This window comes from Ruditapes philippinarum, unplaced genomic scaffold (assembly GCF_026571515.1).
Source record: "Ruditapes philippinarum isolate M1 unplaced genomic scaffold, ASM2657151v2 ctg32_1_1_1_1, whole genome shotgun sequence".
In the NCBI taxonomy this organism is placed as follows: Eukaryota; Metazoa; Mollusca; class Bivalvia; order Venerida; family Veneridae; genus Ruditapes; species Ruditapes philippinarum.
Genome location: NW_026860502.1, coordinates 693,549 through 981,906, shown reverse-complemented (window position 1 = coordinate 981,906; position 288,358 = coordinate 693,549). Strand labels below are relative to the sequence as shown.

Here is a 288,358-nt window from a genome sequence, read left to right as displayed (position 1 = left end):
ACAAGTTCACCTCTAAATTTTGCTCAGTGTCACCTAGCAACACAAGAAGCGCCTTGAAGGTATTGTGAACTTCATAAGGAGCATGTTTCAATGCAACGATTTCTTTATTGGCTTCCTCCAGTTTTGGAACTTGTCTTGCAAAACCTCTTAATGCAACAATGTCTTCTTCTAATTCTTTTACTCCTTTAATTTCCTTCGTTAATGCATCCTGATTTTTGTACTGACTGACTATCAACAGCGTTTTCCGGATTACGTGCAAGTTTCTCCTTAAAATACAGTCTCGTAACCCTGCAATACACAATAAAAACATTCAGAAAACAACAATATCAACAACAACAAACAAAAATGGAACGGAAATGATAAAAACAACATGTTATGAGTCCACGTGGAAAGATAATAATTGATTTTTCTAGTATGTAAACAAATGTAACTCAATCGCGTGAACATATTTGTATTAAAGTAACTTTTTCACATTTACTTCACAGAAATATATATGTGTTGATCCTTTTTAACTTGAAGTTATATCTTACTCTATTTTGTAAAAACAATTTTCTACCATCTATGAGCATTTCTAAGCATGTGCGAAACATTTATTTTTTGTTACAAAATTTAGTATTAGTGCAATGAATTATTTGAAATAGGCCGATAGTTTAACTATAAAAATATGATACATAATTAGACTACATGATGTGCATTTAATAGTGTCAACAGAGTTGTTTGTACGTTTAATGTAACATGAAAGACTGTGTGGACCTATATACTATCTGATCAAACATACGCTGTCGGATGCAGATCATTGGAATTGTGGTATTGTTAACTTGATATCAACATTGAAAAGCTCAAAATTGGCAGATGAATAGAGTAGGAAAGCATGCTTTGGACTTACGGTCTTTACACGTTAGGAACCATACCATTGCTGTGGCAGCAATAATTTCATCATCTGTATCCGGGACCTTCTCCTTTTTACACCGTTCAATACATTTTAGTATTTCGTCTATCTGTTCCTTCCATCTTCTAGGTTCCATATTTGCTGCTACCGCATCTTTTAACTTTTGCTTAGCATTTTTGACATTTGCCTTAAAAATTAAACAATAGACATGTTTGAAATCTCTTCTTTTGATAAATAACTGAATATTGCAATAAAGGTTGGATGATTTTAATGGGTATACTTATATGCATGTGTTTCTGAAAGCTTTTTTATAGAATTATTTAATCTGTTCCACTGTTTAGTTTTTTATGTCATGCATTATTTTCATTTTACAGCAATTAATGTCATATTGTGTATGCTTTAATTTTTTTTGATAATTAATGATATATCGGTGTTATTTTTACAGAGAATTTACTTACGCGTTCTGGTTTGTATGCTAATGTGGAGACAAGATAGTTACAGACATTCTTCCCTTGCTTGTCGCGAGACCTTGATTCTTTGTGTTGTATAGAAAGGCCATACTCGCCTTTTCCGGGAATATTTATAATTATAATAATCTGGTGTAGGTGTTTATTTTTCTTTATTTCTATGTTTTCATCCTCCAACTGTTTTCTACGCCCGTCAACCTCACCGTGTACGACCGCAGTGTACTGTTCCTTCATGTCACGCAGTTGAAATTTTACTTCAGTTTTTCTGTCATTTTCGTTCACAGGAATTAAGCCACTTGGTTTAGAGGGCATGAGAAGACCGGCTTCTACCGAGACCGGACCTGGACCCCATCCTATCTCATCACATTCTATTGGAAGAAGGTTGCGGTCCTTCATCTCTTGATCACATATAAGCTTGAATTCGCAGAGACGTAGCGCAGCAGATTTATACGGACCTCCGTATATTACCAGTTTATACACACCGGTTTCTGGAAACCTTATATCAAAAGTAAACATTTCAGCAGCTCTTGAATTAAAGACCATTCTTGCAACATTGCCTTCCGTGTTAAATATTGAATAGGAATCAGAATCTATTTCCTTTTGGAAGAGTTCGTATTTAAGTACAATCATATGAGCATTTGCTGTCCTTGCCTTCATTTCAACTTTACAAAACCCTTCTTTGCTATGCAATACACACTTTGGGTCACTAACAAGCGTAAATCCGACACCAAAAAATGGCGGGAAGAGATATGCTTTTTGTATAAACTCGTCGACGGATGATACACATGACTGCGGGGAAACAAGCTGCCAGTCTTTTTCTATAGCACAGCATTCGTAAATAAATTCCTCAGGATTTGGCATAAAATATCGATCAGTAAATGTATTTCTTGCCACACCATGTGATGCCTTTTCTGTTTGACGCATTGTTTTACCATCTTTTTCAACTTTTATCCATCCACCAAGCTTGTGACCAAATAGAGCCCGACATACCCAAAATGGGTGCACGATTTGCCATCCCATTTCCACGTATACAGCACACCATGTTGTCTCCGGCACAGTAGTGTCCCCTGGCTCATAACTAGCAGCTTTAACATGTCCTTTGATGGTAATACATTGTAAGCCTGCTTTTCTGAAAAAAGAAACAAAATGAAAACGTTTCTCATTTTGGCATTCATCTTTATGTTCAGATATTTCTAACACTGAAGTAAATATAAATCAAATATATTATTATTATTATTATTATTATTATTATTATTATTATTATTATTATTATTATTATTATCATTATTATTATAACTATTATTATTATTATTATTATTATTATTATTATTATTATTATTATTATCATTATTATTAAAATTATTATTAGTATTATTATTATTATTATTATTATTATTATAATCATTATTATTATTACTATTATTATTATCATCATTATCATTATAACTAGTATTGCGCTTTAACTCTGAAAGTGGGCATATGATACGACAAACATCAAGAAGAAAAACACCAACAACAATAGATTTATACATGTGTAAACCTTAAGTGCCGTGTGGCAGCGTGAGGGATGTTGCACTTATTCATTATCCCTCATGTACAGACTCAATCAAACCGAGTCTGCAATTCTTATGTTATTTTGTTGTGATTAATGCTTCCGAGGGATCACTTTGTTTCCAGAATTAAATAATGCACACATTGCATGCTATAGAAATTAATATCCAGGTACTTTTTTGTGTACACTCTTCAAAACAGGGTATCATATTAGAAAAGTCCAAATACTATATTTACGAATATAAGAGCTTGATAGCATAGTTAAGCATACCTGCATAATATTGTATAGCACGTTGTATATGTCATTTTTTTCTTCCTTAAGGTACTGAAGTAGACCACGTGGTGTGTCGAGACTCTTTTCCCCATATTTTACGCCTTCTATTTTCTGTTGACTTAGCCATATAACGATAGCTCTCGCTGTTTTAGCCTTAGAGTATTTGTCTTCTTTTAAAGGTTCCGTGAGATACTTCACAAACTCTTCAAACGAATCCAATAATACTGAGCTGGCCTGCACAAAAGATGAAACATTAGAGAAATCTACTTTGTTTTGAACTAATCAAAGAGCTTTTACTGAAAGATAGATTTTTATGAGTATTTTATTTCAGAGTTTCCAATATACTGGTGCAAATTGCAGCTCATTTTAAAGTAATAAACTATGTGTATATTATATGATCAATGTAGAACCAAGTATTTTCACGTGAAATAATTGTTTTGTTATTATTTAGAACATAAATTTTGTTATATATCAATTTGCTCTTAGTTTTTAATAGTACGTATTTGAAGCTGGTACCTTATCGGCTAAACTAACCATAAATTATGAACGATATGTTAAGGAATAATTTGTAACTTAAAAGAGGGTAGCAAATGCATTAGTATGCTTTATATACCTTTTTGGCATGTTCATCGATTTCTTCATACGATAGTGTCGGTTTAACATTCGAAGTTGGTGGATGACGCCTTGGTTTTACATCAGATATTTCGTCGGACATTGTTTCTAAATCGATATCATCGTCGTCTACTGCGATTTCTGTTGTGAACAGATCGGCATCATCACTTGCATTGTTAAATTTGTCATCGTTAAACCAGTGGTGTCGCCTGTGAGCATGACCATTTGAATGATCTGAAGGTCTTGGATTTGGATACCCTTGAATCTTTTCTTGTATCTTATTCTGATAAAAGTAATACCGGAAATGTATATACACATTGAATATAAAAAATGACTTTTTGTATCTCATTTCAATAATGGTTAAGCCGAAATTATTTTGTCTTGATGCTTATCTACCCTAAAACGGAGTCATAGACTTTCATAGAATCCTAAAAATGATACTAAGAAATTTTTAGAAGAACTGTTATTTAAGTAAATTACAAATAAAAGTTAACATTATAATAGTTCAAGTTAGTAAAATTATGATTTTAGTCGGATAGATCTACAAAGCATTGATAAATACATTTTAAGTTTTCAGACAAAGATAACATTTAGATAAACACTTATAATAATAACACACTTGGCATTTCATGCACTCGCAATCTGGGTAAAATTCTTACCTCATCTGTTCTTGTGTCTATAACTTTGTTAACACGAGCAGACGTCTCTTCCGTCTTTGGCGGGCTTGGTTCAGGTACTGGATCATTGCATTGTGGTACTTTTTTAATCAAGCCAGGACAATTACCCATGGTGCTTTAGCAATAGTTCCTTAACAGCATTGAACAAATGGTGAATAGCTTATATTCTTCATTCCCCTTTGGTCTTGATTTGTGTTGTCTAACATGAAAATTACAAACTGTCCCCAATTTTTCAAACAATATTGAATTCTACATTTAAGAGAGAGAATGGCATTAAATGAACAGATACATAAGCGTATATATCAAATTATTTAACATCTCCAAACTTACGTTCAATATTGTTTATTCCCAATCGATTTTTCAGATAAAAACAGCTAAGAAATTAATAAATAAAGCCATTTATATTGATTATGCACATAAACTTGAATGTTCTGGCTTGAAATTAGATTTTAGAAAATGAAACTCGAGTACCTTAAGTTCCTTGTTTGGTTATATCCCCTTTTACTTTCATTCAATTAATCGCATATAACAACTATACATTTTATTCAAAATTTAACTTAATTTTTTTTATCAAAGTTTTAAATAGACACAACCAATAATTGGAAAATACACTTTCAGCAAGTCAAATAAACAAAACGTAAAGGATTAGATATCAATTCACTGAAAAGCAGAGTCTTACATGGTATTGTAATGATTGAAATGAGATACGGGACCAAGATATCACCCATGCCTGATAAACATTTTCATTGTGTACAAAGATCAAAAGTCACAATGAACTAATGAATTCCAATTCTGCTTCGTGTATTTTGATAGATTTGTTTTTGTTTAGGTTTTTATTTCTGAGTTAATCAATAAAGGTGGCACCAACACATGTATTGAAAAGTGCAAATATGGTTTCTGGATCATTTAACAAGGTTAAACTTGTTCTTAATTAAATTCAGTTAAAATTGTTCTTATTTATTACAGTCGGTGTGACTGATTACCTTCACAAATATCACAAAAAACATGTTTTTCTATCGCAGTCCAAGGATTAAATTATAAACATTTACTAAGAACATATAGGAAACGATATTAATATTAATGGCCTGTATTGCAAGTTGGTTAAAGTCGCTGACTTCGTGCCACTTGCCAATCCAAAACCCCCGTCCTATCTTTGCTTTTTCTTTTTTTGCTTAAAATAAACAAATATTCTTCTAGCCCTTCCCTTGCATCCTTGTCATTTTGTTTGTCTTTTAATTGATTTCTATTTTTTCTCTGCCCTGTTTGGTGTCATGCTGGGCTTCTTTCCAATGATCCTGTGTTGGGGGATTTGTTCATTGAATGCCGCCCTTCCAGGTTGATCTAAGTTTTCATATTTTAAATGAACAACTCATCTCTAGATTATAATGTCAGTTAAGAATAACTATCTATACACATTCGGGGCAATTCTGATTATAAGTGAATACATGTACAAACCTTAGTATTTTATTGAACTAGGGCCATTAATGATCAAGAATTAACCATTTTGTTTCGAAACAACCTATTTAGAGCCTGAGATCAGAGTGTTTTGCTCGTGATTAATTAAACTGAAATATTAAGAATGTCATAAATTTATTTTGGTTGTTGGATCTAAATTACAATTTAATTGAAATTCACCATATGTTCCCGGCTTTCAAATAAATACATCAGTTACTAATAATTCAAAGAACAATCTGGACTTTTTTTACATAAAAACATATGATATAACTATATATTTCTAGCCCTTATCGTTTCCGAGATATTATTCATAATGTTTAATTGAGTGCTTTAATATATATTGAAAACATTTCATTATAAAATGAATTAATTTACCAGGTCAATTTTATGTAGCATATAAGCTAGTAAGATAATCAAGATGATTTAAAAAAGGCATTTTTACATTGATAATGATAGCATATTAAATATGTTTGGAATGCCAAATGCATGTCTTCTTCCTCGTCAATTTTTTATAGCGCCTTTTAATAAGATTTTTAAATTTTACATAACAAATGATATGGGAGATTTTTGTAAACATATACTTAAACACTTCGGTCAATTTACATCCTAGTTCTTTCAAAGAATAATGAAATTCAATCAATATAGTTTATAAAGTGTAGATAATCAATGAGAGGTTTATATATTTTTATTCAGACGTTAAAACGAAAACGGTGCAGTAGAGTTAGAAGAGACAGGGCAGCAATGAATGCTTGATGGAAAAGGTTGGTCTTATTTTTTATTAGGTTTTTGATAAACCTTTTCAGGCAAGACTGTAATAGAATTAAATTTATATTTCAATCAATATACAGGCAACGTTTAATATAAAAATTCAATATGCTTTTCTTTTTCAATGATTTTTTAAAAAAAAAAAAAGACAACACTTTATGAGATATACCAAATTGAAGACTCCATCTAGCTGACTCCTTATGGCATATTCTTAGTTACAATTTAGAGAAAAAAGAAACAAATTTCCGTATTACAGAATACAGACAAAGAATTGATAAAGGAAGGTAAATATATAATGAAAGTAAATATATAATGAAACTAGAGGTATCATCTATTGAAATGCGATTTAAATGAAATTCTAAAACTTTTGTAAATGTCTGTATGATTTTACAGACAATTGTGACAAATACACACCATATATAGTGACATTTTGTAATTTATAATCATGAACTATGCCCCATGTACTTTCTCGTGTACTTATTTGTTTGTTTATAAACTGGCGATATGTATGACAGAAAATTTATAACTAATCAAAGTGGATGTAAAATGACTTTTATGATATATGCCTTATCTAGATTAAATGATGATGTTGTTTATGTTTCCCCTTAAACTTCGTTTAAGCGTTAACTTGATTGATTTCTAATGACACGTTTAATGCTTCCTGATTACAATGTATTATGTTTCTAAAAATCTGCCTTTGTAACTAACATTTATGGTTCTATATGTAATGTCCATACATGTATATTTGTCAATAGTTATATGTTTAGTGCGATGTGTGGATGTAGTTTGTACATACTTAATGGAGGTTCATCCGCGAAATGAATGTAAGGACCCCGGGCATTTTATAAGTCATGCCCTTAAAAAGTTGATTTTGAAGCACAAAGTGGTGATAATTTACCTCCATGATCTTTCAAAGGAGAATTAGCGCCGAAAGTAGGTCAATATACAGCAATGAATGAGAAGATAAACGTACAGTAACCTGAGAAATATGAAAACCAGGTAGTCCTGATAAGGGCTGATAGTGCCAAGCAAATGGCATGCCTTTCAAGCAGTCACTGCGTACTTGTGGCTCACGCAACCTAGTACCCTTCTACGTCTTCCCGATCCTACCTACTTTGTAGGGCTACTCCCTTCGGCTACAGTAAGGACATCGATAGCTGGTTAACAGGTACAAGTCCTGGTCTTCGTTTATGTTACGCCATAACATTTTTTTTCAAATCTTCTGCCTTTCTTCAATACTTTTGTGACATTTATTGGTCTATGTTTATGTTACGTCTTTTGCTCTTTGTCTGAAACGTTTATTTTTCTTATTTTTTAATTTATGATATCCTGTTAAAGTTGTTTTATATTCTCATTATGCAGCATAAGATTTTCTATATGGGTAAAGGAATTGATTTATATTTATAATGTTTTACGTCATGTATTGTCTAGTGCAATACGTGTATAGTGTTTATTGTTCTATATATGTAATGTTTATAGCTATTAATATAAAGTGTGCATTGCTTTATTTTTAATGTTTATTGCTCTATATATATACGTTTGATATGTTTATTGTTCTACACACATAACATGTATTTCTCAACGTATGTTATATTTTTACGTTATGTTTAAATGTTTGTATTGCTTATTGTTTTATTTGTTTAACATTTATTGCTCTTTTTATGCAGTAACGTGATTTGTTCCATGTGTGAAATGTTTATTGATTTACAATTTATTTGATTAATGCTCTATATGTGCAACGTTTATTTATTGCTCTATCCTTTTAATGTGTATTGTATATCGTTCACAATGGATGTGTTACATTTATTGTTCTAGCATGAAACTGTGTATTGCTCTGTGTTTGTAATGTTTATTGCTTTATACAGTAATGAGTTTAGAAATTTTTGTTTTATTTTAATCCGTATCGTTCTTCCATGTGTTGTTAGAGTTATGATGCCTACAGAAGCATGTAAGCCAGTATATGATGAGCTCATAAGCGCCTTATTAACTAACGCATCTCGGAATATAGGCTACATTATCATGTTAATGTTGCAACGTTTTATTCTAAACTTTTTATGTTTTCTGATTATGTAATTTAAAGCAGAAAACATGAAGGTTTGAGAATGAGTTTACTTCCATTTGTCGTACTTAGCGGTTTCTCCAAGTGAAGTAACAATGGGGTGTATATCATCTAGAACATCTAAAGTTATAGTACCACGATCAAAGACACCACTGCCACGTACACCAACACCACCACCACGATCACCAACACCACCGCCACGATCACCAACACCACCGCCACGGTCACCGACACCACCGCCACCCACACCACCACCAAGAGAATCTACGGCTGATTTCGCATCGGATTGTATTGATATAAAGATAGACAATGCAAATGACGAGGTAGGTATTTCTAAATAAATAGCGTGATAAAAACACATCTTCATCGGGCATTTTATTGAAATCACGGGACACAAGCTTGATGTTGAGATACGACATGTTGCTTTTTGTATCAACAATAGTACATTGTCAAGTAAAAAACAATAGTTAATTAGCATATCTCAGGTATCCCAAGGGTAATAACACAATGATATGTAAACCTTTTCATTCAAAATTTTATTTAACTTTTCTTCTTTTATCAGTTCAAACACTACATTTAGAAAATACCTTTCTATATATTTTATGCTAACAAATCTTGGAGATACCAATGTCTGTTTCGAACATTTTCTACTTGATTCGCTAAATTTACCAATAAGTTTAGGTTTCCATTTCTGTCCAATTTCTCGCCCATGACGTGTTACATTTTTCTTCGATCGCTTATTTGTTTAACATTTTCTAGAAAAAATGCCGAAGAGGAAAGAACATAATTTTACTAATTCTGTCTTCAATTACAATTTCCTTCAGAAAGAAATAGTTGCCACGGAAGATGGCTACCATGACCCAGTACCAGGGGATCAGGTGGATGGAAGTGTAAAACAAAAGCATAATTGGTTTGAGGATGACGATTTCAATAATGCAAGCGACGATGCAGATTTGTTTCAAACAGAAATAACTGTCGACGATGAAAATATTAATTTGGACACTATGTCTGACACAACCAGCTTCATTTCAAACCCAACCAGGAGTGCAAAACCAAAACTTGCATTTGATGACGTTGATAAACATGCAAAACAAGTAATGTGTTTAAATTTTTCCACTGTCCCATGCATACATCATTCACAAAACAACTACTATTAATTGCAGTTATATCGTTTATTATCCTAAACAAAAATTCAAATGTTATAAAAAGCAAACTTTTCTCTTCAAACCTACGTTTTAAAGAGCAAGCAGAATAATTTAAAACGTACATAGTCTTCTTAAATGTGTGTGACATAAGCTGACTTACACGAAGTCGTCATATAATTTTTTTAAGTTCCTGCAAGATTGAATGCAGCTACATGTTTAAATGCATGACTTTCTATTTATTCTTTATTTTGAACACTGCTCTACCTTAGGCAAGTTCGACGCTTCTTCATTCTTTCGATAATCTCCTTCAATATCTGAAGAATCCATTTGATGGTGACGGGAATAGAAAGATAAAAATTGCTAGAGCTATAGTTGTATGGATGAGCAGTCAGCAAGATGTGAGTGCGGACTATGGCGTAGCAACAACTGACACACCACGTGGTCTTATTCAATACCTAAAGGAACACAGGATGACGTATACAACATGTTATGCCATACTTTGTAGGTGTGTAATCATTCATAATATACTGTATATACTTATCTAGATGATAAAAGAATATATCTATCTAATTTCTCTATGTTAACGATGTGTTTGTCGTTAGATTTAAACAACCCGCTAAACAAGGACAATTAACAACAAATATACATGTAACTATTATTTTATGTTTTATAGGAAGGCTGGCTTGCAATGTGCAGTCATCAAAGGATATGTCAAGGCGGCCGGTTATGAACCAGGAAATACAATTGTACCAGAAGCATCATGGACTGCGGTACATGTTGAATGTGGCTGGCAGCTTGTCCATCCTTTTTGGATTTGTCGCGCATTATACGGGCATAATCTTGGCGGTTGGGTCAAAGTTGAAGAGGATGGCAAAAGTATAATTCAACGGGAGAGGGTATCTGAAGGAGTAGTGAGGAATACTTTTCAAGAAAGGTACTTTATGCCCGATCCGGAGGAATTTATTTACGAATGCGCTGCAAAAGATTTACAGTGGCAGCTTGCAAGCAATGTGATTTCTAAAACACGTTTCATAGAAATGCCATATCTTCTTCCTCCTTTCTTTGGAATCGGGTTTGAACTTATAAATGATAGCAAGACTGAGTCAAAATGCGTTCTTGAATGTAAGGATGGATTTTGTAACATAAAACTGAAAAGGAAACCAGCGAATGCTCATATGATTATGCTGAGCTACGAGCTGTTTTTGAAAGACCAAGATAACGGTTCTGAAAATGGATGCCAAAAGGAAAGCAACATGGCTCGTATGGTTTTTAATTCTAGAGCAAAAGAAATATTTGATTTTGAAATAAGGTTTCCGACCCCAGGCACATATAAGATTGTTATATACGGAGGTCCTTATAAATGCCCCCGTCTCCGCTTGTGTGAGTTTAAAATCATTTGCCACAAGGGTTTGGAGGCAAACCGCGCACTGTTACCATTAGAATGTAGCAAGATCGGTTGGGGCCCTGGTCCTGTATCCGTCGAAGCAGGCCTGATTACGCCTACAAGAATCAGCGGACTAATCCCAGTCAGTAAATCAGAAAAGAAAACTACAATAAAGTTTCACCTTCAAGATTTGAAGAAGATGTTCACTGCCTCTATCCATGGAGAGGTTGGAGGTCAAAGCAAAACATTTGATGTACTCGTGGAAATAAAGTCGAAAGAATTTCATCAGCTGCAGGTAGCCGCTTCTATACCAACAGAGGGAGAGTTTGGATTGTCTATTCATCTAAAAGAACAACCGGAAAGAAGTGTTTGCAACTATTTATTGTCAACTTTCGTGTCAAAGGGAATGAAGGTATTGTCACGTAATTTATGCTGTTCGGGCAAAATGATCACTTGCTCACACAGTTTAAAACCGATTAAAAGAAAAACGCATATCTCATGCGTTTAACTATCTCATATATTTCTAACGAATAACATTTTGAAATTGGTGTTGTGATATAAAATTAAAATCAAATCCTTAAATAAAGTCGCAAAACGGCAAAATTGAAAATGCGTATGACTCGGTTTGATTTAGCCTGTTCATGGAGAGTATTGGAAGTGCAAGCTAACGACCACGCCCGAAACAAAACATCGGCTTAATTATATTTTTAGTAACATATTGTATTTGGTTTTTAAAGAAAACTCCAGACTAAGTCATAACAGCCCTATCACAATGTCCGTAAACTTTAAAAACAAACGATAAAATCGTATTATTTCCTGTCCTTCCAATTGAAATCTTAAAAGAAATTTATGATAAAAGATAAAGGAAAAACAAATTTTAGGCATAAGTTACGATATGTGTATTTTTATTGTAGCTTTGGGTTCTATAAGCTATACCAAATTAATGACATATAAGCAAGCTGTTATTAATGCACAATAATAGGATAATAGGAAACAATGAAGAATGGAGTATAAGTAGTAAAGTAGTGATAATAAATAGGGTAAAGTTTTATTGCATATCGCCATGACCTGAAATAGATATTATTGATAAATATAAGTTTATATTTCTACCAGCTTAAATATTTGCTTAAAAAATGTTGACGGCTACTTTTTAGATTTTTATACACATATAACATTCAGCAAAGGAATGTAATTTAGTTTGCTAAGATCTGCGCGTATAGCCTAACAAGTCTAGATATTGATTTTATGATATAAAGATATTTATTTTGCATTTTATTTATCGAGGCAAATGAACGAAATGCAAAAAAGAAATTAGAAGAGCGCATAACTGAAAATGTTGATCCACAACAATGGAAGGCGAAGATAAGTAATGCTGAACATGCCATAGAAAGGTGCCTCAAAGAGAAGATACCTGCCAACGATGAAGACATTGTTGCAGCAAAAACAGTTCTAGACTTTTTGAGATGCAAAGACAGTAAGAATTATAATTGCTTCTAAAAACCTGCAAATTAGATATTTCTTTAGGTAATGTTTAACTATATTGTTGGTACATATTTAAATTTGCATCTTCAATAAACCCTTATTTACATGCTTCCCTCGTCTCGTTTTCGATCATGTTTATGAAAGTGTAACATCTCTTACTAAAGCCCGCTTTAAAAGCCGTTGCTAATGACGATGACGGTAGCTTCCACTTTTCAGTACTGTCCGTGAACAGGCTAGATCAAACCACGCCTGCAGCATTTAAATTTTACCGTTCTGGCGTTCTTTAGTGATTCTTTAACTCTACTTTCTTCATCATAGTTCACACTATCAGCGTTCAATGTTCAATCCCAATTATTTATATTATACAATTATATTATATTTCGGGGCGTCCGTGGCCGAGTGGTTAATGTCATTCATTGACTTCAAACCACTTGCCCCTCACCGCTGTGGGTTCGAATCCCAACAGGGACTTTGGATTCTTTCATGTGAGGAAGCTATCCAGCTAGCTTACGGAACGTCGGTGGTTCTACTCAGGTGCCCGTTCGTGCCTGAAATAATGCACGGAAGGGCACCTGAGGTCTTCCTCCACCAGTAAAGCTGGAACGTCGCCGAATGACCTATACTGTGTCGGTGTGACGTAAAACCCAAACAAACAAAATTTATATTATATTTCAGAACTCCGAGATTGTAAATTGCGGAGTAACTTAGGTGTTACGAGAAAAACTCTAGAGCTTGTCAGTCATTATAGTTATAAAAACTCACTTACCAAAGAAATAGAAGAAATAAAACAGTTAGAACTGAGGCTGACTGCCTGGAGAAGTTTTACACGACTTATTCCGACCTTAAAAGAATCGTACAAAGAAGTGATTGACCAACATGATCCAGCTGAAGAAGTAGTAGATGTGTTTCGATCTTTGCTTTTGTTGTTGGGATATTCCGGCGCTACAGAATGGGTAAAAACTTTCAATCATTAAATTCAATGTTTGCTTTGTATTTATGCGGAGTTATGACTAAATTACTTTACCAAAATATGTCATATTAGTAATGGTTAGATAAAGAGGATTTTTGTTTCTTTTTGTGTCAGCTGAGCCTGCAACATTTTCAATTTTGCCGGATTGGGCGTTCTCTAGAAAATCTGTTGTTTTTTTCTATTCTATTTCTTTTACCTAAACCAAATAAAATGTTCCAGAAAATATATCCAGAAACCGTGCATTTGCTTATCGCTTTTAAGGCATAAGATGCCTTATGCAAAACCTCCTCTATTAAGTGAGGATACAGAGTTGTCTGCCTGTTCATTTCTGATTTGTGTTTAGGAATGGTCAATTGTACAGGGACGCCTGAAAAGACTTACAGAGAAAAGCTCTGCACTGGGTGAAATGAAAACGGCGGAAAGTGAAAAGTTGAACAATCGAACAAAATCAAGAGTCATGTCGGATCTTCAAAGATATACGGAAAACCAAATAAGATCTGTCAATGGTGTGGCCCATAGTGTTTATGTATGGGTATGTAAAGAAAGTATAAAAAACGACGAAAGTATACTAGAATACTAACAAAGCTGACTTTATTTAAAATTAAATTAAAGGCCTACTAGGCCCAAAAAAATGCTTTTTTTTTTGGTTATTTTTCAAAGACAAATTTATAAATCATTTAATTTTGGTGCCCTGTAATATCCCCTTTTTCTGTTGCTTCCTGGCAGTGAGTACGGTTATAGTGATTGTGAGTATTTTGTACGGAGCCACAATACAGCTTTGTTTACATTTTGTTACTTTTATGACAAATATCTTCCCATTCAGCGCTACTTTCTTCAGGAAATTACCATCTTTCATTTTCTAAGACAATTATTGAAAACCTCATGTTTGTCCTATTCAAAGAAGGAAGCATATATTCATTTCTGAGGCATAATGTGGTGCCTTTTTTGCTACGTCATCAATAAAATATCAAATCAAAGAAACATCATTTTATGTTAAGAGTAAAATGATGTAGAAATTAAATGGTTGGCCCACAGGTCATCTGGGTATTATCAGTTCTAATATAATTTTCGTTTTCTATTTTTCAGATGATGAATATCCTAAACAGTCGAGACACGATGTAGGTTGACCATGGAATATATATCATAATATAAAATCTTCAATTTTGAGAATCTGCTTTCTTACTCGTATATTCAACAAAATCTATTATTTTAGTCTAGTATTATACCTGAATTTAAGATAACAGAGCATATACATTATTCAAATATATCATTACTATGAATTACTTTGTATATATACATTTCATACAGTCAGTTGTATAAATATGTTTAAGCATATAATGTGGCTTATAAAGCTAAAAGCTTAGATTCATTTTTAGTTTTGTAACAAAATCCCTGAATATACCTACCTCTGTGGAATTTACGTTACTAAGTTTCTTTTTTTTTTTAATTTATTCAATCTACAACCCCGTCAGGGACAAGCCGTTGTTTCCGTGAACAAGAAACTTTACACTTATTGCTTAGTGCTGGTTGGGTACAGGAACAGATTCGAGTGTTTCAATATGCTTATAGCTTTCAACACAATCGAATTAAAATAAATTAGTATAAACTAAATATGTTTTCTTTTCACTTAAGAGGGGTACATGAGCATAAATACGTTTCATATCATCAGTTATGAATTTCAAAATCATTTTTCACCAAGATATTGTAAAGTCTTGTCAATGAACCTCTCATCATAGTTTAAACAGTCCTTAAATCTATGACGCTTTAATTCAATTTAAGACAAATATTAGCATGTATCAGTAGATTTGTAATAACTTTCATGGTAGTATTCAAATAAATTGCTGACAGCTAAGAATAGCTCAATATCCATGTAACTCAACATAATTCTTTATCTATACACTTCATTTCAATGTTAAATTTTGCAGATATTTGCAATAAAACGCATTTGAAAACTATTATTGTATTATTTCCATATTCCATGTTAAAAATTTAATATCTTTATGTCTTGCATGTTTAAGTAACCAAGCAGCAAGATTAAATGCTTAAATTCTGTTTTCGGAAATATGTATATCAAAACAATTTTCTAAGTGCTATCAATCAAACTGTTTTTTTAATTATTTCAAGAAAATGGCGATTTATATGTCACCCCACCCCCCAATACACTCACACGCGCGCGCGTACGCACGCACACACACACACACACTATAAAAAAATCTTTTAGTATAACATTGAAAAAGTAACTCATGTTCACGGATTTTCAGAGCTTAACTTGATGAAAGTTTAGATGTGCAAGATTATTCAAACAATCAAAGTAAATGAAAAATAAAAAGCACCTAAATTCGATTCAATATTTATTGCATTAAGATTTATTATGCTAAAAGTTGATATTTGAAAATACTTAATCGCACATAACTCGTAAATTATGACTTTAATCTTAGCTTTTAATTTTTCTTAAAATTTTAGTATAATTTACTCAAGTTTGATTTTGTTGAAATAGTTTGGTTTACTTTACCTGGAGGCATGCACCTTTATATGCTGAAACATGTGTTTATTAATATATCTGTATATATGATGAACTACTTCTGCCGTATTTTTAACATAACTGTTTAACTACCTTTTGTCGTATACGGCAGACGGGTCAATTCCTGGGATCTCTATATCTGATACGATCCCGGCTTCTCTGAATGTGACATGGCAGTGGTCAATTCCCGGGATCTCTATCTGTAAAACGATCCCAACTTTTCTGAATGTGATAAGGCAGTGGTCAATTTCCGAATCTTTATATATCTAATACGATCCCGGCTTTTATGAATGTGATATGGCAGTGGTCAATTCCCGTCATCTCTATATATCTTGTACGATCCCGACTTCTCTATAATTATCTGATACGATCCGGCAGAGATAAGGCAGTGGTCAATTCCCTGGATCTCTATATACATTTGTATCTAATACGATCCCGGCTTTTCTGAATATGATAAGGCAGTGGTCAATTCCCGGGATCTCTATCTGTAAAACGATCCCAACTTTTCTGAATGTGATAAGGCAGTGGTCAATTTCCGAATCTTTACATATCTAATACGATCCCGGCTTTTCTGAATATGATAAGGCAGTGGTCAATTTCCAGGATTTCTATATCTGATTCGATCCCGGCTTCTCTGAATGTGATAAGGCAGTGGTCAATTTCCGGGATCTCTATATTTTTAATACGATCCCGGCTTTTGTGAATGTGATATGGCAGTGGTCAATTCCCGGATCTATATAGAAGTAGTATTTCCCCGCACATGCGCAATTTGCGTAGGGCAAAAACATAGAAACATAGAACATTAGTCTAACATAGAAATAAAGTAGAAGTTCATAGACAATTCCGAGTTAGTTTAAGATAAAAGGTAGAAAATTATATAAAATAGCTTTAAACAAAAATAGAAAATATTCCTTTATAGCTTTTTCCCCAGATTGCCATAAAAGGGTATGGAAAAGGAAATTAGTAAGAATTCCCCCTTACGGTGGGCCCGCTTACGGTCACGGACCTGACAATGAGATTTTTTTTTAATAAAATGCGGAATTATATTTTTTTATTCAAAAGGGAGTCAACTAAATTGTTGTTGAAATAGTTCATAAAAAAGGTTAAAGAAATTTTATAACATACGAAATCGAGGTTAATTAGCATTCTGAAAATAGTCAGAACAGGCCCGGTGATAATGTATTTTAAGTGTTCAGTTTACCTGATTTTATCCTTTATTTGACTGTGATGCAAAACAGATAATTTTAAGTCACATTAATATATTTTAAATAGTTATTTTTTTCAAAATCTTTATGGAAAGTGAAATAACACTCATTTTATCCGGTTCCTCGTAACACATGTTAATATTTTTTAATGCAAGTCACACTAATTGTCACTTCACAAATCAATAAACATTGATGAGATCGGTATATATAAAAGTTACTTAAATTACGATTTTCATAATTGTACGTGATTAACTATATCATGGTTCTAAAACGTCCCGGTTAAATGATATTTATACAAAATCGAGCTGGAAACAAACAACCAAGGTCGCGTGTCAATCTGTTTGACACTTACCGCCTAGCCAATCCAAAGGAAGTGTACAATACACATTGTGTAATATTATGTAATACAGGGGTAATAAAATTTAACCTTTAACACCCTGCTGTTTTAAATTTAAATTACGGATGAAAAAAGTCGTCTAATGATACCTTAAACAGACATCTTTTGTATGCGCCTTTTGACATCTGAGAAAGTCTAAATCAATTATTGTGAAAAAATATAATGCACCGTACGCGGGAACTAAAGTGTTATGTAGGTATTGCCTGAGTGTTGTCTGTATGCCATTTTTGTATGAAATTTAGCAGCAAAGGACATTATCAGGACATTCCACCAGTTAGTCAGACATTGATTTAGAAAACCAAAGATTCGATAACATAATTTTATAAGAAATTTTATTTAAAAAAACAACAACATGAGGTTTTACATTTATTTCACTATTCAGCAATTGTAAATAGTATTCAAATTATAATACATTTGATATATAACATCACGACATTGTACATTCAAACTGCAAACAAATCAAACCCAATTCGAATGGATCATCCCCCCCACCTCTCTCCATATCATTAAAGCCCCCCAAAAAATAACCAATTCCCCGCTTTAAGTGCCAATTTTAAGGTTTCATATATAAATACGTTATAAACTTTATATTTTTTTAGATATCTATGAATACAAAAGCGTCTCTGATCCTGATCATGTGTATATTTCATCGTTCGGAACTGCCTCGGCTATTGTCTATAATAACCTCGGAAACAATACGTATTGAAAGTAGTTCTACCACGTGGTTTCAGATGTAAACAGAAACTTAGATAATGTAAAAAGAATGTATAAATTTGACATCTAATGTCTTTTCCTGTACTCTTATGCTTGAAAATATGTCTGAAAACAATTTGAAATTTGAATATGCCCACTGATGTTCAATTTTAAACAAATCCGACTTAATGTCAACATGTTGGTTTTTTTGTACTTTCGGTTTCTACAGCCATAATGATAAATATATAAATAATGCTTTGTTTGCTTTCTTATCGATGAATTCACTTATTTTAGGTGGACTTTTACTGCATATATTGGAAATAAAATTGTCAACAACTCCCAGCATTAAATAACTATTTGTTTACATGTTTAGTTTCTTAGCGTAGGTTAGACCGAAATACCGCATCCGTTCTGGGTATTCATACTATTGTGTATGAGGTCCTTATCCGAAGACTGACGGAAAGGGCCGAGTAGTTGCGACTGATATTTCATTCAAAATAATAATAATAGACCCACCGGTGTCAAGGATAATCAAACTTAAACACGCACGAATAACACCTGGGGTTGTTAAATTGGCATATTGTCGATAACTCGTAAATATAACGCTTTTTATAATACCGTATAAATGACAATTCTCAAAATATAATAATATAATATCTAATCGGATTTTCTTGATGTTTTGCTGAAGTCTTTTATTCTGAATTACAAATACAAACTTAGTCATTTTCCGTTTATTTGCATTATAATCCATTCGATACACTGTTGACTAATACTCTACCGGAACTTGACGGAAATACCCGAGAAGCTCTTCTACCTGTGTACTGCGAGACCGCGGAAGTAAATTATCTCTTGTTTTTTTTTTGTATGATTAATTTAAACAGGGTCTTTCAAATATAATTTAGACCCTGATTTAAATCATCGTTTTATATAAGTACATTTTTTGAGAAAATAGCATGAGGTAAATATTTTGTCTATTTTGTTAAAATAAATATAATTATGTATAATGTTATCATTTCCGAATATTATATAATATGACAGTATATACGGGGGGGGGGGGGGATATTTTTTGGATAATATTTCGGGCAGTTTGTGTTATATGGGTATGATTTCATTTATTTTATGATTATTTAAGGACTCTGGTGCCAGTAAATGATATGTACGTATTTTTTCATATGTCTTATCTAAATTATTTCCTACACTTAAGACTATATATCGTCTTTTAAACATTAGTCAACTTTCGTTTTTTTATTTCTTTGACGTTGACACTAGTTTTTTTCATTGCAGTTCTATATAGATAAAAACAAACAATATGCGTCTAGTTAATTATTTTGTGAACCTTTTTAAAATAATTTTATGACCTTGTTTACTTTAGAAAAAATATGTTTGAAGATGTACTTTCGTTTTCGGTTTGAGACATGTATCTACATGAAAAGAATGGAGTGATATTAAGTGCACATGAAAAGAATGGAGTGATATTAAGTGCATAGAAATGTTTTGTTTCCTGTTTCGTTTCATAAATAAGTTAGACGTTTTTTTGTAAAAACAAAATACAAAAAAATCGTTAGTAATTTAATGCCACACTTTTAATGATTCAAGATGGTATCATATCATACAATACCTACACGCGAGTCTTTGAATAAAGAGTCGCATATGAAGGAAAAAAATGAAATAAGGTTATAACCTAATAACTATCGCTTTAATTTGTACATGTAAAGTTCGAATGTTTGCATGTTACTATGCTAATAATAACATGCGTCTTAAATCCCTCGAACGAAAGTACACAAACAAGTACATGTTGTATTTAACTCAACTCAATTCAAATAATTTTATTGGCATAAAACAAATAACAAGTTTATAGCAATACAAAATAACCAGTTCAGTGATAATGAATAGACATGCATGTTTAAATAATTTACAGTACAGGAGTACTGTAAAGACAAATATAATTACTTTTTTCCTAAACATTCTTTGAAAATAAGATTTTACGCATCGTCGGATACCCACGATTGACATAACATGCAATCAACCGTGGGTAAAATGAATCGATTTGCGTCGATTAACAGCAACAGGTGCGACTGAATATCGCCAAAAAATCCCACGGCTGATAAATGTTAATGGTTCGGCCGTGGGTATCCGACGATGGATTTTACGTGACAACACAAACATTTAGCATATTATACGCTGACGCTGTGTGAAGTTTAAACAAATATAACTATATAGTATAATGATGTGTTTCTCTGTTTAATTAAATAGAAAGTACTTCATCTAAATAATAATGTAATTATGATAAGGAGGCACGTAGTTTTGTTGCAAAGTATTTAAGTTTCGACACATTTATAATTGTTGCATTTGATGTAGAAGACAAGATTTCCAAATTTCGTTAGCTTAGAACAATAACAATAATAGTTCTTCATGAATTGGCGCCTTAGTTCTCTGTATTTGGGGCAAACAGAAAATGATATTCTGACATTCTCTAATATATTCATGTTGCATGAAACAGTACATGCTCAATATCGTAAGCCGGGTGCATACCCCGGATATTTCCGATCCGAAATTAAAGATAGGCAATACCAAGGAATCAAACAGCTTAAATTTCTGATAGTTCTACGTTATTTAATATTGTTAAGAGATTGTGTAGAGCATATCGATATTTTTCTATGATCGATACCAATTTCCAGATCACCTTGTTTTAAACCTATTTTCGAGTTGAAAAAAATATATAAGGAGGGCTGGTAATATAATTTGGAAAACAGTAAATCAACTAGAAAAGGTGTTTATCACTTAGGCAAGCGTGGCAAATAAAATATAGTGTTTGATGTGTTTTCTTTAATGCAATATAAAGATTTTAACATATAATAACATATAATGGAGCCCGATAGTAGGAAGTTATACCTTGCACATGATCTCACTACGTTGTAGTGAGATAGTTTTAACCATTTTACAACTCACATTTTCAGCCAAAAATTTGTGCATTAGATAGGACACATTACGATATGACGTAGCATCTATGTTAAAAAGGAGAACGCCCAAAAGGGCCAAATAAAACCAGTTCATGGACGGTATTGATAAATGTATGCAAGCTTTGCAAGTTACTAAGTCGTGGCCGCGAGATAGTTAAGTCGTGGGAACGAGATACTATGTCGTGGCCACGAGATACTATCTCGGGGCTACGAGTTACTTAGTAGTGGCCACGAGTTACTAAGTCGTGGCCACTAGATAGTTAAATCGTGGGAACGAGATACTATGTCGTGGCCAAGAATTACATTGATTTTACATTTAGCGTCATTGTGACCCTGATTTTTTACCTAATGGCCTCAAAATTAACAGGTGTGATCTACTGATCAGGTGCAATGATCTTTCTAGGTTATATAAACCATGACTTATTCCTTCTTAATCATTCATCTGACAAGGATTTTACATGAAGTGTCATGTTTACCTTGACCCTTGGCTTCAAACATCCTTATAGGCTATCTACTGTCCATGGGTATTGTCCCTACCAAATGAAATAAACCAGGACTTCTCAAGTTATCGTATAAACAAGATTAACAGGGCGTTGTTCGTACAAACTGACCAATTCTAAATAGAATTATCCACACAAAGGGTGATAACTTAGTCAAAATTAATGTCTGATTAATGTCACGACATAGAATCTCGTGGCCACGACTTAATAACTCTTGGCCGCGACATAGTATCTCGTTCACATGACTTAACTATCTCGTGGCCACGACTTAGTAACTCGTGGCCACGACATAGTATCTCTTGCGCACGAGATAAATAAAAACACACACATGTCACCTTTGTGCAACCGTAAAAAATCAGTTTCACTTCATGTAAAATTTACAAAGAAAAACTGAATATAAGAAGTGTTTTCATTGGTCATTTTAAAATTATAGAGTGAAATCTGAAAATCGCATTGGCCATACTGAAATTAAATGTAAAGGATAGTTGCAGCAATTATGAAATAAAATGTAAAGGATAGCTCTAAAATAAAATGTAGTAAAATTGCTCTGTTTAACAAAAGTTTCATTCAGATCTAATTACATTTTCTAGTGAACAGTTTTTTTTTCGTACGAACAAACTATGTTTGCTTTACACAAATCTTAGTTTTAAATTTTGTCCAAATTAGCGGGAATTATATCAGAACTTATCAGATACCTTCAGTTTATGATGTTCAATAATAGTTACTAATATATTATATGATTATTGATGTGTTCAATTGTTATAATGATTATGATTTACATACATTTTTGCATACTAATTAAGCATCTATAAAAATAATTGCCTACCGACTGCGTAGACGTTGATGATGAAAATTGAGTTCACTTACTGAAACACGAGAGGTTCTTTTAGAAACATACACATCTTAGTGTTCCATTTCTTTAAGATTAATAACCCTTCAAGAAAATATTATGCCATTGTTATGCAAGATATGCTAACATTTCTATATCATTTTGTACTAACATGATCTTTGAGGTACAATCATCGAAAAAGATAATTGGATTAATTCTGACCAGTTCAATACATTTTTTCATAATTAATTTATCACATTAAGTTTGATTGCGGTAAACCTTAATAAAATTCATGCAATTGTCCGTTTGCGATGAAAAGAACGATGAACGCTTCGTTTTTCCCGCGTCCGATAAACGAACAACGCAGTCACATGCTTGGAATTCCGTATAAATCAATATGTTTATTGTATATATTAAATTATTAAGTATTCAAATGACATGTCAGAAACATGAAAATTTTTCAAATAAAATCTATTAACCACGTCTTCTTGATATTTTTCTAAAGAATTAATCGTTTTTATGTAATTTTTGTTTGATTTCATCAGCTTCAAACCATTATGACAGAAAAAGTCAAATTCAGCTCAACGCACGGACAGAATATCACACTGACCAACTCTTCATCAACTGCAACATGGTCTCCTAAACAATTTAGCGGATGGGCGTCTTCGTCGAGTCCGCTGGAACAAGGACAGACCGTGGTTGTAGAATTGAACGGAAGCGGTCACTGTGAATTGGGACTTTTCAAAGAAGATCCTGAAGCGACAAATCGGACAAAGCAGACGTTCAAACAGATAAATGAAATACGTATACATAAACGGAAATGTGTGATTCCTGTTACACTGAATGAGAGAGGCACTGAGGTAATGCCTGCAATATCTTGTCGAAACTGTCTTTTGGGGCAGCGGTGGCCTTGTAGTTAAGGTGTTTGCCTCTCAACCCAGGGATTATGGGTTCAAACCCTACTCGGACCACGGCCGTTTCTTCATATGACACCAGTACTGGCTAGTTCCAGGAAGCGGACTCGAAATTGATTATAATAAGTTGCAATAACTTGTTTCACAATCAAGCTTATATAGATATGTTTAAACTTCTCATAATTTTAGAATATTGATTTATCAGTTTATTAGGCATGAAAACAAAATAAAACATGTTTGAATAAGTCTATTGTTAACAATATTACTAAATCACAGAGGCATTATATGATTAGAATTTTTTTTATTAAAAACCAGGTCAGTTCTCAGTTCTTGGAAAAAACATTTACAAAATCTTTTGACCGGAACACCAAGTTATGGCTGACGATTATTGTAAAGTTTGGAAAAGTTTCTGCAAAGTTGCTGTTGAACGGTATAACCTTTTCTTTTCTGATACGTATGTTAATATTATAATCACATTTATATAAATTATCATATTTACGTTTTATCTGATGATATTTGTGTTAAATAATTTATTATAGAAATATGTCCGAATGTGTCGGAATTTAAAACTTTAAGCTTTAACGTCAAATTTTATCACGTAAACTGTATAAAATGGAACGGAATGACTTAATATGGACGTGTTGAAACCTACATCAAACACTGACAGGCACATTTAATTAACATATAAGTTATTTGAACAATTTTAAAGGGACTCCTTGGAGTTATTTGAATTGATGGGACTGGAAATAGTTTTTTTGAGATTTATGTTCCATTTGATGTAGGCTTAGACCACTAATGTGTGTGCAAAGTTGCGGATCAGTTACACCGTTTTTCCAGAATAATTATTCTAATTGAGAAAAAAAGACGCAAAAATGACGTTGTAACGCTTGTCATTCAAATTCGGCTAAGAATAGCACAAATAACGATTTCCGACTTCTTTATGAGTATATTTCTTTGTATCTTTTTTAAATCTTTTTTGTTTTAAGTGCCCCAGCTGATCTATATGCAGATGTAAATTTTATTTGTTTTTAATGATTTAGGAGTGGCAGCAGATAATATAACATTTAGTTTTTTTTTCAGGTTCTCCTGAAAATCCAATTAGCTTTTCACGAAATCATGGGGCAAATATCAACCTTGAAGAAAATAACTACACTGCGTCAACTATAATGTTAAATCCATCTTCCACGTGTTATGTTAAAGAGAAGATAACAATAGGTGAAGAGCTTTCATTTCAGTGTGAACCACTTCTAGACGGTGACCGTGAACCAAGTCGGTTTCACGTCAAGTTTGATGTTTATGAAAGAAACCCGGAAGGCCTAAAGAAGGAATTTAAACATTTATTTGACTCTGGTCCGGTTTCTGCCAGTGAGTCACCAACAACTAATTTAGAAACATTTGAAAAAGATGATTGTAAAGGAAAGATACTTGTAACACTGATCAATGAAAGAACAGTTGGTTATAGGGCTGCATCAAGCAAGTACAATGAGCAGACACTACGTAATGGTAGTGACGGCAGTGTTTGGGTTATTTTAGAACTATATAGGACTACTGTGACAGTCAGCAAAAGAAGAGAAAGCGGTGTTAGTAATAATACCAACGTTGTAGATTCTGTCGTCAGAGAACCTTCAAATGTTGATGCTGAAAATTCAATTGATCCATTTTTATCGCACCAAGATAAAACTGAATTGAAACGGCAAGTGAGTGATTATTCTGAGGTTACGGGAGTGAAAACAGTTGATGAGAATACTACAGACAGAAGACTGGCTGCCCTTGAATTCGAACATACCCTGCTTCATGAAAAGGTTGATAAAATAACACATACATTACAAAACGCTGTTGCGTGTAATACCCTCTCATTGCCGTCGTCATCAGGGAAAGGTGTTATGACTAGACAAATATCTGCACCAACTAGAATATGCTCATTAGATGACAGACTGATTAATGTGCGTCGAAATTTCACTCACCTGATCAAGGACATGCATTGCGTTCCGTTGTCAGATAAATTGTTCGAAAGGGAGATAATTACAAGAAATGAATACCAAGAAATAACTACCGAGTCCACTCCAGATTCAGGTAATAGAAAGCTGCTTCTAATAATATCAAAAAAGAGAGTTATGAAATCAAAAATGGATGAAATACTTGACGAAACTGAACAAAAACATCTGAAAGATTTGTTTTAGGGTCAACTCTAGTCACAGCTTTTATTACAAAGTTGTGCTCTAGTAAATAGCTCCACCTGAAATGGCAGATAATGTTTATCATTTGTTATAGTTTTGCCCGTTATTTTGTTCTTGTTTTTTATTATTAAGTAACTGATCAAAAAGAGAATTGACTATCTATAATGAGTTTGAAATTTTCTTCCGGTACTAGAATTTCCGTTCTTGTGGCTGGTGAAAACAAAAGAATACAGATTTGTGAACATTTATGTCTTGTTGACATTTACTCACCGTGTATTTTCTAATTCTTTCTCAGCTGTCTAATATTTTGATTTGTATCTTGTACATGTATCTGTTCCGCAGCTATTTTATAACTGTTTCTTTATTGTTTGATAATTGTTTTGCGACTGTGTTATAGCTGTTGCACCGATATTTTTAATGTTTAGATATTTTTAATGTTCAGCCGCCATTTTATATATTGATCATTATCATCATAAATGTTCAGCAGTAGTGCTGTATCTTTATAACTGTATATAACTGTAAATAGCTACATAAAGCTATTTATTTATACGTACTAATCAGTGAAATTTAATCCATATCACTCACTGCAAATGATAAAGCTTTTGACTTTAATGTATAATTCCGTAAATTGGCTTAAGAACAAGAGCGTGGGAAATACTTTTTTTTACCCTTGGCATGCTTGGAAAAATTGTAGTCTGCTAAAAGTATCATAAAAAAAGATTGTTGTTTTTTTTAAATTTATAATATTTAATTGTTTCGTTTTGTTCTTTTTGGCATTTTCTCGATTAGTATATCTACGTCACTTAAAATCGCACTTAAAAACTTGAATATTTTTGTTCGCGTACACGTATAAGGGACGCCTTCTCTTTTTCCGCGCTTCAATAAAGACAGGTACAACTCAATACAATCAAAAGAAAATTTGTTTGTTTGTTTGTTTGTTTGTGTGTTTGTTTATTTGAAATACTAGTAAAAATTGTTATGTTGTTGTTGTTGTTCAATATATATGAGAAAATATCCATTTTTTACTGAAATAAAAGATATTATCGAGCTTACACATTTGTTATAATGCAACTAGATTTGCATATTTTTGTTACATGTATTTGATATCTTTATAACAGCCATTTCATACCTCCTTAAGCAACCTTTGTGCCATTTAGCATAAAATAAATCTGTAATTTGTGACTGTAATATTTAACGACATTAGCAACAGCTTTTGGCTCATAAATAATGATAAAATGTTCTTAATTTTGTATGTACATATGTATCCCCTAACTTTTTTGAATACGTTAATATATAACTTTGCTCCTGATTACAAATAACTTAATGATGTTAATTTTATACTTAAGGGCTTGGTATATGCCTTGGCAATGATTCATTCTTATTTCTTTAAAGCTTTGGTGCACATCTTTAGTTTCGAAGAAAGTTACCCATTGGCTAGTTACCTGAAGCACCATTTGTTGGAAATTATTGTAGTTATAGTGATTTAGTATTTTGTATGGATATCAAAATACTTCTCTGTTTACATTTTAGTACTTTCATGGCAAATAATTTCTCATTTATCGCTATTTTCTTCACATTATAATAACTCTAAAACCATTATTTATATGTTATAAAATTCATGTTTGCCCTTTCTAAAGAAAAAAATGTATTCGTTTCTGAGGCATCATGTGCTTTTAACAACAGCGCTAGAATTTCTTTTTTTTTTTTGTAAACTTTGAATAAATTATCCTAAAATAGATTTAGCTTGTAAAAAGTAGTCTTGAATTAGCTAAACCTACTATATTTCTAGATAATATATAGTGTATGAAAAATGAAGAAATCTACACTGAAGTTGAGAAATGGTATCCATGAAAGTTTAAATGTTTTACAACTTTAGAAATGTCAAGATTGTTATTAACAAAAATAAATATAATATATTGTTTTAAATAAACTTATTTCCCTTGCTTATACTCATGTCCCCATATATTCGACAATATCAAACCAATCTGGAGTGAATTGTCGTTTTGATATTTTAGATAGAAAAATATGACTATTAAGAGCAATACATTGATGTCACAGATTCTTTCATTGCAAGTGTATTTGATTATATGAGTGAGCGAGCGAGTGTGTGTGTGTGTGTGTGTGCGTGTGCGTGATTTGATTCCGTGAAGAAACATGGTTGCCATGACAACCGAAAGGAATAATAGAATTGAAAATACTTTCTTCTCTAGAAAAAAAATGCCTAGAGCATAGACATTTTGAACAATGCAGTGTATTGTGGACATGTACCAAGATTGTTCAAATTATAGCCCTGGGGTCAAAATTGAACATTATACGAATCTGCACATTGTCCTTCATTTGGCATGCTGAAATATGACCTAGACCCCAAAATTCACTAGACACTACTGCATTATGGCAAAGTACTTTATGGTAAAGTTCAATTGTATGGAAACAAAATATAAAAAAGTCTACTTCTGTTCCTATTATTTAGTGTTAAATTAAGACGGAGGCATAGCATTTTTGTGTCGCCTTGACATATAGGGATTACTTTTGTCGGCGTCGTTGTCGGCGTCGTCGGCGTCCCCTTAAGCTTGCCCGGAGCATAAGTCAGTCATTATAAGTCGGATTGACTTAAAACTTGGTATGCATGCTTCTTATAATGACCCGAAATGCAGTACGCAAGATGTTACTCTGCATTTCTTAATTCTTGAGTTATTGCCCTTTGTTAATTTTCATACTTTATTTTTGTCCAGGCCATTTCTCTTAAAGTATAAAAGCTATTGGCTTGAAACTTCATAGGATGATAGATCTCATTAAGAAGAAGTGCAGTGGATAAGAACAGGTACTCTGCATTTCTTTTTTTTAGTTATTGGCCTTTGTTGATTTTCATACTTTATTTTTGTCAAGGCCATTTCTCCTAAAGTATAAAAGCTATGTTCTTTAAACTTCATAGGATGATAGATCTCCAGTGTACAAGAACCGGTACTCTGCACTTCTTATTTTTGAGATATTGCTCTTCATTAATTTTCATACTTTATTTTTGGCCTGGCCATTTCTTATAAATTATAAAAGCTATGGACTTGGAACTTCATAGGATGAAAGATCTTATTGATATAAAGTGCAGTGTACAGAAACTGCTGCTCTGCACTTCTTATTTTTGTGGGTTATTGCCCTTTGTTAATTTTCATATTTCATTTTTGTCCTGGCCATTTCTCCTAAACTATATTGTTCACAAGGCGACACATCCGACTCGCGAAGTTCTAGTTTACAAATTCAATCCTGTTTTATAGTGTATGAATTGTAACTGACGCAAAGAAGTGAAACCGTGACATGGAATGTTTTTTTAGTTTAGTTTAAACATATTTTATTGTATATATATACATACAAACATAAATTTTCACAATTATACATAAATACATTAATGTAAATATACAAAAGGGTTGGGCCAAAAGTTATAACAACATTATCGGGGGCCCTCCCCTGAAAAACTGACTGCAATGTTATTTAAAAATAGATGTGAAAAAGACATATGTAAAGTATGATTAATTAAGTTGAAATCTAAGAAAAAAAAAATCAGAAAAAAGAAATTGTAAATAAATATATTTTATGATATATGAAAAAAAAAAAATAAAAAACACGTCGCCTACCCCCTACAAAAGTTTTACTATGAATTTTGACAGCTGACAATAGTCTAACAATTTGTTTAGAACCATAAAAACAAAGTATAAAAGAAGATCAAATGTTGTTAAACTATATAAACCTTTTCGTTTCTTTAATAAACCGATGAACATGATGAAATAAAAGCATGTTTTGAGAATTAGCTAAAGTATTTATACCAAAAAGTAACTTTTGCGTACTGAGAGGATGAAATTCTCTTGTATTTCTAAAAAGTTCTATCCTCTGATGATTAAATTTTTTGCATTGAAATAAAAAATGTTCAGCGTCCTCTATTAAAGCACCACATTCACAAGCTGGGTTTTGTGTAATATGATTGTTATACAAGTCCGAGTTTAAATTACTGCAATTATTCCTAAGACGTGTATGGTATACTGTTGGTGATCGCTCACCGTTTATAAAATAAGACGGAACAATGGGAGGTTTATAAATTTCTTTCAGTTTTCTTTTAAAGTTTGCTAACGAGTCAGATTCTCTAATATTTATTGATAATTCATTCCAAAGCTGTATTGATGACGGTATAACTGATTTTGAGTATATTTCGGTTCTCCTTGTCATAGTAACATAATTGATGTTATTTCTTAAATTATACTGGTTTTCATTTGCATTTTCTACTAAAGGGGGAAATAACTGTGATAAATATAATGGAAGTAAATTATGTTTATCTTTGTATACTAATATAAGTTTTTGAATTTTTCTTCTTTCTGCCAAAGATACCCAACCCTATTTTCTTTTTAATAATTTTTGAATGGACACTGATCTTGTTAAACCGGTGACAATTCTAGCCGCTTCATATTGCATTTTTTCTAAAATATCTTTCTCGTACTGGGTACAGTTATCCCATAAAAGTGAAGCATATTCAAGACGAGGACGTAAGTATGAAATATATATATTATTGAGTGTACTTCTTTGAACTTTAAACTTTATCATTTTCATAGAACCTAAAATTTTTTGATGCCGAAGAAACTATAGTAGTAATATGTTCGTGCCATGATCCATCCTGACTTAGAGTTACGCCGAGGTGTTTATGGTGCTCTACAAAGTTTAATTGAACATTATCAAAGTATAATTTGGGGCGATCTCTATTGCAAAAAACGAAAAAGAACATAAACCTCGGTTTTTAGAAGGATTAAAATTAACCAACCATTGTTTAGACCATTTATTTAACATATTGAGATCATGATTGAGTTTATATTCCCATCGTACTAATATTATTTGTAGACACAGCTAAAGAACTATCATCTGCAAAAAGTCGTGTTATACTTAAAAGGGAATCGGCAATATCATTAACGTAAATTAAAAACAAAAGAGGCCCAAGAACCGAGCCTTGAGGGACACCGCCATGAAGGTAACGTAAAATAGAAAAAGAAGTCCCAACAAAAACTTTCTGATTTCTATTCATTAAATAATTTTCTAGCCAAAGAATTAAATCACCTGAAATTCCGTACTGTCTTAATTTGAAAATTAAACCCTTATGCCAAACTCTGTCAAACGCTTTTGATTATATCACAGAAAACCATACATGTTGATTCTTTTTTGTCTAAAGCTTTACAAATTTGATCATATATATCTATAAGTTGAAAAACAGTTGAATGACCAGGCAGAAAACCTGATTGATTTTGAAATATTAAAGCATTTTCATGAAGATAGTTAAAAATATGTTTAAAAACTATACGTTCCATAACTTTGCCGGTGCAACTGATAAGAGAAATAGGCCTGTAGTTTGACGGTATATCTTTGTCACCTTTTTTTAAAAAGAGGCATTACATGTGCTAATTTCCACTAGACGGATATATTTTCTCTGATAAAGAACGATTATAAAGCAAAGAGAGTGGTTTACACAGTGTTTTAGACGTTTCTTTTAAACAATTTTATGACTAATTTCGTCAGGCCCGGATGCTTTGTTTACGAATAAATTTGCCAAAAATATCTGTAATTTCCTGTTCACTTATTGTAAAAATTTTCAAGAATCGCTTCTGTTCTTAATGAAAATCTGGAAAAGAATCAATATTTGATTCGTCAAGGTCTGAAATGGAAACAAAAAAATCATTAAGCGTATTAGCTTTTTCAAACTGTCATTGGAATAATTATTGTTACTTGTGTTACATTTTAAAGGTGGTATACTTTCAGTATTGACGAGTTTTCCCCTGACAAGAATTTTAATTGGTATGCCAATATTTACGCGGATTCGAAGAATTTAAGTCATTTAGGGAAAATTCGAGGTTATTTATAAAATTTTTCTTTTGCATGTTTTTTCATATTATTTACTGTATTTCTTAATTGTTTATATATTACCCAGTCTGATGATCTATTAGAATTTAATGCTTTGTGAAAACTGTCTATCTCTTTGGCGCGATTTTCTGCGAATTTCTGAAATTGAACCAGGGTTTATCCTTAGGTCTTATCAACGCCATATATGTAGGAATACACTGTTTTGCAAGTTTCTAAGAATTTATCAGTAAAAAAGTCACAAGCTTGATCTATATTTCCATTTTTTATATTCTGACCATCAGTATTACGGATAAGATTATTAAGTTTTGAAAAATCAGCTTTTTTATAATTCAAACACGTCTTTTGAATGGTTTTTTTTGAATCAAAAATCGATTTTTAGAAAAAAATATATGTTCCAAAATGGTCACTAACTTCTTTTGGGTGTTTCAAATATACCCTGAATCAAAAACGAAAATATTATTTGTAACTGCGATAGGATCAAGTAATGTTTGTGAACTAGATGTTATTCTAGTTGGGGCATGTATAAATTAGTCATATTATTTAGTAAAAGAATGTCACGGAATTTTATGGTTGGACGAATTGAGTTGGTCTTCATTTATATCACCTACCAAGTTTATATTTTGTTTTTGTTCAGAAGCTATTATATTTGTCCAAAATGCGACGGTGTAGTGTGGCGGTCTATAAATTGTACATAGTAGATGTGATTGTTTTTATCGTTTATCTCAAACCAAACTGATTCAGGAAGTACATTTTCTAAAGTAAAAAGTCAAGTTTGGACTCCGTAAAACACAGAATATCCATATCTAAATAATTGTCATTTATAAAATCAAATTTGTTTCTAATGCTCCTAATATTTTGATGAAATATAGATAAACAATTTTCTCGATTAATCAATGGACCTGGGTTGGTCTCAACGTCACCAGACAAAATTAATAAATACACTAAATATAACAAACAGATAAATATATTAAAGTTGTCGAGTGAAATATTTTTATTAGAATAACTTGCATGTTTATATTTAAAAATCATGGTATGTAAGAGGCTTGTGATTAGATAAAAGACTATGATGAATTGAAGGTTAATAGAGGATCTAGCTGTAAGTTTAACAAATTTAAATAATTTCTTACACAAACTTAAACAAATAAATCTTAATATTTTTGCAAAAAGACATGCTAAGTTTTTGTTTAGATTTGTATTCATGTAAGTCAACTGTCTACGATTGTTAAATGACCCCACGGATGCCCGCCACGACATTAGATCATTACCCATGGGGATATAAATAAATAGCAAATATAAACATGGCGGACGTGAAAAGGGTCATTGGATCAATGCATAAGGGGACTGTAGGCGACGGCAAACTAACAAAAAAAGACAGACAAATAATATAAAAAAGAAAATTAAACTTAATGAAACATATTTTGAAAAACATTATGGAAAGAGTCCAGGGTAAAATGACAATGATCATAATGAAGAAAAGCTGATGAAAATATGCATCATTTAAATTATTCCATAAAAGATACTAATAATGTTACACTTTGAAAATTAAGAAAAAGACCTGGCAAAGTAAATATAAACATTCACCATCAGTCAGACATTTACAACAAACATAAACATTCACCACCAATAAAAGATTTACAATAAATATAAACATCCACAATCAATCAAACATTTACAACACATATAAACATCAACCAGCAATTAATATTTACAACAAATATAAACATCCACCAACAATCAAATATTTACAACAAATATAAACATCCATCAGCAATCAAATATTTACAACAAATGTGAACATTCACATTCATCATCAGCATCGATATCTTTGTGTGTGTGCAACAGTGATTCATTTCACCAAATAATCTCGTAACTTTTGATATAATGGGCAGAAAAACATATTTTGTTTTTTTAAACAATATCATTCATTTTGTAACGTGATCTCGTTATTATATATTCTGTGATAGTCACGAAATTGAAATGTAGACATTGTTTTTAAAGTGGTTTTGGATTTATAAAGTGAAGGGTTTACTTCAAAAGAAAAAAAACTATATCGGATATCATATTAAACATTACAGTTTATTCAATGTTAGAGGAGCTCCATTAGGGTAAAAAAAAAACCTAAAACATAAAATTTTTAATTCTTACTTAGATTAAGTGAACCATTTCAAGTGTATAAAGCTATATATCTGGTGCAAAATTATCGTTTGAATTTCACAAAAGAATACTTCCCAAATGTTTGTATGAAATAAAAATGGCAATAAATTGCCTTGAAGCGAGTGGCACATACACAAAGTCATTGCTAAACGGATAAAACCCTACTTAAAATAGCAAAATAATATTTTGTTCCGGAACATTTTATTCTGTTTACGTACATTATTCATATGTATTAAATAACAGAGACATTCTACGTTGCCCCCGCCCGACGATGGTTCTTGTTTTTCTCCTTGTTAACCCCATAACCTAATTGAAGACCAAGATACCAAACAGAATTATTGATTCGAAAATGTAAAATATATTATGTTCGTGAAGTTGGCAGCCTAGCAGCCTGAAGTTGGCAGCCAAGCAGCCTGAAGTTGGCAGCCTGGCAGCCTAAGCCTAAAGAAAACTAAGAATAGTACAAACATGAAATCGTCGGAAATACATTAGTAGCACTTCTTTAGATCATTCCACGCCTTTTTAAATATAGTGATCTTTATTTTTTTAAGATGTTGAACTTTATCTTAACATATTTTTTTCATTCTGACGCTTCGAAATTTGTGAAGTTAGCAGCCTAGAAGGATAGTACAAACATGAAAACGGTCGGAAATGAATCGGTAGCAAATACTTAGACCATTCCACGTCTTATTTCAGTATCGCATACTTTATTTTTCTAAAATAATTAACTTTGTTCTTTTTCATTTTGACACTTTGTGAAGTTAGCAGCATGGCAGCATATCAGCCTAAAGAAAACTAAGGATAATACAAACATGAAAACCGTCGGAAATGAATCGGTAGCACATACTTAGACCATTCCACGTCTTTTTTCAGTATCACGATCTTTATTTTTTTAAATATTGAACTTTGTTTTTTCTTTTTTTTCTTTTTTCTTTTTTTGACACTTCGAAATTTGTGAAGTTAGCAGCCTAGCAGCCTAAAGAAAACTAAGGATAATACAAACATGAAAACCGTCGGAAATGAATCGGAAGCACATACTAAGACCATTCCACGTCTTATTTCAGTATCGCGATCTTTATTTTTTTAAATATTGAACTTTGTTTTTTTTTCTTTTTGACAATTCGAAATTTGTGAAGTTAGCAGCCTAGCAGCCTAAAGAAACAAACATGAAATCGTCGGAAATACATTAGTAACACTTCTTTAGATCATTCCACGCCTTTTTCAATATAGTGATTTTTATTTTTTTTTTTAAAGGTTGAACTTTATCTTAACATAATTTTTTCATTCTAACGCTTCGAAATTCGTGAAAGTAGCAGCCTAGAATGATAGTACAAACATGAAAACGGTCGGAAATGAATCGGTAGCAAATACTTAGACCATTCCACGTCTTATTTCAGTATCGTGTACTTTATTTTTCTAAAATAATTAACTTTGTTCTTTTTTATTTTGACACTTCGAAATTTGTGAAGTTAGCAGCCTGGTAGCATATCAGCCTAAAGAAAACTAAGGATAATACAAACATGAAAACCGTCGGAAATGAATCGGTAGCACATACTTAGACCATTCCACGTCTTTTTCCAGTATCACGATCTTTATTTTTTTTTAAATATTGAACTTTGTTTGTTGTTGTATTTTTGACACTTCGAAATTTGTGAAGATAGCAGCCTAACAGCCTAGCAGCCTAGCAGCCTAAAGAAAACTAAGGATAACACGTCTTTTTTCAGTATCGCGTACTTTATTTTTTTTAAATAATAAACTTTGTTGTTTTTTTTTTATTTTGACATTTAGAAATTTGTGAAGTTAGCAGCCTAGCAGCCCAGCAGCCTAGCAGCCTGGCAGCCTAGCAGCCTAAAGAAAACTAAGTATAATACAAACATGAAAACCGTCGGAAATGAATCGGTAGCACATGCTTAGTCCATTCCACGCCTTATTTAAGTATCGCGTACTTTTAAAAAAAATATTGAACTTTGTTTGTTTTTTTTCATTTTGACACTTCGACATTTGTGAAGTTAGCAGCCTTGCAGCCTAGCAGCCTAGCAGGCTAACAGCCTAAAGAAAACTAAGGATAATACAAACATGAAAACCGTCGGAAATGAATCGGAAGCACATATTAAGTCCATTCCACGTCTTATTTCAGTATCGCGATCTTTATCTTTTTAAATTTTGAACTTTGCTTTTTTTCTTTTGACACTTCGCAATTTGTGAAGCTAGCAGCCTAGCAGCCTGGCAGCCTGGTAGCATAGCAGCTTAAAGAAAACTAAGGATAATACGAACATGAAAACCGTCGGAAATGAATCGGTAGCACATACTTACACCATCCACGTTTCATTTCAGTATCGCGATCTTTATTTTTTTAAATATTGAACTTTATTTTATTTTTCATTCTGACGGTTCGAATTTGCGGGATTAAACATGTTTTCGAATAATGTAGGAAGTAGTCTTGGTGTTAGAACATTTTCTCGGCTAATAATGTCGCTGTCTATGGACAATAACTGACGTCATGTGAGTTATTTATGATATGCTATTTTGTATGTATATGTTTGATAATGAAGTTGACGATGTTCAACGCATATTTATTTTAGGTCTGTAAAGATAAAAATGTGTTGAAATGTAAAGAGATATACAATGCATATGTTTAAACGAACACATAAATGAACATAAAGATTATCTGAACATAAGAACAATACCCATTTGATCAATAGTTGCCACATCCAGACCTTGTATACGACACAGCAAAATAATGGAGCGGCGTTGTATGCCTCTACAATTGTTATGCTGATAATTGCACATCATGTTATATTTTCATTTTCCTCGATATATGTTACTCACGTATGTGCGTTACGCAAACTACGCACCGGGTCAGGCTCTCGTGTTTTCAGCAAAAAAAGAGAAAGAAAAAAAAACAACGCAATTACATTCGCCTATTTATTAAATACATGTTGTTTTCATGGATCTATTAAAGATGTTCAAAAGGTCATTGCTCCATATATGAATATGTGATTCCTTTACTCTGAGTCCAGTTTATAGACTTATAACCGTTTTCCGGTATGTTACGGGTTTACCTTTAGGGAATTACACCAACTGAAGTACATACAACTGTTACATTTACTTTTCTATCATTATTTCGCGTGTAAGGTGAAAAAACTTGACGTGTTTGAAAAATATCAATGTTCCCTTAACATCTATTGAATTCTTTATAATGCAATTCAATGAAATTAAAACAGTCGTAGTGGCATCTTCCATAATAAATAACGAGAGATGTTTTGTGAGTAACTTGTGTATTTTACTTTATTTTTGTATGGAATTATTCCTACAATGATATTTAATTATTTTCCTACATAGTAGTATCTGTTAATTCAATAACGACCAAAAACGAAGAATTCGTTATTATATATACACTCCATTAGCGGAATTTTCCACAGCTATGGAAAACGGCGTTTAGTTAGGTTTTCGAATTCGTGAATGTTTGCCGTTAAAGGAATTCAATTTAAACTTAATGTTAGAAAATTTCTATAGGCTATTTCGAAATGCATTTCTTTTATTATTCATGCTATTTCGCAATCTCTTCGTCTATATATGAAGATGCGCGGATCTTCATCTAAATATGAAGGTGCGTGAAGTAAAGTAAACTTTGAGAAAAACTCGTAAAAAATATAGCCCAGTAGGAGTGCAAAATCCACAACTGAGACATACTCGACCACCTCCAGTCTATCGGGGACCAATCGGAACGTCTTCGGCTAATGACGGCTATCTATTATAATATCAAAGGGCCGAAAAGTTGCGATTGATCGGAGACAGTGTACCAGTCTACCTCCTGAAATTGGAGAAGAGCCAAAAAGTATTGCGAAGTTGGGTAGGTAATGCGATAGTTTAAGCCGATCGATGATTTATGAAGATGATGGAGACTATGGTTTCTTGCATAGCAAACTGGCGTTTACCCATGCCGGAAATTTCATCTGGCATGTGGGGGGGGGGGGGGTGCGTCGCGTGCTGTACAATGGCACGCTTAGGATGACATCATTTTCCCGTTATGAATGAAGTTGCAATTTCAAAAGCTGTTGTAAGAAAATAGTTACGGCTGTAAAGATATAAATTTGCGTTGAAAAAAAAGATATAATGGAATATTTTAGAATATGCAAGAAAAAACATCTGACATATGTTTGCGGTTCGGGATCGGAATCGGCAAGCCTCGTAACCGCCCAATGGGCGGGTCACCTCGGGACGGATATTCCGGTCCGAACCGCAACATATGACAGATATTATTATTATTAAGCGTTGTAATTGCGACACAGATTAGGTAACTATTTATAATTATGCATTTTGCTATTTTCTATTATAATTGTTGCAATTGGACATTATATCAGTTCAAGATTTTTGTCTACAAGTAAGCAGATATATACGGTGGCACAAAGGTGACATGTGTGTGTTTTTATTTATCTCGTGCGCACGAGATACTATGTCGTGGCGACAAGTTACTAAGTCGTGGCCACGAGATAGATAAGTCGTGGACACGAGATACTCACGAATAGCATATCATAAATAACTCACATGACGTCACTTATTGTCCATAGACAGCGACATTATTAGCCGAGACTACTTCCTACGTTATTCGAAAACATGTTTAATTCCGCAAATTTCGAAGCGTCAGAATGGAAAATAAAGTTCAATATTTAAAAAAAGAAAGATCGCGATACTGAAATAAAACGTAGAATGGTCTAAGTATGTGCTACCGATTCATTTCCGACGGTTTTCATGTTTGTATTATCCTTAGTTTTCTTTAGGCTGCCAAGCTGCTAGGCTGTAAGGCTGCTAGCTTCACAAATTTCGAGGTGTCAAAAAAAACAAAAAAACAAACAAACAAAGTTCAATATTTAAAAAAATAAAGATCGCGATACTGAAAAAAGACGTGGAATGGTCTAAGTATGTGCTACCGATTCATTTCCGACGGTTTTCATGTTTGTATTATCCTTAGTTTTCTTTAGGCTGTTAGCCTGCTAGGCTGCAAGGCTGCTAAATTCACAAATGTCGAAGTGTCAAAATGAAAAGTTCAATATTTTTTTTAAAAGTACGCGATACTTAAATAAGGCGTGGAATGGACTAAGCATGTGCTACCGATTCATTTCCGACGGTTTTCATGTTTGTATTATACTTAGTTTTCTTTAGGCTGCTAGGCTGCCAGGCTGCTAGGCTGCTAACTTTACAAACTTCGAAGTGTCAAAAAGAAAAAAAAAACAAAGTTCAATATTTAAAAAAATAAAGATCGCGATACTGAAATAAGACGTGGAATGGTCTAAGTATGTAACCTACATAAAATCAACCCTTTAGGTTTTGGCACATAGACCGCACAGATGACATTTGATATGTTGTTTACAGCGGATAAAAGCTATAGAAATGGTAGTATAAAATGTTTTGCTATTGTCGTGTGAAATTCAAAACTGGTCGCTTTAGCTTTTTTTATTCGGTAGGTTGTGTCAATAATCTTTAAATTTGATATAATACGACATGACAGCGCTATAAAATATGAAATATAAGTACATGTACATCTGTGAATATCCGTTAATACTGGTATAAGCAAAGTGATGTTGAAAAGGTCACGTTGATCAGATTATTTAGTGTTCAACATCATTTGATTACCAAAGAAATTGTAAATCAGCTGTTCGGTACTTCTGATTGGCCAATAGCAACGAAACCGCAACGTTTCGCACAATGAAAGAAAGCAATCGAAAGACCGTGTAGAGGTTTGAAACTCGAATCTTGCGTGTATCAGATGCTACTTACGGTTCTGAGTGGTCCCATTTAATGTATTTAGGATTTGTATTATAGACCTTGAAAGATGATTTTTAAAAAACGGCTTATATTAAGTTTTTCTGATATATATGATCAGAACATGTGCTGGGATTGACAAATATACATTTTATTTGGATTTTAAAGACGTTTTGAGCTTCACACCCCAAGTGTCTGTGGTTTGTTCGATCAGACATAGCAAAACCTAAATAATAATGATAAATTGATGTTTAATACACTTGTTACCATATATAGTAACAAAATCGCCTATGATTTCAACTGATTATGAGTGTCACGTGACCTATTATGAGTTTGCGGCCCGGGGCCGAGAACTAGTTATCAGCCCGCCGAACATGTACACTTGCTCAAACTGAAACAATGACGTCATATTTTACGTCATCAAATAGTTAACTGTAAAAGTGAAAGTAGGTTTGAAGCACAAGTTGCTTGATTTTATTATGAGAGCTTAAGCGTATTTCGTACAAACACAGTTTTATTACTATTGAAATTTAAAGGCCCATTATGCCTCAAAAGCAATATTTTTTATTTCTCAAAGGCATTCTATTTTTGGTATCTTGTTACAGTTTAAAATAATACTCAATAATTAAAATAATAGATGGACTATCTTTTAATTCTAATAATCTGTTGGCAAGTGGTATAATTATATTTAATAAGTATTTTGTATGCAAGTCAAAATACTACTTTGTTTACATTTTTCTGGCTTTAAGACACATAACGGAATATTTGTTGTTCCTTTTTTTACTTACATCTAATAGGCTTTAAATTCATTACTGAAACATTATCAAACATGTGTTTGACATTTCTTAAGAATAAAAAATATGTATTTCTGAGGCATAATGTGCCTTTAAAGAAATAATACGACAAATTCATTCCGAAAAAAATGAAAATAAATTTTGCTTCTAGATCCTACTGTACAGTAGTGTACTTTTAATACACAAAAAGCAAACAACTCTGTAGAAATTACTGAATTGTACAGTAAAGTCTACAGTAAAAATGCAGAAAGGAATTTCAACGAAAGAAATTTCAAAGTATTTATTTACAGAAAAAAATGCTACTATTAAATCTACCAAGCCGTCGGGGCCATTATTGCGGGCCGATTATCACCTTCCGACCCTACTCTGCCGTGTATTAATCTCTTACTCCATGAACAACCGGAACGCAAAAATGAAACAATGTTAGATAGCGAAAATGAAACAGTGCGAAAATGTAAAAATGCCAAAAAGCGAAAATGTAACAATGCGAAAATGGAAAAATTCGAACAAGCGAAAATGCGGAGAGTCGACAAAGTTATACTTTGTCGTCTCTTTGTGTTTTCGCATTTTTGTATTTTGAACGCGAAAATACGACAGATGGAATGCTTATATTTTCCCTTATAATGCCGTGTGCAATTCTTCGCCAGACCATGACTTGACAGCATCTGACTTCTATCAGCTAGACGACTGAAAACCGTTCCTATAGATAGTCTCTGATATGTACCATGCATGTTAAATTTAATTGAAATTGAAAATTGTATAAAATATGTGGGTAATTTTATATAAGGTTTTCTCAATTTTTCTGATTTATCGTGTGTGTGCGTGCGTGCGTGCGTGCGTGAGTTGAGTTGAGGCCATTTTGTCTCAAGAATGATAGCAAATAAACAAGACACGTAAATTTTAATCACCATCGAATCAATATGCAACATTAATTCGGCATGTTGATACATACAGTGAATAAATTTGATGAAGTGAACAAAATAAGCCAGATTCCGGTACATGTATATACAAACGTATATGCAAAATGAATAACACAAACGTTTATAAGAATTACTTAAATGTAAGACTCATTTATACGTAACTTAAGTTAAAATGTTAAAATATGTTATATGCATATTGTACACTATATAGTATACAAACTGTCATGTAACAGAACTTAGATTTAGTTCCGACCCTGTGGACTATGAAAGCATGTCAAACTATGATACAGATATTGAACTAGTTATACGGTAAGTAAGGTAATATAAAACTAGAGATATAATTAACAAACAAAGACAAATGTTAATGCATGAACTAACAAGCGCAAATTATGCCGACCATACAAAACAATTATACGCTCATTTACTCATTTTCAAGACAAAATTACTTTCATTCCGAAGAGAATATTTCGGCGTCTGTTAAGACGTCAAGTCGAGTCACTTTTTTGTTGAAAATATATTAAATAACTTATTGGCGCATTTTACATGTTAAGTCAATTTGTCATTAAATGATTGCCCGTCTTCGTGTATACAACAAAAAATGTGAATATGAATTGAAAAGGAAAGCTGTTCATACAAGCTCTGATACAGAGCTTCTTGTTGTATTTTTAATGAATTGATCACATGTACTCCATCAGTATGTTTCGATAGTGGAAGCACTTTCAAACTGTGATTGCGTCGGAAACAAAAGGCCCAGCAAATGAGGCTCCTCTGCAATTGATAACACAGTTTCTATTTATTGCTTTGTAACGCGTCTATTCCGAAGGAATTCGAAGAAAACATGAATTTGCAAACCAGATATTGTCTTTCCTCGCATATTCGCTTATTTCGTCCAAGTGTTCTTCACTTATTAAAGAGCGCTAAAAAGTAATAGGCTAATGTATCTTCAACAATACAGTTCTGTTCCTGCGTAAATCCACTGTTTCGTTGCTTAACGCCTTTTGTTTTTTATTTCTCAATTCATGGTAGGAGTCCTGGCTAAATTATTACGGCTCTTTAAGTAAGGAATAAATTTTATCACCTACAGAAAATGCATTTGCGTTGCTATCACTGCTGTCAACTGATAAGTTGATTTCTTCATCTCGTTCCAATACTTCTGTCTCATCATTGCTTCCGAGTTCATCGCAAATTCCATTGTAATCAACATCCTTATTTCTTTCAACGTTCTTAATCATTTCTATGATACCTTTGTCTACATTAAATTGTGATAAATCATTTTCATCTTTCTTACTGTATATTTTGTTACACATCTTATCACCTTGAGGATCATTTGCTCTCGTTGAATCTGCAGAATGACTTTCTACTACGTCAGATATATCAGTGGAACATGTCTCATTCGTAAAACATACGTTCGAGTTCTCCTCAGAAACTACTTCAAATGTTTGTCTGTAGACATCTTTACCTAAAAACGTTAACTTAGTACTTATCATCAATATCATCATCATCATCATCATCATCGTCGTCGTCGTCGTCGTCGTCGTCGTCATCATCATCATCATCATCATCATCATAATCATTTATACGTTTTGACTTTTAATCCATTAAAGATTACTTGAAGGCAAAATGAAATGTATGTACATTATCCTTTACAGAATTCACAAAAAATGCTTTCAACATTAGCAATTAACAGTATAGTTGCCGCCAAGAATCGGTATGAAGCACAAAACCAACTTTAAAAGTAAAAAATGTAGGCGACAGACCTGTTTAACACACAGAGAAATAAACGAGTTACACTTTTGAAAACAAACCATTCAGACAAAGATAAAAATCATAACATACCTTCTATTGCTAAAACAGTTCTAAAACTTCCTGTAAGAAGTAAAAGCTCGATCTGAACTTTCTTCTCAGCGTCCACTTGAATTTCAAATGTTTCGTTGTTGAAGGTAGCCTTTACCTGATTCATTGAACATATTATTTTAAATAACATATCATTAACATATCATGAATTTTCTATATAGTCTTCATAGCGTTTAGTCTCTGAAAAAATGGCAATGCTAGTCGCATGTAATATACAAATCTTTGATATTGTTCTTTAATTGTTTTAAATTGTGATCATTAATGAAACTTAAAGTCCGCAACTCTTTAAATATATTTAAATCTATTTCAGACATCAAATACATATTTCTTTTAAGAAATGGTGAAACATTCAATTTAGTTCGACAGCAAAACTATGTGGAGTGGTTTATAATTCTTTTTAGTATGCATATTTTACGTATGCCCAAGTATGCTTTACATTTATGTACATTTTTTGATTTGTAATTACATATGTATATATCTGGATACCTTTTCACCGTTTTCTGTCAACTTTATGAATATCTGTACGGTCATTTGGTTTTTGATGTTTAGATAATAAAGAGGTATTGTAGTAAAAATGCCGTTTTGTACAGAAATCATACTGGTTCCAGTCCCGTTGACATTAATACATAAATCGTCACCTTCCTGCACTGTGCGCCGAAGTTTGGAACCATTCTCGAAAGAATGACTTTCAGGCGAGAAAGGAATTCTTGCTGATCTAAATGTTCCATCTTTCTCACTAGTGAGTGATAAACAATAAAATGTTCCTGATTCCATATCTTCTTTAATGCCAATTCTGTAAATTGTCATAAAAACTAATTGTTTTGCAATCGAAGAGTAAGAATTTCAAAACCTTAGAGTTATCTACTAAATAAAAACATTGCAATATTGTTACTATTTTTTATGTAAAGATGTCGATCTGATGCCAAGATAGAGATGAATTTCTTAAAATCAGAAAACATATCTATAAATTATAATTTTACAATTAATAACTTACTTTAAAGTCATTCTCAACTAACCGTTTTAACTACTTTGACCAAATGAAATTGACGGTTACCTAAGTAAGATAAAATGTGTTGCGTATGTTCATGTCTTTGGGCATCTTTTTCTTAATCGAAGGTTTTGGTGAAGGCTGGAGAAAATTCAATCAGAGACAGTTTGAATCTTACATAAATATGTTTTGCATGATTTTCAAGGCTTCCGTATACATGTATTGACTGAGTGAGTCATGCATGACAATACAATAGAATAAGAACTTAATACTTGGCATGGCGCCACATTTAAGCCCGATTGAACAAGTAGATAATTGATAACCCCAACCCAACACCCGATTTCTGCTCACTTCATGAAAATGGAGTAGGCTAGATGCTGACTTAAATTTAATCATGATTATAAAATGATAAGATCCTCGTCAGTTTTAGAGAATAGTGACCCCGAAACTATTGTGACAAATAAATCGAAAACCAAAGTAGTAAATACCAAATTCTACATAACTTTCATACTTTTTGTTGAATTACTGAATATAAATATATATAAATAATCATTATAAGAAATAGTTGGCATACATACATTTATAGTGATTAATAATAAACCCTTTTTAACCAAACAACTTTTCTTCCTTTTCGTTTACATTGAATTGTACATAATTTATATCCGGGTAGACTTAAAAATAATGACAGGTGATGATGACGTCAAAGATTTATTTACATAGTACTACAAATATGAAGGAATATTATACATTGTATATTTCATGTGTGTACATAGTTTAAAACAGCACAACTCTAGATTTGTAAATTTTTATAGAGTTTTTTTAATGTTCTATTTTCTACAGATATTGTCAATTGTGCTAATTAAATGTTTAAACCTAATATCCACAAAAAATATGGCACTAATGTGCAGAAATAACTTAACCCATTACGTTATATACACGCCTTTTAACGCCTTTTTCACCCCCCCCCCCTATGTTGTCTCAAATGGTGAAAAAATGCCTTATTTAGGCCCCCAACACTTGTTTTTGTTTGAGAAATGTTGTTAAAAAGTGACCTCTTTTCCGGCGCGGCCCCCAACCAAAAGCTACATCAGGGGGTTGCCAGAATGGGGATGTGCCCCTTCTGTATGGGGGTTTGAAGGGGGCGGAGTCCCCCTCATCGCCAAGAAAATTTTGGACTTATGAGAGGCTATAAATGACCCCAGATTGATCATAAGGTAACGTGTAACCAACGCTGAAAAGCATTTGACTCTTTCCCAATCTATTGAGAAGTTGCAGCACTTTGAAATCAATTTTGATGGAAAAAATCAACGCAAAATAGTGATTTTTGGCAATTTTGAGATGTCCCCTCGTTGCCATGGTAACAGAAAAATTAAGCCTGAGCATGTTGTTGCAAGGGCAATGGTCCAGTCAACATTTGTGCCAAGTTTGATTAGTGTTGAAGCAGCTTTTATAGAATTATATCAATTTGAACTTGTAACAGGAGACTTTTCAATGAAAACAGCCATTTTTCACAAAATGCTCATGAAGTAATGGGTTAATGAAAAAAATCAAAAAAATCTACAAAACAACAATTTTTCTTCAAATTGATATGACAGGCCATGTTTAAACATGAAAAAACGCGATTTAGGGTAATTTCAAGTATTTTCATCATTTTCTGTTAACCCATTGCGTTATATACACCGCTTTTAACGCATTTTTCACCCCCCCCCCCTTTATGTTGTCTAAAATGGTGAAAAAATGCCTTATTTAGGCCCCCAACACTTGTTTTTGTTTGAGAAATGTTTTTAAAAAAGTGACCTCCAGAAGGGGTATGTGCCCCCTTCTGTATGGGGGTTTGAAGGGGGGCGGAGTCCCCCTCATCGCCAAGAAAATGTTGGACTTGTGAGAGGCTATAAATGACCCCAGATTGATCATAAGGTAACGTGTAACCAACGCTGAAAAGCATTTGACTCTTTCTGAATCCATTGAGAAGTTGCAGCACTTTGAAATCAATTTTGATGGAAAAAATCAACGCAAAATAGTGATTTTTGGCAATTTTGAGATGTCCCCTCGTTGCCATGGTAACAGAAAATTTAAGCCTGAGCATGTTGTTGCAAGGGCAATGGTCCAGTCAACATTTGTGCCAAGTTTGATTAGTGTTGAAGCAGCTTTTATAGTATTATAGCAATTTGAGCTTGTAACAGGAGACTTTTCAATGAAAACAACCATTTTTCACAAAATGCTCATTAAGTAATGGGTTAATGAAAAAAATAAAAAAATCTACAAAACAACAATTGTTCTTCAAATTTATATGACAGGCCATGTTTAAACATGAAAAAACGCGATTTAGGGTAATTTCAAGTATTTTCATCATTTTCTGTTAAGAAGACAATGGGTACAAACTTTTTATTTGAAATTTAAGTAGCATTTGTATTAGATATTTTATTCGACATGCGCAGTTACATTTGTATTTTTTCTTTCAAATATATCAAATCTAGAGCGATGTCGGGTTTATTGTGACATCTAAGGCATATATGTTACTGTGATTTTAAATATGCTTTTTTCAGTATTGGCATTGGATACTTAGGATAAGCCCTGTATGACTATCTTCTATAATGGGCCACTATAATAAGCATATGCAAAACAAACGCGATATACCTTGTTAAACAGAAGAGCATGAGGAGGCAGTTTTGGGACACGTCGGGTATTTATGGACAGAAAGAAAGGCATTTTGGGACACATTAATTTTAGTGAAAAAATTTTGTACCAAAACATGGATCAGTAAATCTTGTTTTGCATAGTTCAATTTGATTGAAAATTTCTTTTAAATAACAAGTCTAAATCAAATATAATACTATTTTATGATGCTTTATAGATCTATAGAGTATGTGAGATCAAATGGTCTAATTTATCTGTTCATTTCGATTAAGTACTATAAGAGGGTTAATGCCCCTTTCTGTATGCATTAACATCTTCAGATGCATAAAGACGCAATCAAAATCTGAGACAGCACAGTGAGGGATTTAAAATATCTGAGGGCTTCTGCAGATGTTTATGCATTAAAAAAGGTGCATTAATTAGCACTAATCTTGGATAATAAACGTCAAATAGGCACTCCCTCGTTTCGTTGCCTTCATTCTGTACTATGATACCATAGATTGTACTATGCTTTAAACGTGCTGGTACGTGTATATTATATAGCACTTTTTATAAGAAAAGGAATGCTGCAGGAGTAGCATGTTTAAGTGTGATCTGCAAGATCATTGTCATCGCAATAAACTGATATGTCGAAATCTCTAAGGAGTCAGATTCCCATTTCAATTTTTTTTCCGCTTTAAGTTGTAGTCAATTTGTTTTATCCTCATTTTGTCTGCCCTTTCTATAATTTTGTTTTAAGCTGTTTTTTGTTTTGATTTTCAAAAACATATCTGACATACAAACACAACTTCAATGAGTTAAAGATATGTTTCTATAATATCTAATAACATAATAAACATTTGATATTTTCATGTGTCCCAAAACACCCTACATCAACAAAATGTTGTCCGGAGTTTTGGAACCACATTTTATAATGAATCAAGTAGTATCAACAACTAAAATATGCTCACATGTTGATCAGGGGATCTTTTTCATCCTTAATTTATAGTTTACTTCTACAGAATATATCATAGACAGGTTTTATGAATTTAAGTATTGGCTATTTTTTTAAGGTTATTATAAAACAGTGGCATGATTCTCCTAAATTTCACATCATTCAAAAATAATAATATTCACTTAAATGTACAGGCACTAGGTGGAAGCCAGCGGAAAAAAAGGACGATTGATTGTCATTTCTAATTGAAGAACTAAATGAAATTATACTTCTAAACGTTCTAATGAGGTGCGGTCCAAAATACCCGATGGTTCACATATACCCTACAACGCTCTATACTTTAATAGCATAGGATAATATATGGTGAATGACAAAGTAACTATTTTTTACATTTTACATTAAGAAAATTAACGGTATAATCCATATAAGAATAAAATGTATGTTGAAAACTGTGTCCATTTTTGGAAAGAAGGGGGGTAGAATAATTGAGGGGGGGGGGGCCTTTCAAAATAGGCTTATAAACATGGATATGACCAGTGGTAGCAAGAAATAAAAACATAATAATTATAAAACAAATTCTCATACAATATGTCTAAGAAACAATCTAGAGCAAATGATACACTGGTCTCATGTTAACTAAGAATAAATCAAGATCAAGATTAAATGATTCTGATTTAATTTTCATTGTATTATGAAACTAAAATTGATCAATTGATGCTGAACATGCAAAAACATAAACCGTATGTATTTAAGGATAACAGCAACAGATACCAAAACAAATATACAAAAATAATTGAATCAAAATAAGGATCAATTTTAGAGTCAGGAACCTTGTTTAGATCCAGCCAGCGAGCCAGCTATCCATCCATCCATCCATTAATCCTTACATACAAGTACAATGAGCAGACACTACGTAATGGTAGTGACGGAAGTGTTTGGGTTATTTTTGAACTGTATATAACTACACAGTAAGTAAAAGAAGAGAAACCGGTTTAATAGACAATAACAATGTTGTGGATTCTGTCGTTAGAGAACCTTCAAATGTTGTTGCTGAAAATTCAATTGATCCTTTTTTATCACACCAAGTAAGAACTGAATTGAAACGGGAAGTGAATGATTATTCTGAGGTTACGGGAGTGAAAACAGTTGATGAGAATACTACAGACGGACGACTGGCTGCCCTTGAATGCGAACATACCCTGCTTCATAAAAAGGTTGATAAACTAAACCATAAATTACAAAACGCTGTTACATGTAATACTCTCTCATTGCCGTCGTCATAAAGGAAAGGCGTTATGACAAGGCAGATATCTGCCCCAACAAGGATATGCTCAGTAGATGACAGACTGATTGATGTTTGTCGATCAAGGACATACATTGTGTTCCTTTGTCAGATAAATTGTTCGAAAGGGAGATAATTACAATAAATGAACACCAAGAAATAGCTACCGAGTCCACTCCAGATGCCGGTAATAGAAAGCTGCTTCTAATAATAAGAAAAAAGAGAGTTATGAAATCAAAAATGGATGAAATACTTGACGAAACTGAACAAAAACATCTGAAAGATTTGTTTTAGGTCATAGCTTTTATTACAAAGTCGTGGTCTAGTACATAGCTCCATCTGAAATTGTTAAAGTCTTCCCCGTTATTTTGTTTTTGTTTTTATTATTATTAAGAAACTGCTCATAAAGAGAATTGGTTATCTATTATGTGTTTACAATTTTCTTTCAAAGACTAGAATTCCCGTTCTTTTGGCTGGTGTAAGTAAAAGAATACAGCTTTGTGAAAATTAATGTTTTATTGACATTTAATAACCATGTATTTTCTATTTCTTTCACAGCTATCTAATATTTTGATTTGTATCTTGTCCATGTATCTATTCCGCAGCTATTTTATAACTGTTTCGTTATTGTTTGATAATTTCGCAACTGTGTTATCGATGTTGCACCAATATTTTGTAATGTTCAGTCGCCATTTTATATAATTATCATTTTCATCATAAATGTTCAGTAGTAATGCTGTATCTTTAGAACTGTACATAACTGTAAATAGCTATATATGAGCCGCGTCACGACAAATCCAACATAATGGGTTTGCGACCAGCATGGATCCAGACCAGCCTGCGCATCCGCGCAGTCTGGTCAGGATCCATGCTGTTCGCTTACAAACCCTATTACAAGTTGAGAAACTGACAGCGAACAGCATGGATCCTTATCAGATTGCGCGGATGCGCAGGCTGATCTGGATCCATGCTGGTCGCAAACCTCATTTATTATGTACATGTAATTGTATTATTACCTCATGTTGTCATGTTTGTATGATCTGAGTGAATAAATAAATGAATAGAACGCCTGTTTTCCGCGCTTCAATAAGACAGGTACAACATACTATTTTTAGTCAATACAATCAAAAGAAAATTTGTTTGTTTGTTTGTTTGTTTATTTGAAATACTAGTAAATATTGTTGTTGTTGTTGTTCAATATATATGGGAAAATATCCATTTTATTTACTCAAATAAAAGATATTATCGAACTTACACATTTGTTATAATGCAACTAGATTTGCATATTTTTGCTACATGTATTTGATATCTTTATAACAGCCATTTCATACCTCCTTAAGCAACCTTTGTGCAATTTTGCATAAAATAAATCTGTAATTTGTTACTATAATATTGAACGACATTAGCAATAGCTAATGGCTCATAAATAAATGGCAAAATGTTCTTTATTTTGTATGTACATATTTATCCCCTAACTTTTTTGAATACGTTAATATATCATGTAGCTCCTGATTACAAATAACTTAATGCTGTTAATTTTATACTTAAAGGCTTGGTATGCCACGGAAATGATTTATTCTTATTTCTCAAAAGTTTTGGTGCACTTCTATAGTTTCGAAGAAAAGTTACTCATTGGCCAGTTACCTGAAGCAAAATTTGTTGGAAATATAGTATAGTTATAGTGATTTAGTATTTTGTATGGATGTCAAAACATTTTGCTTTCTATATGACAAATAATTTCTCAATTTATCGCTACTTTCTTCAGGTTAAAAGAATCTAGCATATTATAATAACTCTAAAACCATTATTAATACGTTATAAAATTCATTTCCCTTTCTAAAAAAAAACAAAATGTATTTTTTTCTGGGGGCAAAATGAATTTTAACAAGGGCCTAGAATTTCTTTTTTGTAATTTTAAAATAATTATTTAAGATAGTTTTTGCTTTAAAATAATGATTGATTACTAAACCCTTACTAATTTAGATTATTAGTTTTTAAAAAAATGAAAAAATTCCTGATTGAGAATGAAACCAAAAGTTTATTTTTTTTTACAATTTTAAATGTTATGATTGTTTTTAAAAAAAGTTTTAAAAAAAAAATATTAACTTGTTCTTGTTATCTCTTAAAGACTTTTTTGGGGTTTCGCCCCTATGTACTGTGAAATATTTGTAAAAACTTGATGGGGTTTGTTTACTTAGGTAATTAAACGTAATAAAACTAGGTATATAATACAAACGAACAAATTTAGAGACATAAATATTTAATTTTTTTATTTTTTTTTTTAAATTGTTTGTACATCATATATTTAAAAAAAACAAAACGATAATTTAAAACTTAAAAAAATATTCTTTTGTTTTTGGGCATTGATTTTGTATATATAAAATATTTTTAAATATTGTCAAATACGTACACATTAAAAAATCTTTTAAAAACATAAAAAAATATAATGAAAAATTTGCAATAAAACACTTTAATTAAAAAAAAAACATTTTTTAAAAAAAAGTGGCTCTTTTAAAATTTTATTTGTCTGGAGCTATTTTTTTTTTAAAAATTACTTGTTAATAAAAAGGCAACTAAAATTAGGTTAAAACTGGCAGTTATTTTTAAACTGATAAATACGCCCAATTTTTTTAAGGGTAAATATTCATAAAAAATCAGTTGGAAGACAATTTTTACAATAGATAACAAGCAAATTTCAAAAAATTTTGCGTATCCTTTTTTAAGACAAAATTTCTTTATTAAAAAGGGAAAATTTTCGGCGAAAGTTTAAAAGTCCCAAATATCATTTTTTGTAAAAAAAATGATTATTATTTTTTTAAAAAAATTGCCCCCTTTACGTTACAACGAAAAATGAATATGAATTTAAAAAAAAAACTGTTCCGCAACTCTGATAAGACTTCTTTTTGTATTTTTTAAAGAATTTTAAAATTTTTTATCCATCGTATGTTTGATTTTAAAAGGGCGTCATTTGAGGAGGGATTTAAAAGTGATTGTATGGAAAAAAAGCCCCGAAAAAGGCTCCTTGAATTTATACACGTTTTTATTTCTTGCTTTTTAAGCTTTTCCCCAAATATTGAAAAAACAGAATTTGCAACCCAATATTGTCTTTCTCAATTTCGTTTTTCGTTTAAAATTGTCTTCATTATTAAAGAGTGCTCAAAAAAGTATTCGGCTAATTTATCAGAACGCATGGTTTTCAACAATTCAGTTCTGTTCCTGCGTATATCAACTGTTTCGTTGCTTAGCGCCTTTTGTTTTTTATTTCTCAATTCATGGTAGGGGTCCTGGCTAAATGATGACGGCTCTTTAAGTAAGGAATCGTCTTTATCTACATAAAATGCATGTGGGTTGATGTCACTGCTATCAAAAGATAAGTTGATTTCTTCATCTCGTTTTAATACTTCTGCCTCATCATTGCTTCCGAGTTCATCGCAAATTCCATTGCAATCAACACCCTTCTTTATATTAACGTCAGAAACGTTGTTAATCATATCTTCGATCTTAAAGTTGAAATTTTTGTCTACATTAAATGGTGATAAACTATTTTCATCTTTCTCACTGTTTATTTTGTTACACATGTTATCACCTTGAGGTTCATTTGCTCTCGTTGAATCTGCTGAATGACTTTCTTCTACGTCAGATATATCAGTTGAGCATGTCTCATTTGTAAAACATATGTTCCAGTTCTCCTTGGGAACTTCTTCAAATGTTTGTCTGTAAACATCTTTACCTAAAAAAGTTAACTTAGTTTACATCATCATCATCATCGACATCATCATCATCACAATCATCATCATTATCATCATCATAATCATCATCATCTTCATCATAATAATAATAATAATAATAATCATAATCATCAATGTTTTGATTGTAATCAATTAAAGACTTCTTATGCATGTACTTTATCCCTTAATAATGCACACAGAATGCTTTCAACATCAACAATTATTTGTGAATTTGCAGTATGAACCACATCAAACATGAAGGCGACTGATTTGTTTCACAGACAGAGAAATAAACGAGTTACATGTTTGAAAACCATCCAGACAAAGAAAAAAAATCATAACACACCTTCTATTGCTAAAACAGTTCTAAAACTCCCTGTAAGAAGTAAAAGCCCGATCTGAACTTTCTTCTCAGCGTCCACTTGACTTTCAAATGTTTCGTTGTTGAAGGTAGCCCTGACTTGATTCATTGAACATAATTATTCTAAATAACATATCATTAACATATCATGAATTGTCTATATAGTCTTCATAGCGTTTAGTCTCTGAAAAAATGGCAATGTAAGTCGCATGGTGTATACCCATTTTTGATATTGTTCTTTAATTGTTTTAAAATTGTGATCATTAATGAAATTTAAAGTCCGCAACTTTTTAAATCTATTTAAATCTATTTCAGACAACAAATAAGCATTTCTTTTAAGAAATGGTGAAATATTCAATTTGGTTCGACAGCACGCTATGTGGAGTGGTTTATAATTCTTTTTTGTATGCATACTTTACGTATGCCCAAGTATGCCTGACATTTATGTACATTTTTTATTTGTAATTACATATGCATATATCTGGATACCTTGTCACCGTTTTCTGTCAACTTTATGAATATCTGTACGGTCGATTTGTTTCTGATGTTCAGAAAATAAAGAGGTATTGTTGTAAAGTTGTCTTTTTGTACAAAATCATACTGGTTTCAGTTCCGTTGTCACAAATGTGTAAATCATCACCTTCCTTTAGTGTGCGCCTAAGTCTGGAACCATTCTCGAAAGAAAGACTTTCAGGCGAGATAGAAATACTTTCTGATCTAAACGTTCCATCTTCCTCACTAGTGAGTGACAAACAAGACAATGTTCCAGATTCCATATCTTCTTTAATGCCAATTCCGTAACTTGTCATAAAAACTAATTGTTTTGCAATCGAAGAGTAAGACTTTCAAAATCTAAGAATTATCTACTAAATAAAAACATTACAATATTGTTACTATTTTTAATGTAAAGATGTTGATCTGATGCTAAGATAGAAATGCCTTTCTTAAAATCAGAAGATATATTTATTAATTATTATTTCACAATTAATAACTTTCTGCAAAGTCATTCTCAACTAACCATTTTTATCTACTTTGACCAAATGAAAATGACGGTTACTTAAGTAAGATAAAATGTGTTGCTAATGTTCATGTCTTGGGGCATCTTTTTCTTAATCGGAGGTTTTGGTGAGGGCTGGAGAAAATTCGATCAGAGACAGTTTGAATCTTACATAAATATGTTTTGTATAATTTTCAAGGCTTCCGTATACATGTATTGACAGAGTGAGTCACGGATGATAATAACTTAATACTTGGCATGGCGCCACATTTAACACGATTGAAAAAAAGATAATTGATAACCCCGCCCAACACCCGATTTCTGCCCACTTAATGAAAATGGAGTAAGTTAGATGTTGACTCATATTTAATAATGATAATAAAATGATAAGATCCCCGAAACTATTGTTACAAATAAATCGAAAACGAAAGTAGTAAATACTAAATAAATTCTACACAATTTTCATACTTTTGTTGAATTACTCAAATATATATATGAATAGTCATAATAGGAAATAGTTGGCATACATACATTTATAGTGGTTAAAAATAAAAGTATTTTCTAAACAAAATTTCTTCCTTTTCGTGCACATAATCTTTATCCGGGTAGACTTAAAAATAAAGACAAGTTATGATTACGTCAAATATTTATTTATATAGTACAAAAACAACTGCTTATAAATATGAAAGAATAAATACATTGTATAAATATGTGTGTACAATGTTTAAAGCAGCACACCTCAGGATTCGTACATTTTTATGGTTTCTTTTTTTTTTAAATGAGAAATAAGTTTTAGAGATGTTGTCAAGTCTGCTAATAAAGTGTTTAAACGTAACATCCATAAAAACATGGTGCAAATGTGCAGAAAAAAATCTTAGAAGACAATGGGTACAAACTATTTATTGGAAATTTAAGTAGCATTTGTATTAAATAATAAAAAATTGCGCGGTTACATTCGTATTTTTTTTCTTTCAAATATATCAAATCTATACTATTTTTTACATTTTACATTAAAAACATTATGTGTACAATCCATATAAGAATAAAATGTATGTTGAAAACGGTGTCCAGTTTGGAAACAAGGAGGGGGTAGAATAATGGGGGACTTTCAAAATAGGCTTATATATATATGTACATGACCAGTGGTAGCAAGAATAAAACATATTAATTATATAACAAATTCTCATACAATATGTTTAAGAAACAATCTAGAGCAACTGATCCCTTGTCTCATGTTAACTACGAAAAAATCAAGATTAAATGATTCTGATTTAATTTTTATTGTATTATGAAACTAAAATTGATAAATTGATGCTGATTTGCAAAAACATAAGCCGTATTGTAGGATGACATCAACATATACCAAAACAAATATACAAAAATAATTGAATCAAAATAAGGATCAATTTTAGAATCAGGAACCTTGTTTAGATTCCAGCCAGCCAGCCAGCAAGCCATCCATCCATCCTTACATACATATGGAAAACATATGTAAGAATATCAAATACACATATACACATCTAATGCGATTTTAGAAATTGAAAAGATAATATCAAGTTACGTTAGGATAATATTATAATACCATGATGACATGGCTCCCAATGAAATAGTTTAACTGTTTGTATATCATAAACCGATCTGTTTATGTGTTTTAAGCGTATTTGTGTACGAATGCTAAAATCTTTAAAAAGAAAAGGTAATTTCCATGAACATTAGCAATTCGTGGAACAAAAAGAGGTATAACTTATGTAATTTATAGCTTTAATAGTATTCCGTATAAATAAAAATGTTGATTGTATGTATTTAGTATTCAAATTACGTGTCAGAAACATTCAAGATTTTCTAAATAGAATCTATCAATTGCGACTTCCTGGTTTTATTTTTCGACGACATTGCAGTCGTAATAAAAGATAATCGTTTTTGTGTAAATTTTCTTTGATTAAAGCATCAGCTCAACGCATGGACAGAATATCACACTGACCAACTCTTCATCAACTGCAACATGATCTCCTAAACAAATTAGCGAATTGGCGTCTTCATCGAGTCCGCTGGAACAAGGACAGACCGTGGTTGTAGAACTGGACGGAAGCGGTCAATGTGAATTGGGACTTTTCAAAGAAGATCCTGAAGCGACAATTCGGACAAAGCAGACGTTCAAACAGATAAATGAAATACGTATACATAAACGAAAATGTGTGATTCCTGAAACACGGAATGATAGCGACACTAAGGTAATACATGCAATATCTTGTCAAAACTGTTGTCAGGGGAGTGGTGGCCTAGTGGTCAACGTGTCTATCTAAACCCAGGGATCAAGGGTTCGAACCCCTACAAGGGTCTCCACCATTTCATATGACACCAGTACTGGTTGGTTCCAGGAAACGGACTCGAAATTAATCATAATAAGTTGCAATAACTTGCTTCTCAATCGACCTTAGATAGATACTTGAAACTTTTCATAATTTAAGAATCTTAATTGTTTAGTTTAACAGGCATGACAACAAATTTGAATAAAACATGTTTGAATGAGTATATTGTTAACAATATCATTAAATCACAGAAAAGGCATTATCCGTTCAGAACTTTTTTATAAAACCAGATCAGCTCTGAGTTCTTGGGAAAAGATTTACAAAAGCTTTTGACCGGAACACCAAGTTATGGCTGACGATTTTTGTAAAGTTTGGAAAAGTTTCTGCAAAATTGCTGTTGAACGGTACACCCTTTGATTTATTCTGATATGTATATTTGATATTATAATCAGATTTAAATATTATATTAACTTTTTATTTGATCATCATAATAATCATCATCATCATCATCATCATCATCAATGGTTTAATTGTTAATTATTAAAGACTTCTTGCAGGTAAAATGAGATGCATGTACATTATCCTTTACAGAATTCAAAATGCAGGCGACAGACCTGTTTCACAGACAGAGAAATAAACGAGTTACATATTTGAAAACCATTAAAACAAAGAAAAAATCCTAACACACCTTCTATTGCTAAAACAGTTCTAAAACTTCCTGTCAAAAGTAAAAGCTCGATCTGAACTTTCTCCTCTTTGTCCACTTGAATTTCAAATGTTTTGTTGTTGAAAGAGGCTTAATCTTAATCTAATTCTTTATAGCTTTTAGTCTCGCAAAAAGGGTAATGCATTTGTATACTCATCTCTTATATTGTTCTTTTAAACTTTTGTTAAAACTCAAAACAAGTTGTGATCTTCAAGTTTCATTTTTAAACTTTTTAAATGTATTTCAGTCTATTAAAGGCATCAGAAAAAGTATTTCTATTAACAAATTATGAATAATTCAATTTGGCTCGGTGCAGTGGTTCATACTTTCATTTTTTGTATGCACAAGTATGACTTACATTTATGGACATTTTTTTTTATTTGTAATTACTTATGTGTATATCTGGATACTTTGTCACCGTTTTCTGTCAACTTTATAACTATCTGTACGGTCGATTTGTTTCTGATGTTTAGAACATAACGAGGTATTGCAGTAAAGTTGCTGTTTTGTACAGAAATCATACTGGTTCGAGTTCCATTGACATAAAGCTATCCTGCAGTGTGCGCCGAAGCTTGAAACCATTCTCAAAAGAAAGAATATCAGGCGATATAGAAATTCTTTCTGGTGTAAGCGTTCCACTTTCCTTACAAGTAAGAGATAAACAAGAAACTGTTCCCGTTTCCATATGTACTTTAACGCAAACTCTGTTAATTGTCATAGAATCTAATTGCAATGAAAATTCAAATTCTTAGAATCATTTATTCTTATAAGATTGTAACAATTCTTATGGTAAGCTGTTGATCTGATGCCAAGATATAGTGAATTTCTTTAAGATCTAGATAATAATAAGTTCACATTACGATTGTTTGTTAATATCTTATTGTAAAGCCATTACTAACCATTTTAGTTTCTTTGACCAAATGAAATTGAAGTTTAATCGTTAATGTTCATGTCTTTTGGCATCTGAAATTTTTTATACGGACATATTTGTGAAGGCGAGAGAAAAAATTCGATCAAAGACAATGAGATTCAAGGCTTAAGTTTACGTGCATTTGACTGAGTGAATCACGCATGCCAATACGACGGTACTTGGCAATGCGTCACATTTATTCAAGCACGATGAGAAAAAAACTGAACTCACAGTCCCACCACAACATCCGAGTTTTGCTCACTTTCTGAAAATAGAGCAGACTGGCTGTTGATTTACATTTAATCATGACGATAAAATAATCTATGTAGATAATATTGCCCCCGAAACAATTGTTTCAAATAAATCGAAAACGAAATAGTAAAAACCAAATTCTATATATCACATTTTTCGTTGTATTACTCACATATATATGAATAATCATAATAGGAAATAGTTGGCACACATATATCCATAGTAATTAGTGATAAAAACATTTTCCAAATAACATTTTGCCTTTTCGTTTTTTTGATTTTAGTTCTTTTTTTTGTTTTTGTTTTTTTTACATAATTTATCTACGGGTAGACATAAAATAAAGACAAATTATGATTACATCAAAAGATTTATTTGTAAAGTACAAAAACTACTGCATAGAAATGTGAAGGAATAATATACATTGTATCTTTGATGTGTGTACATAGTTTAAAGCAGCACACCCCTGGATTTGTACATTTTTATGGACTTTTTTCTTTGAAAATGAGTTATTATTTTTGGAGATGTTGTCAAGTGTGCTAATCTAGTGTTTAAACCTAATATACACAAAAAACATTTTATAAATGTGCAGAAAATTTTTCGAAGACAATGGGTACACACTGTTTATTGTAAATTAAAATAACATTAGTTAGTACATATAAGATCATTTATTCAGACATGCGCAGTTACATTCGTATTTTTTCTTTCAAAAATACCAAATAGAAAACTTTAATAGCAAAGGAGAATATATTGTGACTTACTAAGTAACTGAAAAATCTTATTATAAAAAACATTAAGTGTATAATCCATACGTAGAATAAAATATATGTTAAAAACTGTATCCATTTTTGAAAAAAAAGGATTTTTAAAAAAATGAGAAAAAAGAGAAAACTTTCAAAATAGGCTTATATGCATGGACATGACCAGTGTTAGCAAGAAATAAAAATATAAAGATTACATAAAACAATAACAAATTCTCACCACATATGTCTAAGAAACAATCTAGAGCATCTGATACCCTGGTCCCGTGTTCATTATCAAAATTAAATGATCCTGATTTAATTTTCATTGTATTATGAAACTAGAATTGATAAATTGATGCTGATTTGTAGAAAAAAAACATATTGTAGAATAACATACACATTATACTAAAACAAAAATACAGTTATAATTTAATCAAAATAAAGTATACATAACATATGTAAGAGTTTCAAATTTCAAGTACACACTCTATACATTTAATACAATTTTAGACTCTATCAGGTTACATTATGAGGATATAATGATACTACAATGTCATGGCTCCCGATGAAAAACTTAAAATACTTGCACCATAAACTGATCTCTATATGTGTCATCAGCGTTTCCACGAACTTTAGGAATTCGTGGAACAGAAATAGGGATTACTAATTTAATTCATCTAACGTATGTTTACGCATTCTTATTTACTTCCCTTTAGTCGAATATGATCTTAGAGAGAGAAAAGAAACTAAATATGCCGAATCTTTCTGTATAAATATAGTTAGTTACATATAACACTAGATTTTTTTAGATAAAAGTAATTAAGATTAGCCGGATCTGTAGTCTCCGCCGATACTTTCGTGGACTTGAACTCAAACAGAGCATGATCTGGCTCCTAGAAGCTAAAGTACGAGTACGGTCTTTCTGCGATAACACGCGCCCTGCACTCCTGACCTTCGACCTCAATGGTGGTCTGTGTCAAGGGTACCCACGTCTTCACGATGAGCCCTATATACAAGTGGCAAAGGCCACAATTCCCACTATTTTAATATCTATACACGTATGTAGATGTTGTACATACATTTAATTGTTTGAAAAATAAGTAGAAGAAATAATCTTTACTATTCTACTCACCCTTGTACATTGGTTTACAGGAAGTGTACAAATTAAAGCATTGCTTTGTAGAATAATATATTATGTTAACATAAACTTGTTAATCAAGACTGTTTCACGGTGCTACATCGTGAAAAAATGATAACTATCATATCATATCGGCATTTGAAGTGTAAACTATGTTATAATCAATATTTGGATCAACTGTAAAATGTCCATATTTTGTTTATTATCTAGAATTTCAAAAACATGGTTCTATATTTTTATCAAGTATATATTTAATATTAAATCTATGAAGATAAACAATGGAGAATATTTGAGTTTTTAAAATTGATCCCGATCTTGATCCTGAGTGAACACATATGGGAGCTGAAATTGCATACATTATATGAAGTATGCAAATCTCTAGCTAACAGTAATGTTGTAATTTCTATGTTTTTACGCATTATATATGTACATACCAAAATGCCCATTATGCATCACTCATTCCTCAAAAGCATTTTTTGGGCGTATTTATATAGTTTTCAAAAACTTACTCATAGGCCAATTGTTTTAATCATCATTTTTATCTGTTGCTTTTTAACAATTATTCATACAGTAAAAGTGATTTAATATTTTGAGTGCAAGTCAATTTTGAACTGCATGTTGCTAAAGTTTTTGACAAAATATTACACATTTATCTCTAAATTGTTCAGGTTACAAGCATCTTACATAACCTAAAACAATTATTTAAATTTATAAAATTCATATTTGTCCTTTCTAAAGAAGTAAAACTTTCTTCGTATCTGAAACAAAATGTACCTTTAACATGTTGTCAGATATGCATACCCCACAATGTCACCACTTTTAATGATGTAGTTTTGTTCACATTCGAAAATATAATAAGATAGAGAATTGATGAAAAATGAATAACAACTTGTTTAAGATCCTTTTAAACATATGTCAGATCTTTTTACAATGCAATTTATAAATTTTAAAACGAATCTCACACGTAAAAATTAATTCAAATCTTAAAGCAGCATATCTTCAGATTCATGCTAACTTTCATGAAATTTTTTAAAATGTGTTTAAAAGCAAAATATTGTTAAGTGAACAAAGATAGTTTTATACATTGCAAACGGCGCTTACAATCCATGTAAATTACCAAAAGAGGTCAAAATAGGCAAAAAATGATCTTACTGCGTTAGTAACACAGTAGAGATAGGGTGATACATATTACAAAATCATACATTAATCGCACATAACATGTAAAACAATATTACTTGAATCTTAAAACTTAAATAGTCTTTTTTTTTAAAATCTTAGTACATATTTCTCAAGTTTGATTTTCTTGAAATATGTTGGAATATTAATATTATATTAAAATGATTATATATGTAAACGCGGGTAAATATTGAACTGTGCATGTTTTAATTTACCCATGAATAATTGTTTCAGAGTTTATAGTTGTTTAAATATAACATTATTCCAAGTCGATTATATCAAATGTATACGTATTTAATACTAAATCGTGCATAGCTAATCTATATACATAATTTATAAATCAGAACATAATATACAATGTACAAAATATGTAAATACATTAAGTAAAACTATCATATCTGTGTCAAGCTATTCAAAGTTTGAAATGACTCATTCGAATATGTTTTAATGTTTATTTAACATGTATATATTCAACTATATTTATTCATGTATATAATACATACATATACTTTAACAATAAATAGCGCATGTTTTACGCGTGTCAAATTACTCTAAAGTTAAAAATAATTTGGGACGAATATTATCTTAGGTTGATTATTCATGTATATAATACATACACATGCTTAAACAATAAATGTCGCATATTTTATGCGTGTCAAATTAATCTAAAGTTAAAAATGATTTAGGACGAATGTTATATAAGGTTGATTATACATGTATATAATACATACATATACTTAAACAATAAATAGCGCATATTTCACTCGTGTCAAATTATTCAAAGTTAAAAATATTTTGGAACGAATATTATCTTAGGTTGATCATACATGTATATAATACATACATATACTTAAACAATAAGTAGCGCATATTTTCCTAATTATCAATTATTGAAAGTTAACAATAATTTGGCACGAATATTATCTTAGGTTGATTATACATGTATATATATATATTTTATTTTATTTGAGTCTCATCCATATTTAACAATTATAAGAGACATATAAAATTACAATTACAATATGGTCATTCTAAAAAGAATTATCTGATATACTATATGTTTACATATATGTTTACATATACAGTAAAGTTCCACCAAAAAGACCACACAAAATGATGGCCCCAACAGCGGAAAGGTCCCATCAGCGAGCCACTTCAGCTCCATAACTTAAACTCTGGTTCTTTATATTGCCGAAATTTGCATGATTTTGAAACATTCAAGGTGGTCTTATTAGTGGAACTCCACTGCATATACAATTAATGAACAATATACATGAATATACGCTAAGCAGTAAGCAGCATTTATAGAACACCGAAGTGTTAACCTTATGATGACACTTCGTTGCTCCACCCACACTATGACTGCACATAAACCAGACATCAATATTTTCCATATAGTTAGGCAGTTAAAAATTAATAGGACACAGTTGCTAATCCAAACATAAAATTTATCTAAAATTTATCTAAAAACAAGCTGACATGTAAAACACTTAAAATTCTGTCGTAAGTAATGATCAGCCCTCTAAAACCAAACTTCCTTACTTTAATAAGATTAGAAATGAGAACTAGATTAGCAACCATGTCTTATCATGTGATAAAAAAAAACCTAACTATTATTAAGAAAATCCTACCCATGTATAAAATTAATTTATTTCGACATTTTACTACCATATATCTGGAGACACCGCAAGTCTGAAGATATATACAAGTATTGTCAAAGCAAATATTATCTTATATTTTATATACAATACTTATTTTATAATGTTTAAAATCATCTACTGAGTCTCAAGTGTTGTGATACATATATCTATTTCGAATGTTAAGAATTTGATAACAGGATTTTGCCGCACACTTAAGAATATTTGGATTGGAGAGTATAAAGTATAACTGTTCATCATCACTTAAGTTTTCAAACCCACTATCTATTTCTATAGCTTTTACAAACAGGTCGAACCTAATGTCAGAATAAACATTGCAGTACAACAACACATGTTTTTAATTTTCTACCCCTAAATGGCATAAAGGACAATTTCTATCATTTACTGCCAGACGCTCATATCTACCAGTCTCTAGCCTAATTGGGGCTACTCCACAGCGAAATTTAGCATATGCAGATCTATGTTTGCTATGCAGTATAGTTTTGACATATTCTTCTGTCTCATAGCTAAACTTGAAGTTTCTATATGTTCTTAGTTTATTAAGACCACAATTGCTAGAACTATATATCAGGTGAAGTGATTCAATCTATTTGTCTAGATATTCACTGAAAACATTGTCTACAACTGTTCCTAACAATTTTTTCTTGTGTAAATGTACATGTTCAATAGCAATATAATCACCACAGTTGTACCTTATCAAAATATCTTGTACTCTATAATTCCAGTTTTTACAGTTGGTACCAGACACATATTTACAATGTTTAAAGATCGTTTTATTCAGACGTGAATCTGGCATATTGGAAAATCTACATAAAACATTAATTACACATTTTACCTGCTTAGCAAACACTGGTTCCCAGCCCATGTCACCAGCAACAGCAGAGTTGGGGGGTATATCTACCTGTACCCAAAAAGAACCTCATAGCTCTGTTTTGGACGGCATCAATACATGCAAACTGTTTTGTTCCCCAAATGGAAGCCCCATATGCTACTACCGGCCAAACTAGCGAGTCGTACAACTTTTTAAAAACATGGTAGGGCATGCCACCCATATGTTTGAATTTAACAATTAAAAGGCCCAAGGCTCTACCTGCTGCTTGTGACACAAACTTTGCTGTTACATTTTAATCTAAGAACTCATTCAATACAAGACCTAAATAAGTATATTTGTCTGTATAGTCTAACACATTGCCATTACATTTAAATACATACTCAAATATAGACATAGATGATGTTCTAAAGTGTATAACATTACTTTTAGACATATTAATAGACATATTGTTAATATCACACAAATGACACAAGGTATTCAACATAATCTGCAAATCATTTTCATATTTTGCTAGTAGAACAATGTCATCTGCATATAATAAGATAGATACCTTAGTACCATCATTTAATTCTAAGCCCAAATCTAACGAGTTTATAGTTAAGGCAAGGTCATTTATAAAGCAATTAAAAAGGACAGGTGACAAAATGCATCCTTGTCTCAAACCAATCTTAACATCAAACCATTCTGTTTTATAGCCATTAATTTTAACACATGAACTTACATTAGCATACAAAGATTAAATGGCTTTTAACATTCTATTATTAACACCCATGTTAGCAATACGGTTCCACAAAACAGAGCGGTCTACAGTATCATATGCCTTTTGAAGTCAATGAAGGCCGCAAAAGTAGCAGTTTTTCTCTTTAGTCGTGACTCAATAAGTGTTGTTAGGCTATGTAAATGATCTGTAGTACTTCTCTTTTTTTCTGAAACCGTTTTGCCCTTCTGCAAGTAATTCATTATCTTCAAGCCGTTTTGCAAGTCTATCATTGAGAACTGAACAATATAACGTGTACATAGTTGGGGCCAAGGTAATACCCCTGTAATTCGATGGATCCCTTGGATCTTTAGTATTTGATTTCGGAATGGGCGTAATAATACCTTTACCCCAGTCACAAGGGACATAACCAGTTTCAAAACATACATTAAAAAGCTTATGTAAAACTAAAAGTGCAGTATCATTTCTAAAAATTTCACATGGCAGGTCGTCAACACCACTTGCTTTATTTCTACCTGATTTTAATATTGCACCACGAACTTCAAAAATAGAAATATTCCTGTTTAATGCAGATGCCTCAGGCTCAGACAATACAGAAGTACTAGTACCATTATTTGCTGTAGTTGTTACATCATTATATAAAATTTCAAATCTATTTTTCCATGTATAAAGTACATAACCAATATTTGTATTTACAGACCCTTGCTCATCTAATACTTCTAGGGGTATTGGCTTTGATTTAGCACTAGACACACCAGGCTTTCCTATTGTTTTCCAAAATTTATTCTGGTCTTGCTCTACATAACAAAGCATATCTTCTTGCATTTTGTACCAAAACTGTCTCTTTGCTCTTTGCACAGCCCTATTATATTTTTAGCGACAAGAATTATAGTGCATTCTTAATTGTTTTTTAATGTTTGTAACAGTACAGTTTACCCACTTTTTCCTCAGCTGCATATACAATATTCCACAAGTATGTTAGATCTTCACACCACCAAGGTTTCTTAACCCGTCTGTGTTTATTTAAGCAACCAAAATGTACAGTTTTACTAGGTATTTTATCTAACATCTCATTTTTAATAGTTTTACATAATGAGATATAAGCATCATCTACACATTCCTGTGTTCTTACACATTGCTCTAACTGATCAACTAAGCTCATTATATACCTCATTCTCAGACAGAAAGTTTTCTGGGATTCTATTAGTAAGATACTTTGTTTGCTCATGAGACTGTTGGTTATTTACAGGTTCAAACCCCTTGTCAAACTCATAGCATATATTCCATAAAAGAAGGCAGTGATCCGGTATACCTACTGGGTGTGGAAATTGTACATTTGAAACAAGACTTGATGATCGTATAACTTCAAACTCATTAAACATGAATAAAAGTCATCATGACTTACTAAACAATAATCTACTACAGAACAGCCCTGTGGGCGAATGCACGTGTAATCATTTGTTTTATAATTTCTGCATACAAGTTCATACAAGCTCTGATACAGAGCTTCTTATTAAATTTTCAATGAATTGATCGCTTGTACTCCATCAGTATGTTTGATTTAAAGGTCGTCAGTTTGAGTGGAAGCACTTTCAAACTGTGATTGTATCGGAAACAAAAGGCCCAGCAAATGAGGCTCCTCTGCAATTGATAACACAACTTCTATTTTTTGCTTTGTAATGCGTCTGTTCCGAAGTATTCGAAGAAAATACGAATTTGCACCCCAGATATTGTCTTTCTTCACATATTCGCTTATTTCGTCCAAGTTGTCTTCACTTATTAACGAGTGCTCAAAAAAGTATTCGGCTAATTTATCAGAACGCATGGTCTTCAACAATTCAGTTCTGTTCCTGCGTATATCAACTGTTTCGTTGCTTAGCGCCTTTTGTTTTTTATTTCTCACTTTATGGTAGGGGTCCTGGCTAAATGATGACGGCTCTGTAAGTAAGGAATCGTCTTTATCATCTACAGAAAATGCATTTGCGTTGCTATCACTGCTATCAAAAGATAAGTTGATTTCTTTATCTGGTTCTAATACTTCTGTCTCATCATTGCTTCCGGGTTCATCGCAAATTCCATTGTAATCAACACCCTTATTTATATAAACGTCAGATACGTTGTTAATCATACCGGTATCTTTGATCTTAAAGTTGAAAATTTTGTCTTCATTATATAATGATAAACTATTTTCATCTTTCTCAGTGTACATTTTGTTACACATATTATCACATTGAGGATCATTTGCTCTCGTTGAATCTGCAGAATGACTTTCTACTACGTCAGCACCGGTGACGTCAGATATATCAGTTGAGCATGTCTCATTTGTAAAACATACGTTCGAGTTCTCCTCGAGAACTTCTTCAAATGTTTGTCTGTAAACATCTTTACCTAAAATATTTAACTTAGTTTACATCATCATCAACAACATCATAATCATCATCACAATAATTCATCATCATCATCATCATCATTATCATCAACATAATTATCATCATCATCATTATCATAATAGTCACCATCATCAGCAATGTTTTGATCTAATCAATTAAAGACTTCTTATGCATTTACTTTATCCTTTACATAATGCACACATAATGCTTTCAATATCAACAATTAATTGTGAATTTGCACTATGAACCACATGTTACACACATAGAGAAATAAACGCGTTACATGTTTGAAAACCATCCAGACAAAGAAAATAATCATAACATACCTCCTATTGCTAAAACAGTTCTAAAACTTCCTGTAACAAGTAAAAGCTCGATATGAACATTCTTCTCAGCGTCCTCTTGAATTTCAAATGTTTCGTTGTTGAAGGTACCCTTTACCTGATTCATTGAACATAATTATTTTAAATAACATATCATTAACATTTCATGAATTTTCTATATAGTTTTCATAGCGTTTAGTCTTTGAAAAAATGGCAATGTTAGTCGCATGGTGTATACTCATCTTTGATATTGTTCTTTAATTGTTTTAAAATTGTGATCATTTATGAAACTTAAAGTCGGAACTTTTTAAAACTATTTAAATCTATTTCAGACAACAAATAAGCATTTCTTTTAAGAAATGGTGAAATATTCAATTTGGTTCGACAGCACGCTATGTGGAGTGGTTTATAATTCTTTTTTGTATGCATACTTTACGTATGCCCAAGTATGCCTGACATTTATGTACATTTTTTATTTGTAATTACATATGCATATATATCTGGATACCTTGTCACCGATTTCTGTCAACTTTATGGATATCTGTACGGTCGATTTGTTTCGGATGTTCAGAAAAAAAAGGGATTGTAAAAAGGGGCCCTTTTTGTCCCAGAAATCATTTTTCGGTCCCAAAATAAAACTTTTGGTTTTTTTAAATCCCATTTGGGTTGCGAAAAGTTTGGGAACCTTTTTTGAAAAAAAATAAACGAAAAAAGGGAAATTTTTTGAAATTTTAAGTCCCCTCTTCATGGTAACAAAAAAACCGAGAATGTTTTTCTTTTAAGGGGCCAATTGGTAAATTTTGTCAAAAATTTTAATTGTTTTGAATCGAAGTTTTAAGAATTTTTAAATTTTAAAGGAGTTTTCAATAAAAACAAGGAATTTTTAAAAAATTTTATGAAAGAATGGTTTAAGAAAAAATAAAAAAACAAAACCACTTTTTTCTAAATTAATTTAAATTTTTAAACAAAAAAAAAATTTAGGGTAAAATTTTTTTAAACATTTTTTTAAAGGGTTTCTTATTTCGCCCTTTAACCCTTTTTTACCCCCCCCTTTTAATTTTTGATAAAAGGGAAAAAAAAATGTTTTGGGGGCCCCAAATTTTTTTTTTGAGGTTTTTAAAAAAAATTTTGAAACTCCAAAATATTTTTAAAAATTTTTAAGGGCTTTTAAGGGGGGGAGTCCCCTATAAAGATAATTTGGCCTTGGCGACATTTAAACCCCGATTAAACAAAAGTAATTGTAACACCCCCAAACCTTTTTGCCCTTTTTCTAAAATCCATTAAAAGTTGAACTTTAAATAATTTTGATAAAAATAAAAAGAAAAAGGATTTTTGGAAATTTTAGAGTTTTTGCTGGCCGAAAATTTTTTTAAAAATTTTAAAAAAGGGGGGGAAGTCAGTAAAAAATTTTAAATTTAAAAATTTATTTCATACTTTGGTTTTCGGAATTTTAAAATAAAAAAAATTTTCAAAAATTTCTTTAATAATTTTAAAAGGGGAAAAAAAAAAAAAAATTTTTCCAAAAAAAAATTTTTTTTTTTTAACAAATTTATATGGGTAGTTTAAAATAAAAAACCCAATTTTGGGGTAATTTAATTTTTCCAAAATTTTGTTTAAAAGACAAATTCATAAAAATTTGGGGGAAATTTTAAAAACTTTTGTTTTGTTAAATTTTTTGTGGGTTAAAATTTTTTTTTTTAAAACAAACAACCTTGGGATTGTAACTTTTTCCTATATTTTTTTTTTAAAATTGCTTTTTCAGTTTTGGAATTTGGGAACTTGGTCCCTTAAAGGGAAATTTTTTAAACTAAAATCCACAAAAAAGGGGAAACGTTTAACAAAGGCAAAAAACTTTTGGAAAAGGTCCTATTTTTTGGGAAAAAATGGCTTTTGGGGAAATTTTTTTTGGGAAAAATTTTTGAAAAAGGGGAAAAAAAATTTCGTTGTTTTCTTTCAATTTAATTTGAAAATTTTTTTAAAAACGGGAAATTTTATAAAAATAAAAAAAATTTTTTATAATTTAAAATTAATTAAAAGGTTTTTTAACCCTTTCACGAAGAAAAAAGGGTTTTAAAAGCCCGTTTCTTATGGAAAAAAGGGGGAAAAGAAAAAAATTCAAATCGGCAACAGGGGGGAAAATACCGGGGGGTTTGCAAGAAATTTTAAAAACTTTATTAAAAATTTATAAAAACCCCAAAATAGGGAAAAAACTCCCCGTTCCCTATTCGTTACTAAAAAAAATTTTTAATCAAAAAACGTCGGGACTTATAATTCATTTTTAAAAAGAAAAAAATTGAAAATTTTTAATGTGATTTGCAAAAAAACCAAAAACCCCTTATGTGAATTTTAAATCAAACATTAAAACTTTTTTTTCCCTTTAATTGTATAAAATTTTTTTTCCCCGGTTTTTTTAATATTTTTTTTAATTTTTTTTTTTAAATTTAAAAAGAAGCAAAAAATAAAATTAATGATTTAAAGATAGGGGTTTGTTAATAAAATTAAAAATTAAAACCAAATTTTTTATGTTTCCCAAAAATTAAAAATTTGGGATTTAAACGCCATTTTATAATGAATAATTGTTCAAAATTTAAAATAATTTACAGACGGGGACCCCTTTTTCATCATTTATGACCCAAACGGGAAATTCAATAGCCCCGGTTTTAGAAATATTTATTTTTTATTTTTAAAAAAAGGGGCGCCCAAAAAACTTAAAAGTTTAATTTAAATTTGGCAATATAAGCACAAAAAAACAAATTTTTTCCCGTTTTTTAAGTAACAAAATTAATTTTTTCAAACTTTTTTAAAGGGGTGCCCCCAAAACCCCGATGGTTAAATTTTAAAGGTTTTTATATTTTAGCTGGAAAATTTTTAATAAAAAATTTAGTTTTTTTCATTTTCACCAAGAAAATTAAGGTTTTCAAAAAATAAAAATGGGGAAATTTTTTTTTGGAAAGAAAATAATTACCTTTTAAAAAACTAAAAAAATGGTTAATCCAAATTTTACGTTTTAAAAATTATAAAAAAATTTAAAAATAGGTTAAAAAAACTTTCGGAAAATTTCAGTGGCCATTTCTAAAAAATTAACCAAGTCGGTTTTACCCCATTTTTTTAATTGAAAAAACCGGAAGGGCCTAAGAAAAAATTTTAAATTTTTGTTTGATCGGCCTTTTTCCCGGGAACCTTCCCCAAAAAAAATTTTGGAAACAAAAAAAGGGATATTTTAAAAAAGGGGAAATTTTTTTTAAATACCAAGCGAAAGAACCATTTTTTAATCCCTTCAAAAGTAAAAAATTTGACAGAAAAAGAAAATGGTAGTGACGGAAGTGTTTGGTTTTTTTTGAACGAAAAGGGAACTTAACAGAAAAAGAAAAGAAGAAAACCGGTTTATAAAATAAAAAGGGGGGGGGTTCTGCCGTTAAAAACCCCTTCAAAGTTTTGCTGAAAAATTAAATTTGTTTCCTTTTTTACCCACCAAAAAACTGAATTGAAAGGGAAGGGGAATTATTTTTTCTGAGGTTACGGGGGGAAAAAACTTTTAATGAAAATACAAAAGACAAAACAATTTCCTGCCCTTGTTTCCCGAAAACCCCCTGCTTAAAAAAAAAGGGTTTAATAAATAACAAATTAAAACGTTTGTTCGGAAATTTACCTCTCTTTTGGTGCCCAAAAAAGGGAAAGGCTTTAAATGCCCAAGGAATTTATTGCCCAAAACGGGAATTGTCATTAGATGAAAAGACGGGTTTTGGATGTTTTTTCCGATAAAAGGAAAATTCTTTGGTTTTCCCTTTGTCAGAAAAATTTGGGTTCGAAAAGGGAGATAATTAAAAAAATGAAACCAAGAAATATCCCCGGAGTCCCCCCCAAATTTCGGTTTTTAAAAAAGCTGCTTTAAAAAATTAAAAAAGAGAGTTTAAAATCAAAATGGATGAAAATTTTGCGAAACTGAAAAAAAAACATCTGAAAGATTTGTTTTAGGTAAATTACCCTTTTTTTAAACAAAGTCGGGGTCTAGTAAAAGCCATCTAAAAAATTTTTTAAAAGTTTTTTCCCTTTATTTTGTTTTTTTTTTTTTATTAAAGAAACTGTAAAAAAGGGAGAATTGTTTTTCTAAAAATGGTTTAAAATTTTTTTTTCCGGGACTAAACCCCCGTTTTTGGCTGGTGAAAAAAAAATACAGTTTTGTAAAAATTTTTAATGTTTTTTGACTTTTAAATCAGTTTTTTTTAAATTTCTTTCCAGTTTTCCCAATTTTTTTTTATCTTTCCATGTATTTTTCCGCAGTTATTTTTAAAACCATGTTTTTTTTTAATTGTTTGAAAAATTTTTTCGCAACTGTTTTAATGTTTTGGCCCCAATTTTTTTTTTTATGTTCAACCTCGCCATTTTTAAAATTTCTTTTCATTTAAATTTTCATATAATCACTTTAAAAATGAATAACTTTTTAAAATTTAAGGGGGTAAAAACCCCCTAATTGGTTTAAAAACCGAAGAGCGTGGGAATATTTTTTACTTAGCTTTGCTTCAAATTTAAAAGTTGAAACTAAAAAAGTTTGGTTTTTTAAATTATAATATTTAATTGTTTTTGGGGTTTTCTTTTTTTTTTTCTGAATTGTTTTTATTAGGGTTCATTTTGTTAATGTTGTACAATTATAATAAATTTTGTTGGAACGCCTTTTTTTCCCGTTTCAATAAGACAGGTCCAAACTATTTTTTAGTCAATACAATCAAAGAAAATTGTTTGTTTGTTTTTTTTTTTTTTTTTTGAAATACTAGTAAAAATTGTTTGTTGTTGTTGTTTTAAATATTAGGGGAAAATATCCATTTTTTCCCTAAAAAAAAAGATTTAAGGGAATTACAAAATTTTTTTATAAGAAACTAGATTTGCATATTTTTGTACATGTATTTGATATCTTTAAAACAGCCATTTCTACCTCCTTAAGCAACCTTTGTCCCTTTTTTGCATAAAAAAAACCCCTTGGTTAAATTTTTTTTTTTAACTTTAAAAAAATTTTTTTGAAAACGTTTAAAAAAGGGCCCAAAAATTTTTTTGGGGGCCCTTTTTTTTAAAAAAAGGGAAAAATGTTTTTTTTTTGTATGTCCCTATTATCCCCAAAATTTTTTGAAAAAGGGGAAATTAATATCTTTTTTCCTGATTCAAAAAACTTAATGCTTTTAAATTTTTATATTAAAAAGGTTTGGTATCCCCGGGAAAAATGATTTATTTTTAAATTTTTTTAAAGCTTTGGGGGCACTTCTATGGGTTTCGAAAAAAAGGGTTACTCTTTGGGCCATTTACTGAAGCAAAAATTTTTTGGGAAAATTTTTTAAAAGTTATAGTGATTTAGTTTTTTGGGAAATGGTGTAAAAAACTTTTTTGCTTTTATTTTGAAAATTTTTTCTCATTTATCGCTATTTTCTTCAGGTTAAAAGAATTATCATATTTTTAATAAATTAAAAATTTTTAATATTAAAAATTCATTTTCCCTTTTTAAAAAGAAAAAAAAATGTATTATTTTCTGGGGGCATAATAAATTTTTAACCCACGGGCCTAGAATTTTTTTATGTAAACTTTGAATAGATTTTTTTAAGAAAAGTTTTTGCTTTTAAAATAATAGACTTAAATTACTAAACCTTAAATATATTTTAGAAAATTATCAAAGTTTTTAAAAATAAAGAATTTCATTTTAAGTTGGGGAATGGTACCTGAAATTTTAAATTTTTTCAACTTTAAAATGTTATGATTGTTTTAATAAAAATTTTTTAAAAATAAAATAAAAAAACTTTGGTGTTTGCTTAACTCTTAAAAGGGCCCCCTTTTTAAATTTAATGTATAAAACTTGATACGGGGTTTGTCTTAGTTACGGGAAATTAACGTAATAAAAAACAAAGGTTTTAAAATAAAAACCCGAAAAAATTTTCAAAAACTATTTTTTTTTTATTTTTTTAAATTTTGTCTAAAGTTAGGGTACATTCTTTATATTTCAAAAAATAAACGAAAATTTTTAAAATTAAAAACAAGTTTTTAAATTCCTTTTTTTTTTATGGGATATTTTATTTTGTATATTTTAAATAAAACACATATTGTCAAAAAAGCCAAAAAAATGCTTTTTAAACATCAAAATATCAACTGTAAAATTCCCAATATTAAAAAAAAACCATTTTAAATTAATAAAAAACTATGGGTTTTAAAAAAAGTGAGCATCTTTAAAAATTTTTTTGTCTGGGGCTATTTTTTTATTAGGGAGTGGACTTTAAGAAATTTCCCTTGTTAAACAAAATTTGCAACTCAATATAGGTTTAAAAAAAATGGAGTTCATATTTAAACTGATAAAAAAAGCCCTTTTTTTTAAGAATAAATATGTCATAAAAAGTCAGTTGTGAAGACAATTATTACAATAAAACTAACAAAAAAATTTAAAAATTATCCCGATCAATTTTTTAAGACAAATTTTCTTTCATTAAGAAAAAAATTTGGGGGGAATTTTAAGACTTTAAAGGGTCGAGCCCATTTTTTTAGAAAAAAAAAATGATTATTAAGAAAATTGTTTTTAAAAAATGATTGCCCGTTTTTTAGTGTACAACAAAAAATTTGAATATGAATTAAAAAGGGAAAAACGTTCACGCAACCTCTGATAAGACTTCTTATTTTTTTTTTTAATAAATTTTAAAATTTCTATTTCCATCGTATGTTGTTTAAAGGTCGTCATTTTTGAGGGGAAAGGATTTTTTAAACGTGTTTGGGTAAAAGGAAAAAAACCCAAAAAAAAAGAGGCTCCTCTGAATTGAAAACCACCGTTTCTATTTTTGCTTTGAAACCGTTTTTCCCAAAGGAATTCGAAAAAACATGAATTTGCAAAAAAGATATTTTCTTTCCTCCATATTCGCTTATTTTTCCCAAGTTTTTTTCCCAAAATTAAAGAGGTTTAAAAAAGAAATTGGCTAATTTACCCCTTCCCAAAAATTTCAGTTCGGGTTCCCCTGGAAATTAAACTGTTTCTTTTGTTTAAACGCCTTTTTTTTTTTATTTCTAAATTTTAGGGTTTAGGGGTCCTGGCAAAAATTTTTAGGCTCTTTTAAGAAAGGAAAAAATTTATACTAAAAAAATGCTTTTGGGTTGCTATATGCTGTCAACTGAAAAGTTGATTTCTTATCTCTTTTTAATACTTCGGGCTCATCTTTTGGCTTTTCCGATTTTCTGAAAATTCCCAATTGCAATAAACCCCCTTCCCTTTATATTAACGTCAAAAAACTTTGTTATAATATCTTGATTTTAAAAGGGTTAAAATTTTTTGTCTACTTAAAATTTGGTGTTTAAACTTTTTTCATCTTTTCACTGTTTTTTTGTTACACTGTTATCACCTTGGGGTCTTTGGGGCTCTCGTTAAATCTGCTGAATAAATTTTTCTTCACGTAAGAAAATATATTTGAGCATGTCTCTTTTGTAAAAAAATATTTTTCCAGTTCCCCTTTGGGGAAACTTTTTCAAATGTTTGTCTTAAACATCTTTACCTAAAAATTTAAATTAGTACTCTCATCACCCATCAGAACATAAATCATCTTCACCTTTAATTTCACCTTTCATCACAATCTAAATCACCCCATCATTACATCAAAAAAAATTATAAATTCATCATCTTATCAAAAAGTCACCATCACCCAGCAATTTTTTGATTTAATAAATTTAAAAACCCCTTTTTGGCATTTACTTTACCCTTTTTACATAAATGCACACTTAATGCTTCAATATCAACAATTAATTGTAAATTTTAAAAAACTTTGAACCACTTTTTACACACTTTAGAGAAATAAACGCTTTACATGTTTAAAAACATCCAGACAAAAAAATAATCAAAACATACCCCCAAATTGCTAAAAAATTTTAAAAAATTTCCTGTAACAATTTAAAAGCTCGAAAATGAACTTTTTTCCCAAAGGTCTCTTGATTTCAAATGTTTCGTTGTTGAAGGTACCCTTTCCTGATTCTTTGAACATAATTTATTTTAAATAAAAATTTCTTTAAAACATTTCAAAATTTTTCCTATATAGTTTTCATGGGCTTTTAGTTTTTAAAAAAAGGGAAATTTTGGGTCCATGGTGTATACATCTTTGATATTGTTTTTTTAATTTTTTTAAAAATTTTGTGATCATTTATGAAACAAAAAGTGGGAATTTTTTTAAAACCCTTTTAAATCTATTTCGGGACAAAAAATAAGCATTTTTTTTTAAAAAATTTGGGAAAAAATTAAATTTTGGGTTCCCCGACGCTATGGGAGGGGTTTTTAAAATTTTTTTTGTATGAAATTTTTACTTTTTCCCCAAGAAAGGGCCTACTTTATGTACATTTTTTTTTGGTAATTACATATGGCAATATTGGATCCTTTTTAAAACCTTTTTCTGTAAATTTTAAAGAATATTGTAGGTCGATTTTTTTCTGTTGTTAGAAAAAAAGAGGTATTGTTGTAAAGTTGTCTTTTTGTAAAAAATCCATACGGGTTTATTTCCCGTTGTCACAAATGTGTAAATATCACCTTTTTTTAGTGTGGGGGCCTAAGTTGAACTTTCCCTCGAAAGAAAGATTTTCCCGGGGCGGTTTAGAAATATTTCTGATCAAAACGCCCATCTTCCTCATAGTGATTTGACAAACAAAAACAATGTTCCAGTTTCCCATATCTTTTTTAAAATCCCAATTCCGTAACTTGTTAAAAACAAAATTTTTTTGGCAATGGGAAAGTAAGATTTAAAAATTTAAAGAATTACTACAAATAAAAAAAATTACAATATTTTACTTTTTTTTTAATGTAAAGATGTTGATTTTGATGAAGATAAAATCCCTTTTCTAAAATCAAAAAGATTTTATTTTTAATTATTATTCACAATTAATAATTTTTTCTGAAAAGGGTTATTCTCAACAAACCCATTTTTTTTTATTTTGGGACCAAATAAAAATGACGGTTTACTTAAGTAAGATAAAAGTTTTGTTTAATGTTCATTTTTGGGGCATCTTTTTTTAATGGGAAAGGTTTTTTTGGGGAGGGCTGGAGAAAATTCGACAGAGACAGTTTTAATCTTACATTAAAAATGTTTTTTATAATTTTCAAGGGTTCCGGGAAAAATGTATTGACGAGTGAGTCACGGGTATAAAAAACTTTTAAAACTTGGCATGGGGTCACATTTTAACACGATTGAAAAAAAGATAAATTTATAAACCCGCCCAACACCCTTTCTGCCCACTTAATTTAAAATGAGGTAAGTAGATGCTTGACTCTATATTATAAATGAAAATAAAATGATAAAGATCCCCGAAACTATTGTTACAAATAAATCGAAACGAAAGTAGTAAATACTAAATAAATTTCTACAACAATTTTCATCAAAATTTTGTGGAAAATTATCAAATATATATATAAATAGTCATAATTAGGAAATAGTTGGCATACATACATTTATGTGCGTTAAAAATAAAAGTTTATTCTAACAAAATTTCCTTTTTCGTGCCACATAATCTTTATCCGGTTAGACTTTAAAATAAAGGGAAAAGTTATGGATTACGTCAAATATTTATTTAATAAGTACAAAAAACAACTGCTTATAAATATGAAAGAATAAATACAAATTGTCTGGATAAATATGTGTGTACAATGTTTAAAGCAGCACACTCAGGATTCGTACATTTTTATGGTTTCTTTTTTTTTTAAATGAGAATAAGTTTTGAGATGTTGTCAAGTTGCTAATAAAGTGTTTAAACGTAAATATCCATAAAAACATGGTGCAAAATGTGCAGAAAAAAATCTTTAGAAGGACAAATGGGTACAAACTATTTATTGGAAATTTAAGTAGCATTGTATTAAAATAATAAAAATTGCGCGGTTACGATTCGTATTTTTTTTCTTTCAAATATATCAAATTTATATATTTTTTACATTTCACATTAAAAACATTATGTGTACAATCATATAAGAATAAAATTGTATGTTGAAAACGTGTGGTCCAGTTTGGAAACAAGGAGGGGTAGAATAATGGGGGACTTTCAAAATAGGCTTATATTATATGTATGACCCAGTGACTGGTAGCAAGAATAAAACATATTAATTATATAACAAATTCTCATACAATATGTTTAAGAAACAATCTAGAGCAACTGATCCCTTGTCTCATGTTAACTACGAAAAAATCAAGATAAAAAGATTTAATTTTTATTGTATTATGAAACTAAAATTGATAAATTGATGCTGATTTGCAAAAACATAAGCCGTATTGTAGGATGACATCGCGTTCCACTTTCCTTACACGTAAGAGATAAACAAGAAAATGTTCCCGTTTCCATATGTACTTTAATGCAAACTCTGTAAATTGTCATAGAATCTAATTGCAATGAGAATTCAAATTCTTAGAATCATTTATTCTTATAAGATTGTAACAATTCTTATGGTAAGCTGTTGATCTGATGCCAAGATATAGTGAATTTCTTTCAGATCTAGATAATAAGTTCACATTACGATTGTTTGTTAATATCTTATTGTAAAGCCATTCTAACCATTTTAGTTACTTTGACCAAATGAAATTGAAGTTTAATCGTTAATGTTCATGTCTTTTGGCATCTGAAATTTTTTATACGGACATATTTGTGAAGGCGAGAGAAAAAATTCGATCAAAGACATTGAGATTCAAGGCTTAAGTTTACGTGCATTTGACTGAGTGAATCACGCATCGCCAAACGACGGTACTGTCAATGCGTCACATTTATTCAAGCACGATGAGAAAAAAACTTGACTCACAGTCCCACCACAACATCCGAGTTTTGCTCACTTTCTGAAAATACAGCAGACTGGCTGTTGATTTACATTTAATCATGATGATAAAATAATCTATGTAGATAATATTTGCCCCCGAAACAATTGTTTCAAATAAATCGAAAACGAAATAGTATAAAAACCAAATTCTATATATCACATTTTTCGTTGTATTACTCACATATATATGGAATAATCATAATAGGAAATAGTTGCACACATATATCCATAGTAATTAGTGATAAAAAACATTTTCAAATAACATTTTGCCTTTTCGTTTTTTTTGATTTTAGTTCTTTTTTTTTTTTTTTGTTTTTTTTTTATACATAATTTATCTACGGGTAGACATAAATAAAGACAAATTATGATTACATCAAAAGATTTATTTGTAAAGTACAAAAACTACTGCATAGAAATGTGAAGGAATAATATACATTGTATCTTTGATGTGTGTACATTAGTTTAAAGCAGCACACCCTGGATTTGTACATTTTTATGGACTTTTTTCTTTGAAAATGAGTTATAATTTTTGGAGATGTTGTCAAGTGTGCTAATCTAGTGTTTTAAACCTAATATACACAAAAAACATTTTATAAATGTGCAGAAAATTTTTCGAAGACAATGGGTACACACTGTTTATTTTAAATTAAAATAACATTAGTTAGTACATATAAGATCATTTTATTCAGACATGCGCAGTTACATTCGTATTTTTTCTTTCAAAAATACCAATAGAAAACTTTAATAGCAAAGGAGAATATATTGTGACTTACTAAGTAACTGAAATATCTTATTATAAAAAACATTAAGTGTATAATCCATACGTAGAATAAAATATATGTTAAAAACTGTATCCATTTTTGAAAAAAAAAGGATTTTAAAAAAAATGAGAAAAAAAGAGAAAACTCTCAAAATAGGCTTCTATGCATGGGACATGACCAGTGTTAGCAAGAAATAAAAATAATAAAGATTACATAAAAACAATAACAAATTCTCACCACATATGTCTAAGAAACAATCTAGAGGCATCTGATACCCTGGTCCCGTGTTCATTATCAAAATTAAAATGATCCTGATTTTAATTTTCATTGTATATGAAACTAGAATTGATAAATTGATTGCTGATTTGTAGAAAAAAACATATTGTAGAATAACATACACATTTACTAAAAAAAAATATACAGTTATAATTTAATCAAAATAAAGTATACATAACCATATGTAAGAGTTTCAAAATTTCAAGTACGACACTCTATACATTTAATACAATTTTTAGACTCTATCAGGTTAATTATGAGGATATAATGATACTACGTAATTCATGGCTCCCGAATGAAAAACTTAAAAATACTTGCGACCATAAACTGATCTCTATATGTGTCATCAGCGTTTCCACGAACTTTAGGAATTCGTGGAACAGAAATAGGGATTACATAATTTAATTCATCTAACGTATGTTTAGCATTCTTATTTACTTCCCTTTAGTCGAATATGATCTTAGAGAGAGAAAAGAAAACTAAATATGCCGAATCTTTCTGTATAAATATAGTTAGTTACATATAACACTAGATTTTTTTAGATAAAAGTAATTAAGATTAGCCGGGATCTGTAGTCTCCGCCTACTTTCGTGGACTTTGAACTCAAACAGAGCATGATCTGGCTCCTAGAAGCTAAAGTACGAGTTACGGTCTTTCTGCGATAACACGCGCCCTGCACTCCTGACCTTCGACCTCAATGGTGGTCTGTGTCAAGGGTACCACGTCTTCACGATGAGCCTAATATACAAGTGGCAAAGGCCACAATTCCCACTATTTTAATATCTATACACGTATGTAGATGTTGTACATACATTTAATTGTTTGAAAAAATAAGTAGAAGAAATAATCTTTACTATTCTACTCACCCTTGTACATTGGTTTACAGGAAGTGTACAAATTAAAGCATTGCTTTGTAGAATAAAATATTATGTTAACATAAACTTTGTTAATCAAGACTGTTTCACGGTGCTACATCGTGAAAAAATGATAACTATCAAATCATATCGGCATTTGAAGTGTAAACTATGTTATAATCAATATTTGGATCAACTGTAAAAATGTCCATATTTTGTTTATTATCTAGAATTTCAAAAACATGGTTCTATATTTTTATCAAGTATATATTTAATATTAAATCTATGAAGATAAACAATGGAGAATATTTGAGTTTTTAAAATTGATCCCGATCTTGATCCTGAGTGAACACATATGGGAGCTGAAATTGCATACATTATATGAAGTATGCAAATCTCTAGCTAACAGTAATGTTGTAATTTCTATGTTTTTACGCATTATATATTATTTTTCGTTATTTTATTCTTTATTATAGTCTCATCTATACACATATATACATATAAAACATTTAAAACATTAAAATTGTATATAGCCATTCTCGAAAGAATTACAAGAGACTTGTTATAGCTAATACTAAGAGGGATAACTCCACAATCCATATTATAGAAATGTATAATATGATTGTAGATTTACCTCCCTTATTTATGTATATTCACATTCTCAACATTTACATCATATAAATCAATTGCAATAGGATGACATAATTGCACATTGTCATTATTAAAAAGTTATTTGAGACATTTAATTACAAAATTATAATAGACTTTTTACATTCTAAAAGTTTGATAACCTCTACTGACCTTGTCTTAAAAACTTCCATAAGAAATTATATTGTAAAATACTAAATATTGTAATAAAAGCACTATCAAGCAATATAAAAAATGGTTTTACAAAATCATTTGTCACTCATGTTAAGACAATGGATGAACTGTTCAGTAGTGATTATCAAAACATAGGGATAAAACTTATTTATGAATTAAAATATATCATAATCTATATTAAAATTTCTATGTGTTAAAAATTATATTAACTGTTCACTCCAGGCAGGAGGTGAGATACAGACATAACATCACATTCTTGTTTATGAATTAAGAAATGTTCTAAAGACTAACACTTATTTAAGAAATGAAAATAGAATTGTCAGTGAAACAAACATACTAAACTGTCAGTATCTGTATGTATACCCCATCTCCTACATAGAATGAGATAATATAACTTTGCTTTACACTATTTACGCTACTAATACTTATAATAAAAATGATATATGAGTAATCCTGAAATGTAGTCTGTTAAACTATTTATATAAATGATTGTTTCTGGCTTTTAAAATCAAAAAGCACGTTTTGGAACTTACTTTTAACATATGTTCATTTGAGAGTACAAAGTTTAATTTATCCTGATCACATAAATTGTTAAATGAGGCATCAATCTCAATAGCTTTATTAACAATATCATTTCTGAGACTCTGATACAATGGGCAATGAAATAAAACATGAACTTCATTTTCCACTGCAAGTTCACAAATCGGACATAGACGCTGTTCTTCTGGGATATTTTCATATCTCCCCGTTTCTAAACGGAGGGGGGCAACTCCACATCTAAACTTAGCTAATGCACACTTGTATTTACTAGACAAAGTTGAACATTCAACATACTTTTCAGTTTCATAAACAGATTTAAACTGCGTATAAGTCCTAAGTTTATTTCTACCTCTACCAGAGGGACCCGTGACATTTTGAATACTGGTTCTCCAATCATGAATGAAAGTATCCATGGTGCACTTACTTATCTTATCACAAAATATTTGGAAGACATGTTAATACAATCGTTAGACAAATTCAATAAATTGTTTGACAATAGATGTTTCTTATACAGAAATTGCCAATTTTTGCAACTATTATTACTCTTTACTGTCACAAATCTAAAAATCTTGAAATTAATTCTCTCACTATCCATTGACTTTACTCTATGCCAGTGTTGAGACACAGATCTCCACTGTTTCACATGAGGGGGTTGCCAACCTAACTCACCATAAATGGCATTAATAGGGGTATATTTACCCAGCCCCAGAAAGAATCTCATTGCTCGACTCTGCACTGCATTTATGCAAGAATAGGATCTTGTTCCCCAAATAGATGCCCCATATGCAATAACAGGCCATACTGTACTATCGTAAAGTTTTGTGAATGCCTTATATGGCATGCCACCATAGGACTTGGACTTAGCTATAAGGAGACCAAGGGCTCTACCAGCACTCTGAGCAACAGATTTCACCATGATATTAAAATCAAGCATCTCGGTCAGTATTCAGTAACAGACCTAGGTAAGTGTAGTTGGCAACAACTTTCAGACTGTGGTCCCCACATGTGAAACTGTATGAAGTTCTGGGAACAGAAACAGGTCTAAAATGCATGATATTACTCTTCATAGGATTCACAATCATAGTATTCTTGTTACACCAATTATTTAACATATCTAACATAAACTGTAAATCTTCTGCGTTTTCAGCTATAAGTACAATATCGTCTGCATATAAAAGGATGCATAGTTTTTCATTATCAATACAAATACCCTTTCCTGCTGCTTTTATAGATACTGCCAGATCATTTACGAATAAATTAAATAACAAAGGTGATAAAGAGCAGCCCTGTCTTAAGCCACATTTAACATCAAACCAATCTGTATAAAAACCGTTAACCCTAACACAAGATGTAACTTGACTATATAGAGATTTCATAGCATGTACATAACCAAAATGCCCATTATGCGTCACTCATTTCTCAAAAGCATTTTTCTTTATTTTTGGCGTATTTATATAGTTTTCAAAAACTTACTCATAGGCCAATTGTTTTAATCATCATTTTTATCTGTTGCTTTTTGGCAATTATTCATACAGTAAAAGTGATTTAGTATTTTGAGTGCAAGTCAATTTGGAACTGCATTTTGCTTAGGTTTTTGACAAAATATTACACATTTATCTCTAAATTCTTCAGGTTACAAGCATCTTACATAACCTAAAACATTTATTTAAAATTTATAAAATTCATATTTGTCCTTTCTAAAGAAGTAAAACTTTCTTCGTTTCTGAAACAAAATGTACCTTTAACATGTTGTCAGATATGCATACCCCACAATGTCACCACTTTTAATGATGTAGTTTTATTCACATTCGAAAATATAATAAGATAGAATTGATGGAAAATGAATAGCAACTTGTTTAAGATCCTTTTTAACATATGTCAGATCTTTTTACAATGCAATTTATAAATTTTAAAACGAATCTCACACGTAAAAATTCATTCAAATCTTAAAGCAGCATGTCTTCAGATTCATGCTAACTTTCATGAAATTTTAAAAAATGTGTTTAAAAGTAAAATTTTGTTAAGTGAACAAAGATAGTTTTATACATTGCAAACGGCGCTTATAATCCATTAAATTACCAAAAGAGGTCAAAATAGGCAAAAAATGATCTTACTGCGTTAGTAACGCAGTAGAGATAGGGTGATACATATTACAAAATCATACATTAATCGCACATAACATGTAAAAAAATATTACTTGAATCTTAAATCTTAAATAGTCTATTTTTTAAAATCTTAGTACATATTTTTCAAGTTTGATTTTATGAAATATGTTGGAATATTAATATTATATTAAAATGATTATATATGTAAACGCGGGTAAATATTGAACTGTGCATGTTTTAATTTACCCATGAATAATTGTTTCAGAGTTTATAGTTGTTTAAATATAACATTATTCCAAGTCGATTATATCAAATGTATACGTATTTAATACTAAATCGTGCATAGCAAATCTATATACAATATTTATAGAACAGAACATAATATACAATGTACAAAATATGTAAATACATTGAGTAACATTATCTGTGTCAAACTATTTAAAGTTTGAAATGACTCATTACATACATATACTTTAACAATAAATAGCGCATATTTAACGCGTGTCAAATTACTCTATAGTTAAAAATAATTTGGAACGAATATTATCTTAGGTCATGTAGGTTGATTATTCATGTATATAATACATACACATGCTTAAACAATAAATGTCGCATATTTTATGCGTGTCAAATTACTCTAAAGTTAAAAATAATTTGGGACGAATATTATCTTAGGTCATGTAGGTTGATTATTCATGTATATAATACATACACATGCTTAAACAATAAATGTCGCATATTTTATGCGTGTCAAATTACTCTAAAGTTAAAAATAATTTGGGACGAATATTATCTTAGGTTGATTATACATGTATATAATACATACACATACTTAAACAATAAATAGCGCATATTTCACTAGTGTCAAATTATTCAAAGTTAAAAATAATTTGGAACGAATATTATCTTAGGTTGATTATATATATAAGCAAAAACGCTAATTTAAATTTGCCGTAGCTTTCGGCCTTGCGGCCTTCTTCAGCAGCATTTATTTCACATACAAATATATCAAACATACAAATATATCAAACAAGACATTCTCGTTCATAAGAAACACAATAAACTATTTTTTCAACAGCCGAATTCCTGTGCTCCTTGCAGATCCAAAAAGTGTGCGATTTGTCCGTACGTTATTGAAGCAGACACATTCATTGGTGTGAACGGGGCCTCGTATAAGGTTCGAAATCAGATCACTTGCAAATCTACGAATGTTGTGTATGCAGTTTATTGTAAGCGTTGCGAACGTTATATTTATGTTGGAGAAACAGGGGATACGTTGTACCAAAGACACCTTCTAAATTTATCCAGAATACGAACCAAGTACAACGATCCGTTAGCGGCGCATTTTTACACGAATGACCACACAGTTAAAGATTTTTCGATAATGGGGCTGGAAAAGCTATACGGGAATGACCAATACAGAAAAACAATAGAAAATTTGTGGAAAAGTAAATTAAGAAACCTATAGACCGTATGGAGTTAATACAAAAGAATAACGCGGCAGACGGCAACCAACGCCACGGCGGGCGTCGTTTCATTGACGTTACGTCACTTCCATTGTTTTGTTTGATATATTTGTATGTGAAATAAATGCTGCTGAAGAAGGCCGCAAGGCCGAAAGCTACGGCAAATTTAAAATAGCGTTTTTGCTTATATACGGCAAGTTAGAGATTTTACTTTTATAAAACAACAACAAATATGAAGCAGACTACGGAAGCAGTGGAATTGAGCCGCCTACGGAAATTGATAGAAAAAATAAATCGATATGATAGTCATAAACATTTTTTGAAGGAGTGCTTAGAAAAACAATTAGTGCCAAACGGTTTTGATATCAAATGGAAATTGGACTTTGACATAAATGGAGCGGAAAAACGGCGGGTAGAAGATATACTTTCGTCAACTTCACGATCATTGATGAATGTAGCAGTAGATGTTTGTAACAGAGTAGTGTCTAGTGCAACAACAAAACACGATGAATTGGTAAATACATTTAAATTACATGTTAGTGAAGACATTTTCTCTACAGAAATGAGTAATCTCGAATCTATTTCATTACAATCGAAGATAAATCTTTTACGTTTGAAAAAGCAAAAAATGAAAAAACTTAAAACTACGCGACAGAATAATCCAAACGGCAGTTTGATAGAAGTAGAAAAAGATGGAATTGTTTCTTCCGTTGTGTTGCTTATGAGATTCTGGGGATTCATCTAAACATAGAGAAGTTAGGAATACGACAGTAGAATACATAGAAAATAATGAGTTGTACTTTTCAAATTTGATTGATGGCAGTTTTAGAGATCATGTACGGAACATGCTATTAGTAAATGGAGAAACGTGTTCATGGGCTACTGAGGCAGAAGTTACGGCTGCAGCAATGTGTTATGGTATCGACATATATGTGAATGTGATATGTGGTCTAGAAAATAATTGGCTTAAGTTTCCTATGCAGGAGGGCGATTCATCAAGAAGTAGTTATTTATGCTTAAGACATATGAGTGATCATTTTGATGTTTTGCGCATGCCCCACAAACCGGAATTAGATGTACACAACCCCAATGACTTGATTCATTCCCCAAAACCGTTCACGGATAAATTAAAGAGGACGTCACCGGAAGCTTATGAAAATATTCCAAATTCCGGAATTACAGATATTTGGTAAACAGGAAGCTGTTGTTAACATGTCGTCAACAACGCTGAGTGACGCACAGCTATCTCTACTATCAAAAGGATTGAAATTTTGTACCGACACGGAGAAATATAGATAAAGGCAAACTTATAACTGATTTAAACACGTGGGAACGCCGAATGAGACTACAAGAGTATTTTCATGACAAGAAAACAGAAAACGATACACAAAATGAATATGACAGTAAAAAGAAGCAGTCAACGTGGACGCCAAGTGCTGGTAGGGATAAATGGTTAGACTCATACATCAAGAAAGTAAAAGATGATATAATTAATGGGCTAAAAAGAAAATTCAAAACAAATATTACAAGAACTGAAGAACAAGCAATGAAAGAGCTCTTAAATAATGATACTTTAGTTATACGTCCGGCGGATAAGGGGTCTGGTATCGTTGTTATGGATACAGAGGACTACAGAGGTAAACTTCAGGCCGAGATGACTGACAATGCCACTTATATGGAGGTGAACGAAGATAGAACGAAAACTATTGAAAACAAAGTGAAAAAGATGGCAGATGATATGTGCAAGAAAGGATCAATTTCAAAAGACTTAAAAGGATATTTGACGTCGTCTGGTGGTACATCGGGTAAACTGCAAGGTAATCCGAAACTGCATAAAACAGGGGTGCCATTGAGAACTATAGTAAATGGGAGAAATCATCCTACGGAGAAAATGGCAGAAATAGTAGAAATGGAGCTACGCGCCCATGTGACATCACTTCCTTCATATATTAAAGACACCACTGATTTCTTAAGAAAATTAGAGAATATTAAACAACCACTTCCGGCAGGAACAATTCTTTTCTGTTTAGACGTGAAAGCTCTGTACCCAAGTGTCCCACGGGCAGAGGCACGAGATGCGGTTGCACGTGCATTAAATCAACGTGCCAACCCTAACATACCCACAGAAGATGTTCTTAATATGATGGACACTGTCCTTGAAAATAACACTATTTCATTTGATGAAAGAAAATTTACGCAGACAGAAGGAACAGCGATTGGCTCACGATTAGGGATGAATTACGCATCTACATATCTTGGATCATGGGAATCACAGCTGATGTCGATAACAGATAAACTTGCGCTTGAGTATTTCCGGTATGTTGATGACGTTTGGGGCCTTTGGACTCACGGTATCGAGTCGTTAAAAACATTCCATGAGCTTGGGAATAACCTTCATCCAAGAATAAAATTAGAATTAAGATATTCAGCTGAAAAACTTGAGTTTCTCGACGTAATGACGAAGATTCAGAATGGCATTTTAATAACAGACCTATACACTAAACCCACTGATAAACACCTGTACTTGCATAAAAATTCGTCTCATCCGGAATCGACAAAAAAATCAATACCATATGGACTTGCCCTCCGTGCTAAGCGAATATGTACTAATGAATCGACTTACAAACAACATAGAGATAATATTAAAACTCAGTTACAGAAACGAGGCTATGAAGATCGACATATTGAAACAGAATTAAATAAAGTAGATAGTAAGAAAAGAAGTGACCTATTACAGTATAATGAAGATAAAGAAAACACTGAAAGAATCCCCTTGGTACTGACATTTTCCAGAGCGCTCCCGAATGTAGGACAAATAGTACGAAAACACCTACCTGAATTACACACCTCAGATAGAATGAAGGAAATATTCCCGAATCCACCAATTGCGGCATTTAGAAGAGATAATAATCTACAAGACATTCTCGTTCATAAGAAACACAATAAACTATTTTTTTCAACAGCCGAATTCCTGTGCTCCTTGCAGATCCAAAAAGTGTGCGATTTGTCCGTACGTTATTGAAGCAGACACATTCATTGGTGTGAACGGGGCCTCGTATAAGGTTCGAAATCAGATCACTTGCAAATCTACGAATGTTGTGTATGCAGTTTATTGTAAGCGTTGCGAACGTTATATTTATGTTGGAGAAAACAGGGGATACGTTGTACCAAAGACACCTTCTAAATTTATCCAGAATACGAACCAAGTACAACGATCCGTTAGCGGCGCATTTTTACACGAATGACCACACAGTTAAAGATTTTTCGATAATGGGGCTGGAAAAGCTATACGGGAATGACCAATACAGAAAAACAATAGAAAATTTGTGGAAAAATAAATTAAGAACCTATAGACCGTATGGAGTTAATACAAAAGAATAACGCGGCAGACGGCAACCAACGCCACGGCGGGCGTCGTTCATTGACGTTACGTCACTTCCATTGTTTTTGTTTGATATATTTGTATGTGAAATAAATGCTGCTGAAGAAGGCCGCAAGGCCGAAAGCTACGGCAAATTTAAATTAGCGTTTTTGCTTATATACGGCAAGTTAGAGATTTTACTTATATATATATATATATATATATATATATATATATATATATATATATATATATATATATATATATATATATATATATATATATATATATATATATATATATATATATATATATATATATATATATATATATATGTATATATACATATCCTTAAACAATAAGTAGCGCATATTTTACTATATATTAATTATTCAAAGTTAACAATAATTTAGCACGAATATTATCTTAGGTTGATTATACATGTATATAATACATGCATAAGTAGCGCATATTTTAGAAATTATCAATTATTCAAAGTTTGAATAATTGAATACGAATATAATGCAATGATTGTGCATGTTTACCCTTGTCACATCGTTCAATTTAAAGTTGATAACTTAAATATATATTCTTAGCAAATTGTTTGATTTTTAAATGAATACAAATATAGACAAAGTAAAGCGTCATAGCGTCAACAATAAATAGGATGTTTTGATGATAAAGATCCCAATACATGTATATCTTTAACATACCTGCTTTAAATTAAAATCTTTAAATCAATGGGCAATAGTTCAAGATTGTAAGATATACTATATAGATCGACATTGACATAATGTATATCTCATGATTGACTTACAGCAATACAGAAAATTACAATTTCTACATTCCCTAATATACCTTCATAAGAAAATAAAATTTTGAAAAAAAAAATGTTTAAAAACATTAAATGTAACATAAATGATAATAAAAATTATGATAATGACGAAGAAAACGATATTAATGATGGTGTTGATGATGATGATGATGATGATGATGATGATGATGATAATGATGATGAAAGTTTTCAATGAAATTTTTAGAAAAGTACCAGGATAAGCTGACTAACTCGAGGTTCCAAAATTTCTCACTAACACCAATCATGACCTTCGTTCACATGCATAAACAGGCATAGACAGGGCTTTAAATGACCCATATAAACAGGCATAGACAGGGCTTTAAATGACCCACATAAACAGGCATAGACAGGGCTTTAAATGACCCACATAAACAGGCATAGACAGGGCTTTAAAATGACCCACATAAACAGGCATAGACAGGGCTTTAAATGACCCACATAAACAGGCATAGACAGGGCTTTAAATGACCCACATAAACAGGCATAGACAGGGCTTTAAATGACCCACATAAACAGGCATAGACAGGGCTTTAAATGACCCACATAAACAGGCATAGACAGGACATTAAATGACCCAGAAGATTAGCAAGTAAACATCAAGTTAACTTTAAACTAACAATACATTACATTGCTTATATATAAAGTAGAATATAAAAGTTAATTGTATATTTCAAAATGTTACCATATTAAGCCAAGTTCGGGTAATTGTTAGATTAGAGCGGATTTGTCGTGCTTCGAATTTAGAACGGTACATTTAATGTTTACGATATTTCAATGCCAAAGGACAATAATTAAACTACCAAACGTATAGAGTCTAGTCAAAGTGTTGGCCTGAAAAAGGCCAATTGCTTTTGGTTCCAGCAGGTGAAGGATCGAGGGTCCGGAAGATTGAGAAAATATGTTCACAGATGTGTCCGAAAATCTTACAATACTGATAATTATATTAAAGTAAAAACATATCAACTGACACAATACTAGTAGTTTGGAATGCTGCATGTTCCGGACATCTATGCTATAATGCTTTATTGCTTTTTGCACATTTCATAAACGCTTTTGAAAATGCGCACGAAAATCAACTCTTTAGAAATAATATAATACAAAAGTACCAAAATGAAAGGATCAATTTTAAGACGAGGATGTAAAACAGCAAAATAACTAACAAGCTAGGACACTTTTTTCAGATGCTTCATAACAAAATTCTTAATAAGTTAACATTACATTAATTCGGACACATTATATTAATAGAGTTTGAAAAGAAAATATGAATATACATTGTTATCAAGATTTTTCTATGGACTTATCTCTGAACACGGAACTCATAGCTCTATGGATTATACACTTAAATTTTTGATATCCCCTAAATTGTACTGATGTCAGACATGGAATTTTAAGAAATGAAATAAATGTAAATCAGGGAGGGGAAATATAAATATAAAAACTTGCCAAGATTTCATAGAAATCAATGAATAAATACATAGTATTGTTATTCAATTTCAACGAACTCGTCGTCTTCATCATCATCAACATCATCAACGCTATCTTCTTTCTTCCTTTTATCTCCTTCAGGTGCACATATGCTTTTAGGTGCAGCTGCAATTGCTCCTTCGTCTGTCATATCGGCATGCTCATCGCCCGGAGATGAAACCTCGACAAATGCCAGAACTGTATCATCAACATCAGCGTCTTCGTCAATATTTGTCCTGGCCACGTCTTGTGTCAAATCTGTACCCGTGTTGGATATTTCAGTTTGTTGATGTAGCAAGACATTTCCTGAAATTTATGACTAAATGACTAAATTGTTAAAATGAGCTTCACGTATATGACTAAATATTCGGCAAAATGCATTCAAAATGATTGGATGCAGTATAAATAAGTTTCGCCAAATGATCTTTTGCCTTCTGTAAGTGCTTTTGTCCTGAATCTTGATCTATGATACTATACTCACAACTATGTATTCTTCGTAATAAAATGGATCTAAGTTTTATACATTTACAGTAATTGGTAAATGTAAAGGACTTTATTTTTATAAAATGGAGAAAAGTATACCCATATATAACGCTCTCAATAATTGACAATACAAAAGATATTCAATAATTTTTAAACGATTCCTTTTGTACTCAAACTTTACAGTTGAAGTAAATGTAGATACCAGGGCTACGGGATACTCGTCAGACGGTTTGCAAAATAACATACATGTCATTTAGTTATAACAACGAAAACTGTTGGTTTTTCAGTCCATGTGTAAGGGATTTTAGAATCCGTCTGAATCAAGTACATGTATATGCATATAAAACTCACCATTTCTAGCTTTTAAACGAATAGTCAAATTTCCCTGCGTTACTTTGGTAGTGACCATCACATCTTGATCGGGGTCGATTTCCTTATCAGTGACGGTAGTGTAAAAACTTGGTTGAATCTGAATATGAAATGTATAACTTTAATTGCTTTTTAACAAGTAGACGGCTGACCGTGTTAAAAGTGTTTTTCGTCAGTTTATTTTTGAGGGATCTATTTTCGGGTTCCCATTTTGGCATAATTTAATATCCACAGCTTTAAAATAAACTGTCCCGTATGGCAATTCAGTTTTGTTACTTTTATAATTATGACGACCGCCTAATCCAAAAACCAACCTATACTTTTTTTGTTTTCCTTGCTATCGTGGAAGTTTATATTTCCATAAAATAAGAATATACATAAACAATAAATATCCTTTAATAGTGTTCCTACCTTTAGTTTTCTTTCTTCTAATGAGAAGGAAACGTTCTCTTTCAGCTTGCTACGAAACTCGATGTCAAAAAGTTTGATTTCTCTACCATTTACAATGGATATATCAATGAATCCGATGCCTTCAATAAAAAGCTTTCGAGAACAATTGTATGGCATCTGAAAAGTTGTCGTGCTATTGACATTGTTGGTCTCTTGTCTGCCACGTCCTGCATTCCCGCTGTTTGAGCCATTTCTTAACACTCCCATATGGACTTCTTTTAAATGAAACGAAAGTACAATATAGAAATTTACTTTTAAGGAGACATGACACTAAATAAGTCTATAAATTTAAGAATGGTAACAAATAATCAGATCATTTTGTTTCTTTTCCTTCTAATATTTGAGCATTTTTCATTTACTTATAAGTAGGAATTCTTACGCACACATCTAAGCACTATTAGAATACTGACTCAAGAAATTGTTCAGGTTCCTTTTTTAATCATGCATTAAAAAACTGACATTACGTAAATGTTAGTCCGTTGAAGTTTTGGGTCGCATAACGTTCAGCTTGTTTTTTGAATGTCTTTTTAACAATGATAAATAACAATGGAGAGAAGAAAACTTTGGATTTGAAATAGTTAACATCATAATTTATGTTTCCTGTTAAAGGTTGTAGAGATATGTCTGACATAGTATATATTTCCATATTTGCGCTTACTATATCGTTATGATCATATCTTGTGTCAAGTTAAATAAAAATGCATTTGATATTTAACGTACGCGAATTAGTGGGGCGGGAAATAAGGTCTCTGCTGTCAAAATAGTGCAAATTGTGATACAAGCATGAAACTTTCAGGAAATTATCTTTGGACCATGTAGATTTCAAAAGTGAAGTGGGCCCAAAAATATTTCTGCTCGTTCAAGATGGCCGCCGCTTTCAAGTTGGCCGCCATATAAATTTGACGTACATAATAGCTCATTCATTCCAATTTTTTGTACAGACTTGAAACTTACACCAAAATATGCATATAGTTTTCCCTTTTCAAATATTTAAATCCTTAAGCAATTTCGCTTGCATATTTCTTCAGAATTCAAAATGGCGTCCAATATGGCTGCCAATTTTAATGAAAACTGATATATCTCTTTTGTAGTATAATTTTTTGCACACAGTATGTTTATTTCCATATAAAATTATTAAACATATTAGAACAAAAATCAAATTTTAGGTTAACCACATTGTTAAACATGTTTTTAGTTTTTGGTACAAAAAAATCTTTAAAAATATCAAAGAAAAAGTGCCATTTTTTTCATTTTTCTCTAACATGGTTTTCTAGGTCTTTGTACAAAATTCCAAAAGTTACATAGTTTCTTAAAGTGTATTTGATATTGAATCAACACTATGTTTTATTGTATAATTGTAACAAAAACAAAAAAAAATGTGAAGGTATTATACTTATTCAAAGTGGGTGGGGTAAATTTATCAGACAATTGTAGTACAAAATAACGTCTTTTATGAATTCTTATGCAAATATTCACTGTAAAAGTATTTTATTGTATTAAGGTTTTTTTTGTCTTCCTTCAGGTCTCGAGGGTGTACTAAAATATCAATAAATGCAGATACAATCATATGTATACATTCAGTTTAATATTAAATGTGTTTGCATGAAATAAGTTGTTTCAATATTCTTAATATAATTTGATAATTGTTCATAAACGAACCATGTTAGATAAAATCATGCCTGGACATGAGTGAAATGTTGTCTATTTATGAATAGAATTATTTCCTGGACAATTTAGTCTTGCTAAAAGCTTGTAATGATTCAAAGTTATATTTACTTGCACATCATTGTAACCAAGTATAATTGAGTAAGTACTGTCCATTTCTAATAACTTATGTGGACATGATATTTTCAATAGAAACAAAAATTAAGGCGACTGATACATAGAGAATAACATGCTACTGTCTTTTGATATCAATTTTATCAGGCGAGGCTGATATGGGCTAGAAAGGGCGAGGCTTGCCGAGCCCTTTCTGCCCATATCAGCCGAGCCTGATAAAATTGATATCAAAAGACAGTAGCATGTTTTTCTATTTATTATGTAACACATAATAACTGTCAAAATAACAAAATAATCTACTTTTAAATAGCGAATTTCGTTAAAAAGGGGAATTTTTGTTCAAAGAAATAATTCTTGAAAAGAAATTCCTCCGCCCCTGACACTTAGAATTTGTAATTGGCGGCCATTTTTTCTTTCGACTCGGATAAAAGATACAACAGAATGTAGGCCTAATACGATAACATTCTTACCTTTAATTTAAACATCGATCCAAAAATCCGCTTAGAATCACATAAACTAAACTTTACTGCAATTTTTGTCTTGAATTGTCAAATTCAAAAGTTCACGATAATTTCAATCAAAGAAAAGTCAAATCGGCAATCAAACACAAGCTACACAAACATGCGTCTTATTTTTGAAACGAAACAATTTGTTCACTTATTAAATAATAATCCGGCGAAATAAAGTAAACATTTACAAGTTCTCAAAGAAAATCGTCAGCCTGTTTGTTATGATTACATGTATAGTATGACGTGAACATCGATGATGTCATTTGCAATATAAATTATGACGTCACTTCATTTAGTTGGTGCTAAAACTATTCGCTATCTAATTTATTCGTAATTGAAATCCAAATAATAAATAAATAAATAAATTTCGCATATTGATTCAAGACTTGTAAGGGTATGAGATTACATTGTAGAATTCACATGCTGATGAAAATGCTCGAATATAAGCAATTGAAAAAAGTCCGTTAAAATGGGCGGGGCTAATTTTTGATATCAGGCTACTGACGTGATATCAAAAATAATTATCAGGCAAGTGTTATCGGGCAGTAACCATAGCAGTTGCATGATAAATCATATTATCTATGTGTGCTAAAATAGGTATCAATAAAACCGCTTGACCCACATTACACAGCTTATGATTTGGAATATAAACTAAATGTATTTATACTTTATTTTCCCCATTAAACAATAAAGAATAGTTGAGCCTAAGATCCACTGCTGGAAAAGGTCTATAATTCTTTAATATTGAAGAATGCTAAAATCATATAAGGAGTATCTTTTTTTCACCAAATACAGTCATGATTTATAAACTATTTGAAAAGAAACATGCCCAATAACTAGGCTCTCAGAACTACAAGAAGACTCATATAACTATATTCCAATAAGAGTCCATGTAAACTAAGTGATTTTGACCCTTTGCCAAAATAATTCATAATCTTTATATAGCATCACAATGTGATGATATACGATATATTTTCTTCTCTGTACACTGTAGTTTCGGAGAAGAATTTTATTATATAAGTCAATGTAAACAAAGTGACAGGTAAAGCCATTTTGGACTGCAGGAGCATGATTTAAATGCCCTCACGAGGAACACAGTTTTTAAAGACCTGTGTAGGGAATCTTATTGAAGTTTTGTTGTTGTTGTTATTTAAAAAAAATAAATAAACAAACAAACAAACTACAATGCATAGAGCTTAGATAGTCACCATATAACCCTGAAAAGTAAAGAAGACCTCTTTTAAAGTTACATAAAACACTTTTGGATCATTAAGTGCACATGCAAAATAAAAAATCTTCTCAAAAATCAAAATGCACAGAGCACAGGTACTAAGCATGTAGCACCACCTTGTGTCTTTATTAACATACCTCCTATTTAATGTATCGTGCTCATAGAGCCACCTGGGTTCACAGACTTTTATAGGAAAACACATTAAAACATCAAGTGTTAAAGTACAATGACTTTAAGTTAGATATTTGGGATGTAGCCTGATATAACATGCATACATTTGTGTGATGCTACTGCAGTCTAAAATGGTTTTGCAATGAGTATCACTTAATTGACAAAGACTAATGTATTAAATCTGTTTTCTCCTAACCAACAGTATCCGACGCGTAGACATTAATCATGTATCATCATAATTGTGTGATACTCTACAAATATTTGATATATCATGGTCAACATGGTCAAAATTTACTAAGTTTATATGGACTCATATATGAATATTGTTATTAAAGTCCTCTCGTGTGAAAAAAAAATTTAAACTAAATATTGAGCATGTTTCTTTAAACGCAACCAAATTCAATTATGACACAAATCATGTGTGTTATGACATAACTAAAAAAAAAAAAAAAAAAAAAAAAAAAAAGACACCTATCTAGTTACCCTTGATGTTTCATCATTATACACAAATATCCCTCATAATGAAGGTATTGAATCTTGTATATATTTTTTACAGAAAGATAAAGGAAACAATAACATCAAAGCTAATGATATAAGGAAATTGTTAAATATTGTTTTACATAATAATTGCTTTGACTTTAACGATCAGAGTTATTTACAAACCATGGGCACAGCAATGGGAAGCCCTATGGCACCTTCTTATGCTTCATTATTCATGGGTAGACTAGAAGAGCAATTTCTTAACTCTACTTATGTAAAACCTGATGTCTGGTTACGTTTCCTAGATGATATTTTTATGATTTGGAATGATTCTTTGGAAACGCTAAACTTTTTTATAGATTCCTTAAATAGTTTCCACCCGAATATTAAATTCACTTACAATATTTCTAAAAGTTCGGTACCTTTTCTTGATGTTTCTGTATCTAAAGACGTAACAGGAAAAATTGTTACCGATATATTTTGCAAACCTACAAATATGCATTTGTATTTAGATTTTACATCCTCTCATCCTTTATCATGTAAGCGTGGTATCCCGTTTAGTCAAGCTAAACGTTATAGACGTGTCATTTCCGATGACGGTACTTTTAAGCAGTCTTTAGATACGTTAAATAGATATTTTTTTTGATAGAAATTATCCTAAATCTATTATTGAGAAAGCGTTTTCTAAAATTGAAGGCATGTCCCAAAATGATGCTCTAAGTCCTGTCGTTAAAAATACTAGTTCAATAATACCTTTTACTGTATGTTTTAATACATCTCTGCCTAATATTGGTGAAATCTTAAATAAATATTGGGATCTATTACTTTTGTCTGATAAGGTAAGCGTTAAAAATATACATACCAAGTTCAAACCTATTTTAGCATATAGACGTCCTAAAAACATTCGAGATTATCTTATGAGAAGTGCTTTACTGGATCGCACATTTTTATCTAGCCAATGTTTACGAAGTAGATGTTCACATTGTAACAATATAATTGTTGGTTCCCAATTTAATAGCAGCATAACAGGTAGTTCTTTTGATTTACACAATGATGTTAATTGTACTACGCGTAATGTAATTTACCTCATTACATGTAAAGGCTGTAAAAAGCAATACGTAGGTCAGACTAATCAAAATGTATCATGCAGAATGAATAAACATAGATTTGATATAAGAAATTGTGACGTTAATCCAGTTTCACATGTTGCGATCCATTTCGGATCAAACGATAATAAGTGTTCATTGTCAGATTTTTCATTTTTACCTATAGAAATTATAGACAACAACATGGACCGGTTATGTAAAGAATCTTTTTGGATCCATAAATTAAATACTATGATTCCAAATGGACTAAATAATAAAGTATTGTTTGATTTATAATAGGTTACATGAATATTAATATGTTTGTCTATTATCTTATTTTTATTAACACTGTCTAATAGACATCTGTATCACTGTTGATCCATTTTAATTCATGTACCAGCTTTTTTTATAGCATAAATATTTGTTTCTACATGTTATCATAGTTTTGCCGCTAAACGCCATAACGTTTTTCGCGCGTTTAACGCGTGTTCAGTTATGACGTCGCTTCCGGTAATTTTATTATGTTTTGCACTGATGAAGGCATATAGCCGAAACGTTTGCAATTAAATTAAATTACTAAATGTTCGTGTTTGTGTGGCTTGTCTGATTATTTTATGACATAACTGACACTCCCAAAATGATCTTGTTACCTTTTTTCCAACAACATTGGCACTAGTATATTATAAATTTGCATAACATCACATTCTCAAAATCTTGATACTGTTATAGATTTACTTTTAACACGAATATTTTCAACATGAACATTATGATGTCATGATTTGATGACATCAGGAAGTTCCCGATCCAGTTCTGGTTGCTCATAACAGACGAAACTTCCATTTCACAATATTTTTAAATGACCTCATGTAAAAAGCAATAAAATGACTAAACAGTCACAGAGTCACAGAATAAACATAAATATTGTTTACTTCACACTCATTAGCATTAGCTTCTTATACTAAAACTCATGGCTATGCCAGTAATAACAAGAGTGATCAGTGATCACAATTGTGTCGCCTCATGATGGCCAATTTCATGTTGGGACAAGTTTTGTGACAGACGGACAGACAGACGGACAGTGCACAACTAGACTTGGTACTGATCATTCCTGTAAAGTTTGGATGAAATTGCACCAGTAGTTTATGAGGAGTAGTCTGGACAAGCTTTTGTGTATCTAGCAACACAAAAACCCACCTTTTTTATCAAAGGGCCATAACTCGGCCAAAAATCATTCAACCGGAAAACCCGTGCAATATGCGCAAGGACTTGAGCTACAGATCCTGTAAAGTTTCATTGAAATTGCATTAGTGGTATAAGGGAAGTAGTCCGGACAAACTTTAAAAATAAAAATTATTAAAGAAATAGAATGAACTTAGCTATGTTTATTTTCTGTTGTTTTTTCTTTTACAATAATTACCGTACAAAATTACCCCATCCACTTTCACAAAATATAAAACCTACAGATTTAATGTTTTTCTTACATTTTTTTATAATAAACACATGATAATAATGGAATGTCAAATACAGTTTAAGATATAAAGTAACTTTTTTAACTTTGTACATTAATTTAGAAAATCAAATTTGAAAAATATGGAAAAATGGAATTTTTTCTTTATCTTTCTAAAAGATATTTCTAAGACAAAAACTTTTAAAATGTTTACTTTTATTGAGATTAACATATAATTTGATTATCTCTGATATGTTTAAACACTTTTTATCATAATAAACAAAATTTGTGCAACAAATTATACTATAAAAATGATGATATAACAGTTTTGCACAAAATCGACGGCCATATTGGACGCCATCTTGGATTTGGAAGAGGTATGAAAGAGAAATTTTGTAATATTTAAACTTTTGAAAAGGAGAATCTACATGCATGCTTTTGGTGTTAGTTAAAGGTCTGTACCAAAAATTGGAGTAAATGAGCTAGTATGTACGTCAAATGTATATGGCGGCCATTTTGAAAATGGCGGCCATCTTGAATGAACAGATATATTTTTGGGCCCACTTCACTTTTGAAATCTACATGGTCTAAAGATGATTTCCTGAAAGTTTCATGCTTGTATCACAATTTGCACTATTTTATCAATTTCCCGCCCCACTAAATTATGTACAGAATAAAACATTATCTAGCAATATATTCAACAGCTTTTCTGTAGGTATAGCGATTATTTTAGACATGTACCATCTAATGTCTTGGTATTTACAAACATATTTTTGCAATTTGGTGTGTTTTTCATTAAGATACAAATGTATAAACAAATATCAAAGCAGTTACGGACAGGCATCTCTTTACGCTCCAACGCTTTTGTGTCATGTGTGTGTGTAAAACTTAAGTACTTTGCTGACGGAAAATGAATGTATTGTATAAATTATCAAACCATATCATTTACCATCGTTGTTTTCCGTTTGGATGTTTTGAAAATGAAATAAATATAGATCATCAATTAATTTCAATTTACTATTAAAAAATGGATACTTTACTGTAATAAGATCTTCTATCTTGTCTGAAAAGAGGGTTTTAGACAAAACACTTGAATCCCACCAGAGACTTTGGAATCATTTATGTGATCGATGAAGCTAATAAGTTAGCTTGCGGTCCACTCGGGTTTTTGCTCGTGACTGAAATAATGCACGGGGGGCCCATGAGTTCTTTACGATGAAAGCTAGGAAAGTGCCAAATGATCCTAACCATTATTGATGTAATTACTAAGCACTGGCACGCCTTACTGTTATATCTGCTTCCTTCTAGGACCCGTATTTGATTTGAATTGAATTGAGTTTCTTTAGACCGTGTTGCAAGGATAAACTACGAAAGAGCAAGCAGTTATTTCCAGTAGGATCCTTACGTCAGCAGACTTCAGAGACAGCTATGAAAACCAATCCCTAGCTCTTATTAAATAGACCCCTGATTCTTTTACATGCCCGGTGTATAGCACTGATACATGCGAGGATTACTTTGGTTTCATAACAGTATACCTCTAGGTAGGTGGGAAACACTGGAAGTGCCTCTTAAAAAACCAAGGGTGTTACCTATTACCTATTTGATAAATTCATGAAAATATATATGAAAATTTGGACACATTCACGAGATGTGAAATACTTTATTGCATCAAGTAAGTCACTTTAGGGCAAAGATTATAAAACAATAACTTTATACATGTATTTAAAAAATTTTTTCTTATTGGGGTTTAGATACGCAGGAATGTTATTCAAAAACAACATTCCACCTTTCCTGGCTTAGGGATGACCCCCCCCCGGGGGCCCCCCGGCCCGGGACCCAACCTGAAAGGTACCACGCTTTAAAGAATCAAAAGTCCCTAGCGGAATTAGAACCGTCACATTGGTTAGGGGACAGTGAGTCAAAGTCAGAGTTTTTTACCACCCAGCCATTGACTGCCAACCCCTCCTACTAGACATATATGCAGGAAATAAGTGCACGTCGGATTGTTAGTAGAAAGGTAAAGAAAAGAGCGATCAGTGATCATATATGTCGCCTGATGATAGCTAATGTAGCAGTTACATTGAGAAGTGATTGAACAGTTTGTTCACTATATGTCAAGGCTACTTTGTAGCATATTGCAGCTACTGTGTAGCACCAGTCACAAAAATCAGACCTAAACGTTGTTTTTTTCAAGGGTAATAACCGAGTCAAAATCATTCAACCGGAAAATCCGTTTAATATGCGCAAGTACTTATGGTACCGAACATTCCAGTCAAGTTTCATTCAAAGTAGTATAAGAGTTATTCAAGCAAACAATAATTAAAGGACGGTAACTCGGAAATCATTGAACTAGAAAATGCTGACGATATGCACAACTTGACTTGGCACTAATCATTCCTGTTAAATTTGGATGAACTTGCACCAGTAGCTTTTTAGTAGTAGTCCGGACATGTGTTGTGACAGACAGACGGACGGACAGACGGACAGGCAGACAATGGTAAGTGATATATATTATTCCTGGCTACTTTGCAGCACGTATCAGCTATTGTGTCACAACACAAGATAAATAACAGGTTAAAACAAGTTTTGTGAAGGGCGGACAGATGGACAAACGACGGACACACGGACAGACAGATCCCTATATGTCGCTGCTACTCTGTACAAGGCGACACAAAAACATGTCCAGACATTGTAAACATGCCAGGAAATGTGAGACTGGAAACAGTATGCTAGTAAATGTTAAAAAGTAAATAGTGAGAGAAAGGTTTAGATCAAAGATAACAAACACACAAGAACACTTATTAATAGTTATAATACAGTTTTATTCATTAATCAGTTGTGAATGTGGAAGCTTACACAGGAAAATTAAATAGTTTAGTATTTACATCTTAGTATTGCTGGAAATGTGATATCAATTTTTCATTACATTTTACAAACTGATATATTTTTCTCATAAACTAATATTATGATAATGATAATAGAATTTCAAAAAATAAAAGTCTTGGATAAATTGATATGTGTTTTGTTATGTAAATGTTATTAGTTTTGTTTTTTTACCATGTAGATTGTAATAGAATTCTCTTATATTGTAAGGCCAACTTTAACTTTAACATAGTATAGTATTGTTCAAAGCACTAATACATGTGCTGATCTTCCGCTAATCGGTTCAAAACATATTATACCTTTACTGCAAGAATATGTGCAAGCAGCATAAATTGAATTCCTCTCTAAATATGACAAAAAGTAATGTCTTACACATACTTTTATTGTCATATTGCGGTTAAAGTATATAAAATTAACAATGCAATAGACAATGCATATATGCTTTTTCAAGAGCACGTTAAAGGGACTCCACTGAGGTTTTTTGACATGGGGGTCAAGAACATTTTGATGTAGGCCTTGATAGATAACTTGTGTGTAAAATTTCAGATCATTCCCTTACTCTGTTTTCCCCGGAAACTTATTTTTAATGTGTAAAATTGCCAAAAACTGAAAAGCGTTGCAGTGCTTTTCACACCAACCAGGCGAAAATCGTGCAAAAATATCGAGTATGCATGTATTGCTTTATTATCTTTTTATAGATATTTCCAGTACATTACTTGGTCTATCAATATCTTTAAATTTTATGTTTTAGGTTTAATGACCAAAGTGGAGCTCCTTTAAATATTATGTATATTTCCCTACAAGCAAGTGTTTATAACATACTTTAAGAGTGAATATCGCTGGCTATAGACGAGGTGGTGTCGATGCACGCTCAATTCGGGACCGCCTACTATCGCCTCACCCTGTTAATGAATGATACAAACACATAATATCACATAAAAGTTATGAAAACGATATACAAAATAAATTACAAAACAACATAAAACACATTTTCCTGGTTAACCAAGTCCTTTTTTTTTCCTTCATAAATCACTGAAGATGCAACCGTTGTAATCGTCGACAAAGATAAAGAGTAGTTTTTGTTTGTTGTTGTTGTTGTTGTTGTTTTTTATTAAAAGTATTTTTTATCCATGCCTATAGAATATTTTACGATGCGGTCAGTTGCTATGCAAGTTGAAGAAAAATATCACATTTTCATAAAAAAGTTACAAAAATAATTTCACATTAGGAATAACTATAAATAAATTTTCGAATACCCTGAGATGTTGTTATTTAATCCGGTCACAAATTAATCCATTTAAATAGATTAAATTCACGACAAGAATTAACAACTATCGCTTCCGGGTATGTGTAGCCTAAAAATAGTATGTTATGACATTTGCTTAACAACTATTTGTAAGGTAATATTCTGTAAACAATAAACTTTTTTGGTTTAAACAATATTTATTTATTCATCAATATTACAATATATAAATTGCATTCAGGATTGAGTAGAAAGCTTAGAGCTAATATGAAACTCTCTCCTATAAAAACATATTAACAATTTATTTTAGTAACAACATGACATAGTTTTTGTAGCAACAGTTCATTGTACCTGCATTTAATTCCTTCCAGATATTTACAAGAAGATAAAAGATACCTACTACGTAAAAACAAGTGTTTGGGGCCTAATATAAGGCATTTTTTCATCATTTGAGACAACAAAAAAAGGGGGGGGGGGTGAAAAAGGCGTTTAAAAGGGCGTGTATATGAAGTAAGGGTTAACTAGAATTCACATCGTTTAGAAACAGTTGGCCTTTGTCTGCTCTCTCGTGGACCTGAACTCAACCAGAGTACGAAATGGGACCCAGAAGCTCCAATAAGGTCTTCCTGCGACGACACGCGTCACAGTTCGTGCTAATTGCACTCCTTGTATAGATAGGTTGTCTGTTGTAATATTTCGTAAATTTTCAAGAAGTTCATCACGTTGTACATTAAAGCGTGGACACTTAAAGAATTCATGGCACGTGTCTTCAATTTCCCCACATTCGCAGAGAGGACTGTTTATAATATTTTTTTGAAAATAAATGCTCCTTTAGTGAACTACAATGGGTCCTTAGTCGTGTGTGATATATTTGATCAGTTCTCGAACCAATATAATAGTACTTCGGGATCTTTTGTGAATTTGAGTTTAACTTACTTTTAAAAAAAACTTAAGGATGAAGAGCTTCTATAATCATTTGATAATCAGTTGATTCCATTCAGAAACAGTAAGTGGAAGAAAGGAATTTGAATAAAGCTAGGTGCTGCAATGTATAATTCTAGAATTGGCAGATTCGCGAAGATTATATGTAGTAGTATCGCCAACATTATCAGCTTATATAAACATTTTTTAAGTCAATCAAAGGAGATTCTTCATAGTTCTTCGTGAAACTCCAAGCCATTTTATTCAAATCCATATTGCGGACCATTATCTAGCGGGACATCAATATTTCCATCAGATATCTCTTCAAGTAGATGCAGGCCTATGATGTCAATTATTTTCTGAATTATATTCTTTTTCCTCACCAGTTGATTAAATTCTAATGGCCCGACTTCTGACATCTCCCTGGACAATCTATTTCGTGATTCGTCTAATGTTTCAATCGTTCTGTCTTCTTCTATCTCTTCAACCAGGTGCATATAGTTATTTGTTAACTCTCTATCCTGGTCAGCTGGAAGTTTAGCTATTTCCCCTCTTAACTCTCGTTTTATTTTATCGAAATTCCGTATTCCGTACAAGTCTTTCCCGTATTTATTGATAACCTCATCCAGTGGTTTTATCAGTCCAGCATAGGGGTTAAGCCGCCCGCCTTTAGACCTGTAGAAACCTCCTCCTTGATTAATAAATCTTGTCTATTGATCGATATTTAAACCTCCACCATAACGCTTCTTCTTCTCAACAACACCCTTTTTATACCAGTAAAATGACGGATATGAGATCGAGTTAAATTCTCTACGTAACTTCCGGTCTGAGTCTACATTTATTCTTGCTATGACAATATCCGGTTCAATCTCGTACAATTCTGCTATTTCCTCGTACAAGTCCAACTCATCTTCATCATCAGCCTCGTGTAACATCACCAGACGGTACTGTTTATCCGTGTGAAAATTTTCTGTCCGGAATGAATGTGCAATGTACTACCAAACTTTTAATGTGCTATGTATATATTTATCTTAAGGCAACTACACCTGTACCAAATGAGTGAACAGTGCAGATTTAAATGGATTTGTAGATTAGAGTTGTTTATAACGTGCACATTGTATTTTACATAATTACTGGTTAGGTGAAACATAATTGAATGTGTTGTAGACTGCTTTGTAAACTAATATGTGTAATTATTTGTACAATTCAGTTTTCTGCATATTGAATGAATTTGGCACGAGATTGACCTATCAATTATTATTAAGGGCTTATTCGATCCAAGTTCGGTTCTATCCGTATACTTAACGAGAAGTATTGTAGAATATATAAGTAATGTTAAGAAAATTCATGCTAGGTTAAAGCGTTAACCATAATCAAACCCGTTGCAGCACTTTCATTTAGATAATTACATAACATGGCAAAGGTCTGTGCTTGAGCCCTACTGTTGGTAATGTTTTCTTTTAAATAGAACCGAACAAATTAAATTGCATCAATTTGAAAAAGGGAACTGTGTACTGCCAACCCCTCTCACGAATGTTATAGGCAGGAAAAGTGCACGTCGGATGTGTTAGTGAAAGGTGTGCGAGAAAGTAAAAATCTGAGAATGAACATGATCAGGACAGTTAGAAACATTGAAAACTTCAAGTCATTTTTATAAGTAAGGATGAAAGAAAGATATAAAGTAAAAACACAACAAGGCAACTAATACTGTACTTATCTAAACCACTGCCTGTTTGTATTGGTCTAGATCAGGCAAGGTGACAATGTTCCAAAGTGTATTACAGTGGGGGAAGAACGAGAACTTATGGCAGTCTGATGTTACCTGTATTTTCCTAAGAGAGAGGGGATGCATATGTTTAGTTATCCTAGATGGATCCATGTTTTAGGCTAATGGCTACTAGACCTAGGTTTATGATTAATTATGCTCGTATTTGGACCATCTCTGTTTTTTTTTTGTTGTTTTTTTTTTTTATGTTTGACTGTGTGCAGGGTCTCAAAAAGTTGATGCGTATTCTAGCTGGGGTCTCGCCAGCTATTTAAAAGCTAGTTGTTTTACTTCTTCATTATTTGTATTTATGTTCCTTTTTTATGAATCCTAGGGTTTTGCTTGCATTTGATGTAATTCTTGAGATGTGTGTGTGTTGTAGTTTAGGTGTGCGGACAAGTCGTGAGCATTTCTATGAAGGTTCATTAGAATCCCTCCATTCGGTAGCAGTTAGGCTCTGAACAAAATCAATATATTTTATCATCTTTAGTGACCTTGACCTTGCGTATTAACCTTAATTGCATGGTTCACACCCGTAGTCCTGATAATGGCCATTTGTGTTTCAATTCCTCAATAAATGATGACTAAATTGTCCAAATACACATTTTCATGTGTTTATCTAAACTTTAACCCCTATATTTGACCTTGACCTTGGCCCTAGGGACCCGAATTTTGCATGCGACACTCCGCCTTACAATGGTGAACATTTGTGCCAAATAATATTGAATCCCTCTATGTATGCAGAAGTGTTGCTACGGACAAGCATTTTTCAATGACCTTGAAGTGACTGTGTGACCTTGACCTTTGACTTAGAGACCTGGTTCATGCGCATGACACTGCTTCTCATAGTGGTGAACATTTCTATGAAGTTTCATTTGAATCTCTCCATGTGTGTAGGAGATATGCTCTGGACAAAATCTCTATATTTTATCATTTTAGTGACATTGACCTTGCAACTATTAACCTAGATTACATGTTTCACACCCGTTGTCATGATAATGACCATTTTTATTTCAATACCTCAATAAATGATGACAAAATGGTCCGAATACACATTTTCATATTTTATCTGAACTTTGACGCCTATGTGGACCTTGAACTTGGTCGCAGGGACCTAAATTTTGCACGCGACACTCCGCCTTACAATGGTTAACATTTGTGCCAAGTTGTGTAAATTGAAATCCCTTTATGCATGTAGAAGTTTTTCTCTGGACAAGCATTTTACAATGACCCATTAGTCTGACCTTGACCTTTGAACTAGAGACCTGATTTATGCGCGCGACCAAGATTCTCTTAGTTGTGAGAATTTCTATGAAGTTTCATTAAAATTCCTCCATATGCTCCGGACAAAAATTGGACGCCGCCCGCCCAGCTGGACCACCCGCCCGCCTGTTAGGGGGACGGTTTTTCAAACGAGCTGAACAAATACGATTTACAAAATAAATTACAAAACAACATAAAACACATTTTCCTGGTAAAGTCTTCTTTATAAATCACTGAAGATGCAACCGTTGCAATAAGCATGAAAAAAGTTTGTTTTTGTTTTTTTAATAAAGGTATTTTTTATCCATGTCTATAAGATTTTTTACGATGCGGTCAGTTACTATGCAAATTCGACCGAATGAAGCAGAAATACATATATATAATCATTTACAGTTTTGTTGATTTCTGCTCGTTTACAACCTATAATTACGTCATTAACACAATCTATCGAAATAAAAAGTTGAAGATCATTAAAATCATAAAATTCATTTTCAATCAAAACCATTTCACATTAGAATTACTATAAATACATTTTCAAATACCCTGGGACGTTGAAATTTAATCCGATCCCTTATTAATCCATTAAAATAGATTAAATTCAAGATATAATAAAGAAGCGAGTTTCACAACCATAGCTTCCGGGTTTTATGTGTAGAATAAAAATAGTATGACAACTAGCTTTACAACTATTTGTAAGGAAATACTCTGTAAACAATGGACTAATTTTGATCAATCAAAAAATGACTGGACTGGCTTTCTACAGGTAGCAAAGGCAAACCACTTTCACTTCCAGCAAGTTAATTGTTAAATTTGATAATGGAATAATAGAGTTCTATAAAGTAACCGTTATTGTTGAAATTAACACTGACAGGAATTACTGTTATATGTACTTTCTTCTAAAACCGGTATTTAAGAAGTTCATGGAAATATATGTGAAAGTTCGTACACAATAACGAGATATAAAATACTTTATTCAGTAAGACACTTTTCGGCAAAGCTTATAAAACAATACATGTAACTATGTAAGATTTTTTGTAGCTGGTTTCAGATCACGCTGGACTGTTCAAAACTACACAAGGTCAAACAACGACATTACACCTTTCTAGCGGAGGATGACCACGTGTGCTGCGCTGGGCATTATTTCACCAACCTCCCGTGTGCTACGGGAAAGGTACCTCGCTTTAAAGAATCAAAAGTCCCTAGCGGAATTAGAACCGTCACATTTGTGAGGGGACAGTGGTTCAAAGTCAGAGTTGTTTACCACCCGGCCATTGACTACCAACCCCTCCCACTATTGGTATATGCAGGAAATAAGTGCACATCAGATTGTTAGTAAAATGTTATTGTTAGTAGAAAGGTGACAGACAAGAGCGATAAGAGATCACATGTGTCGCCTGATGGTTACCAATTCAGCAGTGGCATTGAGAAGTGATTGGACTCTTTGTTCCATATATGTTTACTTGTAGCATGTTGCAATTACTGCGTAGCAGCAGACACAAAAATCATTAACGTTTTTTTATATTCAAGGGTCATAACTCAATCAAAATTCTTTCAACCGAAAACCCCGTTCAATATGCGCAAGTCATTCCTGTAAAAGTTTCATTCAAATTGCATTTATAAGTAGTATATGGAACAAACCGGACAGACGGACAGACGGATCAAATATGTGGCGTTAGTGTATGTGAGATATTATTGCGGTATTATATGAAAAGAAAACATTATAAGAACTGAAAATATAAATGAAAATGCTTTTTATTGTTGCTTTAAAAGGCTTTGTAAACTATATAATCGAGGGTGAAAACATAAAAGCCGCATATACAAGTAGTCCCTAACCAGTGTTTATTGGCAGTTTAACACCGTTTTTTTCCCTTCTTGGTCTATAGTAACAAAATCACGTGGAGTGATAGAATAAATATTCGAAAAAGTATGGATAGTGTGCTTTTCTGTTTTATCAATTAAACATGTGCTTGTATAGTATTGTTTGAAGTAATAAAGCTCCAATACATGTGCTGATTTTCGCTAACCGGTGCAAAGTGTACCTTTGCTGCAAGAATATGTGCAAACAACATAAATTCGATTGCTCTCTACAGGTGATACAAAGTATATGTAATAGTATTCTTTTAATGTCATATTGCAATTATAAGTATATAACATTAACAACACAAAAGACAATGCATATAGAAAGTATATGCGCATGTTAAAGGGACTCCACTTAGGTTTTTTTTTTTTTTTTGACATGAGGATGGAAATATTTTTTAAAGATCAATGATGTTGGAAATGAAAAAAAAACTCGTGTGTTAAATTCCAGATCATTCCCTTACTTCATTTTCCAAAGATAATTATTTTGTAAAATGACAAAAAACTGAAAAGCGTTGCAACGCTTTTCACTCAAACCAGGCTAATATCGTGCAAACAAAAAATCGATTTAACTCTGAGTACATGTGTATTTCTTTAATTTTTTTAATAGATATTTTCATTTTAAGTATATCACTTGATTTATGGAATATCTTTAAATTTTATGTTTTAGGTGAACTCCTTTAAATGTTACATAGTTTTTCCTTTAACCAAGTGTTTGTAACATACTTTAAGAGTGATATCGCTAGTGTCGTTGCACGGTCAATTCGTGACTGCTCACTACCGCCACACCCTGTTAATGAATGATACAACACATAAAGTTATGAAAACGATATACAAAATAACATAAAGCACATTTTCATGGCAAACCAAGTTCTTTGTTTCTTCTTCATAAATCACTGAAGATGCAATCGTTGTAATCGTTGACATAGACACATTTTTTTCGTTGTTTTTTGTTTGTCATTGTTGTTGGTTTCTTTTTTCTTTCCTTTTTTAAATAAAAGTAATTTTTATCCAGGCCTATTGAATTTTTACGATGCGGTCAGTTGCTATGCAAATTCGATTGGATAAAGCGAAAATATTTACTTAATTACGTAATTATGTACAGTTTTGTTGATTTCTGCCCATTGACAACCTATAATTAGTTCATTAAAAACTATCACCGAAACAGAAAGTTAAAAAAAATTTTTTTTTTTCATTAAGATTTATTAAAATCATTTTACATTAAAAATTACGATTAATAAATTTTCGAATACCCTGGGATGTTGCAATCTAATCCGATCCCTAATTAATCCATTAAAATGGATTAAATTCACTACAATGAAGGTTTAACAGCTATAGCTTCCGGGTTATATGACTGTGTAGCCTAAATATAGTACCGATATGTCACTTGCTTTACAACTATTTGTAAGGGAAATACTCTGTAAACAATAAACTATTTTAAGCAATTCAATGGAGATTTTTCATAGTTCTTCGTGAAACTCTAGTCCATGTTCTTCGAATCCATATTGCGGACCATTATCTAGCGGGACATCGATATTTCCATCAGATATCTCTTCAAGTAGATGCAGGCCTATGATGTCAATTATTTTCTGAATTATATTCTTTTTCCTCACCAGTTGATCAAATTCTAATGGCCCGACTCCTGACATCTCCCTGAACAATCTATTTCGTGATTCGTCTAATGTTTCAATCGTTCTGTCTTCTTCTATCTCTTCAACCAGGTGCATATAATAATCAGTTAACTCTTTATCCTGGTTAACTGGAAGTTTAGCTATTTCCGCTCTTAACTCTCGTTTTATTTTATCAAAATTCCGTATTCCGTACAAGTCTTTCCCGTATTTATTGATAACCTCATCCAGTGGTTTAATCAGTCCAGCATAGGGGTTTAGCCGCCCGCCTTTAGACCTGTAGAATCCCCCTTCTTGATTAATGAATCTTATCATTTGATCGATATTTAAACCTCCACCGTAACGCTTCTTCTTCTCAACAACACCCTTTTCATACCAGTAAAATGATGGGTATGAGATCGAGTTAAATTCTCTACGTAACTTCCGGTCTGAGTCTACATTTATTCTTGCTATGACAATATCCGGTTCATTCTCGTACGATTCTGCTATTTCCTCGTACAAGTCCACTTCATCTTCATCATCAGCCTCGTGTAACATCACCAGACGGTACTGTTTATCTGTGTCAATGACAGCATGAAAGTTTTCTGTCGTCAGCTGAAGTGCAAAACGTCTGTCTACTTTTTTTAAGTCGATCTTCATTGCGTCCGAAACTACTTTTGCTAGAGCAGCCGGTGTAATATCTCCTAGATATACTTTTGGCATTGCACTGCCATATTCGTAATACACAATCCCCGGGAATGATGTCACCTCAAAGGCATTTGTTAATGTTTTATCAGAAACTTTTCCAAAAGTAATATCACGTTCTCTTTCAAATGTTTGCGCTGTAATCAAAAACTTGTGATACAAAAGTTCACATTTTTCACACCCGTCTTTGGTAGCGTATAGAAACATGCATTTCATGTGTTTGATTTGTGTCTGAAAATTTGATTCTGTTAGTTCTAGAATTTCTGAGCCTCTTGAAATTCCGGGTATAGCCAAACTGTTTGCAATAAATAAAACTTTAAATAAAACTTTAAAATATAATTCCATAATTCCACGTAGTTTTATGAAATGTTATACTATATCTGTTAATTTATAAAAAAAAAACACATATCAAATCACAAGCTCCCTCTGTATTTCCGTACAACTTAGCCATCAAAGTTGACATGTGTTTAACATCTATGACAAGCATTTATTAGCAAATATATATCGTATTATTGGGATACAAGACGATGCTTTCATCACTTAGGTAACATATGGAACCTGGTGTTAATATGTCTAAAGTCGTATATATGTTGACAAATCGATGGACTGCGTTAGGTTATACGGCAGCTGTTCTAATAAACCCGTGTAAAAGAACATCATCTTGCATTTCACGAATCTTTTCGATCCGTTTGTATAAAGTTTTGAGTAAAAATATGCATTTGAAAACATTATTTGGGAATGAATGTGCAATGTACTATCAAACTTTTAATGTATTTATTTATCTATGAGGCAACTACACCTGTGCCAAACGAGTGAACAGTGCGGATTAAAATGGATTTGAAGATAACAGTTGTTTATAACTTACATATTGTATATTACATAATTACTGGTTAGGTAAAACATAACTGTCACACTTTAATGTGTTGTAGCCTGCTTAGTGAACTTATATATATATATATTATTGTTCTAGTCATGTTTTGCATGAGAAATTACCAAATATGGTAATTATAACGGGTAGCGGTTTATATATAAACCGGGTTGTAACGTGTTAAAGTCTCTTTGAGGTCAGATACAGGCAGTTAAACTAAACTGTTTAGTTTAGTTTCCCCACCCACCCGCCCATTTTTTAAGATTACTGTTTTGATTCTTTGGAATTTGGTTACAGTAAAAGTTTGTTTTAACAACAACAACAACAACAGGTTATTTGCATACATGTTTTGACAATATTAGAGCTATATACATGAAATAATATACAGTGCTTCAAATTTAATATATAGATATTCAAATTTGTTTCATGTTTTATCATGTTAATTTATCTATTTCAGATCGAATGAATTGTCAAATTTTCTGTAAGATTGAAGCAGAGTGAAAGAATATTCATCCATATGTAAAGGATTTAAATAAGTGTTTGAGTGTAGATGGTTTCTTGGGCATTGAAAGTGATTTTTTTCCCTTCTCATCTTTTGTGTTAAGAGATGGACTCAAAAGACCATATTTCTGGTCATATTTTTGCGTAGAAACCATCGCTGTGTGCTTGTGTTTTGTAAATACCAATGAATAAAATGCCTGTATTGACCACACCTATATAAGTGTTTGTTGTTTTTTCAAAACAAGGTTATAATAGTGTTTAATTATAAATGATTTATGTTTGTCTGAAGGAACTGAAAGAAAACATAAGTGTAATTATTTGTGCAATTTCGTTTTCTGCATATTGAATGAATTTGGCACGAGTTTGACCTATCACCTATGAATATACGATTATTATAAAGCGCTTATTCGATATCCGTATACTTTATGAGAATTATTGTAGAATACATAAGTAATGTTTAGAAAATTCATACTAGGTTAAAGGGTAAACCATAATCACACCCGTTGCAGGACTTTCATTTAGATAATTACTTAATATGGCAGAGGTCTGTGCTTGAGCCCTACTGTTGGTAATGTTTTCTTTTAAATAGAACCGAACAAATTAAATTGTATCAATTTGAACAAGATTGCATTTGAGAAAAATGCTATGCCACCGCATTAATACAACACTAAATAGTAGTGTAGGAACAGATTTTTTTTGTTTCTATACAATTTTGAAGATTGTCATAATGCATAGATCCCTGACCAATCTTATTCTTATTATCAGATTAGTGGTTAAATCTGTTGTTAACTCAATAAAAGATCAAGAGTAGGAATATATCAATGCACTCGAGTCTAGTGAATTTGGTGGTGAAGGTCATATTTCACACAGCCTACATTTCATGACTACATCAAAGGACAACACAGTAAGACACTTTGTCAAAATCTAGGTCAGCTGAAATCAAAGTTCACTTTACATCTTAATGATTTAATCTGTGCACATGGTTCAAATTTCATAGCTGTACATCAAACGACAAGAAAGTAGGTCACATCATCAAAATCTAGGTCACCTGATATCAAAGTTCAATTTTACAACTAAAACTGTGAACATGGTCAAAATTTCATTGCTGTACATCAAAGGACAAGAAAGTAGGTCACTGTCCCATTTGGCAAGGCAAAATTTTGGACCCAAGGGTTTAATTCAAAACAATCTTGATACAGTCCACCAAACAACATTTCAAGTCAAATGTCTATGCTGTAGCTTATGTACATAATGAAAATCAATGACACCCGGGGCAAAACCAATTATGACCCCAGGGCTATAATTTGAACAATCTGGGTAAAGGTTCACTTTGCAAAGTCTCATGCCATATATTTAACCTCTAGCCTTTGTCAATTCAGAGAAGAAGATTTTTCAAGTTTTTACTTTATACATATAAGGAAAACTATCGCCTCTGGGGCAGGGCAATCTTAACACTAGGGGCATAATTAAAACAATTTTAGTACAGGACCCATAGATGATATTATATACCAACTATCAAAGCTCTAAGCCTTGTTCCTTCAGACAAGAAGATTTTTTTCAATTTTTTAATATATGTACATTTTAGTGAAAATCAATGACCCCTGGAGGGTGGGGCCAATTTTGACCCCAGGGCTATAATTTGAACAATCTCGCTAGAGGTTCACTACATAATGTTTCATGCAAAATATCTTAACTCTAGTCTTTGTAAATAAATTAGAGAAGATAATTTTTGAAGTTTTTACTATATACATATAAGGAAAACCTATGGCCCCTTAGGCGGGGCTAATTTTGACACTAGAGGCAAAATTTGAACAACTTTGGTAGCGTACCTAAAGATGATATCATTTAACAAATATTAAAGCTCTAAGCCTTGTACCTTCAGACTATAAGATTTTTTGATTTTTTACTATATGTATATATTGAAAATCAATGACCCCCGGGGTGGGGCAATTTTGACCCCAGGGCTCTAATTTGAACAAACTTGCTAGAAGTTTACTTCACAATGTTTCATGCAAAATATCTAACCTCTAGCATTTGTCAATTGCTAGAAGAAATTTTTTTACTATAAGTTTTTACTATATACATATAAGGAAAACAAATGACCCCCGGGGCGGGCCGATTTTGACCCTAGGGCTATATTTGAACAATCTGGGTAGAGGTCTACCAGACAATGCCTTATGCAAAATATCTAAGCTCTAGGCCTTTTGGGTCTTTACAAGAAGGTATTTTAAGTTTTTACTATATGTACATAAAGTGAAAATCAATGACCCCCGGGGCGGGGGCCAATTTTGACCCCAGGGCTATAATTTGAACAATCTTGGTTAGGGTCTACCAGACAATGCCTTATGCAAAATATCTAAGCTCTAGGCCTTTTGGGTCTTTACAAGAAGGTATTTTAAGTTTTTACTATATCTACATATAGTGAAAATTAATGACCCCCGGGGCGGCGCCGATTTTGACCCCAGGGCTATAATTTGAACAATCTTGGTAGAGGTCTACCAGACAATGCCTTATGCAAAATATCTAAGCTCTAGGCCTTTTGGGTATTTCCAAGAAGATTTTTTAAATTTAGTCTTATAATTCCTTTTGGTTGCCATGGCAACCAGATTTCTGCATGGAATGAAATTCTTTGAACAACTTTGGAAGCCCTTTACCCAAGGATCAATCCTGCCAAGTTTTGTTGAAATTGGACTAGTGGTTTTTCACAAGAAGATTTTTTAAGTTCACTATATATTCTATATAACACACACACACACACGCAAACAAACACACACACACACGCACACACACACACACAGGTGAATCGCTATATGCCACCGCATCGCAGATGCTGCGGTGGCATAAAAAGGGAACTGTGTACTGCCAACCCCTCTCGCGAATGTTATAGGCAGGTAGAGTACACGTCGGATGTGTTAGTGAAAGGTGTGCGAGAAAATGAACATTATCAGGACAGTTAGAGACATTGAAAACTTCAAGTCATTTTTATAAGTAAGGGTGAAAGAAAGATATAAAGTAAAAACACAAGTCAACTAATACTGTATCTTAACCATTGCCTGTTTGTATTGGTCTAGATTAGGCAGTGTGACAATGTTCCTTGGGAGCTAGTGCCAAAGTGTGATACAGTGGGGGAAAAACGAGAACTTATGGTAGTCTGATGTAACCTGTATTTTCCTAAGAGGGAGGGGATGCATCTGTCGGTGGGAAGGCTAATGGCTAATAGGTTATGATAAATTTCGCTCGTCTTTGGACCATCTCTATTTTTTTTTTTATGTTTGACTGTGTGCATCGGCTCCAAAAAGTATATTCTGGCTGGGGTCTTACTAGGGATTTATAAGCTAGTTGTTTGCTTCCTCGTTATTTGTATTGGTGTTCCTTTTGGTGAATTCTAGGGTTTTGCTTGCATTTGATGTAATTCTTGAGATATGTGTGTTGTAGTTTAGGTCTGCGGACAAGTCAAGGCCAAGGTATTTTGAGCTTGGAGCTGATTTTAAAGCTTGGCCATGAAGAAAGTACTTGTTGTTGATGACTTTTTTGCTCCTAAGTGATGTGAAGGACTTTTTGAGGGGTTGAATTCCATGTCCCACTCCCTTTCCCAGATTAGCATCTTATTGAGGAAGAGTTTATGGTAATGTAAACAACAGTGTCATCTGCAAAGAGGCGAATTTGAGACTTGGAGACAGAAGATGAAAGTTTATTAATATAAATAAGAAAGCAGCGCCAGGATATACAGGGACTTCTGTAGAGTGTTCACCACCCACGGCGACAGTTTGGATCCGGCCTATTTGGAAGAAACGTGTCTAATTGAGAATTTGTGTGGAGACACCGTTTTCTTGAAGGGTAAGGAGTAGTTTACGGTGATTTATTTTATCAAAGGCTTTGCTAAAGTCAAGGAGAATAAGATATGTTTGTTTGCCTGCTGAGATGTTATTGACAATGGAGTATGTGATTTCAATAAGCTGTGTTTCACATGAACGTTTCTCCCTAAAGCCATGCTGAAGGTCGAAATAAATATGATGACTACTGAAGAAATACTTGTCCAGCAAAATTAATTTTGAATGGCTTGATAGGCTTTAATAATCAAATAACGAATTTTTTAGGTGATGAATTTTCAACTACGATGACCTCTGCAAGGGATACGAAAGTATTGCAATAACAGTATTCTCAAAAGTAACCTACCCAGCAAACTGAAAGTAAATTTGACCATAATTGACATTAGATTTTATCACATCCTTCTCTATAAGTTAGTAACTCACCACGAACCAAGCAATACCCATATTGTAGTATTTGCATGCACACCTATAAATCATTTAAGGTCAATCAATTTAAAGGAAATAGACTGCGCATAAAAGCGCATAAGACTGCCATAACATTATACTTTAACCAGCGTTACAAATATATAAGAAATAGGTCATTCCTGAGAATGACACCTGGGTGCCGTTTTGAAGGTGACTTGCGTTTTGACAATGATAATATTGATAGGGAATTTTTGCATTTAATCCTTTATTATTTATATATTTGGTTTATCTTAGACATTTTGCAAACTACTCGTGCCAAATAATGCTAAAAGAAGATGAATAATGATTCAGGTACTTTTCAATAGGTAACGAGCGCTGCTTCAGTGTATTATTCACGATGTCAGCGTTACCTCGTAAATATTGTCAAGGTCACGTTTTATCTGCTAATTTCTGTTTAACATGGCACGATTAGGAAAATATCACGGTATACCGAATATCAAAAACAAAATATACTATATCTACATGTTGTATCTACCCCTCGCAGGGCATAGACATACCTTTTGATATTAATACATATCGACGGCGCACATATCGCCTTCATTTACACTAGCCAGGTCGTCATTCTCAAGAATGATAATCACATTTCTGGCATTATTCCAATAATATGTGTAAAATATGAAGTCTCAGCAGCCATATGCGCTCATACATTTCCTTAAATTTGATTTACTTGAACATATTTGTTCGTTTACTTCCCGCGGTGCTTGTTTCTGTCATAGATCTGAACAGTTTTGCGTTATAATTGAACATTTCCCACGTTACATTCACATTCCTGCATTACCGGATATCCACGGTGTACACGATCTACTATCCCTGAAGCAGCAAAGTTTTGTACTGATAATGCATACATATACCACGACATATATTTTTTCAACGAGAGCTTTAAGAACGCAATGCCACTCTGACACTCCAAAATTATTTTTAACTACATTTTACATCATTGCTAAATGGAATACGAGTAAAACCCTGACTAAAAGACCAAAGTTGCCCTCTTAAAAATATTCTGCTAGCCTAGTGTACAAACCAATATTGTAACTAGATTTACTAGTCTCTACAGTGTTAAGATGGTTTGACTTAATATGACCTGGTCATCTTGTTGTTACCCATGTTCGAAGCTGAGTAAGACCTCTTTAAGAGAAAGGTTCTGACAAAGTTGTGTGAATGTCCAATTCAAACAGTGACCTTCAGAATGTTATGCCAAATAACTAACGATCCTAAAACCTCACCCCTTATCACCAAGTGCTCATTTTAAGATTAAAGAAAACAATTTTCTTTCTTCTATAATTCATATTTTATTGCATTTTAAAACAAAAATAAACATACAACATTTCAGAAGATCTAGTAGTTTCCATAGTGTTTTAACCTGAAAGAAAACAAAATAAACCCAACTTATTTATATCATAAAATCATACGAGCCGCGTCACAACAAAACCAACATAGTGCGTTTGCGACCAGCATGGATCCAGACCCACCTGCGCATCCGCCCAGTCTGATCAGTATCCATGCTATTCACTTACCAACCCTTTTACAAGTAGAGAAACTGATAGCGAACAGCATGGATCCTGATCAGACTGTGCAGGCTGATCTGGATCCATGCTGGTGGCAAACGCAATATGTTGGTTTTGTCGTGACGCGGCTCAATATCATTATCATAACATTATTTATGTCATAAAATCATTTTTATCATGGAATCATTAATAATATTGTTACAATAATTTGTAACCAAACAATTCAAAGATTAAAACATATCAAGCTAGACTGAAATGTCAAGGTAGTAGTTCTTTTGTTTGTGTATCAATTAAATCATAATTACCGGTAACTACTTAAATTGAAAGAATAATGGTTATATATTGCTGATTGAGCAGATGCCTAAAATCATTGTTGAATATTTTGTTAGGAAATGTATTGTTTTGTGTGAGTTAACAACACACTTTTTGAAATATTTGTTTGTTTGTTTATTTCGGTTTTACAACACACTGACACATTATAGGTCATATGGCCACATTCCAGCTTTACTGGTGGAGGAAGACCTCAGGTGCCCTTCTGTGCATTATTTCAGGCACGAACGGGCACCTGAGTAGAACCACTGACGTTCCATAAGCTAGCTGGATAGCCCTTACATAAAAGAATCCAAAGTCCCTGTCAAGATTGGAACCGACAGCGGTACTTTTTGAAATATCACTTTCTTGATATGACAATACACGTATATAAACATGTAGTAAAATACACTGTTGTAATTACACAGTTATTACAAAGAAATTTTTGCAGCATTTTTCTCATCAACAGTTTAACACAGACAAGAACTAGGGGAATAATATCAACATTCTCTATTAAATAAAAGCATATGTTACACATAACGTTACATACCTGTATAGCAAAGCCTTCCCTCTATTTGTTCCCACGGTGAAATATCCACTATTTAAAGAAAAGTCTAACACTGTAGGTACCTTCAAATTTGTATCAAACCTCTCTGGGAAATTAGAAAATACAGACTGACTGGCTACATGTACCTGAAAGAATAATAATATAATAATTTAGCATTGTTCATTAAAACTCATTTGTGGTTCTTACTGAACTAACCAGGTCTGGTGTATAATGAGGAAACATGCTAGTGTCCCTAAAAGGGCTCAAATCCAAAAACTCTTGACATTCAAACAACAAAAGCAAATCTCACTTTTTTATTATTAAAAAGTGTCATGATAAAGGAGATTAAAAAATATAAATACAATGCTTTTTGTGAGAACATTAGGTTGATGTTCAAGTGTATAAAGCAATATCTCAGCTGCAAAAAGTATTGTTTGAAGTTTGAAAAAAGAATAAAACCTAAAAACTTGTATAAAAGAAAAGGTCTGTATATTGGCATAAAAAGGAGTTTCTAAATTTACTTAACTTCTTCAATAAAATGATATTATACTGGCCATTCAATTTGTTCAAAAAATTCAATATTGACCCTACACTCATAATTATCATTTCTATTTAATACTTGCACAATTATTCTAAAATATATTTGATATCACAGTACATCCTGAAGATATCAGAAACAGAACTTGGGAACAAATTACTTTTGTTTGGAATCTAAGCTACATGTATGCTCCTACCAGAATTGTAACTTTATAATTAGTACAGATTAATCTCTAACAAGATATTTTCTTGTATGAGACTCATAAGAGAATGCCGCCACACTAAAATCATGAAAACTTTACGGCTTTAAACATATTTATTCAAGCTTGATTGCCAAACAAGTTCTTGCAACTTATATTAATCACTTTGAGTCCACTTCCTGAAACCAACCAGTACTAGTGAAATATGAAACAAGAGGGCCATGATGGCCTGAGGTCGCCTCACCTGTATATAGCCCCCCCCCCCAAACCCCCACCCCCACCCCAACGTTGCAGAGCCAATTTAACCAAGGGCTTTTATTTGCACAAACTTGGTAGACACCATAAGAAGATGTTTCATGCTAAAACATTTAAGCTCTAGCTCATTGGGCTTTTTAAAAGAAGATTTTTTTTAAGTTTTTACTATACACATATAGTTAAAAACAATGACACCCCTGGGCCGGGCCAGTTTTGACCCCAGGGCTTTTATTTGAACAAACTTTGTAGACACTTACTAGAAGATGTTTCATGCTTAATATCTAAACTCTAGCTATTTGGGTTTTTTCAAAGAAGATTTAAAGTTTTTGCTAAACACATATAAAGAAAATCAATGACCCCCGGGGCGGGGCCAATTTTGACCCCTGGGCTTGTATTTGAACAAACTTGGTAGATACCTATTAGAACATGTTTGATGCTCAATATCTTAGCCATAGCTCTTTGAGTTCTTTAAAAGAAGATTTTTTAAGTTTTTTACTATATGCATATAGGGAAAATCAAGGACCCCGGGGCGGGGCCAATTTTCACCCCCAGGGCTTTTATTTGAACAAACTTGGTAGACACCCATTAGAACATGTTTCATGCTAAATATCTTAGCTCTAGCTCTTTGGGTTCTTTAAAAGAAGATTTTTAAGTTTTTACTATATGCATATAGGGAAAATCAATGACCCCCGGGCGGGGCCAATTTTGACCCCCGGGCTTTTATTTTGAACAAACTTGGTAGACACACACTAGAGATGCTTCATGCAAATATTAAGCTCTAGCTCTTTGAGTTCTTTAAAAGAAGATTTTTAAGTTTTATATATGCATATAGGGAAAATCAATGACCCGGGGGGGGGCCAATTTTTGACCCCAGGCTTTTTTTTTGAACAAACTTGGTAGACACCCATTAGAACATGTTTCATGCTAAATATCTTAGCTCTAGCTCTTTGGGTTCTTTAAAAAGATTTTTAAGTTTTTTTTTTTTTTACTATATGCATATAGGGAAAATCAATGACCCCGGGGCGGGGCCAATTTTGACCCCAGGGCTTTTATTTGAACAAACTTGGTAGACACTCACTAGAAGATGTTTCATGCCAAATATCTAAGCTCTAGCTCTTTGAGTTCCTTTAAAAAGAAAGATTTTTAAGTTTTTAACTACTATATGCATATAGGGAAAATCAATGACCCCGGGGCGGGGCCAAATTTTCACCCCAGGGCTTTTATTTGAACAAACTTGGTAGACACCCATTAGAACATGTTTCATGCTAAAATCTTAGCTCTAGCTCTTTGGGTTCTTTTAAAGAAGATTTTTTAAAGTTTTACTATATGCATATAGGGAAATCAATGACCCCCCGGGGGGGCCATTTTGACCCCAGGGGCTTTTATTTGAACAAACTTGGTAGACACTCACTAGAAGATGTTTCATGCAATATCTAAGCTCTAGCTCTTATGGTTTTTTAAAAGAAGATATTTAAAGTTTTTTTCTTTCGGTTGCCATGGCAACCAGAGTTTTGCATGGAATTAAATTCTTTGAACAATTTTTAAAGGTGACCACCAAAGGAACATTCCTGTGAAGTTTGGATGAAATTGGCTTAGTGGTTTATGAGGAGATGTCATTTAAAGTAAAAGTTTACGGACGGACGGACGACGGACGGACGACGGACGAAAAGCGATCACAAAAGCTCACCCTGTCACTTTGTGACAGGTGAGCTAAAAATATGGACATGACCCGTGAAGGGGCAGACACTTTAACCAATAAGCCATAATTCCCCATCAACCTTAATGGAGCAACATGTAAGAGGAAATACTTACAAGTTTGACAGCTTTATCATCTGAATCAGAGGCAATGGCTAACATTTCTGATGTAGAGTTGAACTTCATGTGAGAACAGCTGGATGTAAGGTTCATTATAGCTTTTAGTGGCTTTGGGTCATTTGTTGAGAGACATGTCTCTCGTTCATACAGATTAACAACCCCAGTGTTGGACCTGTGTAACAGAAAAGAACACGTTTCTTTACAATTTTCTCCAATTTCCTAATTCCAATGAAACTAAAATGTGAATTTAAACAACAATGACTTTAAGGTGTACATATATATACATGTTTATTGAGAGTGAACCACTAGTCCACTACTGGGTCAATTCATTACACTTCTCTAAATATAAGATAGAAAACATCAGTGATATGCTGTCTATGTATGTATATATACACCCCTGTGGACAGTTCACTCCCTTTCATTGCAAAAGAAGAGCTAAAAATATGAGTATAAATGTCAATCTCCAAAATATTTAAATTAATGAAGACACATACCCGCAAGCTAGATACTGGTTATTTTTAGAAACTGCTACACAAGTACCACGTGTACAACCATCGTCCATAAATCTGTGGATGCACTCGCGTGATTGTAAATCCCAAACATAAACCTGACCTGCATCTAAAATATCCCAAAGAAGTCTCAGCAATAAGCATATATGAGCCGTGTCACGACAAAACCAACATAATGGGTTTGCGACCAGCATGGATCCAGACCAGCCTGCGCATCCGCACAGTCTGATCAGGATCCATGCTGTTCGCTATTAGTTTCTCTATTTGTTATAGAGTTGGTAAGCGAACAGCATGGATCCTGATCAGACTGCGCGGATGCGCAGGCTGGTCTGGATCCATGCTGGTCGCAAACCCATTATGTTGGTTTTGTCATGACACGGCTCATATATTTTGTTTATTTACATGTATATAAATGCTATGTAAAAACTTTATATATATTAAAACTTATTTTATACATAGCAAAAGCAGAAGTTGTTAATAACTAAATTATAAATGTATTGTGCAAACTTCAACATAGATAATGTAAAACATTTCATGTCTTTTGGACATTCTGATGCTCTTCAACTGGCATATAGAAACATTTAATGAAAATGGGCAGTAAGAAACATTCTTAAGTATTATCACTTTTAGTTGTCATATTATACAGAGTCTATAAATTTAAGTCTATTTATTTACAGCATTTATCTTAATGTTTGTATAACAGCATCTATATTTTGTTATTTTCTCATCATAAATATACTCTACTCATTAATGTTGAGTATATAGGCAAAATTCAGCATAAATGCAACATTAAATGAGTTTATTTGCATGTCTGAAAAACATTTAACTGGTAAGAAAGCATAACGATAATGCATGTAACTATAAATTATTTGTCTAAAAGCATTTAACTAATTGAAAGCTATTTATTTTTACAAGCTAAGAGAGCTATCTCCTCAATATTGACAACTATACTATGAGTTGAACATTAGCAAGTTTGCCACTTCTTCGTAAGATAACAATATCACTTACAAGAGTTGTAAATGTAAATTTAATAAAGTTGATCACACATACCACCATGTGAGAACATCTGTCTGCCATCACTGGTAAAATCTACTGACGTTACATTACCATTCATTGTTAAGGTAAACAACCATTCCTTTGACTGAAAAATTAAAATATATTGTTGAATATAAATGTTTATATTAAAAATTTAATGCAAAATATATTAAATGAACTAGTCCATCTTACACTGCTAGCAAACAGTGCAGACCATGATCAGGCCACATAAATGTGCTGTGTTGTTGTTGACCTGATATTTGGCCTCACTTTTCTAATACAAATAATTAATAATGAACAGAACAGAACAGAATGACTAAGAATGTTCACCTGCTAAGGGAAGAAGTGCCAATATTTAAAAGATAATTACTAATTGAAGGAAATAAAATTTTGCCTATTTGATATCAAAATGGCTATATAATAATACAAAAATCTAGAATTACTACGACTATCTTTACAGAATCTACAATTTACACAACTTTGTTCTTTTTGTCCTCACTCAGAACATTAAGTGAGGATTCCAAATAATTTAGATGGATTAGGAGCGTCCGTTTCCCCTAACCATCCGTCCGTAACTCTCACAACATCTAGACCAGTTTAAATACTATGCTTCATTTACATCACATACTGTTTAAGAATTTACCTATTATAGTCAAAATAGTTTTTAGTGAAAATTATTTATTGTAACTTCTTGTTAAGTCTTTACAAGCCATCACAAAATTAAACCTTATTGAAGTTTACTTAATTTGGATTCAAATACACTGTACGCAATCAAATATTGGAATATTGATTGATTCTTTACCTGTTTAAAGCACAAAAGGGAAGTAAACGCCCAAATATGGAAGAAATTAGAACATGATTTCCTTAGTTGTTTCCCCTGTACGATTTAAATCTATTTATAACTTTACTTTAATCTACTATGTAGCGTATAGTAACTCTCCTTCAAGATAGTGATTTATTTGACCAGGACTTATCTCATTGTTCACACCAGATTGCAAATTTGTAAATGTAACTTAGCGGTTGAAATTATTTTTGATCATTTAGTTTTTAAATTCTTTGGTATATTTCATTCATTTAATTGGTATAAAGATGTCATTAAATACCATCCTGTTCAGCATACAACACTCTCATGGTGTAAAGGTTAAAGACATAATTTCAACCACTTTGTATGTGTGCTGCTATTGACAGATTTAATTTCATTTTTGAGTTAAAAAACACAAACCTATACTTAAAATACCCAAAATACATGTACATGTAAAAGCAGGAGAAAAAGCCCATAAAATTTATGTTGTTGCACACTTTTATATAAGTAAAATAAGTTTTCTAAATGAAACTTAAGAAACTAGAAAAGTGTCATCATGCCACGGATGCCCCCGCATGCAGCCAAAATTTCAGATGGTGCATTAATTATTTCTTTCATTTTAAGTTCAAAGCCCTTAAAACTTTTCCATGTTAACACAAACCGTTTTCATACAATGTTCAAGGCACTGAAATTATTCAGTCTTAACCTTTTAAAAATAGCATATTGCATATTTGTAGCCAAAATAATGGTTAAAAGTATGAGTGCTGAAACTGAAAATTCAAAATTTTTCCAACATTCAGGAAAGATAAGTTTGTCTAAAATCATTGAACCATGACCAAATTCAAAACTTAAACTGCTTATTCCTAAGATGTATCTATATTATTTCAAAGTGAAACGGACATAACTCTGCCAAAAAATCATCAAACCATGACCAAATTTCAACTTGACCTGCCTATTCCTTTGACATATCCATATGTCAAATTTAGTTGAAATATGTAACACTGTGGATAGATAATGAACAGAAACTGTAAATTTCATATTATTTTCAAAGTGAAAGGGGCATAACTCTGCCAAAAATCATTTAACCATGACCAAATTCGAACTTGGCCTGGGCATTCCAAAAACATATCCATATGTCAAATTTGAGCTGAATGTGTTGTACCATTGGAGAGATAATGAACGGAAACTTTGAAATTTCATATTTTACTTTCAAAGTGAAAGGGGCATAACTCTGCCAAAAATCATTGAACCACGACCAAATTTGAACTTGACCTGCGCATTCCTTTGACGCATTCCATATGTCAAGTTTGAGTTGAATGTGTTGTACCTTTGGGAGATAATGAACGGAAACTGAAAATTCACATTATTTTTCAAAGTAAAAGGGGCATAACTTTGCCAGAAATCATCGAACATGACCAAATTTGAACTTGACCTGTATTTTCTCATGACATATCCATATGTCAAATTTGAGGGTGATGTGTATGTACCGTTGGGGAGATAATGAACGGAAACTGAAAATTTCATATTATTTCAAAGTAAAAAGCGCATAACTCTGCCAAAAATCATCGAACCATGACCAAATTCGAACTTGACCTGTATTTTCTCATGACATATCCATATATCAAGTTTGAGTTGAATGTGTTGTACCCTTGGGGAGATAATGAACGGAAACTGAAATTTCATATTATTTTCAAAGTAAAAGGGGCATAACTCTGCCAAAAATCATCGAACCATGACCAAATTCAAACTTGACCTGTATTTTCTCATGACATATCCATATGTCAAATTTGAGTTGAATGTGTGCAACCGTTCTTAAGATATTGAACGGAAACTGATGATGACGGAATGACAGAAGGACGGAAGGACGGAACAGGGTAACACTATATGCCCCGGCCATTACATGGCGGGGGCATAAAAATAGAATTTTATAATGGTTAAATATTTACAATTAAGATGAAACTGTGAATGTATTACCCAAAATATTTACTATTTTTATATCTAAAATTATACCATTACTACTGAAGTAAGTGAAAAATTCTGTATATTTTAACAGTCACAGGTAATTTTTTATGGAAAGCCGGTGCTTAAAGCTAGATTAAATCATGTACATATATTTAGCTGTAACATCTTATGAAAAGTACACACAAAGAAGAAAGTGGTCCAGTGGTAGAACATGTGTTTCCCTACCAAAATGTCTTGGTTTCAAATTATATTTAGGATACAATACAATTCCTTGAAGAAAAGTTGTCATAGGTGGAGTAACAGTTAAAGATTTCATTTGAACATTAAAAGAAGATTCTAGTAGCCTTATAACAAGGGATATAGCTGTTATAAGTCAGTGAACAAGCAAGCAGCATAAAACTTGATATTCATGTATATTATGTAGTAACTTCTTTTATCACATAAACCACGGTAAAGGGGTGTAATAAAGCCATGATCATTGGGCCATGTAATAAAAACAATATTACACTAGTCTAATAACACTTTGACGTGACGTCATTTGAGCAATCATAGCATTAGAGCGCGCTAATGTTAGCGTTATGCTATAGAGGCGTCAATGAAAACTGACTCATTTTAGCTGTAAACCATTCTCTTTTTGAACATTAAATTTGTGTAGATTCAATACTTAATTTATTGAACTCCTTAAATAAAATAATATTATGCTCGCCAGAGGCTTGCATAATATGATTTTATTCAACTTGTTCAATAAATTAAGTATTAAACCTTCACTGATGCAATATCCTCTATTTTTTTATAGGTAGTAGACTGCTCAATGAGTCTCATATTTACCATTCAATGAGATCAAGAAGATTTCTAAACAACACAACAACAATGAAATACATGTATCATTAAAAAAGTTTAATTAAATCAATTTTGTTGGCAACTGAATCATATTGCATTGCAATGCATTACAATATTTAAAAATTTCTTGATAAATCGATTAGTTTAACTTGACCAAATGAACATTTAAAATCTTTACACAAAGATGCAAAAACAAAATGAAGCCACTACTAAGTTGGATACAAATTCATGCCTTTCAGTATACAAACAGTGAAGAACATGAGGCTAGCCTAAAAATACATGTACAATAGTCAGAGTTTGTATTTATGGTGTGCATTTTTATGTAACAAAGATTTGGAGAAAAATAAATTGCAGTAGTTTTAATTAAAACATTATTTAGATAAAGTCTATAACTTATTTACGATATTGATAAAAACATGTAAATGATAAATACAATAAATTTAAATATCATTTAGACCTTTATTACAACAATGTCAGTAACAATATTAAAGCAATACATTTGAAGACTGTATTACAGAGAAAATTAACTACCCGGTATGTTAGTGCAACAAAACATATACCAGTGCCTCATATTCCTGTAGTACTTAACTGTTTAACAAACAAACAAAAGTTAAAAGAATGAAGCTCTTGAAAATACCATGCATAATTATTGTAGAAAAGACAAGTCAATTATATCATAGTTTATTCCATTATTTTAATGTTTACATATGGCAATCATGTATCAACTAGAACTCCGCGAGTCGGATGTGTCGCCTTGTGAACAATGTAGTTTAGGAGAAATGGCCAGGACAAAAATGAAATATGAAAAATAACAAAGGGCAATAACTAAAAAAATAATAAGTGCAGAGCAGCAGTTTCTGTGCACTGCACTTCTTATCAATAAGTTCTATCATTCTATGATGTTTCAAGTCCATAGCTTTCATACTTGAGGAGAAATGACCAGGACAAAAATAAAGTAAAAAAATCAACAAAGGGCAATAACTCAAAAAATAAGAAATGCAGAGTATCAGTTCTTATGCACTGCACTTTTTCTTAATGAGATCTATCATCCTAAGAAGTTTCAAGTCCATAACTTTTATACTTTCGGAGAAATGGCCTGGATAAAAATTAAGTATGAAAATTAACAAAGGGCCATAACTCAAAAATTAAGAAATGCAAAGTACCGATTCTTGTGCACTGCACTTCTTCTTAATGAGATCTATCATCCTATGAAGTTTCAAGTCCATAGCTTTTATACTTAAGGAAAAATGGCCCGGACAAAATTAAAGTATGAAAATAAACAAAGGGCAATTACTCAAAAAATAAGAAATGCAGAGTACCTGTTCTTGTGCACTGCACTTCTTCTTAATGAGACCTATCATCCTATGAAGTTTCAAGTCCATGGCTTTTATACATTAGGAGAAATGGCCCGGACAAAAATAAAGTATGAAAATTAACAAAGGGCAATAACTCAAAAATTAGGAAGTGCAGAGTACCGGTTCTTGTGCACTGCACTTCTTCTTAATGAGATCTATCATCCTATGAAGTTTCAAGTCCATAGCTTTTATGGTTGAAGAGAAATGGCCCGGATAAAAATTAAAGTATGAAAATTAACAAAGGGCAATAACTCAAAAAATAAGAACTGCAGAGTACTGGGCCTTGTGCACTGCACTTCGGGTTATTGAAAGAAGCATGCATACCAAGTTTGAAGTCAATCAGACTTATAGTGACTGAGTTATGCTCTGGACAAGCTTTAGGGGACACCGACAACGACGACAAAAGTAACCCCTATATGTCACCTTTTCAAGGCGACACAAAAATGGCAACAAACACCTTTCTGACGCCTATTGATTTAAAGTTGTTTATGATGGTTAACACGGAAATATGAGGCACTGATATACATGTACTAGTCAATATAACCCTGAACCTGGTTAATTTTTGCTTCAAATTTGGAACAGTCCATTTGAAAATGAGGAATACAAAAATTGAGCTATCTACAGAATACAGCTTGGTTAGACCGCAATAGGCCCCGGAGGTTTGGCCTGGGTCTATACTGGTGGCAAACACTTATCCTATTTGGTGTCAACTGGATAAGGGTTGAATCCATTTGGTTAAAACATTCTGAGTTATGATAAAACTATTTTCAAGAGAGCATACATACCTTTGATGCAATAAAGTGCATAGCTCCATATTTTCCCAAAAAGACGAGGTATTTCCCATCTGGTGACACAGCAAACTCTTTCAAATTAGTTTCCTCTATACCTGTATAAAATTAGCATATCTAATGAATTTGTTTTTAAAAACATGAGAATGTCACAGAAAATTACTAAAAAAATCAATTTCTTATTCACATTTTAAATTTGATAAAAAATCACAATTTTTACAATTAAAATTCATTCTGAGTATATAGAGCTTAGTAAAAATGTTATCATCAATTAAATGAATGCTGGTGTCTGAAAAAAAGTCGGATGTAATATGATGTATTTTCCGAACTTAAATGTAGTTACAGGCTAATGGAAAAAATAGAAATGTATCTTAAAAATCCACATGTAATTGTCAAATTATGCAACTTTCCCAAATGAAAAAAAAATGCAAAAATTTCAGAGAAAACCCTACCTTTCATTGGAACATTGATAACTTTTCCACTGATCATATCAAAGTACTTGAAGCTCTTGTGTTTTGAACCTATTACTATCTGTTCTCCATCTTGTGTAAAGTGTGCACAGAGCACTGGGAAATTTTCTATGAATAAACTCTGAATCTTTGAATTAGATTTCCCATCCACCTGTAATAGGTATATACCAAACATTCACTTTATACCAAAGAGTAATTTAGTATATTATGTGAGTTTTTGTCCTCCCGAAAATAGTCTAAATCTACATACCCTGCAATATGTGACAATTGAAATGGGTCAAAACTGGATTTTCAGCTGGATTTAGGGGGCTCAAAACTGGATTTTTTTATCATTTCAATTTTCAATGCAATTTAGCACATTTGGTTTAAAGTAGGGTAATTGATTTGGGAAATTGAGTAATATTTGCGACGCAACAAATCTGACTTAAGTTCAGATCTTCTTATGTTTACATGTACAATGTAGATCTGATAGTGACAGATAGGAGGTCACCTTGTGAGCTTTCAATCAGCCAATCAGTTAGCTTTCTCATTCATGAAAGTTTCGACTTTTAGCCTTTGGGAAACCATAAACATGTACAAGACTTTTCACAATTTCAAGATATAACATGTGAGCTAAAACTTACACTTAACAATTTGTTAATACTGGTTGGCAAATGTCTGTCCATCAAAATTTTTAGGGGGGCCAATGTCTGCCCTTTCAAAACATTTTAGGGGGTAAATGTCCCCAACCACAAAAAAGGGAGGCAATCATCTTGGGTGGGTGGTGGGGCGGTAGGGGCAACTGTTCAGGGACAAATGTCCTAGAATCAAAAACAGCATATAAAAAAACAATAGCAATTAAGTTTACCTGGAAGAGCGTAAGTGTATTATTCAAGCCCCCAGTAAGTGCTACTTGCGCTGAAGGATGAAACTCTAAAGCTGTAACTTTCCCCTGAAATTAAAACATCTCAGACCTTTACACTAAATTCAAAGTATTATCTCTGCTTCAAATTAATCAAATACAGTCAAAGAAAAAATTTCCTCAAAATTCTTAAAACTAAATTAAGTGAAAAATAAAATTCTGTATCTGCTAAAAACTGTCCACTTTCACTTGTAACACTAGTAAAAGTTGTATAAATACCTTATCTACAGATATAAATAAATTTTTAGGAAATCACATGTATTTTTTCATCATCACTTACTTTTAAAGTAAAATGATGATTAAAACTAAAATATATTTGTGACAGAAGACATCTGGCATCCCTATTGTCATTATTTCATGCAAATGCATGCACCTGCTTAGAACACCCACCCTTCCATAGCCCTTGCTTGTTAAAATAAACCATATTTTTCCTTTATCAATATTATATATACAAAGTGATAACAAATAAATCATTACATAAAATTTAAAGCGCTAAATAGTGTAACAGAATCTGACATTAGGTAGAATTAAGTGAATACCTTTAATGGACTTTCTTTGTTTAAATCTGTACATGGCTTGATCTGTAGAAATGTTTTAGGTAGGGAAGTTGATGATGTTATAAATGTTCCTGTTTTCTGTAGTATGTCCTCAACATCACTATCTTCATCTTAAAACAAAACACATTAGTTACCTTTTATATCAAGCAATTTTTTCTTTAATTACATGTAAATAATTTTTTTAAGTCAGGCAAATTTTTAGGATTAATTTCTGTACCCTTTTTTTATTTTCGTTGTTCATCAATTAATCTCCTTTACAAGGGCTCCGCATAAACAAATTTGTTCCAAAACATTAGAAATTCCTTGTATCTGTTTAAAAATTATGTAAAAATTCACAATGGATAATTTTAAACTCAAAGGAAGACTACTCTAGTATACAAGTTAAGTCATTTCTTCTTAAGATAAACTTTTCACATAAAATACAGAAATATGAAATGAAAAATAAACAAGGGAGAATAACATTCACTAAATGCAATCCTCATCAATATATATCCTGTCACTTTTTGTAGAAACAGAAAACTACAGATTCAGTCAAAATCATCTAGATAGCTGCATTATAAGACGATTTCTGCTGGAAAGTTTAAAGGATATAACAAAGTGAGGAATTGTATACCATACCATCAGAATTTTTCTCTCTTTCAGAAGGCAGCCTGGCCCAGTTAGGAGTAGAGGACACTCTCTCAAACCTGAAAAAGGTTCAATCAATAATATGAGCATCTATTGATTAAATATAGAAGAAAAAAACAACTTTTATCATTTAAGCAAAATTGAATAGTCTTTTTCACCAGCATACAGCCATTAAGCCAGCATGCACAATCAAAATCATTCTAGCCAGGCTCTACACTGTTCAGAGTTGATTTTTTTTATTATTATTATCATTATTTTTTTTTAATCTTGAAAGCTTTTACAGCTTAAATGGAAGAAAAGCAAGGGAAATCCATAACAATAATTCACAAAGTTAATCAGTAAAGACAATGTAGAATATACAATATTTCTTTTCCAGGCTACATTATTTAATTTTATATGTATATTATTCCAGTGGCATTTCTTAAGTTTATATCAAACTTATCTGTTTTTACATTAGATAGTAGGTCTCAGCAGATTATCATTCAAATAAGCTCAAAAGTCAAAATGACTGATTTTGTGACATATTCTTTTTTCATCAATCTAACAAATTTTATGATTCCAAAGTGAATACCCAGAGATCATTAAATTTTCCAACAACTGAGAAGAAGAAAGACGCAGTCACATAGATCAACATTATACTTGTATAAAAGACTCTCATTAAGAAACCTTTTAAGTATGGATATAGACAAGTTGCTATGGTTATTTCAATACTTACTGTGACTTTAATCTCTGACTATATTCACTCTTAGATATCTTTTTCTCCTCTCCATGTCTAATGTCATTGAATCTCCTGGCTTTAGAGAGTAAAATGCTACAGAAAAAATAAAGAAAACGGGTCATTAAAAACAAATTTTGATCACATATTGTTTACAGCACTACTAAATAAACTTACATGTATACATTGTTCCTGAAATACTTAATTAATTTAATTTTAGGAATTTTTAATGATAACTTTTGTCTTGGAACTGATAAAAAATAGATAATTCTAACAAGAGAACATGTTATGATAATGGCTATAAAACAGGTCTGAAATCACCTCCATGTTAATATAGTTTCTGCAGAATTAGGCTGCCTTGACATTTACAAATTTCTTCATACCAACATTATTATTATCATTTACAAAATGTACTTTGCTACCAAGTTAAAAACTTCTATATAGCAGATATGAAAACTTGTAAAAAAAACAACTTTAGTATGAAATTACCTCCCCTGATTGTCATCATCGTCATCCCATACAGGTTTTTTCTTGTCATCTTTAACTTTAAACTGTCTTTTCTGATCGGGCTCATCCTTGTGAAATATCAAGAGATTAAAAATTAACAGGACTTTATAATTTAATGACTCACAATCTTAAGCTTTTTCTTTCTTTTTCTTAAATTGTTTATATGTATAATGGACTAGATTTAAAAAAAATTCCTACTGTACAAGAAATTCTAACTCACAAAATTAATACCAAACAGAACAGAACTTGCATTTTTTCAGCATAGTATTTACCAATATACGTAATTATGCCTATGCATATACATGTACCAGTATTTTGTTTATTGTGCAATCACTAAAAATCCATTTCGATACATGTATGCTATCAAATAAAGTGAAATTTTAACAGAAAATTGCCAAAGACCAATACTGATATGACTTGAAGTTACAGGTACATGCCAATAGATACTCGCATTATTCTATTTGAACTTGCATTTTTCTGAAAATTTCATGTTCTAAATTCGAGCCCTGTTGCTGTTTAGTTTTTGTTGTTTTTTTTGTTGTTTTTTTAGGGGTGTGGGGGGGGGGGGGCTGGGTTTTAAATGTACACAGACATACAGACATTGTAAAGACAGTATATGATGTTCCTTAATTAAACACTGTGTTGTTACATATCTCTGCTTAGCTAAATCATTTTGAGGGCAAGGCGGCAGTTTGTATAAACTGACAGAAACTTGGGTTTTAATAGATGGCATTATCAACAGTACATTTGATAGATTATGTACGTTTGTACAAATACAATTAATATGATTTAAATGCAGTCAGTTAAAATGGAACCAACTGGGCCCAAATTACTCAACTTCATATAATTATGGTCTAACAAGTTTTTGTGGTAAGTACTATCAGCATCACATTAAATTTTCTTAAACATTACTAACAAATATACGTTTTAGTTAAAACAAGCAATTATCATAGTATTGCAAGCAATCCATAAGTCACCTACTGGTTAAAACCCCAGTAACACTCTGATGGGCCATTGGCCATTCAATTATGCCATTGAATGAATGAATGACATGAATAAACTGAAATCTTTTTAGTTCTAAGTTTGTCTATATCATAGTAAAATAATGTGTTAAGTTTCCCTGCCTAGGAAATTACGTTAATACAACATATAATCAAATGATCCAGTTTTCTCAGGATGAATAAGTATAACTAATGTTTCAACTTTTCTCTATATTAAGTAAATTTATTGGAAAAAATCTTTAAAAATGATCATGATGTTGAGCAGTTTTTATGAACAGACAGACAGACAGACTGAAGGAGACTCTAAAGTTTATTTTTTAAACATCTCTGTTACCTTATATTAAAGCGAAATGCTTAAACTCTTTGAAATAAAAATGCTAGATTTATGAACATTGTCATACATGATAAAAGTGTAACAAAGAACAAAGAACAATTATTATAAATTTAAAGATACCATTGTAAGTCACAAAGAAGAAAAGTAAAAAAATACCAATTTTCAAATATACCAGTAATTAACATGCGTAGTATATATATAATGTAGGTGTTGATAATGAATGTTTATTTTGAATTTGAAGTAAATCCATGAAGAAATAAGAAAGTTACAGAATGAATAAGAAAAATTCAAAAGTTAAGGAGGAGATAATTCTGGAACTGTGGATTCTAGATTTATAAAACTTGTCATATTATTATGATGTGGGAGTTGTGAAGTAAATCCTATAAGGAATGAAAAAGTTGGAATAAAAAATACCAATTTCTTGGAAAAAATCTAAGTTCAAGGGGGACATAATTCTGGAAACAGTCTTGCTAGAGTATTGAACCTTCTCACAAATGTTGAGTGATAATAAGAAACATATATATGAAGTTTGAAGTAGATACATTAAGTTAGAACTATAGAAGTAATTAAAAAAAACAAGACATTTTTTTTCATGAAAATTCTAAGTTCAAGAGAGGTAATTTTGAAAAATTTTGTGCTAGAGTTGTAAACCTTGTCACATATGATGTGGTTGATGACCAGAAACTTATATTTAAAGTTTGAAGTAAAAACATTAAGAAATATAGAACTTTAATATAGTGAAAAAGCGTAAAAACTAGCTCAGTAGGTAGAGCCGCTGTAAGGTATTCCGAGGGTCCCGGGTTCGAGTCCCGGTCAGGCTGCACATTTTTCTCACCCTGTGACATTTGGCGCCCAACGTGAGGCCGTGACTGGATATAGCTCAGAGTTTAATTAACATTGCTCTGTAACTCTGAAATTCGAGGACGAATTTCAGTATAGCAGGGGAATATGTCACAGTTCAGAACTGTTCACTTAATAGGGGAGAAGATGTGTAAGCGGCCGGATAGCTCAGTAGGTAGAGCCGCGGAACGGTATTTTGATGGTCCCGGGTTCAAGTCCCGGTCAGGCTGCACATTTTTCTCATACATATATCTGCATTTACTTATTTACAAAGTGCAAGAAAGATCTGGTTTATAGTTCATGAAACATGTTATGCTTGAATCATAAATCATCACATAGGCATTGGTAGCACCTAATATGTTATTGAATACTGGAGGAAAAAAATAACTTCAATCAAATTCAATGGGATAAGTCCGTGTACGAATTGGGACAGGTCCAGTGATGATTAGGAATGGGTCAGTTTATCGTATATATATATACGATATAATAAATTATACGATATCAGTGGTTTTTTTTCTACTACCCTAAAACGGTACTATTCCCAATAGAAAATAGACATTAAAATTCCCAATTTCCACTGTTTAAATTCCCAAAATGGCTGTTCAAAATGCCCAAAAGGCCATGTGATTTTTCTAAAATAATTTAAATCCAACATATTCATAAAAATCACCACTCAATAGATCTACTGGACAGTGGAAGCTGTTAGCTATCTTTATTCATGATGTCTAATCTTATTTGTAGCTGAAAAAATGCATCATAAAAATTCCCAATTATAGTCAAAATAACGCATTTTTTTTCCCAATCTGTCTGGTACCGGCACCATTCCAAAAGTAGAGAAAAAAAACGCTGGATATATATATATATATATATATATATATATATATATATATATATATACAGGGCTCATCCGGAAGGGCGATTCAGGCAAAAACTTCGCCGTGTATATTCCAATTTCGCTCTTCCGATTGATCAAAGAGAAGTCAACATCGCCGATAAAATCTTAATTCCCAAATAGTAATTACTTAGCGATGTAAAGAGCAGAGATTGTATCCGCCCATATGACGACCGCTAATTATCATTATCCAATCAGAGCGTCGCTTTATACTACCCTTCTACCTGTAAGCGAAGCGATAGACCGCCTACTCTAAACAGTAAATAATGAGAGCATCGGCCCGAAACGGTATAATTGTGTGATAGTTTTGCGAGTTTAATACGGGATTTGGCGATAATTATACATTTTTTTTCCCCGATTTTGAAAACACGTGCAATCTTCCCTAATTAATATACACGATGCACTTCGATGGTGGGTTTTTAACCCGAGTAAAGGCGATGTGCAATGGATTTTTCACGGCTATCACAAAACTGTTAGTCAATTAAAAATAACCAATTTCATTAATGATCAGCGACCGGATTAAAAACTTAATCATGTTAACATCAAATTTTTACTGTAAAATTGTTATGTCGCTCACGTCATGGCTACAGGGCGAAATGCCCAACCCTAGCACTAAAACTAAAAGAAAGTTACTGATTCTGATACACCTACGCGAAAATTTAAGAAAATCATTTCGCAAAAATCTTGCGATTGGTATGTTGTTGGCATTGTTCTGTTTGTAGAAATGCCAAATTTGACGTGGCTAAACTACATATCGGTCGTATATCATGTAACGTATATAACAACAAAATTTGTCAAGAAGAAGAGTTCTTATTGTTTCAATATACATATTTGTTTTAATGTCGTAAATATGACGCTCAGATTAAGATTTATCAATATTGTAAATTTTAAAAAGCATTATTTATAAAGATATTACCGAATTTAACATTTCATGAAAATAAAGGGAGGTAATTAGAAATTAATTTTCTACAATTTCTCAGTCAAATTTTTCAATAAGAAATGAATGTATGTAATTTTAGTGATCAAATATAATGTGCACAAATGTTTGCAGTACATATTTTACATATTCTTTGATGTTTGAAAATTGTTTTATAAGCATAATTATATGCATATAAATCTGACATTACAACATTCAGGACTTTCCATTGATTCTCCACTAAACAGTCAAATTAGGCTGTAAGTAATAGTGAATTATTGACATTTGCGAATAGTTACCCAGACACCTTTTTTAGTTGGTACAACTCATGTATAACATTGAACACATACTGGTTCTTTTAACATTTCACCAAAAAACTTGTAATATTTCCTGAAATTAAGTTACCAAGAATTCGAGATTTGTGCAAAAACAGATACGTTACCATTTTTCCAATTGCTTTCAGAGACTAGATAGAAATAATTAGCATGAATATACACGATTTAGAAAATTATTATCATTCTTTCAGCATTATAGCACCAGTATATATTACAAAATAATATGCATTAATATGTATTTTTAAAAAAATCTACGTCTATGAATAGCTTGTGAACTGAAGCTGGTGAAAATGTTACTTCTTAATCAGACTTGTTTATTCCAAATACATGAGTTACTTATAAAAGCATTTTTGGTCAATAAAAATACTGATGTTCCATACTTGTCTACTGACACAATGTTGCTCGAATTTACTTAATAGTATAAATATATTCCGCTAAGTGGAAACAAATATTAAATCATAGTAACGTATCTGTTTCACAGTTCTTCTATGAACAAAATTATGAAAAACCCTGAATACATAGATAGATATCCATAAAGCTTTTTAAACAACTGACCAATAAATAATATGTCTGAACCAGTACTTTTAATATTAAACAGAACACACAATTTCATTTAAAGTTTTTTTTAGGTTTTATTGTTTTATGTGTAGCTTCAAATAGTCAAATAACATTGTGACTTTAAGAAACCGATTGAACTTAACAAGAACATTTGAATAAAGACACTCATCTATTAGAAGAATATTTATTAGCTAGATTAACATGAGTGTTTCATAGACTAACTAGTGTGAATTGACATTCTGTTGTCTTTTTGGTTCATCTGCTGTTCAATTGTCTTTATTTTTCTATATACTTTTTCTTTATATACTGGTACAATCTCGATATACTTCGTGATATAAGTAAGCCTACGTGTATATGCTTATCTACATTTAACAAAATTATATCAGAAACAATGGTACCGCTTAAAAAATCAACTAAGACAAAGTAATAATCAATCCATATATATGTGCACTTCCAAGATTTTGAGCTATATCCAATTAGTCCATCCCTACCATAGACAGAAAATCTTGATACGACCCTGACTAAATATTAGAAACTAACGGGCATTCATTTAAAAATAATTTAATTTAATATGTTTTTTTATTTGTTTGGGTCGTCAGACCAAACAAATAATGGTAGCAAAATTTCAGAGTCTAATGTTGTTAATTGCAAATGCCGAAAGTAGTCCACTTTTTTGGAGCGGTTACTTCCCTTTTGTATGTACACTAAAGCCGAAAAATTCAGGGGAGATCACTGCGTAAAGATGGTCAAAGACAGGCGCATCAATTTTCAAGCAAAGTAATTCCCGAATGGTCAAAGATTTCTAATATTGTTTTATTGTATTTTCTGATCGAAAATAACTAAATACAAAGCGGACATTCAATCTCTGACACAGAAGTTTACTACAAACCTAACAACAAGTAGTTCTCAAAACAGCTAAAAACTAGCGATTTAAAAGAAAGAAATATTTTATTTTGTTACAAGTATCCAACAAATTACAACGCATTTAAAGTTAAACAATAGCGTTGGCTTATAGAATTGTCAATAAATGCACAATCACAAATTACGCGGATGAATATGATTTTATCAATGAAAATACTATTTTTAGCCATGTTGATTACCGAATACTACACAAACCGAGTAGTGGAATTTATAGATTCTACATGCCGGACCGTTTGGGCGAGAGGATTTTTGCTAAAATATTTACTTCAATTATAAACAACAGGTTTACCCTGAACAAAATACCACGAAATTAATAAGGATTACAAACCCGAACTGCAATGGAAGTTCTAAATTTAGAATGACTTGATATTATTCAGACGCATTGTGTATAACTTCTCCGTGGTACAGTGGTAACGCGCTCGCCTCGTGAGTGAGAGGTCTCGAGTTCGAATCCAGGCGAGGAAATTTTTTTTTTGTTAAATTCTTTTTTTTTAAGTGTTTTTGTTAAGGAAGTAGCCATGATATACAAAGATAAAGTGTGGCTGTCGTAAAAAAAGAACATAAATGATTTTTTGATGCAACTCTAGTTATGCAGAATTCCGTATGTATCAAACTCTGGTGCCTTACAAAAGGAATTATAATACATAAAAATAAACTTATACAGGAAAATGCATACAGATATACAGTACGATTTAGATTGCAAAGATCAGAAAATACCACAGAACTTGCAGCCGTTTGATTCTTTATAAATATACATGCTTCTAGTAAGCTCCAGGATTATTTACATCTGTGTTAAACAACAGTTAAAGTCGTTACAAGCCCTAATTTAGAATAATATGGTTTTCTTCAGGCCGTTCACATATAAATTCACCGTGGCTGAAGGGTTTTCGGGCTCGCTTAGGAAGCGAGAGGTCTGGAGTTCAAATCCCAGTAAAGGTTACTCATTTTTTAAATTGTTAAAGTCAAATAAACATTGGATTGAATATCAGTGTTGCAATTAGTCTAATAGCCAATTTACTACAATTAAAACGCTGGAAAGCATTGGTGGCACTAAACATATAATCTCACAACCTGCACCTTTCTTACATTCTGAGACCCAAACAAATTCAGCGCCTTCTGTGCTTTGATTTCATTACGTTACAGTGCTGTTATATATTGCCTAACCATATATTACTTATTTAAACCAAAGTTTTGTTGAAGATTTAGTTATATATATTTAACAGTACTCAGATCTCTTTCTAAACAGATACGTTACTATGATAAACAGATACGTTACCAAAAGTTATACAGTCCTTAACATTTTATTTTTAATACAAATTTTGCAAACCAAAAAGATATCAACATATATTTATTCCAAGAAATAAAACAGTAAATCTTTATATGTTTCTTTCTAGTTTTTTCAACATTTTATTTTCAAGAAAACTCACTAATCCTTAATTTCAAATTCCTGATTCACATTTTCAGTTTTCCAATAAAATCGAGATCAAAGCATCATTTATCGGCTACACGTACGTTATGCTGTGATTTTTTACATGAAATCATTTCAAAATTGAGCAAAATCGTCAATTAAGATTCAAACAATAAATATTGGTAACGTATCTGTTGGTAACGTATCTGTTGGTCAAAAATCTAAAATATATCAGATATACACATATGTTTGCCAAATATATTGAAATATTAAGTTTTGTAAAGCATATATTTTAATAATGCATAAATGGGATCCTACTTTTAAGTACTGGTAATAGTAAATGTTTCTCGTTGGGATATCATGGTAACGTATCTGTTTCACTTTAAAGTATAATCCAAATTGCCTCATCATTGCAAAGTCATTGTGGTTCTAGCATGAATATTGTCGTCAAAATTATTTTTGAATAATGAAATATGATAAAACTTGAGTTCAAAAGCAAACTTTTAATATGTTACAAGCTCATATTACTCTTACTCGGGTTTACCTGAAGTGTGGTAACGTATCTGTTCAATATATGAGGGACATGCATTTCAGCTGGTAACTTTTTTTCAAATTCACTGTAGAAAACAATAAAAATCGCTCACTTAGACATTTAAACTAAAACTTAATACTAAAGCAGTTTTTCTTCAACACATGTTTCAGGTTAAAATATGTTAAACCAACTGTAATAAGGGACCCAAGCCTGGGGACATTACATAATGGGTTATACAGCACCTTTGCATGATAATATTTTCGTATAAATCCAACAGACTAAGTCATTAATTTGAATGCTTTACATACATGACTATGAAATGAAGCAATAGAATGCCCAAAAAGTATTTTTCAACTGCAGTGCAACAAAATATACTCGAGGGACAGAATATTTTCTAATTTGCACGTTTAGTGGAGAATCAATGTTTCAAAGAAATTTCTGTTACCAGAACAGAATAGAACAGATTTTACTAATCAATATCCAAGGTGACTTCATCTTCTAATAAGAGTGAGGAAAGAAAAAATATGAAATTGATTTTATCATCACATCTTTTCTAACACATTATTATCAACAAATGTACATGAAAATACATAAACACATATTTAGAGAAAGCTTATAAATAGCTGATCAATAGATATCAAAAATAATTTTTTATATTCATATTTGCAGCTCAAAAACATGATTTAGATGCCATTGCCAGATCTACTACTAATTAATCTACTTTTAATTAATACTACTATTAATTAATCTACTATTAATTAATAAACTGGAGAAATATTATAAGTGATGTTAATTGTGTTTATATTATAATTAAAGGATGTATAGCCATGCATGTTAATGCATACACATTGGGTTGTTTCCCTTCTCCCTAATTTTCGCGAGGAAGTCACTTCTCCCTAAAATTTCCCCCCAGGATGAGCCCTGATATATATATATATATTAGGCAAATAATTAAATAAGTTAACTCATGGACTGTGTTTTTTGTTTTATTTATATGTGACTTTTTTCCGGCACTTGTTTTCATTTTTTGTATATATATATATATATATATATATATATATATATATTCCAGGATATAGCCAGATACACAGACACTCGGGGTGTGAATAAGACCATGATGACAACTGAAACAGGATACCTGAGACATTTACAAATGTACCTTTATTATCTTTTCAAATTCATCGATAAGTTCCCTTTCTCCACCAAACACAAGTGTTTCAAGGTTTTGCTCTTTTGAATCCTTTTGTGTGAACTGAAAATCATGTTTATGCTTTTTCAATTTCCCTGTAAGTGGTGGACTGTCATATGTCCTTTTGTCGGCTTTTTTCTTTTTTCCTTCCTGTTTCGTCTGTTTGACATGTTTTGGTCTTCGTAACATTTTTAAGGACAACGATATTTTAATGATACTGCTAGTGAAAAACGTGTTTTAGGTTGAACGCCACAATAAATTAAAAGGTCTTATTGTTTACACTTTCAAAAAACAACGTTAAGTATTTCAACATCCCACAATATGCATCGTTTTAATCAGTCATTTAATTTGTACACTTATCTTCACAAAATAACTGTATAACATCAAGTAAATAGAGGTTTGTGAGCAATACAAACATTTCTCTTGTATCTTAGTTGCGTTTTGCCTAAACGACTTTTGATACCAAAAAGTGGTCGTTACTTATATTTTACGACTTATTGTTTTTAAATTTAATTCAATTCGCTTATTTTTGTAACTGAGAGGATCTCTGAACTAGTTTTATATCCATAATTTCCATACTAAAACTCAAAAACAACGCATAATTTCTATTCTAGTTATATAAATTTACGACATTATAGGAACTTCGATCAGGATGAGGAGAGGCTTCGAATTGACTATATATTAACACTTCAGGAACAAAATATCCCAACACTTGAGTGTATACAATGGCACAGTCTAAACACTCACAATAATTATAGAGAAAGTGCGAAACACGGACGATATAAATAGCAGATGGTTAATTTGGCGATGGTAGCTTGATAATAATTGGATATAATGGCACGTGTTTTAATTTACAATTAAAATCCGTGATAATGGAAATCTGATAAATTTAGTTAATAGTGCTTTGAAAGAATTAAAAAAAGATTGAATTTTATGTCACTTTTATTACGTTTTATTATAGATACATTTATATTTTATATGATAATTCATGTTTGTTACTCCATTATCCTTCAAAAATAACTTTCTTCGTATAGATATTGCAATAAATGGTAAGGGTAGTTAGACTTTTTACGTCTTCATCTAAAACTATTCTTACGTGCATATACAGTATAGGACACTCGCGGACGATAAAGAAAGTAAACGGACAAAAAAGCATAAAGTAAAATAACACTGGCGATACAGTTGTAAATAATCTATTAGAAACGAAGTATAATTAAATACTAACATTTATATTTACATTTTATTTTGCTGAACAAACATATATATCTTGTAAAAACGTCTATAATGACTCATTTAGTGTTATTAAATGCTGGGATTTCAACATAAAGACAAGATGTATTATGTCTCTCAAGTGTTGGGATTTTAACATCTAGACAAGATATTTCTCTAATGACCTTCAAATGTTGGGATTTCAACATGTAGACAAGATATATGTATAATGTCTCTCAAGTGTTAAGATTTAAACATATTGAAACGATATATGTATGAGGTCTCTGAAGTGTTGGGATTTCAACATATACAGTAGAAAAGAAATTTGTATAAACAAGATATATGTAGTATATCTCTCAATGTTTGGGATTTTAACGTCTAGACATGATATTTCTATAATGTCCCTCAAGTGTTGGGACTTCAACATATAGACAAGATGTATGTATTATGTCTCTCAAGTGTTGGGATTTCAACACAGACACAAGATATATGTAATATGTCTCTCAAGTGTTGGGATTTCAACACATACACATGCTATGTTTTACGTCTATCAAGTCTTGGAATTTCAACGTCCGGACAAGATATTTCTATAATGTCCCTCAAGTGTTGGGATTTCAACATATAAACAAGATATATTTATTATGTCTCTCAAGTGTTGGGATTTTAATGTGTAGACAAGATATTTCTATAATGACCCTCAAGTGTTGGGATTTCAACAAATAGACAAGATGTATGTATTATGTCTCTCAAGTGTTGTGATTTTAACATATAGACAAGATATCTGTATAATGTCTCTCAAGTGTTGGGATTTTAACGTCCAGAAAATATCTTTCAATAATGACCCTCAAGGGTTGGGATTTCAACATGTAGTCAAGATATATGTATAATGAGTCTCAAATGTTGGGATTTAGACATATAGACATGATATATGTATTATTTCTCTCAAGTGTTGGGATTTCAACATATAAACAAGATATATGTATCATACATTTCAATTTTTGGGATTTTAACGTCTAGACATGATACTTCTATAATGTCCGTCAAGTGTTGGGATTTCAACATATAAACAAGATAAATGTATTATGTCTTTCAAGTGTCGGGATTTTAACGTCTAGACATGATATTTATATAATGTCCCTCAAGTGTTGGGATTTTAACAAATAAACAAGATATATGTATATTGAGTCTCAAATGTTGGGATTTCAACATATAGACACGTTATATGTATCTCAAGTGTTGGCATTTTAACGTCTACACAAGATATTTTTATAATGACCCTCAAGTGTTGGGATTTCAACATATAAACAATATATGTATTATATCTCTCAAGTGTTGGGATTTCAACACAGACACAATATATATGTAATATGTCTCTCAAATGTTGGGATTTTAACATATACACATGATATATCTGTTACGTCTATCAAGTCTTGGGATTTTAACGTCAAGACAATATATTTCTATAATGTCCCTCAAGTGTTGGGATTTCAACATATAAACAAGATATATCTTTTATATCTCTCAAGTGTTGGGATTTTAACGTCTAGACATGACATTTCTGATAATGTCCCTCAAGTGTTGGGATTTCAACATATAAACAAGATATGTAATACAAAATATGTATTATGTCTCTCAAGTGTTGGGATTTTAAGGTGTAGACAATACATTTCTATAATGACTCTCAAGTGTTGGGATTTCAACATATTGAAAAGATATTTGTATAAACAAGATATATGTATTATCTTTCTCAATTTTTGGGATTTTAACGTCTAGATATGATATTTTTATAATGTCCCTCAAGTGTTGGGATTTCAACAAATAGACAAGATGTATGTATTATGTCTCTCAAGTGTTGGGATTTTAACATATAGACAAGATATATATATAATGTCTCTCAAGTGTTGGGATTTTCACACATACACATTATATATGTATTACGTCTACCAAGTCTTGGGATTTTAACGTCCAGACAAGATATTTCTATAATGTCCCTCAAGTGTTGGGATTTCAACATATAAACAAGATATATGTATTATGACTCTCAAGTGTTGGGATTTTCATGTGAAGACATGATATTTCTATAACGTCCCTCAAGTGTTGGATTTTCAACATATAAACAAGGTAAATGTATTATGTCTCTCAAGTGTTGGGATTTTAATGTATAGACAAGATATTTCTATAATAACCCTCAAGTGTTGGGATTTCAACAAATAGACAAGATGTATGTATTATGTCTCTCAAGTGTTGGGATTTTAACGTCTAGATATGATATTTATATAAAGTCCCTCAAGTGTTGGGATTTTAACATATAAACAAGATATATGTATATTGAGTCTCAAATGTTGGGATTCAACATATAGACACGTTATATGTATTATGTATCTCAAGTGTTGGCATTTTAACGTCTACACAAGATTTTTTTATAATGACCCTCAAGTGTTGGGATTTCAACATATAGACAATATATATGTATTATATCTCTCAAGTGTTAGGATTTCAACACAGACACAAGATATATGTAATATGTCTCTCAAGTGTTGGGATTTTAACGTCTAGACATGACATTTCTGATAATGTCCCTCAAGTGTTTGGATTTCAACATGTAAAAAAGATATGTAATACAAGATATGTATTATGTCTCTCAAGTGTTGGGATTTTAATGTGTAGACAATACATTTCTATAATGACTCTCAAGTGTTGGGATTTCAACATATTGAAAAGCTATTTGTATAAACAAGATATATGTATTATATCTCTCAATTTTTGGGATTTTAACGTCTAGATATGATATTTCTATAATGTCCTTCAAGTGTTGGGATTTCAACAAATAGACAAGATGTATGTAATATGTCTCTCAAGTGTTGGGATTTTAACATATAGACAAGATATAAATATAATGTCTCTCAAGTGTTGGGATTTCAACACATACACATTATATATGTATTACGTCTACAAAGTCTTGGGATTTTAACGTCCAGACAAGATATTTCTATAATGTCCCTCAAGTGTTGGGATTTCAACATATAAACAAGATATATGTATTATGTCTCTCAAGTGTTGGGATTTTTACGTGCAGACATGATATTTCTATAATGTCCCTCAAGTGTTGGGATTTCAACAAATAGACAAGATGTATGTATTATGTCTCTCAAGTGTTGGGATTTTAACATATAGACAAGATATATATATAATGTCTCTCAAGTGTTGGGATTTCAACACATACACATTATATATGTATTACGTCTATCAAGTCTTGGGATTTTAACGTCCAGACAAGATATTTCTATAATGTCCCTCAAGTGTTGGGATTTCAACATATAAACAAGATATATGTATAATGTCTCTCAAGTGTTGGGATTTTCACGTGAAGACATGATATTTCTATAATGTCCCTCAAGTGTTGGGATTTCAACATATAAACAAGGTAAATGTATTATGTCTCTCAAGTGTTGGGATTTTAATGTGTAGACAAGATATTTCTATAATGAACCTCAAGTGTTGGGATTTCAACAAATAGACAAAATGTATGCATTATGTCTCTCAAGTGTTGGGATTTTAACATATAGACGAGATATATGTATAATGTCTCTCAAGTGTTGGGATTTTAATGTGTAGACAAGATATTTCTATAATGACCCTCAAGTGTTGGGATTTCAACAAATAAACAAGATGTATGTATTATATCTCTCAAGTGTTGGGATTTTAACGTCTAGACATGATATTTATATAATGTCCCTCAAGTGTTGGGATTTTAACATGCAAACAAGATATATGTATATTGAGTCTCAAATGTTGGGATTCAACATATAGACACGTTATATGTATTATGTATCTCAAGTGTTGGCATTTTAACGTCTACACAAGATTTTTTTATAATGACACTCAAGTGTTGGGATTTCAACATATAGATAATATATATGTATTATGTCTTTCAAGTGTTGGGATTTTAACACAGACACAAGATATATGTAATATGTCTCTCAAGTGTTGGGATTTCAACACATGATATATGTGTTACGTCTATCAAGTCTTGGGATTTTAACGTCCAGACAATATATTTCTATAATGTCCCTCAAGTGTTGGGATTTCAACATATAAACAAGATATATATTTTATATCTCTCAAGTGTTGGGATTTTCACGTGAAGACATGATATTTCTATAATGTCCCTCAAGTGTTGGGATTTCAACATATAAACAAGATATGTAATACAAGATATGTATTATGTCTCTCAAGTGTTGGGATTTTAATTTGTAGACAATACATTTCTATAATGCCTCTCAAGGGTTGGGATTTCAACCTATTGAAAAGATATTTGTATAAACAAGATATATGTATTATATCTCTCAATTTTTGGGATTTTAACGTTTAGATATGATATTTCTATAATGTCCCTCAAGTGTTGGGATTTCAACAAATAGACAAGATGTATGTATTTTGTCTCTCAAGTGTTGGGATTTTAACATATAGACGAGATATATATAAAATTTCTCTCAAGTGTTGGGATTTCAACACATACAGATTATATATGTATTACGTCTACCAAGTCTTGGGATTCTAACGTCCAGACAAGATATTTCTATAATGTCCCTCAAGTGTTGGGATTTCAACATATAAAACAGATATGAATATTATATCTCTAAAGTGTTGGAATTTCAACATATAGATAGGATATATGTATTATGTCTCTCAAGTGTTGGGATTTTAATGTGTAGACAAGATATTTCTATAATGACCCTCAAGTGTTGGGATTTCAACAAATAGACAAAATGTATGCATTATGTCTCTCAAGTGTTGGGATTTTAACATATAGACGAGATATATGTATAATGTCTCTCAAGTGTTGGGATTTTAATGTGTAGACAAGATATTTCTATAATGACCCTCAAGTGTTGGGATTTCAACGTCTAGACAAGATATATGTATTATGTCTCTGAAGTGTTGGGTTTTCAACATTTAGACAAGATGTATGTATAATGAGTCTCGTATGTTGATTTCAATAAATAGACAATATATATTTATTATGTCTCTCAAGTGTTGGGATTTTAACGTCTAGACAAGATATTTCTATAATTAATGACCCTCAAGGGTTGGGATTTCCAACACTTGAGGGTCATTATACAAATATCTTGTCTAGAAATCCCAACACGTAAAAGACATAATACATATATCTTGTATATATATTAAAATCCCAACACTTGAGAGACATAAGACATATATCTTGTCTATGTGTTGAAATAACAACATTTGAGAGACATAGTACATATATTTAGTCTTTATGTTGAAATAGAATACATATATATATTGTCTAGACATTGAAATGCAACCATTGGAGAGACATTATTCATATATCTTGTCTATATAATGAAATCCCAACACTTGAGGGTCATCATACAAATATCTTGTCTAGACGTTAAAATCCGAACACTTGAGAGTCATCATACATATAACTTGTCTATATGTTAAAATCCAAACACTTGGCAGACATTTTAAGTATATCTTGTCCAGACATTAAAATCCCATCACTTTAGAGACATGTCAAGAGGCAGTGTCTGTGATCAAGGTCAAGGTCACTGTTACTTAAATTAGAAATTCAGTTTCCGCTCAATAAATTGAGTTTGCTTTTGCCTATTGACGCCTTATTTGGTGTTTATGTAGCTTATATCAAGAGGCAGCGTGGGATTAATACGCATGTGTCTGTGATCAAGGTCAAGGTCACTGTTTCTAAAAATAGAAATTCAGTTTCAGTTTAATAACTTGAGTTTGCTTTGGCCTATTGACACCAAACTTGATGAATGGGTTGCTCATCAAGATAGAGCTTTGGATTGCTACACAGGTGTCGTTAATGTATTTCACGTAATTACTAGAGTTTGCTTTGACCTTTTGACACCAAACTTGCTGTGTGGCAGCTTTGAATTGTCACTTAGATATCTGGATGCAAGGTCAAGGTCATTTGCTTACAATAGAATTTTCAGCGTCTTCTCAATACCTTCAGTGCACTTCGACCTATTGATTACTGTCACATCAAAATTTTGTCGTTGAAAAACCTTGTTTTCGTCGCATTGCGGCGCTTCTTGTTTATATGTTGAAATCCCAACACTTGAGAGTCATTTTGCAAATATCTTGTTGAGACGTTGAAATCCCAACACTTGAGAGACATAATACCTATATTTTGACATAAATCATATATATTGTCTATATGTTGAAATCCCAACATTTGAGAACCATTATACAAATAGCTTGTCTAGACATTTAAATTATACCACTTGAGAGACATAATACATATATCTTGTCTACATGTTGATTCCCAACACTAGACAAATATCTTGTCTAGACGTCAAAATCCAACACTTGAGAGTCATAATACATATATCTTGTCTATATGTTAAAATCCAAACACTTGGGAGGCATTTTAAATATATCTTGTCCAGACATTAAAATCCCAACACTTGAGAGACATTATACCAATATCTTGTCTAGACATTAAAATCCCAAACACTTGAGAGACATAATACATATATTCCATCTATATGTTGAAATTCCAACTCTTTAGAGATATAATATTTATGTCTTTTTTATTTGCTGAAATCCCAACACTTGAGGGTCATTATGCAAATATTTTGTTTAGACGTTAAAATCCCAAGACTTGAGAGACATTATACATTTATCTTGTCTATATGTTGAAATCCCAACACTTGAGGGTCAATATATATCTCTATATCTTGTGTAGACGTTAAAATCCAAATACTTGAGAGACATAAAACATATATCTTGTCTATATGTTGATTCCCAATACTTGAGAGACATAGTCCATTAATCTTGTCTATATGTTTAAATCCCAACACTTGAGGGTCAATATAAAAATATCTTGTGTAGACGTTTAAATCCCAACACTTGAGAGACATAATACATTTATATTATATAGACATTGAAATCCAACGATTTGAGAATTATTATACATTTATCTTGTCTACTTGAGAGACATAATACATATATTCCATCTATATGTTGAAATTCCAACTCTTTAGAGATATAATATTTATGTCTTTTTTATTTGTTGAAATCCCAACACTTGAGGGTCAATATACAAATATCTTGTGTAGACATTTAAATCCCAACACTTGAGTGCTATTATACAAATATTTTGTCTAGACATTAAAATCCCAACGCTTGAGGTACATAATACATTGATCATGTCTATATGTTGAAATCCCAACACTTGAGAGTCATAATACATATATTCTGTCGATATGGAGAAAACCACGGATTTATATTACAGGGTGCACGACAAGATATTTAAGCATTTATATAGGGTTAACTGGGAGTGTCCGATCCCTGTAATATAAATCCGTGCGAAAACCTAACACTTGAGAGTGATAAAAATATCTACTTTGTTTTTATATTGAAATATAAAATTTGAGAGTCATAATACATTTACTAGCTAGTATGTCTCGGTTCAGAACTGATCACTATTAAGGGGAATTGGTGTGATAAGCGGCCGGATAGCTCAGTCGGTAGAGCCGCGATACGGTATTTCCGAGGTTATCGGGTTCGTGTCCCGGCCAGACTGCACATTTTTCTCTCCTTGTGACATTTGGGCCCAACAGGGGATACCGTGATGGTATAAAACTCCGGGTTTAATTTCACATTGTTATCTGTACCCATTTCAATATAGCGGAGGAGTATAAAAATGTGCAGGCTGATCGGGACTCGAACCGGGACCCTCGGAATACTGTACCGCGGCTTTACCGATTGAGCTATCCATCCGCTTACCCAATATCTCCCCTAAATAGTGAACAGTTTTGAACCGTGACAAGTATATACATGTCAAAAATTAGAATCATTTTCTATTTAATATGTCTGTGTTTTCTTTAAATATATATATAAAACAATATACTTTATAAATTATTTTTACGTCACAAAACCTTTCGTATGATTAAAAGTTGAACATAATGGCCATTCTGTTGTAACAAAATTTAAGGGATTAAAACCGATTCCGTTAACTTTCATCGCGCAATATAATGTCTGCTTTCATTTTCCATGTATAATAATGCTATTTTAAAATCACAATGATTATCATAATAATCTAATATCATATACATAGCTAAAAGCAATGTTTTTTGCGGAGCTTTCCCTTTGCTGTCTTTGCAGTATTATTTGCACTTGTTGCATAAATATTTTATGTTAAAAATGAACATACTAATAGAATGTATGAGGTTACGGGAAATCCGTGATGAGGTCAACTTCGTGAATTTTAAATAATGATACTTCTAAAATGTAAAAATAATTTATTAGCATATGTAATAAGCATATAGTATTGCTGCAATTTAATGTATTAGGTATGATTTATAAATCAATATGGCGCGTTGTCGTGAATTGTTTATTTATGTTGTAATATAAGTAAATAAAGCAGATTCTACATCTCCCGAAAAAAATATAGTAGAAAATGCTTTTTTAAAATTTCCTTCTTATTTTATATGAGCATCAAATAGAGCGTGCGAGAAACTGCTGACCAGTTAAACATATAATAAAAACTACTGCCCAGTTAAACATATGGTAGAATCTGCTGACCAATTAAACTCATTATAAAAAGTGCTAACCAGTTAGATATATAAAATATATTATATTTTTCTGCAGTTTCCATTTAACTGGCCAGCAGTTTCCTATTTACTCTCTATCGTCAGCTAATTCGTCAGCGGTTTAGTTTACAGCGGTATTTCCTCAAGTGTTGAGATTTTATCACGCGTATGTTTACCTCAACTGTTAGAGTATAGTCAGGGCTTGCACATGAAATTCTAGAATTTTTTTTGACACATCACGTTTTGTTTTGAGATTTTTTAACAATTTTAAGCTTTAGAAATGGATTTCACCTCGCTATTATCCATTGCTCAAGATAACAGCAAGAAGCATAAACCGGTATCTGCATATTTTTTTTTCTTTTCAGCAGTATTTTTTTATATATCCTAATTTGATAAATTATCATACCAGTCAGCCAGTAGTGATAATTTTAAAAATTTTGCACGGTACAAATGATAACAAACACAAAACTTTCAAGGGCTCTCCCTGGCAACAGGGTCTTTCAAATTCTATTGAAAGACCCGGCTTGCAAGCAAAACGAGAGTGAGTTGGTAACCGTTAAACATAAAGTTACTTAGTTAGTTTTACAGGGTGAGAATATAATTTGTGTAGCCTGACCAGGACTTGAACCCGTGACCATTGGAATACTGTACCTCGGCTTTACTGACTGAGCTATTTGCCGCCTACACAATATTTCCCCTAATAAGAGCTGGCCCAAAAGGCGTGCTAGCATTTAGCAAGCTTTACGGTAACACAAGTACCTGCTAGATAGTGATGGTTTTGAAAACTTTCGTCCGAAGTACCTTTAATTGACACATAGCAACTTTTCGAATTACAAGATAACAATAAAAGCCGAGGTATTCTGATTGAAAACGGAAGCATAGACTGGTGTCCTGCGCACTTATATGGGAACCATAATAGGACAGGGAACCAGAATAAACGGAAGCAGTGTATAAAATACCGAATGACAATTTTAAAACGGAAAATGTAAAATAAAAATGAATGATTATTTTATACTATTTCACGGTAAAAGTAAATCGAGCTCAATTTTAGGCTTTGCCTTTTTGGTTTTAAGTGAATAGTTAAATACTGTGACACACTGCCCCGCTATATTGAAATTTGTTTTTGTAACATTAGCAAAATTTGAAGTAGCACAATAGTGTGTTATTTTCATTTATAGTTTGGTTCCCCATACATGTATCTCATTATCTGTGACACCCCTAAGGGATAGTTTTTATATTTTCATTAGTACTTGTAAAGAGCTCCCATTCCGGAATATTGGTTAAATCAGGGTTCTCTTAGTCTTACATGTTCCGTGTACAGCTTGATAAGTGGGACTTTGAATTTCATAAAGTTATTATCTAAAAGACCATTAGTATATAAAAATTAGGTAGAGCAGGGGTGGTCTGCGGGACTAGCCACTTAATGATTACAAGACTAGAAAGTAGGGAAAAAACAGTTAGTAAAATGGGTCAAACGGTTCACGCCTAATTTTTGTAGTCTTCACTAGACCTGGTCATGCATCTGCTCCTAAATTCATGCCAGTGTGCAAGATTATTCTTTTCCTATATATAATGCCAGTTTCTTGTCCTGATTATTCCCCACCTGTTTTATATTACATGTTTTTTACACATGTTTGGGACTTGATATTGTGGGATATTAAGAAAGAAAGAAAAAGCTTGCTATAAAATTATTAAATTGTTCTTAAAAGGGAAGATACCCTTAAAAGTGTGACCACTGCTATGGAAAGAAAAAGAGACCTTCAGAGTTAATATGTTGATAAAGCCAGTGTATATATGTATAAGTAATACAGATTGTATAACTAGCATGATTTTCTTTTTCATACATTTAGTCTGGATATAGAACAGAGTTGTCTGCCCCAAAACGTGAAAAACAAAACAAGCCAAAGTCGGAGGTTGTGCAAAAACTTATTGATGAAAAAAGGAAAGAAAAAGGTAAAACTCATGTATATTATCTGCATTTGATTTTTGATAGTACTGCATAAAAATTTGAATTTACCAAATGGTTAACTTAACATTTATCTTATAAAATTTATTTATACACTGTCATGACTGACTAATACATTTGCCAAGAAATGCGTGCCTATGAAAAGAAGTCTACTTTATAAAATTATTATGAAGTTTTTAGATAGGGTTGAATTTTGAAATAGAACGTGTTGTAAAGATTATGCTGATGGTTGCATAGATACATTGTTTTATTATGATAGTTTTGACATTGCAAAATGAAGTTCTAATGCTGGAAATGGATGGTGAAATTTTAAATGCAGACTAAAGAAAACTTATTTTTATATAAAAAGGAAAATGAGTATTTGAACACAACAGGATTGGGCTTGTAGATAATAAGCAGTGACAAAGTAATAAGATTGGATTCTGCTGGTTGAAACATTTGATGTAATAATTGATGCAAATTTATGTACCAGATATAACCTTGTGGTCTGAGTAGCCTAAATATATGTCTCTTATTATTCCATCAGTTAAATCACTAAAATGTTGACTGTTTGCTACTGAAGTTATAAAAAATGCAAAAATGGTCTCGCGTGATCTTCACCTGTGTCATATCTCTGTTATAATTCAATCATCAAACTCATTACTTTTTGACGGTATTAAACTGTTCTTGCATATTGATAGTTATATTACAATCGCTTTAATCTTTTCAGAATTGGAAGAAAGAAAGAAAAGAGATCATGAAATGAGGAAAAAATGGAGAGAAGAAGAGAGGCAGAAGCAAGAGGAAAAGAATAAAAAGTTTGTCATTCCAAAGAAAAAGGAAACAATAGAAAATGTTCTGAAAGATTTGGAAAGTGACAGTGAAGAGAATGTGTCAGACAGCAGTGTGAAGAAAGTCGCCTCAAACCAAGCAAAAGATAGTCATAGTCACCGTCATGAGAGTGAAAAGAGAGATCATAATCATAAACATGACAGTCATAAATCTAGTAAACATAATAGTGACCATAGTGAACATAAAAGTGAAAAACATAAACCCCATAGTAACCATTCTAGTAAAACAAGTAGTGACAGACATGAAAGTAAAGAAAGGGATAAGTCTGAATCTAGAGATAAAAGTTCTCGAGAAGGAGGGTCTAGTCACAAATCACATGGCAACTCTTCCAGTTCTTCACATAAAGATAGCAAAGATCGCGAGAAACACAGTCACTCCAGTTCAAGTAGTGCCCATAAACACTCTAGTAGTGGTAGTAGTAGTAGTAAACATTCTTCTAGTAGCAACAAACATTCATCAAGCCATCATTCTAGCAGTTCATCTTCCCATCCAGGTAGCGGGAAATCTTCCAGTATTTCAAACAGTTCATCTCACAGAGATAAAGAGGGTAAAAAGTCCAGTAGTGGATCAGGGAAAAAATCAGCGAAAGATCTCAGTCTTGATGAACTTAGAAAACAGGTCTGTTCTGAATTTCACTTTTTAATAGATTTTCTGAATCAAGGGCAGATGTTTAATATTAGCTAATAATGTTGAAATAACATTTATAAGTGTCTTAAAGTTGTATGTTGCATAAAACTGTCATGGTGAAAATGTTAATTTTGTACACTGTTTGATGAGGGCCCTAGGTGCTCTCCATGCATTATTTCAGACATGAGCTGGTACTTAAGTAGAGCCTCTGACTTTCTGTAAAGCAGCTGGATGGCTTTCTTAAATGAATGAATCCAAAGTCTCTTGGGAGATTTAAGCTAAGAGCCTTTAGGGGCTAGAGATTTGCAGTGAGCAACCTTAATTGCTCATCCACTGAGGCCACTTTGTTTTTACAAAAATTAATCACTGTACATGTAAGTACATGTATAAGGGTCCCTTATTAAGGGATTAAAATATTGTAATTAGACTGTTGTACAGAGGAACTTCAATTTGTGTTCTATCAGAAAGAAAACAGAAACATATTCAAGTATCATTTTCTTTATGCTACATGTAGAATAGATATGTGGTTTATTGAATGTTGTTTTGTAACTTACATTAAGGTGAGGGAAATGAAGGAACACGAGGCAAAGCTGGCTATGGAAGAGGAGAAAGAAAAAAATGCAGTAGAGTTTCAGAAAAATAGGAAAGGTAACACAGTATTGTTTTAAAAATAACACTAATAAATCCATATGAACCACATTAATGCTTGGCACATTTTACCCCTGATGATGCATGTGTTTTGAAAGATACTGGAAATCAGTTTTGAAATTAATACATTTGAAAGTTGTTGACTTTATATGAAGTGCTTTACTATCCTGATTTTTTTACCAAGTTCAGTTTCACTGCTTGTATAGAATTAAGATTACTGTAATTGAATTAATGTATACATATAGAACTATTAATATGTCTGTGTTAAGTAAACCTTCTATTCAGTGTTTTGCCAGCTGCCAGTCAGTAGCTATGTAATTGTGAAACCTGATTCAGTACAAAACTAATTGTTTTATGGTTGTTCATAAAGGAACTAAAGTACAAATGTAATTCATTACATGAAATATCCTGTTACTGTATTGTAAAAACAGAATTAAAATTGAAAGTTATATCCTGAAACAGTATTGCATGAATGTCTTGTGTGAACCTGGATATTGTCTGGGTTGAATTATAGATGCAAGAAATGTCCTGTTTCATTTATATTTTAGGGATTTAATTTCAGTTTTAGAAACATATCCAGTTGTCAGTTATTATAATGTAGGATTTGAATTTTTAGAAATATCCTGTTAATGTACATGTATACGGGTAGAGTTAAGAGTTAATAAATTCATGTATATTCTAACTATGTTATACAGATAGAAACTGAATTTTTAAGGATATCTTGTTATTATAATCTAGGTGTAGAGTTAGATGAAGTAGAAGCAAAGAAAGCTCAAATTTTGTCAAGAACACAGATGATCCTAGAGCGGACTAAGGCAAGACTTGCAGAGGAAAGAATGGGGCAAAAACAGAAAAGACAGAGGGAGGGAGGCAAAAGGACAAGTATGTTTATTGTTATATACATATATATGTAATAAATTAGGTTATTTGATGTAAAGGAGAAAAAATACAAAAATGTATTGTATTTAAAGCTGCTGGTTATCTTTTCAGTGTTAACATTTTCGCATTGTATAAAAAAAAAATTTACCATCTCAGTAAAATCATATAACAATTTTCTTAAAATCTTAAAATCTTGGAATGCCAAAAATTGAAGTAAGATAAAATTTCCCGTACATGAGGGTAATTGTGAATATACTTAAAACTTTACAGATTGATTTTTGTTTGTTTTTTTGGAAGGAATAATATGTTATATGTTTGTTAATGCACTGCAAATGAATTTATTTTAATAATAATGATAATATATAAAAATTGATAATTATTTTAATAATTTTCATCTTTTTATGCACTTCTAATGGTGATTTCTTTCTGGTAAGTTCATTGAGCTTATAATTCACATGTATACTATGACTATATAATGTATATGTATTATCCTAGTGTTTCTTTGCTGCTTTAGATAGTGTTTGATTCATTAGTGATATCTATATAATGCACCTGTCAATTGTTTCCCATGGCCCTACCCAACTTGGAATAGTAGGGACTTCAACTTTGATCAATAAAGTTTAAACCCCTGGTGAAGGCCCCATATAGCAGAGACAGTGAAATGGTAGAATCCCAGCTAAAATCCTCCACAATGTGAGTTGGACATAACCCCAGCAATTTTTATAACCAACATTGACCTGGCTGCAAGGGACAGATAGAAGAAAATACTTGAATAATTTCTCCTGGGCAGCTATCTCCCACACACTGCTAGCAATTTAAAATTGGTCAGTGGGGCAGAGTGGCAATTGACTGGTGCATTATACTAAGACATGTATACAAAAAAAATGAAAAATGCACTTTCTGTAGGATTGCCTTTGGTAGAACCTTTTCCTATATCCCCTGCTATGTAACCGAGGAACATGTACCCTTTACCTGGTATACCCAGACATCTATTACAGTGAAGTGATCGGCGGTTCTAACCACATAATGTGTTGAGTTCTTACTGTATCATGTGTTAAATTCTTACCACATCATGTGTTAAGTTATTACCACATCATGTGTCTAGGTCTTACCACATTATGATTGAGTTCTTACCACAGCATGTGTTAAGTTCTTACCATGTCATGTGTTGGTTGTTTTATAGGTTAGAAAATATGCTTTAGATCTTTAAATGTTGTCATGCTTATTTTTAACTATAACATGTATGATATTAAAGTTAAATAAACAGCCAAAAACTTTTTAAATGGCAAATTCATTATAATGACATGCAATGTTTAAATTGAACCCAGAAGTACATTATTATGGTTGATGACATCACACTATTTATTTCATATTGATCAGACATAACATGTATGTTAAAGACTTTCTTAAACTGCATGGAAAACATCAAGTGATGAAGTTTTGTTATTATATGTAAAGAAAGAACAAAGATAGAATCAGGGTCAGCACTAGGGTTTTCAGTTTATGCTTACCATTGCAAAATAGTTAAAACTGAAAATAGTGTTTAAGTCAGTGGTATAAACTGTAGTCTAAGAATATGAGGTACATATTCATAAAATAAAATAGAATATAAATGTTTATAGTCAAATACCTTGACTATAATTCAAAAGTTCAGTGTTCTTAAATATTCAAAATTCTGTAACACATTTAACTTGATTGTAGCATAAAAAATTGATTTTTTAAATATATATTATTATATAATTGGTATCACTGAGGTAATGAAGTGAAATTTTAATTAAATATTGATTAAAGTTGATCAAATTGTATTTGATGTATCAAATTGACTTTGTTTTTTTTGTTTAGTCAAAATGAGACACTAATAGTAATTGTGTTTATTTTACAGGTGATAAAGGGGGTCTATCAAGTAAAGAAGCCGATAAAATCAAGTCAAAGAGTGTCGTAAAAGATGACGATTCCTCGGATGATGAACCTAATGCATCCCTCGATCTCAGCTCTAATGAGATTCTCATGCATACAGAATCTGGAGACATTCTTAAAAACATCAAGAAAAAAATTGATGCACAGCTTGGTAATTATAACTTCCCAGATAAGGATCCTAAAGAGAGGAAAATAAGAAAAAGTTCAACAAATGACAGAAAAGAGGTACATAAATCGAAACATGATAAAATTAAAGATAAGCATAAAAATAATCATGATAAAAAAGCTAAGATTAAAGAAATGATGCGGAAGGATTATCAAAATAATTTCTCAGGAGGAAAAGAACCCAAAGTGAAGAAACCTGTGATAGTACGGAGGTTCCAACAACAACCCCCATCATTAAACTTTAACGATTTATTAAAAATTGCGGAGAAAAAGTGTCAAGAAAAAGTTCCAGAACCTGTATTCAAAATACCAAAAAAGGTTGAAGAGAGACCACTCACACAAGAAGAAATTGATCGCAGAAGAAGGGCCGAGGAAGTGAAGCAACAACGCAAAGAAGAGGAGTTAATGTATAATAACAGCATGAAACAAGCAGGGAAATCAAATGCCAGTGATAAAAGTGCAATGAAATCTAAAAGTGATTCAAGTTTATTGAAAAATGCATTGACAGGAAAATCAGATAGAAATAGTCCAGGTCCAAGACCTAACAAGTCTGTTAGAGAAAACAAACCAATGAACCCAAAGGATAAGAAAGTAACTAAGTATGATGTTGAAAATGATAATGTTCTTGTATGTAGACCATCATCTTCTTCAGGAAGTGTTAAAGCTCAACAGGTTCAAGAATCTACGAACCCCTTTGATAGAATTTATAACCAGATCAAGAAAAATAACCCAAAACCAGGTAATATTTTGAAAGATATTAAATCATTTTCATTAATGAATCAAGAAATGTTGCTATACATAATGATAACAGTTTCAAATATGTTTCTTTCATGAAATTCAGTTAGGTCCTCCAAGGCCTGAAATGTTTGAGGGGGAGGATATCCTGAAATCAATTTGGCATGTCATTCCATTCATCCTTCCTCTCTTATTAATCTGTTGTATAAGATATATAACTCCTTTATGTACAATTTTCTTTTAACTTGGCGGTGTGCAGAACCCATGCTGCTGCAATGCCAGCTCTAAGTCACCCTTAAGATCAAATATCAGATAATTTTGCATCGGCTATCCACACAATAAATTCTATATCCTTGCATGACTTTTTTAAACTGAGCAGAAATGTTCCCCTTCAAAAACTATGATAATAATAAATAGACCAACAACAAAATCCTGTGTCATAAAGATGGGGTGGGGGGGGGGTATTTGTCTTCAGTGGTATCTTTTGATGGTAGACGTGAACATGTAGTTAATTTGTATGTTTTAAATTTTGAGGTGTTTCAAATGTTGATGCTAATACTAATAGATGTTATTCGGAACTTGACAATTGCAAGTTTTTCCCAGCTTATCCGTAGGTACAAACAAACATTTACTGCTACATGTACCTTCAAGGTGCACTGCCTGTCACAATAGATTAGTCAACCAGGTGGAGAAAAATAACCCAAAATATCCTTAATCCTGGAGTATCAGTCTATCAGTGCATGAATGGGTATTTTTCTGTGTTTAATGTTTAATGCATGTACATTCTATTCCAAATTACTTTAGACAGTATTGTGTACATTAAACATGTTTGTATGATGTTTTAAGAGAAAAGAAAGCGTGCAATACTGGAGAGTTCTGATGAAGAAGATGATGAATACGATGAAGATGATGATTTTATAGATGATGGTGATGACGGGTCATTGGACGTCTCCGCAGAAATCAGAAACTTGTTTGGTTATGACAAGAGAAAGTTAGTATACTTTTATACTTCGAACTTTGTATAAATATACAACTTCATTTAATGTTTATCAATTATGAAATCAGAAACTTGTTTGGTTATGACAAGAGAAAGTTAGTATACTTTTATACTTCGAACTTTGTATAAATATACAACTTCATTTAATGTTTATCAATTATGACATGATTTTGTCTGATATGATCTGCTCAGCCTCAGTGTTTTCATCAACAGATTGATGATCCATATCATTGGGTGAAATGCTGTGAAAATCAGTTGTATTTTCAGCCTGTAGATTAAAATACCCTCTCGACCTTAGTCCAATTAGGTTGTTATTGATAGAAAATCTGTTGCCTCAGAAAAAAAATAAAACCCTGTCTACTAGTATATGTCTATCATTTGCTGTTAATCATTCCCTGTGAAAATATATTCTGTTTTTCATTGGAAAGATTCATTGTAGTTTTTTAAATTCATAAAACTTTGTACACATGAAATAGGTTCAAAATTGTTTTGTATATCAGTCACTAAAGGGGATGGGGCCTATAAGTTTGCCCTTGTCTGTCTTCCCAATTGCCATGCTGTACAAATATTACTCTGTTCACCTAAAGACTGATTAAACAGTTGAATGTGGGCATCCATGTCCATATTTCTAGTTATAGATATACATGTATCTAACAGAATTAAACAGATATGTTATTAGTCCCCTACTGGTTTACCGGAGGGGACTTTAGGTTTACCCTCCGTTCGTCTGTCCGTCCGTCCGCACTCACAGGAGGGTAATTATGTGGCTAGAGGGACAATAGGTTCTCTTTGATGTCATTCATTCCGTAATGCTTATATGTGGCTATTTTCTTTTGCGTGGCTAAAAAGAACAATAGAGAGAACAATAGAGTAGCCACATAATTACTGTCCTGTGAGAACGTCCGTCTGTCAGTCCGTCAGTCCGTCCGTCCACAAAACTGGATCCCGCGATAACTTGAAAAGTACTGAAAATATTTTTATGAAACTTGGTATATAGATAGATGGCAGTATGGAGATTATGCACGTCTTTTTCTTTTCTTCCTATGTTGAAAATTCTGGTTGCTATGGAACAAATAGGCTGAAAATATGGCAAATTTTACACATAAACTGGATCCAGTGATAACGCAAAAAGTACTTGAAATATTTTTATGAAACTTAACATATGGGTAGATGGCAGTCTTGAGATAATGCACGTCTTTTTCTTTTCTTCCTATGTTGAAAATTCTGGTTGCTATGGCAACAAATATGCTGAAAATATGGCAAATTTTATACATAAACTGGATCCAGTGATAACGCAAAAAGTACTGGAAATATTTTTATGAAACTTGACATATGGGTAGATGGCAGTCTTGAGATTATGCAGGTCTTTTTCTTTTCTTCCTATGTTAAAAATTCTGGCTGCTATGGCAACACATAGACTGAAAATTTGGCAAATTTTACACATAAACTGAATCCAGTGATAACTCAAAAAGTACTGGAAATATTTTTATGAAACTTGACATATGGGTAGATAGCAGTCTTGAGATTATGCATGTCTTATCTGTTCTTCCTATTTTGATAAAATATCAGTTGCCTTGGCAACAAATAGGCTTAAAACATGGCAAATACAACAATATTTGTGATTAGTCAAAAAGAGCTGAATTTTTTTTATGAAATTGCATCTTTAATTCAAGAGTTATCTCCTCTTTAAGAATTTTGCTTTTAAAATGTTAAATGTTGGTAACAGGGATGTTTCAAATATTAACTTTAGAGTGTCCTCAGTCCGTCTGTCTGTCTGTCTGTTCATAAAAACTGTTTCCTGTGATCACTTTTAAAGAACTTTTCCAACAAATTTACTTAAAATAGAGAAAAATTGAAACATTAGTGAATGGCCAATGGCCCTTCAGAATGTTGATGGGGTTCTAACCGGTAAGGGACTTATGGATTGCTTGCAATACTATGATAATTGCTTGTTTATTCAGGTTCAGGGATGAAGATGATGATATTGATAATATGGAGGCAAACTTTGCTACCATCATGAAGGAAGAAGTCCGCAGGTACATTTATTTATTTCATTTATAACTTTTTCATCTACATTTTTAAGTGACATTTTGCTATTATGGTATATAGTGAGTGAACAATTGAAAGTCAAAATAAGTTTACATTTTGCCCTAATTCTTTTCAGTTCCAATCACAGATTTTAGAGTAGTTCAAATTTGCTTCAAATATTCTTTACAATTGAGCTAAGATAAGTAATTTCAAACCAAAGGTGCTCAATATGATAAGCTCTGAAAAACAAGATTTTACACTTTTTATAATAATAACATTTGGATTGTGATGTATATTTTGAATAGATAAGTATTTTTTCCTTTTTACCTCGACTAAATAACAGTGCATGGATTATAGCATTGATTAAACTCTAGAAAAATTGGCAAGTAACTTGTACATGGTTGTTTAATTATTGAATAATGTTTTGGATGGCTTCCTTCTTTGCTAAACAAACCTGTTTTCAATTGTTAGAAACTGGGTTTTTTGCTCAATGTGGTGCTAAAATTTACATGTGGGTGTTTCCCAATTTGCTATTACATGTTTTGATAATTTCCCAACAGGGAGGATTTCCGCACATTTTCAAATCATAGGATGAAAAAATCACTTAGAACTGACAAAAAGTCATTATTAACCTGAAGGTCATTTATGTTTTGCTGTTTTTCAGTGCTAAGATAGGTAAAATGGAGGACCTGGAAGATATCAGAAGAGAAGAGGAAGAATTGAGGAGAATGAAATTGGCCAAGAAGAAAAAGAAATATTAATAGGTGCTACTAGAATAACAGTGGGAACACTTCTTTATATGGAGAAGGATTTAAAACTGTGAAAAACAATAGTATTGACATATAGTTATTATATAGTGGTGAATTTATTTTTTTTTGCTCCTGGATTTTTTTCCCCTGTCTAGCATATAGTCACAAGTTTGTCTTTTCTCTGTCACACATATCTTTTCTCCTAGCACAATCATTGCTAGACTGATACCATGGATAAATTGATATAGCTGAATTTTTCATGGATAAGGATGTCAGATTTACTGATGTTTAAAATAGATTATTCTCTTCATCAGTATAGCAAGGTGTATTTTTGCTATCTTTTTGCTATGTTAATTGAAGCCAAAGTGATTAGCCACTGATATATAACTTGGTCAGCCTGAACAGGCTGTATTCTTTTGTACTTTTAGTAGCTTAATTGTGTATTTTGATATTGAAATTCCCTAAACATGGAATTGAGTCAATGGGCCATCCCAATTTGATAGATGGGGTATTTCCATCATTTAAATATAGCAGGTTAGGTGTTAAGGCAGAGATGTTGATGTTATCTATGTATATGATTAAAGCAATGTCAGGGAGCATTCAATGGTGTAACTGGTATACTTGTTATCTCTATGTACCATATGAAAGAAAATATCAAATAGTTTTTTATAATGTAGAAAATAAATCTACATTTCATAACAAGAAGGGAAATGGTTGGTTAATATGTCAGTTATTGCATTTAAGCTCATGGTGCTGATAAACTGTTTTCAGAAGAGACAGCCTGTATTTTGTGTGTCAACATATATCTAGAAATATCAGATAAATTCTGACGAATTTGATACATTAATAATAAGGGTTTTATGGAACAGTACTTGCATGGTTTATTTAAAGGGTTAAAGGTGATGTTTAGTTGGACCACCCTTGGTGAATATTGTTCAATTATATTTGGTTGTGTTTTGCTTTATTCATTGATTAGTATTCTTAAGAATTGATGGCCAGTTTTTAACATTTTTCAGAAATAAAATGCATGTAATTTTCCTCTAAAACTTGGTGATGTAATTATGTTTACACTGTTGAACACAGAGTTATTGATATGTATTGGTAACTTGCTAATTTACTCTTGTGTTCTTTGTCATCAGTAAAGCAGATCTCATCACATGTTGTGATCTTCCATTGCTGTGATGATATTGATTATATTTAACTGGCCATTTATCTAAAACAGTGGGGGATATATATATTTACATAATATAATACATACAGACATTAGATCTTTATCTCAAAATAGATTTATGCATGGGGAGTAGGGGGTGGATAGGGAAGGGGTCTGTATACATGTGGTAGATCCTTGCAATTGTTATCTATAGATTAGATTGTCTGAACAAAATTAAGTATGATGTGTCAAAAAATATTTTTATTGCAAAATATTTTAAGAACCAGCCATAAAGTAGCAGCAGTCAAGATTTGTGGCAATTCTTACACCAAAACGTTTGAAAGTTTTTCAAATAGTAAAAATATGATTAAATTGAACTTATAATGTATTTAAGCTTGCCAGATACACTACAGTAGACCACATTAATATTCTAAAACTTGTCAAAACGTGCCAAAGCAGTCCTTACTATCTAAAAAAGATCTGGTAATGAAAAATTTCAGTTATATTTTTCATTGTGAGTTCATGTATTGGTATTTGTGCAATTCTCAAATTTCCTCATGTATTTTTTTTTAACTTTATATTTTTTGAAACTGCTTGCTTACTTGGTAAAATATGCTACATTATAATATTCTCTCTTTTTTCTGAATCAGGTATGCTTTTTGTCATTTAAAGCAATGTCTTTATTGTGAATGTTATTTTATTTTCTTTGGTATTTTCACGATTTCTCCACATTCTAAATTTGTCAAATTTATTAAGCTATATGTACATTGTTTTCATGTGGAAATTTATTAGTTTTGTAAAGATCTTTAAGGATGCTTGTTACAGTTTTTATATACCATATAGACATATAGGCAGAATGAAGATTTTTTTCAAAGGCTTCATTCAAACATTGGATGATCAGGGACTTACCCCTTAAAAACTTTTGTCCTAATAAAGGCCCTGATTGTTTTGTTTTTTGGGTTTTTTTCTTGTGAAGCTGTCAATGTCAGGGTTCATTTGTCAGTGAATATTGGCCTGAGTCTTACAATAACCAAATTAAAATAAATGAAGTAAAAACTTACCTTTTATTTATTCGTTTCTGAAGCATTACAAGCCTTTGAATATGTGGTTTTTGATGTCATTTTGGTGTGTTTTATCGTTTATGTTGCAAGCTTGCACAGTAAAAACAAATAAGATTAGAGGGAAAAGTATCATATAATTTAAAAAACATATTCTGATTTTGAAAAAAAAAGAGTTACATGTATATTTCCTTTTTACACATATTTCTCACATTTTGCTCTGAGATTTTTCAAAAAAAAAAAAAGTGCCAATGTGTTATGTAATGCATTAATAAAGACTTTTGATATCTTTTTATTCAAATGCACAATTACTTTTAATAGAAGTTGGCAAAGAAATTGATTCTGTAAATGAGTACAGACATGTCCATATACCATTGTGCAATAACCCTTTCCATATACATGAATACAAGAACCTTTATAAGAAGATAAAAAATTTGTACAATTACCTTTATTAGAAAATGTACATGTTTACAGTTACCTTTATTAGAATATGTATAGAATTACATTTATTAACATGTTTATTAGAACATTTACATTGTGTACAATTGTATATTAAAGTGTTAATGGTACATGTGTACAATTACATTTAAGGAAATATTTTTTATTAGTTGTTTATTAATAAATATACAATTGATGTACATATTATTTGTATTCAAAGGGAGTGCATTGTATTTACAAAGTTATTATTTTCAAAGCGGGGAGCTTTGAATGATGTTGGATTGAAGTAGGTTTTCATAGATTGTTGGTTTACATGATGGGCATGTTTTGATATATATGAAGTTTAACTTTACTGTGTACATTTCTAGAATGTTATTTTATATGTTATTTATTTTTTTGAATTATGTGGTATGACCATTCACATAGGTTAAGGTGATAAGCAAATCAAACCTTTAGAAAATTATCACATCTTTATGCAAGTGTTAGAAAGTCAATTTATAATATGTATTGATAAAATTAATAATGTTTACTTGGTTAATAATGTTACCTTACTTAACTTACACTGTCTGACATAATACTGCGAAATAATTGTCTGCGAGAATACTTCTAAGTTATCCAGTTTTGGTTTGTGGGCAGTTTTGAAAAAAAAATTGTGAGTTCTTTTTATCTTTAATTTGATGAAACTATCATTAAATCGTACGAAAACTTGGTGTCATGCATATGTCATACGTAATGTATTGTAGGGGCACCTTTGATAATTTAATATTTATGCTTGCTAAAAAGTTGCCATATAACTTTACTTTAAAGCATATTTATAATTTTGCAATTCTCTTTGTATTTTTTTAAGTCAGATCATTTTACATTTGCATTTTTGAGATGGTAACAGATTTTGTTTACGGAGAATGAAGTATTTCTGTGGACATTGTGATATTTATAATAGATTTACATGTTTGTCATTAATTTTATTAACTGTATCAACATTAAAATAGATTGAATAAAATTTAACTGAGGTTTTGGTATAATGGGACTCGGCTGATTTTTTTACATGATAGGACTGGAAATATTTTCCTGAAATTTGTGTTCCAATTTATGAAGGTCATTCCCTTAATTCTGTTTTTCCAAATTAACCATTTTTATTGTGCAAAATGACACTAGAAATGACCATTGCTACCATTTTCACTCAAATCAGGCTAAAAAAAGCACAAAATCAATTTTCAAATTAATTCTTTGTACACATGTATTTCTTTCTTTGCAGAGATTTCCATTTTAAGTTCTTCACTTATTATTTGCGACAAATTTTATGTCTTGGGGCCTTTGGACATCAGTTTAGTTTGTTTAATAAGCTAATAAATTTGATATAAGTACATGTATTCAACATTATAGAAAATAAATAAAATTTTAATCATTTATCCTGCTGAAGCTAAAAAGTGAAGCTAAAAAGTGATAAGTCTTTGCCACCAGTTTAGACCCATGCTAGTCGGTATATTTATGCATTCTGACCAGTCTTTATTGTTGACGGACTAACTTTAAATTATCATCTTGGTATCCTGACTATCCTCGGTCAATAATGAACAGTTCCAAACATGAACGCTGGGTAAGTCTATAATCCATTTTAGAATTTCAGCATGTTTAGGTCTTGGAAGTTTTTTTCTGTTCCATGCAAAGGTTCTTCTAACGTTACTGAAGGGAAATATTGATTTAATGTTTAAAAATATGACTATAAAATATGTGAAAACTGCCAGGCAGTTGGTCATTTTGTTGAAGTGTTCAATTTATTGAATTGATTTATACAGTGGAAAAATAAAATACGATTTATTTATAGAAAACATTTACATGTGTTTCTTTTTATTTATTTCTTTTAATTTTTTTTTATTATCAATTACATATACATTATTGTGTTATATAGCTTTGGTAATATTTTGAGTTATATAACCACATGTATTGAATATATTGGATATAACCACGTGTATTGAATATTGGATATAACCACGTGTATTGAATATTGGATATAACCACGTGTATTGAATATTGGATATAACCACGTGTATTGAATATATTGGATATAACCACGTGTATTGAATATATTGGATATAACCACATGTATTGAATATATTGGATATAACCACATGTATTGAATATATTGGATATCACCACATGGGGTATGACCATATGGGATAGGATGGCATTCAATATAACTATTTTTAACTTACCGTTGATATATCCGTATGGGATATGATGACATGCAATATAACTATAGCAGTTATATCAGGGTTGCCAGCGGACTTGAAAAGTCAGGGAAATTGGGTATTTTTTCAAGGTCAGGGAATTTTGAAATTTGGTCAGTGAAAAATGAAAATCCTGAAAAGTCAGTGAAAAGTCAGGGAAAATTTATTTCAAAGGTCGAAAAATATACACATTGAAGGTCTTTCTTGGCTATAACAGTCTTTAGGCATTTAATATTTGACTTTATCACTCTCACAGTTAAGCATTAAATTCAAATAACAGTAAACTGTGAAATTAAGACAGCTGAACATCTAGAGAAGAAACTGAAACAAATGTAATGTTGCAGTCATGCCTCTCACTGTATTCTGTATTGGTCTAGCTATTTCTGTGCATGATCACTAGAAGTGCTTTTACTTACTAGCAATATCTAGTCAGTACACTGTATTCTGTATTGGTCTAGCTATTTCTGTGCATGATCACTAGAAGTGCTTTTACTTACTAGCAATATCTAGTCAGTACACTGTATTCTGTATTGGTCTAGCTATTTCTGTGCATGATCACTAGAAGTGCTTTTACTTACTAGCAATATCTAGTCAGTACACTGTATTCTGTATTGGTCTAGCTATTTCTGTGCATGATCACTAGAAGTGCTTTTACTTACTAGCAATATCTAGTCAGTACACTGTATTCTGTATTGGTCTAGCTATTTCTGTGCATGATCACTAGAAGTGCTTTTACTTACTAGCAATATCTAGTCAGTACACTGTATTCTATATTGGTCTAGCTATTTCTGTGCATGATCACTAGAAGTGCTTTTACTTACTAGCAATATCTAGTCAGTACACTGTATTCTGTATTGGTCTAGCTATTTCTGTGCATGATCACTAGAAGTGCTTTTACTTAATTACTAGCAATATCTAGTCAGTACACTGTATTCTGTATTGGTATAGCTATTTCTGTGCATGATCACTAGAAGTGCTTTTACTTACTAGCAATATCTAGTCAGTACACTGTATTCTGTATTGGTCTAGCTATTTCTGTGCATGATCACTAGAAGTGCTTTTACTTACTAGCAATATCTAGTCAGTACACTGTATTCTGTATTGGTCTAGCTATTTCTGTGCATGATCACTAGAAGTGCTTTTACTTAATTACTAGCAATATCTAGTCAGTACACTGTATTCTGTATTGGTCTAGCTATTTCTGTGCATGATCACTAGAAGTGCTTTTACTTAATTACTAGCAATATCTAGTCAGTACACTGTATTCCTCTAATCCAGTTACCTCTCTGGCATGGGTTCGATCCCCGGGAGATGCTTTGGTAGTTTAGCGCGGAGGAAGGTAGTCTAGTACTGGTGTAACTCTCCAGGAACGATGGTTAGGAAACTTCCCGCCTATATGACTGAAATACTGTTGGGAAAAGGCGTAAAATGAAACAAACAAGAGATAAGCCTGATCTCCTAAATAGTAAAGCTTTTATGAATGCAAATTTTCAACGTAAAAAGATTGATAATTATGCAATTCAATTGACTCAGGCCATATATTTTATTTATAATAAACGCCAGTTTGGCATACAGTACACAAGTGAGTTTAGAAAGTTATTTATTAATTTAAGAAAGTCGGACATCTTTCGTTTATTTAAGCAGGTTCAATACAAACCAGAGAAACTAACGTTTTACATTAATTTATTATGTCATATTTATATTACTGCACGTCTGACGCCGTATAATTACGTTTTACATTAATTACACCTGGAAAAAAAATGCATAAAAAGGCAAATTTACCTCTCCAATGTTAAAGATTGATTCAAAATGACAAATACCTGCGAATGAATAAGAATTTTATATTAATTATGAATAATTAAGTATTATATATGGCTCTATATGACTTTAGCTAGTAGATCGAACCGTGCAGTAGTTATGTTAGTTTGAAATGGGATACTTTAGGAGGAAAAGATCTTCCTTACAGAGTCAAAGTAGTATTCAAGTATGTATTATTTTTAATTGTTTGAAAAGAAAAATGTTTTTAAGATTTGATATACATGTACATTTATTACAGTTTGTACATTAATTAAGATACATGAGCTGGTCAATTTTGTGTGCTTGAACGCGGCTCGCTTTTCGATAACATGAGGGAAATTTGATTAATTTACGAGGGATGATCAAAAATTAACCGGACCTTGTAGATGATTCTTTACTTGTTAAATGCATTTACTTAAAAATACACGGGACATAAATCGGAATCTATTCCCTAAATGATACAAAAATACCCACAAGAAATATTAACAAATAAAAAAGTTCTGCTATTATTGTCATGGACATGTTGAGCAATTCTTTTTTGTGTAAGCTTAATACTCGCAATATTATTTTTTATAGATTCGATATAATGCATGCATTTTAACTACAGTATGTATGTACGAGTATAAATACCCAGAAGTTGGTCATTTTCTACCGAATGTTTGAAGTTTAATTACAATTAAGTTTATAATTATTATGTGTAAAATCAAGAACATAATTCAAATTTAGTTTAATTTATTTTACAATCAATTCTATAATTTGTTGATTATCAATGCAAACTTTCTCATTTTTTTAAAAAGAAATACGACTCAAGTTTGGAAATTTGCATACATTTAAATCATAGAAAAAATCTTTTGGCAGCATATTTGCCTCGTTCTTGATCAACTTGTTGGGTAGACCGGGATATCATACAAATTTGCTCATCTTGTGCTGACATACAGTTTTCCTTGCTCACCATATTCAATTTTCCATGTTAAAGTCGTTTACAATAAATGGAGATCGCAAATTTCATTTTAGACATCGGCTTTAAACAAGACTTAATAGTTTGTTTAGTGAATATAATTGTAATGTGTCCACAACGATTAAGAAAGAATAAGGTAAGTAGATTACAAGACTATTTCGGCTTTTTAACAAGACGAACGACATTCATTTTAAAATTTCTTCGACCGACAATCATTGTAACTACATTATTGTCATATATTATCATCATACAATTATTTTTAGGCAAGTAGGTTAAAGTGAATTTGTCTATAACGGAAGGTCTGTAATAAAATAATCATTGTTTCTTCTTAATTATAACACAAGTACTGGTTGGTTAAAGGAAGTGGCCTCGAAAGTGATTGATATAAGTTGCAAGAACTTGGTTTAAACCACTCGTTAAACATTTTAAATGTTCTAAATTCTTTATTAAAGCATTATTAAACAAATATTTGACATATATAAAGAACTTAAAAATACGAATGTGCCTTTAATAGTATAATAGGTGTCATACATATAAGAACAACCACGAAATATTTTTGTATGGATGGTTTTTGGCAAATGTGAGATACATGATTTTTTTTCAAGAAATATTTATAAAAATATCCAATTGATACATTTCTATATTGTTTTTATCAATATTTGAAATACTTCTGGAAAATGTGCCCGTTATAGACCGGTCCACTTTAAATAACATTGTAATTATAAGAGGAACAATTGAAATGAATCAATTCAAACCTTCTAAGGTATAAAATAGCCAATTGAAGAAGAAAGGTTTCGGATATTTTAGAACTGTCCGGTTTGATAACGGGTCTGAGACCCAATAAAAAACTTATTGATAAGGAAATAAAATATTGTAAAAATCTATGAATAATTTAAAACTTATCGAAGTATTAGTCACGTAGATTAATTTTATATTTCCCACAGGAGTAGTTACAGAGGCTGTCGGTTGCTATAGAATTCATTTAACAATTAATAAATAAACGTTCGTCTAATTAATCCCGGTTCAAAGTTCAGAAATGAGGGTAATATAACAGCTTGGTGTTATTACAGCAATTCCTAAAGTCTTTATGGTCTTACAAATGACCTATGTTTTAAAATGAATACAATGTTAAATTAGGGCTATTTCGCCCTTGCTGGCAGATTTTTGAACACATTTACCTACACAAAGTACAAATGTATAATCAGTCATTCGTTATAAAGTTAAGGGGATTTTAAAGCACAGTATTGTGAGACTGTAGTTCTGTCAAATATCCTCAATCAAGAATTAAGTGTTTCGAGAGAGGTGGAAGATCACCATCCTGGGACACAATAAAAGCCTTTAACGTTCTGAAAGTCGAACCGATATGAGCCGCGTCGAACTAGTTTTTTTGTTACGAAATCAAGTGCCCCAGTATGGATATATCAGAATGGCTTACTTTCTGATTATATAGGAAAATAGTACATGTATGTCAGATGAATTTCTTTAACCAGTCGATATATTGATCAATAAATCAAATTAATGATCGATGAATCAATATGATAAATATAACTCTGAAAAAAAAACGTGTATAAAACCATTTTTGGGCGAAAAAGTCACCCTTTTCATTCATGTGTATGCAATAATAATTATTAGTAACACCTAGGTAGATGAAATATTAATAAATCTGGCCGGTTAGAGCTCCGAAATAAATTTAGATCATAGACCCATCACGATGCAAAACTCTTTTTCTATTAACATTATATTATAACAAAGATTTATTCTGCTTATGTAGTCTGGAAAAAAGAAAGTATTGAAGAATAAATTTGTGTGTGTAATGTCCATTTGATACGTCTACCTCATTACAGGAAACTATTTCAGTCATTGATTTGATTTAAACATATTTTATTGCGAAAAAAAGAAACATATATATGTACATACATGTAAAGACAGTTACTATACAATGGTATAATATATTTGGCAAAAGGATTGACCCACAAGTTCTCTCAACATTAGCAACGGATCTTCCCTGATGCAATAAGTTACAATAACATAATAAATTGAGCCGCGTCACGACAAAACCTATACGCTGATGCGCAGGCTGGTCTGGATCCATGCTGGACGCAAACCCATTATGTTGGTTTTATTGTGACGCGGCTCATATTTTACAAGAATGACTATCAGTTAGATAGAAGTAACAAAAGACACACATACATTGTATTTAGTACTTGGCTTTCAAAACGATGAGTTTAGGTAAGAAAGAGCAATAAGATTGGTTGCACACGTTTTATAGTTCATTTCTCAGTCATTACTATATTATATATGGAATAAAGGTTTCCTTTCTCGAAGTTGAGACTATCCGATTTATTTAAATAAAAGTATTAAAAATAATTAACCAACAGGTTTGAATCTATGCAGGTTGAAATGCTCAATACAGGCGGTACAAAATTAACCAAATTTGACGATACTGGCGGTCATGCTAATTGATTTCCTCAGATTACTATGTCGTCACTGGTCTTTAAGCCTTAAGATCATAAGAACATTGTCACGTGTAATTTAATCTATTCTGTATTACAGATGCATTTTCTCGTATTTACCACAGAGGTATGACAAGCGTATAAACACCATAACTTATTTTATGATTTATGAAATGTATTTTCATTCTCACTGAGAAGACGTTTAATTATTCATTTAATCAGACAAAACCAAACATAGTTACCGAAATGTAACATTCTGTGTAAGGTCGTTAAGCAATTTGGAGAAAATGTTCAAGTTTGACGGAGTTGGGTACGCAGAAAATTTTAAAAGACCGATGGATACTCTCAGACCGCGTTCCAAGTCGGAAGTATGTATACATTCAAATTTTAGTATTTTTTTATTTAAATCAAATTAAAATGCAGTTAAGGTCATAGTACTGGTATATTCAGCAACCATTGCATCTCATAGGTTAATGAATTGAAATATACTAGATCACGTTGATTGTCGTGTCATAAAACCTTATATGCATCCGGCGCAGCGCACCAAAACAGTGTTTTTGAAGCTAAGCTGTACTTTTAGTTTATTCATGGTTTTTGCCGTCTCTTTTCCCATATATTTCACCAACATTTTATATTATAATTAAGTGACATTGTGTCCAATTTTGACGTCATTTAGAAATGACATAACTAATGAACTGCAAAGATCACTATATCGTTTAATGTAGAAATATGACGTCCGTTGAGAACTATGAAATTTGCGCGATCGCTAAATTTTGTTACTTCTTCCAAGGGGCAGGACGTGAAGAGGTTGCACACTTGGTTCAAGCGAGGAAATTGGTTGCAAACTTGACTTAATGGCAACCGAGTCATGAATATTTACAACACCCGCTCGTATAGTTTCCAGATTAATAGGAAAAGCAGGCCATTTTTTTCAAGAGTGGAGCGACAATTAACATAATTTAGAGAACGATGCTCGTTATATTTTGTATTTATTTTGCGATGTAATGAACGCCTTTTATTTGCAATGTTAGCGTGCGCCGGGTCGCGTACCCATTGCCATTTGTAATTTTCACAGAAATACTATTTGTAAACATATTGTATGGATTTTTTAACTGTTTACAGAGGAGTAATTCCTAAATTTGTCTCTTGGTAAATTAAAACATGCAGTATAACTGCAGTCCCATTTTTTTCAACCCTCGTAGCAACATATCTACTGCATATTTAAATGCAACATAGTGGTTATGTAAGATTTCACGGTTCCTAGTTTAACAAGAGAACAGACAGAAATAAGACACGTTTAATATGACCAAAGAATTTGCTCTTTTGCATGGCTATGACAATAAGCAACTTATCGCGCACAAATAGAATGCAAATCATTGTCATTTCGGTATCCTAAAATTAGAAGAAATGCTTGCATAATCGAATGTAATTATTTGTCACACTAGTTTACTATTTTTTTAGATTTAAACATTTTTGATTGCACATCTTATAATGCAAAACTTACCCCCTTGTATTTGAATTTTCTCGAAACAGATAACTTATAAAGTGTTTAATAAAAAAAAAAGCAAACAAACAAACACAGTGACTATTTTTCTGCCTTCAGCTGTCTGTTCCACCTTGACGTCCGTCAATTTACAGGCTATTTTCCATCCCTTTTCTAACTCACGATTCAGAACTGGAGACAATGTGTAGCTCAGTCGCTAGAGCCGCCGCACGGTATTCCGAGGGTCCCGGGGTCAATTTTTTCGGACTTCATATTTTTCTCACTCTGTGACACTGGCAATCCTTTTGTTTTAGAAATGTCATTATTAAATATTAGAAAATATTAATACTATCAATACTGAATTTTAAATTGGGATTCTTTTTTTATTTGGGTATTAACAGACAATAAAAAAGAGATACTGCAGTAAGTATTATTCGTTATTTTATGTTTGTTGATGAAATTGTAGAGATTTTGTAGAGTCGATATGGAATACCTTTTTCTCCGTTTCATGTTCTCTGTAGCTATTTTCATTCCAAGTACCAAACACAACATTTAGTAAGTGCCAATTTCGGATATCAAGAGGCTCAGAAAAAAGTCCAAACAACAACTGAGCAAATTGGACAGGTAACCCGTGTGCTAGGTCATTGCTTAGCGATATTTCAGCCTACATGTATAATACTTTTAGAAAATAGCTAGCAATGTTTAAACATGGCTTTCCATTGACAAAGTAGAGCTAACATATAAGATATATTTATTCAGACGGACTTGTTAACAGTTGGACATCCTGTAAAATTAACAGTGAAGGACTGAATACAAAAAGAATTTTCATTGATAAATAAGAATTGCAAACTGAAATCGGTGAATCTCATTGGTCATTCTTACATAAAATGTAAAGGACAGTTCCAATCATTCTAAAATAAAATTTAAAGGATAGTTCTTACCATTCTAAAATAAAATTTAAGGACAGCTCTAAAATATAATGTAAGAGATAGTTTTTGCCACTATAAAACAAAAAGTAAGGGATAGTTCTAAAATAAAATGTACACGAATGAGAATAGTTCTTTAACTTTTTGGTAAATTTGTACATGATTGCAAAATTAATAAAGTCAAATGTAAAACAAGTTAAAAAGACACCTAAATAGAAGTTGTTCTACTTTGAAAAATCATCAATATGTATTAGTATGCTATAATCTTATTTCAATGTTTACAAAATGGGTATTTTTTAGATACATGAAATAATCATTATGTTATTGTTATACAAGCACTGCTGACATTTCTTTTTGTATTGAAAACATAGAATTAAAAATAATTGTGCATGCTTATCAGTTTTACTTCGGTCGAGTAACTTTTTTAAAGATACTTCTTGTTTATTTATACTGACAATATAAAGAACATTCGGCGACTTACCAGCTTCACGTGTTCAGGAAGACCTGGTTGTACAGCATTCGTACAAATATGGAGACTATCTCTAATATACATTAAAGAAAATAAAATTGATGACCATTTCGTCTGAAATTTTTTTTATACACCCTTCATAAAATATCTAGGGGTAACGCTATGTAAGATCCTGTCCTTTCAGTGCATGCGTATGTACGCAGACGTTAGTGACCTTGACGACACGCTTGTATCACGTGTATTCGTAATGAGGAAGATGGTGATGCATTTATGACGAATTTTCTTCTTTATTTCATCTGACAGCTATGCTTTATTTTGTAGAGTCAACAACTTGTAATTAATATCCTCGTTTAACATAAAAAGAATACATCATTTTTGTCTTTTAAGTTCACTTACCTATATTGTTTACACGTCGTGGTGATCTCATCTGTAAATTTCCATTCCTGTATATAGTTACCAATTGGTATGGTTTCTGTCGTTTTCTTTTCCTTTTCTTTTTTACTGTCAACAATACTGACTAAATATTATAAGGATAGGACAAGGTTTAATTTGTTCTCAGTATGTAACTCACCAGAACTGCACCTTTACCCCTAGAGGAATACGGAAAATAGGAGGAAAGAACAGTGCTTATACTGTTTTTTTTTGTTTCTTTTTTCGTGTGAATTGGCGAGAGGATTTTAGCATTTGATTCCCCTGCAAGGCCGGCTTTGCCTAAGACAGGGTTAGAAATAAGTGGTGAATAAAACTCAATCGTAACTTTTCGGCCCTTTCCGTCAGTCTTTGGATAAGGACGGTCCGATTGTGTAAAATCATAACAATCAATTGTAGGACATTCTTGATATATAGCTAGGTATTCAGAGTCATTGTCACTAAGTTGAAAGAATCTTAAAAAAAACTGTCATTATACATTTGTGCAAACTTCCATAACCGAGTTCCATATTTTACGTACCTGTCTAAAATCGAAAAAAAAACAAAAAAGAAAAAAAACACTATCTTCATAGTCACAAAATATCTATGCCAAACCTGGGGTGTTGCAGTAATGTTTAATGTTGTTTTAATCTGGCGTAAAAACAATGGTAACATTTAAAGTGCTACAGCAAAACGATTAACTAAAACGTCACAATTTTAAATACTTGAATCATTTTAAAGGTACATTTTATATAAGATAAAACCTTGCTGCAGCGACGTAATAAACTTTAAAAGTCAGTATGCTTGTAGTTTTTCTTGCTAAATGAAGAATATATCTCAAACTTTAAAGAGTATTTATCATAGTTATAATGCGACATGCCATTTCTTGAACAATATGTTCTTTTTGTTTTGGCTTCCCACTTAAAACTAAACTCTTTCACCGGCCATATAAATTGTCCAAAATCCATTAAGATTATTTACTCGGTCGTTTACTAGAAAATCATTCAGAGGCTCGTCGGTCTTGTAAATCGTCTGAAGTCTGTTATATATCATCTGAAGTCTGTTATATCCCAAATCTTTTATGAATATTTTCAAAATCGAAGAAGAATGAGAAAAAAGTTTATATAACCTCATTGTTATACTTTTTTTCATAGGGACTGGTGAGAAAGACATTAGACTTCGCTCGAGTTTACTCCGATGCTGATTTACACAAGACAGAACGTAATCTCGAGGCTGAGATCCGGAGGGAGAGTTGTATACCGCCTCGTGATCGAAAAGTTGCAAGGTAAAGGCCGCTTTCTATAACTTCCATTTATGTACCGAGTCTTTAAAATTCAATCAAGCAGGGCAACGTTCAATATGTTAGGGTATTCTAATGTTTACCCATGTCTAACGCCTAGCTAAATATTGCTTTGATTGTGTAAAATAAGTGTTAAGATAATACCATTTAACTTTTTGTCTTATTTTTAAAAAAAAAAATCTTGGTAAGAATTTGTGTAATTCTCTTTTAATAGCTATAGAAATAGTTATCACTAATTACATCGATAATTTTCTAGATCTAAATGTAGCCCTGACTGGAAGTAAACTTATACCTGAATGGGCAATGTTAGCATAAAACATACGTTTTTATTGATATACATATATGTAATTCTATTGAAATTGTTGCATTTTATGTGCTTTATATTAGTGAGGTATGCGTGACAATAGTGTATATGTTTATGTATATTCCACCAATATTAAATGACATTTTTGATTGACATTACAATTCGTGTACGTTTACAAGAAATGTCAGAAATTGCACGATATTTTCAGGTTACGGTTGAAGGGTGAGCGTATGTTACACAGTAAGTTTGTGCTTCTCTCAGTCGTCGTCCTCAATCTGATTGACTGTGCTCTTGTTCTCGGAGAACTTATTCTAGACATACACTTTATCAGAGGTAAGCTCTACTATATTTTGTCATTCATGCGGTGATTTGCTCTACCCCACGTCCCAAATAACTAAACACCAAGTTAAGTAATACTTGTGATACCCATCAAGAACACACTAGTAGTAAATATTTGGGATAATAAAATTTTTTAGTAACGTATAAGAAAAATCCATTCTTAAGAACATTCTTATCAGATTTAAAGCTGAGTTTATAATGTGAATGATATAAAGCATTGGTATGTTTTGTTATGTATGCACAATACTAATGCATAAAACTTATGTTTCCTTTAATTTCTTTTATAAATCCCAACATTTTTGTAATGCATAGCATATACTAAATATGTCATTATGTACAACAATTATCTGTTGCACAAACTGTAAGATATTACTTAAGTGGCCTTAGAAAATATTATTAAACGTAGTAAAGAAATCATGTTAAAATAAGTCTCTTCACATACCAACTTTGTAATAAGCAACATAAGCTCTCTAATTACTTTTTGCATAGCATAGCTTATTACCTTTTTTTCAAACTAGTCGGAAAGAATAGAACTTTGATAATTTATGAACATTTTCAGAATACCGGACATACAGGGACGAGACGTCAAAACAATTTATTGACAAAATGCAAGCACGTTACCCACAGTATCTTCATGGTCACACCATTGACCACATGGACCTTCTCTTTGACCAAATGTACCTCGCTAATTGCCGGTGGTACGATGAGTATATAACAGAGACTACTACAACATCCGTCACATATGTTGATTTAAATAAAACACAACGTCACGAACGACGGGCAAAGGTCATGCCACCGACAAGTATTCATAACAAAGAGAATGAAATGGGTTACACAATTAAAGAAATAACCTTGTTTGCAAATAATACGGCGCATCACGACAATTATACGAAACACTCTCAGAATTATACGGAATACAACGAACATCACTTGGGAAATCACTCGGAATACACAGAAAATAATACGGAACACTCTGGTAATTACACGGAATACACCGTAGATAACTCGGGAAATCACTCGGAACATACAGGAAATCATACGGAACACTTGCACGGCGATCACGGGCATCATCATCACGAGCACAGCATATGGGAGCACGTGGCACATGGAATGCATAAAGCCAGTATTACCATATTAGGAATCCTTTTCGTAGAGGTAAATAAATAAATGAATAAATACAAACATTTTGCAAAGTTTGTACTACTTGAAAAAAATGCGATTTTGTTATGAGATAAAGTGACATATCAAAATAGATATTGTAGCCATAATTGCTGAGTCGATTCAATGCAAGCTTATATATAGCTTTTTTTGGGGGGGGGGGTGTTTTTGTTGTACAGGAAATTCATAATGCAACAAATGTTTCACGCTATATTCTGTGAACATCTTGTTTTTATTTCAGAATTTGACAAAACTCGTTTGCATGGGAAAAGCGTTCTTGATTAAAAAGTTAGAGGTTAGTACACAACAATTCCTTTTGTGTTTCTTTAAATTGCAAGACAATGCCTTAAATCTGTGTGCCTCCAGATGAGTCGAAATATTTCAAGAAATCTTGAGAAAAATGTACTCTAAGATTTAAAAAAAAAGTAGAAAGTTTCAAGATTTGGACCTTTGTTTAAATGGTTAGTTGAAATTGGTATAGGTGTAAGTCAAGACAAATTTTTGTCATTTTTTTATTCACGAAATAAGATTTTATCATATATTCTCTTATTTGCTAAATATTATATGTACAGTTGTAAAATAAAAAAAGAAAATACCAAATAATCTTGCGTTTTAAAGAAAAATTGCTTCATAGAAAATCCGTACAAAAATGCATGCCATTTCAAAATGATTCTTTCGATGATTTCAACTGTTAGTGGAGCATTTTATAAGTAATTTTAAGTACTGACTGAAGATATATCTTAAGTATATTACCAAAGCAGCCTTTCTTGCCATTTCCTCTTTTTTATCTTACCGTAGTTTGTGCCACAACATATACCTCATTTTTTTCTGATAAATGACTCAACAAAACTCTATTTTGTTTTATCTTCTTTAAAATATCATCTCATTTTTCTTAAAGACATTCACGTTTAAGGTCTTCACAAGTAAATATATGTATTATGAAAAGAAAGTATAAATAAATGGACCTTAAAAAATTTCAAGATTTAAGTTATAATTTACATGTTGTGTGCGATTAATTAAAGACTGATTTTGCAGTATGAAATACCATTTTCCACAGAAAATACGAGATAAAATGATGTGCGTGAAGTTAGCCAGACAGCCGGAACAGCCGGAGCAGCCGGAACATATTTTCGTTTAGTCCGGTTGTTCCGGCTACTCCGGCTAGCCGGAATCCGGTTCTGGCTGAATAGGCTAGCCAGAAATGATACAGTAAAACCTGTGCAAAAGACCATTCATTTATTTCATGATGTAGTTTCAAATTCCTTATCACATCGATATCAGGTTCTTCAGGATAGCCAGAATAACCGATATCAAGTGTACTTCAGATGAAAAAAAATCAGATATATTCCTAAAATATGAGCGTCGTCCATGGTGTGTCCGGGTGTCCGCGGGTATAGGTGTGTCCGTCGGGAATACTCTGGTATTTTGCCGACGATGAGCCGAAAATCGTACTATACAGCTCATATCTGGCCAATTCCGGCTGGCCCCTGTGGGGACCAGACTCAATTCCGCAGAACCGCATATGGTGGGATGGTTAGCGGGTCTGGCCGGGTGTCCGCGGGATATAGGTGTGTCCGTCGGGAATACTCTGGTATTTTGCCGACGATGAGCCGAAAATCGTACTATACAGCTCATATCTGGCCAATTCCGGCTGGCCCCTGTGGGGACCAGACTCAATTCCGCAGAACCGCATATGGTGGGATGGTTAGCGGGTCTGGCCGGGTGTCCGCGGGTATAGGTGTGTCCGTCGGGAATACTCTGGTATTTTGCCGACGATGAGCCGAAAATCGTACTATACAGCTCATATCTGGCCAATTCCGGCTGGCCCCTGTGGGGACCAGACTCAATTCCGCAGAACCGCATATGGTGGGGATGGTTAGCGGGTCTGGCCGGGTGTCCGCGGGTATAGGTGTGTCCGTCGGGAATACTCTCTGGTATTTTGCCGACGATGAGCCGAAAATCGTACTATACAGCTCATATCTGGCCAATTCCGGCTGGCCCCTGTGGGGACCAGACTCAATTCCGCAGAACCGCATATGGTGGGATGGTTAGCGGGTCTGGCCGGGTGTCCGCGGGTATAGGTGTGTCCGTCGGGAATACTCTGGTATTTTGCCGACGATGAGCCGAAAATCGTACTATACAGCTCATATCTGGCCAATTCCGGCTGGCCCCTGTGGGGACCAGACTCAATTCCGCAGAACCGCATATGGTGGGATGGTTAGCGGGTCTGGCCGGGTGTCCGCGGGTATAGGTGTGTCCGTCGGGAATACTCTGGTATTTTGCCGACGATGAGCCGAAAATCGTACTATACAGCTCATATCTGGCCAATTCCGGCTGGCCCCTGTGGGGACCAGACTCAATTCCGCAGAACCGCATATGGTGGGATGGTTAGCGGGTCTGGCCGGGTGGTCCGCGGGTATAGGTGTGTCCGTCGGGAATACTCTGGTATTTTGCCGACGATGAGCCGAAAATCGTACTATACAGCTCATATCTGGCCAATTCCGGCTGGCCCCTGTGGGGACCAGACTCAATTCCGCAGAACCGCATATGGTGGGATGGTTAGCGGGTCTGGCCGGGTGTCCGCGGGTATAGGTGTGTCCGTCGGGAATACTCTGGTATTTTGCCGACGATGAGCCGAAAATCGTACTATACAGCTCATATCTGGCCAATTCCGGCTGGCCCCTGTGGGGACCAGACTCAATTACACAGAACCGCATATGGTGGGATGGTTACGGGGTCTGACTGGGTGTCCGCGGGTATGGGTGTGCCCGTCGGGAATACTCTAGTATTTTGCCGACGATGAGCCGAAAATCGTACTATACAGCTCATAACTGGCCAATTCCGGCTTTCCCCTGTGGGGACCAGACTCAATTACACAGAAGCGCATATGGTGGGATGGTTACGGGGTCTGACTGGGTGTCCGCGGGTATGCGTGTGCCCGTCGGGAATACTCTGGTATTTTGCCGACGATGAGCCGAAAATCGTACTACCAGACTCAATTACGCAGAACCTTATATGGTGGAATGGTTAGCGGGTCTGACCAGGTGTCCGCGGGTATAGGTGTGTCCGTCTGGAATACTCTGGTATTTTGCCGACGATGAGCCGAAAATCGTACTATACTGCTCATATCTGGCCAATTCCGGCTGGCCCCTGTGGGGACCAGACTCAATTCCGCAGAACCGCATATGGTGGGATGGTTAGGGGTCTGGCCGGGTGTCCGCGGGTATAGGTGTGTCCGTCGGGAATACTCTGGTATTTTGGCGACGTTGAGCCGAAAATCGTACTATACAGCTCATATCTGGCAAATTCCGGCCGCGTGGGGACCAGACTCAATTCCGCAGAACCGCATATGGTGGGATGGTTAGCGGGTCTGGCCGGGTGTCCGCGGGTATAGGTGTGTCCGTCGGGAATACTCTGGTATTTTGCCGACGATGAGCCGAAAATCGTACTATACAGCTCATATCTGGCCAATTCCGGCTGGCCCCTGTGGGGACCAGACTCAATTCCGCAGAACCGCATATGGTGGGATGGTTAGCGGGTCTGGCCGGGTGTCCGCGGGTATAGGTGTGTCCGTCGGGAATACTCTGGTATTTTGCCGACGATGAGCCGAAAATCGTACTATACAGCTCATATCTGGCCAATTCCGGCTGGCCCCTGTGGGGACCAGACTCAATTCCGCAGAACCGCATATGGTGGGATGGTTAGCGGGTCTGGCCGGGTGTCCGCGGGTATAGGTGTGTCCGTCGGGAATACTCTGGTATTTGCCGACGATGAGCCGAAAATCGTACTATACAGCTCATATCTGGCCAATTCCGGCTGGCCCCTGTGGGGACCAGACTCAATTCCGCAGAACCGCATATGGTGGGATGGGTTAGCGGGTCTGGCCGGGTGTCCGGCGGGTATAGGGTGTGTCCGTCGGGAATACTCTGTATTTTGCCGACGATTGAGCCGAAAAATCGTACTATACAGCTCATATCTGGCCAATTCCGGCTGGCCCCTGTGGGACCAGACTCAATTCCGCAGAACCGCATATGGTGGGATGGTTAGCGGGTCTGGCCGGGTGTCCGCGGGTATAGGTGTGTCCGTCGGGAATACTCTGGTATTTTGCGACGATGAGCCGAAAATCGTATACTATACAGCTCATATCTGGGCCAATTCCTGGCCCCTGGGGACCAGACTCAATTCCGCAGAACCGCATATGGTGGGATGGTTAGCGGGTCTGGCCGGGTGTCCGCGGGTATAGGTGTGTCCGTCGGGAATACTCTGGTATTTTGCCAAACTCTCTGAAACTCTCTGAAACTTTAGATTTAGCAAATTAACATATTTAGAAGCACAATTATCCATTTTTTTGCGAAAATATGTTTTATTAAAAAAATTGACCGGGGCCAATTCGAAACTAATTCGGAACTAACTTTCTTTAACAAGTAGTAATGGTGTATGTTATTAAAAGGGGCGTAACTTCGCTTTTTATCGTCTACTAACAAATTTTCAAAACTAAACAGTCCTGCGATTATGAATGTAAATTACAATTTACCTGAAATCTGAAGGCTTGCATGCTTTTTAAAAAAATTAAGAGCTATTTATATGTTAAATTAAATGTTTGTCGGCTGATTTGTAGAGGCATTTATATTGTTATTTACATAGTTCATACTGAATGTACTGAAAAATTACGTTACACAATGAAAATGCTTTGCATAGCTGAGAAAATAAGTTTAAAACTGTAGCGCACATTCTCATTCAACTTGGCATAGTGACATTGTATAATTATATCATATATGATAATCATTATATGATATTTATTGTTTGAAATTTTTTTTATCAATTTGCTAAGCTGGTGCTTATTTATTTACAAATCATGCTTTGCATAAGGAAATGTGTTCTACATTTCAAACCCGGGTCAATCTTAACATATGTGTAACTGTCATTTTTTCGGTAAAAAGTTTTAATGAATTTAAAGCTATGCAGCAGCAGCAACAACAACAACAACAACAACAGTGGTCTCTAAGAAAATATAACACATCGTTTGGATGCTCCTACTGCAATACCATACACACATGTATATATATATAATGTGGTGAACACATATTTATATTTGAAACAATACAATCATATAAAATGCAAGGGATTTCCTAAGTATACCTGAAATTATACTAAAGGATTTACACGTCAGCATATCAATGTTATATTGTTTAATTTCACATAGATTTAAAAGGAATCTACTGAGCATGTTTGACAAAACAGGAATGGAAATAATATTTCGATTTTTGTCTACCATAAATTTTGATGAAGGTATTTTAAACTTGTGTGAAAACTTTTAGATCATACGTTTCGTTCACTCCAATATCCACAATAATAATTTTTATTGTGCTAAGAGACCGAAAATGAAACGAGTTTAACCCTTTTTGTTTAAATAAGGCAGAAAAAACAACAAATTCCATATTGTTCTGCTTAAAGTGTCCTAATTTATCTACGTTAAAACTAAAATGTATGATTTAAGTATCTCAGTGGATATCCTGTAAAAGATCTCTTAAAAAATATATAATATAACATATAAAATGTGCATAAAGTAAAGGTGCAATACAGTAGTAAGAAAGCAAACAATGATCAGTCTATACGCTCTTTCAGAAAATAACAAAATAAATGAAAATGAAAAAAAAATGCAAAGAGAAGTGAATTAAGAATATAAAACTTTATTCCCTTTCAGATGAAAATGATTACTGGCATGTAATTGGCAGTCATAGAACACAATAACAAAGAAAATTGTAGCACATATTTTGTTCGGCTTCTATTATAACTTAATAAAATTGTCATGATGTTTCTAGATATTTTACCAGAAACCCATAGCTAGGCTTCAATGTGAACGTAAGTTCATCGAATGCGTCCTTTTTTTGCCCTATTTGTGTAATAATTTCTCTTTATAGAGGGCCGCTAATGGAAAAAGGTGAAATGATGCAACTAATTCTCTGAACAATTAACACTTCCCTGACTAAGTGTTTCTTCTAAAAAAGTCTATATAAACTAAGTGCCCCATTTAAAATTCCAGGACATTTTTAAATAATTATATGTGAAACTAAGTGACCAGCGAGGCAAACACAGTTTTGGTAAATTAAGGCAATGATGATTCAGGCCAAATATCTAACCTATATGCCTCATATTCATATAAATTTGATAGAAACTCTCGACGCAATGTTTTATACAAAAGAGTACTACAAAAAGCGCTAAACGATGCATTTTAAATATTTCGTTGAGGGTCTATTAAAAGTCATTCCCGTAATGTTTAGTCAAATTCAAAGGAATTTTTTAGGATATTTGTTTGATAGAAAATTTGATAACGACGGATACATAGGTAGAAAAGGTCACCTGAGTGAAGTGATTAAATGGCAATAAATGCAAACGCCGATGATTATGCTATGAAAACATAACCTTTATCTATTTGAAAAATAAGATTATAATGTAATGAAAGATGTACATAACAAACCAAAATACTCTTTGTAGACTTACATAAAATATTTATCATATATTCAAAATAAAGAAATTAATTACCGCACACAAGGAGCAGCCATGTACGATTTACACAAAACAATTGCAAATACCAGCTCATTTAATGAGATTTGGATGCTGAAATAAAAGTCTAAAAATAAATCACAAAAATCGTTTAGGGCCGGGCGGTGAAAGCTAATAAGCTCGAATTCCGTAACTGCCTGCGCGATCCTAGTTTGTCACTTAGGCAAGACGGTAAGAAATTGAATCATCTTACATTTTACCAAGAACAGTTTTTGTGTAACATTAATTATCAAAGTTTATAAACCATTCTAACTGTACCCACTTAAGAGAGAACACGCAAATTGAATTACACAAACTTTACTGCTCCACTCTGCAATTAATGAAACCATACTCTTCAAATCATTGGTTTGCATGATGATGTGTTTTAAATTTACACACATGGATGTCTGTAATTTTCCTCACCACTGTATATCAATGATATTGTTTTCAAATATTACGTACACATCTCGTTCATTCAAAGGTTGATACTCAGGTAATATCTGAATGTAATTGGCACAAACTACGTTTCTTATATTCTTGGCATAAGCCTGCCAGTTAAGATCTCGACTGCCATTGCTCTTCGTATCCAATGAATCTCTTCCTAAAACAAAAATTCAAGTTATTAAGTCACACACCCTACCTTATACACCAACATCATGCTTTCTTACGTCTTTGCATCTTTTGCGACACACAAAACGGACCAAATATTGGGATAACGTCAAATCATATTATTTACATTGTTTCTATTTAAGCAGTTCGGTTAAGTTTTTTTCTACAAAAAGTCCAAAGTCAAAGATATTTTCAAAAAGGCTAAAACCATATTACTTTGGAGAAACATTACTGTGCCTTGGTTTGTGACTTTACTTTTACTTTATTTCTGTAAATATGAAAAAAGCATTGAACTGATTTTTCTTTTTAACATCGGATTCTCTAAGATTCTTACTAGAACAGATGTAAGTCATTTGACTGCTTACCGGTCATGAAACAGTTTCTTAAAACAAATCATTAGATTAACTAAAATATTAAACGTTATTGTCTCTATAAAATAATAATTTGTTAACTTTGTTTTTATTTAAAAACAAATGAAAGACAAAAACCAGTTGAACCGGGTGATGCACCCCGAGTAGGTTTTGGACACAGAAAAGTATGAAAAAATGAACAAAGAGCAAAAACTCCAACATCAAGAAAACCAGAGTTATGGTTCTTATCACTGCACTTTCTATTCAATCAGATCTTTCTACCTACATGTATAAAATTTTGTGTTCATATCTCTTATAGTTTCAGAGTTATGTCCCGGGTAAAGTTCAAAGTGTAAAAATGAACAAAGGGCAATAATTAAAAAATAGGCTAGGCAGAGTTACGGCTCTTATGTACTGTACATCTTCTTAACGAGGTCTATCTACCTACAAAGTTTCATGTTGATACCTCTAGTTGTTTCAAAGTGACGTCCCGGACAAGAATAGCGAAACGGACGGACGGACGGATAAAGCGGCAACTATATGTTCACCCTTCGGGAGCATAAAAAGGTACCACAAATCAGTAAAACATTAATAGAATTAGGGCAAATTTAAACTTGCACTGTATTTAATGATGAAACATCTGAGTACCAACTATTCTAAAATCAATGGCCTTAATCAATAGTTATCGTCCTGAAACAATGAAATGAGCTAATCAACGGACGAATGGAAGGACCGACAGACCGGTAAGCTCACACAATTTCACTCTCTCTGTATTGATGTTGTGATGGTTTAGTTAATTTCTTTTATTTCAATATGGTTGTGATTTTACAAAAAATGACAGTGGCAACAAGTCAGCAGATTTGGTGAACAAATAGTTAAATAAAAGCAAAAAAATATTGAATTGAATATTGAATAATAATACTATACAATGTACCTGCACAACAAATTGAGGCAGATCAAATGCCATTTTCACTGCATTCTGGCACATAAATATCCCACAATCGCATCCATTCTGCTGTTTAGGCAAACCCTAATTATATAGTGAATCAGAAATGTTAAATAACATGTATCTGAGTGAATACATGACAAAATATTATTTATATCTTTCACTTCACCTTCCTAAAACTGGTGTATCGAATTAACAAACAAAATACAGTAAACCAAAAAATACCGAGAGACAACAGGCATAGGTTCACGTTTATAACTTCTTTCAAGTTCAGAGTGATCCTGACCTTTGAGGTAAATGCCTTCGAGACACATCACTTCAATGTGCATTACTCAAATGACGAAGTGGCTTGTATACTGTACTTAGTATGCGTTTACTTATCATGCATGCGGTGAGCATGTTATCTACTAAAAACTTGTAACTTAAATGTTTAAAGTTATATGTTAAAAGTTTTGCAACTGTTTTTTTATTATTTTCATATTTCCTTTTAAATCCTATTACCGCATCGGATACAATATACGATTTGAATTCCAGAAAATGGCGACTTTGTTATATTGGCATACATTACCAAAACATATTATCACAAAATTGTATAAGCACAAGAGCGATAAATGATTACATGCATCGCCTTATGATAGCTAATTAATGGGTGATCGGACAGTTTGTTCAAACTGTAAGCTGACTGTATGGATATTTGAGTTTTTCTGAAGTGTGCAGAAAGTAAGAATTACAAATAGGAATTCAAACATGCAAAGTCATTATATTGAAAAAAGAACCGATAACAAATTATGCCAAGTATCTCTTAACAATTTAGTTGCGATTTCACTCAAATTGAATAATTTGTACATGATAAGTTGTCCGGACAAACTTTAAAAATAAAATTCATAAAAGGGTCATAACCCGTGACAACAAATATTGAACTGGACAATGCAGATGAAATGCAGAACTAGACTTGTTACTGATCATTCCTGTAATATCCAGAAGAAATTGTACCAGTTCTTCTTGAGAAATAGTCCTGATAAGTGTTGTGATAGAGTGACAGACAGAGAAGTGATCCCTTTATATCGCCGCTGCGCTTAAGTAGGCAACACTATAAAGTAAGATTGTCTCAATTAGTTATAAATACCTTTAATACATTAATTGTCCAGACTTTGTTCTTTCCCAAAAGTGGATTCTTACGCATGTATTCTCTGAAACAAATAATGATTTCGATAACAGTAAACGGAAAATTGTGAAAAAGGTCAATGTGTTATGCTACACACTAAAATGATGAATGGTTGTGCTTATCGTTTGTTTGTCTGTTAAAATCCAATTTACGTAAGGTGGTCATATCTCGATGGTCGGTCTACCTAACCGGCTTTCCAGAACAACAGACATGTTATGACCGATTTCTCTGATCGCGACGGACAACAAACCCCTCATGATTTCTAAATCCTCGATGAGAGACAAATTACTATTCCATATAATCCCAGCCATCAATTTTTAAGGAGTTTCGTCTCGTTTGATGATCAAACCAGCAGCCACTTGAAAAAGACCGTTGATGACATTTCAACTTCTTCAATTATCGGGTTCATATTCACGAATTGACAATTTAAATTTCATGAATTCACGATTTCAAAATACAGAATTAAATTGAAATCTTGAATTCCTGAAGCTGATATTGTATACTTCAAAACATGAATTCGTATACTAGTATTCGTCAAGAAGAAATCGTGAATTCGTGAATTTAAAATTGTGAATTTCAAGTTAATAAAGTGAATTATTGTGTTCAGTATATTGAAAACGTGAATTCACAAAATAAAACGATGAAATTTGGAATTATTAAAGATAAAATATCCCCACCGGTCATTCGTACAAATCTAATATCTCCCCTATTGAGCCAGCGGGCATACTTTGGACCTAGTAAATAATTTCTCAACCTAACGTTTAAACTTGATTGCAAATATATTTATATGTTCATCCAGCATCATGCCGAAGAGTAATTGATATAGGAATAAACCATATAACACCAAATTTTGCAAATCGATATCTGTTTATTATTGTATGGCAGTCTGATGTAAATTATGGTAAATATTAAATTTGATACGTTGCAACATAACTAAAATTAGCGTTTGTGTTTTGCATTAACTTACATGAGTATGACACCCGGATTAGTCTTGGACCTCATTGAATCCACAACAATGACAGAATCTTTCTTTAGGTCCACAACCTGCAAAAGAAAATCAGAGTTACATGAAGTGCATTTTATTATAAAAATAATGATTTAAAATAATATAAAAAACCTCATTGATAATCAATTTGGCTTATAATACGTTTTTTTATGTTTAAGAACGTTATTAAACAATATAGCTCTTTTGTCTAGCTTCTTGGTCATTATCAAGAAATTATTATATAATTAAGAAGAATTATTCAATTGAGTTTTTATTCTCCTTCATTTTATATACCAATATACAGATTCTTTTTGAATCAGCTAACAAAATTATGACAGTTTGCCTGACGAGGAAATTTATAATTGAGTTTTCAACATGTTGATTTAAATTTGTTGTTAGGAATTTTTTGTTAAAGTATGAATCAAATATTATACATGTAATATTCTAAATGCCTATTTAGAAATACTTAAACAAGACTGGTTTGTTTTGCTACAATTTAAAATATATACATGTATTTAGATTAGATACTTACCAACAATGTCCAGTGATCTCTTCCTTTATTGCATGCAGGTATTAGAATAATGTCCTTTCCTCTGTGCATGTCTTTAATATAATGTTTAGCAGTTTCTTTACAATCAAGAATAGATGTGAAAAAGTACACATCTAACACTCCAACCTTCTCAGCAGCATTTTCAATCAGTTTTAAGTAAGCGTTAATTATCTACAAATTGAAAAAAAACATAGATAACATAGATAATTAGTTCATATTTGATAAAATCATTTTAGTAACATTTAAAACTGAACATTACTCAAAATATCTATGGTGAAAAGCAAAACTCATTGTTTTTCTGATCAGACTGTCAAATATACAAAGTTTGATGAACATATCTATTTCTAAGTTAGAAAGTTTGAATTTATAACTCCACATTATTGTAATGCATGACTTTTTTGACATAGATTTTTGGATTTACCTGGTCATTTAACCATGCTTTTCTTATGTTTTCTAAACACAACAGTCTTTCCATATCTTCTTGTAAAACATTATGTCTAGATATCTGTGCAATTAATGTTTCTGGGGGCACATCCTCAAGAAAACTGAGCTCATCATTCATTGTTTTCCCTGAAAATCATCAATTTAGAAGTCAATATCTTACTTTGAATTACATAATAAACATATGCATACTTACAGACAGACACTGACATTCGAGTGAAATATTTTTGTTTTCATTGGAAATTCAAGTTAACTTTGCAATCAGAATGACCATACCAACAAAGATTGTATCAACTGTGCTTATTGGTCGAGTATTTGTCTATCAAGGGCTACAAATTTGTTATTTTATTGATAAAAAATTCGGAACTGGGCATTGGTATTTCTAGAATAAAATTTTCACTGCCTCGAAGAAAGTATTTCATACACCCGTTTGAAAAAAATTGGACGTATTATAATTCTGTCTTGGCGGGCGGCGACTGGGCGGGCGGCGTCCATTTTTTGTCCGGAACATATCTCCTACACGTATAAAGGAATTTTAATGAAACTTCATAGAAATGTTTTACACTATGAGAGGCCATGTCACGCACATACAAAAATTAAGGTCACATAGTAAGAGGTCACTGAAAACCGTTTGTCTGAAGCAAAACTTCTACATGTATAGAGGAATTTCAATAATACTTGGCACAATTGATCACCATTGTGAGGCATAGTGTCGCGTGCAAAAGTTAGGTCCCTGGGGCAAGGTCAAGGTCACATATAGGGGTCAAAATTCAGATAAGAATATGAAAATGAGTATTCGAAAAATTTAGTCATTAATTGAAAACACATATTTCATTATCACAAATTGAAAACAAATGGTCATTATCCCAACGCATGTTGGGATTCTAATGAAACTTCATAGAAATGTTCACCACTATGAGAAGCAGTGTCACATGCATTAACCAGGTTTCTAGGTTAAAGGTTAAGGTCACACTAACAGGTCATTTCATTTTCGGAACCGAAATTATACATTCATCAGAAGATTTACTGTAACTTGGCACGAATGTTCACCATTGTAAGGCTTATTGCGCACATAATCCAGGTCCCTGCTACCAAAGTTCAAATCACATAGAGATGTCAAAGTTTGTGCACGAGAACCATTTATTGATCACTTAGTTATGGATTGTAACACAAATGATTAAAATCATGACTACATTTGTGACACATGTAATTTAGATTAATATGTGCAAGGTTAAGGTCACTAGAGATTTTAAAAAAAATCCAGATATTTTCCGTAAATTGCCCGGGGCATATCTCCCATAATGCCCAAATATCTGTCAAAGGCTTTTATGACGAGCATATTTTGAGACAATGTTGCCCTTGTTTAAATAACATTGCACAATACAGTGGCACAATGCATATAAATATTCCCTAATGTATTGAAATTTTGCCAAGGTACAAAAAGTGAAAATCAATAAATCGCAAAATGGTATATAGGCATTTATCCTCAATATTAACTTTTATTTATTCATCTATTTTTACTTATTTATTTTCTTGAAATATTAGTTTTATATTATTATTATCATCATCATCATTATTGTAAGTTTAAAATGTCATAAAAATATACCAAAATTTCCTTTTGATTTGCATGACTGGTACACATTTGTGACCTGGAATGTACAAGGAAACAATAAATAAAAATTGATCTCCCTGAAATCATGAATATTTTATTCAGTTCCAGGTTAACCGTGCAAATTTAAATAAAAAATTGTACAATCAAGTGAAGAGATAAAGACAGCGAACTATGATGCTATGATGCGCTTTCGTACGCTGGTAGTGCTTATTTTATAAAATAATAGTAAAACCAGGATCATCGGCAATAAATCACACATGTGCGGTTGATGTGTCATAACATAGTGGTGTATTTCATGAATTTTTAATCGACCACTACAACATACAATGACTTTTTTTTGAACAAGCTAAAATAATTGCTAACTAAATGGTAAAATATACAGTAAATCTGTCTGGATGAAAACTTTTTCTTTTTTTTTCAAAAAATTGTTTCGGTTGTCGGGTATGCATATAAAATATGTGTACATACCTCTATCTTTTCGTAGTACAGTATGTATGCATTTCTCTAAAAAAGATAGGAAAAAATATATAAATATATATATACATCTATATATATTATGCGATATATAGCATGCCCTTATAAGGCCAATGTGGTGGTACAAACGATGGATAAGCCACTTCGATGGAAAGTAATCAGCAAGCATTGAATTCCATACGAAGTGACAAATTAATGTCCAGGGTTTTTATCAGCCCATACACACATACAGTACTGGAGTACTGAAGGCAGTTAAATTCGATTAAGTAGCGTTCATGAAATAAATTCTACATAATATGAATGTTACAAAACAAGAATGGCGAAAATTTAGAGATATTCCAATTGGAAGACACCCGTTATCTGGTGTCAGTTCCCAATGGTTTTATGTAACACACAAAGAATAAGTTATACTGATGGTGTTTAAGTGCTTGAAAATAGTAAGTCAGCTGAAACGCCAAAAATCGATGGTACCATTGAGGTGTTAGATGTCTTTTTTTCTTGCATCCCCTATTGCCAAAAAGGACAAGTATAGTACATATCCATTCCTCTTGCAAAATATTATATTCATTAAACTTACAAAAATGCACACAAGTATAAGTGCATTCAATTGTATAATTTTAACCTTGGGACATAGGCTACATGTACACCTTTTTTTTACATTGACCATGAAATTATATCTCGTAAGATATTATCTACTTCAAATGACATTATCATTCCGTTACACTAGTTTTTTTCTAGTGTCTGCAAGATACCCATGACAATATTTAGTGCATGTGTCTCCTCATTGCCACCTTATATGATTAAACTAGTGATGAAACCTAATAAATCAATTTTAAATTTTATCATATCATAATGTTTTGATAAAATTCAATAGAGTAATCAATGTGAATGATAAATTAAAATTTCTTACCTGCAATGAGTCAGTCTGTAAATATGAGTATTGGTGGTAATGTACTTTGGTATCATTAAATGTAATAACTTGACATCCATCAACAATATGGGAAACATCTGAAAACACAATTATTAAGATATTATTATCCTTAAGTGGAATAAATATAGATTAATCGCTAAAAAGGGTCATCTTCACAGATCATCGTTTGACCAGATTTATTTCACATTGCTAAAATTTTAAATGCATGAAATTGATAAATAAAATCAAAAATGTATTTATTTCAAAAAAGAAAAGTAAAGCACAGGGCATAGTTTTATTATTAACAAATTAGAACAGTGTGTGTCATTGTGTAATGGTCAATTTGTGGTCAACTATTTTCAGTGTTGTTTAACATAGATAATGGACTCCTATGTAAAGCTAAAGTGAGGTAAAACTGTTCTTATTTAGCTAATGTATGAACACATGTTATTCCAATATTTCAAATTTTCAGGACCAATGTTTGAAAGCATATACGTTTTTTAAACATGTACACTGTATCAATTATAGACAGTCACCTACTACACATGCATGTCAAGACAATTATAGAAGGCCTACTAAAAATCTATATCAGTTTTTCAATGACTTTAATGTCAAAGGAATACCAAGCTACATACTTTTATGTTTTTTTTCCAAAAACAGATTGACATCATTGTTTTAATGTTTGCTAATAAACTAAGCTTTATTAATATACAATTAGGTGCACTTTTCGTCGTAGGTCTCCTGAAAGTGCATTTTCTCCTCCGGTTGATCTATATTTTGCAAATATTTGAGCCACAAGTTACTTATCATTTCTTTCATGTTTACAAGCAAATATCGTAAGAATTTGTAATTACAGGATTTTATAAATCAATTGTTGGTATTAGTGTAATACTTATTCAATAATAGGCTTGTTCTTTCATCTTTGATCTATTGTTGTGGTTACACTCAACATAAGCCTTAACAAATGCACTGCATACAGTTATGAACTCTAGTCTGTTAAATAGCAATGGCTTTTAATAGCCATTTTTATCAATATTCAAGGGCACATAACCCCTTGAATATTTGGCTTTAAAAATATTGTCCCAATCATACTATAATAATGAAATATTCCAGGTTCCATTATAATAACCTAGATAGCTATGAAATCATTTAACTTAATAAGCAAAACTCCAACATATAGTTATCAGAGCAGTGCTTCTTAACTGACAACTTTGCGGCCTGCCATAATGAACAAGTACTTAATACTTTTCATAGTTAGTTTTGAAATCATATTACTTCATACACAATTTTGACAAAGCAAATGTTACAAAGGGTCATAAACTAGATAACATAGATTTCAGAATGATCCTTGCCTTACAAGTACATTTTGTCATGATGAGCAAGAACAATTAAACTGATCAATATGCATTAAAACAAATATTTCTTTAATTTCTTAAAAGGTAAATATGAATTTCATATTGCTTAGATAATGACTATATATAAACAATGTTGAATACTTTTTGAATGAGAAAGTCACGCTTATTGTGAAATAATTTGTCATAAAGGTATCAAAATATAACCAAAGTAGTATTTTGACTTCAATATGAAAATTATACTTTATCACTATATCTGTAATTCCTGCAAAAAGTGACAAAAGAACAAAGATGGTTCAGATGACCGTACAAAGAGTAGCATTTTTGAAACAATTAGATACAGATAAATACTAATGAAGCAAATCTGGCCTTAAGATATCTTGTTCCATTTTCTGGTCTACCTTTAGCACAGACATTGTCCGTTGAAATTGAAAAAAAGCTAGTGCTGCAACCGTCCATAAAACGGCCCAAAGTTAGAACCAACGATAAAATATTTATAGACCTAACTTGTGATCATGATCCAAAATTATGGAAAATATTATGGTCTCCAGCAAACTTTCTTTAATAAATATAACATTTTCAGCCCCTTCCAACATGGGTTTAAGTCAAAGAGAAGCAGCTTTACCCAAACAATTTATGACAGATTAGGCAAAGTTCAACTAAATATTATAAAATATTTGATAATGCAGACCATCATAAACTTATCTATATCCTGCTCAATTATAGTATAAACTCTGAAACAATGAAATGAAGAAGATCGTATTACTTAACCGCCCTCAATTAATCTAAACTATTTGGCATATCATTAGTTTCATAGCAAGTGAATTTAAATTACACTGAAGACGTAAATTTCTTTTATAATTTTTTATTTTCATGAAAAGCCTTATAAAGAATCTAAATTTATGGGATGACAGAAACTATTGATTTGTATATTGATTTGTGGTGATAAATGAACAAGTAGTCATCTTTTCACAGCAAACAATAACATTGTCATAGAAAGTATCAGAAAGTGTCAATTTATAATTATTTGACCTATTGTATTTTCTAACCGGTGATACCACAAATATTTTTGTGATACCATCAATTATTTTATGGACCAAAGTTATAAGTAATTAATTCACAATAAAGAATATGTCAATATGTATGATTTAGGGTGACAATGTTATTGAGTGATGTGGGTAAATTGTTGAAAATAAACAAGGATGGGTTAAGCAACAGATTGAACAATATCTTACAATGTCCAGATGTTAATGAGCTACCATTGTGACACTAAACAAATATAGATTAAAAAAATGTGAAAATCATTAAAAAGCAATATGTTTAGTAAAGAACAAGCTTAAAGAAATCATGAAGACATATATCAGGTAAAGAATATAACAAGAGTCACGCCAAATGCCGGCCACTCTCGGCTTTTTCTTATTTATATAAATTTGTCATTAGTGTCTTTTTCGTATCGTCCAATGACATTTTATTCAAATTTCAGTAATATGAGATTGACCATCAAGGTCAATTTAAAGTCAAAGTTGAACTTGAATTATTCAACATACGGGTGCTGTCATAAGGGTTATTTTGTCCAAGTATTAATCTCATGCCTAAATAGATGACAAAGTAATGACAATCTAATCTAAACACAATATTTGTTATTTGTTTTAATACGGTTATTTATTGGTCAAGATCATATCAAAATAATTCAACATGTTAGTTCATTGGCCTAAGTATAAAACAAATCCATAATTGAATGACAAAGATCAAGACAATTATAACAATGTTCACTCACTTCACCTTTACTACCAAGATCAATTAAAGGTCAGCTCAATTTAATCTTTTTAAATGTCTTTAACAAGTGTAAAAAAGTAAAGAAAAAACATTGATTATAACGTTATAGCCAATGATAGCGAAACAGTGAAATAACAGTAATTTACTTCAAGGTCAAGGACATTTATAAGTAATAATCAATTTAATTTCTATCTTTTATGAAACATTGCCCTTAAGTTATGTTGTGCTCAAGATCAAAGACACTCTTTAAACATTTAGGAGTTTTAGAAAGTCCCAGGAAAATATTAAGCAAATTTGATAGGTCAAAACCATAGATGATGAGTAAAGGTCATGATCAAATTGTACAACTTGACGATAGAAGGTTTTTTGTGTCCAAGTTTAAAAACAATTATCATCTATTATTACCAGTAACAAAGTTACAGTCAATTCGAATTCAAGCATACTATTTGACTTTCAATTTAAATGTCATTTAAAAGAGAAAGTCAAGGTCAGTATGTTCAAGTTTTTTTTCCTAAAGGTAGTTCAACAATGACCAACGTTAAAGTTTTTGGACAGTTAGGGCATCAGCAACAGCAACATTTTCTAAAAAAAAGTCTAAACTAACTAAATATGACAGTGTGAATTTGGATTCATTTTAATTGAAAAAAAAACAAAAACAATTTATACATAGAGATATTAGAGAAAAAGTATATTAAAATCCCTATCAAATATTTAATGTTTAAATTTTTAGTATAAGCCAATTTCAAAAGCGCGCATTCAAGCAGCAAAATCACTGTTAAAGATTACCTGTACTGCTCTAAGTCGGAAGTAATCTACGCTATGTCTTGTTGCTACAGTCAAAACCCTACAATATAACAAAACACGATATGTTTATATTTCAATAAAAATACAAGTTTTTAAAACCCCTTTCCCCTTATTTATTAAATAGTTAAATTATAAAAAAAAATGGTTGCAAAGTAAAACAAGTATTAGGTTAAAGGTAATAAAGGATATATGAACCTTTCTTGGTTGAATTCCAAAAGTGAACCTCATCAAAAAACATGCATCAAACAGGATGTGTTGCTAAATAAATGCTTAATACCACATTACAGAAAAACTGCTTGAACTTTAAAATCAAGCATCTGAAGTATGTGGTAATAAAGACCTAGAAGCCCTTACACAGCTAAGATCTGTTTCAAACAATAGAAAATGTGTAAAATATTAGAAGAATATATTCAAACCTTACTTCAGTCTCGATTAAGTTCTATCAAATGTCTGAACAAATGTTAAAAGATTGCCGACTTGTTTAGAGTAGGGTCTTACTGTTTGAAATACCCTTTTCAGAGCCAAAGATAAGCCATATTTAAGCTTGCTGATTGCTGATATCATTGTAATTCTCAAAATAATGTCTAATAGCCTTTTACTCGTTTTTAAAATCATTGTCAGACATGTTGCTGACTTAAAAGATATGTTAATTATGAAAGCTGGGACTCTTTAAATAATGCAAATTATCTAAGCATGCCATTTCCTGTTTTATAAGCAATGTATAAATATAAGAATCATTCGTTCGGCCTTTTTATTACTCCTATGAATTATGGAACATGTCACCAAGTACATCTGCACCTTAAAGTTAAACGCTTTGTAATTTACTGATTGTTTCAAGGTGATGTATATATTGTATCATGTTTATACTTAACATAGTTATGAATGGGAGAGTTATATGTGTGTGTGTGGGGGCGGCGGCGTGGGACATGCTGACTATTACATTATCATTAAGGGACAATTTTTTAACCTGTGTCTGAAATATATCTTTGTTGTTTTTATTGCTTCTGAGAGATCTCTGCTTTTCCAGATTACTTCCTTTATATATAAATGCAATCTATTTGTTAAGATTCTCAAGTCAATTAAACTTTTATCAATCATTTGTTTATGGCGTTTTAACTTATAGTTTTCAAAGACGGATTTCCCATTATAGCAATGATAAAATTATCAAAGTCAAATAGAATTTAACTCATGTTTTATTATGGGAATTCTCGTCAAAAGTAGTAAAGTGTCATAACCATTGACTTATGTTGTAGTCTATATACCAGTGACAAACCGAAAAAGAAATACATCGTATTCACTGATCATAGCACGATCTTGTGCATGTCCACATTTCACTTCAGAACAAAAAAAAATATACCTGTTAAGATATAACTGATGATTAATTTTCTGTGTCCGCTGTGATTTTGTGTCAGTATGTTTATATCTTTTTAACTGAATTACTAAGACATCACTTTCTTCAGTGTTGATTTTCAGTCGAACTACTTGTCTTGTGGAGTTGGCACATACAGAACAACAACTTGAAAAATAAAATGTAATAACTGCTTCAAACACATTTATTAAGGAATATTTTAATTTAGACAGTATATTTTGTAACGATGTAAAGTAAATATTAAAACACTACAATGGTGGTGACTATTATTATTATCATTAACTAAAACGTTGCATGCTATGCCGTTGGTAACACATGTTATCATATCACAATTAACCGCCCTAAATAATAATTTTGTAAATTTAAGTCAACTGACACTCTTTTTTTTTGGTTCTTTTTGGTTTGTTTAAACCAGTTCAATAATTATTACATTCAAGCTTGTTAACAAATGTGAGGAATTTGAACTTACACCTCATTCCCTTCTTCCATAACCTGAGGCTCACAATGAGTTGCAATCACATCCAATACATTAAATCGATCTCTTCCTGGCATCTCAGCAATCAGGTATTTCTGAGCATCTCTAGTAGTATGCACCTATAAAAAAGACCAAGGATGAAAGATGTGATGCACTACATAAATTCTGAATACATTAAAGGCCGCGCATGTAGTTGTACAAGTAAGTTCTTTTATTACAGTATACAGTACGGAAGTATTTCTCAGTATTGAAGTAAACACATAACTATATATAATAATGCTTTCTGGGTTTTTAATTGGAGATGGGTTTTCTGTTTGCTAAAACTAAAACTGGTAATTTTATCGTTATTTATGTCATCAAGCTGGCAGAAACACAAAACGTCGATGTAATTGTGAACAAGATTGTAAGGTCGGACTTGTTTTTTAATGACATTTTTGTATTTCTTTTTCTGTTGCAAGCATTCACACATTACGACAATTCACGTCACATATAATGTGGCTGACACATCGTGTACTGGTGATTGCCTTGTATGATAAAATACTTTCCAGGAATCTTAAGTTTAATGTTATTCATATTTTCAGCTTAACCGACTGGCCTGTAGAGGGTTTTTGTAGCTATTTTTATTAAAAAAGACGTAAATATTTCAGAATGATATTATCTTATCTTCAAATTCTGTGCCTTTTTATCTGCAAAAGAAGAAGTTAACTTACTTCTCTACATGTGAGGCAAGTAAACTCTGAGACAACTTCCAACTTCACAGGCTCATGCGTTAACACATGGCCAACATAATCCGCTGCATCATGATATTCTCCAATCACAAGGCCAAGTTTTGACTCCAAAAGGTCCTGAAATATATAAATTGAAGCAATTTCCAATCTTAATATTGCTAGTTACGTGTATGTGCGTTTGTATGTGTGAGCGCGCTTGATTATAGTCCCATGTTTGACATTAATGAGTTTAAAAAAAACGACTTATTGAACAAACTTAACCAACGTTCATTAAGCGAAAGAGTTGTCCTATCAAGTAATGTGTTTCCTATCAGTGTAAGTGGAATAGTCTTGGAGATGAGAATTTAGGTTGGGTGCGCCTATAACCGATAGTCTTTTAACTACTAGTCTAAATTTGTGTTCTGTATATACGTTACTATCTACACCTTACCAGTAATCATTACTTCCCATTTTCTCCTTCTTTCCCTTCCCTGCCTAACTTATTTCATTCAATTTCCTTTAAGATCCTCTAAACTTACAATTAAATATAACCTCCCCTTTGTGTTTATAATTGGCCCCTCATTCGCCCCGTTTATTTGCCTCTACCGCTTAAGTGTCTATTTGGGTACCGTTGCGTTTGGAAATGGCAGGGTGCGTATTCTTTACGTTACTCTCCTTTTTTATCATTTTCCAGTCTATAATACAGGTAACATACTAATGGAATTCAAAGAATGTTAAAGTTTATTGTGTTCAAGTCAAATGATAACATTCAATTAAACTTCTCTCAGTTTGCCTTTGAAATATGAACCAAAAAAAGAAAGTCCGAATAATAGTTCTTTTCTAAAAAAAAAGAATATAAATACTTTTTTTTCTTTAATATTTTACTTACAAGTTTACAAAATTGTTTTTACATTGATTAGAACTTATGATGCCAACTAAAGCTATTAATTTTATTCATAGTTGGTGTCCGAGATTTAATTAGGTCAGTCAAAATTGTAGTTATGTTAAGCATCCACTCGGATATATATCATCTATGTTGGCGCTGGTAATAAAACTTCATATCACCTAAATAATTCATCTTAGAAAATTATACAAGTGGCAAGGAAATATTTTGAAACACTTTAAACATCATTTCTAAAATAAAGAAAGATTAAAAGTAAACCTTATTTTTGAAAATAATTTTGCACAATTGATAATGTTTCGACACAATATTTCAAAAGAAGTAACATTTTATTTACATTTAACCTGACAAATCGATTTTGAGATCAAGGGGTTCATTTTGTCTACAAAGGTAAGAAGCTTATAGGCTACAAAATAACAGTTGGCCGCTTCCTATGATGAGTTCTTGTGATGGCATCATTCAAAGATGTTTTAGTCTTTTTACTGTATGAATAAGAGTGACTCTAATTCATTAATAAAACAATTTTTGGCAAACAAAGTAAAAGACATACTACTAGGTAGACAAACAGGCTGGTCGAAAAAAAACAATAATCTTTTGTTTTCATTTACACTGTTCCAAAACAGGTTAAAGCATCAATTATGAACACAATTAATCATCACAAGTAATATAGGAGAAGACGCACATTTGCATGCACCAATGTATAGATACATGTGAATAACGTATTACCTTTAGACTTGATAATTCTGGTTCAGTTCTTTGATTTAAGGATTCCAATGCACTCCTTGTTTCCACGTTGATTTCGTCTCTTGCTGAAAAAAATAATCAAGAATACTTTCAAGAAAAAAATTAATAGATAGTTACATTAGTCTCGTAATAGTTGTCGTAAAATTGTTTGCATTTTTTTTAAGGAAAATGTAACTGTGATTTTGCAATACTTGGTTGGTGTCAAAACCAATAGAAGTCTGGTATACTGACCAATATAGCGACCAACTGACATATGACATTTGTTAAACATTGTACATGTGTCCCACTATCTTTCGAAATAGAGAATAATAAAATTTCTAATATTTTAACCAGAATCTAATTACATATTTTTAAAATTAACTTTTTTTGGCCTTTAACAGAAACTTCTTTCACTTTTCCTAAAGCCCCCTGTGCCAGAAAAGTTTACTGTACGGGTTAAATCAACAGTGTGCAGCAACCATTTAACCATGTGTAATCGTATGAGGCGAATTACTTGTAGATGTGCAGCTCTAGTAAGTAGGTTAGTTATGACCATTGGTGTTAATGTAAAATAATTGTTCTTGTTTCGGAGGAGTTCGACATAAACATTATTGGTGTGCCTTAAAACCAACTAGATAAAACACACTTACCCTGCAGTTTAAATGTACTGAAGCTTCTTAGTGCTTGCAGTGATGAATTCAACCAACATGTATTGTCTGTATTTTGAAGTCCTTTATATATTCTACCTTTCTTCGGTGTCCTTTTTCCGATATTTTTCTTCTTCCGTCTCTCTAAATCAGGTTCTGGTACTTCAAATGATGGCTTATAGTTCGATGATTTACTTTTATTCATTCTCTGTCTCTTCTTCCCCCACTCCTCTTCAGCCTCTTCGCGTTGTTCATGATTTCGTTTTCTTCGTATTTTGGGCTTTATAACATCATCATCACTTTCTGTCAGCTCCTCACTCATCGTTTGGTCCCCGTTTCTTTCTTCTTCCTTTTTTTTGTATTCATTCTTTCTATCGGTATTCGTTTTTCTAGGAGTGTTTTGAAGTTTGGCATCCGCAACATACTCTTTTAAACGTCCCTTGACTATGGAAAACTCTTTTTGCGCAAACAAGCCTATTCTTATCGGTCCTTTCTTAAGCAGAATATAATTCTTTAAGGTGTTCATCCAACTCTCTACATGAGCATTCGTATCTCTGGTTTTGCCTTCTGTCTGTAGCATAATACCACTCCAAAGGCTGACCAATGGTAGGTACTGGTTGGTTAATATATCTACAAACTGTGGCTGGTAGTAATTGTTTTCCTGTTTACCTTCTTCATCCTTCAAGTTTTCTCTTACTTCTTCTCTAAGGGTTTCAAACAAAGGTTTAAAAGGAGAACTATTTCGTATCCCCATTCCTTCATTTAAACCGTCTACGTCATAAGAGTCGTGCTGAGGGGCTAGAATAAAATACAAAAAAGTCAGCTACAACATAAATCAAGTCGTTAACCCGGTACTGACAATTTTATTACTTTTTTTCCAAATGATAGACATCTTGTCATTGACCCAATATGGCCAGTTTATAATTTTACCTACAACTTATGTATATAAAACGTTTGTCTAAATCATCGTAAAAAACTAAATGTAATGTTATACATTTATATTTCTTTAGATATATGGTAATGTTTTTTTCCATATTCTTATTATAATCGATTCTTGAAAGAATGTCTCTGTTTTTTATCATCAATGAATATTGTACGTACATGTAATAGAAAAAGAACTGTTCCGGAACAAAATATTATGTTGCCTTTTAAGTAGGGTTTGAAAAAGTAATATTGTGTAATATATTTCTATCCAGGTATTTTTATAGTATTTTATAAAATTGCCTATACACTTTACATCAACAATTTTAAACATTAGAAAGTTTCAAGGTTTAAGTACTTTCGGACTATCCAAGGTCAAGAGTGACATATTTTTTCCACCAAAAACACACTGATTTTTTACTTCTATTAAAGTTATTTCTTAATACGGCTTCTTAATGACTCTAAAGATGATCGGACAAATATAACTGTGTTGACGTGCATATATCAAAAAAACGTACTTGACATATATTCTTATCATAGTGACTTTTTGTACCAAGTTATTTCAAAATTTGAACTATGGTGAAGTTCTAGATCGGACACAAAATATACCCTATAACAGACTATGTTAATTTTTTTACCTCTAAGTGTGACCTTGGCCTTGGAGGTACGGATGCATGTGTTGCGCATGACACATCGTTTTATTATAGTGACTATTTGTGCCAAGTATTTTCAAAATCCTCTGATCTATAAACAAGAGGACCAAGATGGCCCTAGATCGCTCACCTGACCCGTCAAACTCATCCAAACAATTACCTAGACAAGCGTTCTGACCAAGTTTCATGACAGGTGTGTCAAAAATGTGACCACTTGTGTTAACAAGGATTATCCATATTTGAGCAGTTGTTTGACCTAGTTTTTGACCCAGGGTGACCCATATTCGAGCTTGACATTTGAGCAACTACCTAAGACAAGCATCCTGACCAAGTTTGATGATAATTGAGATGTCAAAAAGTGTGACACTAGAGTGTTCACAAGGTTTTTTATTTTTAGCTCCTGTGACATAGTTTTCCATCCGAGATAAATCATGTTCAAACTTATCCAAGCATCGACTAAGACAAGCGTTCTGACCAAGTTGATGATGATTGGGTCAAAAATGTGACCCACTAGACTGTTCGCAAGGTTTTTCTACTTTTAGCTCCTGTGACCTAGTTTTCCACCCGAGAAATGAACCCATGTTCGAACTCATATCCAAACAATTGACTAAAACACGCATCCTGAACAAGGTTTCTTAATAATTGGGTCAAAAATGTGACCACTACAGTGTTCACAAGGTTTTTTTATTTATAGCTCCTGTGACCTAGTTTTTCATCGGAGATAAACCATGTGCAAACTCATCAAAGCAATTATCTAATCAAGCATCCTGACAAAGTTTGATCATGATTAGGTAAAAATTGTGACCACTAGTGTTCAAAATGTTTTTCTATTTTTAGCCCCTGTGACCTAGCTTTTCATCAGAGATGACCCATATTCAAACTCATATGAGCAATTGACTAGAAAAGAATCCACACTAAGTTTGATGATGATTGGGTAAAAAATGTGACCACTAGAGTGTTCACAATGTATTTCTATTTATAGCTCCTGTGACCTAGTTTTTTCATTAAAGATGACCCATATTCGAACTCATCTGCGCAATTATCTAAACAAGCATCCTGACAAAGTTTGATGATGATTGGTTTGAAACATGTGACCACTAGAGTGTTCACAAGGTTTTTCTATTTATAGCTCCTGTGACCTAAGATTTTCATCGAGATGACCCATGTTCGAACTCATCCAAGCAATTATCTAAAAAGCATTCTGACAAAAGGTTCGATGATGATTGGGTAAAAAATGTGACCACTAGAGTGTTCCACAAGGTTTTTCTATTTTTAGCTCCTTTGACCTAGTTTTCCATCCGAAATGACCCAGTTTCGAACTAATCCGAGCAATTGACTAAACAAGCATCCTGACAAAGTTTGATGATGATTGAGTCATAAGTGTGACCACTAGTGTGTTCACAAGCAATTGTTGACGTACGACGGACGACGGACATTCACCGATCCTAATAGCTCACCCTGAGCAAGCTCAGGTGAGCTAAAAAGTTCTGGACCGGACACAAAATATATCCTGTAACAGACTACGTTAATCTTTGGCCTCCAAGTGTGACCTTGACCTTGAAGGAAGGTGACCGGTACTTGCGCATGACACATTTTCACATTATTGTGAACCATTGTGGACAGTATTTTCAAAATCCCTTCATAGATAAGAAAGTTATGTGCCGGACAAAACATAGACCCTCAAAAAGACAATGTTGACCTTGAAAAAGCAAATGCGACCTTGACCCTGATGGTAGGCGTCTGGTTGTTTCCCATGACACATTTTTTATTATGTCAAGTTATTTCAAAATCATAAATGACAAAGTTATGGACCGGACATGAAAGTGTGACGGACGGACGGAGCATTTTTCTATATTCCCCTTTTTTCTTCGAAAAGGCGTTGGAAAAAGTGGATATCATTTCGGTGTATTCTGCATCCCATTAACAACTTTATATTAATTGATATAAAATAAACTTGAGCGTATACAAGATGTTAAAGACTGACCATTGTTGGTGTATCGCATTCCATTATCTTACTAAAATTGACTTTAACATTTCTTTTATTTACAAGATCATATAAACTGTGCCACCTTAAATTATAGAATTAATTCATAAAATACAACGGTCGGAGTGGAATTCCCCTACATGTATTTATTTTTGATAGAATTTGTAAATTTAAAGATGATAAATATTCCAGATGTGAATGCAGATATGAAACATTTACACTATAGCTACGGAAGTAATTGCAAGATAAGTGTTTTCATATTATTTCGTTTTTCACTTAAAGTGAAATTGAATTAGTACCTGTATGCACTTTTGTTGCATAAGTAAGGATTAAAATGTTAACTCTTTAACTGCATTTTAAGTAAATTTACAAATTATTCATATGTAACGACTGCAAGATTTGCATTCAAATGAAAGAAGATTAAAATATTTAATTTCACTTTTCCCCTTTGAGCTTATACATAATTACACAAGCAAGATAGTGGACAGACTAGTTTGCAAACACTATCATATATATCATATTATTAAAGTGATACAATGATTGCTTACCATCAGTAAATGTTAGTGTCGTGTCCACTTCGTCAACATTTGCCTTCTTTACCATTTCTCGTAATCGTTCTTTCTCCTCCACGACTCCTGGTTTGTCGTACTGTTCTTCGAAAACAGCGCATACTATCTTGTACAGTTCTTGAACCTGTTCTAATCTTGAACAGTTTTGAAAGAGAGCAAATGTCCTTAATGCCAACTTTCGAAGTCCTTTATCTGACATTTTGTCTCTCAAATTATCTCGTACAGCTTTTAGGACATGTGCCGCACAAAGATGAATAACAGTTACATCACCGGATATATCTTGACATCCACTTGAAACTTTGAAGCAGTATTTTAGGTAATGATGTACTGTCATGACATTAAATGCATTAAGGACTGAGTGGATCATGGCCCAGCTAAAATCACTCTCAATTCTTCTTGGCCTCCAATTTGTTGTGTAGGTCTTCAATTTGTGAATGAAGAAGCTGAGGCATTTAGAAATTTCCTGTGTATTTTGCCTTGAGAGGATAAACTCAAGAACAGGTACAGAACTCTTGTCTTCTGTTGAAAGCACTGGTGGGCTTACAAGTGTATAATAGAGAAGCTTTTTCCTACTTTCTCCGACTTTATGGACTACTGTCCCGGTGGCATCTAAATAGAATACTCCACTTCCTCTCCTTACATTTTCCCTGACTGCCTCCAAAGAAAGTTCGGAGAAAAAAACAGTAGAAAATGGTTTGAACGTAATCTGTTGTACATAGCCATCAAAATGTTTGCCCTTTTCTACACCAGACAGAACTGCATCGACTATGCAGAGTTCTGTCATGGGATCCTTGTGGAGGACATCATGTAAATTCCATTCACTCTTGGCTTTCCGTAGCACTGTTGACGAGAGTGGTTCTGTATAATTGCCTTGGAGAAATTGCTTATCATTCATTGTTCCTAATTTCTGATAGAAATATGACGAGGCTGTATCATTTATTAACTTTATTTGAGTTGTTTTTCTTCTGTCTCCGCGCAGCGGTCTTTTTTTTATTTCTTTGCGGCTATGTTTAAAATATGAATGCATGATCTGAACATGAACTCGAACATGGTGTTTATCTTTTGTTGGTTTTTTCTTTATTTGAAATTTAAACCTTCCACAACCATTGTGAGTACATCGAGCTGTGGCAGTGATGTACGTCTGTGCCCTTTCGGTACATCCAACGTCATGACCTTTAAAGACAATGACACAGCCAGGAATGGTTTCATTGAATTTCTCCGCGAAAAGGTCTGTCCATCCTTTTTTTAATACGTATTTCTTTTTCGATTTTGACGTCACTGTTTCCATAGGCCGAATTTTCTTCCATTGTTTGTATAGAATTTCAAAAGAAAAAGACCCGACTTTTTCTTTTTTTTTTGTCTCTTTCAGCACCACTGTCCCTGTCTCTATCTCTTGTTTTGTCAGTATCACTTTCAGTTTTAATATCTGTTTCTCCAAGTTCTATATCACTCTTATTGTTTTTGTCTCCTTGCCTTGTTCTATTATCATATTTACCCTGCCTGTCTACATCTCTTGTTACTTCTGTATCACTATCACTATCACTTAGTCTTCGTCTTGTTGTTTCCTTATCACTTTCACTTTGCCTGTGTCCATCAGTTGATGATTCGTTACCACTTTGCTTGTCTCTTTTTGTTTCAATATCACTTTCATTTTCTTTGTGTCTTTTTGTTGTTGTTTTATAGGCACTTTGTCGGTTTCCATTTCTTATTGTTCTGTTATCATCACGTTCTATGTCCATATCCCTTTTTCTTTCATTATACCTAGCATATTTTCTGTTCATATGTCTTTTTCTTTCATTATTACTATCACCTTTTATGTTGCTAGAACTTGTTAAAGTAATCTCAGAATCAATTTCTTTTTCCATATCCATATTTGTTTTATTATCACTATTTATTTGTCTGAGTTTTTCTGTTGTTGTTTCATTAGCTCTTTGTCTGTTTCTTACTCTGACTGTTTCAATATCACTTTCACATTCTTTGTCCATATCTATGTTTCTGTCATTATAACTACCAAATTCTTCATCCATATTTGTTGTTTTTTCGTCAGCACTTTGTCTGTTTCTAACTGTTGTTGTGTCACTATCATTGTCACTTTCGCCGTCCATATCACTTGTAGTTATATTATCATTCTCACTTTGTCTGTCTATTTCACTTATTGAGGTATTCGCACTTATAATTGCACTGTCAATATCACTATTTGTTTCATAATAACTATCAATTTGTGTTGGTGTTTTTGTTGCTTCATTATAATTTTGTCTGACCCTTTCCTTTACTGCTCTATCATCACTGTCACTTTCTCTGTGTATATCTCTTATGATTTCATTCTCAGTATCACAATCACGTCCACTATCTCGCATGGTATCAAAATCAATATCACTTTGTCTATATCTTTCTCTTTTTGTTTTCTTCTCATTATCAATATCTCCGTGCATATCTCTATTTGTTTCGTAATCAGTTTCTCCTTGTTTTTGTCTTATTGTTTTTAATTCATTATTAATTTGTCTGTTTCTGTCTCTTATCGTTGCTTTATCACTGTTACTTCTTATGTGAATATCTCTTGTATTTACATGATCACTTCCATTTTGTTCGTCCGTGTCTTCTGTTGTTTTATTCTTATAATTACTCTCTTTTTGTCTATCTATATTTGTTTCATCATCAGTATAACTGCGTTTGTCTATTGTTTCATTCTCACTTCCACTGTGTTTGTCAATAAATGCTGTTGTTTCATTATCATTATCACTTTGCATTTCTCTTTCTCTTGTTGTTTCATTTTTAATATCAATTTGTGAGTTTTTACCTTTTTCTGTTTCATTCTCACTATCAATTTGTCTGTTCATATTTTGTGTTGTTACATTCTTACTCTGTTTGTATTTATCTATAATTGTTATAAAACTACCACCTTTACTGTATCTGTCTAATATTCTTTCAGTCCCACATTCACTTTGACTGTCCATATCTGTTGTGGTGTCAATATCACCGTCTATATCATTGTCTCCATCTATTGTTGATTTAGAGTCAGAATCTTTTTTATTGTATTTACCTTTTTTTCTTTCTTGTTTTCTTTTTCTGTCACTTTCTATTGCTGCAGCAGCACTATTTTTACTTGTTTTGTATCTATATCTTTTGGTCAGAGTATTACTTTCAAATTTTCTGTTATATCTTCGTGGTTCAGAACAAAGATCTTTGTTTATGTCTTTTTTAATAACGTTTCCAATACATCTTTTATTAATTCCGCTTTCATCTTTAAGTTCACTTCTTATCTGTCTACCTCTATCTGTTTCATTATCACTTTCACATTGATTAACTCTTTCATTTATTGTTGTAGCATCACTTTGACGTTTTACGTCTCTATCGAAATTCTGTTGAATCTCGCATTCTCTTTCTATGTGTCTGTTTCTTGACATGTCACCATTACAGTCGTGTTTTTTGTTTCTATTTGTTGTTGTTTCACAATCAATATAACGTTTTCTGTTTCTTTCCCTTGTGCTTACAGTAACACTCTTTGCTTTTATGTTTCTTTCCTTTGCTGTCTCGGTATTATATTCATTCTCACCTGAATGCGTCACATTTTTTGTTTCTTCATTTTTTTCAAGTTTAAAGATTTTTTGAGAGTTTTTTGGTTTCGTTCCAATTTCATAGCTTCCACGTTTTAACCAAAATGGGTTTTTATAACGACGGCCTTTACTTGATTTGCTTTGTCCACTAATGTGAGCTGGTCTCAATATCTTTATCTGATCATATATGCATTGTCTTGAGGTAATATCATTAATTGTAAGCATTTGTTTCGCCAAATTACCAAGCAAGGAATTAGATTTTCGGACATCTTCATATTTTACTTTATCAACATATTTCTTTAATTCTTCTTTATCTTCTAGTTTTACTTTCAACCCTTTACGCCGTCCCATCTTGCCTATTCAAACGTTGTGTATCATTTGTCATTAGAGTGGCTAATTTATCTGAAAAGATATAAAGGACATTTTACCTAACCAGGTACTTCGTCTTCACTTTTTCACCTCTAACACACACTGCAAACCTTATTGGAGGTAAAACTTGGTTGTTGCTCCTAAGTATACAGAGTGCATAACGTCTTATTTCCTACATGGTCTTACGGATTTTCTAAATAATGAAAAGGATTTTTAGAAATAAACTGTCAAATTGAATTTATCTGATATTTAAAATATTTAAAAATAATTTGTTATAATTTATTTATTTTGATTCGGATTATTTCTATTTGGAACATTGTATGAAATGTCATTGACTGAAACATTATCATTTAATAAATCAATAAACGTTAAATAAAAATATCTCCATAATATACTTGTTTTGTGTTGGTATTGAATTGTGTAAAATTTATATCCTGTAAATAATTTATTTTGCGAAGGAACACCAAAATGGATAAATATAAAAGTTATTATAATAACATAATCCTGCTTTCATTAGCTTTTAAATTATTTGTTAAAGTTTCAATGCTGTTTTTACTAAATAGGCCTTTGGTTATTTCATTAACTGAGCTACTTTTGTTTTTATCCGAATTCTTTCCAAACTTTTGCGTGTTTTGTGCATGTTCATCCATATAGTGATATCGCCTATACCAGTTGAATTTAAGAATATAATTCATCAATTGAAAGATCAATCTTTTATATTCTTAAATGAATTTATAAACTCATATGGATTAACAACTTTTGGTGTCAACTCAATATTGCTGCCTTTAAATTCGTAAAAATTATATTCAAATTCTGTTACACCTAACCTAATGATTGAGACATGAAATGAAAGGAATCAATGAAGACTAAAACAGAAAGAGAAAACATGAATGCTTTATATTTATGCATACTCGTATAATGTTCAATAACATAACTTTTCTTTTTAAACTGTCCTATTTGCTGCATAATAAAATAACTGCCAAAACCCCGGAGATTACTGGAATAATCTTTGTAAATTTAAAAAAATCAAATTGCACGATGAATATCCCGAAATTTTACTAAAATATGACAATGATCCCGCAGAGGAGGATTCTTAGCTCCTTTAATGTAATTCTTTTCTGTATATTTTCTTCTGCATGTTTGACTGCTCTGCGATTTCTATTTTGTTCTTCTTGTGCCCTGTCCTGTTTTTGTTTGGGGGTCCTCCTGGGCTCCTTGCCACCGGGTGGGGGTTGCGTTCATTGAACGCCGCCTTTACTTGTTGATCTTGTTTATCATATATTATATTCTTTTTCTTGTGTCTTTGACAAAGTGCATTAAAGTATTTTAAAAATGATTTACAACTAGAAATATGTCGTAACTCCACGAAGTTCAATGTCGTTTATCTATTCAATATTACCACATCTTTTATATACAAAAGTCAAGGCCCTGAAACTATTCAGTATTAACCTTTTGCAAATTGCATATTGCATATTTGTAGCCGAGATAATGATTAAAATTGTTTTTCAAGTTCAAGGAGGATACTTTTCTTGCATATCAGATTGGCGTTTCCGTGAGTTTTACCCATGCCGAAAATTTCATCTGGCATGGGGGATTCCAGATGAGTCACGTGCTGTACAATGGAACGGTTAGGATGACGTCATTTTACCGTTATGAATGAAGTTGTAATTCATACGTTGTTGTAAGAAAGTAGTTACGGTTGTTATGATATAAATTTTCATTGAAAATAAAGATTAGGAATTTAAAATATAATGGAATATGGTAGAATATGCAAGAAAAAACATCTGACATATGTTTGCGGTTCGGATCGGAATATCCGTCCCTCGGTCACCCGCCCATGGGCGGAACTCGGCAAGCCACGTTAAACCGCAAAATATGACAGATATTATTAGTCAAAAACATTTGATCATGACCAAAATAGAACTTGAATCGTATTTTCTGGTAAAATACCAGCACATGCAATATCAACCTCGGGCATAAATGCCTACAAAAGATATAACAGAAACTGTTTTTTTTTCTTATTTTTCTAAGTTCAAGAAGGTAAAAATCATCGGATCATAACTAAATCCGAACTTGATATATATTTTCGGGTAAAACCTGCACATATGATTTCAACCTTATACATACATTTCAAAAATCTAAGATTGCGGAAACTGAAAATTTCTATTTCTTCTAATGTTCAGAAGGGATAACTTTGTTTAAAATCATCGAACCTTGACCAAATTCAAACTTGACCTAAATAATTATATGATGTATCTATATGTCAAATTTTAGTTGACGGTATATAACTGTTGGAGAGATAATGAACGGAAACTGAATTTTTTTTTCAAAGTTCCAGAGAGATAACTCAAAAATCATCGAACCATGGCCAAAGTCGAAATTGACCTGCGCATTTCTTTGTCATGTTCATAGCTTGAATTTGAGAAGTATGTGTACAACAGTTGGGGAGATAATGAACAAAAACTGAAGGAAACTGAAATATTCTTCTTTTTTTCACAGTTCAAGAGGGATAAATGTGGACAAAATTATCGAACTATGATCAAATTCGAACTTTACCTGCACATTCCATATCTTAAATTCTTAATTATGAGTATAATGTGTACATCTATTGGAAAGATAATGTTCGAAAGATGAAAATGTCTCTTTGTTTTCACATCCATACGTTATTTTTTGTTTTTAATGTGAAAAATGAAAATTTCTTTTGATTTCCAAAGTAATAGGGGGATAACTCTGCCACATCCTCGAACCATGACAAATTTCGAACTTGAACTGTTCATTACTTGAAATATCTATATGTCCAATTTCAGTTGAATGTGTAAACCTTTTGGGGAGATTATGAACGGAAACAGAAAATTTCTGGGTTTTTTTATTGTGTTTTTTTTTTTTTGTCTTTTTTCTGTTTTGTTTTGCTTTTTTTCTTTCTTTTCAAAGGTGGAGGGATATTACTCTGCCTAAAATCATCGAACCATGACCAAATTCAAACTTGACCTGTGCATTAATATGACGCATCAATATGTCAAGTTGAGTTGAACTTGACGGAAACTAAAAATTTCTTTAAGTGACATGAATTTGTTGAAAATCATAGGACCATGACCAATTTCGAACTTGACCTGTATTTTCCCATGAAATATCTATATGTCGAATATTTTGAGTGAGTAGAATATGTACAACTGTTGCCAATATAATGAACGGAAACTGGTGATGACGGAATGATGGAGTGAAGGAATGACGGAATGACAAAATAGGGTAACACTATATGCCTCAGCCAATTTTTTGGCGATATATAATGTGATGCTGAATTTGATTAACAGGAGATCACGTTTGTCAGGAGTTGTATTCTGATACGTATAGCGGATAAATTACACCTTTTTCATAACCAAAATATTAAATCAAATGTTATTTTAAATTTCTGTTCTAGGTGTTTGGTTAAATATATAGGAAGTATTATTCCAGTATATTCAAGTTTGTCAGTATATTTTTGATATTTTGAAACTCCCTAAGGGTCATTTGATGCATGAAACTTTAAGGCTAAATACACAATCTAAAAATTCATTATCATATTTTTTAATCCTTTCGTGGGGTATTGTAATAATTCCATGGTTACTTTTAACAACTTGAAGCAACTTTTAAAGATTAACTGTCTGTTTAAGTCCTGAACACGGGATGTTTTTTGTATATATAAATGCTCCCACTCGGACGCCCAAATAAATTCTATCAAGGTTTTGGGCTTACACCAGACAGTAAAACTTTTTATATGGTAATAAAGCCGATCTTTTGTGTGCTTCTTTATCATTTTGATAATCTAATGATTTCTTAAAATAAAAATATATTTTGAATTTTAATCGACGTAAACAGTCTTATTTTGAGCATTTTAAAAGTGTGCAATGACGAAGTATCGTACCAAGGTCGGGCGTATTCTTAAAAATAATGTTTACCGATAGCCTAACGACTGTCGTTTAAATCAAATGTTGTTATATGCAGTGTACATATATTTTAAATCACTACTGTATGTAAATATGATCAAGTTCAGAAAATGTAAATTGTGCACGGGATGTTTTTTTTATTTATAAATGGTCCCACTCGGACGCCCAAATAAATTCTATCAAGGTTTTGGGCTTACACCAGACAGTAAAACTTTTTATATGGTAATAAAGCCGATCTTTTGTTTGCTTCTTTATCATTTTGATAATCTAATGATTTCTTAAAATAAAAATATATTTTAAATTTGAGTCGACATAAACAGTCTTATTTTGAGCATTTTAAAAGTGTGCAGTGACGAAGTATCGTACCAAGGTCGGGCGTATTCTTACAAATAATGTTTATCGATAGCCTAACGACTGTCGTTTAAATCAAATGTTATTATATGCAGTGTACATATATTTTAAATCACTACTGTATGTAAATATGATCAAGTTCAGAAAATGTAAATTGTACAAAAGCCTGATACAAGGGGGTCATACGATGCGCGCGCATTCTCTAAATTCTGATACAGCGAACACTTTATCAACCGGTATTTTGAACAAATACCAGTTATTTAAAACAACCAGAATAGATTAAAATTTAATTCGTTCTCCTTACTTCTAGTTTCAGTATTCCAAATGCATTGACATAACTCTTCTCTTTCTCGTCAGTATTTTGCGTTGAATGCGATTTGAATTCTGGATACTACGTACACCTGGTGTTAAATTGTTACAGAAATTGAGAAATTGTCGATTTATCTAAAAGTTTCTGACGACTGGAAGTTAGTTTATTTATTGTTGAATCTATTTCAAACATATATTTTCAGTTTCTTTTTCTGTTTCCTTTGTACGAAAAAAATTTCTTAAAACACATTTTTAAAATAGACATTATGATACTGCGTACACTCTAACAAATGAAAATACTGCGTTCACAGTTATGCGTTATTTATTGTACTCCTTCAAAAAGACTTGAGTTGAATATTTTTATAAATTTGTTTACTCATTTATTATTTATGTAACACTCTTACCTGATAAAAGATTTTCTGACACTGAATTGAAACATAACTAAGTTTTTTACAGTCAAATTTACATCTCATTTTAAAAATTAAATCTATGCCGACATGTTGCTTTTTTTTATTTTTTTTTTAGTATCATTTATTTACATATACGATATACGGAGCGTCGTATCTTACATTATTATAGAAAATGTAAATAGAAAGTGAATTTTGTCCATTAATGTCGTATTCACGACCTCTAGTTTCTATTGGTAAACCTATTATGGTTATTTATCAAAATCTTTAATATCTTAAACTTCTATTTAATCTTTAACATTACCACGAGTTGTTTATGTAGTTGTTGAATACCGGTAGAATTATTTTTTTCTTTATTTCCTTTTGCCCTACACAGCATGCGCATGCACGGAATACAACATCCGTTTCTATAGAAAATTCGTATCGTAAAATGAACTTAATGCTCTTAGGCAAACAAGTTGTTAAAAGTGAAACTGATATGATTTCAATCTTGTATAAAGTAAGCAAAGAAAATAAATTTCAGGGTGGTTAAATGAGGAAATAGATCTTGACTTTGAGTGATCTGTGCTTTTAATTAACTTTTGTCCATTTAAGGGTAAATTGTGAGTGAATAGGTGAAAGTAAAAAATAAGTTTTCATATTTCCATAATTCTTTTCAATTGCATGAATTATAAATATCTCACATGGCTCAATGCAAGTTTTTTAAATGTCCATCTAAATTTACCTATATAACGTTCAATTTATAAAAATAGTGGAACAGTCTTAGTTTAAACATATTTTATTCGTCCCATAAGCATATTTACATACATGATATTAACAATCAATACAAGAAAAGGATTAGACTGGAAGCAACCTAAGGCTTATATCATAGTTTGTGGACTGGTTGATTGGTTCATTTTGTCTGGGGTTTACATATTGTGACGAAGGAGAAAGGGGTAGCGATATAAATATCATATTTAGATGCTCGTTGATTGGTTATTTTTTTCTGGAGTTTCAAATTGTGACATCAGGGATAGTGTTTTTATTTTTGATTATGATACAAAAGAGAAAGAACATCAAAACACTCGGCAATTAGATTTATACTTGGGGGCTACGCCCCCTCGTACAAATCAGATATCCTCGTGTTTCGATGCTCTTTCTATTACTTATAAAAGTATTTACACAAAGTACTATAAATACATGTGCTAAATAAGGCGAAAACAGATGTCGTTTGTTGACTAAGCCTTTTTCTATTTTAGGCAGATTTATATTTCATCATAACCATTTACCGATCAACTCTTTGTCAATCAATATTATAATAGTCAGTCTTTTAAAACATACAGCCAATTCTTCTAAACTTGACAATAAAAAATGAGCATAATGTCATTTTCATATGGCACGGTATGGAGTTTATATGCGTAATAATATAAGTTTGAAGGCTGTAGGCCTACAGACAGTTGAACGATTTATCGTGCTATGTGTATAACACAGAGCAAACTAAATAAAGATGTATCTCTAGAAAACTTTAGTTGAACTATATTGTTGCTGGTTGAATGTGTCATCTTCTCAGAGTTTCTAATAGTAACGTTCTTTATTTAAAGGCTTTTCTGTTTGTTGGAAAATGGTATTCAAATCTACCCTTTGCACCAACATTTTGAGAATAACAAATATTGAAAACATTGATTAAGTTCTTTGTTTTCTTTTTTAATTTTCAAGCGAAATACAGTGTATTTACAGTGAATTCTAACACTAACAGCAGTTCTCACTATTGATTATAAAAGAACAGAAATTGTGTGCTATGACTGTCGACGTTCTATATTTAGATATGTGATAATCGGACATGTGACGTAACCACTAAAAATCCGACGTGCTGAATGTACGGAAAAAAATCAGGCGCAATTTGCTTAACATCAGGTACAGCAGCATTTTTGTTGATGTTGTGTTAGAATCGAAATAATATATCCAAATCGGTGATTTTATAGCTTGATAACATTGTATGTGAGAAGTTAGCAGTGAACAGTGAGCTAAGCAAAAGGGCATAACAATTCATATAGGGAAATCAATGATCTGCTGGCTAAGCAATCTAGCGGGACATTACAAAATATAGTGTACAATGCTCTGTTGGAATGCTCAGATGGCTACGCAATCTAGCAGGGCATTCTTAAATATAGTATAAAATTGCTCTGCTGAAACGCTGAGCTGACAGAGAAATCTCGCATGGCATAATTGAATATAGTGTAATAAGTTTTCTGCTGGAATGTCGAGCTGGCAGATCAATCTAACGGGAAATTCCTTAAAAGAGTTTATAAAATGCTAAGCTGGAATGCTCAGCCGGCAGAGCAATCCAGTAGAGCATCCTGAAATATAGAATTAAAATGCTCTGCTAGAATGCCGAGCTGGCAGACAAATATAGCAGGGCATTTTTTAATATAGTATGAAATTGCTCTTCTGAATGCTGAGCTGCTTAGGAAATCTAGCAGGGCATTCCCAAATATAGTGTAAAATTGCTCTGTTGGAATGCTCAGCGGGCTGAGCAATCTAACGGTTATTTCCAAATTATTGTATAGAAATGCTCTGCTGGAATGCTCAAATGGCATACCAATCGAGCAGAACATTTTGAAATATAAAGTAAAAATGTTAGCTAAAGCTTAGGTGTCAAAGCAATATAACAGAGCAATGCTATGCTGGATTGCTAAGCTGGCTAGGCAATCTAGAAGGGCATTCCTAAATAAATTGTAAAAATGCTCTGCTAGAATGCTCGGCTGGCTTAGCAATCCAGCGGGCACACCAAAATATAGTTTAAAAATGCTCTGCTAAGCTAACTAGACAATCTAGCAAAGCATTCCGAAATACGTGTTAAGTGTAAAAATGCTCTGTTGGAATCCTAAGCTGGTTAGTCAATCTAGCAGGGCTTTCCTTCATATAGTGTGAAATATGCTCAGCTAAGCTAGGCAATATAGCAGGGCATTCTTAGATAAAGTATAAAAATGCCTTGCCGAAATGCCTAGCTGGCAGAACAATCTACCGGGCATTGCTAAAAAAAAAGAGACAAAAATGCTCAGCTGGAATGGTCTGCTACCAGAGAAAACTAGCACAACATTCTGAAATATGCTCATAGAATGCTCAGCCGGCAGATAAATATAGCGGAATTTTTGTTGGCATTTGACATCATGACATTTTTATTTATAGGCTCTTCTGAGACACTCGCAGACTGTCCGGAATATTTTGTGTCAATGCAAATTGATGTTTTTGACTTCTAGGGACCTGCCGGCGACTTATGGTTGGACACTCGCAGATTTTCAGGAATATTCAGTGCCAATGGAGATAATGACATTTTTTATTTCTAGCGACCTGCCAGAGTTCTTTTCTCTCATCTGCGACTGATTCTTGGACAGTCGCAGACATTAAGGAATTTTAGTGCCAATGCAGATAATGACAATTTGGACTTCTTGGAACCCTCAAGAATCAAATTTTTTAGTCTGCGATTTATTCTGACTTTCAGGAATGTTTGGTGCCAATGGAAATAATGCAGTTTTTGACTTATAGGGACCTTTAAGAGTCTATTACATTGGCATGCAACGGATTTTGGGACACTGGCAGACTTTCAGGAATTTCATGTGCCTAGATAATAAAAATTCCGACTTCTGGGGTCCATTTCGTTGGCCTGCCGATGGTTCTGAGGCCCTCGCAGGCTTTCATAAATTTTTGATGCAAATGCAGATAATTATATTATTTACTTCTAGGGAACCTTAAGAGTCAATTTCATTAGTCTGCAAATAATTTTTCGATACTCGCAGACTTTCAGGAATTTATGGTGTTATTGCAGATTACAGACACCTGCTATACATATCATTTATGCCCTGTTCATATATTATAATACATATATACATGTATATTGTAAGTAAAACTTTGACTGCTTGTCAAAACAAATACAAAACATTTGTTGTATAAGCTTGACAACATAGTTAATTTAACAAAAATAATTTTAGGAAGTTATAAAAATTGATAATAGAGTCATATGTGACCATACAGCAATAAAGACTTGTCCGGCTTAAAATAGTGACATAGGTACAAAATTCTCATAGTTGGCTTACATGATTTTTCTGTCTTATCCTGTGTCCCTGGCCTGAGCTTGTAGTTCCAATCACTATATTATCACAGTATCAGCAGTGGAGAGATTAACCCCTAGACAACCAGCCCTTGTTAAGAGCAAAAAAAACAAAAATCCTGAAATAAAATATATAATAAATTTGTGATAAAATATCGATGATTATACTTAACATCAAGAAATATTAACATATTTTGTATAACAAGCTACATGGAATGACATTTATAGAATAAAAATAAAACTTCTTTCTAAAATATCGAGATAAAAAATCTCTATTTGCATAAAACATCTGAGATGAGGGAGATGTAAATGATGCACTTAGTTTTATCACAATTATCCTTCTAGATGTGAACCCATATTGGCACCGTTTGATTTTACGTATCTTATTGAATATCTTTTCCTTTCAGTGGGTTCGATTTTAATACACCAAACACCTTAACGAAATACAGTAACTTTTAATCATCTGTCAGAGCACAAACTTGAAAAACTAACTATAAATTAGCTAGGTAGCTTTTGATATGAATTCAATATCCCTGACAGAGATATCACTTTGAAATAACAAAGAAATAAATTGACGGTTACATTTTCTTGTTCACATAGTCTGGAATCATGAGTCTTTCTCCTAGCTGCTCTTAACTTTAACAAACTAACCTGAGATCCTTCAGCATTGAAATGATCCAATGTTGAATTTCTTAAATCTCCACGAATGGAACCATACAGTCTCTGAAATACAAATAACATTTTAAGTTGTACTATATATTGTGAAGTTTTGCCATTCAGCATATCTGTCAGGGCCCTAATTACCGTAAAGTGAACTGAAGCCAAGGCTTTCAGGTAGGAGAATTTCACTTTGTTTTAAATTACAAAAAAAATAAATAGGTGAAAAAATATATTAAATGGGAAAGTGAACTGGGTCAATTTCGGTCCCAAATATCGTGACATGTCTATTGACCACTCAATTTTATTCTTATTCCACCCAGGGAACAGTTCCATATAAGAACAGCAAATTCAGCAATTAACAGTAAATGTTTTATCAAAGAAACTGTGAAACCATAACATGCACTTGAAAGAAATGAACTCTGTAATTTCTTTTAATTTAACTAACAACATTCTATGTGTCTTTTTTATCTTTCATATGGATCAAATTCCTGTAACTTATTACTTTTCAGAGAGTCTTCATTCAAGTAAATTAATACAAGTAAGTTATCCACTTACATTCAAACTGACTTTTTTCAAAGCTACATTGTGTTAATTACTAAAGCTATCACTAAATGTGATTAAAATCCCCGCAAGTCTGCTTCGGAAATGAGGAAGTTACTAGTAACAGAATACCTTGTAAAAGAATTGAAATACGGTAGTGGACAATTAAAAATAGTTGTGGTTCTTGTACGTTGCATTTCCTTTCAATAGGGTTGACCATTGATGAAGTTTTATTGAATTACTCTGTAATAAATCCAAATAGAGTTACGATTCTTGAGCACTTCACTTTCTGTCAATGCGCTTGACAATGGTAAGAAGTTGCATTGAATTCCAAACATTTGTTTTCAAGTTATGCACCGGACAAGGAAAAGGAACAAAGGCCAATAACTCTGTAAATACTGAAGTTGGAGTTATGGTTATTGTACACTGCACTTTCTCTCATAGCGCTTGACCATTGTATGAAATTGTATTGAATTCCAATCGCTAGTTTTCAAGTTATGCACCGGAGAGAAAAAATAACAAAAGGCAATAACTATGTAATTAGTCCAAATAGAGTTATGGTTCTTGAGCATTGCACTTCATTTAACTGCGCTTGACCACTATATGAAGTTACATTGAATTTCAACTTATGCACTAGAGAATAAAAAACAATGGGCAATAACTCTATAATGAGTCAAGAAAGAGTTATGGTTCTTGTGTACTGCGCTTCCTCTGAATATACCTGACCATTGTATGAATTTATATTTAATTCAAACCTGTAGATTTCAGGAAAAGTAACAAAAAGATAATCACTCCATAATTAGTCTGGATAGAGTTATGGTTCTTGTGCACTGCACTTCCTCTTAATCTTATTGTGCTTGATCATTGTATAAAGTTGTATTGAATTCCAACCAGTAGTTTTCAAGTTATGTTCCGGAGGACAAGAAAAAGTAACAAAGGGCAATAACTCTGTAATTAGTCAAGATGGAGTTCTTGTGCATTCCACTTCCTGTCAAAGTGCTTGACGACATTAGTCTTCAAGTTATGCTCCGGACAACGAAAATGCAACGGATCTCTGGACCGACCAATCAACAGACCGACCCACCACCGGGTGACTCCTTTATACCCTTCCCGGGGGTATAAAAATATGAACTTTACTTATATGGAACAGATGGTTGTGGTATTTTGAAGTAAACCGCAATTAAGTGCAAAAATAGTCATTATCACAATGCGCACTAAATTGTATCTATTTATTCAGGAGTCTTTTTCACACAGACCGATTAATAAGGCAGAAAAGCTCAGCACGCTAAAAGTATGTAGTTCGAGTCCTCCATATTACTATATTTTATATGCTGCGATGTCTGTATATATATGAAGACAAGAATAGATATATGAAAGGAAATAGACGAGAGGAAAATGATAAAAAAGTAATCAATTGCATGAATATTGTGCACAATTAAATAGATTCAAGTATGACTAGAAGCCCATGCAGCAAAGATTTATGCACCTTGATATTTTTGATAGTCTAACCAACTGACGCATGTAAAAAAAACAACAAAAAGAGTTATTGGTGTGACAACAGAAGTTACCCTATTCTTAAATATCAATGATATAAGGATAATGTATGCAAAATGGACATGTTTATATTTTCCGTCAATACATAGTGTTTAAATGTTTGAACTTTGATGTGTAAAACCAGCGGTCCAGGTTAATAAGGACACTACTGGTCGGGGACCATCAACCAAACACTTTTTGAACATTTTTCGTACAGATTTCATAATTATTAACCTAGAGACCAAAAAATTTGACAAATTTCAGCAAGATTATTTTCCTAACACGCAAACTTGTTTGTTTATATCTGATTGTATTGACACCTATATCTAAGACTCGTCAAGGAGGGTATCAAAATTAACTAAATTGTCTACACTACAGTACCATCACGTGTCCGGACATTTATGTACATGACGTGATTTAATTCAGAAAAAGGCTTGGGTGTTTTGATTTTTGACATTTAACATGATAAACAATATTTCAGCAACATATGCTGAAGTTTTCGAATTCTATTATTTACTCTGCAAATGAATATAGCTGATATATGAGGTCAGGCATTGCTTTCTTAATCCCCAAATTTCAACGAATAGCCATTTAAATATTACCATTTACGGAGGTTGAAATAAATAGAGGATATTCAAGTTTTTTTCTATAAATACATGATTTATTTTCATCGAGTGGTATGAAAATAATTATTTCATGAGTGGCGGTAATTTTCATGCCACAAGATGAAAATAAATCATGTATTTATAGAAAAAAACTTGAATTTTCTGTTTATTATAAACATTTTTCTCTTTTTTGACATTAAAATTTATAAGACTTTCCCTTTAATTTTGTGTACTAGCAGAATTTAAAAGAAAGTAGTCCGGCAAGACACCAGTGAAATACGGAAAATATGTTTCACTGCAGTGAAAAATAAATTTTTAGAGTGAAAATACGGAAAATGAAAATACGCATTTTATTTCATCAATATCTCTCAATATTTCATTTATAAGTATATAATAAATTTATTTACTTACTTTGGAAGAAACATGCATTTATTGTTGATAAAAAAGTGATTGACAACCACTGATCAAAGAAAATACAAAATTTAAGCATTTTCGGGGTCGTCCGGGTTTTGTGGTTGTCCAAAACCAGTAAATCAGGCTGATCAGAAGTGCACATCATCTAAATATAACTTACATGTACATGTGTGTATGAAAAACAGATAGAGAATTTTAAGGAGGATATAAATTTATTTAATCAATTTTAAGATCATACAATTTTAAACATTTACAGCTAAATCTATGTATAGCTAAAACGTACCTTTTCTGTAACTGTGTACAATACAAATGGCGTATCTTATGTAACGGGCAGCTACTTTACTGTGCAATAAAAACTTCGTTATTAAAGCACTAGGCAAACCTGCAGATTATGACTGCATATTAAAGCTGCTAGCCTCCAGATGAGCCAAAGTATCTTAAGAAAATCAATACTGAGAAAAATGTACTCACATTTTAAGAAAGGTAAAAACATTTAAGACCCAAGATAATTTTTACATGTTATGTGCAGTTTAAGACTGATTTTGCAGTATTTTATCACCATATTTCCACTGCGTTACTAACGCAGAAGGGGCTGTTTTTGCATATGTTGACCACTTTTTGGTATTTTTCTTGGATTCTAAGTGCCGATTGCAATATCTAAATTACTTTATTTGTTCATCTCACAATATTTTACTTTTAAATAAATTTCCAAAATTTTCATGAAAATTAAAATGAATCTGGAGGCGTGCTGCTTTAAATACACAAAGTTTTTATTAACATACATTAGATAACCTAAGATTAAATTTTCTTGATTTTTGTCTTTGTTTCATGTTTAATGACATTAATGAAATAACGTGGCACACAGTCTATATATTAAGAATTGCTGTTAATAAGTACCCATATGTCACCTCACGTTCATTAAAGTCAGGATCAATCAAGATCTATAATGTATTTCCATTGTGTTAAGTAAAAAGTTTTCATTCAATATTATCTTTAAAATGAACTTTAGATGGCATTAAATTAAGAATTCATAATTACTTTACAAGAAACGAAATATGAACGTAGATAGATCCACACATGTATCTTAATTATGATCCAATAATCAATAAGCATTGAACTTTTATTGTTAGTCCATAACTCTATCCCATTATGCGGTTTTTTTCATTGCAAATCAGCATGTTTTTTCAATTTGTATATGAAAGTCGAAAATAATACGTATAAGTTAAAAAGTGAATAAAAACAGAATTATCTAAATCAGAACCTGATAATTTCTGTGTAAAAACTAGGTCTGATGACATGCATAAGGTCACTAAATTCGGTGCATATACTTAGCGTGTCAATTACTTATAGTGCTATATAATATGGTGGCTGATTTTGGTACATTGCGCGTTGCGTTGTCGATAACGACACACGTTGCGTGTGTCGTTATCGACAATGCAACGCGCAATGTACCCTATCGTTATCGTTTTTTCGTCTTGTCGCTGGCGACAACACGACAAAGCGCCAAACGGTGCATTGTCGCGCTGTCGTCTTGTCGTCCTATCTCTAGCAAAACGCGCCAAACGGCGCATCGGCGTGCATACAATTTGTTATTAAAATTAAATTATTAACTTTTTCTTAAAGATTTGCTAATGGAAATTAGAGGTAAAACTATTTCATATGCTAGCCAAAAGAATAATGATCAATATTGGTGGAAGTATTTTGGAATCATTTTATGATTTCTATTATAAAACGGCAGATGATTTTTTCTATTGTTTTCATCATCCTTGACCGAGTGGTTAAGATCGATGACTTCAGCCTACTTTGGATTCTTCTATGTGAGGAAGCCATCCAGGGACACGCTTTACTCACATTTCGTACTCGATTATAACAATGTATATAGAATGGTAGAGAACCCATAGCTATTTTATGTTGAAATATTTAGAGGATATTTGTTTGTTTGTTTTTAAGTGAATATGTGATATATCTCCCTGAAAATTGAGAAAACTGGCTATGTTGTCGCAAGTAAAAATGTGTTGTTTTTTTTAACTCATTATGAAATATTTAGCTTATTCACGTAACCCACATATTGTTTTTTTTACTTATTTATAATTTAACTGATTGATCATACTTTCACGACTAAAGGTGATATGGGGTACCAGTATATTTGATTACAGAACAATATGGTAAAATACTTTTGCTAAGCTGATAGGATGACTCTATATTCATATTTCTTTTTTTCTTTTTAATAAATGTCATTTTTGATAAAGCAACATTATCCTTTCCTTTCTTCAACTGTACAATTCTAGAGCCACTTTCAACGTTAAAGAATATAAGCAGTCATGTCCGTATCTTAAATTCTTATTTTTCTTCATAGAAGATGTCAGTCTTATTTATGCAAGTTTTAAGTCAGCAAATTTTAAACGTAACTTTACGTAAAAAGTTCTTCTAACGTACGCAATATTTTATTAACACGCTTTTTCCTCAACTTTACGTAAAAAAATCAGATTAAAATTTACGTAAATCTTAAGTGTAAGTACGTTAGTAAAACGGAACGTCGGCAGTTCTACTCAGGTGCCCCGTTCGAGCCTGATATAATTCACGTACGGGCGCCAGAAGTATTATTCCACCAGTAAAGCTGGAAAGTAAGCCATGTGATATGTACTGTGTTGTTGTAAAATTAAACCCAAAAAATATAATCAAAGTATCGTAATATGCATTGCAGTATGGATTGTCTGCTGCGCAATACATCGCAATACGGGTTTCAAAATGTTGTTGCACCCTATAAATTTCATCACTAAAAGCCGTCATTCTGGTTTTTCTGGCTAGCTGGAATAGCAAAAGCTCGTTATTGTAACTTATATGAACTTACATAATGAAATAAACCAATGGTCTCTTGTACAGGTTTTACTGTATCTTCTCTGGCTAGCCCGTTCAGCCGGAACCGGATTCCGGCTAGCCGGAGTAGCCGGAACAGCCGGACTAAACGAAAATTTGTTCCGGCTGCTCCGGCTGCTCCGGCTGTCTGGCTAACTTCACGCACATGATAAAATGAGACAGATCGAAAATATTTAGTAGGTGGAAAATAGTTCCATACTTTTTTATTGAGAATCAAATAAAACTGATGTAAAATTGGCTATACGAACTAAGAACACCATCTGTGAAGTCATCAAGCAGTGACATGTTTCATCTGTTTTGCTATTTTTTGGTAAAAAATAAACATCTTTATCTTTTAAAATTTAGAAGAAAAGTGTATTTTGTACGTTTACTACATTTTTACTTTGATAAAATGTTAGCCTCATTAACACATCAATCTTACAAGGACAATTAAAATGTTAAAGGTGTTTCTCATTGTCCTAAGTTTAAACAATAAATGTCGGAAAAACTTACCATATCATTTTACAGACGACAAAAAGTGGAAAAAAAGTTATAAATAAGAACACCCTTCACGTCAAGAAAACCAAAACTTGTCACATAGAGTGAGAAAAAAAATGCATATATTGTCCACTTTTTTTTTCTTTTTCTTGTAAAAATAATTTTAAAAATGTAAAAAGTTTTAAAAATAAAAAAAAAAAACTTTTAAAAAAAATTTTTGAAAAAAAAAGTTTAAAAAACCTAAAAAAAAAAGTTTTTTATTTTTTAAAAAGGGAACAAAAAATTTAAAAATTTTTTTCCCTGGTTTTTTATGTCTTGCAAATCAAATGTCACGTTTTTGTTATTATATTTGCAGGTATTTGATGCTATAGTCGTGTTTATATCGTTTGTAGTAGATCTGGTGTTACTAAAAGGTCTGATGAACCTCAAGGTCCAAGATGCAGTGTTTATCCTGACCTTTCTTCTACCATGGAGGGTGATTCGTGTAGTCAACAGTCAGTCTCCACAATTCTAATTCTATAAATGTTTCTTATTTTAATTTTATGTGCAGAAATTTAAAAAAAATTTCGTTTTTTTTTTAAAATCAAAATAAATAAAAAAACCTAATTTATAGAAAATCATGTCTTTTTAATTAAAATTAAGCAAAAAAAGCCAATATTTTTAATCGCGACCCTTAATCAGCTAAAACAATTTTAAAATTCTTATTTTAAAGTAAAAAAATCCCAATTAACATAATAATTAAATTATTTAATTACAAAACAAACAAAATAAAACTTTTACAAACAAAAAACTTTCCCAGGTCTGATTGTTGCGGTCCTAGATCACGAGCACTTCCGGTTGAAGATGTTATACCAAGAGAAGAAAGCCGTCACAGCGGAATTGAAAACATTGAAAGCCAAAGAGAAAGGTTGGGATGTAAGTATCGTGATGATTCATGTCATTATTGTCATGTGTTTGTTGTGACCATAAACTGCTTATCATTATGTTCTATGGTGTAATTTTCACGTCAGTATGACAATTTTCATTTCAAATGCTATGTCAAAGTTAAAAGATGCGGATTCGGTGTGATTCAAATACTAATAATCTACACGCTTTCTTTACGATAATTCTTAAAATAAATACTTAAATTTACTCGATATATCGAACATTTTTGAAGTTAATTTTCAATTAACCTAGGCGAACATTTCAAACTGTATCAGTATTATCATATTCTGAAAACGTTGAAAATATTCAATTACGGCAGGAAATATCTGTGAAGTATGGTGGCTGACTGGAACACGTTTGTGCGTCGTATTGTCGCCAACAGCGCGTTTTCAGACTTTCGTCTTGACGTCCTGTCGCTAACGATGCACGCCAAAAGGTGCGTTGTTGTGCGGCGTGTTGTCACGATGTCACATTGGCGCTAGGCTCAAATCGAAGGATTGGGTATTCGCCTCACGATAACGCGTCATTTGGCGTGCTTCTCTAGCGACAGGGCGACAATACGACAGTGCGACAACGCGCTGTTTGGCGCTTTTCGCTAGCGACAAGAAGAAAAGACGAAAAGGCGATAACGATATAGGTTGTCGCTATCGACAACGCAACGCGCAAATCAGCCATCATAGAGATCGGGTTTGCCGATGAAAAGCATCGACTTAAAAATAATGTTGACAAACCATACTCCGTTCACTTCTGTTTGAATATATGTCTTTAAGTGAATTTGTGGCTTTCAAAAATTCACAGTAACAATATTTTTTTTAAATCAAACTTGTCCCCACTTTTACCTTCTTTTATTTTGTATCGTGTTGGCATATTTCTAAAAATCTCACAATTTTCTGATTCTGAACTTTCTTCTTACATTTTAAGTTTCATCTAAAAAAGATAGAGCACTTTTGCGAGAGTGAAGGAATCCCTAAATGGAAAATTCGGCAACACACTGGTAAGTGCCTCTATTCAAGAAATGTTAAAATTACATTACTACTAGTCATTTGATAGATGTTTATTTAAATAATTTTGTCTTCCAACTTTGGCAATGTTTATAGTCATAACTATATTGGCAATTTCTTTGTTCTAGAATGCTCATATATGTTTTTGTAAATTAGCGCATAAAAACATATCATACAATTGTTTTTAGCTATGGGGAGAAAACAATCAACAATAACAACAATGGCTTCGCTAGCATTAAATGGTTTCCTAAAAGGAATGGTAACAAGTCCATCAGACAAGATCTTGTTTGAGAGAACGCTTGCACAGAGTTCACAGGATAACTCGAGTCTCGGAATAATAACAGAGTCTGATACTACGGAGGACAATAATGACGACGATATTACAGAAATTTCGATATCTGTTCCTACAGGAAATGAAACGTGTCCAGTGACGTCAGAAGGAAGCGGAAATTACGACAGTATCTCGGGTCTCGTGATGATTGAAAACGGCCATACGGAAAACAAGCATTTAGGCTTAGATGAAGGTCACATGCAAGTGTCACCCGAGCATGGCATACGTAAAAATGAGTCGCGAAAAAGTGTTACTTTTCTGCCAAAGGAGAAAAAGCCGTTGATTAGAAAACAGGCATCATTCGATGATTCTAAAAGTGATGATGGAAACTTTACAGGCTGGAAGTAATGTTTCTTACAGATATAAAACTTTAAATAACCATATTGGAACCATTTTATAAGAAAATGGATAGACAAAGAATTCTGTAAATTATTGGTGCTTTTTTACATCTTAACGAGAAGAGCTAAATGAATAATGTTTTCAGTGTTGGGTAATGACTACATTGTATGTAACTTAAAGGTATAAAACTTGACTGTCACCTGTATGTATCCATGTTCATTGTGATAAAATAATGCGTGATATACCAAGATGAATATTTAGTGAGGAAGTATCAGGCCATGTTACGTATATATATACTCAGCATTTAAAAGAGTAAAAAAACAGCGCATAATTATATCTAACTGTTAGTCATGTTGCTGTTAAGAGAGTTTCCTGACCTTGTGTCCAAGAATATTTATTATTTTTACCTAATGCCTTCTATAAATACAAATTCAATATTTACAACTGTTTAATTGAACCGCTGAAATTCTTGGCATGCGCAATGATGAAATGAACTGTTCACTTGACCGGTCAACATTTATTTTCTACTGTTACACCCATGTCGACGTCATCGGGTATTTCTATTAACGCCGCCGGTCTCTATTCGGTCTCTGGACGTCGCTCAGCTCAATATACGGTTGTGTTTCGTTTAAACAATTAAAACAGTTGCACAATGTTATGTTGTATGTTGTTGCAATATATTTTGCAGTTTAATTGCAAAGTATGTCCCGCTCCTTTCACCCTTATGTCCGCTCTAGGTTTTTTGAGTGTGTCGGGGCCGCGTCCTGTGAACGTTGCCTTTGCCTTGTTGATCTTTATTCTTGTTTTTTAGGTATTAAATAGTTATTTCATTGGTGTTTGTGGAACAGTAAACTGTCGTCCCTCGTTATTAAGGATGAGATTTGGAACTGTTGCAAGAGAGGCCGAATCTCATCCTTGGCACCTCAGCTGTTTCTCAGACAATTATGAAATAATTGTATATTGCATTCAATAAAACTTTCTTTAAAGTTATTGTATAGAAATTTCGTTATATGAAATAAATACATACTGACAACAGTTACAGGGAGGAAATAGTGACATATGTAATCATTGTTATGAACTTAAAGATCCTGTAACACATTTTTTTCATGGTTTTATTTCATAAATATGATGCTCAAATTAAGATTTGTCTATATTGTAAGTTCCAATAGGCATTATTTATAAAGATTTGACCCAATTTAACATTTCATGTAAATAAAGGTAGGTAATTAGAAATTTATTTTCTATAAATTCTAAGTCAAATTTTTCAATAAGAAATGAATGCATGTAATTTATTGTTTAAATATAATGTGCACAAATATTTGCAGTACATATTTTACATATTCTTCGATGTTTGAAAATTGTTTTATTTGTATATAACTGTTTGCAAGTGTGGTATACACACAGTAACAATATCAAATAATGCAAGATACCAAAATTTACGAATTTAAATGTCATCCGTGCAATGGTATAGCCTGATACAATTTTAAAAATCGTTTGCCAAAACTTATGTATAACTTATTACTTTTATATAACAAAAAACTAATTTAAATAGAATTAATTACTTCTCAACGCACTGAAATGCTATAGGGTTTGTAAGCGAACAGCATGGATCCTGATGAGACTGCGCGGAAGCACAGGCTGGTCTGGACCCATACTTGTCGCAAACGCACTATGTTGGTTTTGTCGTGACGCGGCTCATTAATCATTTTCTAGTTAATCTACTAAGAGTCCCTTTGCTAGACAAAGTTTACTCAGCATCATGCCTGAGTAACATATTATAAAGCGTCATCTACTGAAAACCAAATCTGAAAAATTTACAAATAATTGGAGAGCTAATTCAAATATTGATATAAAAAAAGATCTATAGCACGCAGTAGGGTTCTATCTCTATAAATTGGTTTGCAGCGCGCTATAAAACCATTACAGACGTTTTCAAATCAGAGAATACAATTTAATAACGGAACTCTTAAAACAGTTGACAGGCACCTTCATTTTTATATCTTTAATTGGATTAGGGAAGTATTCGCCACCGTGTTATACCTACATGTTCATCAATCGCATCTTCTCGTCCCTTTCCGTCAAACTTCGAGTAATTATAAATTATGAATAATAGCCGAGGTGTTTCGATTGCATGTTCATAGAATCGAAAGTATTGGTAACTAAGGGATGTACGTCACCCGGTATTATAGCTTCATTAGGATATAGATCACGAACTGAAATGGAGATCGCACCAGAAAAGCAAGAATGGTCAGAACAAAAAGAAGAAGAGGGCATTGATGAGGTTAGCTTCGGAGATAGCACCGGCGAATGTGATTTAACTTTAAAAATTGAGGACAAAAAGATCTACGTGTGTAAAGCCGTGTTGTGTTTAGCGTCACCTGTGTTTAAAGCAATGCTGAAAACAGAGGTCAGAGAGAAAGGTCAGGCAGAAATTGAACTACCAGAAAAGAAGTATGAAGATTTCGTAGAGTTCCTGTGCTGCGTTTACCCAAACAAACTGAAACTTATAACAGGTGTGTATCTTTTATATTGATTCAAATTCTTTCCTGTACTTAAGAATAGTTGACAGTTATTCTTTGATCGATTTACTTACAAATTATCTTGTAATTTAATTTTTGTACGGTGATACACTGCCAGATCACGGTCGGTAGATAACATTTATTTTTCGAAAATTGGCCCGTTTCCGGAACATTCTATTTGAATTCTGCAATTATTCATTATACTGGTTGAAAATCCTGATTTGAATATTGATTTATCCATCAACCTATAAATGTAGCTGTCATGTGAATTATTGAAAAAAGGGAAAAAAGCATTTACGTAGTGTAATTCTTCATAGCGAATATAATAGCCATTAAAGCGAACATAATAGCCATTCATAATTAAAGGATTGCAGTCATTTTTTTCTTTAGAAGTTAACAATAAAAACAAAATGCTTAAAGAGTAATTATTTTTTAAAATGTTACTTTTGTTTATTAAATAGTTAAAGGATGAACACTGTTTGACTTATTAATGACCAACATGTCTTTGAAAAATTATGTGCTGTTACGAATTGCAGTCAACCCAGCCCGGATGGTCAATCTGGCCTCAAGTCCACCCAGTTCCAAGTCAGCCTTGTCTCTAGATGGGTCAGTCCGTCCTTCAAACTAAAATTGGTTGATCAAAATGGGCACGTAGAAAATAAAGAATTTAGGACCGGATTATCCAGATCGCCTAGGGACCGTATTGATTAACTTGGTGAGACCGGGTTGACTTGTTACTGATATCAAAGGATTGTGCAAATTATGTCAACCTAAAGGCCACTCTGATCGAGCTAGAGAGTTAGAAATGAAGTTGACATTGACACCCTTATGCCATGTATTGACAAAACATGCAGTTTATTCTTTATACATGTATGTACCTGTATTTTCAAGACAAAAAAAACCCTATTCAAATGAGAAAATTATAAAATTAAAGGATGTTTTTGAAGACAGAAGTCAATTTAAACAATTGTATCATAAAATTCTTGCTCATGTTGCCCCTGATTTACCACATATAAGCTTAATGTCAATTCGGTAAACGTATGTAACTAAACCCCAATGGCATACATCAAAAATTAATGTCTATTTTACTTTATTGCTAACGAATGTGTATTGAAGATTCATTTTTACACACAATCGTGTTAAAAATTCTAAACTGTAGTAAAACACACATTTAATCATGTTTTTTTCAGAGACAAATGCATACAGAGTTCTGCCGCTCGTTTTGGAATATCAGGTTAGAATTCTTGAACAAAGAATTCATGAGCTACTTATTCAATTAGTGAACGGAAAACACAAATTGAATAACACAGAGCTATACAGGCATCTACAATTAGCTGAACTATACAATTTAGATGAACTGAAAGATCAGTGTATCGCCTTAGCGTCCGACTTGAGTCTTGACAAAATGGATGATGGTTCGTCTCAGTTTTGTGTCTCGGATAAATCAGTTCTACAAATAAGATACATGGCCTTGCAAAAGAGAGAGAAACTTCTACAAGCCAATGAATTGGATAGGGGAGATGATATGTTTTTATTAAATAACGCCCACAAATTGGTATCAGTACGTAAATCTGCGAGGGCACCATTTGCGGGGGAAGACGTTAGGTACAGTGCTTTAATAAAACAAACTTTGGAGTTTCCATTCGGAATCTGTTCTGACATTTTAAGAGCAATACGGTTATGTGTCCGTTACTTTATTAACGAGACACATTTGCTTGAAAACCTCATTTGCAAACTTAACGCGGAAACAGATGTCGAACTTCAAGCGGTTGAAGGAGAGTTGGAACTTTTGCCAGAACATATTCAAACGTCTTTGAGAAAGTATAACGCGAAGTAGACTATGAAAAAGCAATTAAAACAGATCAATATGAATTTTAACGTCTTTTATTCCGGGGACTTGAAATATACATTTAAAGTCCAAGTTTAAACACATCACTTTTCAATAACATTGTAAAATATGGTAAAACCGAAGGGAAGCTACCTGGTGTGCAACTTCCCACGTAAAATGTACGTCCTTCCCTGGATCGATTATAACAACTACAACTATAATAGAAAATATCGAGAGCTTTTTTGTATATTTCAGACATGAAAGAAACGGACAGTTATGATTCATAATTTGTACAAATACGTATATTTACTAGTACTCTTATATCGCATATTGTTATTTTTTCTTCATCCCAGACATGGTTGGTCAATCGTCAAATTCAATTAAAGTCTTTTTATAAAATGTTTTAATGAAATAAGTGTACAGAACAATGCATAATACAAATAAACAACCTGTTAAATAAAAATCAAAGGGTAAACATTCATTAATCTTAATTAACAGTACTAATGATTAATGTCATCAATGTCAATTATTCTATTGTCAATTAAAGGTCTTTATAAATTAGTAATAAAAAGTGTGGGGGCTATGTCCACTCTATAAAATTAAAGGTATGGGGTTTTGTCCACTCTACAAAGTTCATGTGTGGGGTTTTGTCCACTTTATAAAATTGTATTGTGTGGTGTTTTGTCCGTCTTCCCTCATGCAAATATTGTGTATGTCTTGAGAGAAATATTGTATTGTATTGTATTGTATTGTATTGTATGATTAACAATATCCCCTAAAAGTTTGCTGATTTGTTGTTGTTTATCACTCGTTAGCATCGTTAGAATTTTCTATATTTATAATTATTTTATTAATTATAATTGTATAAAATGGCTATTTGAATATCATTCATCATAAAAACTGATGCAAATGTGATAGAATTTGGATTATCATTACAGATTAAAGAACTTTTCTTCTTAACTAATTGCATTTAAAAGTTAAGAGTCAGAAACTGTTGAACCTAAGACGTTGTTATGTTGATGTAAATCAAATGCTTGTTTAAACTTTTTTGAGCCACTACAACTTATTTATTCATAGAGTTTTTCAAACATATTTGTGTAGTTGCTTTGTATACGCCATATACTTACATTTTGTACATATTTCATATATATTACACATTATAATTATTATTTTGTGAAATAAAGATTGAAAAAAGGTCAATGTTATAGCTCGATTTGATGATTACTTCTCCCTAAATTTCAAAACTTCTTCCTATTTTCCCTGAAGGGAGAAGTCACTTCTTCCTAATTTTCAGTCCAAGGTAGTATAACATGGTTCGCCATGCCATAAGAGCAAATTTATTGCTGAAAAAACATATAGCAGGGGTGTTATGGTCTTTTTGGATCTTTTTACATCAGTATAAAGCATAAAGCTTTACAGTCAAGGAACATGGCCTGGAGAGGCTCGTGTGAAATCACCATTTTTATATGTTTTTATATGTTATTTGCTATAACTATATATATTATAAGCGTATGAATTTCCATAAAAACAAGAGCTGTCACAAGAGATAGCGAAGCTTGACTAAATAAATACTGGACGCAGTAAAACAGACAAAACTATGAAAGAAAAGTCAATTATGATATAAATATCTCCAAGAAAGCGCTCAAATGTTCATCATTTTTGCACCACATAATATGCATTTGACCATGTCAATAAATGTCAAACAAACATTGTGAACAATGCTTTCATGGAACAGACATTAATTTTAAATCTGAATTCAATCACTTCAAAAACAAAAATGATATCATAAGAGATAAAAAAAATTAGAAGTTTTGAAAGTAAAATTATAGGTTCAAAGAAGAAATAACTCTTGAAAAAAGATGCTAGAGCATGCATGATATGAGTAATGACAAAAAACAATTAATTATCTTAAGTTTTGAGTAGATACCGTTTTTAATAACTTATATAATAATTAAAAACTCTAAAAAATATATATCAATTAATTTACAAATAAATTCTTAGTTCATTAATTAAATGGAGATAATTCTGGGAATACGGAGCATGCCTTATAAATTTTATCCATTTGACAAACTTGCTTATAACAAACATATTTTGAAGTCCGAGTTAAATTGCTGAAGAAACAAAGAAGTTACAGAAAAAATATAAGTAAGTTTGAAGTTGATACCTTAAGAAATGAAAAAGTTATAGTAAAAAATATTTTACTGCACCAAAACTTTAATCTAATTTCTGGATGCAGACACGGACGCGGCCATTTCTATAATCACCCTCCCCTACTTTGCAGAAGGGGATAAATAAAAGTAGAGATGACAGACAATAGAACAATAAATAAAAATTAAATTAACACTATTTTTTGGCACCAAATACTTCATGTAATATGTCAATATATTTTTCTTTGTAACAATTACATTCATTTTTTTTCAGTTTGCATCAAAAGATGCCAAATACGAAGTTTGATAACGATCCACCATTGATTCATGCAAAGAAATCAAATAAAGGTGAATCTTATTCCACTTTGCTGACCTTTTCATTGGATAAACTAAATCAATTTGCATACATTTGTGGATGCTTCAGACACATTAGGCAATGGTAGATTTGTCCAGATGTTTGTTTATCTATTTTACACCAATTTTAACGCATTTCTTAAAAAATCTAAATGTGACTGGTGAAAAAAACCGACTCAGATTTATATGCTATACTAGCCCTTTCACTGCCATAGGGACGGCTTATGCCGTCCCTGTTATTTTCGGCGTATGTGCCATATGGACGGCTTTTGCCGTTTCTATAATAATAATAATAATAATAATAATAATAATAATAATAATAAATTAATAACAATTATAAAAATAATAATAAATATAAAGAAAATTATACCATCGACAATAATTATTATTATACTAGCATATTTGGAAACATATATATAATTATTATAATACTAATAACAAATAATATTAATAATTATATTAATTAATAATATAGTAATTTCTTAGAAAACCCTTTGGCAAATAGGTGATCAATGAAACAATAACCCTCTGCCAGCGAAAGGGCTAGACGAACATTGGAGTCAATGATCTAGGGCCACAGAAATCCAATAATGAGCAAAGTGTATGTATGGTACAATTTTTTACGGCTGCCACAAAACAGACGCTAGTTCAGCTATGTTGAAAATGCCCTTTTGTGGGTATGTTTCTTTTTTTTTTTATCTAAAACGCTAGCATAGATAGAACTAATCATGCAATTACAGAATGGGAAATTGCCAGAAAGAGACAATTGTTGATATAAGAGGACATTTTAGGGCTGATGCTACCATTTATAGTAGTATGCACCTTTAGTTTTGATGAGACTACACAATCAATTTGATTTGAAAATGAATGACAACAGCTGCCTGTTTTAATAGTTTATTACATATAAAGCGTGTTCAAGACTAGAAAATGCTCTACTATAGTTAACTATATTCAGTACTTAAGGTGACAAAAACAGAATATTGATAGTGTTATTTTTTTTTTTTAAAGAAACGAATTTCTGAGGAAAACTCTTATACGAATCACTTTATATATGTCGCAATTAAGAACATTTTCTAAATTAACATGAAAATAAAAATGAATTATAAGGTTGTGTTGCTTTCATAGCAAACATTCCTGGTTTGTTTTATAACCCAACAGGAGAAATATTGAAAATATCAAATATGAATAAAACTTTCACAACCATGCATTAAGATGTAGTAACTAAATGGTCAATAAATTGTAAAATATAATGCAATAAACACTTGGTCCAAGTACATTAGTACATTTGTATATGAATGTTTACCATTTATATAAAAAATCTGAAAAAAAAATGTAAAATTTATACCATTTTCTATCAAAAGATGAACATTTATGTTTATAATGTATTTCTTAACATTTATATTTATAATGTATTTCTTAACATTTATATTTATAACATATTTCTGTATTTACAATTAATTGGCTATAATAAGCTTCGATAGTATAATATAAAAAGTACGATTATCTATTACACTTTTTTTCCAAAATATTTTTGCGTATGTTCTTATATGAAAATGAAATAATTATAAAGACAAAATTAACATATTTTCTATCCTTGAAACCACTGTTGAAAACACAGTACACATAAATCTGGTAAGGCAAGAAATGGTTTCATAATAAAGAAAATTGACTTCCATGTCAAAATTGTGACAGCCAAGGATGACCTCTTTAAAATTTGTGATTATTTAAAATACACGTAAGTTGAAAAATATATATTGTACTCTTCGAGAGATGATCACTTATGTCACTGTACACATTAAATATATACAAAATTGTTCATAAGGATGATATTAACATAATAAAAACATCTTGTTCCCCTTTTAGGAAATAAAAAAATTATCTATTTACATGAACTATCCCTGTTAATGCCATTATCCTGTAAATACAACATCAATGTAAATATTTTTGTGTTCAATAAAACACTGTGTTTATATAACCAAAATTAAACCTTGGAGAGCTTATGGTTATATAACAGACCAATGCCAGTATTACAGAGCCATGGCTTAGCCAATAACCTCTAGTTGTGTGTTATAGAATTGATGGGACTTGTCATTCAAGGTTTAACAGGTTTCAGTTTCAAAATACAAAAATTAAAGGAACTCCAATGAAATCCAAAAGCCTAAAACCATAAAATTTCAATTTCTTACTTTAATCGAGAAGGGGGGGGGGGTGACATATGAAACAAAAAGATATGCAAAATGAATAAAGAAATATACTTAGATTAAATTGTATTTTTGTGGTATTCTAAGCCCAATTTGAGTTAAAAACGCTGTAACGCTTTTCAATTTTGGGTTATTTTTCACAATTAGAATAATATTATTCTGGAAAATGGACTGTGAAATTTTGCAAACATATTATTGATCTACACATACATCACATGGAACATTTATCTCGAAAAATTATTTCTGGTCCCATCATATAAAAAAACTTCCATGGAGTACCTTTAAATAAGCTAACAACAGCATAAAGTCTGATGAAAGGCTATGTACTTTCAGTTCCAACATGTTATAGGTTTATAACCTATAACATGTCAAACCGAGCCTGCAACATTTGACAATTTTGCCGTATTGGACTTTCTTTAAGGATTCTGTTTTTCTCTATTTTATATTGAAATTGGATGAAATGCTTATGTATTGTTCCAAATTCATGACATGGCAAGTTCATCACATAAATGTCATTAAATTTTTAAACATGATGCAACAATCCTTTACACAAATTTACGAGATTTTTCTTAAGTTAAACACAGATGGTACATATAATTCTGAATACAGTCAGGAAAGAGATTTCATACTGTTTGTTAATGTTCGAAAATGATTATCATATATGAGGATTGGCAGTATAACAACCTGAATAAATGAAGTTTGTGTCTGTTAATATATAATTATCTGGTTTTTAACAACTTCAATATCAAAAATGCATTTGTATTTTAGTGATGTAGTAAAAGTAGTTAAATACAGAACATACCTTTATTACAGTCCATGAGTACAGTAATGTAAAATTTTATGTCAAAGCTGGAAAATCTCAAGAGTCTTTCAAGGTCATTTCTTTTTTATTGATCTTTACAGTAAAGTGAAAACTATTTCACAGTAGCTATAGCAAGATAGTAAAACAGAAGTGTTATTATATATCTTGTTACGGAGTACTATTTGCTTATGCATAAAGCATTTTGTGTAAGGTAACATTATATCAGACTATATTACAACTATGGAATGACCAAATACACTGACATCTGCTATTCTAATGTTAGTTTACAGTTTATTTAAGCTTGAAGCCTATTTGAACAACACTTTAATTCTATTGACTTTACTGGGGTCATATATATTTATTTATTAAACTTCGCCCCGCGTCCCCTCTAATGAACGTGTTTTCTTCCCACGACCCCGCCGTTTTATTTCTTAAATCTCGGACCGCGCCCCCGCGGGGAGAATTTTATTTATTAAAGTTTGCCCCGCGCCCTCGCTAATTAGCGTGTTTTCGCTAAGCGCCCCCGCCATTTTAACTTGTTAATTTTCGATTTTTCGCTTGGCGGGGTCACGGGGCGAAAACACGAATGACACAAATCAGCCACCATACGAATTACTTTGTTTTGCAGCGTTCGCGTAGTCGTTGAACATCTGACGTCATCTTTTTAATTGTGCAACTGTTTTGTTTTTTCGTGTATTTTTTAACCTTTGGCTATTCCTACAATAAAACAGTCCATTAAATTTGATGTGATATACACTGGCAGAAAGTACGTCATACAATATGCCATGTGCCGGTAAATTTCACATCATATTCAATGGCCCGTGAACTAGTCAATAATTGTATAATACTAATTAAATGATGAACATGGAACACATGTCCTTTCCAAAAGAATGTGAGTGATACGTAGATTTCTAAATAATGTTAAAAGAAAAAAGAAAAAAAGTTGATCTTTCTGAGGTTTGAACCCACAGTCAAAAGTTCCAATGTAGTAGCCTACTTTAAATAAACACATGTTACTGCACAAAAATATCGGAAATAAATCAAACAATACATAATTTTATGACAGGTATTTGATACTATGTTAAACCACGTGGTACAGATAAATGTAATTAAAAAAGGTACGACGTAATCTAAAATCACGAGGTATAAATAAATCTACATGTACGTATAAATAAGCTCAAGGTTATCGTGAAAGATGATAGCCGAGGTGTTCCGGTTGCCTGTCCATAAATCGAAGCCCATCAGGATATAGATCAATAACGAACTGAAATGGATGTCGCGACAGAAAATCAAGAACAAGGAGAACGTATTGATGAAATCAGCTTCAAGGATAGCTTAGGTGAATCGGATTTAACTTTGAAAATTGAGGACAAAAAGATCTACGTGTGTAAAGCTGTGTTGTGTATAGCGTCACCTGTGTTTAAAGCAATGCTGAAAACAGAGTTTAGAGAGAAAGACCAGACAGAAATTGAACTACCGGGAAAGAAGTATGAAGATTTCGTAGAGTTCCTGTGCTGCGTTTATCCCGATAAACTGAAATTAATAACAGGTTTTTCTTATACTTTCATGTTCATTCTCTCTGTCTCTACTGTTGAAAAGACTAGTTATATTACTAGTACACGTCTTTGGGCGATACATGACTCACCTGAGATATCATTTTTCGAAAAAAAGGTCTGTTTCTGGGTAATTTTATTGAAAATCCCTGATTAACTTTTAGCTCTTTTCTATACCTTAAATTTTATTTGAATGTTTAGCTCTTTTCTATATCTTAATCTATTTAAATGTAGTTATAATAAAAATCTTTTAAATGAGTTATTAATTTTGAAAGGAAAAAATGTAGATTTCCTTGCACGTAGTGCATTACATTTCAAACATAGTCATTCAAAATTAAAGGTTTGCAATCAATCTAATTGAAGTTCAGGCCTACTTTAATATTTCTTAATTGTCACTGATTTTGTTTCGCCTTCTTTGTTGTTCGGATTTTTAGCCCGTCGTCAAAACTCACGGACTGCGTTTAATATTTACCGATATCGGTACACGGTAAATAACTTGGGTGACCGAGGATGATTTTAGCGTCCTTTATAGATAAGCATTTTAATAGGCGCAATATCAAAATGTCCCTTTCCGTTGAAGTAAAACAAATTGTTGATTTTTGTTAGAAATATGTTTTGAAGTAGTGTGAAACAAGCGAACTGGCAAGATTGTTTGCCTGTTAACTAGCCGATTATATGGACAACGTCATGTTTGTTCATGATTGAAAATTTCCTACTTAGTATTGAAACAGAAACCATACCGCTATAATATTTTTTATTTTGTATTGAAGATTCATGTTTACAAACATGTTAAAATGCTAAATACTTACATGTAGTAAAATACATATTTTTCTTTTTCTTCAGAGACAAATGCATACAGAGTTCTGCCGCTCGTTTCGGAATATCAGGTTAGAATTCTTGAAAAAAGAATCCATGAGCTACTTATTAAATTAGTGAACGGAAAACACAAATTGAATAACACAGAGCTATACAGGCATCTACAATTAGCTGAACGATACAATTTAGATGAACTGAAAGATCAGTGTATCGCCTTAGCGTCCGACTTGAGTCTTGACAAAATGGAAAATGGCTCGTCTAAGTTTTGCGTCTCGGATAAATCAGTTCTACAAATAAGATATATGGCCTTGCAAAAGAGAGAGAAACTTCTACAAGCCAATGAATTGGATAGGGAAGATGATATGCATTTATTTAAAAACGCGAATAAATGGGTACATGCGACTTCTGGGGAATACATTATGTACAGTGCTTTTATAACACAAAGGGTGGAGATTACAGACAAAAGCTGTTCTGAAATTTTAAGAGCAATACGGTTATGTGTCCGTTACTTTAATAACGAACCGGATAAGCTTGAAAGATTCATTTGCTCACTTAACGCGAAAACAGATGTTGAACTTCAAGCAGTTAAAAGAGAATTGGAACTTCTACCAGAACATGTCAAAACGTCTTTAAGAAAGGTTGACACGAAGTAGATTAAGAAGAAACATAAAAAACAGAAGAATATGAATTTAAACTTCTTAAAGCACATAACTTTTCTATAACATTATAAAATTAGAAATATGTTAAAGTGCAACTTCCGACTGAAATTGATGCCCTTTCATGGATTGTTTATTAACAACTACAAAAGATATCTGACTGAGCCATGTTTTGTATTTTCAAAACATGAAAAAATGCACCGCGGACAGTTCCAAAAAATCATAAGATAAGTAATATTATTCACATATACGTATATTTACTTGTATATCACACATGGTATTTTTTCTAAAGTTGTTTATACCTGACAGAGTTGCAATCGTTGAAATCAAATTAATTTAAGACTATTAATTATGGCATGCTAAAATAAGTACGAGTACAGTTTAATGCAAAAAATCATTCAAGGAAACAAACCATGCAAAATTTGTATTTAAAAATTAATTTACTTCGTCATATCATTAGAAGAAATTTATTGCAAAAAAAAACATGTAGTCGGGGCGTCATCAGATCAGGTTTTTTATTTTCTTGACATCAGTATAAAGCACAAAGCTTTAAACCTAAGGAAAATTGGCTCGAGAAGCCCGCGTGTTTTGACCATTTTTTGGATATCTCATTTTTGTTCCAATTATATAAAAAGTGTTTAAATTTCGATAAAAAATTGGATTCAACCGTTTAAACACCATTTGTGACTCTGTTGCAGATTAGCAATTACAATTACATTACTTCTCACACTAGGAAAATGGTCTCGGTGGCTCGTTTGACAATGTCGATTTTTGGATCTGCAATTCGTTCTTTCTGTATATGAAGTGTATAATTTTTTGTAAAAAACACTTTTTTTGGTGCAAACCTAAAAAAACACCATTAGTGTTATTCTGTTGCAGATTAGCCCTTGTAGTAGTTTGAAGGTTCGTATTAAAAACATTTCTTTTAGTTCTTTCTGTATGTACATGTATTGTATACATGCATTTTTGAAAGATACACCGTTTTTTTATCCAATCGTTAAAAAATATTTGTGATTCCGTTGCAGTTAAGCATTTGCCTTAGTTTAAAGTCGTTTCATTTACAACAATGAACAAAGCTCTAACCAAAATAAAAAATATAAAAAACTGGCCAAGAGAGGCCCGTGTAAAATAGTCGATATTTTTTATCAGCAATTTGTTCCGTCTGTATATAAAGTGTACACAGTTTCTTTAAAAAAAACACCTTTTTTTGGTGCCAAACGTTAAAGCTTATTTGTATTTTTTCGTTGCGGTACTTTTGAAGTTTTCTTTACAGAAATATAAGACAAAGGAAAATGGTTTTTATTACTTCGAATGGGCAGTGGCCTTTGCGGTAGATATCTCCCCTTTTGTCCCTAGTTTTATTTCTTTAATTTTGCCCTCCCCCCTCCCCAATTCTCCTATACCCTTCCCCTGTGCCCTTTTACTAGGTGGGCCTATTATCTATCAATCATTTATTAGTATTCGTTGTTTTTGTTTTCCTTGTCGGTTACTATCATTTCTTCTTATGTATGATTTTAGTGATCAGCCTGTTGATGCTCTGCCATGCACCCTGTCCTGTTTTTGTCCTCCTGGGCTCCTTGTCACTGGTTCTTGTTGCTGGGTCGTGTGGGGGGTTGCGTTCATTGAACTCGGCCTTTCCTTGATATTGATTTTCATATTTTATTACAGTTTCATGAAAACATCATTAGGGTGACTGAACGCGAGCGTAAAGCTTTGTGCCTTATTTTGCTGTAAACTAATACAATATTCTAGTTCATTACGTCAACGCGCGCGTTTCATCTTTAGGGTGCGAAAGAACAAAGAGGCGAAACAAACAAAAAGAAACTGGGATTGGTGCAGAAAAAAGCAAAATTAACTTAAGAAGAACTAGATGGACACAATATAAGGGAGCATAGAAGAAAGTATAGAAAGATCAATGTGTATAAGACAGTGTTACATGAAGCGTCGCCTATTTTCCAAGCAAGCTTAAAACCGAGTCCAGGGAGAAAGTTCAAACAGATATTGAGCTACAGGAAATATCTATTCTATTCAACATTAATTTTATCTGAAATTCGATAAGTTAATAGAGTACAATTATCGTTATATCGGGAAAGAATATAAGCAAATATATTGAACAAAAAAGGAAAATTCCGTGCATTTAAGTGCAGGTATACACACATGAAAATTAGGATTAAAGTAGATTGATATGTATATGTTAGTGTTCATCCGTGCTGTTCTACAGAAATTAGAAACTTCGACGGGAGCGATGGCGACAGGAGAATGTTTCTAATTTCTGTAGAACAGCTAAGGATGAACACTAACATATTTAGTGTCAAGCTTTATTTGGCCCTTGATTACGTCACTACGCGGTCCTATGAAGCACTATGAAAAATAGAAGGCGACTATGAACGGATTTCAATATAGTATCGACTTTTTTTCTTCTATGAAAATTAACACACATAATTTTTAAGAAATACAGCGTTTTCATTGGATGACAAATAAAGCTGGACACTAAGTATTGAAAGAGTATTTTATTGCGATTTTTTTTTTTGTGAAAGGTTTATCCAAAAGTAGTGAAACGGTAGTTAAATGCAGAAGGGGTCGCCCAACAAAATCACTGATTTATATCGGATATGCAGAGATCGGATCAGCGTATTGATTTCGGCTTGTGATTTCTTTAAGGTTTGTCTTAGCTGAATGACCTTTGACGGTAGACTAGGGCGACGTCTTACACGCTGGTCCAAATTTTCCCAAAGGTTTTCAATGGGATTTAGATCAGGGGTTTTGGCAGACCAGACATTAGTAAATGCAATGCTTTTCGCCCTGAGGAAATTCACAGTGTCCTTAGCTGTATGGCTTGTGGCATAATCATGTTTAAAAGAGTGATATTGGCATTATTTGAAACAGTGATATAACATGTCTTGCAAAAATTTCAACTCGATAGCGTTGCGCATTCAAATTCCCTTCGGGTATAATTTAATTCATTTTATGATTATTTAAGGACTCTGGTGCCAATGCACAACAACACTGAGTGTTTGTATTGTACAATTTTTTTACCGCTGCCACACAAAAGACTATTAGTTCAGCTATGTTGAAAATGCGCTTTAAGGCTTTTGTGGGTATGTTTCTTTTTTATCTAGAGCTCTAGCATAAACAAAACTAGGTCATGCAGTTACAGAATAGGAAAATTGCCAGGAGACCATTGTTGATATAAGAAGACATTCTAGCACTGATGCTACCATTTAGTTGTATGCACCTTTAGTTTTGATGAAACTACAAAATAAATTTGATTTGAAAATGAATGACTACAATGGCCTGTTTTAATAGTTTATTACATATAAAGCGTGTACAAGACTAGAAAATGCTCTACTATAGTTAACTATATTCAGTACTTAAGGTGACAAAAACAGAATATTGATAGTGTTTTTTTTTTTTTAAAAAAGAAACGAATTTCTGGGCAAAACTCTTTCTTATACGAATCTCTTTACATATGTCGCAATTAAGAACATTTTCTAAATTAACATGAAAATAAAAATGAATTATAAGGTTGTGTTGCTTTCATAGCAGACATCCCTGGTTTGTTTTATAACCTAACAGGTCGCATAACCCAACAGGAGAAATATCGAAACATATCAAATATGAAAAAAACTTTCACAACCATGCATTAAGATGTAGTAATTAAATGGTCAATAAATTGTAAAATATAATGCAATAAACACTTGGTCCAAGTACATTAGTATATGAATGTTTATCTTTTATATAAAAAAAAAAACTGGAAAAAAATACCTACCTTTAACTATCATAATGTTTCTTTAACATTCTTTAAAAAGGCACATTTATATTTATAATGTATTTCTGAACATTTATATTTATACTGTATTTCTGTATATGTTAATAATTGATTGGCTATAATTACGAAGTACGGAAGCCCATAGGGGCCATTTTGTCTTAGTAATTATGAATTTTGACTTCATACTTTCTTATTGTCTGTTTTGTCTAATTTGTTACTTCTTCAATGTTAGCTATATATTTCTTCGGAAATTTAAAATTAGTAAGACAAAATGGCCCTTATGGGATTCTATAGTTTCGTGTTGGAATTATGAATATTCATAATTTATTATATTGATTATATTATTAATCATATTATAAATTATTCTAAGAGTCAGAAACTGTTGAACCTTAAAAATTGTTGTGTTGATGTAAATCAAATGCTTGCTTAAAATTTATTGAGCCACTACAACTTATTTATTCATAGAGTTTTTCAAACACTTTTGTTTCCTGTGTATACGCCATATACTTACATTTTGTATATATTTTACATGCATGTACAATGTACATATATATAGGCATACATATTACACATTATAATTATTTTTTGTGAAATAAAATTTGACAAAAAAGTCAATGTTATAGCTCGATTTGATGATTACTTCTCCCTAAATTTCAAAACTTCTCCCTATTTTCCCTGACGGGAGAAGTCACTTCTCACTAAATTTTCAGTCCAAGGTAGTATACCATAAGAGCAAATTTATTGCTGATAAAACATATAGCCGGGGTGTTATGGTCTTTTTGGATCTTTTTACACCAGTATAAAACATAAAGCTTTGAAGTCAAGGAACATGGCCTGGAGAGGCTCGTGTGAAATCACCATTTTTATATGTTTTTATATGTTATTTGCTATAACTATATATATTATAAGCGTATGAATTTCCATAAAAACAAGAGCTGTCACAAGAGATAGCGAAGCTTGACTAAATAAATATTGGACGCAGTAAAGAAGACAAAACTATGAAAGAAAAGTCAATTATGATATAAAAATCTCAAAGAAAGCACTCAAATGTTCATCATTTTTGCACCACATAATATGCATTTGACCATGTCAATAAATGTTAAACAGACATTTTGAACAATGCTTTCATGGAACAGACAATAATTTTAAATCTGAAATTAATCACTTCAAAAAAAAATGATATCATAAGAGCAAAAAAATAGAAGTTTTGAAAGTAAAATTATAGGTTCAAAAAATAAATAACTCTAAGATGCTAGAGCATGCATGATATGAGTAATGACAAAGAACAATTAATTATCTTAAGACTTGAGTAACTACCATTTTTAATAACTTATATAATAATAGCTTATATAATAATTAAAAACTGTAAAAAAATATATATATCAATAAATTTACAAATAAATTCTTAGTTCAAAATTAAATGGAGATAATTCTTGGAATACGGAGCATGCCTTATAAATCTTATCCATACTGTATGGCATATAACTTGCTTATAACAAACATATGTTTGAAGTCTGAATTAAATTTCTGAAGAAATAAAGAAGAAATTGAAGTTGATACCTTCAGAAATGAAAAAGTTATAGTGAAAGATATTTTACTGCACCAAACATTTTATCAGAATTCTGGACGCAGACACGGACATTTCTATACCCCCCCCCTTGCAGAAGGGGATTAATAAAGGTAGAGATGACAGACAATAGAACAATAAATAAAAATTTAAGTAACACTTTGTTTTAGTGTAATCTGTCAATATATTTTTCTTTGTAAAAATTACATTCATTTTTTTTCAGTTTGCATCAAAAGATGCCAAATACGAAGTTTGATAACGATCCACCATTGATTCATGCAAAGAAATCAAATAAAGGTGAATCTTTATTCCACTTTGCTGACCTTTTCATTGGACTAAATCTATCTGCATACATTTGAGGATGCTTCACACACACTAGGAAATGGTAGATGCATCCAGATGTGTGTTTATCCGTTTAAAACCAATTTTAGCCATCTAAATGTGACTGGCGAAAATTGCCGACTCAAGTTAATATGCTATACTAGAGTATAAATACGAGTAGTACTCATTCTTCGACATTAGGCGAACATTGGAATCAATGATATAGGGCCAGTGGAACCCAACAACAATGGGTGTATGTATGGTACAATTTTTTACGGCTGCCATAAAACAGACGCTAGTTCAGCTATGTTGAAAATGCCCTTTTGAGGGTATGTTTCTTTTTTATCTATAACTCTAGCATAAACAGAACTAGTCATGAAGTTACCGATAGGGAAATTGCAAGAAAGTGGCCATTTTTGATATAATAAGGCATTCTAGGTCTGATGCTACCATTTAGTATGAACCTTTAATTTTGAAGAGATTTAAGAGTAAATTTGATTTGAAAATGAATGACAACAATGACCTGTTTTAATAGTTTATTACATATAAAGCGTGTACAAGACTAGAAAATGCTCTACTATAGTTAACTATATTCAGTACTTAAGGTGACAAAAACAGAATATTAATGGTTTTTTTTAAAAAAAGAAACAAATTTCTGGGGAAAACTCTTTCTTATACGAATCACTTTACATATGTCGCAATTAAGAACATTTTCTAAATTTACATGAAAATAAAAATGAATTATAAGGTAGTGTTGCTTTCATAGCAAACATCCCTGGTTTGTTTTATAACCTAACAGAAGAAATATTGAAAATATCAAATATAAAAAAAAACTTTCACAACCATGCATTAAGATGTATTAACTAAATGGTCAATAAATTGTAAAATATCATGCAATAAACACTTGGTCCAAGTACATAAGTATATGAATGTTTACCATTTATATAAAAAAAAAATCTGAAAAAAGTAAAATATATACCATTTTCTATCATAATGTTTCTTTAAAAGATGCATTTATATTTATAACGTATTTCTGTATTTACAATCAATTGGCTTAATAAGCTTCGATAGTATAATATAAAATGTACGATTATCTATTACACTTTTTTTCCAAAATATTTCTGCGCAAGATCTTATATGAAAATGAAATAATCATAAAGACAAAATTAACATATTTTCTACCCTTGAAACCACTATTGAAAACACAGATCACATAAATCTCGTAAGACAAGAAATGGTTTCATAATAAAAAATAATTGACTTCCATGTATAATATTAATGTCAAAAATCATAAATGTGACAGTAGAGGTTTGCCTCTTTCAAATTAAAATTGTGATAATTTTAGATACAAGATAGTTGAACAAGAGGGCCATGATGGCCCTGAACTCGCTCACCTGTATATAGGCCCCCGGAGCGGGGCCAGTTTAAACCCCAGGGCTTTTATTTGAGCAAACTTGGAAGACACCCATTAGAAGATGTTTCATGATGTTATGTTTTTACTACACACATATAATGAAAAACAATGACCTCCGCCCCCTCCCCCCCCCCCCTTTGGCGGGGCCAGTTTTAACCCCAGGGCTTTTATTTGAACAAACTTTGTAGACACTTACTAGAAGATGTTTCATTCTTAATATCTAAACTCTAGCTATTTGGGTTTTTTCAAAGAAAATTTTTAAGTTTTTGCCATACACATATAAGGAAAATCAATGACCCCCGGGGCAGGGCCAATTTTGACCCCAGGGCTTTTATTTGAACAAACTTTGTAGACACCCATTAGAACATGTTTCATGCTAAATATCTTAGCTCTAGCTCTTTGGGTTCTTTAAAAGAAGATTTTTTAAGTTTTTACTATATGCATATAGGGAAAATCAATGACCCCCTGGGGCGGGGCCAATTTTGACCCCAGGGCTTTTATTTGAACAAACTTGGTAGACACTCACTAGAAGATGTTTCATGCTTAATATCTAAACTCTAGCTATTTGGGTTTTTTCAAATGAGATTTTTAAAGTTTTTGCTATACACATATAAGGAAAATCAATGACCCCCGGGGCGGGGCCAATTTTGACCCCAGAGCTTTTATTTGAACAAACTTTGTAGACACCCATTAGAACATGTTTCATGCTAAATATCTTAGCTCTAGCTCTTTGGGTTCTTTAAAAGAAGATTTTTTAAGTTTTTACTATATGCATATAGGGAAAATCAATGACCCCCTGGGGCGGGGCCAATTTTGACCCCAGGGCTTTTATTTGAACAAACTTTGTAGACACTCACTAGAAGATGTTTCATGCTTAATATCTTAACTCTAGCTATATGGGTTTTTTCAAAGAAGATTTTTTAAGTTTTTGCTATACACATATAAGGAAAATCAATGACCCCCTGGGGCGGGGCCAATTTTGACCCCAGGGCTTTTATTTGAACAAACTTTGTAGACACCCATTAGAACATGTTTCATGTTAAATATCTTAGCTCTGGCTCTTTGGGTTCTTTAAAAGAAAATTTTTTAAGTTTTTACTATATGCATATAGGGAAAATCAATGACCCCCTGGGGCGGGGCCAATTTTGACCCCAGGGCTTTTATTTGAACAAACTTGGTAGACACTCACTAGAAGAAGTTTCATGCCACATATCTAAGCTCTAGCTCTATGGGTTCTTTAAAAGAAGGTTTTTTAAGTTTTTACTATATGCATATAGGGAAAATCAATGACTCCCTGGGGCGGGGCCAATTTTGACCCCAGGGCTTTTATTTGAACAAATATCTAAGCTCTAGCTCTTTGGGTTTTTTAAAAGTAGATATTTAAAGTTTTTTCTTTTGGTTGCCATGGCAACCAGAGTTCTGCATGGAATTAAATTCTTTGAACAATTTTTACAAGGTAGACCACCAAAGGAACATTCCTGTGAAGTTTGGATGAAATTGGCTTAGTGGTTTATGAGGTGATGTCATTTAAAGTAAAAGTTTACGGACCGACGACGGACGGACGCCGGACGGACGCCGGACGAAAAGCGATCACAAAAGCTCACCCTGTCACTTTGTGACAGGTGAGCTAAAAATATATACTGTATTCTTCGAGAGATGATCACTAATGTCACTGTATACATTAAATATATACAAAACTGTTGAAAAGGATGACAATAACATAATAAAAACATCATGTTCCCTTTTTAGAAAATTAAAAAATTATCTATTTACATGAACTATCCCTGTTAATGCCATTATCCTGTAAACACAACATCAAAGTAAATATTTTTATGTTCAATAAAACACTGTGTTTATATAACCCAATTAAACCTTTGAGAACTTATGGAGATATAACAGGTCAATGTCAGTATTATAGAGCTATACCAGGCTTAGCCAATAACCTCTAGTTGTGTGTTATAGAATTGTCTGGAATTGAATTTGGAACCTGTCATTCGAGGTTTAACAGATTTCAGTTTCAAAATACAAAAATTAAAGGAACTCAAATGAGGTTCATAAGCCTAAAACCATAAAATTTGAATTTCTTACATAAATGGGGAGGGGGGACGGGACACTTTAAAAAGACATTTATGCCAAATACATAAAGAAATATACTTAATAAATTAAATCTGTCATTTTTGTGCTATTCTAAGCCCGATTTACGTTTAAAGCATTCTAACACTTTTCAGTTTTAGGTCATTTTTCACAATGAGAATAATTATTCTGAACAAGAGGGCCATGATGGCCCTGAGGTCGCTCACCTGTATATAGCCCCCCCCCCCCCCCCCCGGCCCAATTATTACCCAAGGGCTTTTATTTGTTTATTTGAACAGACTTGGTAGACACCCATAAGAAGATGTTTCATACAAAACATCTAAGTTCTAGCTCATTGGGTTTTTTAAAAGATTTTTTAAGTTTTTACTATACACATATAGTTAAAAACAATGACACCCCTCGGGCAGGGCCAGTTTTGACCCCTGGGCTTTTATTTGAACAAACTTTGTAGATATTTACTTAAAGATGTTTCATGCTTAATATCTAAACTCTAGTTATTTGGGTTTTTTCAAAGAAGATTTTTAAGTTTTTGCTATGTATCTAAAGAAAATCAATGACCCCCGGGGCGGGGCCAGTTTTGACCCCAGGGCTTTTATTTGAACATACTTGGTAGACACCCATTAGAACATGTCTCATGCTAAATATCTTAGCTCTAGCTCTTTGGGTTCTTTAAAAGAAGATTTTATAAGTTTTTACTATATGCATATAAGGAAAATCAATGACCCCCTGGGGCGGGGCCAATTTTGACCCCAGGGCTTTTATTTGAACAAACTTGGTAGACATTCACTAGAAGATGTTTCATGCCAAATATCTAAGCTCTAGCTCTTACGATTCTTTAAAAGAAGATTTTTTAAGTTTTTACTATATGCATATAGGGAAAATCAATGACCCCCTGGGGCGGGGCCAATTTTGACCCCAGGGCTTTTATTTGAACAAACTTGGTAGACATTCACTAGAAGATGTTTCATGCCAAATATCTTAGCTCTAGCTCTTTCGGTTCTTTAAAAGAAGATTTTTTAAGTTTTTACTATATGCATATAAGGAAAATCAATGACCCCCTGGGGCGGGGCCAATTTTGACCCCAGGGCTTTTATTTGAACAAACTTGGTAGACATTCACTAGAAGATGTTTCATGCCAAATATCTAAGCTCTAGCTCTTACAGTTCTTTAAAAGAAGATTTTTTAAGTTTTTACTATATGCATATAGGGAAAATCAATTACCCCCCAGGGCGGGGCCAATTTTGACCCCAGGGCTTTTATTTGAACAAACTTGGTAGACATTCACTAGAAGATGTTTCATGCCAAATATCTAAGCTCTAGCTCTTTGGGTTCTTTTAAAGAAGATTTTTTAAGTTTTTACTATATGCATATAGGGAAAATCAATGACCCCCTGGGGCGGGGCCAAATTTGACCCCAGGGCTTTTATTTGAACAAACTTGGTAGACACTCACTAGAAGATGTTCCATGCCAAATATCTTAGCTCTAGCTCTTACAGTTCTTTAAAAGAAGATTTTTTAAGTTTTTACTATATGCATATAGGGAAAATCAGTGACCACCAAAGGAACATTCCTGTGAAGTTTGGATGAAATTGGCTCAGTGGTTTATGAGGAGATGTCATTTAAAGCAAAAGTTTACGGACGGACGACGGACGGACGGACGGACGGACGCCGGACGAAAAGCGATCACAAAAGCTCACCCTGTCACTTTGTGACAGGTGAGCTAAAAATAGAAATTCTGCACACAAATTAATGATCTACACCTATGCAAATTCAATGGAACATTTATTTCGAAAAATTATTTCTGATCATCATGTAAAAAAAACCTCAGTGAAGTCAGTTTAAGCTACCAACAGCATAAAGCCTGATCAAACGCTAGGTACTTTGAGTTCCAACATGTTATGGGTTTATACTGAAATTGGAGGAAAGGCATATGTATAGTTCCAAATTCAAAACATGACAAGTTTATCACATAAATGCTGTTAAAATTTTTAAAAGAAAAAACAGGATGCAACAATCCTTTACACAAATTTACGAGATTTTTCTAAAGTTGAACACAGATGGTACATAAAATTCTGAAAGAGATTTCACACTGTACGCTAATGTTTGAAAATGATTATCATATATGACGATATTGGCAGTAAAATAACCTGAATGAATGTAGTTAATGTCTGTAAATATGTATATATAACCTGGTTTAATCAACTAAAACTTCTCCAATATCAAAAATGCATTAATATTTTAGTGCTGTAGTAAAAGTGGTTAAATACAGTATAAAATTTATTTAAAAGTCTGACAAGTCTTCCCAGGTATTTCTTTTAATATTTTCTTAAATAAAGTCAGTACATGTATATTTTTCAAAGCAAGATAAAAAGGAGTGTTATTATATCTTGTTGCGGAGAACTATTTGCTAAGACAATATATATAAAGCATTTTATGTAAGTTTACATTATGTCAGAATATATTTCAGCTACGGAATGACCAAATACACTGACATCTGCTATTCTAATGTTAGTTAAGACATTTTAGCTTGTGCTTTATTAAAGCTTGAAGCCTATTTGAACAACACTTTAAATCCCCTGACTGTACTGGGGTTATATAAATAAACATGGTTTAGACCACATTGGGCTTTAACCCAAGATCCCTGGGTTAAGAGGCAGACAACTTCACCACTAAGCCACCATTTCCCTTTTTCAAATGTTCACATTAGTATATAGCATAAGAATCTACGTCAAAGGAATATCACTAACATTGATGCATGCTCCCCAACTTGATTTAATGCAGCTGAAAATAAACTGTTCAACCTCATATATATATATTTAAGCTCTGTGACCTTTGCACTAGCAACATCAAACCAAACCTTATGGTAGAGGTTTAAGCCTGTGACCTTCATACCAAATATATAAGATATTAGTCAATAAATAAAGATCCTCACATGAAAGAATCCAAAGTCACTGGCAAGGTTTAAATTCACAGTGGTGAGGGGCAAGTGATTCAAAGTCAGGGACCATAACTATTTCACCACAGTGACTCCACATTGTTATGTTATCAGAAGAGGAATAATTATTAACAAATTACCGAAGCTTGCTTCATAATGTAAATTATAAAAAACAAACACCTTCAAATCTCATTCAGCCATATCAAGAGTGCAGACTAGCAAATTTGTTAAAGCATTTCAAACATACAAAACAATTTCAGAAAAGAACAAGAGCGATCAGTGATCACATGTGTCACCTCATGATGGCCAATTTCATGTTGGGACAAGTTTTGTGACAGACGGAGAAGTGATCGGAGTAGTGGCGACATAAATTCCTGTAAAGTTAGGATGAAATTGCCCCAGTAGTTTATGAGTAGTGTGGACAAGTTTTGTGACAGACAGTGCACAACTAGTCTTGGTACTGATCATTCAAGGGCCATCACTCTCACAAAAATCATTGAACCGGAAAATGCTGACAATATGCACAACTAGACTTGGTACTGATCAATCATGTAAAGTTTGGATAAAATTGCACCAGTAGTTTATGAGGAGTAGTCCGGACAAGCTTTTGTGTATCTGGCAACACACAGAAAAAAACACCTTTTTATCAAAGGGCCATAACTCGGCCAAAAATCATTCAACCTGAAAACCCATACAATATGCGCAAGGACTTGAGCTACAGATCAATCCTGTAAAGTTTCATTGAAATTGCATTAGTGATATAAGAGAAGTAGTCTGGACAAACTTTAAAAATAAAATAATTAAAGGGCCATTTCTCTTACAAAAATCATTGAACCGGAAAATGCTGACAATATGCACAACTAGACTTGGTACTGATCATTCCTGTAAAGTTTGGATGAAATTGCACCAGTAGTTTATGAGGAGTAGTCCGGACAAGTTTTGTGGCGGACGGACAGACGACGGAGAAGTGATCCCTATATGTCGCCACTACTCCATAGAGGTGACACAAAAATGGTTATAAATGAAATCTTAACAATATATAATAATGGAAAGAAAAGTGTGTTAAAAAGTGAAATTTAGTCTATAGCTCTTTAATAACACCACAACAAAAACAAAAACAAGAGGGCCATGATGGCCCTGAGGTCGCTCACCTGTATATAGGCCCCCGGTTCGGGGCCAGTTTAAACCCCAGGGCTTTTATTTGAACAAACTTGGAACACCCATTAGAAGATGTTTCATGACTTTCATAAGTTTTCATACACACATAAAATGAAAAACAATGACTACCTTCTTCCCCCCCCCCGGCAGGGCCAATTTTAACCCAAGGGTTTTATTTGAACAAACTTGGTAGACACCCATAAGAAGATGTTTCTTGCTAAACATCTAAGCTCTAGCTCATTGGGTTTTTTAAAAGAAAGTTTTTTTAAGTTTTTACTATACACATATAGTTAAAAACAATGACACCCCTGGGGCGGGGCCAGTTTTGACCCCAGGGCTTTTATTTGAACAAAATTTGTGGACACTTAGTAGAAGATGTTTCATGCTTAATGTCTAAACCCTAGCTATTTGGGTTTTTTCAAAGAAGGTTTTTTAAGTTTTTGATATACACATATAAGGAAAATCAATGACACCTGGGGCGGGGCCAATTTTGACCCCAGGGCTTTTATTTGAACAAACTTGGTAGACACCCATTAGAACATGTTTCATGCTAAATATCTTAGCTCTAGCTCTTTGAGTTCTTTAAAAGAAGATTTTTTAAGTTTTTACTATATGCATATAGGGAAAATCAATGACCCCCCTCGGGTGGGGCCAATATTAACCCCAGGGCTTTTATTTGAACAAACTTGGTAGACACTCACTAGAAGATGTTTCATGCCAAATATTTAAGCTCTAGACTTTGGGTTTTTTAAAAGAAGATATTTAAAGTTTTTTCTTTCGGTTACCATGGCAACCAGAGTTCTGCATGGAATTAAATTCTTTGAACAATTTTTAAAGGTGACCACCAAAGGAACATTCCTGTGAAGTTTGGATGAAATTGGCTTAGTGGTTTATGAGAAGATGTCATTTAAAGTAAAAGTTTACGGAAGGACGGACGGACGCCGGAAGAAAAGCGATCACAAAAGCTCACCCTGTCACTTTGTGACAGGTGAGCTAAAAATTAACCCTCACATTCTTTACACCACAACCTCCCTTAACTAAAATATAACACTTAATTTATACATGTATATGATGTGTAAAAATAAAAATATTATAAAAAACAAGAGGGCCATGATGGCCCTGAGGTCGCTCACCTGTATATAGCCCCCCCCCACCCCCGGGCCAATTTTTACCCAAGGGCTTTTATTTGTTTATTTGAACAGACTTGGTAGACACCCATAAGAAGATGTTTCATGCTAAACATCTAAGTTCTAGCTCATTGGCTTTTTTAAAAGAAGATTTTTTTAAAGTTTTTACTATACACATATAGTTAAAAACAATGACACCCCTGGGGCAGGGCCAGTTTTGACCCCCGCGTGTTTATTTTAACTAACTTTGTAGATATTTACTTAAAGATGTTTCATGCTTAATATCTAAACTCTAGCTATTTGGGTTTTTCCAAAGAAGATTTTTAAGTTTTTGCTATACACATATAAGGAAAATCAATGACCCCCCCCCCCCCCCGGCGGGGCCAGTTTTGACCCCAGGGCTTTTATTTGAACATACTTGGTAGACACCCATTAGAACATGTTTCATGCTAAATATCTTAGCTCTAGCTCTTTGAGTTCTTTAAAAGAAGATTTTTTAAGTTTTTACTATATGCATATAGGGAAAATCAATGACCCCCTGGGGCGGGGCCAATTTTGACCCCAGGGCTTTTATTTGAACAAACTTGGTAGACATCCATTAGAACATGTTTCATGCTAAATATCTTAGCTCTAGCTCTTTGGGTTCTTTAAAAGAAGATTTTTTAAGTTTTTACTATATGCATATAGGGAAAATCAATGACCCCCCCGGGCGGGGCCAATTTTGACCCCAGGGCTTTTATTTGAACAATCTTGGTAGACACTCACTAGAAGATGTTTCATGCCAAATATCTAAGCTCTAGCTCTTATGGTTTTTTAAAAGAAGATATTTAAAGTTTTTTCTTTTGGTTGCCATGGCAACCAGAGTTCTGCATGGAATTAAATTCTTTGAACAATTTTTAAAGGTGACCACCAAAGGAACATTCTTGTGAAGTTTGGTTGAAATTGGCTCAGTGGTTTATGAGGAGATGTCATTTAAAGCAAAAGTTTACGGACGGACGGACGACGGACGGACGCCGGACGAAAAGCGATCACAAAAGCTCACCCTGTCACAAAGTGACAGGTGAGCTAAAAAGCCCTAGCAAAATATCCAAACAATGGTGTTGAGTGTACTTAGTGTTGCCTAATAAATAAACACAAATCTCATCATCTATGCAGAAACAGTCAATTTCTGTATCTTCTATATCGGTACAAGCATCTCGTTACTTGTCTTGCCATTTTTGATTAAACACATTGCCTAACAGAAGTCAAAAGATCATGTCATGCACACTTACAAATATATAAACATCAAATTAAAAAATGCAAATGTATGTTCTTTCAACATAAAACATTTCATAAAACAATACCAGTATCTTCATGTAACTTTTCTTATATCACAAACAGATCCAGGTTGTTTTTTTTCTACTCAGACTAGGGCAAGGCAGTAGCCCTTTTCATCTCAGTATGATTTTTTGATTGTCAGATTGTTTGTAATGTTATGTTATTCACAATATTGTCAATGTTAATTTACCAGAGACATCATAAATCCAATATGTTGCCAATTATGACAAAGAGCAAATGTTTACCAAGATGAAAAAGAGACAGTGTAGACCCCATTATTTCTGATACCCTCTGGATCTGATTATGGATAAATCCACATTTTATGTTTCTTACTGTTTCAATTATCAGAAAAAACACAGTGCATTAAAACCACAAAGGGCGTGGTTTTTTTAAATTATAATTAATCTAAAATTGTCATAAAATGATTGGTCCTTCAAATTACTATTCATACCAGTTCTTTTCAAAATAACGTAAAACCATTATTTTTTATATGTGACACTGTCAATAAAACACAAGCTTCAAGTTTTTCCTCTAGAAGTCGCTGACGACTGTTCAAGTCTCCGTTCCTCAGAGAAAAAAAACCCATCTGTTTTGAATAATGAATTCTATTAACAAAACAACAACAACAAAAATACAGTAACAATGTTCCAGTAACAATGTTTCTATAACAATGTTTCAGCACTAGTTCATGTGCACAAGGTCTATGTATGTTGTAAGGCAGATCCAAACCCAAACCCTTTTGGTCCAAAATGTTTACTGTAACAATCTGTAATATAGAAGATTTACTTAGATACAAAACATATCTGTAAGATTTGTTAAGTTCTTTAATAGCCATATTAACATATTTGATGACTTTCCAGCTGTTTTACTGTTGGGGAAAGATTCAAACGGTCTCTCTGTGTAGTATTTTAGGCACAGAAGCTGGAATTTGTGTAGAACCACAAACATTTTGCAAGATAAAACTTGTAGTTTTCTCAAATTTAAAGAATTCAACATTCCACCAACGATTTATTCTACAGCAATAAGGACCAAATGGCTGGAATACAGAGGCCTTCACCACTAAGCTACAGAAATTTCAAACTATGAGTTAGTGTTTTCAAATACAATGCATTATATTTTTTGTTTTTATTTTCATTTGTATTTTCATCTATCTCATCAAAATTTCAAATATAATAGTTTTACTTTGGGTTTTTAAGTCACGCTGCCACAATAATCGTCAAATAGCCAATTTACAGCTTTACTGGTGAATGTATAATTTGTCATGCATTATTTCAGGCATAAGCAGGCACTTGAGTAGAACCACAAACCTCCAATAATATACATGTAGTTGGGTAGCTTCCTTATATGACAGTATGAATGTTCCTCGCCAGATTTGAACAAACATTGGTGAAGGGCATGCAACAATGAAGTCAAAAACCTTAACAACTAGGCCACAGATGATTAACGATGTAAAACATCTTCCCAGGGGTAGTGCCCAGATTGTTTGGCTAATAAAAATGTTAACATGTTTAACATCTTAAATTTTTCATATTATCAGTCACCAATATTTTTGTAAGAGGAAGTGATGTTATAAACAAGAGACATACTTTTACAGAAGACATCATTATCCCTCTGAGTCACGGTATGGGAGTCCAGTGATTTGTTACACTCTGCACACTTGAAACACTGTTTGTGGTAGGTCTGAAATATAATAGAATGTAAATACACATGATAAACTATAACTATATGTTTGATAATGTAGTTGAATCAATACAGTATTTTATTATGACTTTTCAAACTGAAACACCTGGGCAGATCCACTGACCTTCCATAAGACATGATTGCTTACTAGTAACCTAAAATAAAAGCTTGGCCACAGTCAATCGAACTGAGCCATATGCCGCTTCAAACTGTTCACTCAGCCATCGTGGACCATCACTTGGCAACTCAACAAAATAGAATTACAATAAGCAGCAGCTATGAAATATAACAAAATTTAACATTCATACTATTTATTAAAAGCTCCATTTTGTGAACTGCATTTTAAACACTAGAAGAAGCTCTTATTACTCATTCTTTAAAGAATATGGCTTTTTTTGCTTACACTATTTCCCCCGAACACTCTCTCTGCAAAGTAGACTGTTTTCCCACAAGTTGCACACAATTCTCCACCTCCAAACTTACCGGTACCATTCTCTAACAAGGGTGCTGCTTGAGCCTGGCTGAAGGATGACACATTTCTGAAACATAAAAAAATATCATCACTGCAATGTACATAAACCACCATTATATCACATATAACAAATTACATACAAATAATTTGTAACATGATAATTTGGTATTGTCTTATTTCCTATCTAATAATACTTTTCATGTAAAATTATCATTGTTCCAGTTGAGTCAAGATCACAAATATAATAATTTATCATCAACAACCATTAACAGAACATTTCACATACTCCAATATCAATTAAAAGAATCAAAGTGTTAATATTTAACACAGATGACCCCAAAATTGCACTGTTAAGCCATAAAAATTCTTTATAATCACTGGTTTATAGTTAAACTGATATTTGCGTGACAAAAATCAAAATATTGAACATAATTTTTACTAAATCAGGGGGAATAACACTGCTAATCTTCAATAAGTTTGCGAATATTATGATGGTGCATGATCAATAGTCATCACTTAGTTATGTCCCTTGTCCTACAGATGTGCCTTGTCATTATCAAGTATGCCAAGAATAATTAAATATCTTTAAAAGCTAAAAAAAAATATATTACAATATATTCTAAATTAAAAAGATGCTTACTGCTAAAAATATTGATTTCAGGATAATGTCTGACAACTAAGTCGTGTCATAATAAAGGGCATTACAAGTTTTCCTGTCAATATCATTTGATAGATTTCAAACCATTCTACTACCAAGCAAAAAATTGACAAAAATTTAAGTTTTACAACTGTGTGTCATGTAATCACCCAATATAGAGTTGATTAGGTTAAGTGTTTGAGTAATGGGCTAAATTTAAATTTTTGCAAAACAACCTTACAGAGATCATAATATCTGACCTTGAAAAATGCTCACTGAAAATGTTATTTTTCCTGAATCAGAGGGGAACATCTCTGCTTATCTCCAATAAATTTGTATCAAAATGCCTAGGTGCCTAACTGCACATGCTAAATACAACTCTAAGATAGTTTAATTACTTAATTCTATTCTTTAACTGCACTACTTGTACAATCTAGTTCAGAATTTTCATTTCAAAGGTATGATCATTTATGTACAGATTGTTTGCTTCAAACATTTTTTTGTTTTAGTTTAATGAGCCTCTCCAATCCCTCTGAGTATACTTTGGTTGAGACATGAACATACATCACACTGATTGATCTCCGGGGTCCCAGCAGGCATGTCTTCTGACAGGCTGATCTCAAGCTCTCTCAATCACCTGCTTTTTATACAATCAAAGTGCTTTGATTTTTTTTTAAGATATCTTATCACTCTTTATTTAATCTGCTATGTAACAAGGTAGGAATAACATTGAATCATTAAAATTGATGAACAGGTGTTGGGAGAAAATCTTGGCCACTTATAAGAGCAGATTTGGAGAGATTTCAACAGATTTAATGATTTTGAAGCTACTATATCAAACTGCTAATTATGAGAGAGAGAGAAGAGAGGGAGTAAGTCTATCGCTTAATTGCTTAATTAGGTGTGAATTAAAAAGAAACAGGTTTAACTACCAGAATTTTTATTACCACCAGCTAAGCAAGTATCAAATACCAGTAAATAAAAAAAATGACTTTCTTTTTTTTTTGGTGGGGGGGCGGATTGATAAAAATGAAACAAAACAAGTCTAAATAAATAGAAAGAATCAAGTTTTGTGATACTAAATAATCAAAACTTAAATAGGCCTTTACCATTTTTGAAGAAACACAGATGAAACGTTTAAACAAGATCATTTAATTCAACAACTTTAACATAACTTTAAATAACAGTAACACAGAAATACAAATTTTCAAAACCTATTGGACAAACAGAAAATAATTTACCTATTTAACCCTTTGCTGGCAGAGGGTTATTTATTTATTGATCACCTTCTTGCCAGAAGGTTTTCTAAGAAATTAATATATTATTAATTAATATGATTATTATTATTTGTTATTAGTAGTATAATAATTATATATGTTTCCAAATCTGCTACTAGTATATAATAAATATTGTTGATGGTATAACTATCTATATATTTATTATTATTATTATTATTATAATTATTATTATTATAATTATTATTATTATAGAAACTGCAAAAGCCGTCCATATGGCAAATACGCCGAAAATAATAGGGACGGCATATGCCGTCCCTTCCTATAGCAGTGAAAGGGTTAATGTGTCTCTGAAATAAAACACAAGCAAATTTGTTGAATTTATATCCCCCGTCAAGTACTGGTTATTACTAACACAACAACTGAAGACATAAGGCTTTATTTATATATTTATCATGGCGTAAACAGTAATATTCTTTTTACATAATAAATATACAGGGCAATAACAGAGCCATAACTCGTTGTTAAAAAGTAATATCTGGACATGGCAATGAGAATTGATGTAAATTGCCTTTTGTATCGATGGCCCATAAAGTTTTGTTGAAATCAATACAGCAGTTGCAAAGAAATATTGCTCTATATGCATACTACATAACTAATCAAGGACCATAACTCTGTAATGAAGGGTCTGGTCTGAACAAGGCAACAAATTATGCGCATCTCATCTTAGTATTAATGATTCCCATAAAGTTTAATTGAATTCAAGCCAGTAGTTACAGAGAAGTAGCGCGGAAACAATTATTGCTCTATATGCATACTGCATAACTAATCAAGAGCCATAACTCTTAAAATGTCTGACCGGAACAAGCCGACAATATGTGTATCTCCTCTTGATATTGATGATTCCCATAAATTTTTGTTGAATTCCAGCCAGTAGTTGCAGAGAAGTAGGATTTGTCTGTGTATATTTAATACACAGCATGGGAGTACTATACAAATTATATGTGTATTTACACTTTCCATGCTAAATATCAGTAATATAAGTACGTACTGACTGAACAGTGTGAAGCAGAAATAGAATCTGTTACTAAAAGTCAAGTTTACATCTTTCTTCCAGACATCATTAACACTTGCCAGTCATTTATTAACAAATTATACAGATTAAATATTTATGTCTGGTTTTTGCTAGCAATTGATACGAATGACTAAGAAGAAAAATCTTTGGTTAATCAAATGTAACATTATGTGTACAACTAAATTATTTCCTGGATTTTCTCTTATATTGATAATAACTATTCTGTATATGCTTAAACAATGATGGGAAAAGAACATGAAAACTTACTCTCTCGTAATTTCTCCATATTTCCCAGTATCCATCGACAACCCCGAGGCTCCACCAGCAAATCCGTACCCCTTTGGTCCAAACATTTTAGTATGACATGCTTTACAGAACACATCGGCTTCGTGGTCCGTACACGATGTGCTGTCCAACATCTTATTACACTTGGCTACGAAATATAACACATTGATTCTTATTTTTCAATTGTAAAATGTTGCATGAATCCTTTAAACTGCTAAATTTCTGAAAAGGACTTGTCCAGCTTCAAGCAATGACACTGTACATTATCTATTTTTGGGATATCAAGATGATAACTTGAAGTTAGTCAGTCTGATGAAGCTGACCAAGCTCTATACTGGTGGCAAATGTTTATCACTTTTTTGATTCTAGCAGGTTAATTGTTCAAGTCTGAAGACAATATGATTATGACAATTTCCAGCATAGGTAAGCACTGAGTAGAATCATCAACAGTCATTAATCTAGCTAGATAGCTTCTTCACTTGATAAGAATAACATTGTCCCCTTTGGGATTTCAGTTTTGACAAGCAAATGACTGAAAGTTGGGGATTCTTGACCATTTGTTCTCAGTCCATTTTGAACTTAAATAATAACTTTTAACTTTATATCTGCACACATTTGTACCTTATATACAGCAAAACTTGTACTAATGACAACTTTCAAATGAAAATGAAAACCTATTTAGAAAACCAGCAACAAAAGGCAACCATTTTTCTTAACTGATTGAATATTTTCAATGTAAAATAATATTTTTTTTTAACAAATGTAAGTCTGAAAAGACATAGTCATCTATTTTTAAGCATGGTTATAACATGACTGGGTTGACTTTATTTTAATCAGTATATAACATTTATTAATTTAAAACACAAAATTACAATAAATTCATAAGAAAAGAGAATGGCTAACATGCCAACAACAATTACAGACAAAAGCCAAAGCAGCAAATATAAGCCACCATATAAATGATAAGTAAAATACAATATACAACGTATACAGCTGCAATTAGTCATTTGATAGCAAATTTCTGAAGCATTTTTGATTTAAAAATATTTTTTCAATGTAAATTACCCTTTTTATACGTTTTTTATATTATAAATATCAACTATATAGAGTAATTTTATCAAAATTGAAACAAGTGCATTCATATATATTCATATATACACAGTGTCCCCAAACTAGTCATGTAAGCATTTTGGAAATTTTGTCCAATTGGGGTCAGGTTGTATTTCTAGATATGGGTATGTTGTACCAATTTACGAAGGCTCTATCTTATAGAATGAAGACATAATGATTAAGAATGAAGTTATATCCTGCCAACAGACAAACAGAATTATATACACATGCACCTTCAATCTATTGATTTGATGACATTAAAACTAAGCTTAAAGATAACCCCTTGCTTTTATATTATAACTGATATCACAGAAATATTACTGTTATTAAATAAGCAAATATCTCACCACAAGACAAACACATTTTATGCCATTTCTTGCCAACAGCTCTCACCTCCTCCGCAAAATACACCTGTTTGCAACACCTGGGGCAAGCATCGCCCCCTCCCCATTTACCCCCACCTCCATTTCTCTCTAGTGTAGGGGCAGCTTGTGCTAGTTGGTAGCTTGATACATTCCTGTATGTATAAGAATAAAACAATAATATCTTTACTTATAACCTTACATTAAAGTTATTACAGATGCACACCTTTTGAAGAAAAACCATATTTTCATAACTTTATATGAAAAATAAACTTTGAAATATTTAAAATGATATAGGCATAATCATCGTATACAAGAAAAATATTGATTTTGAAATGTTGCAGATATTAACTTTTTTTATTTTTGCTTAAGCAATGTCAGAAACTGAATAACATAACATTTGGATTAATAACTGATTTAAGATTTAAATTAGTTTAATAGTAAATTTATTTTCCATTAGTAATAAAAAATACTTTGAAAATAGAAAATGTTTGGTGTAAACTAATTTCCTAAAGTACATGTATGACAATGTTAAAGTGAATTGATCCATAATGGGAAGTCTCTAATCGAACAGATAATAATGGAAGGTCTGTAGAATAGATAATTATGCTGATGATATTTAGTATCAACAAACCACAAAAGAATTATATATGGATATTGTTGAGATACTATATCCTGTATAACCTATCTTTATTTAGCAGATAGTAAATTGTTCTAGAACAAAATGTTATTATTCATCACATAAAAATATTCATTAAATATAATTTAAATCACTAATATAAATCACTTAGAAAACTTTTTTTTTTTAAGAAATATTATATACCAAAATTCAAATTACAAATTGGATTTGTTTTCTTTTTTAACCTTAACATTTGAAATACTTATGAAAAATGGACCAACTGTAGTACCAAACCACTTTATATACCACAAAAATAAGCTCACTTAGAACTCTTTCAACAATGTCTTAAAGAAATATTATATCAACATTCAAATGTCATTTTCTTTTGTTTTTTATCAATATTTTAAATACTTATGGAAAATGGGCCAATTGTAGAACCAATCCACTTTAAATATGATAAAATAAGCTCACTTCAAAACTAGAGCACACAAAAACTGTCCTTTGATGTAACCATAAAGTTGGCTTACTATCACACAATATCTTGGTTGTTTATACATATGCACTATCTTACACAAGACAAACCACTGTACCAATTAAATGTAATTACATTAAAGCCATTGAGTCTAGACGTGATGAAACCTTGCTACACTAGGACATTCACAATATCAATAATACAGTGTCCTGTTTTTGTCTATATTTTTTTGTTGCTGCCTGTCAATTAAGCTAATGGACATTACAGAAATATAGACAACAGAACACAGGTGGTTGTGTGCTTAGTTTTATCTTATTGGTGCTTTCCTTTAAATTTTGTTGAAACATTAACTACTTAAGAAAGATTAGAGGCTTAGAGCTTATCTAGATCACTCCAGAGTCCTAATTTCCTGGAACTATCCCATACTGCTGTCGTATAAAGAAAAGTGGTTTTGGCTTGAACCCATGATAGTAGACATTTTAGCCCCTCAACAAATGCTTCCCCACAATCATGCCTCCATTTGTTTAATATTGATCACTAAGAGAATACTTTTCGTGTTGGTTTTATGTTATATTGATAAATTTTTATATCACAAAATAATAACATTCAATAGTGTGTGACAACTTAAAAATTTTCAGGCAAATACCAAACCATAAACGTTGTTGAGCTGAATGGATATACAAATGTATATATATAAAGCTATAACCAAGTAAATTATTGTAGCTTTTTGCCAATTGTCAATATACCCAACTATTACCCAGTTGCAATTATTTGCTATTAACAAGCCAATGAGCTATGTTAAAGACTAGTCAATGTAGCTATTACCAAGTCAATGAAACTATGACCAAGTCAATGTAGCTATTACCCAATGTTTAATGAAAAACTTATCTCTTATAGTCTACTTAGAAAGAAATTATTTATCAACATTTCAAGTAAAATGAGTATCTTAATAATCAATCTAATTAACTGACTGTATAACAAAGCTGACAACAAACAATCTTTGACTTTCTCATCAATGGCAATACCTTTTGTATTTATAATAAATCAAGCATTAAGATAGAAAATATCCCATAGAGAAAAATAACCTTAATAATCACAATCTTCTTTTTTAGCTTTAAAAGCATGCATATTTTAATGAGGAAATATAACAATAAATTTCACCAAGTGCTCCCATTGTATATTTCTATTTATATATAGCCACTTTATTCATTGATGGAATCAAAACTTCAATACATAAATTTACTAGAATTTACAATAAAATGTATTGTTGACAATGATGAGTAACGCCCATCATATCTCAGTGGTAGCTTTATCTTTTTTAAACGCCTTGATCATAAGCCAACCTCTCAAAACATTGAAAAATATATTGTACAAAAACAAGTCTCTTATGTGCAAGTTAGTCTGTAACTTAATTGCTTAACAAGACTACACAAAATAATTCATGAAGATTTATTAGCCTTGTCATTTATATAGTAAACCTTAATATATCACAACTTTTTTTAAAATAAATGTTTGTGGCGTTTAGAAATTAACACACATTCTTTAGTTATCTATAAATCTGAGAACCAGATGCTGACTAGTTAAAAGTTAAGACATGTGAATATTTCAAAAAGTGTGCAATAGGATGCAGGAAAATAGGTCAGTCCAGGAGAAAATGATAAATTTGCATCTCTTAATGCTACAAATAATGTCCAAGGCATTTTGTTAAGTGTATAAGCTGATATATACTGTATACTCTAGTAATAATATATGGGTACTCATTTCATTCTGGAAAATATGTATATAAAAGTAAAAAGCACACGCTTTAAAATACAATAATAAAATTGTCAACAGCTTGTTGATGTGAAAATAAAGTAATTTCTAGTGTAACATATTGTAAATGATAATATCAATGATTTCTTAAAACTTTTATCAAGTTCTATGATGCCTGGTAGCTTCCTAAATAAAGAGAATGTAGAACAAAACCCCACCAGTTAAAACCCCACCACTCAAAATTTTATAGAGTGGACAAAACCCCACCACTAAATTTTATAGTGTGGACAAAACCCCACCACTAAATTTTACAGAGTGGACAAAATAAAGAATATCTCCGTGCATTATTTCAGGCACGAACAGGTACCTGTGTACAACTACCAATGTTTCCTAAATTAGCTTAAGTCCCTAAAAAGATTCCTACACAGAGCAGTGAGGAGTGAATGGTTTGAAGTCAATGACCTTAACCACTCAGCTACAGAAGCCCTTTCATTGAAAATCAAAGCATTAGTTCATATTACATTTACACATAAATAATACATATCACTTACCCTCTTGTCACCTCATATGGTTTGCCTGTGTCCATGGATAACCCTCCAGCCCCTCCAGCAAACCCATAACCTTTTGGTCCGAACATCTTCCCATAGCATGCCTTACAAAATATCTCATCCTCATGGTTTGTACATGAATAACTGTCTAATAACTTGTTACATTTAGCTGAAAACAACATGATATGATGAAAACAACATGATATGATGATAGGTAAAACAACATGATATGATGATAGGTAAAACAACATGATACATTGGTCAAAGCAACATGATCAGCAGATAAAACAACAAGATATAAGATAGGGTAAAAAGTGTAATGGCTAAACAAATAGGGACATTTAAAGGCACTGGAAGCAAGCATTGACATATGATATAATTATAGACTGTTAATGATAGGGGAAAAAACTAACTTGTGACAAACACATGTGATAGAATATTGAATTACAAACAAAAAGATTACAATGAAATTCATTTATGAGAAATAGGTAACTTAACAACATACACGGTCAATACAAGATAAAAATTCAGATAAAATGAAAATATTTGCACATACAAAATATGAAAATCAAGATAATCTGAATATTTAAGTTTATTTAACTGCCTTGTTTAATTCAAAGCGAGAATAGATACCGTAAGAAATATGAACACGGTAATTAAACTGTATTGTGACAGGTTGTATCATTTAAATAACAAATCACCTCTTATAAATCAGTTATACCAATCAACAACAAAAATACATTATTCAGTGTTGGTCCATTTTCGAGACAATGTCAATGTCACCAATTTGACCTTTCAGCTTACAATGAACTCATAAAATCATGATTTCCCTTCTACATGTTTGACATTTAGTTTATCACCATCTTTAATAGTATCCATAATAATTATGCAGTTTTTTCACAAGTCACTGCCAACTTCCCCACATATATGCATAATTGAATCACCTGTAGAAAGGACTAAGGTAATAACATATTGTCTGTAACCAAAGTGCATCACAAAAACATCTACCCATAGCAACGCTGAGTTTGAAGGAACCAACTTGAATACTTAAACTGGGTAAAACCACAAAGCCACATTTAAAAAACATTCAATGTCACAAAAACTGTAAGTAGTAGGACAGCACACTATTATTCTCATTGTTTGATAGTAAAATAACAAAGAGGAAAATCTAATCCAAAATACGTGACATAGTTATGAATCTTATGAATCTTGGACGACAGAAATTTTTTAAGTTCATAAACAATATCCATGATAAAGATTTGGGTCTTGGCCAGTATAACCTTCAATTATAACTTGCGACGCAATAAACTTTTCAAAAGTTTCAAATGCATGCCAACACTTTTACCAGGAATTTTTCAAGTTTTCAGAAAGAGCCATAAATCAGACAAGTTTCATGGTCCTTGAATATTATTGCTAAATATGCATGCACCACAGTGACTAAGCAGTTCTTAATAGCTGTAAAACTTTCGAAATTGTTGCTCCCACATTCCTACAAATTTTACTACAACACTGCTTATAGGACAGTCACCCTTGATAAAATTAAAAACAATTTGAGCCGCGTCATTACAAAACTAACATAATTGGTTTGCGCCCAGCATGGATCCAGACCAGTCTGCGCATCCGCGCAGTCCGATCAAGATCCATGCTGTTCGCTATCAGTTTCTGTACTTGTTATAGGGTTTGTAAGCGAACAGCATGGATCCTGATCAGACTGCGTGGATGCGCAGGCTGGTCTGGATCCATGCTGGTCGCAAACCCATTATGTAGGTTTTGTCGTGACATGGCTCATTTTAACATAATAACCATTACTTTATTTAAAATTCAATAGTAGTTGAAAGATGTGGTGTACAATATCCTGGGGCAGCTATCCCAAGAAGGAATTACCCAATCAGATATACCTGGTATATTCAACACCAAGCCCTTATACAAATTTTTCACCCATTAATTAACAGGATAACCGCAGGTATTTCACTGCACTCTATAATACACTAATAGATACATATCAAGTAGAATCTGATGAATATTTTATTTCATCTCTACTATCTAATCAACATGCAATTTAATGCCATTTAACAGCCAATTATTGGAATGTATAATTTGAACTTGATAGGTGTACCAATATAAACAACTTGAGAAACTACTTAAAACTTCAAGTGAGAGCAAAGGTATAAAAAAAAAGATTTCCTGCCCTGTATCTGCAACTGTACAACAGTGTGAACACGAGAAGTTTATGGTTTTTGTGCATTCTTTCCCCTCTTTTTTTTAGTAATTAATAGGTCAAAACTAAAATGTTTTTATGAAATTATGCATCTTATTTTCTTCTTACTGCTATTTGTGTTGCTTTTTTTTCACAGAAGAAAATGAAATATTAGGTTTAAAACCTATCAGAGGACTTTAAATATGCACAGGAATTTATTGTGATACAGTTTTACAAAGTAATATAATCATTCCTTTACTTATTAGATCATGTAAATCCTTTGGCCAACATACTTAATTGTTTAAAAAGAATTTCATTTTATTTTGCACAAACAAATACATATCTTATTCTTGATTTGATCAAAGTATTTTTTTCAGATCTTTATCAAAATAATCTTTGGCCAATGGTGACTGAAAACTTGCCAATTACAGCTAGGGTTTGAATCCTGCATGGTTCACTGAACTTGTTTTAAGAAGCCACTTAAGAGGTCACAGATGATCAATGATTCCACCAAGGTGACAGCAGTGACAGTGGAACAAACAAGGGCAAATCTATTTGTCCCCCACTACTTGGCAGCATAAGAATTTAGGAGATCTTGGTGCCTCGATCCTCAAAGCTTTATAAGTCTCCATGTAATTATGACCTTAACTGCAATTATTATTTAAATATACAACTTCTCTCCAATCTAAACAATAATAAATAAACTTAATAAACTTACCACATTTCAAACATAATTTGTGGTACTTCTTGCCAAGTGCTAGTTGTTGCTCAGCAAAGTAGACCGCTTTCGAGCATCTTGGACAACGGTCAGACATGGTGCGAATCTCTACACGCTGCAAACAGTAATACCTGCAAAACACATAAATAGTGCAAAACTTTAATTACGCTCAACACATGACCTGATAATAGATGGCCAGTTTAGGAAAAATGTAGCTTGTTTACATCTGTACACTAGGTAAATTGAGGATGTAGGTGTTAGAAATATTTATGTGACCACCAAATAGCCTGGAGAATGTAAACGTGATTGTTCAGAATAAATCGGTTACATTAAAATTAAACCTCTACTTTCTAAGATTAATTAGACAAAAACCTATAAATTAGAGCCAAACATTTACTTATTATATTTTTAAGTAAAGCCTTGATCTATTTACTAATGGTCAGTTCAAATAGTCAAAAGTATGATTCATGTTAATATCAAGAGTTTGAGGATCAAACCTCCTAACTTAAATCCATCTAGAGTCAGTCTCAGACATGAGTTGATGCCTAAAAGCCTGGCTAGAGGCATAGGTTTGCCCTGAACTACTAGTGGTACATGTATTTAAATTGCATTCAAAATAATACACTTCACACCAAAATGGCCCTCTTTAATACAACCAGAATATAATCCACAATATATTTTAGTAAGTGCAAGATCATTATATATACATTAAAAAAACTTGAATACTTTTAGTTACCACTAAGGTTAAACTAAATTGTTCATTTCCTGAATAATTACAAAGTAACAATGAAAGTTTCAGCTGACTGCAGTGCACACAAAAAATACTGTTTACATCACAATTTAATATCAGGCACTTTGTCTCTGACATTAACCCTTGAAAGTGCTTACAATAACAATAGTCAAGTCAAATAAGTATCATAGGGCAAAGTGCATGGAAAATTCTAAAAGTAACCCAATTGAAGAGCTTTTCTTCAAATAAAATTTATAAAACACAAGATATTCAATACCCTATACTGTCATAGACTTTGTGCTCTGATTTTCCAACTGATTCGGTCCATTATTAATTATGGATTAATGTAAGCACATTTTAAAAGAAATTCATAGACTGAATAAGATGCTAAAAGACTGTAAATATCAAAATAGAAATATTTCACACAAAATTGAGGCAGGAACTTTCTATTTAATTTCAAAGAAAATCCATTCAAAATTAAAAAGCATAGTTATTTTACCAAGAAAGAAAAGACCAATCTTAATCACAGCTATTTTTCAAAACATATCCACTTTGTCAAAGTCACATACACTTGTTGCTAAAGTTCCAATTTTGATATTCCCTTAAACTCCAATTGGACTCTTCCAAATTCAAAGCAAAGTCCATCAAACAAATCAGCAGGGAACATGGGTGAAAGAATGGTTTCACTGACTTTCTTCAGTAACTGCTTGTTCAGATTTCAGTAACATAATGCATGATCTGAAAACCCTTAATCAAAACCATTTACATGAAATTCTTTCATAGAAATGTGAGCCTACTGAAGTTTAAGGTCAAGCCAGAAGTTTCACACAATATTCACAGAAACATCAAAAGCTGTGTTCCCACAACTACTTGAAACTTGGGGTAAAAACTGCTATTTGAAACATTGTAACTGATGGTAAAACCTGAAAATTTCTAACATTTTAACTTCATAGTAAGGCCGTGTCTACACCTATTCAAGTTTCTTACATGTCACATTTAGATAAGCTAAATAAATGGCCCTTTCAACATTTTTTTCAGGCACAATTTTTACTGAAATGTCTCATTAAGATAGCCCAGGATTTATACCTTTGTCTTTGCAAGTACTATCATGGTTTCTGTATAAAATATGTGATAAAAAGCGGGAAAATGATGCAATTAGCTAAAACAGAATGGAGTAATGAAATGCGTTCATTCTTTCTTTAAAATTGAAAAAATGTGACAAAAATTTATTTTGATGCAAATTCTTTATTCGATGAAAGTTATTTAAAAAAATGAACAAGATCATTTTAAATCCATTGTGACTCTACTGAGAAGAGCTCTTTTTCATTTCTTTACAATGTATTTTTTTTTTTTTTTGCTCTGTCTGTGTATCAGCGTATTGATTTGTTCCTTTGACCAAGACATTGGAATCATTGAAATTCAAAGGACATGTACACTGAATCAACAACAAAAAGTCAGAAAATAATAAAAATAACAGCACTATCAAACCTTCGGGCACATGTTTGTGTCAAACCGGTGTTATCAGTGTCTTGACAGCCAAAAACTTGTAGAACAAGAGGGCATTGATGGCCCTGAGGTCGCTCACCTGTTTATAGCCCCCCCCCCACCCCCCGGCCAATTTTTTACCCAAGGGCTTTTATTTGTTTATTTGAACAGACTTGGTAGACACCCATAAGAAGAGTGTTTCATGCTAAACATGTAAGCTCTAGCTCATTGGGTTTTTAAAAGAAGATTTTTTAAGGTCTTTACTTATAATACACATATAGTTAAAAACAATGACACCCCTGGTGCAGAGCCAGTTTTGACCCCGGGCTTTTATTTGAATCGCAACGGTTTTACATAAGATTTTGGGCCTTCCCACGAAGATGTTTCATGTGCCATATTTGAATATCTAATCTTCCAACTCTGCTATTTGTTGTTATAATCATAGAGAGTTTTTTAAAGTTTTTAAATAATTAAAACATCCATTAATCTCAGAATGGTATAATCAATGACATACCACTGGGAGCGGGGCAGAGAGCTTTTGACCCCCGGGCTTTATAATATTGTAGAACCATATACTTGGAGTAGATCACCCTGTCTATGAAGTCATGAGTTTTGGCGATGCTAAAGTTATGCTAACTCTCCGACAGTTCTTTTGCCGTTTCTCAAATGAGCGATATCTCTCTATGGAGGATGAAAAAAAGATATTGTGTCTCAACGTTCCTGCTCTACTCCTCACAGTGGCGAGGTCATATAATGGGTCAATCAATTTGACCCCCTGGTTGGCTCGCAGGGCCAAATATTTGAACGTCCACACGCGGCTATTACTCTTATTAACCAAACTTGTAGACAATTTCCATTCAGATGATGTTATTAACATGGCACAAACCTACTCACTAAAGCTGAACTAGGCTCCTTAACGCACGGTTTATCATTAAAAAGATAGATTTATTTAAATTTTTTACTCCTCTTAATGACATATCAGGGAAAAAATTCTCAATAGGAATCGCCCACCCAACAGGGACAATCTTCCTAATGCCAGGGTCCAGATTTTACCCTGCAGTCTTATATTCCGTCGGGGCTTTTTAATCAAGTCCTCACTATACATAGTACAAAGGAGTTTCATTGAAACTAAACAACATTTAAGCCCGTGGACCAGCTGTTCCACGGGTTTCATCGGAGTTCTAAACTCCCGTAGTTTACTTAGGCATGCCCATCTTTCACCCACCGTGCTATGGGGCGCGTTTTCCATACAGCGCGGAGCTAGTAGACACTCGTCAAAATTACTAAAGATGTTTCACTGGGCCCCGCCCCGGCCAGGGTCCATTTGAAAATTTTATCTCCCTATTAGAGTGGGCATTATTCAGTTTAAGCTCTAAACTTGTGGTAACAATATTAAAAATATAGTAAGTTATCCTTTTATATTAAAAGAAAGAAACTGTATATACGGTAGTCTTAACGTTTATGCATATAGAGGAAAATCAAGATGTACGATCCCCCTTGAGAGACTGAGTGCTCGAATTTTGGGAACTCGGCCAACATAATGTTAGTGAGTCTTTTGGATTATAGATAGCATAACCTTTGGACGCCAATAGGAGACTATTCATCTAATAAAATGTTTTCATGCTCAATATCTAAGCTCTAGCTCTTTACTTAGTTTTCCACTATTAATTAAGAAAGAAATTTCTCTTGAAGTTTTGGTACTATATGCATATAGGGAGAAACCTACAATTGACCCCCCGGGGCGGGGCCAAATTTATGACCCAGGGCCTTATAATTTGAACAAAACTTGGTAGGACCACTCATTAGAAGACGATGTTTCATGCTAAATATCTTAGCTCTAGCTCTTTGCGGTTCTTTTAAAAGAAGATTTTTTTAAGTTTTACTATATGCATAAAGGGGAAAATCAATGGCCCCCTGGGCGGGGCCAATTTTGACCCCAGGGCTTTTATTTGAACAAACTTGGTAGACATTCACTAGCAAGAAGTTTCAGTAGCCAAAATATCTAAGTCTCTAGCTCTTAACAGTTATTTAAAAGAAGATTTTTTAAGTTTTTACTATATGCATATAGGGAAATCAATGACCCCTGGGGCGGGGCCAATTTTGACCCCAGGGCTTTAATTTGAACAAACTTGGTAGACACTCATTAGAAGATGTTTCATGCCAAATATCTAAGCTCTAGCTCTTAGGGTTGTTTAAAAGAAGATATTTAAAGATTTTTCTTTCGGTTGCCATGGCAACCAGAGTTCTGCATGGAATTAAATTCTTTGAACAATTTTTAAAGGTGACCACCAAAGGAACATTCCTGTGAAGTTTGCATGAAATTGGCTCAGTGGTTTATGAGGAGATGTCATTTAAAGCAAAAGTTTACGGACGGACGACGGACGGACGGACGCCGGACGGACGCCGGACGAAAAGCGATCACAAAAGCTCACCCTGTCACTTTGTGACAGGTGAGCTAAAAATAGAACGTGTTCTAACTTTCTTGCAAGGAATTATCTTGTTGGATGTCACATATTTTCTCTTTAAAACTCATTCAAGTAGGGTGTCTACACTATCCAATACAAGAGAATATGATACTTGCATTCAACTTCAAGACTTGGATAGATGTAGACGGGCCCTAAGAGACATTATAACACTTAGTTTTAAACATATTTATTTACAATTGTAAGCTCAATTGTAAAACAAGTTCTTGCAACTTATATTAATCACTTTCGAGTCTGCTTCCTGGAACCAACCAGTACTGGTGTCATATGAAGAAACATGGTCGTGACCCGAGTAGGGCTCGAACCCATGATCTCTGGGTTGAGAGGCAGACACCTTAACCACTAGGCCACAGCTCCCCTCAACTTATTAAGTGAAACCTGGGGCTACAAAAGATGTTATTGGGGTTACTTAATTCTAAAATTTTAATATCAAAAGTCAAAACACCCTGAAATAAATTAACAGTGAATTATTTTGAGTTTGAAGGCAATTTTAAGGCATATGCATTATACATGCCCTATGGGAGACAAGGATGAGACAACAGTTGCTCCAAAGAAAACAAATGATTTTGCCAAGGGTCAAGGGGAATAAACAAGCTGAAAATACAACCAATTTTAACACCATTTTAACCGATGATTTAGATCGCCAATCAGTTTACAATGAAAACCTTGGGAGAAAATGAGGACCTTTCCTTAAGTCTGTACACTGGACAGACAAAAGATACCCCCCTACACCACTTTCCTTTCGGTAGCTGATATATCACATTGCTAAATTTACAGTAAGCAAAACAAAGTTAATCTTTGCTTTGGATAGATGTTTATAACAAACAAAGATAAAATGTTCTATAAACATACCGGTACCCATCTATAAACTAAACAAGCATCTGGTGTAAGCACTTTGCCAGGTATATAAAGATTTAAGTACCATATTTATGGGTCCATTAATTAATGCAGTGCAGTTATAAATTGGCATAAAGATGAGTCAGAAGTCATTAAAACTGATAATAAAATCAAATATATCAAAATATACAGACTTACAGACCAGAATTTCCGACAAGGGGGAGATTAATTTGTGAGGAACACAATGCAATATCTCAAAAATTTACAACTACAAAAAATTGTACCAATAGTATTTTGGGGGAAAAACGCTAAAACTTTACTTAAAACTGAATAACACCCATTAACATGCATTTTGGTTACATGCTTTAAAAAACATTTCAAACTTTGTTAGCACAGGGAAAAAAAAAACAATTTTTTTCTTGTTTTAAGATGAAGTTAATATTTTTGTGTTTTTATAAAAAAAATTAAAAATCAAAATGTTGAAAAAAGAAAAAATGTATTTTTTAAACTGATATTACCTTCTCTTAATTTTATTTAGTTCAAACTCCTTCTCTTTCTTCAAAATATGACTCATAACTTCAAAAATTTAAAACAAGCAAGATCCACAGACTGACAATTTTTATCAAGTTATAATTTGAAACAATAAATTGTACTTACTTTTTCCAACAGACAAAAACTGCTATGACACTATCCAGATAATATAGCTAGAGACACATTAAGATGGCTATCTCAGATATTTTAACTTATGACAAATGCTTGAAGCTATCATAATTTACATATGCTATAAATTTTACCTACATACATTTGTGCTTCAAGGAAATTATGATTTATAATGAAAATCTGTTTCTGTGCAAAGTTAAACTGTTTAATACACCAGTCATAATAGATCTTAATTGAGACATCAATTCAGTTGGCAAATTGCTGGTTTAAAGTAAACAAACAGCTGGGTGGAGCCTATACACTAGAATGTTATGCATTGTTATCATTTTGCGGTCAACAAAATTTAATGTACCTCAAAACTTCAAATATTTGATAAAAATGAATGGATAAAGCTCAATACGACATGCTTGAAACTCCAAAGTTGTCTTCATACAAACAGCAACATTTAAGAGTTAAAGAGCCTTTTTTCACCCATTGGTAAAAGTCTTCATGGCTGAGTGTGCCAAATGTAGAATTTTTTAATCTTGAAACTAGGTCAGGTATGAAACAAGTCAGTCAGAAGTTTACATTAAATTTTGTCAATTTTTTTTATTTTTTTATTTTTTTGTTATTTGGACACCATTATATTTTTGAGGAAAAAGGGCATTTTTTGACAGCAATCTAAAGATGTGTCTAGTAACATGATATAGTAACAAATTATTTGGACAAAAGCCGGGTATGTTGGACAATACTACATAAACTCAGCATGTAACCAATGTAATAAGCTTCACATAAAGACCATAAATATGTCAAACTCTTCAACTTTTATTTAATATTATATATGTAACAACCAATATCTCCTTAAGGCTATTTCTCCATATTACAAGATAAGTATATAAATTATACACACATTAATAGGTCATTAACGATAAGTGTGACCTACATTATAAATGGTACAAATGACATACACTATAATTTGATCAATTACAACCACTTTAAAAGGAAGTAAAATTTTTCTAAATATTGAAGATTTTTTATTTGCCCTTGTACAATCAAAATTACACCTGTCAAAGTGTTCAGTGTTCATTAGTGAAGCAATTCAAGATTTAGCCATTAATGTATTATCACCTTTATACCTGCAGTATTCTACATAGTACATTATAATTTTATAGTCATCATCAGATACAATATATTTTTTTTCCAATGGAAAAATAATTATATAAGTTCATAAACAATGATAATCTATGAACACCTTTTGCTGAATGAAAGTTGACACTTAATACTTTATAGCATTGCCATAACAACCAGTGGCTACCCTAGTAATAAAAGCATGATCTAGGAAACCAAAAACAATTTCAAATCAGAAATGGCTCATTTTAGAAAGGTTTTTTTATTTCAGTAAAACAATTCACCCTATTACTTCATTGTTCCACATTCACTTGAAGTGTCAATCAATTGGTTTATCTGCTGGGGAAAAAAACACTACCATATCAGAAATATCTGACAATAAACTCAGCTGATAATAAACTCTCTCCATGTATGATATCTGCAGACAACCTGACAATATATCAATCAGACACTATCTTCAACATTGTGTACAAACACATGTATATCAATCATTTCACATATCTCAAATCATATTTTTTTTAAAATCTTAACAACAAAGAAAATGCACCTTAATACTGTAAACACTTCAACATCCCAGCAGGGCGTGGCATTTTACCACTCTAATACCAGGTACAGACAATCAGATCAAAATTTTAAACATACAATTTTCCAGCAATGATTTTTTTTCATTCAAAATCCATAGAATAAATTCCCCAAAAACATAAAATTTAAACCTATTTTCGTTCCACAGCACTGATAAGATAAAACACAAAAAATTGTCTTTTTTTTCTCACCTGTCTGTGTAAGTGTACAGCTGACAAAATCACCGCAGCTATCAACACATATAATACTTGTCAGCATAAAATCCAATATGTTTAATATAAATAGAAAGTCGATCTTTGATGAAGCAGAGTATCACGTTTAATATTGTTACACGACAATCAGTCTAAGACTTGTTATAGAATTATGTTAAACATCCCTCTTGGTATTTTTGGTATGCAATCAATATGTAATACTACTTAATGCTACCAGTATTAAGTCACGGTAAACAGCCTTTTAAGGTCAAATTCCGTAATGAATTCATAAATATTATATATATATACATGTATATATATATATATAAACTGTTATACTCTTACCGTACACATCTATTTTATTTCTGCATTTAGCGTTAAATGTAAGAGACAATTAATACTGCACTGAATATCAAGTTTAAATGTATTAAATAAATTGTATCGTAAATTTTATCTTGCATGTATTTAGTGCACTATATTTTAAAAATTCAACAGCTTGAATTTTAAGTATTTATAATAGTACCAAATTTTCAAAAATTTATAAAAAGTTACTTATACCATTATTTATACTGAAAAACTTCATTATTAGTTAATCTACCAAAGTCTTCCCTTTTAAATAAAACTAAATACAATGGGCAACTTTACCCCTTACGGGACCCCAAAATTGTGTTTTGGGCAGTCTAAAATCCCCGCATGCTAATCAGTTATGTATAAAAGGTGCCATTACTTGTTAAATCTCTTCACAAGTATTAAATGGCAGCCAGTACTGTTAAATCGCTACACAAGTATTAAATGGCTGGCACAGTACTGTTAAATCTCTACACAAGTATTAAATGGCTGCAAGTACTCTTAAATCTCTACAAAAGTATTAAATGACTGCCAGTTCTGTTAAATCTCTACACAAGAATTAAATGGCTGTCAGTACTGTTAGATCTCTACACAAGAATTAAATGGCTGCCAGTACTGTTAAATCTCTACACAAGTATTAAATGACTGCCAGTTCTGTTAAATCTCTACACAAGTGTTAAATGGCTGCCAGTTCTGTTAAATCTCTACACAAGTGTTAAATGGCTGCCAGTACTGTTAAATCTTTACACAAGTATTAAATGGCTGCCAGAACTGTCAAATCTCTACACAAGTATTAAATGGCTGCCAGTACTGTTAAATATTAACACAAGTATTAAATGACTGCCAGTACTGTAAATCTCTACACAAGAATTAAATGGCTGCCAGTACTGTTAGATCTCTACACAAGAATTAAATGGCTGCCAGTACTGTTAAATCTCTACACAAGTATTAAATGACTGCCAGTTCTGTTAAAAATCTCTACACAAGAATTAAATGGCTGCCAGTACTGTTAAATCTCTAAACAAGTGTTAAATGACTGCCAGAACTGTTAATCTCTACACAAGTGTTAAATGACTGCCAGTTCTGTTAAATCCTTCTACACAAGTGTTAAATGGCTGCCAGAACTGTCAAATCTCTACCACAAGTATTAAAAATTGGCTGCCAGAACTGTCCAAATCTTTACACAAGTATTAAATGGCTGCCAGAACTGTCAAATCTCTACACAAGTATTAAAACTGGCTGCCAGTACTGTAAAAATCTCTACACAAGTGTTAAATGACTGCCAGAACTGTTAAATCTCTACACAAGTATTAAATGACTGCTAGTACTGTTAAATCTCTACACAAGTGTTAAATGGCTGCCAGTACTGTTAAATCTCTACACAAGTATTAAATGGCTGCCAGTACTTTTAAATCTCTACACAAGTATTAAATGGCTGCCAGTACTTTTAAATCTCTACACAAGTATTAAATGGCTGCCAGTACTGTTAAATCTCTACACAAGTATTAAATGGCTGCCAGTACTGTTTAAATCTTTACACAAGTATTAAATGGCTGCCAGAACTTGTCAAATCTCTACACAAGTATTAAAATGGCTTGCCAGTACTGTTAAATATTAACACAAGTATTAAATGACTGCCAGTACTGTAAATCTCTACACAAATATTAAATGGCTGTCAGTACTCTTTAATATTTACACAACTATTAAATTACTGCCAGTACTGTAAATCTCTACATAAGTATTAAATGGCTGCCAGTACTGTTAAATCTCTCCAAATGCATTAAATGGCTGCCAGTACTGTTAGATAATAGATATGTACACAAGTACTAAAATTTAATTAAATGGCTGCCAGTACTGTTAAATCTCTACACAAATTGTGTTATAAATGGCTACCAGTGTTTTTTATATTGTTTAGTATATTAATCCGCTGCCAGCACTTCCATACTGTACAAAAAGACTGTAAAATATGGCTTATGTCTACTCATCATTAAATAGCCAAAAGAAATACACAAAGGCAACATGAACAACAACATCAAGTGATCATGTTTTAGTGAACACCATTTAAGTGACAGGTAACATGGCAGGATACAGACAGATACACCAGATATATTTCACCCAATTTAACAAATATTTCACCTAACAGGTGAAGTCCACTTAATACATACTTAACATTCTAGCCCATTCTACTTATATTTTACCACAGGTACATAAATAACCTGTCAGAAACAAGAACCTGTGGTATACTTAAGGGCTATTGTTTACATAGCTGTCTAATTTATCTTCTTGATAATGTTTTTGTTATTGTTGTTTTCCCCCTTTAGATAGTCTGGTTCATGAACCTAACTGCAGAAAATGCATATTTTTTCCAAAAATAACTCCAAATATTCCCAATTACCATAGAAAATATTGCAATATGACAGTTGTTGCCATCCATTTTTTCCCATTCTCACAGTTTCACAACTTAAATGTTTCCCATTTGGACAGACCCTTGGTATCCAGATAGTCCAAAATGGGGAAAAAATGGAGCAAAACATCAGGTCTTAATTATCTTAATTTATCAAATCAATTAACTGAACTTCTGATACACATGCATGTTGAACTTGGCTGGCTTGAGGTCTGTACAATGTATATAAATATTTGATGATCTCAAGGTAGGGTTAATTAGGTGTGTGGCACACATATGTCAATCTGACCCAAGCATGCTAAATATTTTAATTGAAGGTATCAGATTCTAATGAGATTGGTATTTATTTTGCTATCTTAATATTTCTTGTAGTAACTCTGAAAATAGCATCCAAAAGTCAGAATTATGCCAGACTTTTATTTTTTCATGTGCAACTCATATTTTATATTCTAAACAAAGCCGTTCACAAAATCTGAGTCAGTAGTGGGTTAAGAAAATTAATAAGGCATGAATAAACCTTAATGCTGACTTGGAATGATGCTCCAGTTTAAACAAGTTTCAAGAAGGCAAAAAAGTTTTTAAATTTTATGCAATTTCATCCATGGTGACCAGTCAACAATTTAGGTACAGAGCAAGATTTAAGATTGGTTGAAATTTTGTCTGGTAAATCTCTTTACATCTCACATTGTTTCAAAGAAACATCTTAAAAGTTTGTTAAATTTAGTTCTCTTGAACCCTATCAAGATTGAAAAACAAATTTCAATCTGATCAGTTATCTGAAAAATAAAATACCAATGCATTCCAATTTCCCCCCCCCCCCCCGGTAAGGTTTTAAGTCACACCAACACAGTTTTACTGGTGGAGAAAGACCTCAGGTGCCACTCCATGCAATATTTCAGGCTTAAATAGGAACCCCCAATATTCTGTATGCTACCTGGATAGCTTCGTCACAAAAATCCAAAGTCTCTGTTAAAATTTTACCCGCAGCAAAGAGGAGCAAGTGACTTAAACTACTTGACCACCGATGCCCTGTCTGATCATAAAATCTCTTAAATTTTTAATTGACTTTTCCAAATTCAAAGCAGGGCAAATTCATATACAGTATGAAATAGTTATGGTAGTGCTCAAACCACTAAAGCAGCTATTTATACTTTCACAACGAATTCTTGTCAGCAACAAAAATATATCACGAGAAAAAGAAAAACTTTCTTAAACTGAATATTTTAGAAGTTATTTTGACAGTTGCAACTTATATATATGAGTATGAGGCACAACATATTCTTAAGACAAAACAAGAGCTGTCAGTAGGATGGTGTGCTCAACTATTCCCAGTGCTTAATAATAAATAGTGTAGAATTTTCTAATTTCAATAGTGCTTGATTGTAAAATAAGAGCCTGGATAATGCTGAATTTTCTAAGTTCAATAGCACAATATAACTCACTATTCTTTGGAATAGTTGAGCTAAAAGGGAATTCAATTGCACTTAAGAGCTTTCAAAACAGAAAATTATTACATTAATGTTCAGCAAAATTATCCTCATAATGAAATCTTGTTCAGCATTTCCTGCACTTTGGATTTGCACCAGAACCAAAATTGGAAACCAGGTACTATTGTAGAAGTATTTTATGTTTAGAATTAAGACTTAATTACACATAATATTTATTTAGTCAACTAACTTTTCAGAAGGGGTTGGATTTTTTTTGTAATTTTGGGAGAAACAGAATTCTTTTTTTTTTCTCTTTTTTTTTGATGGATGGCATTAGGACTGAATTTCAAACCAACAAACATACAGACAATAGCCAAGGTTAAGCTTTTAAATGCTTAAAAGTGAGTTACATGTAACTCTAAATTGTTTTTTCTTAGTTTTTTTAAAAACAGTCCATAAATATACTATCTAAGGAAACTGGTATATATATATATATATATATATACAAAAAGGGCATTTTTTGTTCTTATATACAACAGTTAAACAATTTAATCTAATAAATTCAAACACACAAATAAAAAGCTAAAAAGGGCCATATGTCACAATATTATTCAGCATTTTACATTGAACCCCTGTAATAATTTTGTAAACAAAAGTCCATGTGGAATTTAAATAGCATTTAAAATTTTAAACAGCTATACAGTAATTTATTAATTACTTAATCCAAATCAATAGTGATTACAATTAGTAAGGTGTTTTAAATCTTAATCAAATTACTTATGTTACGAATGTTTTAATCCCAAACGATCAAAATAAAATATATAAAACAAGTCATTAAAGACCACAAAAATAATAACCAATTAAACTTTTATGTAAAATACAACTTACATTTTGAATTTCTATATAAAATCCTCACTGAATAATAAACTAAATGAAAAAAATAATCTTGAAACCCAGTCTGCAGACCTAGATTACACTAGCAGGAAATAGCACACAATTAACTCTGGAACCAGTCAAGCGAATATTTAAATTCAAAACTTGTGATCCGGGAGATTATTCCTGCAACAAAGGAACCTCTGATACACCACAGAGCTTCTATGTATATATAGACCAGCAGCTAGAGACAGTGCTTCATTCATACAAGATTTCTCAATGAATCCAAAAGAAAATTTATATAATATTATATGTGATATTTTTAGAAAGTGGATTAAGATTTTTGATGTTTTACTTTCATTTATTCTTATTACAGCACCAATGTTCCCTATAATTCTTTATATACCCATGAAAATTTGAGAGCAGCAACCTAAATGAATTTAAAGCATTTTTTTTATCTTATAACTTTGCATGATTGATATTAAAATTGAAATCAATTACAACAAACTTTTGAAAAAAAGTCATGGTCAACATCTCACTTTTAGAGATATCTTCCCCTAAATATTTGGTTTTGCTCTTTTAGTTTACTTTTAAGGGAATACACTCAAAATCAAGCATTTCCATATCTTATTTTTCCCCAAATCATTTATTGTTGTTTCATTTAAAGACATTAAGCAAAGATTAAAATAATTCTCTCTAACAGGCAAATTACATGTACTATAAAATAAATTTACTGCATTTTTCTTAAATTCTTCAAAAAGAGGGGGGACCTAAATAAAAGAAAATGTTCCAAAAGCAGCTACTGAATACAAATCTATCAAACAGAATTTCAATTTGTTTGTTTGTTTGGTTTTACGGCACACCAACATAATCCAGGCCAAATAGGGCAGAAACAGGAAAGATGATTTTGGCTAACCTCGGGTGTTACAAACTAAAAGCAACACCACTGGTCAAAACCACCAAGCCCACGGGAGCTTAGAGATGCATAGACTCCTAGTAACTCGAACCCATTTAGTTGCCAGTCTTATGATCATGCAGGGATATAATTATGGTAGTTGTCATTCTGATCATATGCTGAAGCCTTAAAGGGAACCCATCAGCCACAAGGGAAAAAAATTTCACCATGACGGGGAATAAAGACATGAAATCAAATGAGGCAATGCTTGAAAATGACATGATAGACTGTGTTTGAATTACCTTTCTGCTGAAGAAAAATAAAAAGATGAAGTTGGCCACCTAGAAATATGATAGTGTAATGTATAGACAGGTGCCTCAACCACAGCAAGTTACAAAGAATAACACTGAATCTTCCTTATATCCTAAATTACCAAAGTGCTGAAACATTAACATCAAAGGACAGGAAAAACATAAAAGTCAGAAAAAAATTAATATTTTAATTATGTTTCTATGGAAATTCAACATTTAAGAACCCATTGACTTTTGAAATATAGAAACATACACAAAATTTAATATTGATAATTTGATAGACTATATGATCTAAAATTGAAATTTTGATTTGCTTAAATCTATGCAAGTTACCCTTCAGATACTCTAGTATAAGGGACCCACAATAATGTTGCAAAAACTTTTGGCCCAACCCTTTTTGTATAATTATGTAAAAATGCAATACAATTTTGATAATTAAACTTCAATATTATACACTACAAACAATGGCAGTATTCTATAAATAAGTTACTATCTTTTCTTAATTCCTTTTTCTCAATAGAAGTAAATCATAAGGTAGGTTATTGCATCTCAAATTTACCTAGAACAGAGACACCCAGAATTGATTCCCTTATCTCTAGGCATCTTATTTTTAATTTCTTTTATCAATCTATACTGACACATGCATTAATGGGATATCTCAAGAACTGATGCCAAGTTTATGTTGTCTTTGTATGAGAGAAAATTATACATATTTCAAATTCCAGCTTACTGGAAAAAAAAGTGATGTGAGATTTAAACTGTTATCAGATTTTCAGGATATACACCTGTGGCTTCAAGTAAAAGGCAAAACAATGACTGTCAAAGTGTAAGGTGAAGAACAATATTTTACATATAATTATACTCTCTTTATATTTACTGGTGTTTGAACCTCAGTGCAGGAACTAAAAGTGATCAACCATTAACAGTATAGATCCAGGCCAGTAATTGGCCATTTGTATAGTCAGACAGGCACTATTCTGTTGGTACATGTAACTCAACTTTTGTATTTCATTATAAATTTGAATCCTTCAGACATTAGAACAACTGTTCCAAATTCAAAACAAGCCCAAGGTAAATCCATTACCCAAATTTTACAAATTCACCAGGTTTAGGGATAAGTTGTAACAGCCAGGCAAGTTATTCAAAATTTTCTCAACAAACTTAGAAATTTAATTTATTTCAATAAATGCATTATTTTAAATTTCATGAATTACAATTAATCTTATCAAATATTCTGACATTTTTATTTTTAGGAGCTTTGAAATTTTAGTATAAAGCATTAAAACTGTGTGAAAGGTCAATAAACTGTGGAAACTGAAGAAAAGACTCATTAAGATAAGGTGTCTTATTGAAGACCTCTTTCATCCTCTTAAATAGAGTCTTTGTTTACAAAACATGATGAAGTTGAAGAATTACCTATAGACTGGGCTACCTGTGGTTACTATATTAAGATTGTGTTATGGAAATCTGCAAGAGGGTGATAACACCACTTCTAATGCAATAATTTCCATGCAATAAATTCTAGGTACGTCTTAAAATTTCCCTGTTGAGTCATCATTATAACAAATGGCATTTCTAAAGTAAACCAAATTGAGTTAACATTTAAATTTTAAGGCTGCAGCCAAAATATTTAAAGAAAATCAAACTCAGGAAATCTGAAAAATGTTAAAAGATTATAAGAAAAGTAAAAATATTGAAGATTCAAATAATAGTTTACATGTTATCTGTGTTACAACATGTTATCATGACCATGGCTGAAATATCCTGATTTTCAAAAGTTCCACCTGGATATCACGCCAACACCAAATAAATATATTTCACTTTAATGTATATTCATAATCAACAAAGTAACTTAATTACATCAATACTGACGTTGCTAAGGAAGTTTATGACGTCGTGACGTTATGACGTCATAATGACGTTATATAAAGTTTACCAAACAAAAATTAAGATGAAATTAACAGTTTTAACCAGAAGTGAAGGTAATTGTATATACTATTGCATGTTCTTCCCTCCAGTAGAACCTACCACCATTTCCAAAATTGTGTAAATAAAATCAGTGGCCTGTATTTGTGGGATTACAGTACAAAATTTAAAACCTAATAGTAAATCTATAAATTCTGTCTGTGCAATCTGCCCAGTGATTTTTTTTTCAATTTTCAAAACAACCTGTGGCTTTCTGAAGGGGAAAATATAGCGCGATAAATCAGAAAAGGGGAAAATCAAATTCCAACATCTGAGAATGGAGTTTACCCACACATTTTATAAAATTTTCAATTTCAATTTAATTTAACATGCATGGTACACAGCAGAGGTTATAGGGACAGCTTTCTGTCTTCTAGCTGATGTAATAAGTCAGATGCTGTTAAGTAATGGTTCTGATGAAGAAGTGCACAAGGCATTTCAGGGGAAAATATTAGCTTTTTTAGGGGAAAATATACCTATTTTGAGCTAGGGGAAACAGCTTTTATTCGGCTGTAAAATACAGGAAAAAAAATCACTGCTGCCAGTCTGCTTCTGTGTACTCCAGATAATCCTGAACATAAATTTTGATAGGGTCAATTACAGGTATTATGTTT

General features: G+C 32.3%; 17 protein-coding genes across 30 annotated transcripts in view; 6 read left to right on the top strand and 11 right to left on the bottom strand.

Moving 5' to 3' along the window:
- LOC132760352 (lim and transglutaminase domain protein ltd-1-like) overlaps nucleotides 1–3,405 on the bottom strand; it is a 5,504-nt gene extending 2,099 nt beyond the window's left edge. Inside the window, exons 1-4 of the mRNA XM_060752333.1 lie at nucleotides 3,179–3,405; nucleotides 1,348–2,485; nucleotides 887–1,076; nucleotides 11–288 (exon numbers count right to left, since the gene is read on the bottom strand). Of these exons, the coding sequence (XP_060608316.1) occupies nucleotides 11–288; nucleotides 887–1,076; nucleotides 1,348–2,485; nucleotides 3,179–3,273 (1,701 nt within the window). The 5' untranslated portion in view covers nucleotides 3,274–3,405. The remainder of the gene's footprint in view (nucleotides 1–10; nucleotides 289–886; nucleotides 1,077–1,347; nucleotides 2,486–3,178) is intronic.
- Nucleotides 3,406–6,534: 3,129 nt separating this feature from the next.
- On the top strand, nucleotides 6,535–15,341 carry LOC132760351 (uncharacterized). 3 transcript variants are annotated; one of them, XM_060752330.1, is made up of 9 exons: nucleotides 6,535–6,686; nucleotides 8,822–9,072; nucleotides 9,574–9,843; nucleotides 10,164–10,399; nucleotides 10,568–11,690; nucleotides 12,563–12,752; nucleotides 13,436–13,713; nucleotides 14,074–14,262; nucleotides 14,817–15,341. In XM_060752330.1, exons 1-9 carry the CDS (start codon nucleotides 6,671–6,673, stop codon nucleotides 14,850–14,852), a joined length of 2,589 nt encoding a protein of 862 aa, XP_060608313.1. In that variant the 5' UTR covers nucleotides 6,535–6,670; the 3' UTR covers nucleotides 14,853–15,341. The 3 variants fall into 3 exon arrangements, with proteins under 3 accessions (XP_060608313.1, XP_060608315.1, XP_060608314.1); XM_060752332.1 differs by having other exon boundaries at nucleotides 6,561–6,686; nucleotides 8,774–9,072; XM_060752331.1 differs by having other exon boundaries at nucleotides 6,588–6,686; nucleotides 8,771–9,072.
- A 4,260-nt stretch (nucleotides 15,342–19,601) lies between these two features.
- LOC132760348 (uncharacterized) lies at nucleotides 19,602–26,974 on the top strand. The gene is made up of 4 exons (XM_060752325.1): nucleotides 19,602–19,646; nucleotides 23,381–23,695; nucleotides 24,065–24,179; nucleotides 24,830–26,974. The coding sequence occupies exons 2-4, from the start codon at nucleotides 23,393–23,395 to the stop codon at nucleotides 25,927–25,929; spliced, it is 1,518 nt and encodes a 505-aa protein (XP_060608308.1). The 5' UTR covers nucleotides 19,602–19,646; nucleotides 23,381–23,392; the 3' UTR covers nucleotides 25,930–26,974.
- Nucleotides 26,975–41,963: 14,989 nt separating this feature from the next.
- Nucleotides 41,964–44,974, bottom strand: LOC132760350 (uncharacterized). Of its 2 annotated transcripts, XM_060752327.1 has the most exons (5): nucleotides 44,864–44,951; nucleotides 44,352–44,426; nucleotides 43,784–44,090; nucleotides 43,280–43,394; nucleotides 41,964–42,902 (listed from the first exon to the last, which is right to left on the bottom strand). In XM_060752327.1, the coding sequence occupies exons 3-5, from the start codon at nucleotides 44,069–44,071 to the stop codon at nucleotides 42,487–42,489; spliced, it is 819 nt and encodes a 272-aa protein (XP_060608310.1). In that variant the 5' UTR covers nucleotides 44,072–44,090; nucleotides 44,352–44,426; nucleotides 44,864–44,951; the 3' UTR covers nucleotides 41,964–42,486. The 2 variants fall into 2 exon arrangements, with proteins under 2 accessions (XP_060608310.1, XP_060608311.1); XM_060752328.1 differs by lacking the exon at nucleotides 44,352–44,426 and having other exon boundaries at nucleotides 44,864–44,974.
- A 7,274-nt stretch (nucleotides 44,975–52,248) lies between these two features.
- LOC132760365 (uncharacterized) lies at nucleotides 52,249–53,389 on the bottom strand. Its single transcript, XM_060752350.1, has 2 exons — nucleotides 53,213–53,389; nucleotides 52,249–52,868 (listed from the first exon to the last, which is right to left on the bottom strand). Exons 1-2 carry the CDS (start codon nucleotides 53,334–53,336, stop codon nucleotides 52,249–52,251), a joined length of 744 nt encoding a protein of 247 aa, XP_060608333.1. The 5' UTR covers nucleotides 53,337–53,389.
- A 5,360-nt stretch (nucleotides 53,390–58,749) lies between these two features.
- On the bottom strand, nucleotides 58,750–67,868 carry LOC132760349 (uncharacterized). The gene is made up of 2 exons (XM_060752326.1): nucleotides 67,380–67,868; nucleotides 58,750–67,051 (listed from the first exon to the last, which is right to left on the bottom strand). Exons 1-2 carry the CDS (start codon nucleotides 67,501–67,503, stop codon nucleotides 66,225–66,227), a joined length of 951 nt encoding a protein of 316 aa, XP_060608309.1. The 5' UTR covers nucleotides 67,504–67,868; the 3' UTR covers nucleotides 58,750–66,224.
- A 20,825-nt stretch (nucleotides 67,869–88,693) lies between these two features.
- Nucleotides 88,694–109,943, bottom strand: LOC132760347 (uncharacterized). Of its 6 annotated transcripts, XM_060752318.1 has the most exons (6): nucleotides 109,860–109,943; nucleotides 109,333–109,396; nucleotides 102,380–102,459; nucleotides 91,934–92,187; nucleotides 91,505–91,622; nucleotides 88,694–90,976 (listed from the first exon to the last, which is right to left on the bottom strand). In XM_060752318.1, exons 4-6 carry the CDS (start codon nucleotides 92,177–92,179, stop codon nucleotides 90,690–90,692), a joined length of 651 nt encoding a protein of 216 aa, XP_060608301.1. In that variant the 5' UTR covers nucleotides 92,180–92,187; nucleotides 102,380–102,459; nucleotides 109,333–109,396; nucleotides 109,860–109,943; the 3' UTR covers nucleotides 88,694–90,689. The 6 variants fall into 6 exon arrangements, with proteins under 6 accessions (XP_060608301.1, XP_060608305.1, XP_060608304.1 ...); XM_060752322.1 differs by lacking the exon at nucleotides 102,380–102,459; XM_060752321.1 differs by lacking the exon at nucleotides 109,333–109,396.
- On the bottom strand, nucleotides 109,934–111,362 carry LOC132760346 (uncharacterized). The gene has a single exon (XM_060752317.1). It carries the CDS (start codon nucleotides 111,261–111,263, stop codon nucleotides 110,067–110,069), a length of 1,197 nt encoding a protein of 398 aa, XP_060608300.1. The 5' UTR covers nucleotides 111,264–111,362; the 3' UTR covers nucleotides 109,934–110,066.
- Nucleotides 111,363–117,805: 6,443 nt separating this feature from the next.
- Nucleotides 117,806–142,178, bottom strand: LOC132760354 (U3 small nucleolar RNA-associated protein 18 homolog). The gene is made up of 13 exons (XM_060752335.1): nucleotides 141,715–142,178; nucleotides 132,801–132,886; nucleotides 132,312–132,407; nucleotides 131,588–131,655; nucleotides 130,952–131,079; nucleotides 130,359–130,442; nucleotides 129,494–129,662; nucleotides 129,039–129,139; nucleotides 123,310–123,400; nucleotides 122,245–122,368; nucleotides 121,748–121,922; nucleotides 118,947–119,089; nucleotides 117,806–117,942 (listed from the first exon to the last, which is right to left on the bottom strand). The coding sequence occupies exons 1-13, from the start codon at nucleotides 141,931–141,933 to the stop codon at nucleotides 117,918–117,920; spliced, it is 1,509 nt and encodes a 502-aa protein (XP_060608318.1). The 5' UTR covers nucleotides 141,934–142,178; the 3' UTR covers nucleotides 117,806–117,917.
- A 9,553-nt stretch (nucleotides 142,179–151,731) lies between these two features.
- LOC132760344 (glutamic acid-rich protein-like) lies at nucleotides 151,732–167,550 on the top strand. Of its 2 annotated transcripts, none has more exons than XM_060752316.1 (9): nucleotides 151,732–151,869; nucleotides 153,383–153,485; nucleotides 154,208–154,947; nucleotides 155,517–155,604; nucleotides 156,343–156,486; nucleotides 158,375–159,304; nucleotides 160,147–160,291; nucleotides 162,259–162,333; nucleotides 162,990–167,550. In XM_060752316.1, the coding sequence occupies exons 1-9, from the start codon at nucleotides 151,813–151,815 to the stop codon at nucleotides 163,084–163,086; spliced, it is 2,379 nt and encodes a 792-aa protein (XP_060608299.1). In that variant the 5' UTR covers nucleotides 151,732–151,812; the 3' UTR covers nucleotides 163,087–167,550. The 2 variants fall into 2 exon arrangements, with proteins under 2 accessions (XP_060608299.1, XP_060608298.1); XM_060752315.1 differs by having other exon boundaries at nucleotides 158,366–159,304.
- Nucleotides 167,551–173,339: 5,789 nt separating this feature from the next.
- Nucleotides 173,340–231,016, top strand: LOC132760342 (uncharacterized). The gene is made up of 9 exons (XM_060752313.1): nucleotides 173,340–173,521; nucleotides 177,594–177,724; nucleotides 178,252–178,376; nucleotides 178,942–179,537; nucleotides 179,782–179,835; nucleotides 227,468–227,606; nucleotides 227,912–228,027; nucleotides 228,958–229,030; nucleotides 229,226–231,016. Exons 1-9 carry the CDS (start codon nucleotides 173,441–173,443, stop codon nucleotides 229,714–229,716), a joined length of 1,806 nt encoding a protein of 601 aa, XP_060608296.1. The 5' UTR covers nucleotides 173,340–173,440; the 3' UTR covers nucleotides 229,717–231,016.
- On the bottom strand, nucleotides 184,321–191,250 carry LOC132760364 (sentrin-specific protease 2-like). Its single transcript, XM_060752349.1, has 6 exons — nucleotides 191,110–191,250; nucleotides 190,671–190,859; nucleotides 190,121–190,197; nucleotides 189,115–189,178; nucleotides 187,977–188,072; nucleotides 184,321–186,684 (listed from the first exon to the last, which is right to left on the bottom strand). Exons 1-6 carry the CDS (start codon nucleotides 191,248–191,250, stop codon nucleotides 186,613–186,615), a joined length of 639 nt encoding a protein of 212 aa, XP_060608332.1. The 3' UTR covers nucleotides 184,321–186,612.
- On the bottom strand, nucleotides 192,735–203,643 carry LOC132760382 (uncharacterized). Its single transcript, XM_060752369.1, has 9 exons — nucleotides 202,883–203,643; nucleotides 202,236–202,318; nucleotides 200,612–200,746; nucleotides 199,896–200,020; nucleotides 199,415–199,573; nucleotides 198,040–198,097; nucleotides 194,126–194,223; nucleotides 193,210–193,245; nucleotides 192,735–192,778 (listed from the first exon to the last, which is right to left on the bottom strand). The coding sequence occupies exons 1-8, from the start codon at nucleotides 203,631–203,633 to the stop codon at nucleotides 193,212–193,214; spliced, it is 1,443 nt and encodes a 480-aa protein (XP_060608352.1). The 5' UTR covers nucleotides 203,634–203,643; the 3' UTR covers nucleotides 192,735–192,778; nucleotides 193,210–193,211.
- LOC132760381 (clumping factor A-like) lies at nucleotides 208,310–210,960 on the bottom strand. Its single transcript, XM_060752368.1, has one exon. The coding sequence runs from the start codon at nucleotides 210,909–210,911 to the stop codon at nucleotides 208,329–208,331; it is 2,583 nt and encodes an 860-aa protein (XP_060608351.1). The 5' UTR covers nucleotides 210,912–210,960; the 3' UTR covers nucleotides 208,310–208,328.
- A 145-nt stretch (nucleotides 231,017–231,161) lies between the features above and the next one.
- On the top strand, nucleotides 231,162–235,167 carry LOC132760343 (uncharacterized). Its single transcript, XM_060752314.1, has 2 exons — nucleotides 231,162–232,220; nucleotides 233,417–235,167. Exons 1-2 carry the CDS (start codon nucleotides 231,839–231,841, stop codon nucleotides 234,061–234,063), a joined length of 1,029 nt encoding a protein of 342 aa, XP_060608297.1. The 5' UTR covers nucleotides 231,162–231,838; the 3' UTR covers nucleotides 234,064–235,167.
- A 5,558-nt stretch (nucleotides 235,168–240,725) lies between these two features.
- LOC132760341 (speckle-type POZ protein B-like) lies at nucleotides 240,726–246,190 on the top strand. Its single transcript, XM_060752312.1, has 2 exons — nucleotides 240,726–241,107; nucleotides 241,955–246,190. The coding sequence occupies exons 1-2, from the start codon at nucleotides 240,828–240,830 to the stop codon at nucleotides 242,578–242,580; spliced, it is 906 nt and encodes a 301-aa protein (XP_060608295.1). The 5' UTR covers nucleotides 240,726–240,827; the 3' UTR covers nucleotides 242,581–246,190.
- A 12,184-nt stretch (nucleotides 246,191–258,374) lies between these two features.
- Nucleotides 258,375–287,660, bottom strand: LOC132760340 (cysteine and glycine-rich protein 1-like). 5 transcript variants are annotated; one of them, XM_060752308.1, is made up of 8 exons: nucleotides 287,497–287,660; nucleotides 271,447–271,577; nucleotides 268,535–268,700; nucleotides 265,126–265,295; nucleotides 263,651–263,816; nucleotides 260,368–260,503; nucleotides 259,871–259,964; nucleotides 258,375–259,050 (listed from the first exon to the last, which is right to left on the bottom strand). In XM_060752308.1, the coding sequence occupies exons 1-8, from the start codon at nucleotides 287,529–287,531 to the stop codon at nucleotides 258,986–258,988; spliced, it is 963 nt and encodes a 320-aa protein (XP_060608291.1). In that variant the 5' UTR covers nucleotides 287,532–287,660; the 3' UTR covers nucleotides 258,375–258,985. The 5 variants fall into 5 exon arrangements, with proteins under 5 accessions (XP_060608291.1, XP_060608292.1, XP_060608293.1 ...); XM_060752309.1 differs by lacking the exon at nucleotides 287,497–287,660 and adding an exon at nucleotides 284,589–284,607; XM_060752310.1 differs by lacking the exon at nucleotides 287,497–287,660 and adding an exon at nucleotides 279,522–279,671.
- Between the last annotated feature and the right edge of the window lie 698 nt (nucleotides 287,661–288,358).

Coding starts and splice junctions, on each gene's coding strand:
- LOC132760351 (XM_060752330.1), top strand. Junction 9,844..10,163: donor TTGATAAACATGCAAAACAA/GTAATGTGTTTA, acceptor GCTCTACCTTAG/GCAAGTTCGACGCTTCTTCA. Junction 14,263..14,816: donor CCCATAGTGTTTATGTATGG/GTATGTAAAGAA, acceptor TCTATTTTTCAG/ATGATGAATATCCTAAACAG.
- LOC132760348 (XM_060752325.1), top strand. CDS start 23,393: ATGACAGAAAAAGTCAAATTCAGCTCAACGCACGGACAGAATATCACA. Junction 23,696..24,064: donor TGAATGAGAGAGGCACTGAG/GTAATGCCTGCA, acceptor ATTAAAAACCAG/GTCAGTTCTCAGTTCTTGGA. Junction 24,180..24,829: donor TGCAAAGTTGCTGTTGAACG/GTATAACCTTTT, acceptor TTTTTTTTTCAG/GTTCTCCTGAAAATCCAATT.
- LOC132760350 (XM_060752328.1), bottom strand. CDS start 44,071: ATGGAATCAGGAACATTTTATTGTTTATCACTCACTAGTGAGAAAGAT. Junction 43,395..43,783: donor TGACAGAAAACGGTGAAAAG/GTATCCAGATAT, acceptor TCAATGAATCAG/GTAAAGGCTACCTTCAACAA. Junction 42,903..43,279: donor AACTGTTTTAGCAATAGAAG/GTATGTTATGAT, acceptor TAACGTTTTTAG/GTAAAGATGTCTACAGACAA.
- LOC132760365 (XM_060752350.1), bottom strand. CDS start 53,336: ATGAATCAAGTCAGGGCTACCTTCAACAACGAAACATTTGAAAGTCAA. Junction 52,869..53,212: donor AACTGTTTTAGCAATAGAAG/GTGTGTTATGAT, acceptor TAACTTTTTTAG/GTAAAGATGTTTACAGACAA.
- LOC132760349 (XM_060752326.1), bottom strand. CDS start 67,503: ATGAATCAGGTAAAGGGTACCTTCAACAACGAAACATTTGAAATTCAA. Junction 67,052..67,379: donor AACTGTTTTAGCAATAGGAG/GTATGTTATGAT, acceptor TAAATATTTTAG/GTAAAGATGTTTACAGACAA.
- LOC132760347 (XM_060752318.1), bottom strand. CDS start 92,179: ATGGGAGTGTTAAGAAATGGCTCAAACAGCGGGAATGCAGGACGTGGC. Junction 91,623..91,933: donor TAGAAGAAAGAAAACTAAAG/GTAGGAACACTA, acceptor TTTCATATTCAG/ATTCAACCAAGTTTTTACAC. Junction 90,977..91,504: donor TCGTTTAAAAGCTAGAAATG/GTGAGTTTTATA, acceptor CATAAATTTCAG/GAAATGTCTTGCTACATCAA.
- LOC132760346 (XM_060752317.1), bottom strand. CDS start 111,263: ATGGAATTATATTTTAAAGTTTTATTTAAAGTTTTATTTATTGCAAAC.
- LOC132760354 (XM_060752335.1), bottom strand. CDS start 141,933: ATGTTACGAAGACCAAAACATGTCAAACAGACGAAACAGGAAGGAAAA. Junction 130,443..130,951: donor ACAAAGAAAGTCCATTAAAG/GTATTCACTTAA, acceptor TTTTAATTTCAG/GGGAAAGTTACAGCTTTAGA. Junction 119,090..121,747: donor ATGATAAAGCTGTCAAACTT/GTAAGTATTTCC, acceptor TTATTCTTTCAG/GTACATGTAGCCAGTCAGTC.
- LOC132760344 (XM_060752315.1), top strand. CDS start 151,813: ATGGATTTCACCTCGCTATTATCCATTGCTCAAGATAACAGCAAGAAG. Junction 156,487..158,365: donor GGAGGGAGGCAAAAGGACAA/GTATGTTTATTG, acceptor TTTATTTTACAG/GTGATAAAGGGGGTCTATCA. Junction 160,292..162,258: donor TTTGGTTATGACAAGAGAAA/GTTAGTATACTT, acceptor TTGTTTATTCAG/GTTCAGGGATGAAGATGATG.
- LOC132760342 (XM_060752313.1), top strand. CDS start 173,441: ATGTTCAAGTTTGACGGAGTTGGGTACGCAGAAAATTTTAAAAGACCG. Junction 177,725..178,251: donor CGTGATCGAAAAGTTGCAAG/GTAAAGGCCGCT, acceptor CGATATTTTCAG/GTTACGGTTGAAGGGTGAGC. Junction 229,031..229,225: donor GAAAATTCGGCAACACACTG/GTAAGTGCCTCT, acceptor AATTGTTTTTAG/CTATGGGGAGAAAACAATCA.
- LOC132760364 (XM_060752349.1), bottom strand. CDS start 191,250: ATGAATGATGAGCTCAGTTTTCTTGAGGATGTGCCCCCAGAAACATTA. Junction 190,860..191,109: donor AAGCATGGTTAAATGACCAG/GTAAATCCAAAA, acceptor TTCAATTTGTAG/ATAATTAACGCTTACTTAAA. Junction 188,073..189,114: donor GGACAATTAATGTATTAAAG/GTATTTATAACT, acceptor CTATATAATTAG/GGTTTGCCTAAACAGCAGAA.
- LOC132760382 (XM_060752369.1), bottom strand. CDS start 203,633: ATGGGGATACGAAATAGTTCTCCTTTTAAACCTTTGTTTGAAACCCTT. Junction 200,747..202,235: donor CAGAATTATCAAGTCTAAAG/GTAATACGTTAT, acceptor TATATATTTCAG/GACCTTTTGGAGTCAAAACT. Junction 199,574..199,895: donor ATGGAAGAAGGGAATGAGGT/GTAAGTTCAAAT, acceptor TTATTTTTCAAG/TTGTTGTTCTGTATGTGCCA.
- LOC132760381 (XM_060752368.1), bottom strand. CDS start 210,911: ATGGGACGGCGTAAAGGGTTGAAAGTAAAACTAGAAGATAAAGAAGAA.
- LOC132760343 (XM_060752314.1), top strand. CDS start 231,839: ATGTTCATAGAATCGAAAGTATTGGTAACTAAGGGATGTACGTCACCC. Junction 232,221..233,416: donor CAAACTGAAACTTATAACAG/GTGTGTATCTTT, acceptor TGTTTTTTTCAG/AGACAAATGCATACAGAGTT.
- LOC132760341 (XM_060752312.1), top strand. CDS start 240,828: ATGGATGTCGCGACAGAAAATCAAGAACAAGGAGAACGTATTGATGAA. Junction 241,108..241,954: donor TAAACTGAAATTAATAACAG/GTTTTTCTTATA, acceptor CTTTTTCTTCAG/AGACAAATGCATACAGAGTT.
- LOC132760340 (XM_060752306.1), bottom strand. CDS start 277,555: ATGAGTCATATTTTGAAGAAAGAGAAGGAGTTTGAACTAAATAAAATT. Junction 271,578..277,499: donor CTAAATAAAATTAAGAGAAG/GTAATATCAGTT, acceptor TGTGTTTTGCAG/GTATTACTGTTTGCAGCGTG. Junction 263,817..265,125: donor TAAAATGTGTTTGTCTTGTG/GTGAGATATTTG, acceptor TATATTTCGTAG/CCAAGTGTAATAAGATGTTG.